Source organism: Dasypus novemcinctus, chromosome 24 (assembly GCF_030445035.2).
Source record: "Dasypus novemcinctus isolate mDasNov1 chromosome 24, mDasNov1.1.hap2, whole genome shotgun sequence".
NCBI classification, from domain to species: domain Eukaryota; kingdom Metazoa; phylum Chordata; class Mammalia; order Cingulata; family Dasypodidae; genus Dasypus; species Dasypus novemcinctus.
Genome location: NC_080696.1, coordinates 56,366,033 through 56,654,390, shown reverse-complemented (window position 1 = coordinate 56,654,390; position 288,358 = coordinate 56,366,033). Strand labels below are relative to the sequence as shown.

General features: G+C 39.7%; 2 long non-coding RNA genes across 6 annotated transcripts; one reads left to right on the top strand and one right to left on the bottom strand.

Moving 5' to 3' along the window:
* Nucleotides 1–46,888: 46,888 nt before the first annotated feature.
* Nucleotides 46,889–84,148, top strand: LOC101437129 (uncharacterized). 2 transcript variants are annotated; one of them, XR_009183269.1, is made up of 9 exons: nucleotides 46,889–46,970; nucleotides 57,737–57,812; nucleotides 58,635–58,775; nucleotides 59,759–59,821; nucleotides 60,613–60,702; nucleotides 77,961–78,908; nucleotides 79,722–79,789; nucleotides 80,825–81,079; nucleotides 81,183–84,148. It is a non-coding gene; the product is annotated as an uncharacterized lncRNA (long non-coding RNA). The 2 variants fall into 2 exon arrangements; XR_188917.3 differs by having other exon boundaries at nucleotides 77,961–79,789.
* A 45,032-nt stretch (nucleotides 84,149–129,180) lies between these two features.
* LOC101436575 (uncharacterized) lies at nucleotides 129,181–260,696 on the bottom strand. 4 transcript variants are annotated; one of them, XR_011647375.1, is made up of 6 exons: nucleotides 260,437–260,696; nucleotides 180,181–180,299; nucleotides 172,272–172,412; nucleotides 162,790–162,895; nucleotides 147,792–147,905; nucleotides 129,181–130,092 (listed from the first exon to the last, which is right to left on the bottom strand). It is a non-coding gene; the product is annotated as an uncharacterized lncRNA (long non-coding RNA). The 4 variants fall into 4 exon arrangements; XR_011647373.1 differs by lacking the exon at nucleotides 162,790–162,895; XR_011647374.1 differs by lacking the exon at nucleotides 162,790–162,895 and having other exon boundaries at nucleotides 180,190–180,299.
* Between the last annotated feature and the right edge of the window lie 27,662 nt (nucleotides 260,697–288,358).

The window sequence follows — 288,358 nt, the reverse complement described above, 5'->3', positions numbered from 1 at the left end:
TCCTTGGGGTAAGTCCTGAGGTCTATAACTGCTCATACACACCCAAGGCACCTGGAAAGGGGAGGTGGACAGGAAAGAAATGAGGGGCAAGCACATCTTCAGGATAGGCCCTTCATCATAGCAAATAGAAAGTAGAGACCATTAAGGATGGAGAATCTTTATTTATTGGCTGGGCTACAGCCCGCTTGAGTGTTATCAGTGAAAAATTAAAGCTGGACAGCAGAGCGCGGATTTGTTTTCATGACATATTTCCCTTAGATTTTTCAAAGTGCATTCTGGGTGTCTCCCAAAGACTATTTTTTAAAAATAAATCGTACATTTTATTTTTTCAAACTTCATTTATCTTTGATATCTGATTGACATATTCAGGACAGTCTAATCCTTTCTGCTGAAGTGAGCTATGACAGTAGCTGCTACAGTAATCAACATCACAGAGCCCTCCCCAGGAACAGAGGCTGTATCTTCAGATGTACTAGGAAGGAGGACCTGGGGGGTTCGTTCTAGATGGCTATGGAGGGGCTAGGATCTGCCTCCTGAGTCATCTGGTAGATGAGGCTCAAAGGCTTGAACCTACCATCTCTGTCTGATCCTTGCAGAATCTTCAGAGAAACCACATAATTCGTGAAAGAGCTGGCAAGCTGGGACCTGCCTGACTTATTTTCTTACTTATTTAGAACCAGTGGGGAAGAAAGGGCACGTGAAGTTGAAGATTTTAGCCTAGTTGCATGAGCATCTGAGCTTATACTGCGTTGTTCTTGATTTCTCTTTCTCCTTCCCTCTATCCCTGTCTTTCTCTTCCTCTTTTCTCTTTTTCCTTCCCTTTTTCAGTGTTTGAATTGGTAATATATTCACACAGTTTCAAATGAAAAGAAATTTAAACAGCTATTGGAGCAAATAGCCTTCCTTCCCCCTTGTCTTTTAGCCATCCTGCAACCCTTCCCTGGGGCAACCTACTTATTAGTTTCTTATTAATCACATATTTTATGCCTGTACAAATAAGTACACATACATTTGAGTATGTACACACACACACACACACACACTTTCCCTCCTTTTTTACAGAAATGATAATATATACATTGTTTTTCACCTTTCTTTTTTGTAAACCTAAAATCCATTATCAGGTCATAAAGAGCTTTACCTTTTTTTAAAGAGATGCAATATATACTCTACTCTATGGTTATCACATAAATTATTTACTGAGTTCCCTGAATCTAGAGGCATTTGGGGAGTTTCTAAACTTTTGCTCTACAAACAACTCTGCAGTAAATAACCTTGTATGCATGCCATTCCATACTCACGGGAGTGTCTTGGTAGGATAAATACCTAGTTGTGGACTTTCTGGGGCAAAGTGTAAGTGCATTTGTAATTTTGATGAATAGTGTCAAATTGCCCTACAGAGAGGTTGTAGAATTTACATTCGCATTAAAAAAAGCTAGGCCTGTTTTCCCATACTTTTGTTCAGAGGCCATTATCAAGTTTTTTGATTTTTGAAAAGTGTGCAAGGGAACAATGGTCTCCCAGTAAAATTTTCATTCATCCTTCTCTTGAGCCAGGTGTTAAGAATCTTTCTAAAATGGTCATAATCTATGCCTGTTAGGGATTGGATCATGTCCCCCACAAAAGGCATGTTCAGGCCCCAACCCTGGTCCCGTGGGCGTGACCTTCCTTATAAATGAAGGAAATGAAGGAAATTGGACACAGAAGAGAAGGCCACAAGGGGGAGCAGGAAGTCAGTGGGACTCTGGGAGAAAAAGGAGAGGACATTGCCACGTGAAGAGAAAGCCAAGGAACCCAAGGATTGCCAACCAGCCAGAACACTACAGGCCCTGGAAGGAAGCAAACCTCCTAGACTCTAAAACTGTGAACCAATGAATTCCTACTGTTCAGCCCATCCATGCGTGGCATTTATCTTAGCAGCCTGAAATGAAGACAATGCCCCTTTTTCTACTTATCTTTTCTGATGATTTCTTGGAAGGCTTTGTATATTAGGAATATTACCTCTTAGTCTGTTTAAGGTGTAACAAATGTTTCATTCTCAGTGTGTCATTTTAATGGATATAGGGGAATAATTCACCAATGTGTAACTATCCATTTATTAAAACACATCAACTGAGCACCTGCTGTGGAGAACCACTGTGTTGGACACCAGAATGCCAGTTCTAAAGGGGCAGACAGACAATCAAGCCAACAAGGATAACAAGGTGGGGTGAGGGGAGATTGTGGGGCACAGGGGCACTAAGGAAGGGTAACTACTCCCCCCCTCCCAACATACATACACTGAGGGAGGGCTATCATGGAAGGCTTCCTGGAGTATATAGTTTAGAAACTGAAACTTGAAGGACAAGTAAGAGGTGGTCAGGCAAAAAGCCGGGTGGGAATGGGGAGAATGGAGAGGGTTTTAGGCCAAGAAACAGTTTGTGAAGGAGAGAAAACATGACTGTGTGTCAAGGAAGTGACAAGAATTCAGAATGATGGATGAAGAGAAAAAGGTGGAGAGGAAGTAGGAACAGCCTTAATAGAAGGCAAAATTGCAGGTATTTTGAGGATTAGGACTTATATTCATTCACGTACATGCTGTGTAAGTGCTGGGGACATAGTGACAAATAAGATAGAGAAGCCCCTTCCTATAAGGTGCTTAGATTTTATGGAGGAGAGGCATAGACAATAAACAAATGACTAGATAAATAAATAAAGCAATAATCCCTACTCCTAGAGCTATGAAAAAAGTAAACAGACCGTTTTAGAAAATAAAAGCAGGGTCTCCTTAAAGAGTGTGTTCAGGGAAGGTGACTCTGAGGAAGGGTATTTGCACTCCATTTGACTGAATGAGAAGAAGGACACAAAGAGCAGGGCTGAAGAACTCATTTCCTTCTCTATACAACCTCCTCCTGTGCAGAACTCAAAGACAGCTTTATTTAAACGGAAGCAAGATCTGTCTCAAATTTGAAAGAGATTTGTGTATATTCCTGGAGAAGCCACCCTCTCTGTTTTTCCCTCCACACAAACTGCCCAGGCCAGGGCTATAAACAGAGCAGCAAGTGAGCAAGAACATCTTAAATAAAAGCTGTAAGATTCAGCACAGCACTGGGATCTAATTCCTTGGACAAGGAATAGGTCATATGCCTTCAAGGCTAGATGGTCATTCAACCCTAACTCTTGTGACCAGATGGAGTCCCATCAAGTGTCAGTTGGTGGCTTCCTCATTCTTTGAGACCTGAAAATAAGTTAATCTAACATGCCTCACATGTAAATAAGTAAGCAAAGTGGTACTTGAAACACAGAAGGGGAAAAACAAATAATGGAATATGGTGAGAAAGTTTCCTCTGGTTAGAAATCTTATTTTGATGATATTGTCACCACTTGTGCTTGGAATGAAAAATTACTCAAAGACAAGAAAGAATAACAGAAGAAATTAAAACTTCAGGATTGAAGGCATTGGACAAATTGTAGGCTGACTTTCCAGATATGATGAGCAAATACTAATAAATCATTTTTTGATATGTACTAGGCACTAAACACTTAATATCTTATTTTTTAAATAAAGATTTATTTTTAATTTTATTTCTCCCCCCCCCACCAGTTGTCTGCTCTCTGTGTCCATTCACTATGTGTTCTTCTGTGTCCGCTTGGATTTTCGTCAGCGGCACCAGGAATCTGTGTCTCTTTTTGTTGCGTCATCTTGCTGCGTCAGCTATCTGTGTGTGTGGTGCCACTCCTGGGCAGGCTGTACTTTTTTCATGCTGCACTGCTCTCCTTACAAGGTGCACTCCTTGCACATGGGCTCCCCTACGCAGGGGACACACCTGAATGGAATGTTACTCCTTGCGCACGTCAGCACTGCACGTGGGCCAGCTCACCACATGGGTCAGGAGGCCCTGAGTTTGAACCCTGGACCTCCCATGTGGTAGGTGGACATTCTGTCAGTTGAACCAAATCCGCTTCCTGACTTTTAATATCTTATCTTATTTGGTCCTACTGACAATACTAGATGTTGTTTCTTATTCTTTCCATTCTGCAGACAAAGAAGGGGTAGTGTAGAGAGTTTTCACAACCAGTCCAAGATCCCACATTTGGTAAGTGACAGAGCTGGAATTTAAACCCAGAGGGCAGTTGGCTGCCTGACATTTAGCCACTGTGTTACTGTCCACTCCTAGAGGAGCACCTGGCTTCCACTAAGAGTAAGGAATGTTCTTTCCATTATTTCAGGGGTCCTTTACTTCAAAGGACCAGATAATAAATATTTTCAGCTTTGTGCCCCATGCAGCCCCTGTTGTAAGTACTTAATTCCATCATTACTTGTAGCTGCTGACAATATGTAAATAAATGAATGAGGGTAGCTCTTGTTCCAGTAAAACTTTAGCTATGGACACTGAAACTTTTATTTCATAAAATTTGTATGTATCACAAAATATTATTCTTTCTGTTTCATTTTTTTTAACCACTTAAAAATATAAACACCATTCATAGCTCATGGGTCATACAAAAACAGACAGTGGCCAGACTTGCCCATGGGCCACAGTTGAACCATTCCTGCACCAGCCTATTATAAGCTCCTTGAGCCAATAAAGTGCTTCACAAATAGTAGTTACTGATTAAGTATCGGGAGAAAGAGAGAAAGGAAAAAATATGCAAGTTGCACTAACTTTTAGCTTTGACTTTTGATAAATTTTGTTATAACTTACCAAGAAAATAACTTGCAACATGTATAAAACTCTACTTATGTGCCCCATTTCACTTAAACAATCCACTTTGAGGAAGGTATCTGAAGCAAATGATCAACCAAGTATACAAAGATAGGCAGGGCTCATGAACCATTTTTTTATAAGAAAAAATTCACAACCCTAAATGTCAGTAATAGTAGATTGGTAAAATAATATCACAATAGCAAACTATGCATCTATCAAAGATTATTATATATAAATTTCTAACTTATTGAAAGAAATTTCTACTTATTGAAAGAACATCTTTCTTGTTCCTCTGAACCCACTTTTTTAAAATTAGAGAATTTGTAGGTTTATAGAAAAATCATGCAGAAAATAGAGTTCCCATATGCGCCCCTCCTGTGTGTTAGTATGGTACCTTTATTATAAGTGAGGAGAGAATATTATTATAATTAAACTAATAACTATAGTCCATAATTTACATTAGGGCTCACTGTGTTGTACAGTCTTATGACTGTTTTTTAAAAAAATTATTCTAGTACCATCTCTATATATAAGACCTACAGTTTTTCCTTTTAACCACATTCAGATATATAATTCAGTGGTGTAAATTACATTCTCAAGTTATGCTATCATCATCACCATCCATTACCAAAACTTTTCTATCACCCGAAACAGATTACCGCAGCCCCTAGCAACCTCTATTCTAGTTTCCAACTTTAGCAGTTTGCTTATTCTAATTATTTCGTATCAGTGAGGTCATACAATTATTTGTCCTTTTGTGTCTGGCTTATTTCTGAACCCCCTTTTGTAATATATACAGTTATATATTTATATACACAAAGAACACTGAAAGGCTATATACCAAAATATTTACATTGGTTCCTCCTGGATGGAAGGATTATGGATTTTTTAATCTATTTTTCTGTATTTGCTAAACTTTATATTATTAGATGTTGATTTTTTCAGCACAAAACATAGGTTATAAAAATAGAATAAACAAAGATAATTTGGGAGGATCTCAGCTTTCTGCCATGTGTAAAATATTTCGTCTAAAAATATCCTAGAAATGCAACTCCCTTCAGATTCTTAGCATGTCGTCTCCGGATGCTTTCTCCCATCTTTTCCTGAGCTACATATTGAGTCAGTGATTTCTTCTTGTTAGATGGCTAAATTCATAAATCCCCCCCTCCCCCTGCTTTGGTAACCTACCATCTGTCTTCCTTCTAACCTGTTGGGAACTAACAAAAACATTAGTTCTCTCAGAAGCACAGCACTTGGGAACAACAATGGGGGAGCCGAGGAATTTTTATTGCTTTTCTCCTGTTTTCCTTTTTCGGGGTCCTCCTTTTTCTCTCTAACTTCATGCCACCAGTCCCATGCATGCGTGTGCTCTCACACTCTGTCAGCCCCCCAGAGTCACATTCTCAATGTGACAGGGACGGCAGCCATCCCTGTTGTGATTTATCTTCACAAGTTGCCAAATCACTCTTGCTAGCATGTCTAGGCTTAGTGAATAATGAGAAAGACCTACCATCCATCTAAGGGCAAAATAACGCAAGCAGTTACATTTAAATTTAGCTATTTTTCCCTCTCAGCTTTTTTCTTATTTTCTGATCGAAAAGGACCCATTTAAAGGCCTTTGTGGTAAATACCCAAATAATTGTGTCACATAGATGGAGGGTCATTTTTCACTGGAGTCAATGATTGCTGTGGATCAGCTGTCAGCCTTAAGTTGCAAACTCTGCTCAAAACTCTGGCCTCCTAATAGCAATTTCTCTGGATCTTCAGGGGACACTCATTTCCATGTCTGCCTATTAACTACTAAGGTTATTGCCCCATGAATGCAGCCTGCAAATTGCAAGAAGACAACCACCATGTAAAGCAACATGTAGGATCTGCATACATCTCCCTGATAAACAATGAAATACGATGAAGCACACAAAGATAATCTCCATCTGATGAGAGAGGTAGTGAGGGAAGATGAGGGAAGATTGGGGAATAGAGCCCTGAGTTTGAATCCTTTCTCAGCCACTTACACCTAGGTTTTTTACTTTGGTAAAATGATGTATTTTCTGAGTCTGCGCCTTCATCTTTAAAATGGGATTATTCACACCTACTTTGCAGGATTGCTATAAAGCTGTGTCAGATTGCATTTTTCAATGATGGCATCAAAATTGTCCCATGTTCTGATAGAACGTTGCCAATCAAGAGAAAGAGTCTAATTCCCCTTCCTTTGAATCTGAGCAGATTGTGACTTGTTTGTAAACAACAGAATGTGGTGGAAGTGATTTGGTGTACCTTCTGGACATAGGTCATAAAATGTGATGCAGCCTTTGCTTTGTTAGATGGGACATTCTCAGTCGCAGTCTTGAGCTACTATGTAAAAAGTCCGACTACCCTGAAGTTTCCATGCTGAGAGGAAGCCTAAGTAACCCCGTGGAGAAGCCACATGTAGGTGTTACTATTGACAGCTCAAGTTGAAGTCCCAGTTAATAATCACCAATAATCCTATGAGTGAAGAAACCTAAGATAGTACCAGTTCCTGGATATCAAGTTACCCCCAGTATTCCAATCTTCCCAGCTGAATCCCCAGATATCATGGAATAGAGACCAGCCATTCTTTATGCCCCATCCAACTTCCTCGCCCACACAATCTGAGAACATATGAAAATGGTTGCTTTATGTCACTAAGTTTTGGGGTGGATGCAGCAATAGCAGTTGGAAAAGAAGGCCAGGAAAACGAAATTCTGCTAAGCACATGACATATAATAGGACCGATAAGTGGCAACTATAGTTACTTGCATTAGTTTCCTTTCTGAACCAGACATCAGGTATGATATGGAAGTAGGAAAATACCAGTACAGGGACTCTGCCCCCAAGGAATGGAAGGGAAGCTTTCATCCATTCATCCACCTATGTGAGTGATATTTTTTGGATCCCAATTGGATATTTAGATATTTATTGGATACCAATGTGCCAGGCATGCTGTTAGGTTCTGGGAAAATGCCCAGAACAAGATAAATATGGGCCCCACATGGACCCTGCCCACATGAAGAATCCAGTGGAGTAGGAAGATAACCGAGTAAATAAATTAGTAAGAAAATGGAAATGCTGTGAAAGAAACAAAGTAGGATTATGTGTTAGGGGGTTGGGAAGTTCCTCTGAGTAATGACATTTGAGCTGAGAATTCTTCCCCCTAGGGAAAGCTTAAGAACTCCTTATATGCTTGAGCTTTTCCTGGAAAGCTTTTAAAATTGCTGACTCCTGTTCCCATATTTGCAAATTTGGATTCTCTAAGTTTGATAGAGTGGTCTTTAGGCCACATTTTTTAAAGAACTTCACAAAACTAGAAGCCCTTTGAGACTAGGGGCTTTTCTGTTTTGTAATGGTTATAGTCTGAGATTTAGTGCAGGATTCGTCCTAACTTTATAGAATACTTTTCAAGAATCTTCAGAAAGTCTATAAAAAGAAGTATATGGATACTATATCATATATAAACTCTATGAGCTTATAACATATATTTGATATGTAAAATATTTAATTTATAGAACCACTTAAGTAATATTAACTCTGAATTTTCATAACATATTTTTCCTACCAATTATTAAATGATAATAAATGCATAAAATTTCATAAAAATTAAGACATTACAAATACAACTTAAGTTGCTTTTGGCATCTTCCCTCCATCATGACCCCTCTTCTGCTTTGGAAATCTCTGTATCAATCTGTTGCTTTTCCTTCCAAAGTTTTTTCAATGGATTTTCATGTATCTGTATGTACTTATAGAAAACATAAAATAGTTTGTGTTTTTATAACCTATTGATCTTTTAAAAAGGCCTTATATGGTGTGTTGTTTCTTCAACTTTCATTATTCACTCAAAAATATGACTTGAGGATTTTGTTTATCTAATTTATGTAGATCCATTTAATTCTTTTAAGACACTGCATCATATTTAACTCTTGCACAGTTCATTTAGACACCTCCTTGCTGATCACTTCCAGTTATTATTATTTCCCCCAAAAATGTAATGTACATCCTTGCACATGTCTCTTTTTGCCCACATGTAATGATTTTTCTGGGGCACAAGCAAAGGAACAAGAGGCTTGATCAAGTTCATGGGCATTTTTATTTTAAAGATTCATTACTATTCTATCCAGTGACATGTGAGAATATTCATTTCTCCATACTTTGCCATCAATTAAATATTATTAATTAAAATAGTAATGAATGAATGGATGAATGAATGAATGATTATAACTCTGGAAAATCTAAAGCTTAGAGCTTGACTCCAGTTATTAAATATCAATGGCCCTTGCCCTCAGCAGGCATGCCCCTTTTCTCTAATAACCTGGGGGGCAGGAGATGGTCTAATAGATTCTTTGCCTATATGGATAGAAGAATTTCAGAGAACCAGATGAATGTTTAAAAAAGTAAAAATGTTGGTTTGTAGGCTGCTGTCCTGACGTGCTAAGACCAGGGAGGCGGCTGGGAAAGAGGCATGACTTAGAAAAACATGACACAGAAACAGAATTGTGTCTAATAAAAAAAAAAATCTCTCAAAGTTTTCTGCAAGGCCCTGTCAGCAACTCTTCAAGCAGCATGGCTTATTTTAAATTTTATTTAAATCAACAAATTGTACACACTCGAATACAGAAACAGAATACAGGGAAAACACAAGCTGCCCTAACAGAGTAACATCTAATAAACATTATGCTACTCGGAGATATTTGCTGTTTAATCACCCCATGAAAGGACTCATTCAGCCAAAAGATGTCAGATAGCATCTTGCTAAAGGCAATGGTGCCAGCTTTCCTGGCTTCGCAGTTCATGCAGCTAATTTCCCCACCCCCCATTCCCATTTGCTTTTTAAAAAATTTATTTTAGAGTATCAAATTCTGAGATGCTCTGTCTCTTGGAACTTTCAAATGATGAACAATGTGGGCTTTGAGTAATGATAATAACAACCACTATCTATTGAATAGTTTCATTGTCAGGACTGGCTATGTACTTTGTGGGACCCAGTGCAAAATGAAAATGTGGAGCCCCTGGTTCAAAGGTATTAAGGATTTCAAGATGGTGACAGCAGAGCATTACACCAAGAGCAGGCCCATCAGTGCTTGGAGCCTTTCTCAGTGTGGGACCCCATGTGACTATACAGATTGCAGGTCTGTGAAGCTGGTCCTAATTGTGAACTTCACATTCGTGGCTAGCTGGGGAAGATGTCATTTTCTTAGTGTTAAAGTTACCCGTCCTTCCCTACTCCAGGTCAAGGGACCTAACAACTGTTGGTGCCTGAACTGGTTTCTAAGGATGGAGTCAGCTAACCACTGACTTTTGTTTTGCTGGCTGGTGTTGCTAACTAGGATCTAACTTACTAGGAACAACAGATATATTTGAGGGGCAGTGCTGGGAACGATAAGGCAGAAGGGAAAACAAGGAGAACCAGAAGATAATGGTGCCGAGAGAGGAAATTCCAGGAAATAACAGCCCTGTTTGAAAGGCCTTTTGGACATGGTATTTTGCCATGCAATATACCATGCAAGTGTGCTCCCTTCTCTACCCTCAGAATCTTCAGTAAAATATACTTGAAGTTCCTAGAAACTGTAAGAGGAAGAGTCACTTCTTCCTGTTTCCCAGACTTCCAGCAGCACTGGTTAGCAGGGAACATGGGTGGTGAGGGAAGGGATGGAGGGAGGAGGGGTATGGCTTTGGTGCTGGGGCTGCAAGTGCACTGGTGAAGCTCGGGCCTTAACACGAAACAATAGCCAGAAGTCCGGGGATGGCTGTGGCCCCAAGAAGAGTTGTTTGAGAGACATTTCTCCATCTGCAAGGCTGCCACCTCTGGTTGAAGGCCAGTTACACTGCTTTCTGAAACTTACTGTTAATAAAGTCATATAGAAGATTGCAAAGCTGCCCACTTGTGTACTTGTCTAAGTGAGATGGTAGGGAGAAGCATCAGATGGAACCTCTTTTGTCCCAGGGATTCTTTGTAGACTGCACTAAAAGCTGTGAGAACAACTACACAATATGCTATTTGCTGTGGTCTGAAGCAGGTTACCTTTTATCTGAAAGATATGGCTGTGCTGGTGCTGAAGTAATCACCATACTCCATCATCTTCCAGTTGGTAGAGTTCAGATCGGTGGATGAACCCAGCTTTCTCCAACCCATCAAATCATTGGATTTTCTTTTTACCATTGTTTCACCAACATCCAAAAAACTTGGAGAACTCCAGATATTCTGTTCATTATTGACAATGGTGTACAGAAGTCTCCTACTGTTAATGTAGGACAATCTATTTCTCCCTTCAAATCTGTCAGTATTTGCTTGCTCCATACTATGCTGGAGAGATGGTAGGGAAGGAGCTGGGAAGGGTACCATGAGCTTGGTTTTTCAACCTGTTTATCCTTGATTAGCCCAGTTACTGCAACCCTTTTACTGGTTTCCAAGGTTTTTCAAGATATGGCTCTGCCAGGTTTTGTTAATTGTTCAAAAATTCTGTTGGGGGGTGGGAGATGGCACTTTGGCATGTCTTACACAGCCATCTGGATTGACCAGAAATGATAAACTATATTTCAACTCTGGAGTCTACTGGAACACTGTGTAGCATCCAAGGAAGACCTGGACTAAGAGTCTGGTAAACTGTGATAAATACTGGTATATATTCCACCCTCCATACAGTGGCTACTATCCCCCATTCCCTAACTGCAAGGCAAGCAGCAGTAGGGCTTGCAGCCTGGGCTCCTGGTGCAGCTTGCTGGTGCTAGGGTGGGCTATAAGGCCCTACTTCTCCAAAATCCAGGGATATATGTTATGATCTGATCACTGCTTTCTATCAGCTACTTCAGATTCCTGAGTGGCTTGCTCTGAGGGCAGCCATTGTTCTAATTCTTCCCCCCTTATACAAAAGCAACAGAGGAGTCTTAAAGAGACACTATATATTTTTCCTCCCTCTTTCAATGACTTTTTGGGAGCAAAAACAGTTTGGAAAAGTCTCAAATTGACAGCTCCAGACTTCAACAACAGCAACAAAATCTAGTAATCCCAAAGAAGTGAGAGAAATAGATTTCCAAAGTTATAACAAGATACCATTCAGAATGTCCAGTTCTCAACAAAAAATTACAAAATACACAAAGAAACAGGAAAATATGTCTTATTCACAGGAAAAGAAAAAAGATTTTGTCAGAAACTATCCATAAGGAAGTCCATACACTGGAACCACTAGTGAAAGAGTTTAAATCAACTGTCTTAAATATGTTCAGGGAACTAAAGGAACGCATATACATTGTCTGACCAAAATAGATAGAAATCGTAAAAAGGAACCAAACAAATATTGGAGCTGTAAAGTAACTGAAATGAAAATCTCAGTGGGAGGAAGCAGCAGCAGATGTGAACAGGCAGAAGAAAGGATCAGTGAACTTGGAATTAGGAAAATTATTCAGTGTAAGAATCAGAAAAAAAAGCATAATGAAAAAAAAAGAACAGGCCTGAAGAACCTGTGGGACACCATCAAGCATACCAACATATTGATCATTGGAGTCCAGGAAGGGCAAAAGAGAAAGGGTCAGAAAAAGTATTTGAAAAAATCATGGCTAAGAGCTTCCTAAATATGATGAAAGACATGTGTACACACATTCAGAAGCTCAATGAACTACAAGCAAGATAGATTCCAAGATATCTAAACCAAAAGTCATTATAGTGAAATTGTCAAAATCCACCAAAGACAAAGAGAGGATTTTCAAAGTAGCAAGAGAGAACTGACTTGTCACTTACAGAGGATCCCCAATAAGATTCACAGAGGATTTCTCATCAGAAACCAGGGAGGCCAGTAGACAGTGGATAACATAGTTAAAGTCCTTAAAAAGACTTGTTAACCAAGAATTCTATATCCAGGAAAATTCTCTGTCAAAAATAAAGGGAAAATTAAGACATTCACAGATAAATAAAAGCTGAAAGATTTCATTCCTAGAAGATTTGCCATAACAAGAAATGCCAAAGGGAGTCTTTCAGGCTGAAATAAAAGAGCATTAGACAGTAACTCAAAGCTGTAAGAATAAATAAAGAATATGAGTAATATAAAATTCTGTATTATTGTACTTTTGGTTTGTAACTTCATCCTGTACCCATTAGGGAAATGCAAATCAAAACCACAATGGAATATCATTTCACACCCACTAGAATGATTACTATTTAAAGAACAGAAAATAATAAGTTTTGGAGAAGATGTAGAGAAATAGGAACAATTATTCGTTGCAGGTGGCAATGTAAAATGGTGCAGCCAGTATGGTAGACAGTTTGGCAATTCCTTACAAAGCTAAGTATAGAATTACTATATGAGTTGACAATCCCACTACTAGGTATATACCCAAAAGAATGGAAAGTAGGGGCTCAAATAAACATTTTGCACATAGATGTGATGTTCATAGTGGCACTATTCATAATTGCCGAAAGGTGCAACCTATGTGTCCATCAACTGAGGAATGGATAAACAAAATACGGTATATATGTACAATTGATTTCAGTCATTAAAAGGACTGCTACAACATGGATGAAACTTGAAGACTTTATTTTCAGTGAAATAAGTCAGACACAAAAGAGCAAATATTGTGTGATTTTACTGATATGAAATAATTCAGTAAGCAAATTTGTGGATTCAGAAACTAGAATACAGTTTATCAGGGGCTGGAGGTGGTGGGGCAGGAAATGGTGAATTAATGCTTAAATGGCATTTTTAAAAAAGAATTATCCCCCCCCCCCCTTGTCTGCTCTCTGTATCCATTTGCTGTGCATTCTTCTGTGTCTGCCTGTCTTCTCTTTAGGTGGTACTGGGAACCATTTCTAGGACCTTCCAGAGTGGGAGAGAGGTGCTCAATCTCTTGTGCCACCTCAGCTCCTTGATCTGCATCTCTTATTGTCTCTTCTCTGTGTCTCTTTTTGTTGCATCATCTTGCTGTACTAGCTTTCCAATCAGGCCAGCTTGCCAGGTGGGCCACCACTCCTGTGTGGGCCAGCACACCCGCATGGGCCAACACTCTACTTGAGCCAGCTCACTACACAGGCCAGCACTCTGCACAGGCCAGCTTGCCTTCACAAGGAGGCCCTGGGGACTGAATCCTGGACCTCCCATATGGTAGACAGGAGCCCAATCACTTGAGCCACATCCTCTTCTCTTAAATGGTATTTTTAAATTAAATTGTATTATTTCCATTTAGGGTGTTGGGAAAGTTTTGGTAATGGATGGTGGTAATGTAGCACTACATTGTTAATATAATTAATAGCACTAAATAATATATTTTAATGTGGTTAAAAGGGGAAATTTTAGATTGTATATGTTACCAGAATAAAAATTTTTAAAAAATTCATAGAGTCTACAACATAAACAGTGAACCCTAATGTAAACTATGGACTACAGTTAATAGGACAATTATAATAATATTCTTTTTTTTCAGTGTCTACATCCATTCCTTTTTTTTGTCTTTATTTATTTTTTTAATGTTACATTCAAAAAATATGAGGTCCCCATATATCCCCCACACCCCTCACCCCACTCCTCTGCCCATAACAACAACCTCCTCCATCCTCATGAGATATTCATTGCATTTGGTGAATACATCTCTGAGCACCGCTGCACCTCATGGTCAATGGTCCACACCATAGCCCACACTCTCCCACAGTCCACCCAGTGGGCCATGGGAGGACATACAATGTCCGGTAACTATCCCTGCAGCACCACCTAGGACAACTCCAACCCCCGAAAATGCCCCCACATCACATCTCTTCCTCCCACTCTCTATCCCCAGCAGCCACCATGGACACTTTCTCCACACCAATGCCACATTTTCTTCGATTACTAATCACAATAATTCATGAATAGAATATCAGTAAGTCCACTCTAATCCATACTCTATTCCTCCATCCTGTGGACCCTAGAATGGCTGTGTTCACTCCACATCTATATCAAGAAGGGCCTTAGATTCCACGTGGATGCTGGATGCAATTCTCCTGCTTTCAGCTGTAGGCACTCTTGGCTCCCTGGTGTGGTGGTTGACCTTCTTCACCTCCATGTTAGCTGAGTGGGGTAAGTCTAATAAACCAGAGCGTAGGAGCTGCAAGTCTGTTGAGGCCCAGGACCTGGCTATCACATGGTCAGTCCAGAGATTCATATTCTTTCATCAACTCTCACAAATGTACCACACTAATTGTAAGGTATTAATAATTGGGGGGTATATGGGAATTCTGTATTTTCTGCATGATTTTTCTGTAAATCTACAACTTCTTTAATAAAATATATACACACACACATATATATATACACTCTTGAGTTGCTAAAGAAATGAAGAGGAATGTGATAAAATGCTGAGTATTGCCTCAAAATTGTGAAAAAAGAAATCTGAGGTTACCCATTGGATGCCCATTGTATTTGGGTTGCACATAAGATATCTTATTTAATTTTTTCATCAAAACAATGATAACTTCATCACAAACTTTCGTGTGCTCACTTTCTTTTAAGTGGTTGGCTTTTAAAAAATGGCAACTTATAGAAATTCTTTATGTATTAAGGAAACTCTTCCTTTGTTACATGAGATACAAATGTTTTCCCATTTGTCTTTTAGTTTTGATGTTTTAATATTCCCCACCCAAATTCTCTTTTTATATACTTATATAGGGAAATTTTATTAATCATTTCTACATGCTTCTGGGTTTTGTGTCATTCATTTAGAATACCCTTTCCATTATGTGACAATGAAAAAGTTCTTCCATATTATATTCTGGTATAGATATATACCATTTAAATATATGTATATATAAATGTTTGAATATCTGGCATAAGCTTTAGTGTAAAGTGTGAGGTAAGCGTTCATTTTCTTTTCAGATAGCTATTCAGATGTCCTAATATTATATATGAATAATCAATCTTTTTCAAACTGATTTTATGTATGATTTTTATCAGATGATACATTGCCATATAGATGATATTTCTCAACTCTATTCTGCTCCAGTGATCTGCTTATCCATGTACACAGTACCACCATCTTTTAATCCTTGAAGTTTAGAATACGTTGAAGAATTTTCCTGACTGTGCTTATTTATGTATTTTAATTGAACTTTAGCATTAGATCTTCTGGTTCAAAAAAAGTAATAGCATTTCTATTGAAGTTATGTTAAATATATATGGAAAATGAAAATCATACTGTGGTAACTGAACTGTGTACCCCAGTTTGGACATGTTTGTAGTCTTGATCTGTATTTTGGTAGGTTTGGACCCATTGTAAATAGGATCTCTTTGAAACATTACTTTATTTAAAGTGTGGCCCAACTGAATCAGGTTGGGCTTTAATCAGTATTACTAGAGCCCTTTAGAAGGAGAGTGAAAGTTAGAGAAAGAAGCCCCAAGGAGCAACTAGAAGCTAGAAATCAATGGGATCCAGAGGAGAAAAGAGAAGGCACCACAACGTGCATTGCCATGTGACAGAAAAGCCAAGGACCAAGGATCACCGGCAGCCAGTCCTGGAATGCCACAGTCTTCAGGGAGAAAGCTTTGCCTTGCTGATGCCTCAACTTTGGAATTCTCCCAGTCTCCAAATAAAGCCAATAAAGTCTGAATGTCTAAGCAAACCCATTACATAGTATTTGTTTTAGCAGCTAGGAAACTAAAATGCACACCATTATCCATTTTTTTCCAAGTATCTTTCAAGTCCCTAAGCAGCTATTTAAAGTCTTCTTAAAATTCTTTCACATTGTTTTTTAAGTATAATGCCAGAAGAGATCATCCATCAAGAAAGGATATTGACTTTTATCAAGTTCCTTTCAGCAGCTATGATGATATTGTCATTTTTTCTTTTGCTCCAATAATACAGGCTTTCTAATACTGAATTGTTCTTGAAGGTTTAGAAGTCTGGGCTTAAATTCTGATTCTCACACTTGACCTCTGTTTCCTTGTGTAAAAATTCATCCTACTGAGATAATTTTCTGTAAAATGGGAATAAGGGAATAGCTGCCATTTTTGCCTGCTTGAAGTCGTTCACCTTCTTCATAAAAAAACATCCTTATCTTCCTCCCTATTTGCCCCAGGTCCAGGGTTGGACATAACCCAGGCCTGCCAAGCAGATGGTCAAACTTCCCCCACCAGCCACAGTGATTTGTTTAGGGGTGACACAACTGGGCCTCTGAGAAGTAGCTCTGAACTTTCTCTGGCCCTTTCTGCCTTCGCTAAGCTCATAGGATATAAATGTGGAGCCACTGGTGGCCACTTTGTCAGCACTTGGGAAAAACTTGCCTGAGAATAAATATACAGAGGTAATAAAAGCTGAGAACAAGAAAGAGTGAGAGAGCAAGAGACTTTATGAAATGATTTGATCACTTGAATCCAGGCACATCTTACTCACCATCTGAGCATTTAGTCAAGCAAGAATGATAATGAAAAGCAACAAATATAACACCAAAAATCATAGGGGCTTCAATAACTAAAATTTAGGGAGTACTTCTTACAGATCAGATGTTGTTCTGGTTACTTCTTGTACATTAACTCATATCACCCTCATTATGATCCAATGAGGTGGATCCTATATTATGATCCCATTTTCAGATGAGAAAACTGATGCCCAAAAATCTTAATACTTGCCCCATGTCACAATCTGGTACGTGGTAGAGCTGTGATTTGAACTCAGGTTGCTTTGCTCTAGTGCCTAAGTACTTAGGCCAATAAAAGAACTTTCTGTCCAAAGCCTCTTTGAGAAGGACTTCTGTCTTCAGCAATGCTGTTATTTTAATTCCATGATCAACATCTTTACCTTAAAGGTTGTCGGGAGCAATAACGAGTTTCAATGTGTAAATTTATTTAGTGCAGTGTCTGGCATAAAGCAAGTGTTCAAATTTGAGACGCTGCTGCTGCAATTGAATCACTGAATCGCAGAGAGGCAGAGTGGAGTAAAGACTGTAGCCCTTTGGGAACTCTTTATAGGAGTCTTGCCTGGATTCAGAGAAGTGGACTTCAGCTGGGATTGCAAACTCACATGCTTGGAGAGGCCAGAAATTTGGCTTAAATCAGGATTTCTCAACCTCACGACAGTTGACATTTTGGAATGGATACTTCCGTCATGGGGTGGGGGGGGGTGGGGTGGCTGTCTCATGCATTGTAGGGCGTTTAGCAGCCTCCCTGGCTTCTATCCATGACACGCCAGTGGCAGTCCCTCTCCATACTTGGGACAAACCCACAAATGTCTCAGATACCACCCAACGTCGCAGGGGTAGGGGGAGCGAGTGAAATCGCCCCCAGCTGAGAACCACTGTGGGAATGACTGAGCCCAGGCTGTTTCAAATTGAAGACCCCAATGCCCTGATTAGACAGGGCAGCCCCTACTCAGCTCCAGGAGAAGCTAAGGAGGACTATGTACTTGTTGCTGCCAGATGGTTCAAATTTTCAAGAGAAGCCCCTGGTCTACCTTTATATTTTACCAAATTTTTTAACATTGGCCCTGGTATTTTATAACTCGGTAAAAACCAAATGAAAGAAACCCCAGGCCATATTTACTGCCTGCCAACGCGCAAACTCTGGTCTAGAAGAGTTGCAGAGACGCTGCCCCAGGGGTCGGAGAGGCTGAGCAGAGCTTTCCTTTCTCAAGTACATTTCCCCCAGGGAATTGCTGCCTTTTAAAACAGCTGGGCTGATCAAACTGCCATTTAAGTCTCCTAATTGATTAGGTTCATGTTGCCCCCTTGAACAGACACTCTTATTTCTAACTTGTCACTTGGTAACAGGAATTCTAGAGTGAGTAAAATGAAAAGGATTATTGAGAAGATGCTCTCTCCTTGGAGATTTCAAATGGAGCCCTCTATTCTTTGTTCACTCATCTCAGTCACTGGTTACTATGGATATTTTCATTGGTTATAAGTATTACAACCCCCTTCAAGCTGGCTCACCAATGTGGTGAATTTATTATAAAGAAACAAGGGGAGTCTCTGGGAACACATGGACAAGTATAATCAGACCTCAGAAGGGAGCAGAAAAGTTACCTTGTATCAATGAGTATTCCCTTATCTTCTCAGACACCCTGCTAGTCTCAGCTCTGTAGCTTTCATTCATTTTTCTCCCTCTAGAATGGCTCCCTGTTTTCATAAGCAGATGGCTTCCACAATCTTGGGTTACATGTTGTTCATGCCTCAATTTGAAGTCTTTAGGAGACAATTTGATTGGGCCAGCTGGAGACAGGCATAGACTCTATGTCCAACCAGCTGCAGCAGCATCACAAAGCCCAGACTACTTACTCTATGGGAGCAGGGACTTCCTTTTGCTCATGTTGAATCCTCAGACCCTAGAAGAGTACCTGGCACGTAGTGGGTACTTTTGGTCTCATCTCTATTTACACACTCTTCTTGTGTGCTATATTCGGCTGTCACTAAAATTTTATCCCCAGGCTGAAACTCTCTTGAACTCCACTTGATGTGTCTTCACCTAGATGTCTGATAGACATCTAAACTTGATATCTCTAAAACCAAACTCAAAGACTTACTGAGATGGGTCTTTCCCATCTCAACAAGTGGTACCTTCATTCTTGCAGTCTTCCTCAGAATTCTTCCTGTCACACTCAATTTCTAAATCATCAGCAAGCGCCACCTGCCAAGGAACCTGAGGAATTCTCTCCATATCACAACTGTAATCCTGGTTGGAGTCATGATCGTCTTTCAACTGGATTTCAGCAACAACCTCCCAACCAGTCTCCGTGCTTCTACCTATGCTCCCCTGCATCTGGAGAAATGCTATTAAGACATTAGTCAGATCATGTCACACTTCTTTTCAAAACCCTCTAATGGCTTCCATCATCATTCAGAATAGAAGCCTAAATACTATAAGGCCCAGGAGGTTCTATATTATCTGGTTCTCCTTTCCCTTTTTAGCTCAGCACATAACAAATCTCTCACTTTCCTTGAGCCACATGGGCCTTCTTGCTATTCCTCTCATGAACAGACTCTACCTCAGGGCCTTTGCATCTCTTTATTCCAATGTTTAAAATATTCTTTCTTCCAAATATTGTTATACTTTTCTCCCCCACACCTTTCATGTTACTCCTTAATTGTCCTCTTCTCAGTGACACCTTCCCTCATTCTGTATTTCAAACAGCATGTCCATTGCCCTTGGCACTTTTTTGTTTTGTTTTGTTTTTTGTTTTTGTCTTTATTTATATTTTTAATGTTACATTAAAAAAACATGAGGTCCCCATATATCCCAAACCCCCTCACCCTACTCCTCCGCCCATAACAACAACCTCCTCCATCATCATGAGACATTCATTGCACTTGGTGAATACATCTCTGAGCACTGCTGCACTTCATGGTCAATGGTCCATATCATAGCCCACACTCTCCCACAGTCCACCCAGTGGGCCATGGGAGGACATACAATGTCTGGTAATTGTCCCTGCAGCACCACCCAGGACAACTCCAACCCCTGAAAATGCCCCCACATCACATCTCTTCCTCCCACTCTCTATCCCCAGCAGCCACCATGGACAGTTTCTCCACACCAATGCCACATTTTCTTTTATTTCTAATCACAATAGTTCATGTATAGAATATCAGTAAATCCACTCTAATCCATACTCTATTCCTCCATCCTGTAGACCCTAGAATGGTTGTGTCCACTCCACATCTATGTCAAGAGGGGGCTTAGATTACACATGGATGCTGGATGCAATTCTCCTGTTTTCAGTTGTAGACACTCTTGGCTCCCTGGTGTGGTGGTTGACCTTCTTCACCTCCATGTTAGCTGAATGGGGTAAGTCCAATAAACCAGAGTGTAGGAGCTGCAAGTCTGTTGAGGCTTAGGGACTGGCTATCACATGGTCAGTCCAGAGATTCAGGTCCCCTGGGTATACACTAAACCCCAGCACCAACTACAGATCCATTAAAAGTAACAGGAGAGGCTTGTGGACAAAGATCACATCTGAGTCCAGCTCCATCACACAGAAACACAAACTCCAAAGAAGGGCCAACTGTCATGGCACTGAAGTCCATCCGCTATGACCATAGAACCTGTGGGTCTCTGTAGCCCTCAGAAGAACCAATACCTGGGATTGTATCTACTTTATCTGTCTTTGGGACTCTGCTGAGGTGTGCATAAGGGCAACCCCTCTGATAATCTCCCGGCTCTTTTTGGAGACTCATAGCCATATAAACTCATTTATCCTTTCCATTTCCCCCTTTTATTTAGGTCAAAAAGCATTTTTAACTCCTGGTATTATATGTAGACTAAGATATTCTGCTGGTCTGAGTAAACTCTTTTATTCAAGGTCATTTTCTAGTTACATCATCAGCTGGTACTTGGTAGTAATCCCTCAGCACCAGGGAGGCTCATCCCTGGGAGTCATGTCCCACGCTGGGAGGAAGGCAACGCATTTACATGCTGAGTTTGGCTTTGAGACTGGCCACATTTGAGCAACATGGAGGCTCTCAGGAGGTAACTCTTAGGTACTCTGCAGCTCTAGGCCTTGTTCTTATTTCAGGTGCACAGGCTTACAAGCATAGTCATTAGTATCAAGGGCTCATTGTTGGACCTTCCTTCTTTTTCGGTCTTTGCTGTTGCACTTGGGGGGTTGTTGCAGTTCCTTTAGACTGTGATAGAGCTCCCCTGGCTAGGAACTCAGCAATCCCTCAGTTGTTGTTTTTAATTGTAACAACTATGAAAATATCCTAACATTTTTATGTACCCTGGATATATGCCCTGGAGAACTCCCTGCCAACCATGTGTGCCCTGTCAGTAATATCCCACACCAGTATTCCTCCCCTGCCATTGTTGAACCTCTCTGTGATCCAAAACTTCTTCAAAAAATGAAGCCCAATATATTGCCAGGTTCCATTAATAGTAAAATGGAATATAGTGATGAGTTTAAAGGTTAGATATAGAATACATATTAATTTAGAAAAATTAAGGTAAAAATAAATAGTGGTATCAAAAAATTAAAAAACACAAAAACTTGGTTTTTGATGTTTTGCCTTCCATCACTGCAATAAATGTTGCCCTGTATGCAAATTGGCAAGGCAACTCATTCCGTCTTTTCCTCAGTGTCTACATCCTTTCTTTTTCTTTTCCTAATTATTAAGCTTATCTTCACAAAAGTTTTAGATCACAGTAATTCATATATACAATATACAGTACTCCCACATATCCAACATAAAACCCTTTTCCCTTCCACAGCAATAATCTTTTTACATGTTCATACTATATTTACTGAAACTGATGTACAGATATTGAGACAATAGCTTTCAAACAAGGTAACATTTGGGTTTACTATTGTGGTTTATATTTTAGACTATACAATTTTCTAAATTTTTAGTTATCTTATGTTTTACATTATGATTTACATTTTAGCCTATCAGCCCCTATATATTTTTGGTGTAATTTAACATGTCTTATATCCATCCTTGCATAATCTTGTGGAACACTTCATTGCCCACATAGTTACATTGATTCCATCTATTCAATACCTCTTTCCCCCTTCCCTCAGGGCCCACAGTGACAGTCAATCTTCATTGCTTGAAGGGCCATGTTCAGAGATACTTGCAACAGTGTTGAGGGCTTGACATTCTCAACTGTCCTAATGCATTGGGAGCCACCATTTCTCTCGAGAGATACAATTCCCTCTATTTGAGAACATCAGTCCTCCCTGGGATGTGAGTATACCTTCACTCTCGTTATATGGGTCTCTATCCAATGATATAACCCACTATGGCAAAATGAGCACTCACACACTCCCTAGAAGCCTGTCCTACATCAGATTATCCCCTTTAAGCATCTTAAACAGGTAACCTTCCTTATTACATTTTTGAAAAAATTTTCTCAGCATTATACTCTCAACCAAATACCTGACAATCTCCTATGTTCATATGTTCCCCCACCCTCCCCCCAATTTCTTGGGCAATATTACTCATCCTCCCATCCCTAGCTCCCTCAAGCCCGCAAAACCCCACCCAAAGGTAACTCTATGCCCCCATTTTATCCCTTTCTTGTACAAATACTTACCTCCAGCTTATCATAGATTTCACCCATATAGGTGTCAGCTTGCATCCTTCCTCTACCCCCCAATTTCCTTTAAGCCTATCATCCAATCTCTAGCTCTCTGAGGCAGCTTTGGTTTACTTATTTCTTATCATTGAGGTCATGTAGTATTTGTCCTTCAATGCCTGGGTTGCTTCACTCAGCATAAGGTTTTCAAGATTTATCCATGTTATCACATGTGTTTGTAGTGTATTCGTTCTTAAAGCTGAGTAGTATTCCATTGTATGTATATACCATATTTTATTTACCCATTCATCTGTTGATAGGCATTTGGGTTGATTCCAGTTTTTGGCAATAGTGAACAATGCTGCTATGAACATTGGTGTCATATATCAGTTTGTGTCCTTGTTTTCAGTTCTACTGGGTATATACCCAGCAGTGGAAGTGCTGGGTCATATGGCAAATCTATAGCTAGTTTTTTGAGAAACCGCCAAATTGTCCTTCAGAATGGCTGGATCCTTCTGCATTCCCACCAGCAATGGATAAGTGTTCCCATTCCTCCACATCCTCTCCAGCATCTGTTTTTTTATAGCTGCCAATCTTATGGGAGTAAGATGGTATCTCATTGTAGTTTTGATTTGCATTTCCCTAATAGCTAGAGATTTGGAGCATTTTTTCATGTGCTTTTTGGCCATTTGTATTTCTTCCTTGGAGAAGTGTGTATTTAAATCTTTTTCCTATTTTTTAAATGGTTGTTTGTCTTTTTGTTTTTGAGATATAGGAGTTCTTTCTATATGCAGGTTACAAGTCTCCTATCAGATATATGGTTACCAAATATTTTCTCCCATTGTGTAGGCTCTCTTCTCACTTTTTTGCAGACAGCATTACTTTTGAGGAAGTCCCATTTATCTATTTGTTCTTTTACTTCTCATGCTTTTGGTGTGAAGTTCATGAAGCCATTTCCTATTACAAGGTCCTGTAGATGCTTCCCTACACTGCTTTCCAACGTCTTTATGGTATTGGCTCTTATATTTAGGTCTTTGATCCATCTTGAGTTGATTTTTGTATAAGGTGTGAGATAATAATTCTCTTTCATTCTTTTACATATGGATATCCAGTTCTCCAGGCACCATTTGTTGAATAGGACATTCTCTCCCAGTTGAGAAGGTTTGGTGGCTTTAGTGAATATTATATGACTATATATATGAGGATCTATATCAGAAATCTCAATTCAGTTCCCTTGATCTGTGTGTCTCTCCTTGTGCCAATACCATGCTGTTTTGACTACTGTAGCTTTGTAGTATGCTTTGAAGTCAGGTAGTGTGATTCCTCCAATTTTGCTTTTCTTTTTCAATATGTCTTTGGCTATTCAGGGCCTCTTTCCTTTCCAAATAAATTTCATTGCTAGTTTTTCTAGTTCATTAAAGAAAGCTGTGTTGATTTTTATTGGGATTGCATTAAATGTGTAGATCAGTTTTGGTAGGATAGACATCTTAATAATATTTAGTCTTCTTATCCATGAACAGGGAATATTCTTCCATTTATTTAGGTCTTCTTTGATTTCCTTGAGCAGTGTTGTGTAGTTCTCTGTATATAAGTTTTTTACATCTTATTTAAATTTATTCCTAGGTATTTGATTTTTTAATTTACTATTGTAAATGGTATTTGTTTCTTGATTTCCTCCTGAGCTTGCTCATTATTGGTGTACAGAAATGCTACTGATTTTTGCACATTGATCTTATAACCTGCAACTTTACTAAACTCATTTATGAGTTCTAGAAGCTTTGTTGTAGACCTCTCAGGGTTTTCTATGTGTAGGATCATGTCATCTGCAAATTATGAAAGACTTCTTCCTTTCCAATTTGAATGCCTTTTATATCTGGTTCTTGCTTCAGTGCTCAAGCAAGTACTTCTAAGACAATGTTAAATAGAAGACATGATAGTGGGCATCCTTGTCTTGTTCTTGATCTTAGAGGGAAAGATTTTAGGATTTCACCATTGTAAATGATGTTGACTGTGGGTTTTTCATATATACTCTTTATCATGTTCAGAAAATTTCCTTGTATTCCAATCTTTTGCAGTGTTTTTATCAAGAAAGGGTGCTGTATTTTGTCAAATGCTTTTTCTGCATCTATAGATGTAATCATGTGATTTTTTTCCTTCAGTCTGTTTATATGGTGTATTACATTGATTGATTTTCTTATATTGAACCAGTCTTGCATATCTGGAATGAATCCCACTTGGTCATGGTGTATAATTCATTTACAGTGTTGTTGAATACGGTTAGCAAGTATTTTGTTGAGGATTTGTGTGTCTAGGTTCATTAGAGAAATTGATCTGTAATTTTCCTTTCTTGTGGTGTCTTTGTTTGGCTTTGGTGCTAGGGTAATGTTGGCATCATAAAATGAGTTAGGTAATGTTCCTTCTGTTCCAATTTTCTGGAACAGTTTCAGCAAGGTTGGTGTTAGTTCTTTCTGGAATGTTTTGTGGAATTTACCTGTGAAGCCGTCTGGCCCGGCGCTCTTCTTAATTGGGAGGTTTTTAATGACTGATTCTATCTCTTTACTTGTGATTGGTTTGTTGAGATCATCAATTTCTTCTTTCATCAATATAGGCTGTTTATGTGTTTCTAGGAATTTGTTCATTTCCTCTGAATTGTCATTTTTGTTGGAATATAGTTTTTCAAAGTATCTTCTTATGATAGTCTTTATTTCTATGGGGTCATTGGTGATATCTCCTTTCTCATTTCTTATTTTGTGTATTTGCATCTTCTCTCTTTTTTTCTTTATTAGTTGAGCTAAGAGTTTGTCAATTTTATTGATTTTCTCTAAGAACCAGCTCTTGGTTTTGTTTATTTTTTCAAGTGCTTTCTTATTTTCTATTTCATTTAGTTCTGCTCTTATCTTTGTTCTTTCTTTCTTTCTTCTTCCTGTGGGGCTACTTTGTTTGCTTTTTTTTACTAATTCCTCCAACTGTGCAGTTTGTTTTTCAATTTTTGCTCTTTATTCTTTTTTGATGTATGCTTTTATGGCTATAAATTTCCCTCTCAGTACTGTTTTTGCTGCATCCCATAAGTTTTGGTATGTTGTGTTATCATTTTCATTAGTTTCAAGGTAGTTATTAGTTTCTTTTGAGATTTCCTCCTTGACCCACTGTTTTTCTAATAGTGTGCTGTTTAATTTCCATATCTTGGTGTGAAATCTGGGCCTCTGGCCCTTGCAGATTTCCAGCTTCACTCCACTGTGGTCAGAGATATTATTTTGTATGATTTTTGATCTTTCTGAATTCATTGAGCCTTTCTTTGTGGCCTAGCATATGGTCTATCTTGGAGAATAATCTATGTGCACTTGAGAAAAATGTATATCCTGCTGTATTCAGGTTTAATGATCTGTATATGTCTATTAGGTCCAGCTCCTCTAATATACTGTTCAGAGTTTTTGTTTCTTTATTGATTCTCTTTTGAGATGTTCTGTCCAAAGTTAATAGTGGTGTATTAAAGTCCCCCACTGTAATTGTAGAGGCATCTATTCTTTCACTTAGTTTTTCCAGTGTTTGCCTCACGTATTTGGAGGCACCCTTGTTAGGAGCATAAATATTTATGATTATTTGTTCTTCTTGAAAGATTATCCCTTTCACTAATATGTCATATTCATCTTTATCTCTCACAATTTTTTCACATTTAAAGTCTATTTTATCTGATATTAACATAGCTACTCCTGCCTTTTTTTGGTTATTGTTTGCTTATAAGATTGTTTTCCAGCCATTCACTTTCAACCTCCTTGAATCCCTGGGTCTAAGATGTGTTTCTTGTAGACAGCATATAGATGGGTCATATTTCCTTATCCAGTCTTCCAGTCTGAATCTTTTGATAGGTGAGTTTAATCCATTGACATTCAGTGTTATTATTATTACTTTCAAGGAATTATTTATGTTAGCCATATTTTGTTTGGACTTGTGTTTGTCATATTTTGTTTGTTTTTTCCTTCTCTTTTTGTCCTTTTTGTTGCTCTTACACTTTCCTCCATCTCTGCCTCTCCTGTTTTTTTTCTTTCTTCCTGCAGAACTCACTTTAGTATTTCTTGAAGGGCAGGGTTCTTGTTGGCATACTCTTTTAGTTTCCCCTTATCTGTGAATATTTTGAACTCTCCATCATTTTTGAGCTGGGTAGAGTATTCTTGGTTGGAATTTTTTTCTTTTTATACTTTGACTATATCATACCACTGCCTTCTTGCTTCCATGGTTTCAGATGAGGAATTAGCACTTAATCTTATGGAGCTTCCTTTGTATGTGATGGTTCTCTTTTCTCTTGCTGCTTTTAGAATTTTCTCTTTGTCTTGAGCATTGGCTAATTTGACAAGTATATGTCTTGGGGTCAGTCTGTTGGGATTTATGGTGTTTGGGGTGTGTTGTTCTTCCTGGACATGTACATCCATCTCCCTCAGTAGATTTGTGAAGTTTTCAGCTATTATTCCCTCAAACACCCCTTCTGTCCCCTTTCCCTACTCTTCTCCTTCTGGGATGCTTATATGTGTATGTTTGTACATTTTTTTTTTTGCATTGTCATTCAGGTCCCTAAGTCCCAGCTGGATTTTTTCTATCTTTGTATTGATCAGTTCTACTATCTGTTTGATTTCAGATGTACTGTCTTCCATATCACTAATTATCTCCTCTGCCTCTTCTAATCTGCTGCTATTTGCTGAGAGTGTATTTTTGATTTCTTGAACTGTGGTGTTCATCACCATCATATCTGTTATCTTTTTGTGTATGTCTGCAATTTCCTCTCCAAGTGTTTTCTTCATATTGTTAATCTCTTCCTTTACTTCATTAAGTTGGTCTCTAATATATGTTTTGAGATCTTTAATTACTTGTCCGATATTCTGCTCCTCTTCCTGGCTTTTTGTTTGTTCATTGGATTCGGCCATGTTTTCCTGATTATTGGTTTGGTTTGTAGTTTTTTGTTGCTGTCTGGTCATCATTTTATCTTGACGGGTTTAAGCAGTTCCTTAGCTTCTTTGTCTAGTCTTGGGGATTAATTAGTTGTTGTTCATGCATAAGTGTTGTGTCTTCTCTTTGTCACTTTGTTCTTCTTACTCTATATTCTTGTTGCTGGCTAAGTTCACTTTGAAGGAAAATATTAGGGCCAGGGAAAGCAAAATGAGTTAGAAAAGAAAATGTATAAAGTAGTACTGTTAATAAATGTTAACAGAGCAACAATGTGAGATCTAGAAGAATGGATATTAGACTCATGTAAGTTGTGTAGAGTTATAGCAGTAAGTAGAGTACCTATAATGAGACAGTCAACTGAATATGGGGAGGAATATAGTATGAATTAAAAGGCTAGTGTTTTCATGAAAGAGGGAAAGAGAAAAGAAAGACAATAATATCAAGAGTGGATAAAAGGCAGAAAACAGAACAAAGGTATTAGAAATAAAAAGTCAGATAATTTGGGGGCCAAAAAAAGGGAGGTGGAATGTAAGAGAAACAGTAGACGATGGAGGATAGAAAGATGTAGGGGAAAGGGGATAGTGTAGGTGGCCAAAATCAATACACATAGAAAAGAGGAAATGGGGGATAAGGAAACACAGCAAATGTGAACTGCTTCCTGCAGCACCTATTATATAAAGAAAATAAAATAAAAAAAGAAGAAAAAGAGAGAAAAGGGGAAAAAAAGAGAAAAAGGGGGGCAAAGGAAAAGGGGGAAACAAGCAAGAAAAAAAAAAGAGAAAAAAACTAAATAAATGAAAAAGGACCTTGGAGGATAAAATGGAAGAAAAGACCAGGAGACAATGCAATATTAGCAACCACGACAGAAAAAAAAAAAAAAAAGAAAAGAAAAGAACCAACGTTTCAAGCTAGGGATCCCCTTTGCAGTTAAATAAAACACTTAGGGATCTGACCTTTCCCCTTTCTCCCTTCCTCACTTTTCTCTCTCCTAGGGCAGCAGGAAAGCTGCCTGAGAGGTTCCATAGGAGTTTCAAGTGGGTCCTTGTTGAACCAAATCAACACAGAAGACTATGACTCTTTATTTCCAGTGTGAGAGCACCTACACCTCGCCAGAAACCCCAAATATGCTATTGGGAGCTTGGATAGCACGTCCTACAGTGTCTCCCCCTTAGGTGTGCTAGGGGAGATCTAATTGCTTTTCTGGCTCCACCTTCTCCCAGACCAAGTTTCCTATCACAGGATGTTTAGGTAAATTGGGCTTCCTCAGCAGATTCGCCTCTCCTTTCTTCCCAAATTCTCCCCAGGTCAGCTGGTACACTCCTCCAAGCTCAAGGAGAAGAAAAAAACAACAACACAAAACACGGAGAGTTAGGGTAATCAAGGACCTCAGACAGACTTCAGGGCGTGGTGGATTCAGGAATGGGAAGTCTGTGATATTGCAGACTCAAGGTGTGTGAGTCTCTCGAGCGTGGGCTACGAGGGTTTAGGAGATACAGACCTGGGAACAACGCATCCAGTTAACACTGGGTTTGAGAACACTGCAGCACAACAAAGATTTCAGGGATCGTTGTGGCTGGGTCGCCAGCCCTAAGGGGAGGGGTTCCACCTACAACTTCTGACCTCCATGTCAGAAACCCAAAATTCCACCTCTTGCAAGAATCTCTTCTGTCACTGTCTCACCAAATCGACATCCAGACACCTCCTGCTCTGCAAGCCCCTGAAACAGCCCGGTCCAGCAGGACTCCAACACTACTCAGCCTCTTCTTTGCAGGAGAGATTATGAGGTGCACTTACTCAGACACCATCTTGCCCTGCCTCCGCCCTTGGCACTTTTAATTCCCTTTCCTTGTTTTTATTTTTTCTCACAGAGCATCTATTTCCATCTTTTGGTTATTGTAGATTTCTCTCACAAGAATATAAATTCCATTCCATGAGGTTAGAGTCACTGTCATTTTTTAAAACTTTATTATTTTGAATGGTTTTAGATTTACAAAAAAATGTGTGACCATAGTGCTAGTATTTTTCATATACCCCTCACGCAATTTCCCTTATTATTAACATCTTACATTAGTAGGTGCATTCATTATATTTGATGGATCAACATTGATTTATTATTTTAACTAAAGTCAATACTTCGTTCAGATTTCCTTAGTTTTTCCCTAATGTCCTTTTTCTGGTCCAGAATCCCATGCAGGGCACCACATTGTATTTAGTTGTCAGATCTCCTTAGTCTCCTCTTGGCTGTGATAGTTTCTCAGATTTCCTTGTTTTTGATGATCTTGACAGTTTTGAGGAGTAGTGTTCAAGTATTTTATAGACTGTCCCTCAGTTGGGTTTGTCTGATATTGTTTTCAGGATTAACATATGGATTTGGGGAGGAAGACTGCAGAGTCAAAGTGCCATTCTTGTCACCCTGTATAAAGGGTACTTATTAGCCACATGATTTATCCCTGTTGAGTTGACCTTGATCACTTGGCTGAGGTAGTGTTTTTCAGGGTTATCCACTATAAAGCTACTCTTCTTTCCCCCTCCTTTCCATACTCTATTCTTTGGAAGGAAATCATTATGTGTAGCTCCCACTTAAGAAATGGGGAGTAATGCTCCACTTACTTGAGGGCAAAATATCTACAAAAGCTATTTGGATTCCTTCTACACAGCTTTATTTCTTCTTCCCCCATTTATTTATTCATTCAATTATTTATACCAATATGGATCAAGGATAGTTTATACTTTAGGCTTAATCAAATACTATCTCATTTATTTTGCTGCTCAAACTGTTCCAAATTTGACTACTGGAAATTTATGCATGGCTTCTGTGTCCCTTTATGTACACCCATCACTGTGGGTTTTTTTGTTTGTTTGTTTAGCATTTCCTTACTTCCTGGCATTACAAGATGCTCCAGGCTCATCTTGTATATTCCTTGCCCATCTTAGGATCAGCCATTTCTCCAAGGAGTCCTGGTTCCTTTTTATTGGAGAATGGCACTAGAAACCAACATATGGGTCCTAGATGTACTCATTGCTACTGGGGTGCTGTAATTTCTAAGCCTTTTCATCTCGTAGAGCAAGGAAATATTTGCACGTATATTAACCTATACGTGCATACACATATATCTATAAATATTTATATGTGTAGCCATCAGGATCTTTATTAAGCTAAATATCAGTTTATACTGAAGTCTCCAACTCCAGTCATTAGTACAAGGATCATTCTAGCCTTCTTCCGTTGTTTGGCTGTGTCTTTTTTTTTTTTTTTTTTAACATTTCAGTTCCCAGAATAGTGCCCAGACATAGCAGATGTTAAAACAACTAACATTTGTTGAATGAATTTGTTGAGTAAATTTGGGAAGGAATGAATAATACTGTCTGCCTCCCCACCTAGCAAAGAAGACCTCAAAGTAGAGGATATAGAAAGGTACGCTAAGAAAGTGGTATAAGGGTCAGAAATAAAGTATGTGTTTCTCTATAATTATGGTATATTATCACCTTTTTTCAATTTCAGGTTTTATCATTATGACCATAGTCAGATGGTACTACTACTGAGAGTATTTGTTAACCAAAAAAAAAATCTTGGATCAATAAAGATAAAAGAAATCTTTGTTTAGGAAAGGCATCCCAGGCCAATTGCAACCTTGGTATAGAAACTGAGGAACCAAGCTCATCTTTTTCAAAACATGCTCTTCAGAATTCTACTCTCAACCATGATGGAGAACAAAGTCAATTTTCAGTGCTTATCTTTATACTAGCAAAAAACAACTGGAGAATGACATATAAAAATATAATTTATAATAGCATAAAAACCCATGAGATATGCAGGAGCAAGTTTAATACAATATGTGCAAGAACTGTACACTGGAAAGTATAAAATACAGTAGAGAGAAATTAAAGACAACCAAAATAAATGGAAAGATATACCATGATAATAATTAGAAGACTGAGTATTGTTAAAATATCCCCAAAACGAGCTATACGTTCAATGCATTCCCCTTCAAAATTCTACCAGGCTTTCGTAGAAATTGACAAGCTGATTTTTAAAAATTGTGTGGAAATACAAAGGACCTAGAACAGCCAAAACAATTTTGAAAATGAAGAACAAACCTGGAAGTCTGATACTACCTGCTTTTAAGATTTACTATAAATCTACAGAAATTAGAACAGCATAGTATTTACATAAGGATACACAAATAAATCAATGGAACAGATTAGTGAGTCCAGAAATAGACACACATGTGTTAATTCATTCTTTATAAAATAATCCAATGGAGAAAGGATAATTTTTTCAACAAATTGTGCTAGAAAAACTAGATATTTATATGGAAAAAAAGATGAACCTTGACCCTTATATCACACCATACACATCGTATTTTGCAGTGTCTCAGAGACTTACTTGCAAATTGAAGCGACAATTATATATTGCTGCACTACCATAGAAAGGCTAAAATTAAAACGACTGACAATACTAAGTGCTGATGAGGATGTGGGACAACTGGAACTCTCACACTTTAAGGGTGAGGGTGTGAAATGATACAATCACTGTGGAGAGCTTTTTAGCAGCTTCTTATAAAGTTAAATATATAGTTATAGTGTGATCTAGCAATTCTATTTCTAAGAATTTACCTAAGAGAAATGAAAATATATGTCCACACAAAGATTTGTGCATAAATGTTCATAGCAACATTATTCACAATAATCTAAAAAATGAAAACATTCCAAACATCTATCCATAGCAGAATGGGTGGGAAAAATTCTCTCATGCCCATACAATGATTAAATTCACACTACTCAGAATTAAAAAGGAAGGAACTAATGATAGATTATCACAAAAACTTTATGCTAAGCCAAAGAAGCCAGATTTTTTAAAGTACGTACTGAATGATTCCACTAAAAGAAACTCCAAAATAGGTAAAACTATAGTGACAGAAAGCAGAACAGTGGTTGCCTGAGGTTGGGAATGGAGCTGTAGGGGATGGGAATTGACTACAAAGAGGCACAAGGGATTTCTTTGGGCAATGGAAGTGTTCTATATCTGTATTGTTGTAGAGGTTACCCACGTGTATACATTCTTGAAAACTCATCAAACTCTGCACTTGAGATGGATTGCAAAGGCCATAAAATGCACTCCCATGGGCCACATATAAGCCCATAGATGTGCCTCTTTTGATCTTCGTGGCTCTATTTTATTTTTAATTTGGTGCCAACACTCAAATATTGGGAGATTTACAGAAAAATCTGAATTTTATTTTAATCTTGAAAAACCAGGCCCCTTGTTCTTCCAAGGCTTAAAGAACTATTTTTTGCAAGGCCCTTGTGGTCCAAGTTTGCCAAGGCCTAGAGGCAGTGTCCCTCACTTGCTTTACCAGACCAGCCCTGAAGGTGTGTGGTTGGAGCCTCCTGGGCATCCTGTGCTCACCCAAGTGCCAGGTACCAGTGGTACTCCGTAAATGCTGGGGAACAGTGGAGCCAGATTCTCGGCTGCCAATGTCAATAGCAAGTTCCCGAAGGTTATTCAGGGATTTTGCACCTTTAGTTATAGGTTCCTCAAATGTACTTCTGAAATGGTGGTGACAGGGTGCCTCTTTCCTCATTTCCCCTTCCCATCCTTCCTTCTCTTTATCGTTACCTCCAGTTTCCACCTAATTTGTCTTATTTCTCTCTCTTTTCTCTGTCTCCCTAATTTTCCCCTTTTCCCTTCCCTACTTCATTGTACAAACAGTGTTAATAGCTTTTAATAAACAAAAATAAGAATGTGTAAAATTGTGAGTTGAAGAAATTTAGATCAGGAAAACTAAACATTCATTAGTCTAAGTTGGAAAAGAAAAGTTGTTAAACAGGCTCAAGGTCTTGTCACATTTGGATCTGTGTTGCCAGGAAAGCAGATTTTCATTTCATTTACTGATTTTTACTATAGGTTTTATTGTCCAATGACACAGATAATTTTATGGTTTGCGCATTTTCCTTCAGAAGGTAGTCTTTGTTTACCTCAGATTCTCAAAGTTCATGAGCCACAAAGAAACATGAAATACTGTCTTAGAGATAGCTCTCCCATCTCCCTATGGCATTAATTATTGTGACTGATTTTACGGATTCCAAGTATCATTAAAGTAGCATTTACCTTCCACACTGGGAAAATGTCAACACAGAATTTTCCAAATTTCAGGTGGAGACCATGGCTACATTCCTTTAGTGAAATTTGTGAGGGCTTTGAACATACCTTAGTTTAACCAATCACATTTTAATTCACTTATACTAAGGAAACATTCATAAGTGTATTGAAAGATTTAGCTACAAGGATATTTATTACTGCATTATTTAAAATAATGAAAAACCAAAGCCACTTAAATGCCAAACAAAAACAAATTAGCTAAAAATGTATGGTACATCAATGTCATGGTATACTATGAAATCTTGAGAAATGGTGTGGAAGAGTGTTAGTGGCGTGTGGAAAAATATCATCCTGTACAAAGGATGATAATGGCACAATGTGGCCATGGACTAAATGTTGCCCACCATCTGTTTTTGTAAAGAGTTGTATTGGGATGTAAGCCACACCCATTCACCTCCTATTAGCTGTGGTAGTTTTCATGCTACAGCTGGGGAGTCCAATAGTTAAAACAGAGATCTTAGTGCTGTCAAAACTCAAGATGCTTCTACATGGCCCTTTACAGAAGAGGCTTGCCAAATCCTGCTCTACATCATTAAGTGATAAGATAGTATGGTCCCATTCCTGTAAAATGCACACTCAGAGAAAGGGAGAGAAGAGTAGAGGAGGGAAGGGGAGAGGGCAGAGGAAAGAGCAGAGGGGGAGTCAGGGAGGGAGGGAGAGAAGGAGAGAAAGGGAGAAAGGTAGAGATTACTCAAAGTGGGTACCCATCCAAAATGGGTAACAGTGGTTATCTTGTTTATCTTGGGTGGTAACATATCAGGTAATTTTTACCTCGATACAAAACGTTTTTTTTTAAAAATATCTTATAATTCCATTGAAAAAATCCCATCCTATTTAGACCTAAGCAGTTTTTCTCTCTCCTGATCTCTTCTCAGGATGGCAGTGACTGCAGAAGAGTCTAGTTATTTCATCGCGTGGCTGTGAAGCCACCGGGTTGCCCTGGAACCAGGTTCTGTTCAGTGTTATACCTGGGAGGATACAAGCACTGGGAAAAGAGGAATCTGGGCAATGGTGCTTGGAGAAAATTAAGATCTGCAGACATGACACTTCCTAGAAATCAGCCTGTCTTGGTTTCTCCCATAATTATTCACCATTTTGTTTACAAATGGGAAATAGCATTCTACTGTTCAGTGTCTTCCAAGAGACTGAAGTTAATTTGAAATAATCCTCCAGCAAAAGTACCAATAAAAGCGTCTGGAACGCCCTGGTGCTATACCCTCTGGCTAGTGACGCGACATTATTGATACACAAATCAAAGTTGACTGCTCTGGTAACAGTGAGTCCCATGGCAGCAGGAGTCTTCAACAGAGAGGGTGTTCCTTTAAGAAAGGACCAACTTAATACAATCTCTCATTTGTTAACAGGCTCAGTAAGACATTAAGGGAATCCCAAACAAATTTAAAATCCTTTTTTCTTTTTCTTAGATGGAATGGGCTTACAAAAAAAAAATTAAAAGAAGAAATTCAAACTATGCTTAAGAATAGACTCAAAGAACATAAAGGAGGCTACAAATGCTATGTGATTTGAGTGCTGTCACACGATTTCACCTGTCAGAAACATAACGGGAAACTTATACAGCTGCCTGAGCTTCCATCGTTAGAGTCTCTTCTTTGAGCCACAGTGTTTCTTAAAAGACTCTCCTCAAATGGTGAATCATAGAACATCTAGGATTCAAAGGCCTTTATAGGTCATAAATTCATTCCTGTACTCCCCTCTTTTTTATCCCCTCTAAGGCATTGTCTGGCCTTGGTATGAACCCCTCCTAGGATGGGGAAATTATTCCCTTAAAAAATAAGCAATCTTTTTCACTTTGAGTTGTCTCTAATCACATAAAAGGCTTCCTGCTAGTGAGCTAAAATCTTCTTCCCTATAGTTTTCATTCTTTGATCATTACTTTTATTTTATTCCTTCCATCAAGTATGTATTAAGCACCCTCCCAAGCATGTGGGCACAGTGGCATCCCAGAAAAGAAAGATTCTTGCCTTCATGGAGAGTCCATTCATGAGGGAAAGAGCCAGCAGAGAAATTAACCAACAAATAAGGAAGATCCTTTTAGACACGCTCAAGGCAGGATGACTTGATAGTGAGTGGAGAGGTAGGTGTGTATGTGGGGGGGGATTACTTAAATGGAGGGTCAGGGAAGACCTCACCAATAAGCTGATGAGCCACCTTTGATCAGGGTAAAGACTCTTCCAAGCACAAGAACCTGGAGAGCAAATGCGCAAAGGTTGGAATAAGGTCGGAATATTCCAGAAAGGAGGCCAGCGCAGGAGGTCTGAACAAAGGGAATTGGTAGAAAATGAGGCTGGAGAAGCAGGCTGGAGCTAGATCATGGTGGCAGAGGTTTTCAACCCATCTTTGCAGTGAATTGCACCTTCCAGGGATTCTTATTCCTTAGGTGTGTGGTGGGTCCAGGTATTGATATATGTTCTTTTAAGTTCTGCCAGTAATTTTAATATTCAGCTCATTTTCAGAACCACATATGTAGAGACTTGTGTCCTTGCTAAGTAGTTTAGATTGTATTCTTTAGACAATGGGAAGCCATTGAGAATTAGGCAATGGGAAGCTCCTTTGGAAGATCTAACAACCCCTTTGTAGTGTGACACCCTTCCGATATTTGAAGGCATCTCTTGCATGTTACTCCCATCCCCAATAACCCCTCCTCTTCTCCCTTCTATTTTCTTCAAGCTGAACATCACCCATTCTTTGTATGCAATTTGGTTTAATAAATATTCATTGCAGACCTGGTATGAAAGGAGGAAGTAAAGCACTTCAGTATGTTTCAACATCATAGTACACATTTTTCTGTTAAATTACCTATTTCAGTTGGTCCTCACCCTTTTCTTCCGTTCCATGAGGCTTATGCCCCAATACCAACCCCTCTTTCACTTGGGAGGTAGGGAGCAATATCCAGGGTGGTACAAATTTGAACCCTTCCCACATCAGAGATTTTATTCAGCCTTCCGAACAGTTGAAAGTGGTCACGTTAACTGGGACCTGGAAGAAACCTCAATGTTCAAATATTTTGAGGTGGGAAATAAGAAAAGTTTTTAGGATTCATTCATCAAATGTATTGAGTATCCCTTATGCACCAGACCTGTTGTGGCAAGGTTGTCTCATTCTGATTAGCAAGGACAGGGGCCTCAGGCAGAGGCCCCCATTGCTGGGACTTGGGAATGCTGAAACAGAGTCACCGCAGACAGACTTTTTCTACTAGGAATGTCATTCATGCAGTGAAAAGTTTTAAACCTTCTATTACAGGATCCTCACTTTTAGTTTTAAGGCATTTTTGGAAACCCTTTCTCAAAGTAGACACATAAGACAACACTCTGTATGTTTGCTATGACTTTCTCCTATCCAGAGGTTGGCAAGAACCCACAATGAACACAGAAGCTCACCAGGTAATGAATGCCAAAAGACCAGAGCAACAAATCGCACGGTTGTGAGAAGTAGGACTGGTTACCTACCTCTCTCTTTCTTCACCAAGTATTATATAGACCTCTGTTTTCTAAAAGTCCTCACTCATTGCCCAGGTCCTTAAAAGAACTCATTCTGGAAGGAGTAGTGATAGTCATACTTATTAAAAGATCTCATACTTTCTTACCAGGGTGTGCACTGGTATGGCTGAACTATATGTTTATAGCCTGGGTCTGTTCTGATTGGTAGCTGCTCATGCTGTAACTTTTGTAGAATATTTTTAATACTACCTCCTTATCTCAGGGCCCACACTGAGCCTTAATATATCAATGAACTGGTAGCAAAAGGATTCATATCTATGGAGGACAATTATTAGGTTGTCTTTCAAGCTTTCAACGATCCCTTTTCTGGTTACCACTTTAACCCTGATCCACTGAAGTGGACTCTCGGGAACTCCATTTAAGCAGTGAGCTTGCCCCCTGCCCCCTATTGATTGGTCTAGGAGTGAGAGCTGGTCAAAATCCCTTCTCTGGGAAACAGACTCAGGACAAGGAGAAATTCAATCTTTCTAGTCTCTCTTTGTCTCTCTGTCTCTGTCTTTCTCTTTCTAATGTAAAAACAAGGACTTCGTTAGCAACCGTATTTTACAGTCTGAAATTAGGAAACTGAATAAGGCAACTTGCAGTGAAAGAAAAGAATTTATCAGAAGCTATGTTATCTGTAATTTACTTCAAATTATGTTAAACCATACAAAATTGCCAATATTTAACCAGTTGATAATTTACCATGATCAACACAGTAGGTATCATGTATATTTTTGGTTGTGATATTTAGAATTTATAATGGTATTATCTTCCTCAATGTTCTCTGATAATTTATTTGCTTTGTTAGTGTTTATATTTTCCCACAGAATTTAATAATATGGTATCTGTACAAATGTGAGTCTTTTTATACATATATAAATTTTACCAGCAACATGGTGCACCTGAGATAGGTAGAAATGTCGATTCAGCCTTTGGAGAGAGTTTCACCGGCTGAAGGACTATTTCAGTGGTGGTTAGATGAACCTCAAAAGTGGGTCTAGAGGAGAGCCAAACCCACTTTAAATAAAGATCTATTAGGATCCAGGTGAAAGCTAACTATCAAATAGTGATGTGAAGCCTTGCAACAAACTTAAAGTGTCTCTGTTTAGAGAGATGCTTAGCACCTGAGTACAATAGAGAAGGTGACAAATTGGATGGGAGATCATACCCTGAGGTGGCTAAAGGGATGCTCATCACTTAAGATTCAAAATAGCAGAGAAATTTTTTTGAGGGGATTGTAACTCATGATATATAATGGACACTGGGTGACAACTGAAAGCGATTTGGAAAATGGCTGGATGTTGGGGAAGCTCCCAAACTTGTTAGGAAGATATTATTATGATTTTTAAAAAAGGTTCTGGCCCCTAATGGTGCTATACAGAAGGCACAATGCAGCACTCCTTTTTAAAACCGTGTGAAAAATTACAGCAGAACCGTCTTGTCATGAAATTGTCCCAAGCTTGTTTTGTAAATGGTTCTGTGATTATTTGCTGCTTTGGGGGATTCTTGGTCATCTCGCTGGCATTAGAAACATGGTACTAGAGCAGGGGTCTTCATATTATGGCTGATAGGCCAGTTCTAGCACACTAACTGCTTTTGTGTGGCAGAAGAGCTAAGTTAAGTATGTAACTATTTACAGTTTTCAATAGTTGAAACAAATCAAGAGAATAATATTCTTGACTTGGGAAGATTATATAAAATTCCAATTTCAGTATCCATAAATAATATTTACTGGAATACATTCACTCTTGTTAATTTACATATTGTCTCTGGCTCTTTTTGAGCTACAATGGCAGTGTTGAGCATTGGGTGGCCTGCAAAGCCTAAAATATTTACTTACTGGCCCTTTACAGGAAGAGTATGCCAATCCCTGTGCTAGAGCCTCATTACCTTTGCTTCCAGAGAACTTTTCCAGCAAAATGTTGTAGGAACACCTAAAAGAACAGAGAGCTTGGCCTTTGTCAAGCTTAATAAGGGGCTATGCCTGTTTTACACCTACTTGTTAATACATATCAAAATTTGATCTGAGATTTGCTTTTGTTATAATCTGCTTGTGAATTATAAGAGGAGACCAGTGCCCAGACTTTTCTCTGTCTATGGAGAGAGTTAGTGATATTGACCAAAAAGAACCTAACAGGTTGCAAAGCCAAACTTGCTGAGATCACTTCACTGCAGATGACCTGGGAAGGGTAGAAATAAGAGAAAAAAATACTCCTGGCATTGTGATCCCTGATTCCACGCTGTTCTCAAGACCCAGTTGCTTTATTGCCCTTGCATCCCATGAAGCATCCCATATCTTTAAAATAAATCCTTTTCGCTATGCGTAAGCCATATCCAGCAGATTTTTATCACTTGCAACCAAATAGAATCCTTATTTATACACTTTTGATAATCAACAGAAAGGGATAAAGACATGAGAGTTGTAGTAGTTCACTTTATGGAGCCATAAGATCTTCCTGAATTATTTACTTAACTATCCAGCACTTATGGCCAGGCTCCTCTTACATTTAACCCAGAAATCCTAGTTATTAAGCTGATGCTTTATGATATTTTTACTTGGCAACAACACAGGAAAAATACAGATATGACTTAGGTAAGATTTGGGGTATGTAGTGTGTTGATGGATAATAAGTAACATACACCATACTTCTTTTTAAGAGAGAGGACAAGGTATCACACACTTAAGATAACCCAAATGCCCCTTCTATTATTCACATAGTCAGTTCCAAAGATTCAGCAAGTGATCAAACAGATCTTCCAAAGATGGAAGGATTGTCATTGCAAATACTTTACAAGGAACCAGTGCTCCACTTTGCCTTCTGTGCTTCATTCTCTTTGCCGCATTCATCTCCCTTATTGGGGGAAGAGTCCCCCAAAGTCACCTTTGCTGGCATTTCCCACCAGTCTCACTCTTAGGTGACAATACCAGTGACTGTTTGGAAGATGCACAAAAAAGACCAGCAGGAGTATGCACTCAGCAATGGCATGCCAGATCAATAAACACCTTCATACAAGCCTGTCCTAGTTAGTGGATAAATGGGTCCCCGTTTTAATTATTAAACAAGAATCGGCAATAGTCAACAGATATGCAGTTTATGAGGCAAAAAATATTTCCAGTAGTAAATTGAATTGGGATGTAACTTTTCCCTTGCTCAATCATGTTCATCATCCCACTTATCAACGAACAAGAACTGAAAACAGTCTGCTAATCAACTAACAAATCAACTTTTACGGCCATTGCCATGGAAAGAACATTTGTGAGTTTTCCACAGACATGTTGCTATTTTGTTCCTGCTTCTGAGGACATTCCTTTTGATGAACTCCGTGGTTCCTCTTGCTGGGAGCACCTATGAGCCAGGGAATTCTTTTTCCCACCTTCCTGAGTAGTGGAAGCACATCAGTTTCAAAAGGCTGTGCTACATAGAGCACTCACTTTTCCTGCACTAATCTTAATAAATCCAGGAGAGAGTGCCACGTGAAATGGATGGACCCAGGCCTGCCTCATATAATGGGGCTTTTATGCTGCCATGCTCCATTAGGGACCACCACACACATCTTCTTCAATAAACAAGCTTACTGCTCAAGTAATAAAGTCATTTATGGAGAGAAGTCAGCCAGAAGACCAGCACTTACAAAAGGTTCTCAGAAAGGAATCATTCTCTAAAAGAGAATCCCATAGGCGCAAATCAAAAGACCATCTTTCAAATGAAAACTTGGTTCCCATGGCTGTGAGCCCTGATTCCAATGGTCCCATCACCTTTTCTCCATGAACCCAGACAAAAAGGCTCACGTATACTGCCCAAAATAAGGAAAAGGGTTCTGGTGACTTTAAAGTCAATTAAGCCCTTTCTGCATCCAAGAGCATTTTCCTCTACTTTTTCGAAAACACAAGAATTTCTGATCAAACAAAAACTTTTCAGCTTTTAATTAGTTCCTTGTGTTCTTAGAAGAAAAGCAATGGTGAAAGGGACAAAAAACCTTTGAAATGTTTTAGCTCTACTGATTATCCAAAGAAGATATCACATAGACGCGGGTGTTCTCCAATCTTGGGATCCCTGTCTATTCTGTGGTAGGGAGTGATTTTCTGTCTTAGCTAGGACCTTGCACATCTAGAAGATATGGGAAGGGGTGCTGACAAGGGGTGGATGTGAGATGGAAGAAGAAAGCTTCTTTTAGGGTAGAGTTGCTTGAGAAGGAGCTCGAAAGCCCATAATATACATTCCTGACCCTCACAACGTTAACAATTGCCCTTCATTGAACTTAATATATATGCTAGTTATTACTGTTCTCTATAAGATAAATACACATGGATATAGACATATGTGTGTGTGTGTTTAGATATTTGAACTGAGTGGTATAAAGGCCCCTTGCTCCTTTTTTGTGTCAGTTTATATCTACTTTTCTTTTAAGTTACCACATACATGTAGTAAAGTGAATGCAATTTTAGGTATATAGCTCAATGAATTTTTACATATGTCTGGGTAACTAACAAGCAGATCAACATATAAAACATTCCCAAGAGCTGAGATTTAAACCCAAGTCTGTCTAGCTCAAAGCATTTCTTTCCTCTGCATCCCACGGAGAGGGGAGTACAGTTAGTATTGACCATATCTAACCTAAGGGGATCATCGCCTGTCCTTATACCTTAAATAATCCATGCTTTTATAAATAGCTGTGAGGAAATGGAAAGTCCCCAGTGGGCAGATGCCAACCCAACAACCATCCTGACTTCATGAAATATGGGGGGAGGTCCTCCACAACAGTCTGAAAACACCAACTGTTCCCTTTATCAGCCTCCCTTGCAGCTGTTCCACGTGACTGCTCCAGCCAATGAGAACTGAAAGGATGTCTGCTGGAGTCCTAGGTGAGGGGGTCCCTTCTAGTAAAAGGAGAGAAATACTGGGGGGAAGGTTGTATCCCTTCTATAGCCAGGCATATTCAGATAAGATGCTTGGAACTTGGGCAGCCTCTATGAGGGAAGACGATGCCAATACTCCCAAAGAAAGCAGGAAGATGGAGGCTGCATTCTCCATGGCAAGGTTGAATGTCTAAGCCAGGGGTTGGCCAACTTGTGCTGTAAAGGGCCAGACAGTAAATATTTCAGGCTTCGTAGGTCACAAATAGTCTTTGTTACTGCTGCTTTTTCTCTATTTGAGCAACCCTTTACAATGTAAAAACCATTCTTAGTTTGCAGGCTATACAAAACAGGCTGTGGGGTGAATTTGACCTACAGACCACAGTGTGCTGACTAAACCAACCCAGCAACCACTTACCTCCAGAGTTCTTGTTAAGGAAGATGATTAAAAAACAAAAACAAAACAAAACCCTGTGTGTTAAAGCTGCTCTAAGTCAGATATTCTGTTACTTGCAACTAAATAATCCCTCAATGAAATTGCTGTGCAGTGGTTTTCTCAGACCTCCTTCCCATCTTAAAGAAAAGGAAATGTTACAGAAGGAAGCACCTGAGGCCACAGGGAAACGTATCCTGGTGTGTCCTACGACTTCCTTTTCAAAATGGCATGGCTGCTGCCATGCTACAGGACATGACTAGAAGGAAGAAAAGACGGTCATAGAGCACAAGTGTGGAGGGGGCTCTAAAATGCTAAAAGGAGAAAGAATGTTCTAGAATCTCTTCAGAGTGGGCCCAAGTAGCAGGACTTGCCCACTGAGCTCTTCTGGTGGTTTGCTACCTGCATCTCTCATTCTGTTCAACACCATCTCCCAAATTGTAGGTTTCTTGGAGCAGGTCCCATGTGGAAACTGTTCAAAGCTGTTCACATTTTCCCTCAGGAAAAGGCTTACCCTTGTTATCACAGACGCTCAAGGGCTGCCATGTTCCGACGCCCGCAGACCTGTGCAACCTCACCTTTCCTCTCGCAGACATGATGCCTGACCTTTAGCCATATGGTTCTCCAAACGCACCACCTTATTTTCATCCCCCATGCCTTTTGGGCTGCCTGCCCTCTGCCCTCCACAGAAGCCTCATTTCACAATTGTCTACCCCTCGCTCACTTGGCACCAGCATCCCTGGCCTGCCTCCAACCTTGCCCATCTCAAGGCATTTTTGACACGTTGGGTCCTTCCCCTGAAATTTTCTTTCATCCTTTCTTTGTTGGTTCAAACTTATTCCTCCTACTTAACCCAACCCAAACCTCACTTCCTCTGGGGAACCTTCCCTTACTTCCCTAACTAGGTGCCCCTTGCATTCCCTACTTCTTCGTTATGACACCATAACCATTACAATTTTTAAAATCCTTGCAGGGGTTCTTAATAATTTTGTCCCATAAATCCTATTGCAGCCTGGGAAAGCCAGAATAATGTTATCAAATGCATAATATAAAATACATAAGATTGCAAAGAAACACACTTTTCAATATAATTGGCTATCAAAATATTTTTAAAAATGTAACAGTAATAAATGTGCTTCTTTATTAAGACATTAAATAACAAGATCTAGTGGAGGATCTAATAACTACTGTAATTCTGAAGTGGTAATGAGTGCAGATGATATTTTAAGGCATCTGCAACAACTTGAAAGGAGGTATAAAAATCTGAAATTTGTCTTTGGTAAACAAAGTCACAGATATTGTTAATTCTACTGGATTTGTGGCCTAAATTCATAATGGAAGGGAATGCTAAATGTCATTTAGGGTTTCTGGAAATAAAACAATGTCATGAACTTTTGATTCTAGTTCACAGATCCCTGCCTCCCTGCCAAATTCCACCTGTGTGCTCCAGATTAGGGAGACCAGGATTTACGTCCAATTCCCCCCTTGACTGTCATCTCTGAAACAATGGAGCCATGTTCTGAGTTTGCTTACTGTTGTATCTCTAATACTTAATAAATACTCAATAAATAGCTGTTGGAAAAAAAGATGGAAGGAAGAAAGGAAAGGAGAGAAGGAGGGACACAATTATCTGCTTGATTAAACTACTTTCTACCTATATCCTTTAAAACTCGGGCCAGTTTTTATGTCTTTCAAATAATCTTTCATGCTCACCCTCTGCAAACCTGTTGACTTGGTCATGCCTTCTCTGAACACTTATCAAGTACTTCCTTCTGACCTAGTCCCTGAAATTGTTGATTTAATTGTCTGTCTTCTCACTCACACATTTTTGATTGGGAAATTTTTTAAGGCCTAGGGAGATGGCTTATTTCTCTCTGTTATCACCAGTATTTGTCAACACAGGGACAATTATCCTTCAGTTTTTTTAAGTACTGAGTTTTATTCTCTCCTTTTTTTCCACAGAGGTGCCATCTCTGTTGTTATTCTCAGCTCACATGGGATCCCAGGATGCTCTCTTACCCATTCGCTTTGCCCCACTCACCCACCCAGCCCCTCCATAGTGGGTGCCTGGGCCAATATTCAGGTAATTGTACATTTGTAGGTCAGATCTGAAACAAATCTCTTGAGCAGTGACAATAATATGTGTTTCATAAATCCTAAAATTTGCCTTCTTTTCTCAATCCCAAAGAAACTAGGGGCACACATGTTCTTTGGAATATGAATAATTTTTCAGAGCACCCAAAGGGCAGCATATCCACTTGCATTTATCCCACCCAGCAAAAGAGTGTAAGGATTCAGCGTCCCCAGTGGCTATTAGCCTGAGTGCCCAGGTCAGAAATGTCAGGCTTGACCTCCTTAATCTCCCTTATCCTCCTGCTCCTCTTTTCTCCATTGAGGGTGCCAGAGGAATGGGCAATGGCTAGTCTGACCTATGTACATACTGTTTGTCAATGGATTTGTTTGACAAGTACCTTTGTTGGAGGGGAGGGTGGGAGAGAGAGGGAAGTGCTTTGGAATACACATGGAATTGAATTAAAACATTTTCTTTGGACTAAGGGTTGCTTATAGACCAAGTATTTATATAAAGGCACTTTTGACTCAATTGTTACCACATGCGAGTGAATACCTATATTATTTTTTACTCAATATTTTCTCTCTAAAACAACCTCCTTATTGTTTCATAGAAGTCACACATTTAAACGAAACATTTTCTAATATCCATTAAGTTAACAGCGTCCAAGCACTAACCCAAATCATCTTGTGTATTACCAGTGCTACCAAATTTATGGACTCTACCTATATTCTTTAATAATCTAGCTCAACGTCTGCTTACAGAGTAGTATATTTTAAAAAATCACTATAGAGTGTTTTAGATGTACCATATACACAATATATGATTTGATTTTGTCCACAATAAACATTTAATAAATGATATCACACTGTTGGTATCAATCTGCCCAACTTATTTTTAATGTTCAACTTTATGTCTTGTAGATAAATACAAACCTTATTCATTCATTTTAATTGCTATATGACACTATTTGTTTATCCATTCCTCTGTGGATAGGCATTTAGGTTTCCTAGTTTCTCTGTGGTACAAACAGCATGCTCATTTTTGTATGCGTCTCCTTGGGTGTATTTGTGAGGACTTCTCTAAAGAATTTACCCTAGAATAGAATTTCTAGGTCATGATATATGTGCATCTTCAACTGTCTCAGATCTAGGCAAATTCTCCCCAATATGCTTTTACCATTTACACTCCTCCCCCTAGCAGTGTACAAAAAGCTACTTTTGCCCAACCCTGACAGTATTTAATACAGTCAGACTTTTAAATTTTGCCAATTTTAGGGGTGTGAAGTGGTAGCTCATTGTAGTTTTAGTTGCACATCTCTGAATGGTACCCTCTGTGATTTATAGCCATCCCATAAGTGCTTTTCGTGTGTTAAGGACATTGTCATAATCAATCTATCCAATAGCTTTGTAAGATAAGCATGACCCTGCCATATTTTATAGATTTGCTCTCAACCACACAACTAGAATTCAAATCCAGGTCATTCTAAAGCATACATTTAATCACCCTGTACTAAAGCTGCCCACTCCCCCCTACCGACATGTAGGCAGTTGCTTGCCGTGAAGATTGAAACTCAGTGTATGCAGCCATCACTTGGCACTTGGCAATTTCTCTTCTTGTCCTACCTCTGTTAGCTAACTTGTAAGCCCAACAGTGAGATTCTGCTCACACCTAGTGCCCAGTACATGTCTGTACAAATAGGAAGTTCACAGTATATGGTTTTTGATAAGCAAAACAATAATGGTGGTAATAAGACCCTAGTGAAGTTCATCTCGATGGCAAGTTTGTGTGGCTGAAATGCTTCCCCTCTTTACTGAAATAAGCTCCATAGTACATGTGCCAGAATCTTGTGACTGCAATTACTCCATGTTCTCCTGGAGTCTGTTTTTGAAGCTGGGACTTTCTTCTCCCTTCTCCCCCTTCTTCTACTCCCCCCACTTCTTCTTCTCTCTCCCCATCTTCACCCCACCCCCAAAGGAACTCAAGCTTTGTTGTTTCTTGATTTCTCTTTAATCTTCAGGGAAAATTTGGTGTATATATTGCTTGGGAGAGGACTGGAGGAGTGATATGGGAGTGTTTCAGATAGGATTAAGGCAATAACCAGATAGAGTTCCTTGGGGGTGGTGATTTTGTCGACGGTATTGACTCATTTTTATTTTAAGCTGGACACATCTGCTGAGGGACCTGGCAGGCAGGATGTCTTCTTATCATTCAAAACTATTCACAAGGCTGTCTGGCATAGAGAGAGCTGCATTTGATTTAGAGCTGTGTCCCAGTTGCCTGGATGAGGTCTTGGGAATCAGACTTTCCATAATACACTCCGGATTAGTCATTCGGTGAGCAGGTGAGTATTTGCTTTTGCCATTGTGCCTCACTAAATAATCTAGATAGATATAAAAACAGTGAATTCAGCTGCTGGTGAATAGTATGGATATTTGAGCTTTTGTGCAGTACCAATCCCCAGCAATATTTTTTTTTTGTATTAAATACTATGAATCCACTTCACCTGTCAGCACTATTCAAAACATGAAATGCTGTGTGAATAGAGAGGATGTTCCGGGATCTTTCAGATGATTACTGTTGCTAGGAAAACCACTTCCTGATATCTTTGTGCTTGCTGTATGTGTCTCTCTTTGTGTACAGCTTTCAGTGACAAGCAAATTCATAGCATGGTATTGGGAAGGAATTGGGAAAGTTCAGAAAAGTTTAAAGAACACTGCTTAAAGTTAAAAAGGGGATGTCATCTAAAATAATAGTTAAGAGTTATGCCTGCTTTCATGTGGAGGATTATAGCTATCAAAAGGAGAGCAATGGGGCTGCATTTGTGTTACAGTGGGGTAGACTTGAGGGCCATTCCAGTCATCATTTTCTAGAACCTCAGAACTGGGTTATGCTTTTTTGGTGCCTGAGGAAATGAACATCTTTTGTTCCCCGTGAATACCATGCCAATTATTGTTTCTATAATGTCAGCTCTGCTTAAAGTTGCAATTCTGCATGACTGATGGGAGGGGACTGTCTGAACTCTCTTGGGGATATAGCTGGGAATCTATATCCTGAGCCACATAAGACGAGCTCATACATTCTCAGTGGATAAGGCATTCTTCCCAGCTAGGTTCGAAAGTAAGAGTGGCCTCTATACTAGTGCTTGCTACAAAGGCCACCCCCAAACCATGTATGGATGAATGAATATGCAACAGCAGTAACATCATATCAAGCCGATGCTGTATTGGGAGGCTGGCATCATCTCAAAAGAACCTTCAAAATAGCATTACTAGCTGAAAGATCTGGAGCCAGTCATTTCACCTTTCTGGGTCTCTACTCTCATCTATAAAAATGGGGAGAATATGTCCATCTACTGAATAGGACTGATACTAGGGCCCAGTAAAGCAATGCATGCAAATAGCTCAGCAGAGCAGCCAGAGAATAATAAAGATTTCAAAAAATGCTACTTTATGGCCTATCCTAACATCTCGTCTGAATGCATCTCACTCTTTCTTCATGGGCCTATTTTCTATGCTTTACTATGATTGCTTAAAATAGGCTAAATAATCTTATGGCATAGATTACTATTTTTTATCAATTACATAATAAGAATAAAACAATAATGATAAAACTAACACTTCTAAATAATTTTACATTATATATGCTACTTCCATATTCATCCTCTCGTTTGAACCACCCAACAGCCACTGTGACCTAACAAGACCAGGGATGAAGAAGCTGAGGCTCAAACAAATTTGAATGTTGCCAAAGGCCACCCAGTGATAACAGGACAGGGATAGCAATTGCACTCGAGTCTTTTGACTTCACTTCCCATAATTGGAAATGGAAGCAAAGTCAAGGAGTTGTCCTAGGTTACATCAATGATCAAGACAGCCATTCTTGTGTCTGAGATTCCACTCTGAGTTGGCCATTAAATTTAATTGCATAGCTTGACTTCAAAACAGGTTGGGGATAAACTCTCCTCATCTGTATCCTCTGCCTACGTCCAAATTTTCCCTCCTTCTAAGGACTCCATTCACATTAGATTTTGGCCCACCCTGATGCAGTCTAACTTCAGCTTAAGTAAGAACATCTTCAAGATCCTCTTTACAAATAGGTTCACATCCAATAGACCAAGACTTGAACACATCTTTGTGGAGGAAAGCAAAATAGAAGATGAAGGATTCATGGAGATAAACTTCTCCCTCTTTCCCCTGGGTCAAGAATTGGCTGTATTCTACTGGGATCAGGAATAAATAGAATAGAATACACTTTGAGAATGGTGTTGGATTTCTGGCATGTGTGAGATGCCCTCACTTCATAAGTGCCACATTTGGCTCATTTACATGATGAATGCTGAGAAAATCAAGACAAATATATGCCGAGCTTCCCCTCCACTCCCACATATGCAGAGGTACAATGCAAGGCTCCTCAACCATAGCCTCTGCCCCTTACTGCTGCCATCCTGGCTCTGAAGATAAACTCTGCAGGGGCTTGATGGATGGGTCTGTTTGGGGGTGGAGGTGGGTATATAGAGACAGCAGTCACTCTTGGGCAGAAGTGGTGCAGTGATCAATGGGATCCAGTTTATCTCAGGGCTGCCATTGAGTCAAGCTGTCTGGGTAAGTCCTCCCCCAAAGTTAATTTGCAGTAAAGGGAACAAGGAATCCCATCACATTCTGACAAAGACCCATTTGTATTTACAACTAACATTTTTTAGTGCATCCTATATGCATTCTCTATGTATTACCTCTGGTTGAGAAGTCTCTTTTCTTAGGGAGTGTTAATTAACATTAGGATTACATGTTTTAAGCCAAGGTTCATGGCTGATCCCTAATGTGCTACAGAAAGGTAGATATTTATTTTTAAATACTAAAATTAATAAAATGCAACTTTGCAATTCTAGTCCCAAGAACTTTTCCTAAGGGAATAATCAAACCACTGTAAAAAGATATATGCACAAGACTAATATTGCAACAAAGGTTTTAATACAGAAAAATTGATGAAAAAGCCTATATGCTTATCAGCTGAAGATGTATTTGTGTGTGTGTATAAGTGCCAACTATAAGGAGCCAAATTATGAGAAGACTTAGTGCACACACACACAAACGTACACATACGCACACTATGTATATGTGTAAGAGGTATTTTTAATATGTGCAAGATACAATTTACAGAAAATAGCAGGTTTATTAAAATGCGACTTTCATATACAAACAGTACATGTTAATAAAAAGCCATGAGAATATATAAGCTTCTCATAGGTATTTTTTCAATATGGGGTAAGGAGGGGAGTTTGTGGGTAAAGATGTTATTTTTCTACTCTACACATTTCTGTATTTTTAAAAAGTAATAAGCATGTTTTGATTTCATAATCATCTTCCCCCCCCCCCCCCCAAAAAAAAGAGCTGTTTACGCTAGGGGGAAAAGAGGCATAATATAGACAAGTTGTGCTGTAATGATATGTCAGTCATTTAATTGCCACCAATAGTGATAAAATTAGCTGATTTCTCACGCCCTGACACTTCTGATCCTTAACTCATTTTCTTCGTTTGCTGGACTATTATTGTGCGAGGCATTTAGTGCATCAAAATGGTGAGTAAAAATATAAAAGCATCTTATAAATAAAAGAGCAAGTAGCTCAGGTAAAGTTAAGCAGTTTATGAGGCCAATGTACTCATTTTTGTAGGCCAACAGTTGATAAGGAAGGCAGGAGCCTTCAGTTAAATACATAACCCATTTTGATGAAGACCATGTCAAAAAGACCCTCTTCTCAATGGAAATATGCAGTGTATCACAACTCTTCTTGTGATCTTTCCCTTTGCTGATCTAAATACCAGCATTGGCCTAAGGGAAATGTCAACAAGGCTCAGTGGGAACAAATGGGTTGGGGAGCATTGGTGCTCGATTCAATCCCAACTCCATCAAATACCAGTTTTAAATGGTAGGGCAAGTGACTTAATCTCTCTGAACCTCAGGTTCCTTATCTTTAAACTGGGAAGGGCACTCATGTCCCTCGAAACTAAGATCTGCATCATAAACCCATAGAGATGTCAATGAATAGCATTAAATTAGTTGAATTCATATTAGTTCAATAAACATTAATTAAGCAGGTGTGACGTGCCTTGGACTCTACCAGACTCAGGGGAATGAAAGAGGAACCAAAAGATCTACCTCAGTCCTCAAGATCTTTTAATCTAGAAAGCAGTTATTAATCTTTATTTTCTGAGACATTCTGCCATATCACAATTAATCATAAAGACTTGCAAAGAATTTGCTACTGCTACTAAAATATTCAGGTTCGCACATAGTTTTCAATTTTTATAAATTTAAGGGGGTTAAAGGTTATGCATACGACACTAACGCTCTAGTCATTTGTTTTCTTTCTGTCTTTTTCCTCCTCTCCTCCCTCCCTTCCTTTCTTCCTTCTTTTTTTCCCTTCCTTTCAACAGCTTTATTGGGCTATAACTTACATATCATAAAATTAGCCTGGTTTACTCTCTTCAGTGGAGAAAAATGTAAGGTGTTAGAGTTAGCGCAGAGAAATGATACATAACAAAAAGCCTTCCATATCTGAGCTATATCCTTACTTGTTATAATTCTTTTATGAAAACCATGTTAAAAATAGCCTTCTTTATTCAGGAGCAGATTATTGCTTTCTTGGGGGAGGGCATCAAAAATTAGTGTGTATGGTTCAAATGGACATGATCCATCAGGAATACTGGGGTGGGGAAAATGATGGAATCCACTTGTCTAATAGAGCACTATATTGGGGGAGTTTATGAATATGTTGCTTTCTATGAGCTTTCTAAGAGCATGGAGGGAGACAAATACAGAGACCTAATTTATTTGGTAAATAAGAGAATTAATTGCTGTTATCTACCACAAACACAAATAGGGGTGGGTGGTTGATGAACGGAGAATGAGATGCTCTTGCTCACTTCCTTTGCTGGGAGAAGGCTTCCTGGAAGAGGAGGGGTCTTAGGAACACTGTTAACCAATGAAAGAGGAAGGGTCCTTGAAGGCAAGGGTCATAGGGAATTTTGGGCTGGGGAGGGAGGAGGCCATTATCCTGCCTGCTCTAACGTGTCTCATTACAAGAGGCAACATTTGCTCTCCATCTCATGAAGCATTCTAATCAAACCGTGGACAACTCAGAAACAGAAGCACACATGCATCTCCCTTTTTCTCTCTCTTTGCCACTTCATCTTTCTCCCATTCCTGTAACAGTGACTCATAGTGGGTAATTACTCTCTGCCTCAGATATGGCTGAGGAGCGAGCCAATGAAAGGAAGATTAAAATGCAGAAAGAGGAGGACAGCAATTAAATCAAAGAGTTGGAGCTCTATGGGGGCACCTGATGGTGGGGCGTGAGTAAATGGCTACACTCCAGTGCTCACAGGCTAATGGGAACCACGTGTTATCATTCAAAGTGACCCCTCCTTAAAATCCAATTGCTCAGTCTTACAAACTGGTTTCCTGGCTAGTGTAAAAGTCGCCTGTAGGAGGCCTGATACTGAGGAATAAAGTCAGCCGTCTCCCCATCACTCTCAGAAGGAAACGGATCCCTATCTTAAGGAAGTAGTGGATTCACAAACCAGTTGTGAAAGAAATGCTATTTTTTAATAACAAAATAATTTTATTTCAAGACTTTATGCCTCTGGATGGAAGAAACAACCCCAGTCAATTCATGGTGCTGAGTTGTGCATCTAAGCTCTGAGGATTATGTAGAGCAAGACATTGGGATAGAAGAATCTGGTCAAGACCTGCACAGTCCAAGATGGTAGCCATTAGCTCTTTGTGTTCTGCTGTGTGTTCTTCTGTGACCGCTTCTATCCTCATCAGTGACATTGGGAATCTGTGTTTCTTTTTGTTGCATCATTTTGTTGTGTCAGCTCTTCGTGTGTGCAGTGCCATTTCTGGTCAGGCTGCACTTTCTTTCGCGCTGGGCGACTCTTCTTATGGGGCGCACTCCTTGCGCGTGGGGCTCCCCTACGCGGGGACACCCCTGCGTCGCACGGCACTCCTTGCGTGCATCAGCACTGCACATGGGCCAACTCCACACGGGTCAAGGAGGCCCGGGGTTTGAATCGCGGACCTCCCATGTGGTAGGTGGATGCCCAAACCACCGGGCCAAGTCCGCTTCCCACCAGCCACATTTTAGATGCTCGATAGGCACATGTGGCTAGTGGCTGCAATGTTGTATCATGCAGATATAGAACATTTCCATCATTGCAGAAAGTTCTATAGACTATAGCTGGTCTAGAGTGTCATTACCCAACTCTTTAAGAATTTTCTGAGTTGTCCTCATTCTCTATTCTACCGCTAAGGAAACTGAGTCTTAAAGAATTTAAATAACTTGTCTACAGTCACTCAGATTCCAGGTAGCAGAACTGGAACATGAACCTCTTCCCAGGTGCCCAACAACTGCATCATTCTCTTGCTGCTTCTCTCTCTTCCCCAGTGCAAGTCTTGGGAATGGCTAGCCAGGGAATGAGGTAAACTGGCTCTCCACCTACTATTCCTAATAAATTAGGTATGACAAACTTATGCTCTCTTTTATTGAGGTTTTAGATACTCAAATTTCAGAATTTTAAGCATTTTCTCTGCATTTCTATTATACCAACTCTTCTCTGAGGAATGATGACCTCTTGGTCTAGCTTGGATTAGGAGAAAAAGCAAAGTCCAGGATTAAAAAGCATAGCAGTTACTATAACAGAGTATTATTCAGCCACAGTAGGTTTAACTGAGAAGGTCTGAATTGATGAAGACATGGTCAGAGACAACCCAAGTGCCTCAGATGAGTTCGGTCTTCCCAAGTGTAGATAAATGACAATCCCCATCTCAGTGGCTTAGTCCATTTCTCATGCTTGCAAGTCCTCTGAAGTTCAGGCAACTCTCCAGGACAAGTCTCCTCCATGCTGGAACTCTGAGGTCAAAGTTGCTTCATCCACATGTCAGTGCGAGCTAAGCCTGTGGCCTTTGTACTCACCACCAAAGGGAACAAGAGAGGTGGGGGATTTCACAGGGCCCTGCATTGTCTCTGTCAGAAGTGACACATATTGCATGCCTCACAGCAGCCCTAAGTCACATCACCCGCCCCACTGCAAAGGAATTGGGAAAGGTAGAGGAGGATATGGACTATTGGGTGAGCATTCTTGTTGTGCCATGCTGGCAAATTAAAATGACTGGCAACAGTAAAAGTAGCACTACATTATTGAGCTCTTGACTGTGACAGACAGTGCTGGAAGCTTTACATGTAATATCTCATTTAATTCTCACACCAACCATGGGAGGCGTGTGCTGTTATTCTCTCTTTCTCTTACGTACAAGCACAATGGGGTGCATATGGGTTAAGAGATGAGCTTGAGGTTGAATGGATAACAGATGGCAGAACCAGAGCTTGAACTCAGGTCTGATTGATATCAAAGCCCATGATCTTAACCTCTCTGTGATGCTGCCTCCACTACCCACCCATCCTCACCCCCATACATACCATCTGGGAAATTTGGGAGAAAGGAGAAGATATGAGAAGTTAGAGTTAACCATTCAGATTTTTTCTTAAACACGAAATGAAAGTTGCCCTCTAGAATATTCCTGTCCAATAGAACTTTCTACAAAGATGGAAAGGGTCTATATCACTGTGGTCCCATACTGAGCTCTTGAAATGTGGCTAATGTAACTGAAGAAAATAATTTTTATTTTATTTTCATTAATTTAAATTCAAATGACTACATGTGGCTTGTGGCTACCATATTAGACAGTACAGCTCTAGGAACTATATAATAATGAGACTTTCATCCCCAACTATATTCCAGAACAAATAAGCAATGATGTTGTATAACCAAAAATAAAATTGGTGATCATCAGAAACCAGAGTTATGCCAAATCAACCTCATTGTCTTATTTGTGACAGTGACTAGCCTGGTAAATTAGGAAGCTGTTATGTACCTGGTATTCTGATACCCTCATAACATGGCAAAGATTTTCTTTGAAGATTCTAGTCAATAATATTTGGAAATGAAAACTAGATTATAGTAGTGACTTTATTTTAAACTTGGGTCTGTTTTTCAACCCAGCCTCAATGTCTGTCTTGTTAACTTTGCCTCTTGTTTTGGACAGAAGCAGGTCTTCAGTAGCAAACTATAGGGAGTTAAGGTATGTTTTCCTCACATTTGGAAAGTAGCCTCCTTTGACCAATGCAGCTGGACAGTCACAAAGCAACCTTGGGTTGAAATAGATAAGTTAATTATACGTTTTGTCAGACCTATAAAAGTATATTGTGCAAAAGATAAACCATAATGTAAACCTGAAATGGTTAGAGGCAATGCTTCAATATTTGTTCATCAGTTGTTACAAATGCACCATACTCATGTAGGATGTATTGGTAGGGTAATATGTGGGGGAGAGGAAGTGGGGTATATGGGAATCCCCTGTATTTTCTATGTGACTTCCTGTAACCTAAAGCTTCTCAGGACATAAAGTGAAAAAAAAACCCCACAACATTGGAGAGAAAAAAAAAAAGAAATAGATACGTTACAACAAGGCCCAAACATCAAATAACTCAGGATATTACCACTTGGATGCCTTTATTCAGACTATGAAGGAAAAAAGTGAGAAGGTGAAAGAACGAAGCATTAATATTCAAGGATATATTTCCTTCACCTCTTGGTTTAAATGCTGCCTCCTCCAAGAGGGTTTCTCCAGCTGCAAAAGGAGGCCTCCCCTCCTGCTGCTCGCTAGCCTCTCACCTTGCTTTGTTTTTATTCTCAGCATTTGTACTTCCTGTTATTTATAACGTACTATTTGTTTACCTGCATACCCCCTCTGAAATGTAAGCTCCACAAGGGCATGGGCTTAGTTTAGCTCTGCACATACCCAGGGTTATGTTGGTCAATGTTTAACAACCAGCTCTCCAAAGAAGAAAAAAGACAAGGAGAAAAAGAACCCAATTGGTAGCTGCCACTTTCTGTGGTGTAAATATTCCCACCATGGCTGATTGCAAGCCAGCAACATAATTTCACAGGGTGCAGAGTTGGAAAGAGATGTCCAAAACTGGCTCTCACAAGCTGGTATAAGCCAGTTCTAGCCTTGAGAACAGCTCCCCCTTGTCTTCGGAGCTCAATTATTATTTATGGATGGCTGAATGTGGAGCAGTCCAGAGTCACGCAGCAGGTCAGAAGTGGATGCCAGCCTCAGGGAAATTAGCATCTATGATGCAGTGCACAAAGTTTCACATTTTTGGTCACTCAGCAGTGTGCCTCAGCCCAAATTGCTGGTGCAAGAACTCAGAAAATTTGGTGGGAAGGCTTTAACTGTTTTACTCTGAAAGTTGTATGTATATAATTTTTAAATACATTCATTTTTTACTGAAAAAGATAATTTAATTGCACTGAGATACAAACTTGGATTATAAGTATTGTAACTTAACTTAGAAAGGTAATGTCTAAATGCATCTTCAAAAATGAGTGAAATTCTTTGAGGTCAAAGACCAAGATTTATTCATCTTTTTAACTCCTTTAGCTTAGGGAGAACACTGTACAGATAAAGGTTGCCCAGTAACTATTTATATTTTATTATTTGATGTTAATCCGCTGCAGGACTCTGTGTCTTAGTAAGAACATGGATCTGCAGTGACCAACTCAGCTTGCCTGGGAAGTGTCAAAAGGCTCTTAAAGCACCACCTATCCAGCAAATTCCTTCTTGTTTTTATTCAGCCTACAGGATTGAGCATCTGTAAAGAGACATGTTTTAGTATTTTCAGAAATTGCTTCCAAGGCTTTCAAAAAATTACTTTTTTTTTTGGGGGGGGGTGCTAAGTCCCCTATTTTCCATACTGATTTTTTAAAAGGAAAATAAAGACCTAGTTTAAAATGCTTTCACCAAACAGAAGCAGAATGAAATGGAGAAACTTAATGGATCTCTTTCTGTGACTAAAATGACAGATAAAATATCTATTTTGCTCACATATTTTTCATTCACAGACAGTTCATTTCAGTAAATATCTTACCACCTGCACTTGTCTATTTTCCAAGGTTTTTGGGAAATTTCCAATAAGTTCAGTTGGACTCTATAGTTGGTATTTATGAGGCTGTGCTTAAAGGGAAATTGCATCAAGGATATCATCAGCTCAATTTTTTCTGTGTTTTTCTGAAACGTGGAGTTGGCAAGCTCTCAAAACCCTTATCAGGTCATAACTCAAAGATACATGTGGCCTCCACAGCTGGGTTAATATTTACAAAGCACTCTTCTGCCCCCAGTCTTTTTCTATGTGTCTCTCTCCTGCCGTTCCTGCCTTCTTGTAGGCTTGTTAATACTGAAGATTATAAGAGACCAAGTCTACACTGGCAGAAAATGCCTTCTGTGCTCTTCCCCTTCAAGCTTACCTCAGAAATAAGCTCTGTTGGCCCCTAGAAATGAGTCAAAAGATTTCTAAAAGCCTAAACCGGGGTTTTTCAACATTGCATGGCTGACATTTTCAGCTACCTAATTCTCTGATGTGGGGAGATGCCCTGTGTAGTACAGGGTGTTTAGCAGTATTTTTGGCCTCTCCTCACTAGATGCCAGCAGTAACCCCCACCCCAACTGGGTCAATCAACAGTGTCTCCAGACATCCAAATGTCCCCTTGGGCCAAAACTGTCCCTGTTGAGAACCACTGCCCTAAATGATCACTTTAGAGTACATGGTAAAGATATGGTGAAGGTTTTCCTCTACTCAACCTGCTTTGAGAATTGCATTACATTTTTAGGGTCCAGAAATACTGATTTCTTACCCCCCCACCCCCATATAGACAAAGGGCCAACAGTACCCCTGCATGCTTAGAGTTCACTTGTGTGTGGTGTGAAGTTGTTAATAACAAAGTTGTAGGAGATAGGACCAGCAACTCTCTTTAATAGGATGATGAAGAAGGTGTCAGAAATGTCTCTGTATGATGGAGGAATTCATTTTCAGTTTAGGATCACTTTACAAATCATGTTTCCCAATCAAAAAATGACCAGAAAGCACCATACCCAGGGGTGTGCCCAAATGGTCTGGGCAAACATTGAAATTGGCCCCTCTGATGATGATTGCTTTAATGAGTATTTCATATTTGTCAACCAAATGAATGAGTTACTGCTATGTGCCAGGTTCTCTGCTAACGCTGGGAATGCTACAAGAAGCAAAAACAATCCCTGACACCACGATGATGGCCCTGACATCAAGGTAAGACAACACTAACTGAATAGCTACATCAATGAACATGTAGCTACAGACTGAGATTATACGCCCTGAGGGTCCTAAGAACGTGACAATCAAGGAACAGGACCCACACCATGTCCCACAGCAAACGATCCTTACACTAAGATATGGAAGATGAGTAAAAGTCACCAGGTAAAGTTGAAGAGGAGTATTTCAGACAAATGGACCAGCAGGTACAAAAACTCAGTGAGGGGAGGGAATAGATGGGTAAGAGAAACGGAGAAAAACAAAAATGGCAGGAGGTCTGGAAAGCAGAAGGTTGTATGAACAGAGGCCAGATTCCTAAGGCCCGTGACTATGTGTCCTTCCCACATTGTTGTTCTTTATCCCATCAGCAAACACATGTTGATAGGCTGGAAGCAGCGGAGGGAAAGGTTATGTCTGCCTCTTGCAGAGATCTCTAGTTGCAGTATGTAGAATTAATGGGGGTATGTAGAGTTAACGTGGTGGGGAAGAATAAGCACATGTGGTTGTCCGGGTGAGAGAGGAAGGAGGCTTGGAGTAGGATGGTCCAATAAAGAAGGGGTGAGGCAGGAGAATGAGTGTTATTTGGATGAACGAACAGGGGCTTGGCAAGGGGTTCAACAAGAAGGCCTGATTGGGGCGGACTGGTTATTCCCAGGTGGTGTCCCCTTCAAGGGGGCGAGGTCCCGGCTGACCCAGTGTTTAAGATGCCGCATGTAATCCCTGGAAGGGTAGGTGGTGGGGGTGATCAGGGGAAGGAAATTGGGATGCCTCAGATTTCTGGCTGATGCAATTGGATCAATTGTGCTCTTCTTTGTCCAGAGAGTGACCGCTTGGGAGGGACATGTCTGTGCTGGAAAACAAGTTTGTATGGGGGATGGTGGAACTGAGATGACTTTAAGACACTCCAGAGAGGAGAGACCTGGGTTGCTGCCCTGCGAGGGAGGAGCTTCCCAAGGAAAGGTGAATTCACTAGGGGATGGCATGTTTTTTTTTTAGGGGATGGCGTTTTGCAAAACTTTCATTAGTCATTTTGTACCTAAAGTGAAATTTGAACAAGTATTAAGCAGGGCTTATTATTTTTAGCAAATAACAACAGAACTGTAAAAAAGAAAATGGTGATTTTCAGCCACAATTTCTCTCCTCGGCCCATACCATCCATGCTCCAGTAACGAGAAAGAATTCTGCGCTCAGCGATCTGCAAGGTTCCCTGCTAAGGAAAATCCATTTTCACTCCATTCGCTTCCGGATGGAGACAATCCACGTATCCCATTGCCTCTGAGTCAGGACGTTTAGGAGAGATTCTCCTTTTCTTCACCTTGCATCTGCTCAGTATCTTAATCCCAAATTGTGGGAGTGAAATTCTGGCAACCTTTAAGGATATAATTTGCTTCCTATTACATTATTTCTTCCCTTACAGGAGAGACCAAGTGTTTGTCATTTACGAGTGTCATGTCATTACATTCCATATTGCAGTGTAATGATGTGAAATGATTAAATGACAAAATGCCAGCTCACTGCCAAAAATTTAAAGTGGCATACTTTTATTTGTAGATTGGAAAGCTATTATTAATTCTTAGATTGACTTTGCCAGATGAAATAATGCAAGCAGAGTGTTGCATACCGAAATGGGACAATATGAGGTAAGGTTCTGAGCCCTGATTCCAACATAAACAGGAAGAGGTCTCCAATTCCAGTGCGGTCCTCAGGCTACATATCCAGAGCTAAACTTATCAGTTTAGAACAGTCTTGTCACCTGATGAATATGGAGTGACAGGCATCAAAATACAACCTGACTGGAGTTTCTATTGAGAACAAAAATGGGAACTGGGGCCAGGTGGCTGAGAGAATAAAATGGTCTGGCCTTCTCTTTCCCATTCCTTCATCACTCTTTTTTCCACTGGCATTTATTGAGAGATTGAATTTTATTCTTTTTTCTTTTACAGGAACAGGAACATTCAAAAATCATTTTGTAGATGTCACCAAATTACCAGAAGAAGCTGCAACTGGTAAAATAATAATTTGTCCCTTTTTTTTTCTAGGCTATAAACTTCCTTGTGGAAGTGTTTGAATGAGGGTTAAAAATTGCATTCTTGGCACTAAGTTTATCAAGTTTTTAAAGTTCAAATCTGTGTAACCTCAAGTGTTTGAGGATTTGTGAAGAAAGCTGTTGTCACCTGCTATTTCTCTCTACGATTTGTGGATGCCCATTCTGGCAATATATACATTGCCTGATTCCGTAAGAACCTTCTTGCTACTGTATTTGAGTGGCTTTCTTTTGTTCTCATTTACTTTTTCTCCTCTCCCTGAGCAATTCTTATTTTTCTTTGTGGGGGCAAGAGAAATGCTGTACCTCTTGACCTCCTTGCTTCTATGGGGTCCTCTAAGAAACACCCTTGCCTTTGGAATTCTCTGCCCTGGAACTCAGAAGGACATTAGACTTGGTGTGTGTTTTATTTTACTTTCCTTTTAATTTTTCTTTTTCCTCTAATGCAAGCTAACAGCTTATATTTTTAGTTACAATTTTTGTTAAGTGCTTCTGTTACTTTCGTTTTGAACACTCTTTTGTTGTAAAGTACTTTTGGGTGGAAGCTGATTAAGTAGAGGGGGAGAAAAGAAATCAAGATGCATAGTATTTGTTTTGTTTTGTTTTTATTGCATAGGGTACAAGGCCACTAACCTGTGGCTTGATCATTTTAAAACAGAAAAACACAAACTCTAATAAGCTTCTGGATTTATAACAATAGCCCCATGCTTGCCAAGATGGCTAGTAATATTTGCTGCTTCCACTCCAACACAGGGCGCATGCTGCCTTGCTTCTGGCATATTGGCAGGGGTACAAAGAACACATTCTTCATGGACAGGAACTCATAAATGGACAACTGCTCAGGTAACAAAACTGTTGGGAGCTCATTTGGCTTGTGGAAAATGCTTAAAAGTTCCATGATTGGAAAGTTATCACCCTGGCAGGAAAACCACTCGATGGATGAAATGACTTGCCATTTTATGTGGATTTTCAATGAATCACAGCATCTTAGTTTAGTCCTTGTGTTGTCTTCATCAAAAAGCAAAAAGTAGTTAAAAGCATGTGATTGCTTTGCTGCAATCAGAAAATGCTACTCCATTTTAATCCTTTTTTAAACCACTTCTTTTGAGTCTTCTCTTTCTGCATCCCTTTGACTCTAGCTCTTGTTTTGGCAGGTAGGGAGAACTGAGGGTTCTCTTAGAAGACATTACACCGGAAAGCACTGGAAGGGATTTGTTTTTCTTTTTCTTCTTTACATGCAGATGGCTTTGTCATTCTGTCCTAAATCATGAATGCACACAATAGCTGCCAAAAACAGCTGAAATAGCTGCATCAAGGGCCTTAAAATAATAGGCTTATTCTACACACATCTGTAAAGGAGATTGTATTATGCACGTCCTGACTGGCACACATAGAAGAGAATGAACCTAGAACCTTTGTCACACTCTTACGGCCTGTGGGCATTATTTATTTATCTTTTTTTCCATGAAAAAATTACTCTTCCATGAGTTGCCCCATCTTCCTTGAAGTCACCTAAATCCTTGGACATCTCTAAGATGACCATTAGTAGTTCATTTTGTCCTGCATTCAGCTAGGTACAGGTACTCATCTACCATGCTGGGGGTACAGCTGTGAACAGGGCAGACATGGTCCCTGAGATCAGAGAACTAAGAGTCTAATGAGAGTGACTGAGAGAAAACAAGTAAATAAGCAAGACAAGTACAGATGGTGAAAAGTGCCATGAAGAAAGAAACCACAATAGTGCAACTGAGCACCAATTAAGGGCCGGCAAATAGAGATGGTGTCACCACAGAGGGCTTCCACGAGGAGATGGCATTTGAGCTGAGACAGAACAAAGGGGCACCAACCATATTATGGTCTGGGTAAGCTCATTTTAGGCAATGAGAATAGTGGGTATAAAGATTGTTCCTCAGAAACGAGTTTTGGGTATCTGAGTAAGAGGATGCAGTCCAGTGTGGCAAGGCAGCGTTGAGCTGCAAGTAGGATGAAAACTGTTGAGGTCAGAGCAGTAGACAGGGGCCAGCTCTGGCAGGAACTTTCAAACTTAGGATGCAACCCCAGGCTTCCTGGTCTTCCCTTATCCCTTGTTTGGTTGGTTGGTTTTGTTTTTGGATTAAGTCAGATATCACTCCAATTTCAGGGCAATAAGAAATATCACCTCAGTAGAAGCAAGTGGTTCTCTAGTGACGCTCTGGGGCAAAAATCGTTTGCAAAATGTCAATCAATGCATAAAATTTACCTTTGCTACACCAAGGGATTACTACACTTACAGAAAAATATGTCTGCTGCAACAAGGGAGCATAAAAGATTTCCACTATGGTTTGGAGAAGGGTGAATTTTCACTGATAACAAGTAAGAGGAGCACTGACCCCCTTCTCCTGCATTTAATGAGGGTGTGCTGCCTGGAGCTGCAGCCACTATCTTAAATCCAAGGCAGTAAGGGCAAGATCATTTCAGAAGTTCTGAGTCCTACCCTACATTTCCTTGAGTAGCTGAACCAATGTCAGTTACCACCTACTCACAGTCTTCTTATAATGTGAGGGAGGAAAATCTGATTTGTTTAAAAACAACATGATAAGTGAGAAGCTTAGAATAGGGTTAAGCCTGCCAAAGGAAGAACAAGTATTTACTGAAAATGTGAGAACTTTGTCTTGTGAGTTTATAAGATAACTCCGTCGACTCCAGCAGCAGCCCAGTGCCAAGACAGGCAGGGGAACTGAATAACGATGACAGTGAGACATGGTAATCCTGGAGTAATAATCGAGCTGTAATTATTACTATTTTAGCATGGCTTTGAGTTTTTCATTCCTTTCAAGAATGCAGCTAGTCTTCCAGTAATCTAAGGATTTTTTTTTTTTTAATGAATAGGGTGAGAGCCACTGATAGAATCAGCTAGATGGCAGAGAGGCGCATCCCTTCCTAAAGAGCAAATATTGACCTCTCTCCAATGTAAGTGGCATGTGCCATTACCAAGATCCTGCCATCTGGAATCTTGGTCCAGACAAATAGAACATTTATTCAGGTTGCTTCTGGCTGCCCACCCCAAAAAGCACCAATTCCTGGTTCAGGTTTTCTGGCTCCAGTAGGGATGTGTACCATCTACTTTCTAAATCATACTCTCTTTTCTCGTTACCTCTAAGATCTCAGATGCCTATTGAGTAAGATGGCAATACTTGCCAAAGATTGTGATTTTTCAATATGTATTTTGTGTGTGCTGGAATAGGGGGTGGAGTCAGAGTGCGTAAGTAGCAGCTGACTTTCTTCAAGTGAAATTGTGTCTAGAAACCCACTAGATAAAAGAATGATTGTGGAAATAAAGAGCTGGTTCTAGAGCATCATGGATCCATCTCCTTTACTCCACATGTAGTTTTCAAGGACAATCAATGGATTTGGGATAGAGACTCAAATCTGATCAGGAGGGCTTTAGAGGGGAGGAATAAAAATGGTCAAATCAAACCAAGTGTGGAGATGGGTAAAAGCAGAAACACAGGAAGGTGAAGGAGGAATCTAGAAGTTCTAATTTGGATTAAGTGATATTTATTGAGTGTTCAGGTCTTTAGTATTCATTACCCCCATTTAATTCTTATTAGGAAATAGTGATTAAGAGAAAAGAGTGTGGAGCCAGAAGGCCTGTGTTCAGAGTTTATCTCTACCACTGATAAGTTGTGCCACCTTTGGAAATCTACTTAACTCCTCTGAACGTTGGTTTCATATCTGCAAGATGGGGAATACTCATGAAGGATAATCAGAGTTTAAATGGTTTGTCCAAGGTCACTTTGTAATTAGGGTTCTTGAGTTTCAAATCCCAAGTCTTCTGACTCTGCAAACCCAGTGCTCTTTTTTTCTAACCACAGCAAGATCTTGCCACAGATTTACAAATGACATGACTCTTGAGGGAGAATAAGGGAGAGAGAGAGAATGAGAGGGGGGGAAGGGGAGGGAAAGGAAGAAAGGGAAGGAGGGAGAAAAAGAGAGAGGGAAGGAGGAAGGAAAGAGGAAAGAAGGGGGAAGGAGGGGGAAGAAGGGATGAAGGAAGGGAGAGAGCAAGGAAGGGAAGGAAGGGAAAAGAAAGGATAGAAAGAAAAGAAAGGAAAGGAAGAAAAAGAAAGAGCAAGAAAGTAATAAAGAAAAAAGGAAAGAAAGGAAAGGAAAAAGTGACAATGATTTTGCAACTATAGAAACCTAGACATTTGCCAAGGACAAATTGTCTGAAATTTCCACAGTCATTCATTGGATTATGTACCTATTCCTTCCTTTCCATGATGGGATGATTCTTCCAGTTTTTGCTCAACATTTTTGATTACCAAGAGGTGGGAGCAGAGAAATCAAGAGACTTACAATTGCATGTACATGGAAGCAGCAATCAGCTTCAAAATTTACAAAACAAGTGGAATATGCTACATTCTGAATGGTCTGCTGGGAAGCTGTTTCCGTTTGCTAAAGGTTACCAATGCAAAAATACCAGAATGGGTTGGCTTTTATAAAGGGAATTTATTAGGGTAAAATCTTACAGTTCCGAGGCCGTGAAAATGTCCAAATCAAGGCACCATCAGAGATGCTGTCTCACTAGACGCTGGTTGCCGGTAATTCTGGACTCCTGCTATGTAGCAAGGCAAAATGGCAGCCAATCTCTGACTTCTTCTCCAGGCTCACTTTCTCTCTGAGCTTACCTATGGACAATTAAGCATAGGGCTCAGCTATCCCTGGGCCTCATCTCTTCAGTTTTGGGCTTCTCCTTTGATTCCAGCTTCCAGCCTCTTTCTCAGCCTCTCCGGGTTTGTCGTTCTGTAACTGTAGGTGACCCCAGAGTCCTCTCTCACATGGCAGGGTGAAAAATGGCAGCTCTCTTCCTCTATGTTCCATTTATATAAGATTCAGTAAAAGATTAGGACTTACCCTGCGTCTGGCAGTCTAATCAAGGGACTAACCTGAAGCGATCTAATCAAAAGTGATCTACTGAAATGTCCCTTGATTGACTCTAACTAAGAGGTCCCACGTACAATAGGTTCACACGCACAGGAATGGGTTAGCTCAAGAACATAATTTTCTGAAGTCCACAAAAGACTCAAACCAGGGCAGCAGCCTAGGTTAAAACAGGGAAATCATCATTGTTGAATAGCTGGCTGTCAGGAGGGCACATGCATTTCAATCATTTGACCTGTACCTGCTATGTGCCTGCGTGGGGCATGAAGGGTAGCTGATAAAGCTCATATTCGCAGATTCTGTTGCCAATTAATTAATCAGATTAATTGCATCAAAGAGCAGGGTCTTGAAGGACGGTGATTAAACATAGATTAAATAATTGGTAAGGATAGTGAGTATACAATGCAAAAAGGTCAAGAAATGTTTAAATCCTAGGAACTCATGAACCAAAAGTCAGGATTTTGTTTGAAACTGTTCCACATACAAGAGAAGAAACCTTATATTTTCTGCTTTCTAGTTGAAGAGAGAGCCTGAAACTTTTCCCTTCCCCATACCCCTGACCAGCTCTCAGGAGCTCAGCCAGCTCATGTGGGCCCTATCTGGGTCAAAGGATCAAAATAAGCCGATCCTTTCCCAACAGTTGTTCCTACATACAAAAAACCTATGTGAAATGGTGTTAGAGGGACTTAAAATCCTCCTTCATAATGACAACAGCCAAGGAGCAATCACTAACCAAATGCTCACCAAGGGATGAAACCAACAGGAATTACCTTGCATCGACAATTTTATCTCTAAAGAAGCATGGCTCACTTGACTTTTAGAAATAATTTTAAGGTTTTCTTCCAAAAAAAAAAAATTAGAATTTTGCTTCTCACAATTTATTTTATAAGAGATAGTACTCAAAAAAGTGATTCTCAATATTATTATATTCATATAAATCTGATAATAGAAGCACTTTATTGGAAAAAAAAATCTTACATGAAAACTGGAGCTCACATTTGGCCGACTTTGGTGGGCTGACCAAAAATAGAAATTGGCTTACGTATCCTTCCATTTTTAGGGAAGGTGAAGATATGGATTTAGACACTTGATTTTCTTAGCTTAGGGAGCACTGTAGGCTAAACTGCTTTGGCCCTGAGGGACTCTGCTATTGGCAGCCCTGGGCGGGGTGAGGTTTTTAAAATTCATTTCTGATATCAAGTTGACATGGATTTTTTTTAAGTGTTTAAAATTATAATGGTCGCTGCTGCGGCCCTCAAAGAATCCTGCTCTCACTGGCTGCTGATTCTTGCTCCTCTTTCTCCTGTTTCCCTAGCTTCACTTTGAGTTCTATTTCCGAAGTTCGATGTTTGTCTCTAAGCAAGAAAGAAATGTATGAAAAGTATGGAAACAGGGGAAGGCAGGGAGCACCTGTAGTGGTCCAGAGCGAGCTACATAAAGACATTCCCTTCTGCTCAGCAGCCTCCGTGGGAAAGAGAAGGAAATGCATCGCAATAACACAAGCAGGGTCCTCTTAGAGAGAGGCGGGCGTGCTTGCTGGTGAATTAAGTACAGAAAGGGAACGTGGTTGAGAGGTGGCAGTACACTGGGTTGCCCAAAGCTCTGCAGACAATCAGGGTGAGATGCAAGCCAATGTTTTGTTTTTAATCTGCATCTTCTTATGAGCCAGCATCGCTTTTATAAGAGGATCTATGATGAAGAGACTGTACCTCTTCTAACCTGGTCCTATGAGACCTAAACAAAGCAGTTAGGGCTAAACAGTACTTAGAGGTGGTAAGAATTCTGCCCACGTTTTACACCCCATCATGAAAAGATATAGCTTTCAGGTTTCAAAATGCACTATTTAGCTAGGAAATTTGCTATTTGGGTAATGGTTGGAAAACAATACACCTTTTGCTTAAACAAAAACTGCTACGAAGTGTATCGTGAAAAGCTTGCAGGATAGAGCTTGTCAAAGGTTGAGTTTCTATTTCTGGCTCTCCAATTTACTAGCTGTATAACTTTAAGTAAGTCACCTGGTGTCTCAGAATCTCTTTTATGTATCTGTAAAAAGGTAGCTTTGACTTTTGTCCTGCCTACATCAGAGTTGTTATTAGGATCAAATGAATCCATGTATAGGAAAATGCCTTGTAAGTCAAAAGCACTATGCAAACACAAGATATTATTACCATCTGATTTTATTTCATTTGTTTTCCATTCTTAACTTCATAATTCCTCAGAGAAGAAGAGAGCAGTAGGACAAGAGAGTGCATTGCCCTCACAAAGGAAAGACGTGGGAAGTGTTAATCCCCTTCCGCTGTCTACTTCGTCCTCTCCATCCTGAAAACACCTATCACAGTAACAATTTAGGTACAAATTTAGTTTTAGGGATCAATGAGTGAAATATGCTTAGCAATTGGAGGTTCCGTCAAAGCCCCAGTACTGGGCAGTTGGAAGCATCCTTAACATTAAGGGCAAATCTTTTATGCCCATGAGACATTTATGATGTGGAATTATAAATAATGGAGATTGCCAGTGAAACATGGGCAGGGCTCTTACTAATTTGCATACCCACAGGAGAAATCTTTGAGCTTAGAAATGTAAGAAACAGAATTATGAATAGTTGATACATATATAAATGCATATGTATGTAGATGATATGTGTGTACATAATGTTTTTTGGTGAGGGGGATTGCCATTTGCCAGATAATCAGTGAAGACCCAGCAGAAATCAGCAATGCAACTAACTTCTGTAGAGGGTGATTTAGAGGATTGATTTTCATATTTCAATGAAGAAATTAAAGATGATTATTAAAACCTGGCAGTTGAGCTTATCTGGTCTGGCTCCCACCTATATCAATCTAACCAGAAATTTTCCTAAACTCTACTTAACAGACCATTTCAGTGGGTACAAAAAAAAAAGTGATGGCTATTACAATATTAGTATTTCTACCTAAAAAACTGATTATTTTTATGAGGGTGGGAGGGAGAAAGAAGGGGTCACATTTTAAAGAAGCTTCTGCTTAAATAAATGAAACTAGGAGAGCTAATTGTGGAATTTTTACAGAAGAGCTAATTGTGGAACTCGGTCCTCAAACTATGTATCAGACCTGTTTAGCAGGTAAACATCTCCAGTTTTCTCCAATTTCTATATCCAATTTTCCCCAAGAACATTTATGCATATGCCCAGAATCCATTTACCATCACCTCTGTCAGAAATACTGAAACAGCTAATGGTTTCCAATGTCGTAGACACCTGCCCTATACCAGGATGGTGTCTCCCCAGCCAAGGACCAATGACTTCTTTCTGTAATTGGCTCTTTACCAACCCCTTGGGCAAAGGTGGGGCTCTTAGAAACAGTTCTTGATTCATCAGATGGTTCTTAGGCACCTATGATGTACCAGGCATTAATTCTAGGCACTGGTTATACGAAGGGAGCATGGTAGACCAAAATCCCTGCCCTTGTGGATCTGATTTTCACTTGCAGGTGATGGGGGCATGGAGCAGTGTGAGCGACGTGAACAGATCAATAAAATTAGTGAGAATTTTGCAAGCTCGTAGGATGGAAAGGGACTGGGGGGTGGGGTGGGATGGACATAGAGGCTCCTTTAGAATGACTGGTCAGGGGCTGCCTACCCAGGAGGGGAAATTTCACCTGAGCTCAGTTGTGTATTATGAGAAGAAACCAGCAATGCCAAGATTTGATGACAACGTGTTTCATGCAAAGGAGGTGGTGCAAAGGTTCTGAGCTGAGCACATGCCTCACTTGGGTCAAGAGACAGACAAAAAGGCCAGCATGACTGAAAAATAACATGGAAGTAGAGGCAGGAAAGAGTTATAGGGCTGGAGCAGGTAACACCCTTCAAGGAATGGCAAAAAATTTAGATGTCTTAATAAATGCAATGAGAAGACTTTGGAGGGTTTTAATCATGGGATAACATTGTCCATTTCACATTCGAAAACTAGCTTCCTGACTGTAATATAGACAATGGAGGGGCAACACTGTCATATCATGTGACCCTCTCCCTCAGTCTATGGCCATTCCTGGTTAAAAACAGGAATTAAAACATTCTTACCCAATGTATTTTTTTTTCTCTAAGGAATTTGGATTTAGGGGCAAAGAATCAGAATTCAGTCAGTGTCTTCATGGGACTAATACTGTGCCATATGTCCTTGGCAGGTTTAAAGCAGCCATATTGTGCAAAGAGGACTAAAAAGAAAATGGTGGCCTTCCATTTCTTGGTTCTCCTCTTTTGAGAATTCAAGTGAATTCTTGTTTTAGAATTCCACTAGACTACTCTATGTCCTTTCTATAAATCCCCCTTTATTCCCTACAATAGTCTGGGTGATTTCTTTTGCTTTCAATTGGCATCTCAACTCATGCAATCAAAAATGGGCCTGAAAGTAAGGCAGGGTCAACACTGCTTTGTTTTTTCCCCAGAGAAATTTTCAGCACCTGGCATTATGTTTGTTTGTTTGTTTGTCTTCTAACACCTGCACTAGAATAGATGCTCAGTGATGATAAAGATTCTGTTCAGATCACAAAACACTGCATCCTCAGAGCTTAGCCTAGATTAGCACCCAGTACATAGTAGAAGCTTCATAAATATGAATTCCATGAACAAATGAATAAAGAGTAAGGAAAACAGAGAAGAAGTGGAAAGAAAGCGTAAAATATCCTAGAGTCTCTAATTAAAGGAGCAGTGATGGATTACAAGAGCTAAACATATAAAAAGAAAAATTTCTGTGTCTTCATTTAAAGTTGATCTCCTTGGTTTGTTTCATCCATCCATTTATGCCTCTAGAAATAAGGCCCAAGGAGGAGAAAAGGAGAAGGGTATGGAATTCTCTTTTTTTTTTTTTAGTTTGGGAAGGAACATTTTTCCTAGAGACTAAAACTAAATCTCATTGGGCAAAACCAAGTCACATGACTACCGCCAACTGCAAGGCGGTTTGGAAAGACAAGCATTTGAGTTTTGCAAGCCTCTATAATAAAGGAGGCAATCGAAAAGGGAATTGCAAATGGCTTTTGGAGGGCCAATTCCCAATTTCTGCCACAGCTTCCTATTATGATTTGGGAAGGGCATGATAAAAGGCCAATTCATCTACCCTGGAGCTGGACAAATTGAGAGTGAGGTGCTCAGAAAGCAAAAAGCCTAACTTAAAGTAATGCATTATATTTTGAACACTGAATGTTTGACAATACATTTCACGGCTCATTTCCTGCTACTTGTGAACGCTAGTAAACACTCAGAGAGCGAATTCACATTTTTCATGTCAAATATCCTTATAGTTCTCCCCTCCTCCAGCTTGTCACCAGTTAAACAGACCCCTAGGAGGACAGTCTGTTCACACTATAATCTTTTGTGACACTAAACCTTAATCTGTCTTCAAATTTCTATTGTTTTTCACTAAAAGGTTATTCCAGAAGTATTTTATAGAGCACATTCATTTTCTTGGCTGAGAATAAATTGCATAATCAGAGGCCCTCTGACCAATGCTGAATCTCCCTTCCCAATCCAAATTTAAGAATTTCATGCGGATTACTCATTGCCATCTATCTAGCTAATTCAAAGTCATTATTTTTCTCTAGTCTAGGCAGAATTTACCCTTCCCTGAAATGAGCTCATCTCATAATAAGATATTAAAGGGGGAAGGACAATGGTAGTGGGTAGTCACTGAAGTCCACGCACCCACTCCCAGACCTGGAATTATGGGGCTGTCAAAGTCTTCCATTAAGAGAGGAAATTCACTTTTTAAAGGATTGCAACTTGCTATTTAATTAAAAAAGAAAATAACGAAAGAGTCTCGCTTCGCAAATGGCCGCTTTCTCTAAGACTTGGTTTTATCTTTGTCTCTGCTCTTTCGCCTTACGCTGTCCCTGGGCCTGGCCTGACTCACTTATTACCCAGGTCACAGTTGAAATGTTCCTTCCTTTCATAGGCTTTCTTGGTCTCCAAGAGAGAATAAAGACCCTCATCTTAACTTCTGGCTTCATCTGAACCTCTCAGCCCTGCACTCTCATATCTAACATTCTATATCATGGGCTTATGCAGCACTGTCCAGTAGAAATCGAAGGAAAATCACATAAGGAATTCAAAATTATCTAGTAACCATATTAAAAAACAAAAACAAAAAAAACGTAAAAAGGCGAAACCTAATTTTTTTTTAATTTTTAATTTTTTTTTTAAGATTTCTTAATTTATTTCTCTCCCCTTACCCCCCTCCCCCACACTGGTTGTCTGTTCTCTGTGTCCATTTGCTGTGTCTTCTTTGTCTGCTTCTGTTGTTGTCAGCGGCCCGGGAATCTGTGTTTCTTTTTCTTGTGTCATCTTGTTGTGTCAGCTCTCCGTGTGTGTGGCACCATTCCTGGGCAGGCTGCACTTTCTTTCGCGCTGGGCGGCTCTCCTTACGGGGCACACTCCTTGCACATGGGCTCCCCTATGCGGGGGACACCCCTCCATGGCACCTCACCCCTTGTGCACATCAGCACTGCGCGTGGGCCAGCTCCACACGGATCACGGAGGCCCGGGGTTTGAACCGTGGACCTCCCGTGTGGTAGACGGACGCCCTAGCCACTGGGCCAAGTCCACCGCCCTAATTTTAATAATATATTTTATTTACCTAATGTGTGTATAAAATCCTAACCAAATATATATAATTAATAAGGAAAATATTAATGAGATATTTTACACCCTTTACGTAAAATCTAGTGTATATTTTAGAGTTACAGAGCATCTCAATGTGGACCAGTCACATTTCAACTGCTTGATGGCCACATGGATCTAGTGGTCACTATACTAGATGGCACATTTCTGTAGTATTTGGATGCACATTTGTGTTTCTACCCATTTTACTCAAGAGGGAAAACGATATCTTTCGCCACTGTACCCCTTGCACCAAGCAGAGAGTAGAATTTAATTAAATGTTTGATGAAAAAATAATTGAACAATCCCATCTCTGCCACTAACCGTGTGACTTTGAATAAGTCATTTTCTCTCTCTGGAGTTCCTACCTTATTTAAGACACATTCCATGATTGTCAAGGTCCCCATAAATGTAAACATTCTAGGTCACTTAATTTAGTTCCCTCTTTTTCTCTCTCACTTAAAGCAGCTTACCTTTGACTTTTTGTCTTTTAAGGCCCATATACAACCTGATTTTCAATGTTCCTTCTTTTCATATTTTCACAATTTGTCTTTGAAACTGAGACATTTAGGATTATGGTACTGTTTCCTCTTTAAGATAATTATCATTGTTTTTCTTTGATTATACAAATAAAATATCTTTAGAATAGAAAATTTGAATACAGGATAGTACTCAGAAAACAAATTACTTAACTAGCTATTACACATAGATAAGCACAGTTAACTGTTATATATCTATCCTTCTATTGTATTCTCTAGATTTATTGGTAGTAATATGTACATGTGTCTTTTCACATTTGGTTCTCCTTTAAGTAAAATGGGGATGATAATGTACTTACTATTTTCAAATCTTTTATAATCTAATAATGTTTTAGGAACATATCTACAAAGTTATCAAATGTTATTTTTAAGCATAATTTTGATGGGTGTACCTTACAGCATCAAACAACTACATGGAGTACCACCTTAAGGAGATAGGGGAGCTAATCAAGTGGGCATCTGGGAAAAGACTTTTCCAGGTGGAGGAAACAGCAAATGTAAAGGCTCCAAGGTAGTAACAAGCCCAGCATGCCAGTGTAACTGAGGCAGAATAAGCAGGGCAGAAAGATATAGAAATGAGGTCATAACAGAAATAGACCAGGTAATGTAGTACCTGTGGCCACTTAAAGGACTTTGGCTTTTGCACTGAGATAAAGTGAAGAGGCTACTGGAAAAAAAAAAATCTAGAGTAGAGAAGGTGGTGTACAAGATGAGATGGGAGCAGTGGAGGTGAGGATAAGTATTACGATTCTGTACAGATTTTGCAGATAGAGGCATCGGGAATTGCTGATGGACTGGATATGGAACATGAGAAAAAGAGATGAATGGGGGTTGATTCTGAGGTTGGGGGCCTGAGCACATGGAGGGATGGGGTTGCCATTAGCTAACTTCCTCTCTTCAGCTCTATGCCAGTTGCCAGCTGCACAAAGATGACAAGTCATTGTTCTTCCATGAAGTCCTCCACATTTTCCTCCATGATCTTAACCACAAGGTTAAGTGGCTCATCCAAGGTTGTATGGCTAGGAGGCAGAAGAAAATGTTGCCTGAATAAATAAATTGTGGTATAGTGTGACAAACACTTTGAAAATGTCTATGGTTCCTTTCATTGTGGAATCACTGATAGACCTTTTACTTTACCTGAGACACGATGGTCCTGCATATTAAGGGAAGCAGGTTGGAAATTCATGACTGTTGCAGGCTTAGGTGGTAGATTACAGAATTGAGTTCAAGTCTATATTTGGTATCAAGCCTATTACATGGGGAAAACTAACAGGCCAACATAAAAATACTTCAAACGGAGGTTCAGGGGAGATTTTGAGGAGTTGATTTAGGAGAAGGACTCAAGATTGGTTGAATGGGAAAAATAAAAAAGAAAGAACAATGGAGGATGACTCCAGGTCTGGGCTATTGGTTGGATAGTGGAGGCATTCCCTGAGACAAGAGAGGGACTAGTTTGCAACTGGAAGATGGCTGGTTTGGTTTTAGATATACTGAGTTTGAGGCACATTCGAAGGTGATTGTAATAGCTCTTCTATCTCACACACCTTCCTGTTTGAGCATCAGCTAAGAGGAAAACCACTTTGTAAAGTTAAAGTCTCTATACAACTGAAAGTTATTTTCAAATTTACTTAATAGGGCTTTGGGCTTTTCTATCCAATTTCCTGGGAAACCATAATGTATGTCTTATCACATTCTGCCCTTCAAGATTCTGATGAGAGTTGACTCTCTGCCATTAGGGGAAATGCATATTTATTTAGGGTGTTTAAAAATTAAGTTTATAGCAATTGAGCTCCCCTTTATTTGGCCTCAGAGCACATTAACATTCTTTGAACTGTACTGTTAAGAACATTTTAAGGGTTAGTTTTACACCAGTAAAAAGTTTTCAAAGCCAGAGCGCATACAGGATGTACCATTCTTAAGGAAGATCGACTGTAGGCAAAACTGGAATAGAATTCTTAAAGTTGGTAAATCGGGTTATTACTAATTTTCATTAAGGGTCATGCTGATGCCCTTGCACTTGTTCTAACTAATCCTCACAGGAATCCTGTGAGGTATGTTCTCTTCTCCTCATTTTGCAGACAAGGACAGTGAGGCTTAGAGAAAGGGAGTAGCATGCCCAGGGACCAGTGGGGAGATGAATTACACAAAATGGGTAAAATATGGGTTACAAAGGGGTCTTAAAGATCATTTGTTCATCATCATACTCTCTACTTTACAGACAGGCTGACTGAGTTCCTCATAAAGTTAGGTGACTTAGCCAAGGTTACATGACAAGGAGGTGGAAGAGACAGCCATAAGCAAGTGCTAGTGGGATAAGATAGAATTTTGTGTAGTTAGAATCTGCAAACAGCTCAATACCAAAGGGTGGAGATGAAAGACAGGAAAAGTCAGTCCAGTGATGAGGTAGATTCTAGATAAACAAATCGTGTGAGGCCATTCTTCAGTGCCCTGGACTTCACCCTTCACTCCAGTGTTTCCCAGAGCATCTTCTACAAACACTAGTTCCTTGGGAATTTGCTAAGTATTCCATGAAAGTGTTCAGAGTTTATGCAAGTTTAGAAAATGCAGGGAATCTCAGGGCCGAGAACATGCTCATGGACCTTATGTCTCCACTCCCCAAGACAGAGCAAGAAGACATGATAGAGTCCCATATTTATTTGACAGAAAAATCCATGTCCTCACAGAGCGTATGTGGAACTAGTAGTCCAGAAAACACCAGTTTGAGTTAAGCTGCTGTGAAGGATGGTTAAATGGAGATGTGAAATGGGTAGTGAGAGAAGTGATGAGAGTCACTTAAAAAAATAAATAGAATTTGGCATACAAATCAGATTTTGTCAGTATTTTCCCTTTTTTCCCTGTACTGTTTCACACCTACTATTTGCAGTAGGTGTCTGATAAGAGGTTGTGTGAAGCGACAGGGGAAAAGAGGAAAGGGCTTACAAAGTTTCAGAAATTCCTGGGAGGCTCTTATGGAGCCTGAAGTCTCTTTGTGTGTTTGGTTGGTTGGTTGCCGCATATAGAGATGCCAAATATAGACTTGACTAATTCTCTAACCAGCCCACCGAGGCCTACATCAGGTATGACTTGCTAAGTCTGATTCCTCTGCTGTGCAGGACCATGGTGCTTGGAACAGGGTAGAACGGGTACCTGTGGTCTCGGGGTGGAAGGGAGCACTCTTTTTATAGTGCTTGTCACACTACAGTTCGATTAGGTTTATTTGCATATTTTTCTTTTGCCTCCTAGCCATACCACTTTGACTAAATCAATCAACTTCATGGTTAAGGTCGTGGAAGAAAATGTGGGGGGCTTCAGTGAGAGAAACATGACTTGTCATCTCTGAATACCTGGCATCTAAACAGAGCTGACCATAACTTCATTTTGCCAGCATCCATTACATACAGGTGTTACGACTGGTTCTGGGAATCTACTGATGAATAAAGCTGATAAAGTAATGGCTCAGGGAGTTCATTTTGGAGGGAGGGAGGGAGGCAACAGCAAGGAAACAAATGTACATTGATAAATTCTGGCTAGTACTAGAAAGCAAATAAATGGGGTGCAGAGTGGGGTTTATAAGACAGAGTCTGACTCCAGTTTTGAAGTTTGACAGCTGGCACTTTTGAGCTTGATGGTTCCCCTTTCCTTCTGCCCCTGTGTGAGCAAGCTGATATGAAAGCTGGGGCGTTTCTTCTGCAGTGCTAGAGGGAAGTTCAAAGCATGCAAGCACCAACCCATGGAGTGAAACCTCACCCTAGCCCCATCCCCTAATCACCATAAAATCTCAAGCCAGTTGCCCCTCCCTGCTTTCTCAAGTCATTTCTGCTTGGAAGCCTGCCCTGCTCTCTCAGAAAGTCTCATTATGTGAGCAATAAACCTTATCATATGTGCTCATTGTGTGGGTAGGATCATCTGTCTCAACATCCGAACCAAATTTTGGGTGGAGGGGATATTTTCAGATATTTCTTTTGAAATATTCAGAAAGGCATTAAATTTGGTTCCCAAACTGGGACCAGCTCTTCACATAAGTAGGTCCTATGGTCTATGGTTCAGAAGGCTTCCCTTGCCCAAAATATCTCCCAGAATATGCCACCTTGCCCACCTTCAGCCTCCCTCTCAAGGCTTTTTCAGCTCATTTTTTAATTTGTTTTTAAAGATTTATTTTATTTATCCTCCATCCCTATGCTACTTGCTTACTGTCTGTTCTCTGTGTCCATTTGCTTGCACGTTCTTCTGTGTCTGCTTGTCTCTCTTTTGTTACATCATCTTGCTGCACCACCTCTCCGTGGGCACAGGCCGTCAGCTCTCTGCAGGTGCGAGCCAGCTTGCCTTTACAAGGAGGTCCTGGGAAGTGAACCCAGGGCCTCCCATATGGTAGATGGGAGTTCAATCGATTGAGCCATATCCGCTTCCCCTCATTTGTGTTTTAATCATTGAGAAGGCATCAAATAACCCTAGAAAAGAGAATTCCTCAGGAAGACTGTGTAAGGAGCAGTGGTGCTTGGAAATAATATTTCACCTAGCATTAGAATATGTGGGCTCAGTTCCCAGGTTTGCCAATTTCTATCTACAACACATGAACATTAGTGTTTTCATCTCTAAAAATGATGATTTTCTTTGCAGGTTCTTTTTACTTTTTTAACCTGCCTCATCAGGTTGGGATAACAGTGTGACAATGTATGTGAACTTGAAAGGTCTGATACAAAAACAAAGTATCACACTTGTAATTATTATCTAATTATCCCATCACAAATAAAGGTTGCCCAGAGGGTGAGCCAGGCAGGTAAGGAGAGAGTGAAGTGCTGGAGTGTGGGGTGATGGCGCTGCCATCACAGGATACGGCTTGAGTTTTGGAGTGGGAAACCCATTGACTGAATCTGGCTTCACTAAATCCTCATTTTCCTCCAGCATAAAACTGAGGTTTTGTTAATAACTCCCTGATAAGCTTGTTGTGAGAATTCCATGAGCTATTTCAAGAAAAGTGCTAAGCAAGAATTCAATTAATAACTATTATTATTAACATTTTCATAGTCATCTTATACTTACTAAAGGAATTGGGAGAGACCGGAAAGGTTTAAAGAGGCAGTATCTAAGACTAATTGTGCCACTTTTGCCCAAATATATCATCCCAACACTCAAAGGTCTCCATGGCAATTTAAAAATGAAACTTGAGAGAAAGGGAGGGGAGAGAGATATAAATTCTTCCAAAATCCTTTCTACAAATTATTGATAGGGGCATAAAAAGATTTACTTAAAGAATATTGTTGATGCTTTTTTTAAACTAGGATCAAGTACCTAGCTAAGCAGAAAAGGACTCTCAAAGTCAGATATTTGAATAGTATCTATGGCAGAGTGGTAATACAAACGATGTACAGTTGCTTTGAAGTCCTCAGCTTTTTAATTGAGCAGACTGATGTGTTGCTAGCATAATGGATAGGTGAAATGGAATGAGTGCCAGGATTATTATCCCCAGCCCCAAAGCCATGCATTTGAAGTGTAGGTGAATAGAAACCCTTTGGGAAATACTAGGTTGGACCCAGCAGCATAAGTAACCAATTTGGCAACCATGTGTGAGGTGTTACTCAGGTGACAAGAAACAGAGAGGCTTAGATGTAGAAGGCAAGATTTCCCCAGCATAAGAAATAAAGACAAACTATAAAACAGTCCCAATCTTTGGATGCTAGTCTTTTCAGATTCAGTGAGAAAAAGAAGAAACAAAAACACTCTTCTGGCTCAACACTTTCTTAAGTTAAATCATCTGAGTTACGAAGCATCTAAGTTGAAGTATCAGAGTTTAAGTAAGTAAAAGCATTTGAGTCTCCTTTTCTCTGACCTTATGGCCAAGGGTCAAACTCAGTCTAACACCTGTTTTTATAAATAAAGTTTTGTTTTATCATGGCTATGCTCATTCATGTTCATATTACATAAGGCTGCTTTCACATTGCAGTGGCACAATTTAGTTGTGCAGAGACCTATGGACAGCAAAATCTAAATTATTTACTATCTGGTCTTTTACAGAAAATGTTTGCTGACCTCTGAACTATAGTCACAAGTCAATCAAGGCCATTCACATTTCTTTGCTTAAAATCCTTCAATGATATTGAGGCAGATTATTCAGGGAAATGAAGAGAAGACAAGTCACAGCATGGCCAGCAGACAACATGGATGGCAGACAACATGGCTGACAGACTGCATGGCCAGCAGACAACATGGCTGCAAGACTTCGCTGGGACCTTTAGTGTAATCTTGAGGTCCCGGTTTCTCTTTCCGGGATCTCCCCTTGGCCCCAGATATTCCAAAAAGTCCTCACCATTGGTCCTACCATTGTTGGGGTAACCAATAACACCTGAGGCCCAACCCCTTATCACTAGGAAGGTGGAGGAATAATTAGCAGTTGAAAAGATAATCACATGAGGCAGAGCTCACTCTCTCAGTCTAGAGGGGCCCACACCAAATCTTGGTGTATATCTCCATCTTTCTCTTCCATTTCTCAGCAAGCTCTGTTCTTTGCCCCATTTTCCAAATAAATTCTTTTTACTGGCCTAACTAAACTGGCATGTTCATAAACTCTTTTATGCATGATAGCCAAGAACCTAGAGGAATCAAACATTTCCACATCTTCAGTATCATGGTGTCCTGGGGATAAGTTCAGATTTTAAACATGATTTAAAAGACTGGCCTCTCCCTACCTGGCAACTTCATTTCTCCACTCTCTCCTCACACTTTCTCTTCCAGATATACAAGAGAACATTTAGATATTCCAAGCAGCCACATTCACTTGTCTCTAGGCCTCCACATGTGTTGTCCTCTCTACCTAGAACAATCTTCCCCACCGTCCTTAACTTCCTTTACTAGGTTGTTTTATATTTTTCTCATTGCTGGCAAGCTCTTAAATTGCTCCAGTCATTCTGTTTCTTCAGGTGTAAGTTCTTCTGCTTGTTTTATAGGCTCAGCATTCCTCGAATGGTGAGTATGGATTGTTCCCTCATCTTTGAATTTGAAATTTTTTGTACCACCCACTGAGAGAGAATGTGCAAGTTGTATCTTTGATTTTGGTGAGGGTTGGAGGAGGAGAGGCATAAGCATGATGTTTTCTGTATTCCCTCCCCTCCACATACCCCAATTCTCCAACCCTCTCTGAGTCAAGTTCTACATTCTCTGCTCTGCCCTGCAGACAGATAACTCCCAGGCTATTGATTGGTTCAAGAAAGAGAGGTGCAGGTGTCATTAGTTCTCCAACTAATTACCTAGCTATTTGATCATGGGCTTTCTTGTGCTTCTGCCTTTTCCACTTCTGAGCAGAGAACACCCATGATGCAAATCCAGTCTCAAGAACAGACTATTTCTTATCTTTATGTATGACCACATATTTATTCTCTTTATAAATTATATTTTTTCTATCTTTCCTAGGGATTTAATGCAGAAAGATTTAGCCTGTAGCATGTTCTTAACCTGTCTATGTGAAAGAATAAATATGTCTTTCCTGCTAGACTGTTACCCCCACTATTGTATGTACCACATCTCTCTTTCTTCACCATCGTATAACTGCACTTTTCACAAAGTCTAGAAAGTGGTAGCTTCTTAATAAATATTTATTGAATGAAATGAAAAATGGAGAGTGGCAGATTATTGATAATTTTTATTTGCTATCAGTAGAACCAATAGCCCACAACATAATTTAGTCTAGAGTCTAGTTTAAAAAGACAAAAAGTAGGTTCTTTAATCTCAACCCAAATCTCTTTATTCTTTTTATTCCCTCTCATGTCTATTTTATAACAGGAAGAAACTCTCTGACTTTTAAGAGGTGTTCTGGTACCAATGAAAAGCAGAATGATGAGCTTTAGAAGGTAAGGGTACAGTAATGTCTTCTTTTGTGGCTTTCCATATTAGCATGGATCCTCTCATGTTGATCCCATTTCAATCAGGGAAACCCTACTGAGCCCTTCCCAAGTTATATGTTGAAGTTTCAGTTGAGTCTGTTATGGTGACATTACTATTTTTTCCCTAGTCTTCACATCCACCCATTAAAATGTCTGTGTCCTATATTCCATTCATTTGGACCTCTGTTCTCAGCTAAACAATGTTCTATACCTATCATAAGTTTTCCTAAATTTTGTACCACTGTTGCAACATTGGATATTTAGGTGTATAAATCTGCGAATGTGATTTATTTTAATAGTTATATGTTGAGAAATGCATAACCAACTATAGAACTAGAGCATCAAACCCTTGAGGTATGGTTTAACATTTAAGTGAATAAATATATTTGAGTTTAGAAAGTCTGCTTAGAGAAAAATATTTAGTGATGACATAAGTGGCATTTGGATATGGCAAAAATTGGAAAGTAGTTTCCAACGGGCTAGGGCTAGTGAAATACCTCACTAATCATGCTACTGTAATAAAATAAGCTCACTGTTTAATTCCTTCTAATTCTCAACTACAAAGTAATATTTCAGGTGGTGGGCTTCTAGAGTCTATGCTTTATCCCAAGTAAATGACTCTGTCTTATGCAGAGAAGTAGCATTTCCATATCTGTGCAGATGGCTTTTGTGTTGTCACAACCTCTTGATTAGCCCAAGGCCAGCATCTTTTCCCAAAATGCCAGGCCTGGATATAAATCACTTTTGCTGTAAAAGTTCATCTAGTTGTGTCACCTGCCTTCAGTTGTATTTAAAGCCAAGACACATGATTGCCCATTTTCTTCTAAAGAGCTATGGACATAGAGATAGACATAGAGATACAGCATTCTTATCATTTCTGTGATTTTTCACTATGTATTCAAGCACCATCTTTCATTGCATTACAAAATGTACTTTATTCTTTATTAATGAGTAAAAGTTCATTCTAATTAATTACGATTTCTTGATCATTTTCATATCTAGGAAAGCAAATACTTTAAAAAACACTCAGCTTATCTTCCAGCTTCAGTGTGAATACCTAAAGAGACTGGAAGTCACCACTCTTATCCTTACCACAAGTAAGAGCTGGGCAAATGAAAATCAATAAATAGTTTGGATCCATCAGAGAACTAAGGTCACAGGGTAAATAGCACCATGAAATCTCAAGGGACAGGAGAATATGGAGATTCACAGCTAAGATCCACTATCTGGAGCAGAGGCTACAGGAGCCAAAAACTGGTAAGGATACTCAAATGACTGCCTAAGAGTGAGAAATTCCTGGTGGCTGCAGTCTCAAGTGGGGCCACCACACTTTTTTTTTTTTTTTTTTTTTCACCTCCAGATGCCACACTGTTTTCTCTTGGTGAAGATCTGAGGAAGATCCCCTTTGGGTCTCATGGAAGGAAGGGAAGAGTAATCATTGTGAAGTGCACCCAGAGCCCTCTCCATAACAAAGGTTTACTTAATTCCAGGAGAAAAGGCTTGAACTTTGTCAGTGCACTATCCCAGCCAGGGAAAGGGAGTGCCTCACACTCCAGCCCTCTTTGTTCTTCTTGTCACACCTGAGAGAGAGAAGGAGAAAAGGGAAAGAGAGAGAGAAAAGAGAGGAAAAAGGAAGAGTGGCAGAGACGATCTATCTATCTATCTATCTATCTATCTATCTATCTATCTATCTATCTAATCTATCTATACAGAGAGAGAGAGAGAGAGAGAAAGAGAGAGAGAGAGAAACAACCCATAGCACTCAGGGCCCAGGACTTCAAGAATTTAGATAGGGAATATACAGCCAGGGAAAGGGTAGGGGACTGGGTGGAAAAAAAACTGTATCACTGAACAAATTGTATTAAGACTGCAAGCTTTGTGTCAGTGTTAAATTTCTTGAATTTCATATCTGTACATTAGGGGATACAGAAGTGAATATTCTTGTTCTTAGGAAAGGTACATAGCAGTATTAAGGTTCAAGGAACATGAGGTATACAACCTACACTCAAGAGTTCAAAAAATGGATTGCTAAATCACAGATGGATTGATAGGTTGATGGATAATGTGATAGTTAAGTCATGTGTTAATTTGGCTAGATTTTGATGACCAGTTGTTTGGTTAAGCAAGCACTGGCTTGATTGTTACTGTGAGAATATTTTGTGGATTTAAACCATTAATCAGCTAATTGCCTCTATCTATGACTGATGACATCTACAATCAACAAAGGAGATTGTCTTCGGCAAAGAGAAAAATCTCAACCAATCAGCTGAAGGCCTGAAGAATTGATTTCAGCAGTCAGAAAGAAGAATTTCTCTCTCTACCTCAGCCAGCCAACTTCTCCTTGGGAACTCATGAAAACCTTCATCAGAGTTTCCAGTTCATAGGCTGCCCTAAGAAATTTGGACTTGCCGATCCCCATGGTCTCATGAACCAATTCCTATAAAAAATCTAATAATACATATGTATGTATGTGTGACAGATATATATATCCGTGAGCTCTGTTTCCCTGGAGAACCATGACTAATACAGATAGATAGATGATTGATAGATAGATAGATAGATAGATAGATAGATAGATATAGATAGATAAAACGATACCACAAATGTGGCAAAATTTAAAAATTGGTGGATCTTGGTATCTGGAAGGATAAGGGTATGTTAGAGTTCTCTGTACATGGTTTGCATTATTTTTGTAACTGTCCTGTAGGTTTGAACATATTTCAAAATCTAAAAGTTTAAAATTTTTAAAAAATCCATTATAGAACTAAAAGGAAAATGCGAAGCTATAAAATATAAAATTTTCAGAAGAAATCATGAGCAAAAATCTACATGACGTTTGGGTTTAATGATGGAATTTTACATACACCACAAAAAGCACAATCAATGAAAGAAAAAAAAAGATGGGTAACTATCTAGGAATGTAGTTGCTGATCATACCCTGTTTACCTTTGTAAGAAAGTGTCAAATCAGCTTTCAAAGTGGCTGTACCAGGAGAAACCTGACCAGTGCTGCTTCAGCCAAGTGATCAAGACCAATATCAACCTGATGTCATGTGGATAGTACATACCCTTGATACGATGTGATGAAAATGGCATTTTACCTCTGATTTCTTCCTCATAAAAATCCATAACTCCAGTCTAATCATGAGAAAAACATCAGACAAATTTCAGTTGAGGGACATTCTGTAAAATACCTGACCAGCACTCCTCAAAACTGCCCGGGTCATCAAAAACAAGGGAAGTCTGCAAAACTGTCACTGACAAGAGGAGCTTAAGGAAACATGACAACTAAATGCAATGCTGTGTCCTGGATGGGATCCTGGACAAGAAAAAGGACATTAGGTAAAAGTTAAGGAAAATTGACTTTAACTAATAATACTGTATCAATATGGTTTCATTAATTGTGACAAATGTACCAAACTCATGTAAGATGCTAATAATATGGGAAACTGGGTATGGGGTGTATAGGAACTCTACTATCTTCACAACTCTTCTATAAATCTAATTTTTTTTCTAAAATAAAACATTTATTAAAAATTAGAACAAAACCATAAAACCCATTCAGCTGACATTAGATCAGCAGCCAGTATCCAAGAAGAGCCCGTGTCTGGCACCCTCACGTAGTTGGACACTTCATTATATGCAACCTCATTCTCTACCTTCTGATTCTTTCTGATGACCCCAACTCTTGATCCTGGCTCTGTCTTTTGCTTAGGGCTCCAAATGAGGAAGTGAGTACTTAGGCCATAATAGAAGATTCTGCTTCATTTGTGCTTTGGGGTACATGGTCTGATGTTACCTCTTACTTCCCCATCAGAATTCTGAGAGAGCAGATACTTAAAATGATCGCTAGTATAATGAGGTCTAGAATAGCAGCTTTATTAAGGCTCCACTTTCTATGGACCTTCCCCGATAAAGGGTTTTCTAATAGAAGCTCTACTGATAAGCACAAACACCACAGGACTGGCTCCACCAACCCACACAAGCATAGTAGAGAAGTTGTGGAGAAGGGATAGAGCGAGAGAGGAGAGGGAAGAAAGAAATAATGAAAGAGAGGGACTAATGACACATGAGGCAATGCTAAGAGTTTTCTGTGATAGAAAGCATTGTGTAGTCATTTAAATTTGGGAAATTCTGGACTAAAAACAAAAACTTATACAAGTTTCTTTAGAGCAGAACTTTTCGTATCTTGTGATACACGAATCTAAAGGAATAGCCAAATGGAGATGTAGAAAGCTACAGTTTCTAAGCCTGTTTAATGATGGATTTTCTTTGGTGGCATTCCTATTAGCATCATGAGGCATAATAAAAGAGAATTCCAAAAACACTGTCTTAGTTGCATAAAATGCTCTGTGTACTGATTATAGTATCATCAAATATTTGAGCATAAGTTATGTGTAGGACAACATGCTCAGTGCTGGTAAATCCCAACTTGCTTCTCGGGAGCTTACGTGTGTGGACTTTCCTGCCTTACTCCAGTTCTCCTACTGTGCTCTGGTTCCTTCTGTGAAGGACTGACATTTGAAAAGGCAGGAAATGTAAAGCAGATGTGTGAACTGCTTAGTTTATTTCCATCATCACTGAAGTCAGCTGGAGATATAAGAGGTGCACTTACATGCTGGAATTGACCTTTCTTTCCTTTTATTGTATAAAATCTTTGCCACATGCTTTCGTGGACCTTGCTTGCCCAATAGGGAGCTAGCCTCCTTCCATACATCGTGGCTCCTCTACTTACTGTCCATTTCATCTGCAAGTGGATGTTCTAATTTTTGTGTCTATAACTTGGGGAGGGGCCCCATTGCCAGAGAAACCAGGAGTGGTTAAGTAGAGTTCTTCTTAGACCAAGATCCCTCTTCTCACTGCTTAGTCAGAGGCCAGCTGTACTTTTGACTCACTTCACTTCTGTGGTCATAATACAGCAAACATTTTATCACAGCATAGTCTCCCTATTTGGTTTATTTCTCAACTGCCTTCCCCCTTTCAATGCCTTTTCAAGCATTCCACTTTTAACCACATTTACTAACCTAACAATTTAGGTTTCTTAATGAACATTGGAACCTTGGTCCAAAGAAAGTAATTTCCCTTTTGAACAATATTGCATTCTCGACACAATCTAGGAGAGAGAGAGAAGATAGAAATACTTCTATATATAAATAACATAGGGAACTCTAATGCAGAATTGAGAAGTAAACTAACGAATTACTATTTTATTGAGTACCCTTGTGCTAAACTCTAAAATAAATCGGATTTGAATCCCATCTTTTAGGGCAACTATTATTCTTTTCTCCATTGTAAATGAAGGACATGAGTCTGCAGGAGTCCACCAGACCTGCCAATGCAGAATGTACTAGGACCCAGGTCGTCAGACACCCAAACAGCTGTTTCCCTAGAGATGCTCTTGTATGTCCCCCTGGAAGGGGGGGAGGGGGCTCCAAAAACTGCAAGGCCTTTCAAATTGCGGGGGGGCACGTAATGCATGTTAATTGAAAAATGAATGAATACATAACTATCTAAACATGAACAACACAGCCAATGTATTACTACCTGATTTCCAATGTTCTTAGACTATGTTGCGACTTCTTAGGACAACCTATAAGTGCCGGTGACGAATACAAAATCACAGAGCTTCCCTGTTTTACTAAACCACGGACCTCTATATTGGTCCTGTATGCACTCCAGGTCTTCTGGGATACCTCACATGCTGTGGAATTACTCAAAAGGCAGCCTAGTCTGGAGTTCTGATTTCATTCAAATCGGAATGAGGTAGTAATGAAATCATTCCTTATAACATGTTTCAGGTCTATTAAATCAGCACACTGAAGAATTCCCATTCTGCCTGAAATGGGCTTGTCATGTTAGCTTAATTGCAGTGGCTGTGCACCAGGACAGACAGAGCCTTCTTGGGATGATTTTAAGAGTTAATTATATACATTTCCTATTTCCATTTAATAATCTCTACAGAATAGTGCATTCTGCTTATTCCTAAATGATTTGCAAATTTGTCTAATTATTGTTCTTGATACCTCCAAAAATGACATTTCTTAAATGTGTTCGCTCCCATCTAGGTGAAGTATTGTGGTGGCAGGGCATCTGTAGGAAGGAAAAAACTTCGTAGGGCTAACTCGCTAATGAAACCTGGCATGATGTTTGCAGCAAAGATGCTCCCTGTCAAAGGTTTAATCGGGGAGAATGATCTTGCCCACTGAAGTCATTGTTAAAGACTTCAGGTGTGCTCTCTCGTTAATTTAAGAGATAAGGTGAAAGAGAACTTTTCTATGTAAGTACATAGAGGGCTGGGGAGGGGGTGTTTATTTAGGATATCTTTCGTTTGTTCCACATCTGGGAAACTCTAAAGAAGAATTACAGAAAGTTTTCCAGATTGACGTTTTTAGGGGAGTTGGTTGATGATCTTTTGCCTCTCCCCACTGCCTACTTATTGCCCTGACCAGAGAAAACTTCAATTTGCATTGGGATTTAGATCAGTAATAAAGAAACTGCTTAAAGTGTGGTCCCCAGATCAGCAATACAGCATCACTGGGGAGCTTGTTAGAAAAGCAAATCTTAAAGCCCAGTTCAAACCCTACTGAAACAGGATCTACGTTTTAACAAGATCTCCAGGATAGGTGTATGCACATTAAAATCTGAGAGGCATTAGTTTGGAGCACCAGTCTCCAAAAGTGGGGTGCATTTACCTCAAAGGGTGTCCAAAGAGTTCCACTGGGGGATGTAAACAATAATAAGAACAGATTTATTTTCACCTACTCACATGATTTCTATCTTGTGAATCTTAAAAAACGTGCATAATATATATTAGTATAGTAGTACATGAATAAAGCATAAATAAACACATATTGGGCTATATACTGGGTGTGCATGCTCAAAATGTTTCTCTTGATAGTGGTTTGTAATCAGGGTGTTTACTGTTGCCTTGCACTGACCTTCCTCAGGGTGCAGCCCCTCTCATCAGAAACATCTGGAGGGGACTAAGTACCCAGACAGATCAATGAACACCACCCTGATCCACCGATGCAATCTCTGGGGCTGCGGATCAGAAATCTGCTTTCCAGACAAGTTTCATGGACAATTCTGATGTGTGCTAAAATTTGGCAACCACTGTGTCCAACGAACTTGTGCTTACTTGTTTGAATGGTGATATTAGATGAGACTTATTTGCTCCCCAAAACACAATTACTATGTCAATTGTTTTCCATTCCCCTAATCAAGATTTTCATGAGATGGCTTGTTAAATCCAGCTATTTTGATATTGAAATATTTTCCAGGCTCTTTAGATATGGATCATGAACAAAGGAAACAAGATCATCTCTACATGCCTTCCTTTCCTAGAGTTAGTTGGCATCTAGGTTTGTGAATTTTCTTGTCGGTCTCCAAGACTGGGAGGTGATAGCCAAAACTAAGTGGAACTCAGAAACCAATGGTAGTTTGGAAAACTATCTATACAGTTGTTATGTCTTAACATTCCTTTCCAAGGTAGAGGAGAACCAGGTGTGGATTCTACAAGTGTCAAACTTGAAGGAAATCCAACCATTTCTGATTTTCAGGTAAGCCCAAGAAACAATTTTGGCCAAGCCTGGACCCTCCTCCTGACACCCCTGCTTTTCCTATATATTTTCCACCTGGTTTAAAGAGCTCGTACACAGAAGGCAAACTCTTAATGTGATCCCACTGTGCACTGTAGGGCTCAGAGATGAATGTATTTCCTGTGTGGTGTGGCTCAGAGGGTGATGGGAAAGACTGTCACACTAAATGCATTATAATTTGCGTAAGGGAGGGAAAAAAAAGAATTCAGGGAGCAATACATGGGTTATTTTCCGGTGGGAGTAGCATGTCACTAAAGCAGGCCTTTTGATATATTAAAAAAAATTAAAAGCAAAACAGGTTTAGATTTTAATCATATTTGTAGAGTTCCTAAGTCTTTCCATTTCACATAATTGCTTGTTGGCTTCAAGTCTTTCCATCTCTGTCCTTTGAAGAGATGGTGAAGGCCTGGAGTCACACAATTGTAATTTTGTATTCTGGTGTCTTTTTCCATGAGTGCAGGGTATTCCTTTCCTTTAAGATTTCTGAAGAGTCTTTTTTTTTTTTTCTTTTATAATAAAAAAAAAAAAGAGAGAGAGAGAGCAATTCCTTCTCCCTTGGCAAGGTAATGGGAGAGGTGAAGGAAGGCTAAATGGCAAAGCTTCTCACCTGCTAGGTTGGGTATTGAAGAGCGGGTAGAGTTTTAACAGATGGCAAAAGGAGGGGTGAAGCAGAAAGAAAATTCTGGGAGCTTTTCAATATTTCCAGGATTAATTTCTGCAGCTTTTTGTATCATCTGTTATAACCAGTGTTTATATAGCGCAATGTAAGATGGGCTCCTGTACTCGTTCCCTAGGGTTACCGTAACAAATGACCATAAATGGGTGGCTTCAAACAACAGAGCCTCATGGTCTCACAGTTCTAGAGACTGAAGTCTGCAATCAAGGTGTTGGCATGGCCGCACTCCCTCTGAGACCTGTAGTGGGGAATCCTTTCCTGTCCCTTCTAGCTTTGGGCATTTGCCAGCAATCCTTGGCATTCCTTGACTTGCTGCTGCATCACTTCAGTCTCCACCTCCCTCACACGGCTGTACTCCCGTGTATCTGGGTGTCCACATTCCTACTTCTAAGATACCAGTAGTAGTTGATTAAGGGTGCACACTACTCCAGTACAATCTCATTTTAATTTGACTTACTCTATCCAAAATGACCCTCTTTCCAAATAAGGACACATTCATGTGACTTGAACATATCCTTTTGGGGGACATAATTCAATCCATAGCAGCTCCTTCTATCATCATCATCATCATCACCAACAAGGTTATTGGTTTCTTACTAAGCTCTTGTACTTATCTGTGTACATTCACATTTTTAAATTTAATCCTCAAAACCACCCTGGGATTATGTTCTATAATTATCCTAATTTTACAGGTTAGGAAAGAGAGGAACAGAGGTATGAAGTAACTTGTTCAAGTCATACAGCTGATAAGAGGTATAGGAGAGATTCATCCAGGTAATCTGATTCTTGACCATAGCCATGATGTCTCTCAAGATGACTTTTTCCTAGTTGATCACTGGCCCTCACTAACAGGATATACATCAGTTAGTAAGGCCAAGTGGCATGGTGGTGACACCAGTCACAGAATAAACTCTCCAGGTGAAGCTAAGTTCACAAGCTGTTGTACCTGGTGACCAAGATTAAGTGCTGTTCAATAGGCCAGCTTGAGCCTTATCATTTTTCCTCTGAAAGAAGTGATTTGTTAAAATGCTGCCAATTGCCTAGCAATCACCTGCCAGCCCGGAAAATAAACCATGCCACCATTTAGAGAGCAATAAGGGGAAGTCCTTGATGGGTGGGAGTTGGAAGGGAGATTTGAATCCCACCATCCATCTATCCAGCCTATCCAAAGTTAATTGCCATTGCAAGGACTGGCTGGTGACCTATCTGGGCCGCAAATTTGGTCTCCATTCAATGTACTCTTTGGATTATGGTTCTGTGTCTCCAGGACTGTGAATATGGTCCTTTTCCCCCTGCACTAAATTTCTCCTAAAATTTATTTTCCAAAACATTATTTTTAATGTTAAACAACCGCAAAATGCATTTTTCATGTTTATTGCCAGTGCATAAAATTACAATGCTGTGAACATTTTTAGCAGCATACCAATATCATGATCCATAATTTAATAGGTGACTTTAGTGTGGCAATAAATTTCACAAGACACTGAAACCTCTGCAGAAAGTATACAAATTAGGAACCAGCCATTCAGCCAACATTTGGGGGGATGTGGTTAATTACTATGTTTCCACCATTAGAGAGAACTGTGGAAACGTCTTATCGTCTGCTCCATGGTGGAACTGTTGGTGCAGGAAATAATCAGAGTCTGGGTTTGCAAACTCTCCTTTAGGAAGCTGGTGGTGACGTTTAGTGCATGCAGCGAGAGTGATGAAATCAGGGTAAGAGACATATGCCTTCACAGATTTCCCCCAATTAAAAAAAAAAATCAGCAAACACACAGACACCCAGGCTCTGTTGAGTCTACCAGAAGGTGAACACTTGCGTGTTGGGAGTGAGGCTATTAGTTCTCGCTGCTGAGTTTCACAGTTTGAAATTAATTTTTTTTTTCTGTATTTTCGCCCTCCTGAGGTCCTGACCAATTGCCACTTTGTCGGTGAGCTTTTTTAATTTTCAAGGAAGGTAGGTGGTGTGCGAAACAAATCAACTGCTCCTTCAGACACCACATCTGTATGGCTTCTCACGTTAGCTTCTGCCAACCTGGAGGCAACGGAGATTTTTTTTCCTCCAAAAGGTACGAGGCCCAATTAGGAAGCCAAGTGAAAATGGAAACAGTTTCATCAGGCAACGAAACTGTGCAAGGATCACTTTCTTAGCGGAAGGTGATCACTGATGGAGGCTGGGGCGAGACTCTGGACAAGGAGCACATGATTTGCAGATGGAGGCCAAGGTCGCCTGCTTCCCTTCGTGTGCTACATGAAGGGACTTGACAATGTCAGGGAGGTAATTGCCAAGTGCAAAACTCTAATGAAAGCATGAAAATTACTGGAGCCCCACGAATTTCAGGGCCAAAACCACAGACGCACACCTCCCCGACTCCTCCCCCCAGGTTATTTGTGTAGCTAGCTTCCACCATTGGCACCATAACTCTAGTTAGGCTAATGATGCTTGGGACAATCAGAGCTATCACTTCTCTGAAAATGATCAGTACCATATAGAAAGTCCCCCCAGGGAAATTTGGCCTGTTAAAGCTTTTCAGGTCTGATGGATTTTTAAAATCTATCTGCCAGACTGCTTTGAAAGCTAAATAGATGCCCATCAACAGGCTGTCTGTCAGTGATCAACAACTTCACGTATTATGCTTGTGTTGACATTTTTGTTCTCAAACTAAAGAGTTGTTTGCCAGATGGCTGCTGTCCTCATTAGGGTCTCTTAGCACATCAAGCAAGTATTTTGGGGGCTGATTGATGTACAAAACTGGGTGGCCCTTTTGTTTCTAATTTTTTTTTCTTTTAAAAGGTTTCTGAATTGATATATATATTTCAGGGGAGGTAGATCTACGTCTGTCATTGCATGTGAAGCCATAAACTTATATGGCGGGAACTGGCAATATAATGAGAAAATATAGATTTAGAAAGATTGCATGTTTGGAAATTACTAAACTAATGGCAACTGAAGGTTCAAACTCACTAAAAACACCACATCAAGTGTTCCTTAAGGTCTTGTCTTCTAAAGGCTATAGCATTTCTCTTCTCATTATGACCGTTGGCACACAAAAGGAGGTATCTTGCAAAGATTCCACCAATTCCTGAGTATGAGAGGATCCCCAATGCTCTTTTCTCCATAGTACCTTCCACAGCGAGCCCCTTTTCTCTGCTCCCCTTCACAGTAAAACTTCCCAGTACTGTTTTATTTTTATTTTTATTTTTTTTTGCTATTTTTTTAATTGACTTTGTAATAATATTACATTAAAAATATATATGTGAGGTCCCATTCAACCCCACCCCCCCACCCCCCTCTCCCCCCCCCCCCCCAACAACACTCGTTCCCATCATCATGACACATCCATTGGATTTGGTAAGTACATCTTTGGGCACCTCTGCACCTCATAGACAATGGTCCACATCATGGCCCATACTCTCCTCCATTCCATCCAGTGGGGCCTGTGAGGATTTACAATGTCTGGTGATTACCTCTGAAGCACCATCCAGGGCAGCTCCATGTCCCAAAGATGCCTCCACCTCTCATCTCTTCCTGCCTTTCCCCATACCCATCGTCCACCATGTCCACATTTCCCAATCCAATGCCACCTCTTCTATGTGGACATTGGATTGGTTGTGTCCATTGCCCCTCTATGTCAAGAGGAGGCTCAGATTCCACATGGATGCTGGATGCAATCCTCCCATTTTCAGTTGTAATCACTCTAGGCTCCATGGTGTGGTGGTTGTCCTTCTTCAACTCCATCTTAGCTGAGTGTGGTAAGTCCAATAAATCAGATTGTAGGTGCTGGAGTCTGTTGAGGCTCAGGACCTGGCTATCACATTGTCAGTCCAGAGATTCAAATCCCCTAAATATATCTTAAACCCCAACATTAACTGCACCTCCAGCACATTAGCATGAAAGTCTTATGAAGGGAGATCCCATCTGAGTCCAGATTCATCACACATAAACACCATTTCCAAAGAGGGGCCATCTGCCCTGGTAGTTAACCCCATCGGCCATGACCATAACTCCCATGGGTCTCTTTAGCCCTCAAAGGAACCAGTATCTGGGGGTTGTATCTGCTTTATCTGTCTCTCTGACTCTGCTCAGTTGTGCATGAGGGCAATCCTTCTGCCAGCCTCCAGACTCTTTTTTAGAAACTCGTAGCCATATAAACTCATTTCTCCTTTCCATTTCCCCCTTACTTTAGGTCAAACAGCATTTTAAGTCATGTTATTTTATGTAGACATGGATATTCTGCTGATCCGCATTGAACCTTCCGTATAAGGTCGTTTTCCAGTTGCATCATCAGTTGGTAGTTGATAGTGGTCCCTCGTTGCCAGGGAGGCTCATCCCCGGGTGTCATGTCCCACGCTGGGGGGAAGGCATTGCATTTACATGCTGAGTTTGGCTTCGAGACTGGCCACATTTGAGTAACATGAAGGCTGACAGGAGGAAATGCCCAGGCACAATGTTGCTCTAGGCCTTGTTCTTATTTTAGGTTTATCAGCTCACAAGCATAGTCATTAGCATCAGGGGCTCACTGCTGAACCCTCACTCCCTCCCGGTCCCCGCCGCTGTACCTGGGAGACTGTCGCTGCTCCCCTAGGGACCACGACAGAGCACCACTGGCCAGGAACCCAGTACCCCCCCTGCTGTGGTTTTTAATTGTTGCCACTATGAGTATATCCAAACATTACCATGCACCCTGGACATATGTTCTGTACAGCTCCCTGTCAGCCATATATCACCTGTCATTGGTATCCCATACCAGTATCCCTCCATTGCCATTGTTGAAACACTCTGTGATCCAGAACTCCCCGAAATTTGAAGCCCAATATAATGTCATGGTCCTTTACTAGGGAATGGCATATAGCGATGGGTTTAAAGGATAGATAAAGAACTTGGATAAAGTTAGATAAAGAACTTAGATAAAGAATGTTGACTTGAAAAAATTCCACATCCTATCTTTTTCTTCTTTTTTTTTTCCCCCCCCCTAATGATTCAGCTTTTCTTCACAGGAGTCCTAGACCACAGCAATGCATATATATAATATACAGCACTCCCACACATCCACCAGAAAACCTTTTCCCTTCCACAGTGATACTCTTACACCCTATTCATATCATATTTACTTAAAGTGATGCCCAGTACTGTTTTATAATCACTGTCTTGTTCCTCAGCTTCTAGGTGGGGTTTTTTTTTTTTTTTGAAAATACTGTGATAATGGGCAGCATTTTATTTATTTATTTTTTATTATCTTTTTTTAAGACACATAGATCACACAAAATGCCACATTAAAAAATATAAGACGGTCCTATATACCCCACTCCCCACACCCCCCACTTCTCCCACTTCGACAACTTCTTTCATTAGTGTGGTACGTTCATTGCATTTGATGAGTACATTTTGGAGCGCCGCTACACAGAATGAGAATAGAGCCCATCACAAAGAAGAGTATGGAAGGGGGGGGGGGATATGGAGCTAATAGACAATGGCTTAAAGGCCCTGAGCCTCCAGGTGGGTTTTTAAGCCAGTCTATCCCTCCACACCCACCCTTCTATACTCTGCCACCTTCTGATGGACTCTTCTCTCTCTGCAGTTTTCCATTGCGGCTCCCATTCCTCTCGCCCTCCTAAAGCCTTTTCTCTTTGCTCACTATTTTCCGCCCTGTTTCCAGATCCTTGGCTCATGCCTCTGCTCTCATCTTACTCAACCCATCAGCCACATTTTCCACAGCTGACTACTTACCCATCCACCCTCTTCACTCTCTCTTCCTGTGAGGGCCTGCATAGCTGTCTCCAGATCTTACCTTGTGAGGCGTCTTTGCTGTCCCACCCCCACCCCATCTGCTCCTCAGTATGTTGGCCTGTCCCAGGGCAGGGTTCTTGGTTCTCTAGCCTTCCCTGTGGGTACCCATTCCTTGGGCAGTTTCACCTAGTACTGTGGTTTTACATATCATTTATGGTCAGTGACTTCTAAATTTTATCAGGATTTCTGATTTTTTCACTGAAATCATTTATGTATGCACTTACACATTTGATATCACAGTTTATACACCTCAAACTTAACAAGTCTTAACAAGAACTTTCTAAATTTGAGGCAAAAATGTTTCTCATATCTTCTTCCATGTCTTGGTAAACAGCAGCACTATCTACCCAGCTTCTCAAAGTCCAGATCTGGGAGGCATTCTTGGTCTCATTCCCCACAGGCCTCTATCTGCAAGTCTTCTGCCCTCAATACTTCCCTCATCCGTTTACTTCTCACTGTCTCTGCTGCTCAAAACCAAAATTTCTTGCTTGGATTACTGCAAATGCCTTTCTAGTTGTCCTTACTTCTACTCTTGTCTCTCAACAATGCACTTTGGTCAGTAGCAAAAATTACCTTCAAAAATATGCAGCCGGTTATAACACTGCCATACCGATGACCCAGCAATTGGCATTTAGAATGAAATCCCAATGTTCACCCATCACTCTGCAGGATGGGACCACACATGCCTCTCTGCATCTCCAGTCATTCCTCCTCCGTCACTATGCTCCAGAGATATCATGGATCATGCCCAGCTCTGCGTTCTGTCTTCACGTATCCTGCTTCTTTAGGTCCCTCAACTTTCATCTAAGTCTTGACCACCTTGTCCAGACTTTCCCAGCCCCAGTCACGATGGCTTCACTGTGTCTCCATTTCTTCTTCAATCATCTTGCTTTCTTTTTCAGATTTATGGTCTTATCTCTCCTAGCTAAAATGTAAGCTCCATGAGGTCACGGACTCTCTCTTGCTCACTCCTGAATCTATGACACTTGGAACAGTGACTAGAAGACATATGAGCTTAATAAATATTTATCTATTAAACAAATGGATACAGCTGCATAAAGCATTTTAGTACAGAATTACATATATTCGTTGTCATTTGGTAGGGATCTTGGTCTTAATTCCTTGACTAAATTGAAAACTTCTTAAAGGCAAGGACTCTGAAAACTCCTTACTAGAGTCTGTATTACAGGGTGATCTTTCACAGGATAATGTAGCACATGACATTGACCATTACAGGTCATTATGGTAAGAATGCATTAATAACTTGACATACAAGGAAAACCTGCTTTTAGGCCATTCTTTCTACAGGACAGTCATATTCCCTAGCTCTCTTCTAGTTATAATCAATTAAAAACAAAACAAAAATAAAACAAAATGAAAACCTTGTTCAGGGGGAGCAAGTACATACTTCAAATATACTGAAAATCAAGCACAGGAATTAGTAAACAAAGAAAGGAAGACAATGGAATCCAGAAAATAATAATAAATCAGGCAGTAGACAGAGAAAATGTAGTTCTGAAGATCATCACAAAACCCATGGAGTCAGTGCTTCTATTAATGAACTTATTCACTAGTTCAGTAAATATACAACTGGATGTCCAACTACATGATGGGCTTTACCTGTAGGACAGTGAATAAGAGACACTGTCCATGACCTTTGGGGATGATTGACTGAGGGAAGAGACAGACAGGTAGTCAGGTAACTACAAAATAGAATAAACAGGATAATCAGATGGATAATCACAGAGGGCTGGAGTGGCCCAGAAGAAGCCCCTAATCCAGCACTGAGGGTCTGAGAAAGCATCACAGAAAAAGTGCTTGGCCATATGCTGTTGCTGCTGTGCTCATCATGTTGGAATGCACATAAAAATCACCTAGGAAGCTCGTTAAAATGCAGGTGTACAGTCCCCTTCTCAAGGTCCTGATGCAAGTGGCCTATTAATCACTCTTTAAGAAACTGTGCTTAGGGGGTAAGATGAGGTCCTTGGGAGTTGGACACTTGTTTTTTTGAGTTTCAGGTCTACTCCCATGCTCTTGCTGTGTGGTGAAGGTCCTTTACCCCTCTGAGCCTCAGCTCCTTCACCTCAACAAAGGGAATAATTATACCACCTTCACATGCTTGTTGTGAAGACAAAGCCAATGAAGATCAAACATATACTCTGCCTAGCACGCAGGAACACTAAGCAAGTATCATCAACATAATCATCAACCTAACAAAGGAAAGTGTTAATATAGCCTAGACCAGCTGTAAGTAAATCTGGCCCACTGCTTATTCTTATAAATAAAGTTTTATTGGTACAGGGCTCTACCAGTGGATTTACATATTGCCTATGGCTGCCTTTGCACTATGACTGCAAAGCCGAATAATTGCAACAGAGACCACCGAGCCTGCAGAGCCTAAAATACATCCTATCTGGCCCTTTAGAGAAGAGTGCTGACCCCTGCTCTGGAGGTAGTATGGTGTGGTGGTCAGGAGTGTCTAGGTTTGAATCCCAGCTCTGAAACTTATTAAGTGGGAGACTTGGGCAAATGATAACCTCTCTACGCCTTGATTTCCTCTTCTAAAAAATTAGAGGTAATAATAACACCTTCCTGTATTAGTCAGCCAAAGGCGCGCTGATGTAAAATACCAGAAATTTATTGGTTTTTATAAAAGTTATTTATTTTGGGTAGGACCTTACAGATACCAGGCCATAAGCATAAGTTACTTCCCTCACCAAAGTCTATTTGGAGCAAGATGGCCGACGATGTCTATGAGGGTTCAGGCTTCCTGGGTTTCTATGTTCCTGACACTTGCTTTTCTCTGGGTTCAAGGTTCCTTTCTTCCTGGGGCTGGCTTCTCTTTCCTCTGGGAGCTTACTGTCTGGGGCTCCAGCTTAAGACTTCAGCATCAAACTCCAACATAAGAAACCCTCAACTCTGTTCTTCACCATGCCTTTTATCTGTGAGTCTTATCAAACTGTTACACTTCCTCATGAAGTTGTTGTGAGGATTTAAATTAGTTAAGGCATGTAAAATCCTTAGACTACAGTCATGCATAGTGTAAACACGGCATAGCTATTAGAAATTATTAATAATAATATAGGATAGGGCCATTTTTGTTGATTGGATTTGAATGGTTTATGAAAACTGGTTTGCATGGGCTATCTCTCACTATGTAATGAGACCAAGAAGGCTTGGAAAAGCGAATGATTTAAACCACCTCAATTGTGTCCTTCCAAGCATCTATTATTTCATATACGCACCCGGAAGCAGATGAAAAAGCAACTAGACTTTTCAGAAAGGTCTAGCAACAAGTAAGCAATCTACCACAAATATGGCCAAATCCTATTTATGTGAAGAGTCCCTTTATTTTTTAACACATATAATTTTATTTTCTTGGCCTGTCACCTCACTGTCTGTTGTCTCAGCTGTGGTGGCACCATCTTAATAAATACTGTGCAAAGTCATTTTTCTATTTTGACTCTTTTCTCAATCCCTTCTCCTCTTGCAAATCTCTTTTCCATCCAAGATGACTCTCTGAAGGTGTTGCAAACAGACCTGCTATGTAAGTGATGATTAACACCAATGCAGACTTTGGAGTCAGGTGGGCCCAGGTTTGAATACCTGCTCTCACTTACTTGCAAGTTGATTAACTTCTCTTAACCTCAGTTTACACAACTGTAAGTGGGCATTATAGTGACCCCCTATTTCATAGGCTTGACATGAGTGATAATACTAAAACATACATGAAGTACCTGCCAAATAAAATGTGGTACATAAAAACTTCTCAATCAGGGATAACTATGGTTATTTTTAATAGTAAAAGCTTAGACTTAGAAAATTGTGCTTGATATTTTTGAGTAGCAATGCAATGCAGCTCCTCATTCCAAACACTCAGCAAGTGAATTTATTCTGCCCTCTTAGGAACACCATATTTTTTCCTCAAGAACATTTAGACACTTTCTGACTGTTATTAAATTAAAATGTTTATCCCTCAGGAGAGAAAACAATCAACTCCCACACCAATTCTATTTATGAAACAAAATGCTCTGGTTTTTTCCTGACTCAAATCCTCCTTTATATACAATTTCTTTGAAATAGAAAGGTGTTTAGAATAATCTTCACACGTTGGCTGTGGGTTTGTGTATGTGTGTGTATGTGTGTATATATGCATGCATTTCAGGACTAAGTTGGTATCTGGGGCTTGTCTTGAGAACCAACCTTCATCTGCTCACAGATAGAAGCCAAGACTCCAGGGGTTCTTGGCAGCAGGAGAGCTTCTGAATGCTTATGGTATGAATGCTCCACTGCTACGTGGATGGGGGTAGACAAGGAGGTCTCAGGACAGACAGGACCAAAATTTGCAAAGAAATCTCTTTCTTGGGGAAGACCAGACACAGCCAGACACTAGTCTTCTAATGCCTGGATGAACACACACATTTCTCCTGGGGTTGTGACCACATCTCTGTCCATCCCTGTTCCATTGCACGCTTTAGCTGACAGTCAAGAGGAGCTCATGCCTTGGAGAACCAAGTCTCTTTCCACATATATGTTGGTGTAACCCACATTCAAGTGTCCACAGAGCATCAAGGAAAGTCTGTTTACTCAGAATCAGAAATTATGGACTTGATCCTAATTCTCCTTCAAAACCTACATCAGGGGTTATGAAGTTACCTCCTCTGGGACTTTCTTATGTCCAAACACACCCAATCCCAGTCAGGGTTTGCTCATTTTCCATATGATTATGTAACATGATATTCCTGCTGCATTAAAGCATTTATACTCTCTTGTTGTTATCTAATTCTTTGTCTCCTCTGTGGGAAACAGACTCAGTCATTTATCTGTGAATCCCAGTGACCAGTCCAGTGTGGGGATGTGGAGTGTGCTCAGGAAAAGCTTCGTGCATGATTGGAGGAGGGTCAGAGAAGAAAAGATAATACCAAGCTGAGTTTGAGGCATCACTTTACTAGTGCTTTCCGGAAAAAGTGACCAACTCAGCACATTTTGCCTATTTCTGAATGAGGACACTTACACAAGTTGTCTGATCACTTCAAATCGCACTTTCTTCCATCACCAGATTTCATCATTTAGCACCACCTAAGCAAATGCGTGGGTGTCTGCCAATTGGACCTGCCCAGTCTCTGTCTTCCCCTTCTGGTTAGAGCACTCCAGTTCTCCTCAAGGAGCCACTACTTCTCCAATCTTAGTCCAAGTGGTTGACTCCACCCTTGACTCCAAGTCTGGGCATGCAATCTAGACCTGACCAATTGGAACAACCCATCCTCTTGGCTACAGCAGTTAGTTTGGGGATGATCGTGTGATCCAAGCTGACCAATGAGACACAATTCTGAGACCTTTGCTGGAAAATGGATGAGAACATGCTCTCATTTCACTAGGCCTATTGGCTGATAGGCTGGGAATCTGATATTGTGGAGGATCAACATGTGGGAAATAGTCTGCTGGAGAGTGAAGCCAACCCAGGGGAAAGCAGAGCTGAGCCATGGAGGGAGGCAGATCCATGGCAATATCATTGAGCCATTGGCTCAAACCCTGCTTAACTGGCCAGGGCAGCTTTAGTGCTATGAATCTACATTTGTGCTTAAGTTTGTTTCTGTCACTTGGTATCAAGAGTTTTATAATACATTTGCATCATTATAGGAAGTTAAAATTATAGAGTTTATATATTTAATTTCCCACATTCTGAATATGCCTTAAATTCTCAAATTAAAAAAATCCCATTTTAGCCATGCTTGTATAATTTTGCATTTGTATACTCGAGTCGTATGTGTTTAATAGTGAAAAACAAACAACGTGACAGTAGTTTCTTTCCCACAAGTGTCTCCTCCCTTTCTCTTCCACTGGACACTTGCTCTAGCCAGGCAGGTGCTAAAAGGCTTTGCATTTACTGCCTCATGTAAGCCAAATAACAACCTCAAGATGAGGTACTCTTACTATCTCCATTTTACAGATGATAAAGCCGAGGCTCATTAAGGTCAAAGTAACTTCCTCAATGTCAGACAACCAGAAATCCCAGAGATGTAAATACAGAGGGATTAAAAAATAAGAATGTATACTTTCATTTGCATGTAATGCAAATGTTATGAGGTCTGCTCTGTGCCCCACACACTTACAGGTGCTGATAATACTGAAGTGAGCAAGACAGTCACAGGGATTTGTATTCTAATGGGGGTGGCTTCAGAAATAAGAAACCACAGGCATATGATTTCTGGTGATTATAAGAGCTAGGAAATGAAGGGGACAGGGGAGAGGTGAACATTTCAGATGAGCTTGTCAGGGACAGCATCTCTGAGGTGATATTCTAGTGGAGACCTGAGTGGTGAAGGGAGTGACAGCAAAGGCAGTCCTGGGGGAGTGTAGCTGGCAGGTGGTGGTGATAGCTACCTGCAGTGCAGTCTCGAGGACTAGATGGACACCTATATGGCAGAGCACTTAGTGAAGTACAAGTGTGATACAATTTCTCATAATGATTGGTTTTCGTTTTTGAGATGGAGACACAGTGACCCACCCCTCCTAAAACTCTGCCTGCGGAAGGGGTGCCTGAAACGAGGCTCAGTGTGCTTTGCCATCCTCTAACACCTTCCATCTCCATTTGGTGACATTTCATGTCTCTAAGCCAGTTTCCTCATTTGTAAGGAACACCCACAAGGCACTTCTCACAGTGCCCGGCATACAGTAAGTACTCAATAAACAAATCTTCACCATTATTTTTAATTCTGGGGTGTATGTGAGGGACTCCTGTGGGGAAATGTTTTTTGACATTTGTCTGTCTTTTCGGGCATATCCATTAGGAATTTTTCGGCAACTAACAATAGAAATCCATTTTTGGCTAACTATGTTAAACAACAAAACAAAAACAACCAAAAATTTATTGGAAGTATGTGTCATGGGCCATAAAATCGAAAGAAAGGCTGTAGAATTGGTTCTCAAAAAATATAGGAACCTAGACTGCTCCACAGACGTAGAGAAAAGAAACCAATGGACAAGGCTAGGGAAACCAGGTTATGAGCACACCTGTCAAGGTATTTCCAGGGAAATGGAGTCGGTAGGTCTTACTTAGGTCACATGCCCTTCTGAAGGCCAATGGGTGGTGGGGAGCCTCGGTCTGCTGACTTTCCAACCCTGTAAGCAAAGGGAAAGGAGTGGCACCCCAGATGCAGAGAAGAAGTAGTTACGGTTCTGAGAAGGCAAAAAGGCATAATGGCCACTACAAGGGACAAATCTGACTCTTAAAATAAATGCAAAGGAGAGAAACAGCTTTTCCTTTTGAATTGTTAAGTATGGCACCAGGGCAGAAAAGTGAAAATTGGTTTTTAGCATCCTTTGCCAAGGCAGTACTGTAAAATGGTTAAGAGCATGGGATCTTGTCTCCAATCATTGGGATTTGAACCCCAACCCCTTTGCTTGCTAATGGATGAGTTTGGGCTCCATATCAGTGTCTCAGACCAGACCCCTACCTAATAGAACCTGCCTCCTATAGTCGTTAGAAGGATTAAATGAGTTAATGCATGGAAAGTTCTTCGAAGTGCCTGACATGCATTAAGGTATCAATACATTTTAGTTATTCTTATAATAATTGATACTGCATATATATATACTATAATAGATAGCATCTTGGAGTCATCAGATTCACATTGGGCTCTGAATGTCATTGGATTGCATCTGGCACTTTCACTTCAGTGTGGCTCTTTTTCTCTGCTCTTATAAAGTAATTAAACCTTTGTATCTTTATGAAAAGTTGCCATCAGAAGAATGAAATCTCTAGAAGAAATGTAAAAAAGAAGTTGGGTATGAGGATATGTACAGAAATAGAGGCTCTTGATAGAAGCACAATGCAGTAAAAAGCCCGAAGCTTGATAAACATTTCCAATTTCAAGAATGATTCATGTCAACACTTCATTGCATATCATTTGTCTGATTTTAAAAGGTGATCATGTAGTTTACTTAGAAATGACAAGACTACCACCAACAGAAACAGAAAATGGAAAAAGGGAAAACTAACTATGGAAGAAAAGACCCCAGTTTTGTGAGCTTTCACATCTTTATTGCCAATACTTACCTAAACTACTGTTTTTGCAGAATTTCTTCTCAATGGCTTTTCCAAACCAAAGTGAGCCTTGTACTAATTTGACTTCAATGGCGAGAAGACAGAAGCAGAGTAGTGGATCACAATGAGATTGTCAGGATTCTGGGGGTAAAAGAATGCATTCTTCCACTTGGAATCCTTCATGGTACCAAACGTGAATTCAGCAGAGGACTTCTCCAGGGTAGGTCAGGAAACAAACAAGCTCTACGAAGTCAGAAAGTACTTAGGGACTAAAGAACCAGACTCCATATTGTTGCAGTCCCTTTGCTCCCTCATCTCTCTTTGTCTGCATTTCCTTTTAACATGCCACTGGTCAAAGTGAATAATGATATATTTTTGTTGTTGTTTAAGAGAAGCCCTTGAAAGCCATTCTGAGACTGGGGTCCAGAAATCTAATCTTTGTTTGATTCTGTGTTTAGTGGGGATTCAAATCCCAACTTAATTTAATCTTTTGACTTATCCTGCAGGTACTGCCTGATTATATTCCATTGCCACCAGTAATAGGATTGCAGGGACAGAATCTTGGCTATTAGCACTTTGAGAAACAAAAGCAGAACAGAAACTGTCACTGGCATTAGTCAATGAAACCTGCTGTAAATGAATGACTGCCTCCCCCAGCATTTTCCCCACTGCCTCATTTTAATAAGCTATTGCAAGGCTACACACAAAAAGTTGCAGATTCCATTGATCTCCAGAAAACCTTGAATTTCAACTAAAATGCAGAACCTGAAATCTCTGGCCCATAGATATGTTAAAACAAACATCCTCAATAGCCAGAACATTCTGGTAATGATTTGTTAATAATTTCAATGACCTGTTCATATGGTTGTTCTTCTTGGGATTTATGGTAGTTAGTAATTTTCAGTCGACAAAGAAATAATTTATAGCCTAGGGAAGTGGGAAAGGTTTCCATTTCTGCAATTAGGCTTCCTGGGTTAGAATCCTGGCTCCAACTCTTACTAATGGTGACCTTAGTTGAGTTAGTGAACTCTCCATTGGCTCAGTTTTTTCATCCATGAAATGGGGCTTGTGATAGTTATCTCATAGGATTTTTGAAGGATTACATGAAATAATGCAAGGAAAGCCCTTAGAAAATTTCAGGGCACACACACAAAATATGTATTTAATCTTATCTATTAATCCTTCTAAGGGAAAACAAAGAAACTATAGAAAAGGGAAAGACAGAAAAAAAAAATATCAACAGTCCCTGACAATGAGCTATGGTTAACCATTTTGTATATTCTCTTCCTTTGTTCAGATTCTTTAGTTTCCTATGCTATCGTGTAAATGGATCATATTCTATGTGAAAAAAGTGGGGTGCAAAATAATACAGTTGCCAAGTAAACATGTGAAAAGATTCTCAAACTCAATGTGATCATTCAAACAAAGAGATAGCAGATTTTCACCTAACATGAACAGAGATGAAAACTACTCAACACCTTTGCTGTTGAGGGATGATAAGATGGTGTATATAAAAGTCAGAGACTTTGCTGCAAGCAACAGTGAGCTATTTGGGCTGATTTTAGCAAAAAGGGAATTCATTATAATGCTATGGGGTTGGCACTGTATTTCTGGGAAAGCTGGAGTATGAAAGCTGGAGACTGTACAGGGCTAGCAGCATGCAGGTGACACGCATAACTGGTCATAGCTGCTGCTTGGACTGCCAGTTTCCCATGATCTGGACCTTGGCTGTTGCCATGAACCCCCCTGCCACTGGTTCCCCTGCCAGTGCTGCCCTAGAACTTGACCTGGCACTCAGCAGCCCAAAGCTGACAAAAGAACATCCTTATAAGCCCTTATTTCTTTGCACCATCAGCTCCTGTTTGATTTCTAGGCAGACCTGGGCATCTCATTGACACAGCCTATAAGATAACATCTCACCTTCAAGGGAACATGGGGAAGTGAATGTCTGACAATTCCAGCATCTAGGTGTGGAGGTAGCCTTTACCTCAAACTAAGGGGATTTCTCCAGTGTATTGGAGTTGGACCCATTTATAATTTTCCTGTACATGGTTCTTATGCCCCTTTTATATGAACCTGTAATTAGCATTAAGCCCATTAAGTATGTGTCCCAGAGACTTAAATCATCTGGCTCTTCATAATCCAGCTGAGTCCTGAATCTCAGCTGAGTTGTAGCTTACACCTTCCCTCCAGTTCATTGGGCTCACCCAGGACAACTAACAGAAGGATGATAATGAACAATGACCATCCTCCAAAACAGAGGGTATCTAAAACTGCAAGCAAGACAATTCCATCCATCTGCCCCGTGGGATCTAAACCCCCTCTCAACAAGAAGCAGAGTGGGCATCACCATTCTCAAATCCTCAAGACTGAGGAATAGACAAACATAAGGAGGGAATGCAACTAAGGATCAAAGTAGACTTATTTTTATCTAGTAATGGAAGAGCTTGTAACATTGATATAAATGCAGTGTCTACCAGAGGTGATGAGGGGAGGGAGAGGGAAGAATAAGTGTAACATGGAGCACTTTGGGGACATTGGAATTGTACTGCATGACATTGCAATGACAGATACATTTTGTCAAAACCTGTAAAACTGAGTGGTGCAAAGTATAAACCATAATGTAAACTATAGACCATGGTTAGTAGCAATGCTTCAGTATGTGTTCATCAATTGCAACAAATGTACCACACTATGAAAGATATTGTTTATGGGGGAAAGTGTGGGAGGGGAAGGGGATAGGTATATGGTAACCCCCCATATTTTTGATGTAACATTTATATAATCTAAATCTTCTTTTAAAAATTAATATAAAAATAAAATAAAAAAACTAAGGGGATTCCTCAAACATAGGAAGGGATTTATGGTATAAAGGGGGAAAAAAAATACGCAAGTATAAATGCACCACTGAAGGACAGCATCTTACATTACCTGTGAGAACGTCACATTTATTCTTTACCTGAAAGCAATTCCACAATATGCCAAAAAAGGCTTAAAACCATTTATGCCCTTTGCCTTTATAGTAATCCCATTTCTGGTAATTTATCCACAGGAAGTTATCAGAGAAGTGCATACACAGACACAAGGATGTTAACCAAAGCTTTATATATTGGTTGAAAAAAACTGTCAATACTCTAGATTTTTAACAATTAAAGGATGATTTAACAACGTTGGATCTATTGTTTTAAACATTGACCTATATACTGTGTAAGGAAAAAAGTGGGAACCATGAGAACTGGAATTTATAATGTAATTGTGAGCTAGGTGATATTTTAAGAGCTTTATGTGGACTGTTTTCACTGAATTGTCAGAACTTATGAACCACAGAAGTGCTATTTTTGAATAGAACTTAAGTGCTTCAAGAGAAGAGGAAGAGGAAGGGGGAAGTCTTTGTTTACCAGACTAGAATGTCTTTAAGGTGGTAAGTACATAGACCTTGTTGTATTTCAGAATCTTCCCCAATGCATGTTTGTTTCAGCAACAGAAAGTAGAGCATCACTATCTACGGCAGTGGAACTCTGACATTTACGGTCCCCCTTTGGGAACTTGACCCCTTTGCTCTCATATGCTAAACATATAATACTTATTTTAGTTCCCAGGCTTTGCTCCTCATTTTTCACTTTCTATAAAGATTTACTACTGCTTGCTTTTTTAACAAAAATAAACGTCTTATAACAATTTCAGGTTTATAAAAAAATTGTAAAGATAGTACAGAGAGTCTCCCTATACTCACACCCTGCTTCCCCCATTATCAGCATCTTATGTATGGCACAATTGGTCACAATTCAGAGCTGCCATGTATTGTCCACACACTGATTCCATTTTTCTCTCTACCTGTCTTACATTGCAATATTCTTTACTTTATAGTGGAGTGGGTTTTGTCTTATGGAAATACTGCTTAATAGGATCAAATATTTGAAATGGAAAAATCAAAATAGCTTAGTCATACCATATGCACAGATAAAACCAGGTGCCAAGTGGAATATTGTGACTGGTTTATGTTTCCAAGGCATTTTTCTGTGAAAATGCGTATAGCTAGCTACCTTGCTTTTTTTGTCAGACAAGTGTTTTCTTTTATAATAGTTTTAAATTCATGGAAATATTGTGAAAGGAGTGCAGAGAGTTCTCTTATATCACACACTTGGTTTCTCCTATTAGTAACATCATACATTAGTATGGTGTTTTCCTCACAATGAATGAACCAGAGCTGATGCATTATTATTAACTAAATCCATACTTTATTGCGAGTTCCTTAGTCTTTCTCTTGGTTAGACTGGGGTTATGGGTTTGGGGGAGGAAGACCACAGAGATAAAGGACCCTTCTCATCCCAACCTATCAAGGGTACATACTATGAACATGACTTAATATCACCACTGATCTTAACCTTGATCACCTGACTGAAGTACTGTTTTGTCAGGTTCAATTTACTGTAAACTTACTCTTCTTTTTCCTCTTTCCATACTGTGCTCTTTGAAGAAAGTCACTATGCACAGCCTAAACTTAAGAACTAGGGGGTTATGCGTCCCCTTCCTGAGGGCAGAATATCTACATAAATTATTTGGAATTCTACTGCAGGGACGATTTGTCTGTTCTTCCCCATTTATTTATGTATTCAATTATTTGTTTATATCAGTAAGGGTTTGTTGGTATTTACCATACACTTTGGGGTTTGATATAATACTACTTTATTTTGTTGCTCATATTGTTTTCTTTTAAATGCCAATAAGTACAGTGGATAAAGTCATGTCCATCATGTCTGAGATATCGGAAGATAGTTAAAAGTCAACAACCAACAAATATTTTATTGAGCACCTATTGTCACCACCATGAGATGGCTCTCTCTAGTAGCTATTGATGCAATTGGCCATCAACTTTCTGGATTATTATCCTTTGACCAAGATTAAGCCTTATGATACCATCATGGATTAACTTCCATAATCCTCCACGTCAAACACTTCCTCATGGGAAGGGTCTCTAACAGACATTCATTCGCTGATTTGTTAGAGAAATCACAAACTTCTTTTCTTTTTTTTTATTTTTTTATTTTTTAAAGATTTATTTATTTATTAATTCACACACACACACACACACACACACACACCCGGTTGTCTGTTCTCTGTGTCTATTTGCTGCATCTTGTTTCTTTGTCCGCTTCTGTTGTCAGTGGCACGGGAAGTGTGGGAGGCGCCATTCCTGGGCAGGCTGCATTTTCTTTCCCGCTGGGCGGCTCTCCTTATGGGGTACATTCCTTGCACGTGGGGCTCCCCTACGCGGGGGACACCCCTGCATGGCGCGGCACTCCTTGCGCGCATCAGCACTGCGCATGGGCCAACTCCACACGGGTCAAGGAGGCCCGGGGTTTGAACCACTGACCTCCCATGTGGTAGACGGACGCCCTAACCACTGGGCCAAGTCTGTTTCCCACAAACTTCTTGTCTAGTCTGCTGTCCAGGCCTGCAGGCCAGCTGCCTTTCTCCTTCTCAACCATGTCCACTCCTGAGTTTTCTCACACTCCCTTTCAGCTTTGACCTTGCTCAGCTAAATAAACTGGTAATTGGAAAGAAGATTCTAATGCATGGACCCATTCATCTTTCCTCTCTTCCACCTCCTAACTTATATATTCCATTTCCATCAGTAACCCTTCTGTCCTGCCTCCTGTAATTCAAAACCAGTCTCCCACTTCCATTCTTGAAATTCTCTCCCTATTCCTCTGTTTCATTTCTCTTATCTTTTCAGTCTTCCTACATTCTCAAAGTACAAATACATTCATATAACCATCACCACCTTCGTCATTTTTACCAATAGCTAACATTTTTTGAACACTTAACTATGTGCCCGATACTGTGATAAGCACTTTATAAGTGTTTCACTTAATCCTGATATGAACACTATCCCTAGCCCCATTTTACAAAGGAGGAAATAGGTTCTAAGAAGAACTTAAGCTCTAAGAACTTGATCAAGGTCATGTCGTTAGATCGTAGCAGAGCCAGGAAGGACTTTAGAGCAAGGTGCTACAGAAAATCCTATACTGTTTGTACGCACGGACTGCAGAATGCTCCACTGGCTTAAAGAGTTGTTTTCTCTGACTCTTGTTCTGAGCAAAATATGAAACACATTTCACTTAATTCACCCCTTGCCATGCTACAAACATACTAATTCAGGCCTCTCCTTCAAAAAGCCAATATTCAAATAAAATTCAAAATAACCCTATTAAATCTTCAATCCCCTACAGAGGAGAGGGTAGTGGAGCTGGCAAGGACAGCAAACAAACCTTACAAACAAAAATGCGGATTATCCGAAATCCCTAGGCAGTAAGTTTTAAGCTGAGCTTGCCAGGAGACAACGGTACCCTCGATACATGAATAATTGCAAAAATCTCAACAAATGACAACCTCAGGGGTAGGAATGTGGAAGGTGACAGGAGAAAAAAAGCGTATCTTGGGTCTCCAGTATGATTGCAAAATTCAGAAAACAGGGCTTTGATTCCAGCCTCAAATGCTTTTGATTTTCTTTATAGACGAGAGAAGCCTTCTAACCAGCAAGGTAAATAGTTCATGGGTTATTTATTTTATCTCTATTCCTGCTTAAATTGAGTTCAAAATAATTAGATAACCCCGGAAAAGCTGTGACTGGTACTGCTAATTCCATCTAATGATTTTCCCGTGTAGTTGCCCAGTGAAAAGGGTTATCTGTTAAAACAAGCTTTAAACTATTAATAGAGTGAAATTACAGCCTCAGCAGCTAACCCAGGTGAAGGGGTTCTGGTATTGTATTAGGGACTCAGGGTTGGGGACTGAGTTACTCACTTCCCCCAAATGACCTCTCCTTCTCACTCGCAGTTGACTGTTCAGCCCAGCCATAACAGTTAACTTGCTCCCGACACCTTATACTATTTGTGGCCTTAATTGAGGGACCTGAACAAACAAATTAATCATCCCAGCCCATAAAAATGACAGAATTCATATGGTAGCATTCTTCATTCCCTCCAATTTGTTTTCCTGAAATCCCCGCAGCGATTCATTTGCTGAATATGCGAGTTTTTCCTCCTTATGAAAATTACAAATTGTTGTCAAGGTTAACGAGTTAATATTCTCATTCAATATTTATTTTATAGGGAGAGGGAGGAAGCACGACTGTTCCTGTACTTCTTTCCACTGCAAAGTCTGGTTTCTTAATCAAAGTGACAAGGACACTGTCCTTTGGATGATACTTTGAATCATCGCGACTAAAAAATGAGCTTTATTAATCAACAGACCCTGATTAATTATTATAAAGTGCGGGTCCTACATTTCTGTACATTTTAATAATTCCTACAGAAGGCTAACAATGTCCCCAGTGATTCGGAGTCTTTGGGGTTTGAGTTTTTCTAAGCCATGTCACAATAAATAGTCAAGAGTAGCAGCGTTCTTCCTCTAAACCAACCTGCTTCAAACAGGCAAACCAGAGGAAAGCTTCTTTTTCCAATTTCCCATCTATAATTCATCATTTGCATACAAAGCAAGGAGCCAAGAATCAGCGGTTTCATCAGTTTTCAAAAATATCAAGAGACAATGTGGGTGATTTATCGTAGGCCACATTATCTAGTTCACATAATCAGAATATTTCTGTGGAAAACAGCCTGAGGTGATTTCTTGAGAAGAGTAACAGTGAAAATCAACGGGAGAAAGGTCACCAGGCTAAGAAAATCCTGGAAGCCCTGACTCTCTGGTCTTCCTTTTCAGACACACCCAACCCAAGACCTGTGGAAAATGGGACATTTTCTGTCCCAAGAGGACGGTCAGACCATCACACGTTCTTAAAGCTGAGCAAGGCTTTGCTATGTGACCCAGCAACTGCACAGGACGGTGGAGAGAGTCTCTGCTTTGACTGGGGTTCGTGAGCACACAAGTTTGTCAAAACTCATCAAATCATATCCTTAAGATCTGTTCATTTCACTGTATATAAACTTGATTTCCGTTTATACTTTGAAGGAAGAGTTTAGAGGAGGCAAGAAGAGAATTAGAACAGTCGTGTATATGTGTCTTTGTAATAAGTAATAACAATAATAAAAAGACATGAGTGTGTATAACACACACGTATGCATATATCCATCCACCCATCCATCCATCCAGGCATCTATCTATGTCTAAGGCCAGTCAACTCTTGTTTTCTTGCTTTCAAAATGGCTCTGAAGTGCACACAGATGTAAATTTGATAAAAGGAGAAAGAGTGGCTGCAGTTCTGATCATCTCTTGGGGCTCAGATGATCTACACCTGTGGGTTTAACAAGGTGATTCTGGGGACAGCAGATCCTCAGAGCCTTTTACTTTTGTTGTAGAAGGACAGGAGCTCTCTCCAATCAATGTTGATGGGCAGCTCTAAGGTGGGATATGCAGGCTACCACATAATGTCTTCCACAGACAGTTACCAAGCATGTTGTTTCTACACCCCACCATTTCACAATCTGTTAAGAAGTTGGCTGCAAGTTCATTGTTGCCAACAATAAGGCACTGAACTCTGTAATGATCTAAAATTGAATAATAATATATTAGAATAGATGCAGGCTTCTATCTGCCTACATATGATATGGGCCACCACATTTGTGGCAAAGTTGGGACTATGTCAAGGTGATGGATTATGGGAATCCCTGTCCTTCATGACTAAACTGATATGGGAGAAAAGTGTGTGTTTAACATGCATCCCATGTAGATGGGCCTGAAGCAACTGTATGGAGTTGCCTACAACCAAAAAAGATTTGGGAGCAGTGGAATGTTGTCTATGCAACCTAAGGTAGATGAGCTACCAAGAAAGAAAAGAATGACAACCATCTTATGATGAAAACAAGGGGATTGCCTCTGTAATCTCCCCCAACAACCTAAGGCCAGGTGAAAGCAAGAACAATTTAGTGGATGCAGCAAGAACTGATCATGGCACCAAAGATCAGATCACTGGCCCCACCCCTTGTCTGTCTCTGATTCCCGTGCAACCTCTTTGAACTTAGAAACCAGTCTGAGAAAGAAGAGAGGACCCTGCATAGAAATGTTTTATTTGTTGCATTTAACATAATTAAAACTTGTATGAGTTATGAATTAGGCCTGAAAGTATGTAACAGAAAATTCAAATGACAGTGGCTTATCTCTCTCATGTAAGCAAAGCTTGATGGTAGGCATTCTGGGGCTGGTATGATGGCCTCAACATATTACCAGGGATTCAGGATCCTTCTCTTTCTGTTCAGTCATCCTTAGTTTGAGGTTTCCAACTTCAAGCTCTCTTTGTGGTCCAATATAATGGTTAGAGCTCTAGCCATTGCATCAGCATTCCAGCAAAAAAAGAAAGAGAAAGCAGGAGAAAAGCAAAGGACAATTGCCCATCCCATTTTTAACTCCCATCTACCAACTTGCCTTTTTATCTCATTTGCCAGAATGTATCATGTGGTCACTGCTGGCTTCAAGTGTGGTTGTAAAATGTCACCTGTTAGTTGGGCTCATTAACACCCTGAATGAAATTGGAGATTTGTCAGAGTGAGATGGGGAAGAATAGATAGAAAGCAAAGGGCAGCCCCTACTGCAAGGCTTGCAATAAAAATTGAGTGAGATGGGAGAGTCAGATGGGACCAAAGGTGCCATGTTTCTTCTTACAAGTTTGAGTTTGTGGCCTGAGATCTGTACCAGCCTCATCTCTAATAATGCCTCTCCTTGAGTAAGAGAGGAAAGGATGGAATCATAGACAGAGTACAAGGGCTTTGGAATAACCCACAGCCTTTCTTCACCATGGAGGCCCAGCAAGCCACTGTTGCAATGAGCCATTTCTACTCATGGCAGTTGTGAACTACTGTGAAGCCCATGTCTTTTGAGATCTTATCAAAGTCTCAATGTACCTCTTGAAGTCCTGTAGGTGACTCCATCACCCAAACTTAATGTCATCATAGAAAAAACTGGCTAGGAATGACTGACCTGCCCTTTCTAAAGATAAAAGAGAGGGGAGCAGCCCCACTAGTCTTTCATAGACATTTCTATTCTATGAGTAGTAGAGTCCCTATAAAGTATATGTCATTTTTCCTGTGGCCCAAGTATGCAGAGGTCAGGGCTCAGCAGATGTCCAGGCCAGTTTTCTAGTTTTTCCTTGTGCATATGGATCATTTTAGTTTCTTTTGCTCTTAAAGTTTGGTAGTTACTTCTCAGGCCTCGGGAATCTCCGGCCTCCTCAGGGTGCTTACATTTTGCCCTGCAGAAGTACAAGTTCTAATCACAGATAACAAGTAAATGAGATTATGATGTTAGCTTTCTCCAGAGATAACAGCAGTCTAGGTCATAAAACTACCATATGGCAGATTTGGCAGTCTTTACCGAGAGCCATGGATTAATTATCACATAGACAGACTCCGGTCCCCATTTGCAAGTGCCTCGGGCCCACTGTGGCAGGGTTTGGCAACCCAGTGATGGCAAGAGGCTGTATTATGTTTGGCAGAGGCACAATGTGACCTTACTGTGGCCAGTTCTGTCATCTCTTAACATTTCGCTCATGATTAAGTTTATCATTTCAAATAAACACAAAATGTCAGATCTCTGAGTCTACTTAACATGGAGAGCCAAAATAGCCCTCTCTTTGATTTAAAAGGGTCCAGGCCAAGGGAACGATCTGATTAGCTCTCCCATCTGACTTGCATTAGAGCTATCAGATAATATAGTGAGGGTGAAATCCTCATTCCAGTTGGCTGATTGCCACAGACCCAACCTGCAGGGTGTCCTCCTCGTTTCCTTCAACATCTTCAGGATAGTAACTCAAAGCAGTGGTTACCTACTTGATCCTCCTGCAGTTTTGCCTTTCAACCAGGCACCTCCTAACCCTGAGTCAATTCCATGCACATTTATTCTGATTCTCCATCAGCTGAAGATGCCTGTACCTCCTGGAATTTCCTTCTGTTTCTACTCCCGCTGATAAAGACAGATCAAAGTGCTTATCAAACTCCCCCATCTGGAGCTTTAGCCAATATTCCATTCTCTCACCAGATGCCTTGCTACCATTTGACACTGGACATGGGGTGCCAGGGTGTTGGGATGGTTTTCTTCTCAAGCACTTCTTTGCTCAACTGGAAAGCACCAAGTTAGTGGAGGGCAGAGGGCAACTGCACCTGTGTCAGCTTAGCTCTAGCGATGTTGCCGTAGATGGGCTGAGACCAGTTCAGATTTATATTAAGGTACTGGATACTTCCAACAGCTCTGCCTTTAGCCCTTTCTCTGGTTTGTTTTAGGAGGGCATCATGGATAATTACATGAGTCAATATCACACAAATACAGACTCCAGGCAATCCAGCTTTAACCTGAAGCAGGAGCCAAGCCTCAGCCTGCTCTGAGCTCATTCATTCATTTCTTTATTCAATAAACTTTAAGTGCCTGGTCTAGAGCCTACCCACTCATCAGATGGCCCTTGGAGATTACCCTCCCCCCCACCTCTTTCACTTTGCCCCCCAGACAAATGGGCCTTCCCTTAATGCTTTGAACAAGCCAAGGTCCTCCCCACCTCAGAGTCCTCTGCTGCACTCCCTGATTAAACGTGCTCCTTCCCCACCCCATTGCATCATCACCTGCTTACTTAGATTTTATTCATCTTTCACATTTCGGCTCAAAGATCTCTTCCTCAGAAAATAGGAACTCGCATTATGCACCTTCACAACCAGAGGGAGAAACAACTAATAAAGAACAATGACCACCCGGTTACAATTAGAAAATTGTGTGCGATGATTTCTTAAAGATCTGTCTTCCTTCCTAGCGTGGAAGCTCCACAAAGGCTACCAGGTCTCTGATGTGGTCAGTGCCAATCCCTGGTGCCAAGCCCAGTGCCTTACATGAAGAATTGTTTTATCAGTATCTCTTTATTGATAAACTGAGTCCTTACATATGTCACCAAGAGGATGGCTCCAGAGACAGTGAAAGAGATGCCTCCGAAGGGTAAGTGAATGATGACCATGCAGTGAGAGACATGCTTGAACACATGGCTGGTCCTGCAGTGCGGTGAATGGATGTTAAAAGATGTGGGTTTTTGACACGTTTTACCACATTTCTATAAACCTACCAACACCCTCAAGGGGAAGGTAGATATAAAATAGGACAACAAAAGAGCCAATTTGCAATTTATTGAACTTGTAGAACAAATAATATCCTGAAAGCTGAAGTGCTTTTGATTCTCAAGAGGCAGGCTTGGTTGAGAGGAGGAAAAAAAGGATTTTTTTTCTCAGAATTCTAAATATCAAAGCCAGAGCTTGGAGGAGTGGGTGAACAGTGTGGTTCATAAATAAATCAAAACACAGAGGCAGATATATGATAATGTCCTATCCACATTCCCACATGGGAAGGAATTTTTTTTTTTCAAATGGCAACAGCGTGGAAAAGAGTTTTGGGCAAGGGTAAGGCATTGGTAGGTATCTGGGAAGAGCCTGTGTCCTTCTTCCTTCATGGAGAGCAAGCTTTGGTGGGAAAAGTTGGGTATGAGAGAACAACTAGATAATTTGGGAAGATCCCAGGTCAGGAGTATGTGTCAGTCTCTTCCTCCAGAGCAGCCTGTCAAACAGTGAGACTCTTAAAGAAGCCCCTCCCTCCTCTGGACAGTTCTGCAGCCACATGGCGCTAGAGAAATGGGCCACCAAGCTTCAACCTGACAGGGTCAAAGGATGTCTCTCATTGCATAGTCCCAAGGACAGTGTCACAGAGTCCTGATTTTGGTAGTGTAGTATGAGGAAAGCAGCCAATAGCGCCTGAGCTCCCCAAAAGCAGTGAGTTCATGCTAAGATGCTGAGAATGCAGGGATGCCAAGCATGAGAAGGAGATTCCACAAAAAGCCCCAAACTCCCCACTGGAGAAAGCAGGGGGAGCCAGGCATAGTTAAATCATTTAAAGAGTGTCTTCTATGACAATGGGAGGGAAACCAGGGCAACTTCTCTAAAAGATTATCTGGCCTTCTCTCTCAAAGTTTAAATGCACATGGCCTTGACCAAACATTTCAAGTCTAGAAATTTGAGTCAGAAATGTTTGCTCTAGTACTCAAGGCTGTGGGGAAAAAATAGATTGTTATTGCAACATTGTTTAAAACAGAAAAAAATTTAACAGGCTAAATGTTCATTTTGGGGGCCTGTTAAATGGTAAAATATTATACATGTGTTATAAAAATAAGATTTATTGCTATTAGCTGATAATGAAAAATCTCCAAGTTATAATTAAATCACAGCCTCATCCCTGTAATAACAGATGTCCTTAAGGAATTTATTTTACCTGTCTGTGCCTCTGGTTCCTCATGTATAAAACAGGGATAAGAATATACCTATTGCATACAGTTGTCATGAGGATTCAGTGAGTTCACATATAAAGAGCTTACAACAATGCCGGGCACATAATAAACATTATATTTATATAATGTATTAGGTTGGGAAAAGATATAGCATATTTTGCCTTGTGGCATCCCATTTGTGTTGTTTTTTTTTTCCAACTTACATGACACTTACATAACTTAAAGATTTATAACACCTTTCTGAAAGATGACTCAAGAAACTTGACAGGATATGTCTGGGAACTGGAAGAGAAAGAGGAGACTAGACAGGGAAGAGGGCCATTTTATCATTTTTTACCCTCCTGTATTGTTTTAATTTAAAACAAATCATGTGCCTTCAGTCTTTTGGAAATTGCTTTTTAAAAAAAAGAACTAGCCTGACTTAAAAGGCAAATAACAATGTTAATAATAATAATTGCAACGCCATAACTTACTAGCATGATGACCTTGGCAGGTTTTTAAAACTTTTTGACGTCTTTTTCTTCATTTGTAAATTGAGTATATTAACAGTTCTTACCCTAATAGGACAGCAAGAATCTCCCAAGTACAGGGGCAATAACTAGTGATGGAGGATAGACTATCAACAGGCCCTTGATATTGATGACTGTACTTGTGAATCTTTTCTTTTGAAGTTGAAACTTAGCCTAGTATTACAGGTTGCCTAAGAGTTACTTCCTGACTGCCTCCTTGTTGTTCAAAAGTGGCCTTTCTTAAGCCAAACTCAGCATATAAATACATTATCTTCCCTCCAGAGTGAGACATGACTCCTGGGGATGAGCCTCTCTGGTACCAAGGGATTACTACCAAGCACTAACTAACACAACCTGAAAAAGACCTTGACCAAAAGGGGGAAAGGGTAAAGACAAATGAATTTTTGTGGCTAAGAGATTTCAAAGTGAGTTGGGAGGTCATTCCAGAGGTTATGCTTATGCACATCTCAGCAGCATCTCATTGACTGCCACAATAAATATTGCCTCAAATAGTGGGGCTCCTGAGGGCTCTGGAGACATCCAGACACTATAAGCAGGACTAACAGCTCAGGAGTTTGGCACCCTGCCTATGGGCCCTACTTTGGAATTTATGCTTTCCAGTGTAACAGAGTTGGACTCCTTTGTGGTTTCCCTATGCATGGCTCTTCTGCCTCTTCTATTTGAAACTATAGTTAGTATTAGAGTTGATAGGTTTATGCCCAAGAGACTTAAATCATTGGGCTTTCCATATGCCAGTCAGGCCCTGAATCTCAATAGTGTTGCAATACCTATTCTCCAGTTCATTGGACTCATCCAGGACAACTAACAAGGAAATGATGATGGACAATGACCATCCCAAGGAACAGGTAGAGTTTACAACTGTAAGCAAGATAGTCCTATCCATGTGTTCCATGGATCTAAGCCCCCTCTCAATTAGAGGCAGAGTGGACAGGACCATCACAGAAGCCTCAGAATTGGGGAATGAAAAATGGACTACAGTAGACTTACTGTTTTTCTACTACAGACTTATTGTTATTCTGGCAATGGAAGAACTTGTATCATTGATGTGAAGGTAGTGGCCACTGGAGGTTTTGAGGGGAGTGAGAGGGGAAAAAATAGGTGTAATATGGGGGCATTTTTAGGACATTAGAATTGTACTGAATGACATTGCAGTGACAGATAAAAGCCATTATCTAGCTATCATAACTTACAAAATTGTGCAGGGAGAGTTTAAACTATAATGTAAACTATAATCTACACTTGGTGGCAAAGATCCAATATGTGTTCATCAATTGTAACAAATGTACCACACTAATGAAGGACGTTGTTAGTGTGGGAGGGCTAGGGAGTGGGAATATGGAATTTTCTACATTTTTTATGTAACATTTATATAATCTAAATATCTTTTTTAAAAAATTCTTTTTGAGTATTAAAAAAAGAATATACCTATCACACATACCGTTGTCATAAGGATTCAGTGAGTTCACATATATAGAGCTCACGACAACGCCAGGCATATAATAAATATTATATTTATGTGATATATTAGGTGGAAAAAGATATAACACATTTTGCCTAGTGTGTGTGTGTGTGTGTTTTAAAAAAAAACTTACATGACACTTGGATAGCTTTAAGATTTATAATACCTTTTTGAAAGATGACTCAAGAAACTGTTGACAGGATATGTCTGGTTGCTGGAAGAGAAAGAGGAGACTGGACAGGGAAGGGGGTCATTTTATCATTTTTTACCCTCCTGTACTGTTTTAATTTTTAAAAAATCATGTGCCTTCAGAGTTTTGGAAAGTGATGTCTAAGAAAAGGAAATAGCTCATTTAAAAGGCAAATAACAAGGGAAGTAATAATAATTGTAACCCCATAACTGACTAGCATGGTGACCTTGGCAGGTTTTATAACTTTTTGGTCTCTTTTTCTTCATTTGTAAATTGAGTATAATAACAGTCCTTACCTCTGGATAGCAGTGAGGATTAAATGAGATAATTCACATAAAGCACTTAGCACAATGCCCAGCATATAGCAGAGCTCAAAAGTGTACCGTAATAGCAATCATTTTACCATCAGCATCTTTTATTAACCACTCTGAGGGTCATTTTCTCCTATGCAGGCCCTTCTACTGAACTCCCATGCAGAGGAGGAACTAACTCAAAGGAAAGCTTCTCCAAAATTCGAGCTCCTTTTCTATGGATACAATTCCTTACACTGATAAATTAATCCTTCTGGATGGTAGACAGAGGAGTTGCCTGATTTAAAAAAGAATAGTCAGTTAAAAATCAACTCACAATGTTCCAGGCATTTTGAAGCTTGAGAAAACCTAACAAATGAATTTACCTAAATAAAATATACCTCCAACTCCCAAGAAAAACCAAAGCGAAAGAAGAACAATTCCTTTACTCTGCTCAACAACAACAAAACCCCCATATCCCTGGGTTTTGATGGGATGATATCAAGCAGCCATCATTCACTGCCAATTGATGAGAATCAGCAATGCCAAGTAGAAAATTAAGTCATGGTAGGGAGGTAGGACAAGGATATAATTAACAGTGACGGGTGCTTGGATTTTTAAAAACCAAGATGAGGAAAACCACATAGAACTACAATGTAATGTAAAACATTCTCCTGAGCTGGCAGCGAAGTGGACTGTGCGACCCACGGTGTCCCCGTTCCAACTCTAATTACTATTATTCTCTGGGATGTGATATCTTAATCAGAAACAATAGCCTGTCTAATTGACTAAGGTTGGGGGAGACCCACTACCTCTCACAGATATCTGAACAGCGAGCGTAGTAAATGAGAAATGCGGTGAAATTAAGAAAGGACAATTCAGACAGTGAGATCAATTAGATTGTGTAACAGTCAAACAAGCAGAGGCCTAGAAGCTTCTTCACTTGAAGTATTTAAGATGTAGAAAGATGACATAGAGAACATCCTCTGTGGAACTGTTCTTTTATTTGTAATATTGGAGGGTCTATATTTTTAAAAAAAAAATACTGTATAATTGTTCACATTTATAACATGTCTTTCAAAGAGTTTAAAGAGTATGCACATATATTATTTCCATGTCTCTGGCCACCACCAAAAAACAGAGTTTATTAAAATTCCAGTTTTTCAGATGTTGAATTTAAGACAAAAGTGAGCTATTATGCATCATAACACTAGATAGATATGATAATATATAATATAAAATATAATATAGAAATGATCCTCCATGAAAAACAATAATTCTGAATGTCAAATCCTAATGTCTCCAAACATAAATTAGGAATATTCTACATATTCCTATAACTATTTTAATGTAGGCATTTGCTGATATGTTTCTAGACAAAAGGAGGTGATTTTTTTTTCCTGAAAAAGTCCTGAACATTATATGGTTTTTTTTTCCCTGAAAGTTATATTGTCAGAGCTTATTTGTTTATGCAGTTGAAATATGCTTTTTCAATAAGTTGACTGCAAAGTTAGAATGGAGTTTGAAAGCAACAATTGCTGAACTGAGAATCAGGAGACCTGCCCCTTCCTAATTGGATGTGTGATTTTGTTGGATAAGTCACTCGATCTCTCTGGAATGAAATTTCCTTCATGTTTTTACTGCTGCTGATCCCTTCTTGCTTAGTCCTTTCCCTCTCATTCCAAGGGATCCAGGCTTATCTGTCACACTTCATTTACTAAAGAATGGATCTATTGCCTCTCACCCCTTATTTTATTATTATTACTTGTTCAACAATTGCCAGTCAGAACTTTTGCTTTTAAGATAACCATTATTATTACTTAATTGAACCAAAACTTGATTAATTCATTGACTCTGGTTAACATGCCCATGAACACTTTTGAAACATTTAAATTGGCCCATGCATCTCCATTCCATCCTACAAGGGCTTCTGTAAGTCCAGGAACCCCAAATGGGTACAACTAGACAAGGTGCCTCAAATTCCAAAAAGCAAGGAAGGGGTAGGAAGGTTGGGATGAATCTGACAGCCTCGGTGCTTTCTCCAGAGCTTGTTGATACTCCATTCCAGCTTAGGTGCCATGCAGTAAACAGGCCAGTGTCAACAATCTTCAACTGTTTTAGAAGAAACTGGAAATTCCAGTTTTTATGTGAAATCTCATGATGTTTAAGTATTGCTCACCAATGTAGTTTGTCAAGCCTAAGATGCCATTCTTTAAGATGTGTCTTAATCTCTGAAAAATTAAAATGCAAAAAAAGTGCTTTCTAGAATTGATCAAATAGAGTAGGTTGACTTCTTTAAAAAACACAGATTTATATTTTTAAAAAATTAAAAATGCTTTTAAAATTTTCAGTTTTATAAGTAAAAGCTCCATGAGGCTGAGAATGATCTGTGGGCCTCCAGTATTTTTACTTCTGCCCCATATGGTGTCTAATATCCCTCCCAACTCTAATATTTGGTTATTTTATACAAACAACAACAGTGAGATGATGGCATACAGAACTCTTTTTCAATGTACTCTTCCCCTGAAAAACCAATATGTGAAACAGATTAACTCATAACTTTATAAGTCCCAGCGAGGTGTATCAAACACATCCTACTTTAAATAAACTAGTATAGAATTAAGTAAGCGTTAGTTACAGTTTGATTCATTGACATATTATACTTTATACAAAACTGATTAAGGATTGATCTATTTTTGGTATTGAGTTTAATTTTTTATTTTTAAATCCTCATTTGTATTTTCAGGACTCAAACATTTTCACAGAACCTCACAAAACTTCTAGTACCTAATCCCTTGGTTTATGTTGTCAAAATGATAAAATGTCTTTACGCAAAGCACCAGTCTATTTCATCTTCCTAGCAAGTGATGTGTCAGGGATTGTGCCAGGTAATTTTATCTATTATCTTGCTTTATCCTCATATAACCTTTTCTGATTTGCTAAGAACAAAATTTAGTCTCCATGAAACAAAAATGACTTGCTCAGATTTGCGTGCTGATGCCTGCTGGCCACTTCAGGTCCATTCTGCATGTTTTCTGTGCTCCCTGTGCCCTGGGAGGCTATGCAGTACACACTACCACTAAGGGTGCCCTGACCCCCAGCATCCAGATGGGTTGGGCAAGGGGGATGCCCACTAGGAAACTAGGGGAAGGAGGAGAGAGAGAGAGAGAACTCAAGATATTTATCCCATTGTCTCCTATCCTAAAGGGTCACAAAAAGCTGACCAGGATCCTCAACATAGGGTGGCCCTTTCCACACAGCCCTCTGTCTCATGCCCCTTCAGGGCTGGGGTAGTAAGAGAGCCCCTTAGTCACTAGCTCACAGATACCCCATTAGCCCTGGTGGTTTCCCTACACCCTGCCCATAGCTTTGTAAATAGGCCCTTTATTAAACTCTCCTCAAAAACATGCATTTTGTGGGAGACATTGATTTCCTGCCAGGCCTGGACAGCTTTAGGGACCAATCAGAGAGTCAAACCCAGGTCTTGATAACTCAGAATCAAAAATACTCATAATCAACCCATGAAGCTTTTCAAATATCTCCTTAGAAAAAACTCTGAGCATATGATATTATGGCAGTCTGTTTTATAAAGGGGGGGAGAGGCACTTAGAAAATAGTTATTTCACATGATATGATGTCCTCATTTATATCAAATAGCATTTCACTGAGACTTGTCAAGTGCCTGTGAACTGTTCAGGAGAGGAAAAAAAGCTGGGTGAACCCAAGGTAATAATATTGCTTTTGCTTAGTGATAAAAGCACCAGGGTCACAAGGCTACCATAGGATAAAACAATTTCAGCAGGAGGATCTCTTTAAGAAACAGGTTCTACTACAAAAGAATTCCCTTTTCATAAAAAAGTGTAGGTTTGTTGAATTCATAAAGGTGTTACAAGATTTGCCAAAGCAAGGAGGAACATGAGATTATCTGCACATTGATAATGGAATGTTCCACTTCCTGTGGCATGGTCAACCAGATTATTAAATGCAAAGGGACTGCCTGAAACTGCTTTGGCCATACCTCAACATTTACTTCTAACAGACAATATAAAATATATTTTTTTCAAGGCCAATAATATTCCCTTTTTTTAAAAAAAGATTTATGTATTTGTTTATTTCTCTCCCCTCCCCTCCCCGCCCCAGTTGTCTGTTCTCTGTGTCTATTTGCTGCGTCATCTTCTTTGTCTGCTTCTGTTGTTGTCAGCAGTACGGAATCTGTGTTTCTTTTTGTTGTGTCACCTTGTGTCAGCTCTCCGTATGGGCAGTGCCATTCTTAGGCAGGCTGCACTTTCTTTTGCGCTGGGCGGCTCTCCTTATGGGGCGCACTCCTTACACAAGGGACTCCCCTACGCGGGGGACACCCCTGCGTGGCACAGCACTCTTTGCATGCATCAGCACTGCGCATGGGCCAGCTCCACTTGGGTCAAGGAGACCCAGGGTTTGAACCACGGACCTCCCATGTGGTAGATGGACACCCTAACCACTGGGCCAAGTCCGCTTCCCCCTTTTTTGTTTTTATTCACATAGTTACTATTTATATACTAAATAGCTCACTGGGCAATTCTGCATCCCAGCTTACTTTTTTGTATAAAGGATGATAAGATTAGTAATAGAGAGAACAATCACTTTTACTCAGCACTTACTACATACCAGGCTATGCTAAGCAGTTTGTATACATGTCCTCAAGTACTTATTTAATATTTATAACATATTACCATACCATACTTTTAACATCCCCCAGTTACAGGTGAGAATATTGAATGTTTATTTAGCATGCCCAAGGTCACGCAGCTGGTAGATAATGAATCTGAGACTTGAATCCACTGCAAAGCCAGCACACAACTTTTATCCAGTGGTACAAATCAAATGCCAGCTGAGATGAGACAGGCACCCAGAATTAATGGAGCTGTCTGGGGGCAATAAAGGGCAGGAAGGTTTTACAAAACTGGAAAGCTGAAGCCCCATCTAAAGGGACTTTCTCAGTCCAATCCCTGCTGACACTGTAACCACATCTTTTGTTTGTTTTTTTTCAAAAGAAACAGAAACTGGATTTTTTCTATATGACTCTCCTAATTTTTAAAGGCTGGCACTAAGTCACCAAAAGAATTTAGTGTTCAAACTAAACTGTGGGCCTTGGGTCTGTGCTCTTCTCTAAACTTCCTTGGTAAATGCAAAGAAGTGGCTCAGCCCATCTCTAAGATCCTTCTAAGATTGTCCTATCTACTTTACTTGGAGGCTGGGAGCATCACACGTGTCCTCAAGTTAGTTATCGCGAGGGTGACTGACTCATCCTTGTTTGCTTGGGACTTGTCTGGTTTCAAAACTGAAGTCCAGGCCTGGGCAAACCGGGCAGGTGGGTCACCTCGTTACGGTGGAGACCTGGCCTCTGGCATCGCCCAAACCCCAGAAGGTCAAATCATCTGACCTTTAGAATGAATCCTGTCAGGGGAATTTTGTTAACCTTGGTGGGGCAAATTTGCTAATGCTTTCGTGTTTCCATTTCAAAAATAAAACTGCCTCAGATGCCAGGTTATAATATTCCCTTTGGGGGGACAGTCCCCCCAAAGCAAGTTTCTGAGCAATCCTCTAGAGTGAGGAAGGGAGGGTGCCGGAAGACAAGCGGACGTGCCCAAGAAACTTCTGGTTGTTATTTGTCAGAGAATCCTAATTCGAATCCAAATGGGAGCGCACCATTATCGGGGACCCACACAGCTCCAGGTAAACAGCTAATGAGCAGGCTGCCAGTTCCATTTTTATCAAGAGCCCTCCGAGACTCAACTGTGCCATTTCATAAAATATGCAGATGATAGTGTGGGGAGAAGAGCAACGGCTTTGAAAATGATTCACACAACCTAAAAATGATGTTGAAAAGGGAGGAATTAAATATTCACAAAGTGAGAGAAATTAAGGCATATTAACTGTTAGAATGTGGAAATGAAATGACTAACATGCATAGGGTTGATGAGAACTGGATGATTACAGATCTGTCAAAAGTTTCTAATTCTGACACTGTGCGATATGGAGGTGCTAGTTGGCTGGTAAGGGCAAAAAATTAGGTATGGGACAAGACTCATGGTGCTGACAGATCAGAGTCAAAGGGAAGAAGACACAGCAGTGATTAACATTAGGCTCCATTCTGTGCTGAGGGTGAACTCCACACACACAAAATGAATACTAATTATGAGCACAAAATCGAATTTAAGTTGACTTGATGCTTGATGCTGAATGTGGCCCTTAAGTCCATAATCACGAAGGCAAGCAGAAGCCGAAAGGCTAGAGAGACTAAATTTGGTGAGGTCATCCTACCCTCCACATTTAGGGGATGGAAAGCCAAATTGTGGCCCATCCAAACTAGAATTAGCGGTAATTATTATATAATATGTAATGATGGGATTTAAATGGCTAACACATTTTCTCTGCTGAGATCATTTAGACGTGATTCATACAAATGATTAAATTAATAGATCTTCCTTTTTTCAGTCTACCAGGCAGCTTGAGCAAGATTTTTCAACAGAAACTGATCCTAGCGCAAGCACATATGTAGAGAGATTTACGGAAATTGCAAGAGGAATTGGTTCAGTGTGTAAGAGCATGCTAGGGTTTAGAGGAATTCACATATTCACCTCCGGCATGAAGATGGAGTTCATAGCCCTTGCTTTTTAAAAATCTACCTATATTTTAAAAAGGGGATTGAGAAGGTGAAGATATGAAATCAACCTCCCTAAAATGAGGAGACACAACACTAAAGGATTAAGAAATATTCATAGCCATTGAGTCACTTTCTTTGTATCGAAGATGCAGCAGCTTTTGAAAGAAAACAACTGATATATGTAAAAGTATATTTTGAATAATAATGGGAAGATATTATTTTGATAGATTTAAAAATCATTATCAAGGGAAAACAATTTAAAAGATGATAGCATTTGCATATGAGGTCTTCATTATATCAGCATAACATCTCAAATGTTCAAATTAAAATGAAGAAGGAGAGGAGAAATAAATTGCAAAAAAAGAGAAAAGCTCAAAGCCGTCTTGGTAAAGCACAGCTCTCCTAACACTCCTGCTTAAACCCAGACATTGTGGGTGGATTGGGGAATGCTCTGGGTTGGTTTGTTTTCTTTTGTTTTGTTTTGCTTTAATTCCCACAGAAGTAGAAAGCACTTATTAGGGACACAAAGAACTTTGAAAGATCCACTGCTTTCTGACGGGAGAGGTTTCCAGTCCCATCAGCTACACAGCCTATGAGAAAATTAACAGGCACTGGGGAGTAAGCCCCCAGGATGAGGCTCAGGCATGCAATCATTAACACAGCCTTGGGACCTCCATGGCATCTTAGGATGAAAATATTAATCATTCACAGCTGTGATCACCTCAAAATCTCCTACTTTATGGCTTTGACACATCCATGAATAATGCCATTTACTATAACGTGCAGCATATCAGAAAGAATATTTTTGCAGTATGGCTGCTCCACTAGAATAGCTCAGCTCTCCGCAGCACCTATGGTGAAAAAGAATGTGACGCAATCCCATTCTATGCTGTTTTGCTGAGAACCTACTACATGCCAGAATTTCCATTCATTCTTTCTTCGTCAAGACTTCCAATGACGCTATGAGGAAAGTAATATTGTTATCTCATTTTGTAAATGGAGAAATTGAGGATGGGGAGGTAAAGATCAAAGTGCTGAGAAATAGAGATAGGATCTGAGCTGCGCTCTGCCTTACTCCCAAGTGCCTGCTCTTTCCAGAGCACCGAATGCAAAAGGAACTCTAAATATCACTGTGACATTGGTTTCCACAGTGCCGTTCTCCTTTCCGGTCTCTGGAGGATCACCTTGACAATTAATTCATTTAGAGAAGCCATTCAGCATGTTTTCTCCTCTGCTTCATCACTTTCATCACCTTTCTATTTCACTTTTCTTTCCCTTGAGTTGAGAACTCAGCTCAAGTTCATGGCCTTGCCAATTCATTCTCCACAGTGGAGTCAGAGTGAGAGGCTCCCCATGTAAATCGAGTTGGGGAGCTCCCCTGCCTAAAAGTCTTCCTACTTTTTCTCACTGCACTTAGGATGAACATGCACAATACCTTGCCCACGCGGCCCCGGGAGATCTTGCACATTCTCTGTCCCCCAGCTTCATCTGGATCCTTCCTTCTGCATCTTGTTTAAACACCCAGCAAAGAGGAGATCTCCGTGTCCCTCATTCCCATCCCAAGCTATCTGACATGTGGAGACACCTCTCCCACCCCCATCTCGGCTAGATCCCTCTCATCCTTTGGACCATCCCCTAACATTCCCTTCCTCAGAGTTGCCTCCCTAACCCCCTAGTGTAATGTGAGTTTCTTGGCACTCCTATCACTGCACAGGTTCTTCCTAGCAGTGTCCGTTAGGCATAAATGCTTATTTGTGGGACTGATGGAGTAGTAAAATCTGGCCCCCACAATAGATTTTAAGTTCCATCATGGCAGAAGCCATGTTCTCAGTATCAGGCACATGGAAGATGCTCAGCGAATATGTATTGAGTGAATGAAAGAAGGAAGGAGCGAGGGAGAGGCTGCGTAGAGCATCTTCATTTTCGGCCAGAAATGTTTCCTCCTGAGCTTTCTCCATTTTCTAACTCAACCCACCCAGAAGCCTTTCCTTGCTGATATTCACTCCACTTGGCAACAACCGGGAACTATTACATCAGGAGCGCTGCCGTTGTTTTGTCAGGAGAGGGAGGGCTGAATTCATGCCCTCAGAGAATCATCTGGCTGCAGGAGAACGGCCTCCCCCAGGCAAAAGGAATCCAGGCTCCCAGAAGGTCAGCTCCACAACTCTCTTCTGTACATCCACTGTGCTGTAATTGCTTGTTTGTGTGGCTGACTCCCTCATCTGACTGCGGGCTCCCTGGGGCAAGGGTCTCCCCAGGCTGCTACCCACGTCCCTTCAGCATCCAGCACAGGACTGAGTAAATGGCTGCTGAAAAACTATTTCATTAACGAATGACTCAATGAGTCAAATGAGTGAGTAGATGAACTAACAACTAGAGGAATCTGTAAATTATTGACCTACCGGTTAACTAAGTAAAAGTGAATAAAAATTACCCATATAAGTGGTCCCTAATGTGTTATATCCACCCCATCGGTGGCACACAATTTTAAGGACTTTCTAAACCAGGGGTTCTTAATAAGTGGTTTGTGAGCTTGAACTGAAATTCAACAAAACATTATTCTTGTGGGGATGTGTTGGTGCATGTGTGATATAGTTATTAAATAATACACAGTGTAGTGTAGACTTAGTAAGGGGTCTGTGGAACAAAAAAAAGCTAAGAACCCCTGATCTAGACTAGTATTTTCATGGTAACTGCTAATTAAAAAGTGATATAAAAATAAAACTTAGACACAAAACTCTCTATATATTGACAACCAGATTTACATGAAAACATTAAGCATATATAGTACTATTTCAGAAGAACTTGGATATGGCAAAAAATCATGAAATTGCCATATGGCTGTTGGAGACTTGGGAGCACAAGTCAGAAATGAATGGGGTAAAAATCCTTAATGAGCATCTATCATGTTGCAGTCACCAGTCTTAGTGCATTACCAGTATTAATTCATGTAATCTTCACTATGCTCTAGGAGTAAAAACCATCCCATTTTATAGGTGAGGAAACTGAGATACATATCAATGAAATGATTTGTCCAAGGTTGAGTAACTAAAACATGTTTGTCCCAGGTTTCAAATGCAGGCAAAACCCATAGTCCCAACCACAGAGTTGTTCACTCTCTATGGCCATGAATGCAAAACGAACAAATGAACAAGCATGTGGGTGAACGGACAAAGGAGAGAAAAGATACATGAGTCTCATGTTATGATTCTCCCTTCCCCAAGTAATAACGCCATTTTGCACATGACCATTCAAGAATTGAACAACTCTCCCTTCTTTCCAAAGCTTTGTCTTTTTCCCATACCTCTTCCTCCACCTGAAATGCTTTTTGTTCTGAATTTTTATTTGGTTGCTTATTAGTTGTGGCCATGAGGCACCTTAGCTGCTCTAAGTCTTCATGTGCCAGATGGGTGCCCACCTGATTGGGGTATTGTGATGAGTAAATGAAATAATTGCATTTAATACCTGCAGGGCACTGGGCCAGCACGTGCAAAAGAATGCTCAGCCTGGGTGGCTTTTATTTCGGAATTGGGTTTTAGCTCAATCTGGATATTGAAGAGTACAAAATGATACATTTATTTTTCTATCCCTAAACTGAATTTCATTGCCAGGCCTTTGTTCACCAGGCATCAGAAACTCATTTGCAATTAATGCTAGGTCTCACCTTCCTACTTTTCTTGAAGTTCCAGAGACTGGGGTTCTGGCCACTGGCCCTTGTTACTTTGCTCTACTGGTAAACTCTCATTTAGTCTTGGTTGTGAGCATTAAAGCCACTCTCTCCACATCACAAACCACAAACCTCTTCAGCCATCTCTGCCACATCCAGGCCATGTTGGGATGGAAGGAACTTTCTGGTTCTCTCCATTTCACAGTAGAGTAGGTGAAGGCTTTGTAGGGCTGCCTTAGAAGTAACTGCCCAGCATCCTGTAGCACTCAGGATTCGGTTGCTGAGAAGATTTAATGCAGGGATTGCGGAGGGGCTTAACAATTGTCTGAAGGCCTGGAAGAGCACCTCAGTCAGAGTGACTTCAGGAAGAGCAATGCAGAACTGGCTCACCAGGGAGCTGCAGCCTCTGCAAACATTAGGAATATGGAAAATCAGGAAGCTGCCTCTCGACCTATTGGCTTCAGGGAATGCTTCCTGATCTCAGATTCAGGAAGCTGCTTCCACAATGGTGGCTCCAGAATCACAGTACACCTGTCATATCTGTACTGGCAAAAACCAGTACTAGTTCTGCATCCTGCCATTCAACACCCACAAAACCAGTGCTGGAAAACTGTACTACCTTACTGTGGTCTTTGAGACCCCAAATGCTCCTGTGACTGTGCTTTCCAGAAGAAACCACAGAAGACCCAGAGTAGATTTCTGCTTCATTCCTGCCTTTTACATCTTAGGAGAATGCACGTAGGACTAGGATGGGGGAAAGGGAGACCTCACAGATGGCTGCCAAGGAATTGCCTCCCAATCTCTTCTACTCAATTTCCTGAGTCACTGGAGACATGACCCTGTGATGGTCTAACTGCCAGAAGAGCCAAATGGGTAATTACGACAAGTTCTCTATTGGTGTGGAGCAGTTTGATTGCAGATGTGAGAGCACCTGGAAACTTCAGTATTGTCCCCAGCCTTTGTAAACGCTGCCCAAAGTCGGGGTTCATAAATTCTATTTGGCAAGCACTTCACAATGCCTTATCTACTTAATCTTGTCCTTGCCACCAGCCTGCAGGTATTATTACCTCCCCGTTTTACAGGTGAGAAAACAGAGGTCAATATGGATGATGCCCTCAATGTCACACCCTTACAGAGGGCTTGCTTATTCAATTCATATTCTCCTTAAAAAGTGGAGTCAAAAACTTATCTTTTAAAAGTTAGGTAAGAGAGTGAAGGTTTATTTGGAATGAGAAAATAAGTCAAGACAAAATACAAATTTTTAAAAAACGGGCAATCCACAAACATCACAAAGTAAAATAGAAAAATAACAATATTTTATTAACTGCCTGACATATCTAAAATATATATTTTTCCTACATTTTTGCTCTTTGATCACCTCTTCATGACAAAGATTTAACAAAGTATTTTTATAGAGAGAAAATAGAAAAATAATTTAACCTTTCCTCTAGCATCATTGATCAAAACCATCTTCATTTTTGATAGTTTACAAATAATTCACATGCACGTTATAATTCATTATTGGTAATGCCATACAAATGTTTAGGATATTTGCCAAATTTGGGAAAACCTCTATCAAGTTTCCTTCATATGGAAGCTCTAACATTTCAGAGGAATGACAAGATTTTTCTGTAATGACTAATCTTAGACACTGAATTGAGAATACCCAGTTACCAATTTGTCACTGTTGCCCATATTTAATTATCTATTATGAGTCTTATGTTATCTTTGTCTATGCTGCTATTCCATGTCAAATTAGGATGAGATTTAAATATAGGAATAATTATAATTTAAAAAATAACCATCAAAAAGGAAAAATAATATACGGTACATTTATAATTACATCTGCTGCATTAGTGAATACACTTCTGAAAGAACAGAACTTCCATTTTGATTTAGTATTGATGAGAATCAAATCCTCCGTTATAAATAGACACATCTAATGCTCAAAAGACTTTTCCAAAAACTAGCTTCTGGCTCCATACGTTTGCAGCCATGTTCGTCTTCCAATACCTGCTGGTGGTGCATACATCCCAGGTATATTCACCTCTGGCCCTGCACCTTCCCACCATCGCACTGGGGCCATCAGTGGGCGTAGGCGAGTTCCTGGGAGTCATTCCTACAACAGAATATGAGCAGTACTTTAACTATCAATTAGAGTGAGAGAGAGAGCCATAAAAGAAAATCAGACTGTACCCCAAATAAATCTATCCTCAACTCACCTTTTCTTTAACCAGATGTCAAAATGGCAGGGCTCATTCTAAGCCCACCTGATTCCAAGGAAAGAGTGGTAGGGGATGTGAGAATGGAAAAAGGCAGTATCTAAACCGACTGTGCTTAAAATATTTTACTTTTACAGATTTTACAGATGCACATAACCATGACAACATATTGGCAGGACTCCTTCAAGGCCTGGCATGTAAAAGTCCCTGAAGCTTAAGCTTGCTTGGCCTCATGGTACATCTGCACAGCCAGCAACTGAGATCTGAGGCTTCTCCCTCTACTGCAAGGCCACTTTCCACGGCTCCTGAAGTCCTCCCTATTCCAAGCAGCATCTGCATAGTCTGGGGACATGTGCTTGCTCTATATTAGCCACAATTAATAATCAGAAGCAGAGACAGAGCCACTTAATGTATATCAACCACTCTTCTGGGAGTGAGCTATCATCCTCTGGTTCGTTTTTCCCGAGATGGAGAAATTGATAGGTCACTAGTGTCTGTGAATAGCACTCAAAAGGTATCATATTTATTTTAGCTGCAGCTTCAAATCAGTGGCTATCTACATTATGAAGAACACCATTCTATAAAACACATTCAGTCTTCATTTTTCAAATGCTCCTGAAGGGAACATATGGTAATCTGTTTAACTCTGTATTCCACAGAGATACCTAAACCCCATCCACCAAACACTCATGCTATTTTTATTATAAAATTCATGTCATTTTTACACCCTAAATATTCCCCTTTTCTGCATAGATGGTTAAAAATACCTGAGGCTACAAGACTACCCCGTTTACATCAAATTCATGAGTCATGCCCTGTAGTCTATCAATATAACAGAAATATTCATTAGGGGGTTGAGAGATACATATTGGTAGAGTTGATATTCTTCCAGGTTTCAAATATGAAATATTTGGAAGGTATTTGTGTTGTATTAGAACCCAGAAGCTTTCAATTGGATAGTCTGAATTATTTGTCTCCTGTTAGACCCTAACTCCTGCAAGTTTTCTTGATTGTCCAGTTCTGAGGCTGTATTTCAGAATCCAATTGTTTTCCCAGATCTGAATATTGCTTCTCCTTGCTTCTATTCCCCAGCAATAGTGCCATATAAAATGCTGACTTCACTTCTTAAATATCCCTAAGCTCACAGCCTTTCTCTACTCCTGGTGAGAGCATGATCTGGAATATGGCAATGGAAACTCCAGGTCTCCATCCTAAAGATGCAGTTATTATTGACGTTCAAACCGTGAAACAGAGTTGGTGTCTAATGGGAAGCTGCTTGCCAATGCAAGGAAGGAAGAATATTTCCTAAAATTTAGTTTGGGAGAGAGAGAGTGTTTCTCTCTAAAAAAATCAATACAGTTCTCTCTCCCAACGCAAGCATAAACATGAAATATTAACCTGCCTTTCCCCACACATATCAGCATTTCCAAAAAATGGTCCATGAACAGAAGACACTCTGTGGTCAAATATATTTAGAAAACACTTCATTTTAAATCCTTTTTTGGCTTTCATAATGTATATTAGCAAAATTAAGTCTCTAGAAGTCCCATGAAACAAATAAACAAAATCTATTAAACATTTTTTTAAATTCCTTAATTGTACTTGATCATGTAGCTACTTTTCCTCTACCACCCAGCAAAACTGTTGTTTCAAAAAACACACTTGGTGTAATATTGTCATAATTAATTTATTCTGATTTTTCAATGACATAATATACATTTAATGAATAGATTTTATGCAATAGAGAAACATCTTGACAAGTTTAAGACTGAATAAACTTGTTTTAGGGGTTTTATTTTGAGGTTGGGAGAAACAATGGAAGAAATGCTTGCATAAAAGATGTAGAAATTTTATGTAAACCTCAGAATCGAATATCAGAATTCAGAGTTTGGGTTCTGAAGAAATTGATTTGCCTTTCTCTAATAGCCCCAAGCCATAATTACTTATACATTATTCACTTACTTACTCTTTTTATTTGTTGAACATCTACCGTGCACCAAACACTGCTCTAGGCACTAGAAATCCCACTGATAACTTGCCCAAAGAGAGTTTGTAGCCCATAGGAAGGATAAACATTAAGCAAATAATAGCACAAATACATATTAAATTTCAACTGATGTAAGCATTATAAAGGTGAAGAATATGGTGCAGTGATGATATGTAACAGGTGAAAATGACCCAGTTTGAGGGAAAAGGAAGATATCAAGGTCTTCCCTGAGATGGGGACACTTCACATGATTCTTTTTTAAAAAACATATTTAAATTAGAGAAGTTGTAGATTGACAGAGAATTTGTGTAAAAATTACAGCATTCCCATATACCCCCTTTTGTGGACACTTTGCTTTAGTGTGGTACCTTTGTTACAATTGATGAAAAAATATTAAAATTGCTCTAACCATAGTTCTCATTAGGGTGTGTTTTTCTCCCATATCTTAATGGAGCATGTCAGGTTGAGGTAGGAAGTAAGAGTATTCCAGCCCTGGAAAAGAACATGCAGGGAGTTTGCTGGTTCCAGGAAATTAATGAAGGCTGCATCACTAGAAACCAGAAAGAGCAAGAGAGAGAGATGGAAAGAGGGCAGAAGAGGTAGCTAGGAAAGCCAGTAACAGTATATATATGTGTGTGTGTGTGTGTATGTATGTGTATATATATATATATTTTTTAATGCCAAGGGCAATGGGAAGCATGGTTGATTAATTATCCTAGTTCCCAAGTAAGACTAAAAATGTTCTTGGCTCTTAAAGCTTTGTTTAATGGTAAAAGATTAGATCAAAATAAATGGTAAGAATTAAGCAGCCCAAAATAAAAGAGGTATCCCTTCTGCAAGATGAACCAGCCTAACTTGAAATCCAAGAATGCGGCAGTTCCGTCTTATCATGAGGCCAGGCTGTGCTGTTGTCCAACGGAAGGCGACCCCTGCACATAAAAGCAACCTAAAGACGCATCACCTGGTTCGTGTGGCCTGCAAGGTAACAATGGCCCCCAACCCATTGTACCTTCTCTCATTCTCGGATACCTCTCAAATAAATTAGCTCTAATTCCAGTAGTGAACAAATGAGGAGAGAAGGAGAGAAGGTGGCATTTCTACCCCCTTAGCACAAATAGTCTTCCCAGAACAAGTCATCCTTATAAATAATTCCAAGTTATCCCAGTAATACTGCCTAGCTATCTGGGACTTGTTTAACAAAATGGTTTGGCTTTAAATGTTTCCAGAAGATGGCTTTTAAAATTCAGAGCACATGTCTTTAAGACAAGAGGTGAGCATTTGTGATCAAATATTATGCCCTCAGACTTGAAGTACTGTATATGACCTATGACTAGAAGAGGAAATCCTCCCAAAACTTAGTGGCTGGTTCTTGGGAGGAAATGGCCTGATTCAAATTAGGTATGATGAATAAGAATAGTAATAAAATTGCCTTAATTCAAACTATTCCTTTTGTCTTCAGTTTCTCTGGAAAATGGCACTTCCAAGATCTTACCAGGATACCATCCCCCTCCTTGGCCTCATTGTCCTTATCCGGGCAGTTTAAATCTTATTGGATTCTCTCTCACATCTGCTCTTTTGCCTTGTCTCGAACTTAATTCTATGAACTCAGGTCATCTTTATTACTCTTTTTAGAGAGGTATCTTATAATAGTGCAATGACCATGGGCTTCTCTTTCAGAAAGAGCTGCATTCAAAGCCAGGTTCAAATCTCAGAGAAGTTGCTGCCCTTCTATAAGCCTTGCTTTGTCCATCCACGAAATGGGCATCTGTCCAGGTCAGTAACTGTACAAGCAGCAATGGTTCCAAGCACGGACCTGGAGTCAGGTCCACCTGAGTTCCATTCCTGGCTCTCTAACCCCTGCAAACCTCAGTTTCCTCATCTAGAAAGTGGAGATACAGTAAGAGCTGCTGTGTGGGTTTGTTGTGAGAACACACTGACACAATACATATAAACCTAGGACGGTGGTAGCACGAAGCGAGCTCTCGGTAAATAGTAGATTATTAAAATGAAGGCTAGCCTGGTCTCACAGGGCTCTGCCAGATGGGGCTTCAGGACTGACGTTCAAGACCACCCTCCCTGGATGCCATGTGCCTCGGGCGACAGGACTTCTATCTGCCTCCCGTGATGACACAGATGCACCAGCCCTCCTTTCTCTGTGCCTGCCTGCTCTCACACATCCCCACAGCCACCCCTCCAGGCAGCCTTGTTTTCCCGCTCTCTCCTGGCTTGATAGCTCTTTAGACCAGGGGCCAGGTCTTTTTCATGCGCATATAATTGGCAATAAATATTTCTTGGCAATAAATATTTGATGCATTTGTTGCACTGCCCCATAAAGTCACATTCTCATTGATTCATTCTACATTCGAAAGATGCCAGCGCTGCCCTGCAGTGGCTGGCAGCTTCCCTGCTGCGATGATGAGCCCCTTTGCAGAAGGGGTTCCAACACCCCCAGCCCGTGGCTTGAAGGCCACCCCGCCCACTTTCATCCTAGGCATTTGGAGACCCGGGACTTCAATTGCCCAAAAATCAGTCCAAAGTCAGAAAGCTCACATGTGGAAATTGAGCTAGTTGTACTAGTTTCCTCTTACTGCTGTATTCGAATAATATGATGAATGGAATGAGCCTTTTCACCATAGTCAGGTGTGTGTGTGTGCAGGTGTGTATATCTGTGTGTCGATGGGTGGGTGGATGGATATAGTCGAGGCAGCATAGCACATTGTTTAAGAGCAAGAATTAGACTACCTGGAGTCCAATCAGACTTAACCGTGACCTCAGACAAGTTACTGAACCTCTCCATTCTTTTCTCATCTGTAAAATGGGAGATAATATTAATTCTTACCTCATAAAATTGTCAATACACATCAATGTTTAGAACATGGCCTAGCACATTATACTCATCCTAACAGTGTTAGCTGTCTGTAAAAGTGGTTACTTTGTGATTATTTTATTGTAAGCAAGTATACAACTTGACTTCATCAGCACTCTCCCCTGCCCCACCAAACTAATTACAATACATCTTGTAAGTTTCCTTTATAACATGCAGTGGGTAGGGGGCACCTACTGTGTGCCAGACATTGTTGCAAGAGGTAGGGATATTGGAGTAAGAACAGACAAGTTCCCTGCTCTTATGCCAGGAAAAAATAGGTATTTAATATACATATATGATATTTAATATTTAATATACATATTTATTTATACATATAATGTTTAATATACATATATGAACAAGATAATTTGATTTCTATGTGCCATGAAGCTCATAATACAGGATATGGTAATAGAAAGCACCTAAAGGGACAATTTTTGATAGGTGGTTAGGGAAGGCTTCTCTAAGAAGGTGATATTTAAACCGAGACCTACATATAACAAAGGCATTATTATACAAAGTCCCAGGGGAACAGAATTCCAGACAGATGGAAAAATATAGCAAATCAAGTATTTATCAGAATAATGTCTGTCTCAACTAACCTGGACCAGAAGTCAGCAAACTACACCTCATGGATAAATGCAGCCAGTGTTTGTTTTTGTAAATAACATTTTATTGGAACACGGTCATGCCAATGCTTGATATTTTGTCTGTGGATGCTTTCACGCAGCGCTCAGTAGTTGTGACAGAGAAGATATGGCCCACGGGCCTTAAATATTTACTACCTGGGCCTGGACAGAGAAAGTTAGCTGACCCCAGTTCTAGACCGTTAATGCCCAAGAGGACAAGGACCACATTAGTCTGTCTTGGTCACTGCCGGGTCCTACAATCCTGGTTGTGCCCGACATGGTAGACCCAGTAAAGAGCTGGAAAGGACATAAAGTCAAGATATTGGGTGTCCATGAAGTTTTTTAGAGCACTTTTCTCTTCTAATGAAAAGTCTTGAAATGATGTTTCAGAATGAACAGTTGTCCTAAGGAGAAGGTTGTTGGCTTCCACATGTTCAGAGAAGCAGTAATACAAAGTGGTAGCCCAGGGAAGGCTTCAAAGTCATCCCGCCGTATGCGGGTCCTTAGATGGAGACTGGTCTACCCTGAAACACAGCTGTGATTCTGCAGGATGCCAGCCGATCTGGCAGGGATCAAAGCACAAGGAGACGACGCCTTTGCCAGCTTTGGAGGTCACCTCCTGATGTGTAGCATACGAATTCAGAGCAGCATCCCTCTGGTTCAGTTCTCACTAGGGTTTCTCAGTCTTGGCACTACTGACATTTGGGCCAGAGAAGTCTTTCTTGTGGGGTAAAATGTCCTGTACATTGTAGGTCCAGCATCCCTGGTGTCCACCCACTAGATACCAGTAGCACTCCCAGTCCCAGTCGTGACAATTAAAAATGTTTCCAGACAGGTCCAAGGGTCCCAGGGACATGATAGGGGAAGTACAGGAATGCACTGGAAGCCTCCTCCTCCTTCTATGAGAACTTTTAGCTCCTGGCAGCAAATGCTCTCAAACATTCATGTTTAGAGGGAAGCAGCTGTGGCTCAATCAATTGGGCTCCCGTCTACCATGCGGGAGGCCCTGGGTCCCTGTCCCAGGGCCTCCTTGTGAAGGCAGGCTCTCCCACGCCTGCAGAGAGCTGGTGCAGCAAGACCACTCAACAAAGGGAGACAAGCAGATGAGCAGAAGAATGTGCAGTGAATGGACACAGAGAGAAGATAGCAAGCAAGCCATGGGATGGGGGGATAAATAAAAATAAAAATAATAAATTAATAAAAAAAAGAATGTTTAGAGAACTACACTCATTAGTAGCCACGCTTTCATTCAAATCACTGTGTATACTTTTACATCCACATAGGTGGGGTGTGAGTGCCAGTGAAAATGACAATGTTAATCATTCCCAATAGCATTATGAAAATTAACTTTTCCTGTTATGGGCATAACTTTTAAAAATTGTTTCATTTAATCTAAGGTTGAGGGTTAGTTCTGTGCCTTCTTTGGAGATAGGCTGCTGCTGGGATTGTTTTTAAAAATTCTCAGTCACAAAAGTAATCTGAGGGCTGGGATCCTACACAGCTCATAGATCAGGCATGATAAGAAACCTTCAAATTCTTTCTTTGCTGTTCATGAAGCCTGAACTTGACCCACCTGCCTGCTGATAGCTACTCTCAGCAAGGTGCCGCAGCAAGAGCAGACGTGCCTGTGGATCCATCTCTGCAGAGAGGAGGCAAGCCCAGAACAAAAGAGAGAAATTGAAAAGAGAGAATGTGGCCGACATCTAGTGGGTTAAGTTTCTTCGTCAGGAAAAAAAAAGGAAACAGCATGCAAAATCCTTGGGAAGTGAAAATCAGACCTAATTTGGTCTTGAATCTCTACATTCACAGGTGCTTAGTGTGTTTATATCCCCAATATCAGTGCAAATTTTGACATGGTACATTTATATACATTTAAATTAATAAAGAAAATAATTTCAGCACTAGTCTTCCTGACACAGAAAGGAGCATAGGTTGCAAACTAGCAACCTATAAATATACACACACATGCATACAGGGGTCACATTTTATTTTTTGGTTTCAATTGTCAACATTTAAAACTCAGGTAAGTTTTCATTGAAAATTTTACTCTCTGGCTTTTCTTGAAAATGACAAAAGGTCTGTCAACACCACCACAGCCACATTCTTAAATGATGATAAAATTTACTGGATAGGAGAAACAGGGCAGGTGCTTTTCCATTTACCCCAGTCCCCCCAGTTTCCACCACTCCTTAATACCTAACCTTTGCCCACTTTACACATTTAGATTAGCTGCCTGAGAACTATTGGCATAGAGTGATTTTATCTTTATCTTTGGTCTCTTCCTGTAGTCAAGACAAGTCCCTTTTCACTTAAATAATCTTGTCCCTATTGCGTTGCTTCCATGCCAGTTAGCCTGACTATTCTTATCTAAATTTCTTTCTCCCACTCTTTTCTCCATGCAAATACATCATTCTTCATTTATGACAGCATTTTTGAAAATGGACCCTATGCAACAAAAATAAATTTATATAGTATATGTTTATAAAAGGATTTTATGTTTGAATTAATTAAGAGAATTTAATAGTGCCCAAATTTAAGGCAATTTCTGTGCAGCAGTACTTTTCAGAGGCTATAAAATGCAAATGTGCTTTGCAAATTTCTAAGAGGAGGGCAGAGCAAGTAGGCAGTTCCTAGTTTTCCAAGAAATTTCAGAAAACTATTCTTTAAAAGAAAAGCATATTCGTATTCTCCAGCATTTTGATAATTGTTTACAATATGTTGTGGAGAAGAGGGGTTAGACATCATGGGGGAGCAGTTTTTTTATTTCATAAACTGGGATCATTAAAAAGCAAAATGTTACCATCAACAATAAGCATCTTTGATTCTAAGAAAAGTAATTTTAAGTAGGAAAAAAAGGGATATAAGATCACCCTTTATATTTAGCCTCTGAAACGTGTTCTACATTTTTCTTCTTTCCATCAGTTCCTTGAAGATTTGTGAAAATTTTGTCACAGACTGTCACCAATGTGCAAAACTGAATTTGGGAAATATTGGTCTACATTGCATTAAATATGGCAACAACATAAACTCAAAAGCCTCTGTAAAAATAGCTCACACATAAGAGGCAGTAAGTTCCCAAGGATGGGTTTTCCACGAGGCTGTGAAATACACTGAAGCACCAGGGAAAGAAGGCAAGATGATATGAAAGTGAGTTTTCTCTTTGAGTGACTTTTGCATATTCCTTTCCACTAAACCTGATCGTACATTCCAGGTTTTTTAATCTTCCTTGGGTTGTAGGTGACCTGATTAAGGAAAGCACTTCACAGGGCTCCCCTTTGTGGACTGACATTGATGGGATGAGGGTGATGATTCAATATGTAAAGTGAATGATCCTGATGGTTTGGGTCAGAACCAAGAGCACAAAAACTTTGAGAATTGAGCCTACGAAGTCTCAAACCTGGAAAACATGTTATTAAAATTGTTCAAGATGAAAACCGGTGATGATCCTTGGGTGAATATGCCCCATTTATCCATCACATGGAGAGATTTGCCCTATGGCTAGTGGGTTGTTATTTCTCATTAGGGGCAAATGCCTTATAGTTATACTTGGCTACAACTTTATACAAGCCTTAATATACTTTATAAAGTCACTTTTTTTTTTTTTTGCCATTTCATCTTTATCCATTGACAAAGGTGATATACAATATAGTCTCCAGTTAGTCTTTATTTTAAGGGGGATTTTTTTTCTTTTTATTGTTTAACAAGCTGTTTTCTCCTTGACATTAATAAATCCTTGAAGACAGGAACTGCAACTATGCATTTTAGGATTCTCACTGCCTGGTGAGCAGTACATTCTCATTAAACACCTCTGAGAATGAACAGATGAATAAATAGATAGAATGTGAAAATAGAGAATGAAGTAAGACTGAAAGATAGCCAATCCATTTTTTCCATCTTGCATTTGTTTAAATTAAAATTTTAATTTTGATATAATTGTAGACTCACAAGGGATAATAAAAAATAATAGAGAGAGAGAGCCCATGTATCCTTTATCCAGTATCCTCCAAAGGTAACACCTTGCAAAACTATAGTACAATAATACAATCAGGATATTGACATTGACAGAGTCAAATTAAAGAACATCTCCAACATGACAAGGATTCCTCCTGTTGCTCTTTTATAGCCACACCCACTTCCTTCTTACTTCTACCTCCTCTTAAACACCTGGCAACCACTAACCTTCACATTTAGAGTTCTGTCATTTCAATAATTTCAATATTCATGCCATATATAACCTTTGGAATTGGCTTTTACTCACATTTCCTCAGTCTAATTCCCCTGAGATCATGTAGGTTGTTGTGGCTAGCAAGTTTGTTCCTTTTTATTGCTGAATGACATTACATCATATGGCTATATCACAATTGGCTTATCAATCTACTTATTAATGAACATTTAAATTATTTCCAGTTTTGGTCTATTACAAATGAGTTGCTATGTACATTCATGTACACATCATTTCACTGATTTTTTCCTTTTTTCCTGTGTTCAGCATCACTGATAACACCTTTTATCTTTATTATTTCCTTCCTTCTGTTTGCTTTGGGTTTATTTTGCTCTTTCATTCGAAGTTCTTGAGGTGGGAGCTTGTACTATTGATTTGACACTTTTCCTTTTCTCTAATGTATGCATTTAGTGCTATAAATTTCCCTGTCAGCCTGCCAAAATTATGTCTCACAAATTTTGATATATTTTATTTTCAATTACATTCAGTTCTCTCTCTATGTATATTAATATATACGTATATATTTTATTTATCTTGAGAGTCCCTCTTTGACCCATGGACTATTTCAGGGAGTGTTGTTTAGTCCCCACATAGTTTCAGATCTTTCTGTTCTCTTTGGGTTATTGATTTCTAATGTGGTTCCATTGTGATCAAACACACCGATTGATTTCAATGCTTTCAAATTTGTTGAGTTTTGTTTAATGGCCCAGGATATGGTCTACCTTACTATGTTCCATGGGCACATGAAAAGAATGTGAATTCTGCTGATTTGGGATGGAGTACTCTGCAAATGTCTATTAGGTCCTGTTGTTTAATGGCATTGTTGAGTTCTTCTATATTCTTGCTGATTTTCTGTCTCATTGTCTTATCAATTGTTAATAGAGGGGTGTTGAAGTTTCCAATGATATTTGTGGATTTGTCTATTTCTCCTCTCAGTTCTATCAGTTTTTGCTCCACATTTGACAGCTCTATTGTTTGGTGAAAATGCAATTAAGATCACTATGTCTCTTTGATTGATCTACCTTTTTATCATTACATATTGTCCCTCTCTGTCTCTGGTAATTTTTTATGCGTGCATTAAAGTCTGCTTTATCTGATTATAGCCACTCCTGCTTTCTTTTGATTAATGTTTGGATGATATGTTTTTCACATCTTTTTCCTGCCTATAATGCCATATTCAAAGTAAATATCTTGAAGACAGCATATAAAAGGGTGATGTTTTTTAATCCACTCTGCTCTTCTCTGTCTTTCCATAGGTGTATTTAAACCATTTATATTTAATGAAATTATTAAGATATTAGGGTTTAACATTGGCAGCTTTTTTTTCCTTTGTTTTCTGTTTATTCTGTTTTTCAATTCTCTGGCTTCTTTTCCTGCCTTTCTGTGAATTATTTGAGCAAGTATAGAATTCCAATTTGACTTATTTATATTGGGTTATTTTTAGTGTGTCACTTTGTATAGCTTTTTAGGGCTACTCTAGGTATTACATTATATATACATAACTTATCATCACAGGCTACTGGTGCTATCATTTTACCAGTTCAAGTAAAGGGTAGAAAATATACATCCATTTATATTCCAGTTTTCATAATATAATTGTCTTAATATTTCTTCTACATACATTTAGAACCATATCAGAAAGTATTATAATTTTTCCTTCAACTGTCAAGCATAAGTTAGAAAACTCAAGAGAAAGGAAGTCAATTATAATTATCTATATTTTTGCTTCGGTCTATTTTCCCTCATCTTGATGTTCCTAGATTTCTTCTATTACAATTTCCTTTCTATTTAGAAAATCTCTTTTGGAATAGGTCTGGTGGTGACAAATTTTCATTGCTTCCCTTTATTTTCTTCTTTATATCTGAAGGATATCTTTGCTGGGTATAGGATTCTGAGTTGACAGTTACTTTCTTTCAGCACTTGAAAAATTCATAGTATTTCCTTCTGGCCTCTGTGGATTCTGATGAGAAATCTGCTGTCTTTGAATTGTTTTTCCCCTATTGGTAAGGTATCATTTTTTCCTTGCTGCTTACAAGATGCTTTCTGTCTCTGGTTACCAAAATTTGACTGTGATGTTCCTTGGCATGGATTTCTTTGAGTTTTTCCTGTATGGAGTTCTTTCATTTTCTTGAATTTGCAAATCTGTGTTAAACTGAGACATTTTCAACCATTATTCTTCAGGTATTTTTTCACACTTGTCCTCTTTTTCCTCTCCTTCTGGGTCTCTGTTGGCATGAATGTTAGCTCTTTTATTATAGTCCCACAGGTCCCTGAGATTCTATTAATTTTCCATTTTATTTCTCTCAGTCATTCAGATTGGGTAATTCTATCTTTCAGGTAACTGATTCTTTCCTGTGCCCCTTCCATTCTGCTTTTGAACCTATTCATTGAGATTTTATTTCAGTTCTAAAATTTCCATTTGGCTCTATTTTATATCTTACATTTCTTTGCTGAAATGTTTTTTTCGTTCATTTCAGCATAATTTATTGTTGAAACATTTTTATGAAGGCTACCTTAAAATCTTTGTTAGATGTTCCAACATTTCTGTTGTCTTGGTGTGAGCATCTCTTCGTTGTGTTTTTTTATTCTATTTTAGATTTTTCTAATTTTTTGTCTGATGAGTGATTTTTAATTGAAACCTTAACATTTTGGGTATATTTGAGATTGTGGATCTTATTTAAACCTGCTGATTTGGCTAGTTTCTTCTGACAACATTCCAGCAGAGGAAATTGGGACAGCATCTTGTTATTGCCAAGTTGGGGTAGAAGTTCAAGTTTCCCATTCAGTGGAGGCCTGGGATTCCTCCTTCCTGTTGGGTGGGAGTGAGAGTTCCAGCTTCACCAGCCTCCACCGATACTAGTTCTACTTAGTGGGAGGGATAAGGAGAATAATGTGTACTCTTTCCAGAAACAGAAGTCCTCATTTTACATTTTAAAAGGGAAACTAATACATTTTAATGCCCTTTCTAAAAATTATGGATTTTAAAAAATCTAAATGGGTACTTATTCAAATATTATTTCAGTGCCCATCCATCTATAAATAGTAATAATAAAAATCTAACTGGTGAGTAGTAGGCTTTCCATAGTCAGTATAGTATTTGGTTATCTGTTTCAAAACCAAATTCTCACTCATCCTGACTTCCTTATTTGCATGTATAAAAAGCACATGTTTACATTTTGATGTAAATATGTACCATTATCTACTAGCACCTCTTAGAGAAAAATAGTTTACTTTGAGTTATCTTTTTCAGAATATGTAGCAAACATAGGTTAAAAAACCTATAGTTGAAGATATTTTTCTTGACTTTACTTCCACTCTGTTTTGCTAAAGTAAACAAAACAAAATACCACAGAAAATATTTTCTCTAATTTCTCCTTTGAAAACATGTTTTTCTTTTCTCTCTTTTTTTAAAGTTCATGAGCATGAGAAATCACTAAAGCCCTTTTTAAAATAGTAAAGCAAGTTTTTAAAACAGATCCATTTTTTGATGTTCTTCCATTTAGGAAATCATTTTATTTTAGCACATGGGGATTTTAACTGTGTGACATTCTAATTTATTGACATTGAAGGTGAGTAGCAGAAGTAACAATGACTCTAAAAGTTAGTCTTACGCTTAAGATATTTTGGTTTTCCCTCTTCCATGTCAGGCTCTTGCCTTGACTATGACCTTTTTTTTTCCATGGCATCTCAGAGAGTAAAAACACAGATCACAATCTAAGAACGTATGTTACAGTCTCAAAACATGGAAGGACAAAAAATGATGCTCTAGGATTATGACAGGAAATTTGGGACTGAAAATTGAAAATGTAAATGTAAAAGTAAAATTATAAAAATTACAATTTGAAACCTCAATTACTAGAAACCCAACTAAATAGAGTTACTTGATTAAATAGGAACTGCAAATTTCTCCTTCTCTTAAATCCTCACACACATATATACACACACTCATAAATTTATTATTTTTTTAAATTTCCAAGAGACATCCTAAGTCAATATATATTCACAGTCCATTAATCTCTCCTACTTTTCCTTCTCTCTCTCTTTCCCTTCACAGTCAATAATCAGACAGTACCCTTAATGATATCTATGTGTGGGACAAAGTCATCATACATGATCACATCATCTTCTATATTCTGTCTTTTCCAAGGCTGGAAGGAAAGATGACTCACAAGAGTGGAATCAAATTGACCACCCTCTTGCAAGGAACTTTCTCTAACTCTCCATCTCTACTGTCTGGGTTAGATGCCCCACTATGTTCAGCAAAGCCTGTTGTACATGTCTTCATCATAGAATTTATTACTTGGGCTACTTGAGGACAGGAGGAAATATCTAACTTGATTTGATATTCCTAATATCTAGTGCAGTACCCGACATATTTTTAGCACGTAGAGTTTGAAAGGAAGAAACAATGAATGAATGAATCTTCTATCAACAGACCTTTTTGGGAAAATAAATAAATAAATACAAAACAATGCAATTCGATACAGTGATAACATATGAGCAAAGTGAAGACTGGCAGGCAAATGGGAGTTGTCATGTTTTACCAAATAAATGTTTATTGCAGCACTGTTTATGATACTGAAAAGTTGGAAAAAACCTATTCCATCAACTTGGGAATGGATAAATACAATGTAGGATATTCAGTAGTTTAAAAAGAATGAGGGGGATCAATATGTATCAACATGGGGAACCTAAGAAACATGACTGAAGGAAAAAAGCAAGTTGTAGAATAGTATGTACACTGTGATGCTTTTATATAAAATTAAGAAGGAACACCAAACAATTTTATGTATTTTGTATAAGAATAACAAAACAATTACATATGTTCTCTAAGGGAATAGTACAACAATGCAATTTGTTTTAAAAATGGTCAGAAGGCCATATTCCAAGCTCATAACAGTGGTTTCCTTTGGGGACAGAGGATTAGATGAGGATGAGGTCAAAGGAGACTTTAGCACAATTTGTACTGTTCATTTTCTTTAGAAGGAGAGAACTTTATTTGCATGTATTATTTGCATAATTAAAATTTTTTCACCAATGCACTAAAATTGGTACATTCTTAGACTTGAAACTTTTGCAAATTGTGACCCCAGAGCTCTAGAATACCTCAGTTGGGTTTATGGTTTTTTTTTGCTTTTTCTTTTTTTTGTTTTTTGCTTTCTCCTTCTTCATTAAAAGCTGAGAAAAACATTTGTGAAGGATATTGCTTAGGCCAATCTTTCTCATTTTGGAACCATCTCATTGTTTGTCAACTGGCAGCTTTGACATTCTCTCTCACTTCCCACGGTCTGGCAGCCGAGAAGGAATCTGGAGCCAATTCAATTCTTCCCCTCTGAAGAAACAGCTTAGCAGTCTGCACAGTGTTTGGAGAGAACTAGTAAAATGTGCATCCCCCCCGCCCACCCCCCCCCCCAGGGCCTTTATTCCAAATGCCCAGGCGTGTGTGTGTAGATGGGGAAAATCTGTCTCATGGCAGAAATGTGCAATCAGCATCCTCATTAAGAAGAACGCATTTTCTGATAGGGCCTGGTGTTTGTAGGAAGGGCTTGACAGCATAGTAGTGAGCTTCCGGAACCTTCCCCTTAACCCAGAAAGTTTGTAATTAAAAACTGACAACTTGGACACAAATATTTCTAGTAACGACACAAGTATTAATTGAGTACCATATATCTTTACAACTCAGTGAAGTAAGTATTAATATTATCATACCCATTTTACAGATGAGAAAACCAAGGTTATATGTATTGCAGAAAGTCACTTACCTAGCATGTGGCAGAACCAAGATTTCAACTGTGTGCTCTGGCTCCAAGGAGACCCAGTGCCTTTTAACTAAATTTCTATGCTGCCCCATGTCAGAATCTCTCCTACCTGTGCTTAAAGCATACATAAGACTCTCAGTAAACACCCCTAGAATGAATTAATGAATATTTCACATCTGAAAGACACTTGATTAAACAACACAGTGCAAAAACAAGGGCATAATTAACCACCCTAGGTATAATGACAGTGCGTAGCATGACCTCTTCTAGAAACAAGCCATACAATTTGGAGTCATAAAGACACAGATACAATCCTTGACTACTCCACTGGCTAGCTTGGATAAGCTTCTAAGTCTTTCTAAGCCTCAATTTCCCTATCTGTCAAAGAGATGTAGTGTGGTAGGCAGGATTCTAGGATGTCTCTTTGGATTCCTGACCCCTGAACCTGTAAATATGATGGGCTATCATCATTCCCACGTTTGGGTTACTAATCAGTTGACTTTGAGTTAATCAAAAGGGAGATTGACCTGGGTGGGCCTGGCCTAATCTGCGGAGCTTTAGAAAGAAGGTGACGCATCAGAGAGATATGCTCCTGGCCTGGAAGAAAGAAAACACCATGTTGTGAAGGGCCTCTGGGGCCACATGGCAAGCGACTCAGGTGTCACTGGGAGCTGAGGGCAGCCCCTAATTGACTGCCAGCAAGAAAAGGGAGCTATCAGTCATACAGCCTCACGAAAGTGAATTCTGAAAACTGGTGAGCTTGGAAGGGGACCAGGAGCCTCAGATGAGAATCACAGCCTCGGCTAACACCTGGGTTTCAGCCTGGTAAGACGCTGAGTGGAGGACCCAGCTAATCTGTACCTAGACCCCAACCCGTGGAAGTGGTGAGATAATAAAGCTGTGCTGTTTTAAGCTGCTAAATTTACAGGGGTTGGTTTTTCCTCAGTAGAAAGCTAACACGGACAGTGAGACTCTTGCCATATACTGACCTAAAAATGAAATAAAAGAGCATAGGCAAATTACCTAGTACATGTGGAATCCCCGTAAATGTTGGTCTCCTTCCACCCCATGAAATGTAAAGCTGCCGTCTTACTGCTCCGAAAGCAAATGCGATGGCCAGAGAGTTCCAACATCCATTTTCAATCATGAGGACAAGAGGCACCACACTATATATCCTGAGTGGAACGCTGGAGGCACCCTGGGACCCTAGACACCATAGGAAAAACACACTAGCCTGGACTTGGATCCTTGAGAAATAATGCTCATGACGGAGGCACTCTTGGCCTCTCTCTGTTATTCCCAGCCCAACCCAACAGGTCCTCATCCTTGAGGGATATTGCCCAATGAGTTGACTCACAATCAGGCTCTCATCAGCAAAATAAAATTGACCATGCCAACTCTACGTGTGGGGGCAGGAAACCCTGGACTAGAGCAGAGAGATCCAAGCGACAAAAAGAGGGGCTGGAGAAGAGCGGCGAGCCTTTATCTCCTATTGGGAAAGGTGGGAGTAAATAATGAGAGAGGAGGAGAAGACAGGCACATGGCATTCCTCCATGCAGATGGGTCCTCGGGGCCTCCAGACTGTTTAAGCACCACCCTCCATCCACAGCAGCATTAGCTGCTCGATCGGAGGAGCAGGAGGGTCAGCGAGGGATGATCAGATTCTCGCGCTGAGCTCATTTCAAGGCTTAAGCGGCAGGCCCCTTTTTTTTCGGGAGAGAATTCCTATTTTATCATTAAAACTGCTGATCATAACCCTGCTAATATATGAATATTGCTCACACACACAGAAAAGGAGCTAATGCGATCAAACGCAACACTAATATTAAATTACTGTAACTCATTTACCTCGCGGCACGTTATTATTTCTTCCCCTCCCCTTTGCGGGAGCTTGTACATGCACACAAAATCTATAAACTCTGCCCAGGAATACAAAAGCCTTCTCTAGGATGTTGATAAGAAGCAGGACAGTCACTCTCTCCTGACATATTTGTTCTTTAAAAACAAATCAATGGCACGGGGATTTGGCACCTGAATGCAGAACAACGGCTTGATGAGGCAAAGATTGTCTTCATTAAGGACATTAATATTCATTGGGAGTCGGAAATCTGACACAAGAGAGGACTCACTAACCTTTTCTCATATTAGATTTTTACTTCTTAACACAATTACAGTCCGGCAATGACTTAATTAATGCTGCTTTCCGTCAGCCGCCTTTAAAGAGCTGTCAATTTGGTCCTGCAGAGGCTGTCAAAAAAACAGAAAGATAGTCATCTCGGTGAAAAAGACACAGGAAGAAATTCAAACACTTAATAAGATTCAAAGTGCTAAGCAAAGTCACACATCACCCGGGATTAAGGAGAATTTTTGTCTTTTCTTTCCATCCTGTTTAAGAGAATCCTGGCAATGGCGTGATTGGGATCGACTCTTGCATGGGTTGGTGACGATCTAGGGGTGGAACGAAAGAACTTCCCTAACTTGAAAATGTGGTGAAGCAATGACCTCTAACCTAGGATGCCCTGGGTGGTCTGCAATTAATACCTTCGCAGAACGTCAAATTGGAAAGGACTTGAGAAGGCTGACTGTCCAAACACCTCCCTTTATTCATGAGAAAATTAGTCATTTCTTTGATCCCAATGTTACAGACTTAAGCTCTACAAGTCAAATTTTAGCCTACAGGGTTTTCTTTGTTTGTTTGTTTTTTTCTTAGCATGCATGCTAAGGAAAAATAATGATTTCAATTACTAAAATAATTAAAGTAGTCACTGAGATAAAATTTCAGGTCACAGGCTTTGCTTAAAGATTTAGAGTGATGAGCAACCCTGTATCAGTGTTTCTTCGTGGCTGGAACCTGCAGAATCTGAGGACTGGGACCCTCGCTGGTATCACCATGATTCCCACCTTGCTTTTGGCCTTGTTCCTTCCCTATAGCAAGATGCCGTTGACTCTCATGCTTTACCCAACTTGGCTTTGGCCTTTCTCCAAACACAACCCTAGACCTTCCCAGATGTCAAAACCCGTGTTAAAACCCCGAGGTTATCAGTTTGAACAAACTAGACTGTTTCAGAGGCTATCGTCCTCTTGCTATGTCTTGCCTACAACGGTGTACTCTTGCCATGTGGTTGGAATGTTCCTTCCAGCCTTCAAGCCTACCTCAGGGTCTCACAGCTTTGGCACAATTGGAATATGGGGGTAGATAATTCTCTGGGAATTTTTTTTTTTTTTTGGCGGGGCGGGGGGGGAGTGGGAGGATGTCCAATGCATATTAGGGTGTCTGGCTGGATCCCTGGCTTTGACCCCCTAGATGGCAGTTGTAACCTCCTATATGCCCCTAAAATGTGTCAAGACATTGCCAAGAGTCCCCACCAAGGGTAAAATCACCCCAGGCTGAGAACCACTGGCCTAACTGGTCTCCTCTCTGTCTTCAGGTCTCAGCTACAAGGTTCATCCTCGGAGATGCCTGTCCCGGTCTCTCTAACTCACTTCTTCCTTATTGTTCTCTCCCTGGGCACTCTGCATGTCTGCCATAGCATTTCATACACTCTCTAAGTTGTAGGTTTTTTCCTTTTTCTTAAATTTGTTTAATGTCTGGATTACAAGCACCATGAGAGTAGGGGCTACTGCAAATATTATTTGAATAAATGAGTCGGCATTTCACTATCCACTGCACTGTCAATGGAAAGCCCTGAGCTTTCCAAAATCTAGTGTTCTGGACAATTGTGGTGGAAGAAAGCTACAATAAAACTCCTTTTTCCCAGGTAAGCTAACAGTACTTTGGTCACACAGACTTGAAGTGCAATCTGTATGGGCTCAAAGGTTCCAAAGATTGAGTGCCATTCACTCTAAGCCTTGGCTTTTGGTTTGGAAATTATGAATGGTCATGTAAACGAAGGCCAGTGAGGTAGTGCCTTTATTTATTTTTCTGCCTGAGAAGCTGCTAGCTGTACCTCTAATAAAGACACAGTGGGCAACTCACAGGAGATTTCCTTTGCTCTGAAAAGTGTTACTAGAGGGGTCTTACTTAGCCATGCAAAGAAAGTCTCAGAGGCACTCATTTTCCCAGAGGGAAGGACGCTGCAGGCCTGTGGGGTTGTCCCTCCCAGTTCCCTTTGCCATCAGAGCTGCTTACTGGAGAAGAGGTGGTAAATTTACATAGGGGTCAAGGAGCCTGGTACAAAGGAAAGGCCACTGAGATGCATTCTTTTGAGAATGCATTCTTTGTAGGCCCTTCTGATTGACTGATTCATTCTTTTTAGGCACTTGTGATTGACTAAGATATTCCTATCTAAGCTCTCTTGACAGGAAGGGACACATACAGGGTTCATCTAAAGAGAAGGGCTCATCCTGTGTGATAGTCCAGAATCAGCATCAGTCCCTCATGGTCTTTTGGAGAACCCTGCCCCTGCCATACCCTGTAACTAAGATTGGAGAGACCTCAGATCCTGCCATTCCAACACAGCTCAATGTTTTACAGTCCATCATTAAGCACACAAGTGAAACTAAAAGAGCTTAAAACATGGGATTCTAAGTTTAGGATATCACTCTGTTTGAAGCTAGGATCTTCAACAGCAAAAAAGTTTGCTTGCAGCAGTGGGCAAAGCCACATAGGCTGCATGGGACCATCTCTCAACAGCGACACCATGTGGAAGTAGCAGGAACAGCAGCAGCTGGAACCTGAGGTTCTCAGGTCCACCCCTTCTCGCTCCAACTAGCTTTAGAAAGCAAAAGTGAATCTAGGAAACGCATACAGCATCTGGGACTCAGGAACAACCTGTGTGAGCATGGTAGGCAGGGTAAGAGGTCAGAGAGGATCATAAGAAAGATACACTAAATGTTCTACTCATTTGTGTTTACAGAACCTAAAGTAATGCACTACAACTAATAAAAGAGGTGTGGCTCTTTTAATTCCTCAAGTTCTTGAGTTGCATTATAACAGCTATACTTTTAAGTGTCTACAAATTAATGTGTCTCTGAGGTCAAGGGGAATGGAATCTATTATAGGACCACCACTAAGGATAAATTAGATTATAAAGTTTCAGCATGGGATTTGTAAGAATTTATTGCATTTATTGTTAGTCTTTTCTCTATTTGGCATTGCACAGAGCTGTTCAACTCTTGGGCCTACCCCTAAGAGCTGTGCAGCCTTAAACGACTGACTTGACTTTCCTGAACCTCAGTTTCCTCACCTATAAAGCACTGATAATAATTTTTATTCAAGTTAGCATTTATTGAGAAATTATTATAAGCCAAACTAAGTGCTTTTCAGCCATTATTTCATGTAATCTTCTCAGAACTTCTCTGAGGTACAGACACTAATTTCCTGAGCAAAAACTGAGGCTTAGAGACATCAGCAAATTGTCCAGGATCATGCAGCTTGTAAGTTATGACATCAGAATGTAAACTCTGGCCACCTTCGAGCTTGTGGTCTAATCACTATTCTGCACTGCTGCTGTCATGGGGTTATGTAGTCATTAAATTAGAGATCAGGGATGTGAGCACTTAGCACAGTACATAGTACATAGTAAATGATCCACAAATTCTCCTGTTATTTGCACACAATAGTGCCCTGCTCCTAAAATTGCTTCCTTATTATTCCTTCTTCTCAATTTGAAATGTCTTTGTTCACTTGTTTCACCTTGACCAACATCTATATTCTTCTGTCTTAGGTCAAAACCTCCCTGCTAAGAACTTCATTTTACTCCCTTTATTTTCAAGAAGTCATTCCTGTCATTGCTTGAACTTTTGTTCTCTTACCCCTTCACATTTTACACAGCAAGTAAAATCCCCATACAGCCCTAACATAACATGGAAATTTCCATCGACATTGGAAGGAGGCCTGGGCATCCTCACTCCAACAAGGCCTCCTCGTGCCAGAACTTAGGTTTCTGTAGAACTGCACATAGTGAACTGGTTTTGTAAATAGATTGAAAGTTTATAGCAAAAGTCCATGGAAGTTGATATGGCTTGGAAATTTCTCCAGGGGGTCAAGTCATGTTTTATCATTATTAGAATCTGTAAATCAAAACAGTTGTCTTTAAAACCATCATTGGAAGAGAGATACCTCGACTTTTCCACTGTGGTACCACCTAATCATTAGCAGGCCTGGAGTATCAACGTGGCAGGGTGGGCATGGGGCATTGATCATCCTCATTTTGCAAAACCTGAACTCAGGGACACTTCATTCTAGGTGGCCCAGCAGATGCTCAGAGGTGACCCACATGTATCATTGAATGAATTCACTTATATCTGAGGGCTTGGTGTCTTTTGGGAGTCACACCTGTCATGGGGAAGACTGAGAACACCTTTCAAAGAAAACCTAATTTACTTAAAGAAAAGTGTGTGCGCCCCTTCAACAATCTTTTTGTGTACTATTCCACAGACAGGATGATGGAACAGACAATTTCAAGCCAAGGCACTTTCTAAGACACCTGTCTGCAGATAACTGATCATGAAATACAAGTGTCTCAAACACCCAGGAAGAGGGATTACGGATGCTTGTACTGTGATAGGCTGGGGCAGAGATGGATGTCAGCATACCTGTTTTAGGCAAATTCTCTTCCCAGGTCTGAGAAAGAGAGTTATCCCCATCCTGGACTCCTCTTGCCTTCCCCAACATTGAACATAAATCATGTGTCAGGGAAATGGGAAGAATCATTCTCATTCTACAAAATGGGTTCAAGGAAATGTTTAAGAGAAATCTGTTGTGGATGGGGGATCATGCTTATAAAATATAAATATTGACAAGTTTTCTGCTTGTTTTAGAACTAGAGTAAACTTAAAATGCAGATCTTATTACTATTTTCATCATCGTAAACATTTGTTTGTGTTGATAAGTGTCTGTATAAGTTAATTCTAATAACAATATTTATTGAATGTTTATTATGTACTAGATAATACTGGTAGTAATTTCTTACCTTATTTTGTTTAATCCTGACAACAATCCAATGTGGAAGTAACTGCTATTGGCATTTTACGGTTAGGGAAACTGAGGCTAAGAGAAGGTAACATTGTTGCACAATATTACACAGCTAGTTAAAGAGAGGAAACTTTGGATGAGGCCCACTTCTCTCTTGACTTTAAGGTCCATATTCTTAAAATTTGTTATATAATTTCATCTCACATACAAAATACATGTGGACGTATGCCCAGATGTCTGTATTCACACCTCCAGATTCTTATACATGTTTGTAGACTGTACTTTGAGAGGTCTTGGATAATGCATGGATGCAGAAATGGTGGAATTTAATAATTGTGCACTGTAAGAATACTAAGAGTGGCTATCAATAAGTCTAAATTTAAATATAAACAAACTGAAACAAAACATGCTAATACAGTAACGACAATAAGCTGCATTTACCCTTCATCTCTCTAATAAACATCTTGGAATTATGAAATAGAGAAGGGCATTGGTGTTTGGGTGTGTGGAATCCTCATCTAAATGACTAATAAAACTTCCGTATGAGAAGGCACTGCATGGCAGGATGTATTGCACGTAGCTGCACCCTGTTGAGGATACTTTTCTGAAGCAGTTTTGGAGGTAGAGATAAAAATGAACTTTTCAGCATAAACTCTTGCTAACTCCTACATTCACTTTTAATGAACAGGTCAGATGTGGTTCTAAGCATGTCTGCATTTTTCTCTAGACCTCCTTTCTTCCCTTTGGCTGTGATGAGAGGGGAAGAGAGAATGCAATAGTTCATAAATATCTCTTGAAATATGAAACTGTCTAAAGCCTCAGTGGCCATTACTTATTTATTAAGTTCCCTATCCAAACTTCTCTCTATTGCATGGCTACCCTCTGAGCTCATACAATGGTTTTTCAATATGTCAAACACTACTATTCTCTTTCAGATTCCATCATCCTCTCTCCATCCTTTGCAATAACCTTTGCATCAACTCAAACTTCTGTTTCATGTTATAATTCAGTGCAATGTTCAATTTGCTGTTGAGTCTTCCACACCATCTGCCCTGGATAAATGGATAGACCTAGGAAATCATCTTCAGAACTTGCAAACATTCTCCAACCAAAATCCTTTCATCTAAAAAGATAGAACCCCAAGCATGCATCCGTTTAACAACACACTTATTTTAGTAAAAAGAAAGTTGAGTATAGGGTTCTTTTAAAAACATTTTTTTGAAATGCAAAAATATGAAGAAGGAAATTTACAAAGTATGACAATTGCTCTCACCTCAAAATAACAATTTAAAATATTCTTGTGTGTTCCTAAATGGCCCTTTTGTATTCATCTTTCACAGTCCAGATTGTACTCTATATAATATCATGAACCCCCCTCTTAACATTAAAGTTTAAGATTATCACATATCAATAAACATCTCTCCTCATCGTCACAAGAGAAGGAGCACAAAGAGGATGTATTTAATAAAGCATAAACAAAATAGCAAAAAATGAGAGGGTGAAATTCTACTCCAAAAACTTTCGGGTGTATTCTGTCTTGCTCACAGGTCAAATAACATTCTTCCTAGTCTCAGATGCAGTGCATTTGGTATATTCTGGATTGTCAGTATAGCTGAAGACTGTCCTACCTAGTCACACACACTCTACTCATTAAGAATCGACTGGAATATTTTGCCAGGCTATAAACTCCATGAGGGAAGGGATCTTATCTTCCTATTTCCTCCATGTGTCTGTGTCCAGCCACAGTGCCAGGCACATGAAAGAAGCTCAGAGGGCATATGGCCAAAAACTAAACGATTTGTGTCTTTTACCCACCTAATCCTCAGGTGAAAATTAGATGCCAATGAAATGGCATTGGCATTAAACTCAGAGAGCAGGAAAGACAAGGATATTTCATTTGGGTAGCAAACAGAACAAGAGGAAAAAGGGATTCCTTTCAAATGTAGCATAGTTATTTTGAAATGATTCCTCCTTTTTAGAGAAATAAATAGTTACAAATCCTTTTGTGAATTTCAGTATGTTTAATCTCTGAAAGATTGGACCTGGCCAGGGAGCCCTTATAAATATGTTAAGCATTCTCAGTTCCCTTCTGGGCTTTTCTAAGATTTTTCACATTGGGTTGATGATAATTAATCCCATCTCAGTAGCACACCTGAACACTTTGTTATTCCACAAAGGAGAAGACAACAAATAGCCTTATAAAAACAGAAAACAGAACTAGGTGACATCATTAACTGTTGGGCACGTCACTGAACTCTGTGTGAGATGCTTTATAATCCTTGGTGTGTGACAAAAGTTTTATGCCCAGGACTCCAGCTGTAGAAAGGACGGTAGCTCTTTCCAAGTTATTTTTACCGAAGATGCTTTATTTTCTTCTTCTTCAAAACAGGGATAAAAATAGTGCCTATCTCACAGAATCCTGGTGGTAATTAAACAAATTAATTGATTAAGGCACTTGAACATTGCCCAACACAAAGTTCCTCAAAATATAATTTTTTTTTTTAATTTGGCCCAATCTTGCCACTGAACAGTTATCCTTCTTTGTATGCATTTCATATCTCCCATTATAAAAGTTAAAATATTTTCATTGTAGAAAATTTGGGAAACACAGTTAACCACTGCTGTTTCTAACATCTTTGTATTTCAATAACGGTAGTGGTTTTAAAATGTCTACAAATCCTTTAACAGTCCTCCCTTCAGAAAATAGAGTCTAATTCTTCCCTCGAATGAGGTCAGACTTAGTGATTCACTTCTAACAAATAGGATGTTGCGGAAGTGATGGTATGTAACTTCAAGGCTAAGTCATAAAATATATTGCTTCTTCTGCCTTTCTCATTTGGATTGCTTGCTCTGAGGTAAGTCAGTCTCCATACTCTGAAGACACTCATGCAGCTTATAGAGAGGTCTCTGTGAAGAGGACCTGAGCCCTTCCACAAACAAACAACTAGAACCCACTTGCCCGCCATGGGAGTATGCCATCTTGGAAGGGGATCTTTCTAAGATGCAGCCCCATCCACCATCTTGATTGCACTCATGAGAGACCCTGAGGTGGAACCACTCAGCTATGCCACTTCCCAGTTCATTACCCACAAAAATTATGAGATAATAAAGGCTAATTTTTTTAAGCCACTCAGTTTTAGGGTATCACACATCTTCAGGTAACAAAAACCCTGTTTGTATATAGGTATGTGTAATTTCTAGAATTTCTGTTAGGTTCTATTTTTATCAATAAGACTTATCCTTTTTTCATAACTCCTTAAACGTTTACTATAAATTCTGTATGATGGCTTCACCACTTTGAATGTTTTAACATATTATTTAAAACCTCTTTTGGTTTGTTCTTTCTGTAGCTGTTGGGGAACAAATTCTGACATTTTTGCATGTTGACTCTCTCATGGTGGTTTACTTCCTTGTGTGGTTTGTAATTCCTGACGCTGAGCTCATCTGAAGCTGTTTTCTGGTGCGGGTTCCTTGTGTCTTGGATCATGGACACCACCTTGTGGGGTGGATTTATATGTGTCTCTGCAGGAATGTAATGTGTTTAACCAGTTCAGACCATTTTTATGTTAATTTTGGGTTTCCAGGCTCTCATATCTGGAGAATCTGTTCATGGGCTCCATGTCCATGCATGATACAGGCTAGGGATTTAGATTTCTCATGGTTGAATTTTTCCATTGATTATTCTGAGCAAATAAGTTTCCTTGAATTGGCCCTGGAAGTGGGGGAGCTTCTCAGTTTCTTTCACTACTTACTTGTTTCCAACTTGAGGTATGATGCTTAATTCCAACTCCCTGCCCACTATGCATCTTCCATCCCCACATTGCCATTAAAACTCCAGGCTTTGAGTCTTTTCAATGCCCCTATGGGGCACTCAGGTTCAGCTCCTCTTCACCTCTGTATCTGAATGAAACACTTTGCTTGAGGATGCTCCTAGGGATTTCCCCTTATTGCTTTCAAGCTTAACTATATATTTAAAATATATAACTTATCTGGCATCGCTGTGTTTGAAGTGGGATGGGCGAACTTTACATGTCAGCTAAACCTGCCCTATTAACCAAAAATCCTGCAAAATCTTCTTTCTGTGTAACACTTTTACATAATCACATTCACATAATCTCATTCATGTTGGTGACACACATTTTATAGGGTGCTTATTTCATTTAATATTATAATATAAAATCTTTCCAGACTAGTAGAACCCTTTGTAAAAAGAATTTAAATGGCTGTAAAATATCCCATCAGATGGGCATACCTAATTTATTTAATTTTCCCCCTTCGTTGGATGTTAAGTTTTCTACTATGCTACTGCTGAATAAATTCCTTTTGTCTTTTGTGTTCTTTGGGGAGGAGGGAGGTGTTCTGGTAAGTTTTTTAAAACAAATTTTTAGAACTGAGGGTGTGAGGAGGAGAAACGGCTTTGTGCAGGGTCATATGGAAAGTCACAGACAGACTCAGGATGCATTCAGAGCAGCTTGTCTCCTAACAGTCACATTCTGAGTCCTGTCATACCCTCTTCAGTTTTAAGGGGTCTGGAGACTGTCATTGCTACCACATTCTCCAGTAACCTCGGGCTGCTCAAGGAAACACTGGGAGAAGGTTCCTTTCAGCACTGGGCTTCACCTACAGTGCTGGTAACTAGGACTGGCCAGTCGGCACAGATGTCCAAGAACTTGGGTTCTTCATCGTGGCTGGCCTCCCAGTGCACAATGACAGGCAGGCACTGTACCTGAGGAGCTGCCAAGTATGCAGCTTCATAATATTTCTAAAGACTCAAGACCCACCCACCACCCTCACACACACAAACAATTTTATTCTCTGCTCTCTGAACAAACTTCTCAAATTTCACCTTGGTTTCCCCTTCCCTCTGGTGGTTACCATAAAACCGTGCCTAGCGAGTCTCTTCCACTTTATCAGTTTTGCTTCTCAAAATATGCTTACTGAGACAAGTTTATTTAATTCTATCAAATCACTATATTTTATCTAAATCAAATATAAAATATTCCCAAACATACTTGCCCACTTAGAGAACCTCTCCACAAGGTTTATTTTTCCATATACTATTTAACAGTTCTATTTGTTCTTTCATGCCCATTAATATCCATAATATAATATGCTTCCTGTTTTGTGAACACCTCAATACCAAAAATTCAGCCCAATACTCCTTAAAGTCACCCTGGATGGCCTGGAGGAGGAGGGGCAGTGCCTCATCATGAACAGTGGTTTGATGACCTAGCTCTTGTCCAAGGCATTTTGACAACACCACATTGCCTTTCTTCTGCTTTTTATAAAATGGATGCCTCAGACTAATCATAAATATTCTCATAACCTTCCAGATTTCTCCCAGAGGCCCACCTTAGTGGATGCCACACCACGTGAAGTGGGTCTCAAAAGAAGACAAAGAACAGGGGTGTTCCATTTTCATGGAGAGCAGCTGCTCATTTGCTGTAGTGAAGAGAGGCCTCTGGGTTAGAAGGGACGGAACTGCTCAGCCTTTAATGTTTTTGCAAAATTATCTTGTTGACAAGTGCAGCATTATAAATTTGAATCCATTAGCTAAAAGGATCCATAAATATTTGAATAATGGCCTTTTTAGAGTTTTACCAGTCTATCAAACTTGTCACATGTCCACTTTTTACATTCCTCCTACTGTTGGAAAGAAAAGGGCTGAACTAAATCTTATGGATGGTTTCTAGACATGAGTATTTTATCCTTCCTTTCAAAATGGAAATGCTTTGCCAAGCAGAAGTTGATTAACAAAACCATGCTAGTATCTAGTAGTAGAGGCAGAATGTGTACTGTCTACTAAAATTTGTTCTCCCCTTCCATGCAGTTAGCATCTGGCTAGCTAGGGCTCTATTTCCCAGCCTCTTATCAAGGTATGGCCAGATGGGTTCTGGCCTATGAAATATGAGCATAAATGACATGAATGCTGTCCAGATAGGGATTTTACAGAGCCAGCATGCCTTTCAACTGCTTCCTTCCCTTCTTTCTTGCTACAAACTGAGGACTCTGAGGTAGTGAGTGATGGAACCACCAGCTAGAAGGCAGCTGGGATCCCAAACCACTTTTCAGAGTAAAGCAAGCCACAAGCTACCCTTAAACACCAACACAGATTGGTCTGTTGCATATGTGAAAATCTACTTCTACCGTGTTAGGCAATGGGAATTTTAAAATTGTTTGCAGCAATTTTAGCAATACACTAGTGAATAAAGTGACCTATTTTAAGACCACAAGTTAAATAATAGCAAAACTATTTAATTTTAGTTCAAACTTTGGAATGCCAGATTTCTATGGGGCTTTTCTCAAAGGCAGTTTCCTAATTATGAAGCAGTGACTACTGAAAATGTTTCCCAAAAAGAGCAGAACACTACCACGACCTGAGTTGTTTATATTAGATGATGAATCTATTGAAGACTGTCCACATGAACAACTTGGTGATTAGCCAAAGCACAGGTATTTCATAAGTCCTTCTATTACCTGCTCATCTTATTTCTAGAGAATGTGGTACAGCTCTGAGATAACAACTCCAAATAAGAGTCTTCTGATATCTTCTCAGAGAATTCAGCCTCACACTGTCACGTTGGTGGTATTTGTGGAAGGTCTTTACATGCATTTCTTCGACATTTCTAGGTTTTCTTAAGTCTATCGGTAGGCTAAACGGTTTACGATAGAGCTTCATCCCATAATCCATCCTGAGCTATCTGCATCTTCAGGGCATAACATTTTAGGGTAACCCATTCTGTCTGTGGAATCATCTTAATGGTCAACATTTATTGAGCTTTTCTATGTGCCAAGTACTCTGCTAGATGTTCTATAAACACTATTCCTCCTAGTCCTCATAATAACCCTATAGGACTTATATCATTATCTCCATGAAACTGAGGTTTAGAGAGGTTAAACAACTTTCCCAAAGTTACATACCTGGTAAATGGTGAAACATGGATTTACGCTCTGATCTGTCTTGTTCCAAAGCCATGTGCTATGGCAATGTTATTGAGAACATTATGAACATACATAAGAAAAAGTGGTTTTATAACCCAGGATTTCTTAACCTTGGAATATTAACATTTGGAGTCAGATAATTCTTTGATGTAGGGAGTGCCCTGTGCACTGTAGGATATTTAGCAACATCGCTGGCCTCTGCACATGAGATGCCATAGCAACCCTGCTCTCCTACCACCACCCCCAAGTTGTGATGAATAAACATGTTTCCAGACACTGTCACATGTTCCTGTGAGGTACTATAATCCCTGGTTGAGAACCACTATTATAATCTAATATCACAAATAGATTTTCTTCCCCTAAGGAACTGATGCCCCTTCTTTCAGACAAAGAAAATTGTGTAAGCGATCATGTCGCCATTTTGCTATGGCTGCCAAGATGCTCAAAGCCAAACTTAAGATGCAACTATGGCAAGAAGACATTCTCACAGTCTTGAATAATTTGTGTTTATCATTTTCTAGTTCGTGATCTACTCTTTTTTCCATGTGGTCTTTACTTTTCAACTTGTTTTTTTTCCCCATTGTAGCATATTTTCCTCTAATTATTTCAAATATTTCATGGAAGATAGCAAAGTATAAATACAAAAAAATCTTTATACTGATTTTCTAATTGACTTTCTTAATTATATGATCAAAGCTTAATCTTTCTGGGAATGATAAATATTCCTGTTGCTTTTCAAAATCTTTTCAGTGATTCTAATATTAAAACAACAACAACAACAACAAAGTTGAATTAGGAAATTGAACTTCATTCAAATTTCCTGGCTCCCAGAATCATATTTTAAAAAGGGGTTCAGGCATAATAGCATACTAGAAAAAAAATCCAAGAAACCTTTGGAAATAGCTTTTTCCCCAAGTTTTCTAATAGCAAATTCTAAAATTGATCATTCTACTAAAATATTTTTATTACTATGGAAATAAGGAAGAGACTTTATGATAAAAGGTATACTTTGCTAAGATACTTTTCTAAGATTTGTCTATCATTCATGCTCTGAGCTGATGCCCAAAGATTGATTCAGCCAGTTGAGGGACTCCACATTTAGAATTCCACCACGTGTTTTCACAAATGAATTTTCCAGTCTGTTAATTACTGGGGAGATAAAAATTGGGTCCAGAACAAAGAGTGATTCTGAGGTTTATTTGGAAATTTGGGATTTCTGGTCCTGCTTTGACAGATTTAGAAGAAGAGGCAAAACATTTCCTGTAAATACCATCACTGGAATGGATTCTCACTTTCTCTTTCCCCCATCAAACAGAAATCTATATTGTGCCTTGAGTTGAGCCCCAGAGAAATTATCAATATTCACACATCTGGCACAAATCTGTTGGAAGGAAAAAAATATTATGCCATCTGTATTTCTTCATATCATAGCACAGCTCCAGTGTCTTGAGTCATTTTGTCATATAATCTTGTAAATATAAAGTTATACTACTTCTTGGCTTGTCTGAGGACACTGTTCGTCACAGGGGAGGAAGAGGAGATGATGTCACTGCCAGGAAAAAAAAAATACAACACTCGCCTTTCCCAATCCCCCAGCTTCCCTGGCGTGTGGAGGAGCCAAATTTCATCAAGTTTGGCACAGTTGTAGGAATTAACATGACTGAAATGTATGCCAGATTTCAAAACAATTTCTAACAGTTTCTGTGAGACCGTGTAAGCAACTGAAAATTGACATGTTGTGTTGTGCCCGAGTCAGCCAACTGCTGTCACTGCATAATTAGATTTTCCTGCATGAGAGAAAAAGAGTTTCCTTCAAAAAATTATGAAATAAGGCAGAATCTAATATAAAGTATAAGTGGGTCTTTTACTTGCAAAGTGGTAGCCTTGTGCCACAGAATGACTTGGGACGCACACACATGTACGCAGGAGAAGGCACTGGCCCTGACTTTCTGGGCTTCACATGCGGGGAAGTGCTCTACGCAAAGGGAAGAGGTTTACAGCACAGGCCAGATGGAGCCAGGCCCATTTGGCTGCCTGAGGAATGGCTGAAACCCAGACCAAGAGCAAATTTGGAGCTAATGAATGTGCGGACACTTCCTTCCGATACGGGGTAATAAATGAGGCAGAGTACTCCGCGTGAACTCCTCCATCCCAATATTTCTTCTCCCTTTCTTCATAATAATTGCATTTTTTAGTTTGGCACAGGGCTGCCTAGCTAAAGACTACATTTCCCAGGCTCCCTAGCACCTCTTCCAAAGGAGATGAGAAGAATGAAAGTTTTCCAAATTCCAGGTTAGGCCCTTAACCGGGAAGAAGGGTTGCCTCCTCTTCTCCCTTCCTCTTGTCCCCAGGACAAGAATGTGGGCATGGTCATAGGTCATCTTTGACTAGGGGAATGACAGCTAGAAGGGGAAGAGCAATAAGAAAGAAGGAGCTGGGTCCTTGATACCTTTGAACTGCCATATCGACCTTGACTGACCTTCTGGATGGTTCTGTGAGAGTTGCTATTTTGCTTAAGCAATAGTTATTTGAGATCTTTTATAACAACAGCCTAGACTGTATCCCAGTTAATAGCATATATTTGGAAATGACCTTAAAAGTTCATCATATCTAGGTCCTTGTAGGCAGGAGAGTGAATTCACCCAAGGGCAGATGTATCTTTGCTTCCTAATCATTTCCTGCAAGATAGATGCTTTTTCCCAAATAATTTTCTCTTACCAATAGACAAAACATGACTCAAAATAGTCATTCATTCACTCTTTTATGATCAAGTGATTAAAATTATTATTACCCAATAATAATTTGTGGCTTAGATGGTCTAGGTAAAGTAACAAGTCAAATCACATAGCTAATAACTTCGGGTTTTTCATATCATATGCCCAAGTGGAATGAGTTCTTAGCATACAGAAAGGCATTCAAAGAATATTTTTTAATGACTAAAGCATTAAATAAAGCAATAGAGCCAAGACTAGAACTCAGGTCTAATGACTTCAAAGCCAGTGACTTTGGAATCTACATTCTCTTTGCTCCCCAGCTATGTCTTAAAGTAGATTTGAGTTGAATTGATAAGTAAAAGTTTCAACATATTTGTATATATAAAAAAATTAAAGTTTATGTCAAGATTTTTTTTCTGCAGCCAATAATAGAAAGCTATCTCTCAAGTGTGCTTAATTATTAACAGACCCTTATTGGTTTATGTAACTGAAGTGTCCAAGGCAGAACTAGTTTTATTCCTGACTTGATCAAGTAATAACCCCTGAACACGATCCTTACTATCTCTTAGTTCAGCTCTTCTCCAAGTGGGCTTTCCTCCCAGATTCCACATGCTATCAAAATGGCTACCAACCACTCGAGGCCTGTATCTCATCCTGGTCAGTTCCTGTGAGGATAGAAAGGAGTAATACATTTATTGGCCTGTTTGGTTAATGGATCTGTTTATCAACTAATTGTCTAGGTGTTGGTCATCCCCTTAAACCTCAACCAGACAACAGTTTCCAAGTATGGAAAGGTGGTTCTTAAGAGGCAAAATAGAGTATTGTTCCCAAATCAACTGGTAATGGACCTTAGATAGGCAACAACAACAAATATTCACTTCAAGCCTCTTTATTTACTCAAAGCTCCCCATTCATAGGAATCTAAACTTGTTTTCTACCCCTTTCTCCATCTTTGTCCTGAACTTTTATTTCTCAATAGTATCCCTTGTGCATCCCGAAACTCATACACATATGTATTAGTCAGCCAAAGGAGTACTGATGCAAAATACCAGAAATTTTTTGGCTTTTATAAAGGGTATTTATTTGGGGTAAAAGCTTACAGTTACCAGGCCATGAAGAGTCAAACCCAAGGTACCATAAGAGGTACTTCCTCACCCAAAGACTGTTGTCACGTGTTGAAGCAAGATGGCATGCAATGTCTGCTACAGTTCAGCCTTCCTTGCTCTCTTAAGGCTCTGTTGGTCACATTTCTTCCAATTTCAGCTCTAGGCTGGAGGGCTCAATACTTTCCCGGTTCTAGTGCTCTGTTCTCTTCATGAGGTTAGCTGTAAACTATTAGGCAAATGGCTCATCTCTCTCCAGTGCCCCAGGATCAAGTTCTCACCTCTGCTGTGTCTATGGAGCTCTCTCTATTCCTATGTATCTGCTCCTGTCTTCTTGATTGAGTGTCCATTTATACAGCCCCCCAAGGGGGCAGATATTCAACCCTGCATGCCCTAACGACATGGTTGAATCAAAGCCCTAATCCTGATTTAACCAAGTAAATGTAAAGCCTTTGAATTTAAATTAATCAGAGGATATCATGCCCAGAGGAAGAGATCAGTTTACAAGCATAATGAATATCTCTTTTTGGAATTCATAAATAGTATAAAGCTGCCTCAGCATATAACACAGGCAGTATACATACACACACACTCATATACACACACCACTCATTCTTCTATACAATGTTGTTCTAATTTCCCTAAGTACCACTCATCTTCTAATGACTGCACTTCCAATGGGCAATACTACACCATGGTGCTGGATTCAGAATACCAGGATTTGTAGCCCAGATGGGCCAAAACTTGGTTGTATAAACTTGAGCTAGTAACTTAACCTTTGTAAACCTTGATATCATTACCTGATATGACCTCAACCATACCCACCTCATAGAATTGTTGTGACAATGAAATAAAAAATAAATATAAAACATTCAAAGCACAGGGTCAAACCCCAGGCATATTTTTCATAGACCATTGGTCTACATGATCATATCAGAGAGGAAGACACACTCAAATTCTTGACTAAGAGAATTTCATCAGCCAAGCCCCAGAGCAAGGTTAAGGATAGAGAATTAAGAGAAACTGAATTCCTTTCATGATTTAGAAATGCACTGGATGCTAATTTTATTATTACATTTGTTCTCCCAACAATCCTGAATAACAAACTACATAGTGGTATAAACTATGGTCTATAGTTTACATTAGTTTATACTTTGCACTGCACAATTTTATAGGTTTTGACAAAATGTGTAGTGGTTTGTATCTGCCATTGCAATATCATGCAGAACAATTCCAATGTACCCCAAAACTGCCCCATGATACACCTATTCTTCCCTCTCCCTTCCCTTAGAACTTCTGGTGACCACTGTCTATATCAACGTTACAAGTTCTTCCATTACTAAAATTATAATAAGTTTACTTTAGTCCATAGTTACATTCACCACTTACGTTTGTTCATTCCTCAATATTGAGGATTTGGTGATGGTGATGTCCCCTCTGCTTCTGACTGAGAGGGGTCTTAGATCCCATAGGGCAGATGTATGGAACTGTTTTGCTTGAAGTTGTACTCTCTCTTTTTTGGGATGGGCATTGTCCATCATCATCCTTTTGTTAGTTGTCCTGGTGTGAGTCCAGTGAACTGGAGAGCAGGTGATGGCTGCAATTCTGCTGCAGTCTCATATCCTTGAGTAAGCTAAACCAACTTCCTTACATCATGGTAGTCTCCGGCAGAGTTCCAACAGGGTGAACCCCATTGGGCTAGTGCTTATCAAGCCTTGGCTTACACTGCATATTGCAGTGAGTGATAATGTTCCCTTGGCCAAAGTAAGTCACATGCCAAACCCAGACTGGATCTGAACAGGGACGTAGACCCTGCCTCTTAAGGAGAAGTGTTGCAAAGAATGTGTGACCATTTTTTATCTACCACAGAGAGTTTAAACAAGGATGTATGTGGCAACCAAGTAGCAGAGTTTAGAATCAAACTCAGGTCTGAATGTCCTCACACTTCTTCCAATATGCCCCCATGTCTCATTCCAAGAATGGCGGTTTTCCATAATCACTTATATTAATGCATCTCTCCTTATAACACACTGAAGGGTTCCTATAATGTAATGCACATCATTCCTAGCTCTGGGTGTCGAACAGTGTTCAAAACAACCAAAGCCCCTGCCTTCAGAAAGCTAAGAATGTATTAGAACATCAGATTAAAGGGATGAGGGAGGGCAACAAAAAAAGGGGCAACTTTAGATTGATTGGTTAGGAAAGGCTTTTCTGGAAAGACGAACTATAGACCAAAGCAAAAATAGAGAAATGAAGGCAACCATAGGAGAAATGTTCTATGTAAAATGTCCAGCAAATATAAAGTCCCCAAGGCAGAGAGGAGCTTTGTGTTGGAAGGACAGAAAGAAGCCAGTGTGACCAGTGCAGAGAAAAACAGATGGAGAGTAGAGGGGAAGAGTTCTGAAGGTAGAAAATGACTAGAGCATATCGGTTGTTGGAAAGCACAGAAAGGTGTTTGGATTTTATTCAATTTGAAACAAGAAGCAATTGGAGCATTTCGAGCAGGGGATTAATGTTATCTAGTTTACATTTAATCTGGGTAACACTTGGTAACACAAGATAGTTCTAGTCACTGTGCGGTGTGTAGATTATAGAGCAGCAAGAGGGGAAGCAGAAAGGTCAGTTAAGGGCCATATTCTAGGCCCATGCTAACAGTGGCAATGCCGATTTGCTTTGGTGTAAGAGCTTATAAGATCACATGGTGGCAAACTCAGCATGTAAATGCAATGCCTTCCCCCCAGCGTGGGACATGACACCCGGGGATGAGCCTCCCTGGCAACGAGGGACCACTATCAACTACCAACTGATGATGCAACTGGAAAATGACCTTATACGGAAGGTTCAATGCGGATCAGCAGAATATCCACGTCTACATAAAATACCATGACTTTAAAATGCTGTTTGACCTAAAGTAAGGGGGAAATGAAAAGGAGAAATGAGTTTACATGGCTACGAGTTTCTAAAAAAGAGTCTGGAGGCTGGCAGAAGGATTGCCCTCATGCACAACTGAGCAGAGTCAGAGAGACAGATAAAGCAGATACAACCCCCAGATATTGGTTCCTTTGAGGGCTAAAGAGACCCATGGGAGTTATGGTCATGGCTGATGGGGTTAACTACCAGGGCAGATGGCCCCTCTTTGGAAATGGTGTTTATGTGTGATGAATCTGGACTCAGATGGGATCTCCCTTCATAAGACTTTCATGCTAATGTGCTGGAGGTGCAGTTAACGTTGGGGTTTAAGATATATTTAGGGGAATTGAATCTCTGGACTGAAAATGTGATAGCCAGGTCCTGAGCCTCAACAGACTCCAGCACCTACAATCTGAGTTATTGGATGGAGCTAAGATGGAGTTGAAGAAGGACAACCACCACACCATGGAGCCTAGAGTGATTACAACTGAAAATGGGAGGATTGCATCCAGCATCCATGTGGAATCTGAGCCTCCTCTTGACGTAGAGGTGCAATGGACACAACCAATCCAATGTCCACATAGAAGAGGTGGCATTGGATTGGGAAAAGTGGACATGGTGGACGATGGGTATGGGGAAAGGCAGGAAGAGATGAGAGGTGGAGGCGTCTTTGGGACATGGAGCTGCCCTGGATGGTGCTTCAGAGGTAATCACCGGACATTGTAAATCCTCACAGGGCCCACTGGATGGAATGGAGGAGAGTATGGGCCATGATGTGAACCATTGTCTATGAGGTGCAGAGGTGCCCAAAGATGTACTTACCAAATCCAATGGATGTGTCATGATGATGGGAACGAGTGTTGTTGGGGGGGGGGAGAGGGGGGGTTGGGGGGGGGAGAGGGGGGTGGGGGGGTGGGGTTGAATGGGACCTCACATATATATTTTTAATGTAATATTATTACAAAGTCAATAAAAAAAAATGTATTTCTAACTTCAAAAAAAAAAAAAAAGATCACATGGTGGATTGCTCATGGGGTGGAGGCTAGTAAGGATAGAATACCACAAATGGAGCTAAGAATGCCAGCAAACCCACTCACTGGGGAAACAAGAAATCAACACAGCGTGAAGCTACCTGAATATAAAAATCAAATGTCTTGGTTTTGCCTTATTCTCCAGTAACCTGAATAGGAGTCTTATTTTCAAATTTATAAAGGTGTGGTAGGTGAAAGGACAAAGTGCTTTATTTATTATTTTTTTTTCCTCTTTTTTTTTTTTTATTGACTTTGTAATAATATTACATTAAAAATATATATGTGAGGTCCCATTCAACCCCACCCCCCCACCCCCCCCTCTCCCCCCCCAACAACACTCGTTCCCATCATCATGACACATCCATTGGATTTGGTAAGTACATCTCTGGGCACCTCTGCACCTCATAGACAATGGTTCACATCATGGCCCATACTCTCCTCCATTCCATCCAGTGGGCCCTGTGAGGATTTACAATGTCCGGTGATTACCTCTGAAGCACCATCCAGGGCAGCTCCATGCCCCAAAGGCGCCTCCACCTCTCATCTCTTCCTGCCTTTCCCCATACCCATCGTCCACCATGTCCACTTTTCCCAATCCAATGCCACCTCTTCTATGTGGACATTGGATTGGTTGTGTCCATTGCACCTCTACGTCAAGAGGAGGCTCAGATTCCACATGGATGCTGGATGCAATCCTCCCATTTTCAGTTGTAATCACTCTAGGCTCCATGGTGTGGTGGTTGTCCTTCTTCAACTCCATCTTAGCTCCATCCAATAACTCAGATTGTAGGTGCTGGAGTCTGTTGAGGCTCAGGACCTGGCTATCACATTTTCAGTCCAGAGATTCAATTCCCCTAAATATATCTTAAACCCCAACGTTAACTGCACCTCCAGCACATTAGCATGAAAGTCTTATGAAGGGAGATCCCATCTGAGTCCAGATTCATCACACATAAACACCATTTCCAAAGAGGGGCCATCTGCCCTGGTAGTTAACCCCATCGGCCATGACCATAACTCTCATGGGTCTCTTTAGCCTTCAAAGGAACCAATATCTGGGGGTTGTATCTGCTTTATCTGTCTCTCTGACTCTGCTCAGTTGTGCATGAGGGCAATCCTTCTGCCAGCCTCCAGACTCTTTTTTAGAAGTGCTTTAGCAACGTGCAAAGGCAGAAAATGCAATTTGGAAATGCATAGTTTCTGGTTGCTCCAAATGCCTTACATCCATTATTCCCAGTTAGGTTCTCTGATTAGAATTTAGCATTTGGTTGTAAACTAAAAGGCAATCAAACCCAATAATGAGAAAAGAAGAGATGAACATCACCTGGGCTGTATTCCATTGTGCATATGGACACTCAGGAGATGATGCATCCAAATACAGAGCAAAATCATGGCAACGGCACAATTTCTCAATAAGATTGAGATGTGGTAGCTGCTCCCTAATCTGCTTTCCAACTTCTAAGGCACCCAAACATCTATTCACTCTTTTCTAACTCACAAAATTTAAAATTGCCCTTGGCATTTATGTGAATGGAATGACAATCCATCCTTCTACATATACCTATTAGCTTCAACATACCCAAATCAATCTATATCTTTCAGGACACAGCCCTACCTTGTCTCAACAAAAGACCTAGATCTCTGTCTTGTCTAAGAAATTACACCCTGAGACATAATTCCCTGTTGTCTGCATATTTTCCCACATAAAGCTCCCCAAACAATAAATCATCTTTCTGTCTTTCCCATCATGTATAGGCTCATTACTTCACACATCATAATTATAATCAATAAACAAACCTCAAGGAAAAAAATCTGAACAGCTAAATGATATTTTTTTTCCTTAACATCAGCACAACTTTGTATGAGCAAAACTTATAATATATAGGTGGGTGCTCTGGATGATTTCATGTGTAGCTCTCTTACATTTTGTGGAAATTCTTAGCAGGTCCATCTACATAAGGGGGAAGAAAAAGCTCTTTTTTCCTTTAAGACTTCGAAGTCTGATTTTTTAAGTGCACAGATAACTTTAATATCTAAATTGAAAAATGAGAAGAATATCCGTAGGGAAAAAGGAGCGTATTGCTGCCTCCCTGAAGTTCATCAAATGTTGTCACATATTTCTCTAACATTTTTGACTTGGTTAAGTGCAAATTTAGGTGAACACACTCTTTTCCCAGGGTTCATGGCAACAGAAATGTAATATGTATTTCCTGATTAACTAGAGTGGATCTTAAGTCTGAGCAAGTTAGGTGAATGGTACTTCCTGGAGGCAGAGGGTTGGACAAAATGCCTTCTCATTTCCATTATTCCATAATTTGACTGCTGCTAATATTTTAACATTCACTTCTTCTTACTTAAATATGTAGAATGTAAAGCCCCTGAAATTTCCATCTGAATCATAAACAATAGTGCATATTTATTTTCCATGTAAATATGGAGAAAAACTGTAGTGAGGAATTAAGCAAATGAGAGATTATGAATAAAGCTAACCTTCAGTGTCTGTCATAAATTATTGTATCAGATGAAAAACCAGTGCATTTTAATTCACATTATTAATAAAACACAACCATACATAAAAGTCCATATCCTTTTTTCCAAGGTGTGATTTTTAGCAGTTAAGAGTCTAATTCATTGCTAATTAATCCCATCCCTTTGCCAACCTCACTCTTTATTTCATGGTTATCATTGACACCATTTCTTATGGCTTGTGGTTATCAAGGGAAAATCTGACTCCTAGGCCTTGATGAAACCAGTCTTGACTAGCAAGTTTTCGAACCACTGATAAATTACTACCTTTTACCCCAAACTACATGGTCACTCTGAGAGGACTGTGTGAAACTGTGAGTGTCATATTGTCTTAAAAAGTATTTCCCTGAATTTTTGTCTATTTGTTATGTGGCCTTGAGTGAGAAGCTTAACCTCTCTGCTTCTGTTTCCTCATCTGCTAAATTATGGGTAATAGAAAAGGTCCAATCAGTTAGTACTTGTAAAATGCTTAGAATGGTATTTGGTGTTAAGTCATCACAGTGTTGTGGCTCTTAGTATCGTCATTCCTTTTTTTATTTAGGAAACTGTTATTGTCCTACAAGATACAGGGCTCCAAGCCTTCCTCCAAGAAGACTTCCTTGATTCCAAGAGGTAAAAACTAGCCAGTTCTTTTTCTGTACTTCCATTTTTCTTTGAGTCCTTAAATAGTTTGTATTATAATAATTTGCTCTTATATCTATTTCCTCACTAAACCCTGTCTGTCTCTTTATTTGGTCTTTCCAAAGCAGAAATATATCTTCTGTACATACACCCCAGGCTATAACACTGTCTTTTTGCACATTTGAATGAAGGAATGAATTTGTTACTTGCAATTCTATCGGTAAAGAATTCAGGCCAGTTATAAACACCTAAATTATAAAGCATTTGTTCAGTCCTAAATTTTAAAGGTTTATAGCTGCCACTTCAGAAAAAAATTGGACACTATGTGTCTCCTAATAGAAGTCCCCACATTACCTCTAAAATATCCCTGCCCCTCCAAAAAAGCATACCTGAATCAGATTAAGCCTCTTAGTCTATCTGTAAATTTAGAGGAAATATAGGGGACAGAAAAACATGCTAAAGGACACTATAATAATGAAATTAGCAAAATATAGACTGTGAGAAACTCTATAGGACCAACTCTATAAGATAAATGACCAAATAAATTGCAGGAGGGAAAAATATGTGGACAAAGATTTCAATTAAAAGAGACTTAGGAGGGATGTCAACCAATTGCAATATGTGAACTGTATTTGTATCCTGATTCAAGAATTGTGTACCCCAGAAAAATATGTACTTAATCTTAATACATTCCTTTGGGTATGAAGCCATTGTAAATAGGACTTTGGGCAGATGTTATTTTTAGTTAAGATGTGACCCAACTGAAGCAGGATGGATCTTATTCCTGTTACTGGATGCCTAATAGGAAAGACCAAAGGGAAAAGCCACTCAGGGAGGAGTGGAAACTGGAAGCCAACAGAACTTGGTAATACCCAGAATTATTATTAGGTATGATAATGGTTATGGTTTTTAGGAACCTTTGCCTTTTATAGATATGTACTAAAATATTTATGAATGAAATTATAATATGTTTTATATTTTCTTTAAAGCAATCAGGGTGGGTGGAAATTTAATGAAAACAAGATAGGGCAAGAGTTGAAGACTGTTGAGGCTGCAGGGTAGGTACATGGAAGTTTGTGGTACTGTTCTACTTTGTGAGTCTGCAAATTTCAATTATAAAAATAAGCTTCAAGACTACTAATTCACTGCAGGTTAACAGAAGTGATCATGTTTCCTCTGTTTCCCCTAGATTGAAAACTCTGACCATATTTTTATTATCCATGAGCCTAGAAACATTTCTTTGTACAAAGCAGTGCCAATCACACTTTTAAGATGTATTTTTTAAAAGGATACTTAGATTACATACAATGTTACATGAAAAAATATGATTCCCATATGCCCCACTCCCCACACTTCCCACTTTTTCCCACATTAACAACCTCTTTCATTAGTGTGGTACATTCATTGCAATTGATGAACACACTTTGGAGCACTGCCATTAAGCATGGATTATAGTTTACATTGTAGTTTACACTCTCTCCCACACAATACTGTAGGTTATGGCAGAATATATAATGGTCCGTATCTGTCATTGCAATGTCATTCAGGACAATTCCAAGTCCCCAAAATGCCCCCATATTTACACCTTTTCCCTCTCCCTGCCTTCAGCACCTCCAGTGGCTGCTGTCTCAATATCAATGATATAGTTTCTTCCATTACTATACTCACAATAAGTCTATAGTAGAATACCACTAAGTCTATTCTAGTCCATATTTTATTCCCTAAGCCTGAGGATTCTGGGATGGTGATGCCCACTCCACCTCAATCCCATATAGCTAATGGATAGGAGTCTCTTGCTTGCAGTTGTAGACTTTCTTGGTTCCCTTCATACAGTAGTTGTCCATCCTCACCTCTTTGTTAGCTGTCCTGGGTGAGTCCAATGAACTGGAAAGTAGGTTTTGCAACTCTGCTGAGGCTCAGGGCCCAGCTGGCTTGTGGATGGACCAAAGATGCAAGTCTCTTGGATGTACACCTACCAACTCCAGCACCAACTATAGGTTCAAATAGAAAAGACAAAGGCATGTGTAGAGAAGTCACATCTGAGTCCAGCTCTGTCATTGTCAGGAGCACAAACTCCAAAGGAGGGGCCACTGGCAAGGCACCGAACTCTGTAGCTATCGCAATGACCATAGGACCTCCAATTAATATTTATTGGATTGTATTTTCTTACTTGTAAATCCTTTGGCAATATACATTCAAGTGAACTTCTCAGCCAAAGAGTTATTGTATTTATTCAGTAGTTTATGCGATACCAATGATTTTATGAATAATTAATGCTTACTTCCTAGCAACTATGATTGTTAATTAACTTACCCAAATTATCTCCCTTAATTCTTGCAGAACTTTACGAAGTGGAGCACAGGTGACATGACACTATTATGATGCAATTACAGTACAGAAAATGAAACTTAATGGGGTGGGGTACCTTCCCCATAATGGACAACTCAAAATACTTATCTCAAGACACATAAAATAAGACTCTTTTTCATACAAAGCATTACAGGGACATGCCACAAGTCAAATGGCTACAGAGAGATTGGTGAGAGAGTAGAAAGTGGTCAGTGTTCCTGTGGGAATTAAGATGGGCATTGGAGAGGTTGGCAGGGTTTAGAGCAGGATGGAAAAGCAGGTCGAGGGAAGGGTAATAGGACAGCCAAAAGCCTAGAGCAGATATTCCAAACCAGTAGCCCAGCCAAACTTTTTTTTGTCTACATATTTTAGGGTTTTTAAAATCTTAAACTTTTAAAAATTTTTTTAACATATCAAACTTATCAAACAGTTGCAAAATTAATACAAATCCCACACAGAGAACTCCAAATTATCCCCATCTCCCCAGAAACCAAGACCCACCAATTTTAACATTTTGCCACATTCATCATGTCATTCTGTCAATCCATCTATCAGTCCATTTATCAATCCATCTCTCTATATATACATATATATTTTCTGAACATTTGAGGATAAGTTGTATACATTACGCTCCTAGAACATTTAATAATTCCATGTACATTTCCTAAGAACAAGGATATCCGCTTATGTAACCACCTTAGGTACAGGTATCACATTCAAGAAATTTAATATTGAAATACACATTACAATCTATATTCTAATATTTTCATATATCTCGATAATAGCCTTTTAAGCCTTTTCTCCTCCATTATTACATTTCATCATGGACCACATATTGCATTTACTTTTCTTGTCTCCTTAGTTACTCTTTTTTTTTCCAATTGTGGAAATATTTATACAACATAAAATTTCCCATCTCAGCCACTCCCAAGCATACCGTTCAGTGGAATTAGTTACACTCTTACTGTTGCAGTACCTTCACCACCATCTATTACTAGAACTTTCCTTTCATACCAAATAGAAACCCTATATCCGTTATGCATTAACTCACTATTTCCCCTGTCCCTCAACCCTGGTAATCTTTACTCTAATTTCTGTATCTATGAATTTGCATATTCTGTGGTATTTTCTTTGTAGTTATCATGGAGCTTAAATATAACATCTACATTTATAACAATCTTGTTTGGTTTGATACCAAAATTAATTTCAATCGAAGGTCCAAACTATGTTTCCATACCCCCTCTGTTCCCTCATCTTTATGTAGTTCTTGCTACAAATTTTGTATTTGTAAATTATGAGTCCAAACTATTGATTTACCACTACATTTTATGCATTTGCTTGTTAGACCTGTAGGTTTAAAAAGACCAAAAAAAAAAAAAGTACTAGCATTTATATTTATCCAAGCCATTACATTTACTAGAGATCTTGATTTCTTCATGCAGTTTCAATCTATCATCTACTGTCCTTTCCTTACTACGTTTCTACGTGCAGAACTCTCTTAAACATCTCTTACAGGGTCACTCTAATGGTTGCAAACTTTCTCAGCTTTTGTTTATCTGGGAATACATTAATCTTTAATCTCTCACTTTTGTATGACAGTTTTTCTGGATATAGAATTATTAGTGGCAATTTTTAGCCAATGGCACTTTTTAAAAAATGAACTTATATTCTTTAGTACAATAGCTTTCAAACCTTGTTGTATATAAAAACCCAACTAGGGAGCTTTTTTCATATAATAAACTTTATTTTTAGAGATGTAGATTATGGAAATATTATATCAAACATATAGGGGATTCCCATATACCCACCCTTCCCCATCCCACATTTTTCCCTATTTAAAACATCCTACTTTAGTGGCGTACATTTGTTGCAATTGATGAATAAATATTGAAGCATTGCTACTAACCAAAGCCAATAGTTTACATTATGGTTTATACTTTGTGTTGTATAGTTTTATAGGTTTTGACAAAATATATAATGGTCTGTAGCCATCATTGCAATATCATACAGAACAATTCCAATGCCCTAAAAATGCCCAATAGTCCACTTATTTTTCCTCATACTCCCATCAGAAACTGTGGTAACCACTATCTTTATATCAATTTACAAGTTCTTCCAGTAACACAATAATAATAAGTCTACTTTGGCCCATGGATGCATTCCCTTTTATATTTGTTCATTCCTCAACCTTGAGGACTTTTGGATGGTAATATCTGCTCTCTTTCAAATTGAGAGGGAGCTTAGATCCCATGGAGCAGACGGAAGGAACTGTTTTGTTTGCAGTTGTAGATACTCTTTGTTTTTTGGCATGGGGTTTGCCCATCATCATCATTTTGCTAGTTGTCCTGGGCAAATCCAATGAAATGGAGAGGAGGTGTTGACTGCACCTCTGCTGAGATTTAGGGCTTAACTGGCATATGAACAGATCAAAGATTTAAGTCTCTGGGACATACATTTAATGAGTATAGTGCTAATTACTGGTTCAAATAAAAGAGATAGAAGAATTGTATGTAGAGAAATTATAAATGAGTTGACTCTGTTACACTGGAGAAATAGATTATCATATATTTCAAGGTATGGCCCACCCACAGAGTGCTAATTTTAGGGGGTTGTGTGCCTTGCCTATAGTGTCCAGATATCTCTAGAGCCTTGCATGCACCCCTGTTTGAGGCTTTATTTACTGTATCAATTGATGATATCTTCCTGAGCTTAATCTCTGAAATGACCTCCCAACTCACTTTGACATCTCGTAGCCATTAAAAAAAAACAAACAACACTTTTGTATTTAATGTTTCTCCCTTTTGGTCAGGTCTTTTTCCAAATGCTGGCTGATGCTTGATATTAATCCTTTAGTGCCATCCACCAGGAAATATATCCTACACCAGGGGGAAGGTAGTGAGTTTATTTGCTCAGTTTGACTTAGAGAGAGGCCACATTTAAGTGACAAGGGGAATTTCAGGAGGTAACTCATACATAATAGTTATTATTTTACAAGAATAAGGTTCATAAGTATAAGCATTAATATCAAAGCCTTGACAGATTGGTTTGTTTTCTTTTATTAGGCACTTTCTACGTACTTTAGAGATTCTTGCCACTCCATAAGAAAACATAGCAGGATTCACCAGGATGGGAGCCAAAATTACTTTAAATATGTCATCGCATTATCTTCTTGCCTCCATGATTTCCTGTGAGAAGTTGGCATAATCTTATTGAGGTTCCATTGCATGTGACATATTTTCTCTTTTGTGGCTTTCATAATTCTCCATCTCTTTCAAAAAATATGATTTTTAATTGTAATAAAATATACATAATATAAAAATCATTTTAACCATTTTAAGTGGGCAATTCTTTGATTATAAGTAAGTAGACAATACTATATAACTTTACCCACTATCTATATCCAGACTATTTTCACCATACCAAACCAAAACTCATACTCATTTAGTGATAATTCCCCTCCCTTTCCTGCCATTCCTGGTAACAACTATTCCATCTTCTATCTCTTCACATTTGTTTATTCCAAGTATTCCATGTAAGAGAAATCATACTGTATCAGTTCTTTTGTGTCTGGCTTATTTCATACAACATGATGTCTTCAAGTTTCATCCATATTGTAGCATACAGTAGCAGTTCACTTCTCTTTAGCAGCTGAATAGAATTCTATTGTATGTACATACCACTGCCATAGTTTGTGGCTTTTGTGGACCCCTGAAACAATATGTTCTTAAATTGGGGCCATTTGATTAGATTACTGCAGGTAAGGCATAACCCAGAGTGGGTCTTAGTCCTTTTACTGGAGTCCTTCATAAATGCAATGAAGTCACAGAGACAAAGAGAAAAGACCCAGGAGCTCTGACAGGAACCCACAGAAGCTGAGAGAGAAAGCCACGAGAGCAAGAAGCTGAAATCAACAGAAACCAAGAGAAAGAGAGCCACAGAAGGAGCAGCCTCGAGCTGAAAGCAACAGAGCCTCGAGGAGAAGGCAGAGACCAGCAGATGTCACCACTGTGCCCTGCCATATGGCAGGAGCCCAGGATCATCAGCAGTCATGTCTTCAGGGATAGAGCATCACACGATGCCTCGATTTTTCTCAGCCTTGGAACTGTAAGCTTATAAGTGAATAAATCCCCCCTGTACAAACCAGCCCATTTCTGGTATGTTACCTTGGCAGCCTTTAGCAAACTAAAACAATCACATTTAGTTTATCCAATCATCTCTTGATGGACACTTGGGTTCCTTCCACCTTTTGACTATTATGAGTAATGCTATGATAAACACTGGTATATAAATATCTGGGTACCAGATTTCAATTTTTGTTGGCATATACCCAGGAGTGGAATTGCTGAGTCATATGATAATTCTATGTTCAGAGACAAGTTCTTGAAAGAATTACCTCTTCCTGAAACATGTCATGAAGGAAGAGCAGACATGGAGTGAGACTAAGGATTTGATATAACAAAGTTTGCACTGATTCATTTATTCATTCAACCAGTATTTGATGAGTGCCTACTAAGTGAACAACCCATATCATATATTTCTTTGCCCACTTTGTTTTTTCTTTAATGCATCTCAATGCTAGATATCACATTATGTATTATACCTTTGCTTAGTTTTTTGATTATGTCATTCCAGTAAAATATAAGTTCCATGAGAGCAGGCATGTCCTCTCCTTCATTTACGAGGGTATCCTCAAGGCTTACAACAGTTCCCGAAAATAGAACATTTTCAATAAATATAATCTGAAAGCCTTGTCCTTCACAGAACTCAGAGCCTAAGGTCAGAGGCAGAAAAATGAACAGGCAACTACAATACAGTGTGACCAGTACTGAGGTGGGAGAAGTTCAGGGAGCTTTGAACACACAGAGATGAGGCACTGAATTGTCAACTAAAAGAAAAGCTGTTGTAAAATCCAGTTGATACCCTACCTCTTGGAAAGAGAAATGAAGGAAAATTTCTTTGCTTATTTGTTAAACAGATTGTGCTAAAAGATGCATAACCAAAGCTGAGAGGATGAAGAAATTGCATCATTATTGACTATGACTATTTCCAGCTAATTACCACCTTATACCAAAGCAAAAAGTCAGGACCTGATTTTGCCACTAAATTTACTAGTCCCCGGTGCCACTTAAGTGGGGGAGGGAGGTGTAAGCATAAGATGAGAGTATCCATGTCATTCATGAGAAATACAAAATCATCTCAGTTTTGATGGAGTTAATTTAAGCTAGTAGGTGGGATTTTTAAATTTTTGCATGTACGCATATGTGTGTATTCAGAGTGCACTTTCACCCTGGAGAAGGCAATCAGTGGACAGTTATTACCCACTATCAGAGGGCCAGAAGACCTGTCCCTTCTCACCTCACCTCTGCTAGCCCAGCTGAACATCGGGGTAAGTACCACAACCCATCTTAGCAAAATGCTTCCGTTGCAAGCAGCAAGAACTTGTCAGATACAGATGGTGATGCCGACTTCTCAATAGGGAAAAAAAGGACCTAAATTAGACTTCTATAAAAAGAATATTGCATATTTATTTCCACAATAACACCCAGGAAAAACGTTAGTCAAGAAGCAAGCAACTGGGTGAATAAATAAGCTTGTCTTTGTTCTCATCAATTAAGTTATTACATCAGTTGGAAAACCAGTGAATTATAATACAGATGTTTAATGAAACACTGCTGAGCCTATAAGTCAAACTCCTATTTTGTGGTGTGATTTTGGCTGCATAGTTTTGTGTGTGTTAAACCGTATTTATTAGCTGATACCCATTATTATTTTGAGCAAGGTATAATTCAGTTGTCAGGCTCCAGCGCAGGCAAGGAGATTTAATCAGTAAGAGCCGCTTTGCTACTGAGTATAAAACAATGTGGGTTTCATGAAGCAATCACGGCACTGTGAAAAAATGGGATTAATTAGTATTGTACAAGAACAGGCAGCATGCTCATTAAAACCTTGTGAGGTGGCTCTTGATAAACTGCCACTTGATAGGACTGCATTACTGTGACAAGCCAAAGACTTCATTTCCAAATCCTTTCTGATTGTATCTCGCTTTTAAGTTACCTGAAATGACCCTCCTGGCGTTTTGAATACAAAGATCAAAACGACTGCCAGGGATGCCCTAGCCACCTGGACCCAGGAAGCCAAGCAGAGATGGGGAAGCTTCAAAGACAACTTGTTTTGAACTCGCAGTCAAACATGAATCAATAGCTGTAAATGAGGCAGCACCCAGGGTGGTGGATTTGCATTCGCACTCGGCAGGTCGGGCAGAAACTAATTTGACAATTGGCAACCACCTTAATGAAGGCCACATACAAATCTTCTCTGTCTGTTTGTTTACCCAGTGCTGGGGATGTTTGGAAATGTATAGGGCCTTAGGAAGATATCAGGGGCTCCAGAGAGCGGGTGGGGTACGGTGGGGAGGTGGTATACTGCATAGAAAGAGTAAGGCAGTAACTCAGCAAGTATGCTTTGCAGCGCCTCTTTATTAGTGCCCACTGATTAATTATTTGGATTTCCCAAATGCCTTTTATAGTTCCTTAAATGAATAGTTATTGTTTTGTTTTGTTTTCACAGTGAAAGTGTTTGCACATGGAAAGAGAAAAAAAGAAAAGGTCCTATGAGAGCAGCCTGCATTAGGTAAAGAATATTTTTGATGTGCTCTGGACAGCCCCTTTGATCACCAGATTTTATTCTTTCTCAAACTTGTAAGGGTTTGGGTTACAGTCCCTTACAAGGTCCCTTACAAGGTCCCTTACAAGGGTGCAGTCATTTTGGAGGACTCTCGAGTTCATATTGGTAGAAATACGTTCTTAACAGTTCATCAGATCCACAGTTTCCTCCAAGAACCTCCTCTTACCTGCAGCCTTCCAGTTTCTGACTTGGCTGGTAGCTTTAGCTAACACTGAATGTAAAGCAACTGTACATAGAACAGGTATTCATTCACTGGGATGTATTTTGGATTTTAGAGCTGGAAAATGCTGCTAAGAAACCTCAAAGTCCTTGGTTTTTTCCCGCAAATGATTTTATTAAAAAAAAAAACTAAGCTTGTTAAATCTCACCAGCATATTAAATTAATGCTTTCTACCATGAAGCTCAAGTACTCAGCTCACAATTATAGGTTGTTTGCAATTGAACCTGGAGTAAATCCACTACAATCTGCAGATTGGAGGCACTGGGCAGAAGTCAGGCTACCTGAGCAGGCTAGATAGAATTAAGCACACTGCTTTATCAAGTGATGTGTTGTGATATTATTAATTTAAACCCTAACATCTCATTGTCGTGATCCAAGCTGCATGATGTAATGCAATATGACAGCCATTGAATGAATAGAAAATAGAATTCATCTCCCGAAATTTTACACAAAATAAAGGCACAGAGAAAGACGAAATCAAGGGAGAAAGACAGACAGATAAATACCTTTAGTACCTGAATACTTCTTCTGTGTTCGAATGAGTCTGCCTCGACTTGGCAACATTAGGTGTACAATATAGCATCAGTTTCTGCGTGCAGAGATACCCGCCGTCTCATTTATTCCTCTGTATAAGGAAGAGGAGAGAATACACTCCTATTTTGTTTCTTTTATTTTTGCAAGTGAATTGCACAGAGGTAATATGCTGTAAGTGGAGATTCAAGGACTGCCATTTATACATGACACAGTAATAGGAAATTTTCTGCCCCTCTTAGCTTGACGAGAACCTCCTGCAAAGACCCTACAACTCTTTCAGGTGGTAACCACCTATTTGATTTATAATCCTATGGTGGCGGAAGAGGTTAGCTTGGTAATTTAAATCACTAGATTTCACTAATGAACTAGGGCCGGGGAGAAAGCACTTTACATTGTAAAGGCTCCATTTCACCTTCCTTATGCCCCACATACTTTATCTACAAAGTTTTACATTATTTATAGAAAAAGGGAAATGGTTCTCTCACAGCAGAGTGAGCGAGCTCAGCCTTTCTGCTCCTAGTGCTTCTCTGGCCATCCACTGAAAATTGGATGCCCTTTCTCAGGATGACAACTGGGTGGCCAGATTTCACAAATAAAAATTCAGGATGCTGGTTCAATTTGAATTTCGTGTAAACAACAAATAACTTTTTTAGCATAACTGTGTTCCATGCAAAATTTGGAAGACACTTATACTAAAATGCAACTTGTTGTTTATCTGAAACTCAAATGTAACTGGGCATGCTGTATTTTATCTGAAACCCTAAACTAAAAAGAAGGAAGAAAAGAGGCAGACTTAACCCAGGGAGGTCGTTACATGAAATGTCAGGAGAAAATGCTCCACGAAGCATGGGAACACTGACCTTAGCAGTCATAGGCCTCTAGGCTTCTCAGTGGAGCATTTTTATTCAGCAGATTATTATGGGCTTCACTGAGTTTTGAAATATACTATTGGTCACTTTTTCCCACATGGATAAGCAAGTTTTAAATGATATTTCCTTCATATTCACCTTATTTCTACTGTTGAATTTTGTATCAAGGAAATGTACAGTAATTCTCAAACTTGAGAATTCCTGGGACCTCCTCCCCTTGCTATACCCCTTCCCTCTCACTTCCCCCCACCCGGTATTTCCATAGACTGCAGGTTCAAAACACTCATGTTGTATATACCCCAAGTAATTGGAAAACAGGTCCCCAGACAAATACATGTACACCAATCTTTATAACAGCACTATTCACAATAGCCAAAAAAGTGAGCAACACAAATGTCCATTAACAAATGAATAAACAAAATGTGGTATATACATAAAATGGAATATTATTCAGACATAAAAAGGAATGACATACTGATACACGCTACAGCATGGAAGAACCTTGAAAACTTTATGCTAAGCGGAAGCAGACACAAAGGTCAATTTCATTTTTATGAAACATCCAGAATATGCAAATCCATAAAGACAGAAGGCAGACTGGTGGTAGCCAGCAGCTGGGGAGGTGGGGGATCAAGGGGATGGGGCTTCTTTATGAAGTGATGAAAATGTTCTGGAACTAAATAGAGGTGGTAGTGGTATAAATGTACTAAATGCCATTAAATTTTTTACTTCAAAATGCTTAATTTTATGTTATGTGAATTTCACCTCAATAAACATAAATTTCTTTTAAAACTTAAAAAAAATGATATTAATGAGAATGGGATTAGTCTGCCATTGAACTCATTTTGAATTCTTTATCAGTTACAAAAAGATCTCATTTTCTATAATGCTTGACAATTAAAAAACATTTCTGGATAAGGTGTTAATTCAACTAATATGTCTTGAGCACCTACAAAAGGGTCACAGCGAGCTATGCAGAGCTTCTGTGCAAATTAGAAAGAAGTGTACCCTCTGGGATTCTTGATGAGCTGAGCCCTACTCAATACCTTGGAGGGCATCTATTTGTTCTAGCCTTCACTCTCGTAGGCAGCAACCCTTGCCGCTATGCCAGTCCTAGGGATATGACAATGAATCTACAAGGGCTTATACGACTGCGTCATTCAGTGGTTGCATGTGCACGCCCTAGAGTCAGAGTCTTTGGGTCCTTTATCCGCTGTGTAACCCTGGGTAATTCCTTAACCCTGTTGCCCTGTTTTCTTATCTCTAAAACAGGGCTAACAATAGACTGTACCTCCCAGAATGGTTGAGGGACGTTGTAAATTACTTAGCTTAAAGAATTAAGAACAGTATCAGGCATAATCCTGAATAGGTAAGATAAAAAATGCGGGCAATACCAAATGCTGGTAAGACTGCAGAATAACTGGATCTCCCAAGTGTTTCTGATGGGCGCAATGACATGCACATTGTCACCACTGTGGAAAACCATTTAGCAGTTTCTTATAAAGTTAAACATCCACCTAGCTTATGATTTGATGACTCCACCCCTAGGTCTTTACCTGAAAGAAACGCAAACTGAAGTCCCCAAAAGATTTGCACTGGAATATTCGCTGCAGTTTTATTCACAATAGGAAAAAAAAATTAGAAACAACCCAAATGTCCATCAGCAGTAAAGTGGATAAACATATTGTGAGCCCATGAGATGAATAATAGCAATAAAAAGGAATGAACTACTGATATACAAAATGGTTGGGTTTGTGAATTTCAAAACCATTACATTCAACGAAAGAATCCAGCCACTAAAGAAGACACGCTACATGATTCCATTCTTTTTATGAACTTCAAAAACAAGCAAAACGATCTATGGAGATGGAAATTGGAGTAGATATTGCTGCTGTGAGACAGAATATGAGGAACTTTCTAGGGTATAGAAGATCGGAGTTGGCAAATGTTTTCTGTACAGGGCCAGATATTAACCGTTTTAGGCTTTGTGATCCACAGCCGGTGCTTGTCACATATTCTTCTTTGTTTTGGTGAGGTTTTTTTGGTTGTTTGGTTTTTTATAACCCCTAAAAATATAAAAGCCATCCTTAGCTCACTGACCCTACAAAAATCCTCCACAGCCTGGATTTGGCCCAGAGGTCATACTTTGCCAGGGTCTGCTTTCTCTCTTGATTGGGGTGTTGGTTACATTAGTCAAAACTCAGGAATAATACACTTACAATCTATGGATTCATATATTTCTCCATAAAAAGTAACAGTAATTTAGCAAATACTCAAATACTAATATTATTTCAGCTTTATATAAATGATATACTTATTTGTAATTATAATGAAGAAAATATTGTTTTTCCACATTGTAAAACAAATTCAAGTAATATGTTTTAAGGCCTCCATTAGGATTCCCTCAATTTCCTACCACTAACTACACACTCACTTCCCATTTGCTTCCTGCAAAAAGAATTTATTTCTTAGGACAGTATCTCAAGCTGGGGAACACTTCAACCCAGAGACTATATTCTCAGAACCTCAGGAATCCTTCAACCCTAATCAGAGAAGCACAGATATCTGGAAAGGACCAAAACAGTCCCTCTCACATGGTGCCCAAATGAGAATGAGCTCTACTTCCCCATGACCCTCCTGCCTGAGCTTAGCATGTACAAGTGTTTCCCTCCCAACTAGAGCTCTTTCGTGTGAATGTTGGGAGGAGAAAGTATTTTTTTAAGAAGGAGATAGCTTTGTATTTAAGATTAACCAGATAAAAACTTGAATAATTTCCAAGGAAGATGCCACTATATCAGGAATAGTCTTAGTATACTCATATTTACTTATTTATAAAGTGGCACCGTTTTTCACCATACTGAAGACTACTCTATGGAACCAGGTATTCAAAACCATAGCGCAAAGCAGTGTTAAAGTGTTAGGTTAGGAAATTTCTATGTGAAGTCAAGCAGTTCTAATCTGTTTACAGAAACAGAAGCCCTGGTGTTGGTGGCAACAAGAAAAAGAAGGTGATTTGTGAATTAAAATATGAAAGGGCACTGGAACATGGCTACCACAAACCAAATTATTATACCTTTTCTTGAAATTTCCATCAGAACCTTGAAGCTGAGAAACTTCAGGGGGTATATAGTACCTAGATAAGTCTGCTTCCCATAATTAAATTCATTTCTCTTTTTTGTGCTCTGTTTCTCTCTCAATATATGACAGATAATTGGGGTGGAGAGGAAAGAAATTAATTACTTTAATTATTTTGAACAGTATTTTAATCTTCTATTAGATCCATGTCTATTGTTGCATACACAATTTGGAAGAGAGGGAAAGAAGCAATTGGTGTATGACTCCTTCCTTGGGAAGTTTATGGTCCTGGTTGGCAGATGAGATCAGCATCCTTCCTCCCTTCATTGAATTTATCACCATCTTGGCCATAGATGGTGCTTGGTCTTTCACTGAACACTTTAGATAGCACGGCTCATTTAATCTTCACCATAACCCCAGGAAATAGATGCTATTACTACATCCATTTTACAGATGTGACAACTGAGACTAGTCAACGCTTGCCCAAGGACCGACCCCAAACAGTAAATGATAGAGATAAGCTTAATTAACCTCAATTCCACCAGACCCCAAATTCCATGTTATTAATCCAAGTCTCTTTACTGTCTCCCAGATATAACTGAAAGCTTCAGTATGAGCCGAAAGTATTCTAGAAGAGATCAGAGACAATCGAGGACTAGAATGGAAAAACTACATAGAATAAGTAAGACGATAGCTATACCATGAAATAGGAGTAATGCCGGAGTATGCAAATACAAGAGAAGATGGCATTTTAAAGGCGATCCCAACATATCTAGGATAAATTCCTGGAAATGTCAATTTTTTAAAAAATTAAATTCTCACTAGGGAACTTCAGTCCAATTAAAAGAGCTTCAATTCATTTGCTGTCAAGCATTATCTTTTTACAGATACCCTGATCTGTTAAAATTGATCAGAACATGATGAATATTTCAAAAAATCACTCTTCCCAATGGTGGAAACAGTGATATGTCAAAGAACTTTGGGCGGCTACTCATATTACAATACTGCATGGAGAGCTACAACTTTTCCTGGCAAATGGAGTTGGGGGCTGTGACTCAAGTACAAGATCAGGTGCATTTATATTCATGAAGGTTGATGCAGTATGAAGGAAGAAGTGCAAAATAATTCCAAAGGAGTATCCATTTAATAGTTAGTCTGGAAACAGCTAAACTATTTCTTTTCTCTCTTTTATGCTCGGGAAAGGGATGTATCTGGCAAAACTGGCTAAGTGTCTGGGAAAAGCCCCAAGGGCCACAGGGTTGGGAGGACCATCCTGTCGCTGAGGGCATCTCCACAGCCTACGTTGGTGAGAGGGATTCCGGAGAGCAGGAGGAGGAGCTATTCGAGGTGGCTTCCCCTGGCCCGTTGCTATGGCAACCTTCCCCTTTGTTTCCCTGGATTCAGAGCTGCTGCCTCATTTAGCGACTGGCATTCAGGTGAGGCAGCTGTGTGAGGCCTTAGGAAAATAAGGAAGTGGAAAAAAACAAAATTGCTCGAACAAGCACACATGCCTACAACTTAACACAGAGAAGTCATTGTTGGGGTGAGTTTGCAAGCCTCTTGCCAGTTTCTCTTTGAGCCAATGAGCATCATGTGACTGCAATTGGTATAGAATAATATGCAAGGGGAATTTTTTATTTTATCCTGGCTGTCAGTTGGATGGTTACCTTTCACATGTTCTTCCGTTGCCCGGCATACTTTGCTCTTCCTCACCCCATGGAAAGGTCTCAGTTTAAAGGTCACTTCCGCAATCAGGCTTTCTCTGACCACCACTTCCACTTTCTCCCCAAATTCTCCATCTCAGCATCCTGTTTGCTTCCTTTACAGCACTAAGCAAGATTCCTTATGATTTTGTTGATTGCCTTGTGTACATCAGGTTTTTGTATCTGTCTCCCCAGCTAAATGATGAGCTCCATTAGGGCAGGACCCTGTCATTCTTGTGCAAAGTGCTCTCAAGTGAAATGGTCTCAAGTGCCCATGCAAAGGGAAATAACTGAATATTTGTTGAATAAATGAAAAATATGATAATTTTGTAAACGTGATTTTGAGAGTTAATATACTAAGTGCTGGTCCAATGGCTTAAAATATCTCTTTAAAGACTCTTTTCTCTTAAATGAGCAATAAATGAAAGAGTCATTAAAACCAAAGAACATGACTCTGAACTCCATTTTAATATTCCTCATAAAGGTCTGCTTCATCGCAGACCTTTTGCACATTTTAAAGATGCCTAGTGATATATCTACAATGGAATAGTATAAGGATTGACTTCGTTTTAGAGAATATAAAGCTAGCGTTCAAAAAAAATAAAAATAAAGAAGTATGGAGCAAAATGTGTCCATCAATTGTAATGAATGTACCACACGAATGAAAGAAATTGTTAATGTGGGGAAAAGGGGGAGGTGTGGGGAGTGGGGCATATGGGAATCCCTTATATTTGTTTATGTAACATTTTATGTAATCTAAGTATCTTTTAAAAATAAATTAAAAATATATATATTTTAAAAGTATGGAGCAAAATGAGCTACTGAAGTGCTCCTCTACAAGATATCTTCCTATTGGCATTAGACCACAAGAAAAGGAAGCCCTCAGGACCTTTATGTTGTAGAAGCTAAGAGGGTCCATCCAAGGAAGAAGGGGCTATCATCTCTAGATGTGTTGAGAGAGGGGGCATTGACAAGACCGAGAATACAGGAAGTTCTGCACAAGTATAGCGTTCTTTCCCCATCCACCTACTTGGTTCCTCAGAATCCCAGGGGCATATTTGCTCTCTTTACCTCCCTGTATATAACTTTCAATGAAATTTATTGGTAGGGAAGTATTACATCCACCCCACACCAGAATATATTTCCACATTTATAAAGGGAACGAATGAGGAATTGGATGAATTTTGCAGAAAAGTGTATTTTAGCCAACTTTGTTAGGATTTATTTTTTCCAAGATATTGAAGCATATTTTAGTTTGCCAAAGGCTGCCAATGCAAAGTACCAGAAATCTGTTGACTTTTATAAAGGGTATTTAATTGGGGTAAAAGCTTACGAGGTCATAAAAAGTCCAACTCAAGATTGCCTTCTCACCAAAGTCAGTTTGCCACATACTGTTACACGATGGTCGCTGATCTCTAGCTGGTCTCTGCCTTCCCTGCTTCCTCTTGCTCTTGAGGTTCCATGGGCCCAGCTTCTTCCTGATTTCAGCTGCAGGCTGGCACAGGGCTTCCTTTATCACTCTCAGCTGTTCTTCCCAATCTCAACTGTAAGCTGTCAGGCAAAATGACTCATCTCTCCCTGGAGCTTCAGCTGTTTGAGCTTTCTTCTTTCTGTCACATGGCTGAATCAAAAATGACGGAAGCCTCTTTTTCCATGTGTCTGTCTGTCTGTGTAAGTGCCCATTTATACTTACACAGGCAGACCCAGCAAGAGGGCAGGGACTCAATCTGAGTCACGGCCACTGACTTAGTCAAATCAAAAGCCCTAATCTTAACTAGTAATCTAATCAAAGATACCTCAGCTAAATTTAATGCAGTCAAAGGGTGTCATACCCAGTGGAATTGATTAGTTTACAGACATAATCTTTCTCTTTTGGGGATTCATAAAATAACCTCAAATTGCCCAAGCTGCCAATCTCTGTTGAGGTCTGAACCTTTCCCTCCAAGCTTATGGTCTCTGGGAACCCAGCTCAGAGCTCAGCTGTGAGCAATCAGGCATAAGGCTTATCTCTTTCCCAGCCTCTTCTATCAGTCTTGGCTGCTCCACTTTCTTCCCATGTTCCTCTGTAAGCTATCAGGCATATAGCAAGGCTCATCTCTTGAGCTGCTCTGTGGGCCCAGCCTTTTGCAGGCTTCATGCTTACGTGATCTAGTCCTCTCTCATTTGGCAGGATCAAAAATGGTGGCTTCCTATTCCTGTTTCTGGTCTCTCTGTTGTGTCTCCATTTGTATCAGACCCAGCAAAAGGATGAAGACTCGACCCGAGTCTTGCCTCGCTGACATAGTCCAATCAAAAGCCCTAAATTGATATTATCAAGTAATTCATCAAAGATCCCTCAATTGAATTTAATGTAATCAAATGGTATCATACCCACAGGAATAGATTAGTTTAAAAACATAATCTTTCTGGATTGTGGGAAGATGGTGACAGACTAAAAGGTAGAGCTGAATGCTCTCACAAAAACAATGGAAAAAGAGCCAAATGCTGTCTGAGAGAACTATATTGGGGGTCAGCAGACCAGGACAGTGTTACACAACTCCCAGGAGGATGAGGGACAGAGAGACAAAGGAGCCAAAATGACAAATGTGAGTTACCAAGCCCCTATGGTGGCTGGGAAAGTCTCCCCTCTCTCATCCCGGAGATATTAAGCTGGGGTAAAACACCTGGCTCACTGCAGTTGACTAAGAGGGGAGCAGACATCTTTCTTCCTGCTAGCTGTATCAAGGGAAAAAGGAGGAGAGGTTGGGGTGCTTCACTTCAGTGAATTCAGTCAGGAGAGCCTGCTTTGAATCTCTGATCTGGAGAGTCAACACAGCAAAGCCAAGACTGAAACACCTCCAGGGAAAGGTGTGTTGGTGAGCACCATCTGCTGGCCAGTCTGGAAAATGCATGGACAAAAATTGAGTTCTCTGTAACCAACCCCTGGGAGAAAATCTGCACCCCACTCATGAGTCCCTGGCCTGATTTTGAAATTTTAAGCTGCACAAATTGAAGACTGAGAATAACTTGAAACAAATATCAAAGAAGAGCTATGGGGGGAACAAAACAATAGGTAAGAGAAAGAGATTAGGCATCAGAGTAATTACCAATATATTCAAATGCCTAGACATCAGCAAGAAAATTACAAGCTATGCTAGGAAAGAGGAAGAGATGGCCCAGTTAAAGGAACAAACCTGAAGAGGTTCAGGATTTAAGATAAGTAATTAATGATAATCATATAACTCTTCTAAATCAATTTAAATAATTAAAAGAAAATATGACTAAAGAAATAAAAGATATTAAGAAGACACTAGGGGGAAGCAGATTTGGCTCAATGGATTGCATGTCTGCCTACCACATGGGAGGTCCAGGGTTCAAACCCAGGGCCTCCTGACCCATGTGGTGAGCTGGCCCTCGCGCAATGCTGCCATGTGCAAGGAGTGCAATACCATGTAGGGGAGCCCCGTGCACAAGGAGTGTACCCCTCAAGGAGAGCTGCCCCATGTGAAAAAAGTGCAGCCTGCCTAGGAGTGCCACTGCACACATGGAGAGCTGACACAGCAAGATGACACAACAACAAAAAAAAGAGACACAGATTTCCAGTGCTGCTGACAAGAATGTAAGTGCCACAGAAGAACACACAGTGAATGGACACAGAGAGCAGACAATGGGGGAGGGGGTGTGGGGAGGAAGGGGAGAGAAATAAATAAAAAATCTTTAAAAAAAAATACATTAGAGGCACATAGAATCAGATCTGAATTGCTTGAAGACAGAATTAGTGATTTCTAAGACAGAACATCTGGACTGGAAAAGACAGGAGAACAGAAAGAGAAGATCATGGAAAAAATGGAACATGGTCTCCGGGAGTTGAATGACAACATGAAACACAAAAACATATGCATTATTGGTGTCCCAGAAGGAGAAAAAAATGGAAAAGGGGCAGAAAGAATGTTTGAGGAAACAATGACTGAAAACTTTCCTACCCTTTTTTTTAAAAAGATTTATTTATTTATTTCTCTCCCCTTCCCCCCCCCACTCCGGTTATCTGTTCTCTGTGTGTATTTGCTGCATCTTCTTTGTCCACTTCTGTTGCTGTCAGCAGCACAGGAATCTGTGTTTCTTTTTGTTGAGTCATCTTGTTGTGTCAGCTCTCCGTGTGTGCGGCACCATTCCTGGGCAGGCTGCACTTTCTTTTGTGCTGGGCGGCCCTCCTTACGGGGCGAACTCCTTGCGCATGGGGCTCCCCTACATGGAGGACACCCCTGCGTGGCACGGCTCTCCTTGTGTGCATCAGCACTGCTCATGGGCCAGCTCCACACAGGTCAAGGAGGCCCAGGGTTTGAACTGCGAACCTCCCATGTGGTAGATGGATGCCCTAACCACTGGGCCAAGTCTGCTGCTTTCCCTACCCTTTTAAAAGACATAAATATCAATATCCAAGGATAATACACTCCAAACAGAATAAATCTGAATAAACCTACCCCGAGACACCTGATATTCAGAATGACAAATATCAGAGATAAAGAGAGGGCTCTGAAACCAGCAAGAGGAAAGCAAAGCATCACTTGCAAGAGAAACTCAATAAGATTAAGTGCTGAGCTCTCATCAGAAAACCATGGAAGAAAGAAGAGAAGAAAATGGTATAATGTATTTAAGGTACTGAAAGAGGAAAATTGCCAGCCAAGAATTCTGTATCTGGCAAAGCTGTCCTTCAAAAATGAGGGTGAGTTCAAAGTCTTCACAGACAATCAAAAACAGATAGAATATGTTTCCAAAAGACCAGGTTTGCAAGAGATACTAAAGGGGGTGCTGCAGCCTGAAAGGAAAAAACAAGGGTGAGAGATTTCGAGAAGAATTTAGAAATGGAGATTATTAGGAAGGGTAAACTAAAGGATAAGAAAACAAACAATAGAATGATAAGAAAACAGAGATCTGAAGGGCAAAATGGATGAAGTAAGTAATGCCTTTAAAGTAATAACTGAATGTTAATGGATTGAACTCTCTAATCAAAAGATGTAGACTGATAGAATGGATTTTTAAAAATGAACTAACTATATGTGGTCTACAAGGGACCCACCTCAGATGTAATGACACAATCAGGTTAAAAGTGAAAAGTTGGAAAAGGTATTCAATGCAAATAGTAACCAAAAAGCCTTAGTAGACCAGATAAATGTAAAATAACATTATAGTAAATGAATAATAATTTCTCAGTGCAAAGGCAAATTGTTCCTGTGATCAGTATTCTATAATTTTTTTCATACAAAATAAACACTTGCTTTTAACTGGAAAAAAAAGCATAATCTTTCTCTTTTTGGGATTCATAAAATAAATTCAAACTGTCATAGAGCATGACTCAGTAAAAAATATGTATGATTCTCATACATACAAAAATGCAACAATGCCAAGCAAAAGCAAAGCAAACAAAAAATTAAGCACTTCCTCAAAAATGATCTAAATCAAAGATAATATGAAAAGATCCATTAATTCTGCACTAGAGAGTAAAATTAGGGATGACCTTTATGGAGAGGCAGAACATCCTATCTTTCTGCCTCTACAAATAATTCCTGAATAAAAGAGACCATGAGCCATCAGAGTCCTGATAATTTGTCAGAATTATATTATGACAAATCCAGGATTAGTTCAAGGAGCAGAAGGCAGTTTTATTTTTCCTGAGTATCCAAAAATTATCTCATACAAGATTCTCTACCTCACTGGCTTTGCAACACTATTACCGGGCAATGGTCTGAGATGAGTGTGATTGGCTGAACCCAGTTTTGAGCTTAGGTTACAAGCCTAGCCGCAAAGGAGCTAGAAAAAATGACTAGCCTTTAGAATTTATATATGGAATGTGAACTCTACCTCCCATCAAGATACATACGATGGGAACTTTCTTAATCTTAAACAAAGGGTTGAGGAGGCCAATCAAATAAAGAACAAATGCTAGTTATACCTGAAAATGGAATGGGCTTGTAATAATTGATAAGTCTCTTGACTTGCAACTGCTTACGTAGATGTTGGGTGACATGAGTGTGGTGCAGGGGTTGGCAAACTTTTTCTATAAAATGCCAAATAGTAAATATTTTATGCTTTGTGGTCTCTGTTCAAATACTCAATTCTGCCATTGCAGCATGAAACAACCATAGACAATACATAAACAAATGAATGTGGCAATGTTCCAATAAAACTTTATTTACAAAACCAGGCATGGGATGAGTTTAACCTGCAGGCCATAGTTTGCTCAGCTGTGGTTTAGAACATATGCCATAGTTTTAGTTCACTAAAAGCTGCCAAAAGCAATATATCAGAAATGGGTTGGCTTTTACAATAGGAATTTATTAGGCTGTAAGCTTGCAGTTCTGAGGCTGTGAAAGTGTCCAAATCAAGACATCATCAGATGATGCTTTCTCCCTGAAGACTGGCACATGGAGGTATCTGCTGATCTCTCCCTTTTCTTCCAAGTTTTGTTGCTTTAGCTTCTGGCTTCGTCTCTCCTGGGTTCCATGGATTTCAGCTCCTTGCTCTCATGGCTTTCTTTCTCTGCTCCTGTGGCCTTTTCTCTCTCTGTCTCTCCATACTCATCCTTTTTATAAAGGACTCCAATAAGAGGATTAAGGTCCACCCTGGGTCATGCCTTACTGAAATAATTGAGTTAAAGGCCTTTACCTGAAGTAATCTAATAAAAAAACTGAAGTAATCTAATCAACCACTTACAACAGGTTCATACCCACAAGAATGGGTTAGCTCTAAGGACATGATCATTTGTGGGGTTCAGCCTGACTGCAGTCATGGAGTCAGGTTGTCCAGGCTCGATCTCAGTCTCTCCCATTACTAGCTGTATGATATGGGCCAGGTTTCATTAAATCTCTGTCTCAGTTTCCTTATCTATATTGTGTGGATCGTAATAGTACCTACTGCACAGTTATTGTGAGAATTATATGAGGTCATGTCTCTATGATGACTGAAACAGGACCTGACACAAGGTAAGTGTTCATAAAAGTTTGTGATATTGCTGCTGTAATATAAGGAATTTAAGCATCAGATAAGAGTATTATACATGAATTTGCTTTGTCTCCCCAATATCCCTTTCTTTGGACACTCCCTCCTCTATTCCACAGACATCCAACTCAGTTCATATGGGGCATGAGGTAATCCACATTTTCTCTGCTCCAAAGATGGGCACATGACCCAGGTCATGCCAAAATAGAGATTTTCTGCTTTAGCCACAGGATTATTTATAAATGGGCACGTGATCCAAGCTGGACCAGTATTCTCCCTGAGACTTGTGTCTATGAAAAGAGACTTATAAGAAAAAATATTTTGTAACATTCAACCCTATTAATTAATACACACATTATTAATCTGATACAATTAACTCACAGATGCTATAGAACAGTGGTACTCAAGTAGGCATGTCTGAGACTTTTCTTTTTTAATGCATACCTAGTCTACTGCAAATAAATCTAATGAATCAGTATCTCAAGAGAAGGGAACCCTGGTATATCTCTGCAATTCAGAAGCAGTTTTATGGCGATACTAATTTCTGTGGGCAATTAAAACATGCTTTTACATTTTATACAGATCCCAAAAAATTTTTTTTGTAGAATAAAATTACAGAGAATTCATGCAGCTGCAACATAAATGGTATTACTTATGTTAAATTTTATACAGTTGAGCTGCAGTTTAGGGGAGCACATTAGCATTAAGAATGATAGGAAATAGCCATATTTACCAGGATTTTTTTGGTTGGGAGTGACAGAAAACCCAACTCAAAGGGTTAAAGAGGAAGATTGGTCTGCTCCTATAAATGGGAAATCCAGGATATAATGTTACCTTGGGGTAAGGTTAGATCCAGAACCTCAAAAAATGTTACCCAGGCTCTCTTTTCTTTATTTTAGGTCCTGCTTACCTTTGCTTAGATAGATTCTTCAACATGTTAGAGGAAATGATCCTACACACCCTCCTCCCCAGGATCTACTGTTGAAGTGCATCAGCCCTAATGGAAAGAGGATTTCTTCTCTGTAATGTCAATTTGTCAATCCCAGGGAAGATTCTGAATGGTTAAGCTAGTTAAGAGTTCATACCTGGACCAAGGAGAGTGACAAAAGATAATGGGTCCTATTATGAGAGGCCTCTTCTAGGTCATATTTCATCCCTGAAGCTGGGTTGGGTAAGGAGAGAGGAAAATAATAATTAACAACCTCATCAGAAGTAACTGGTATGAGAAAAGAGAGGCCAGACCAACCCCACCCCTGCTCCTGCCAGGCAAAGGATGATAGGAAGATAAAAACTACTATAATCATGCCTAGGCTTTCTTTCATTCTCCATTCTCTATGACCTGTCAATGACTGCCCAAATGTGTGAAGTCAATAAAAAATGGAGATGATACTTACAATAGTAAAGTCTTATTATGGCTGAAGTTCAAACTGATGTGTACTGAGCTTGCCTTGAGGGCTATCAAGTAGAGTTCAGATCTGCAACAGGATTCCTTAATTAGAAGTGAGTCTAAGAGTGCAGCAAAATCAAAGCTTTCTTTATCGCTGAGGTTTTGTAAAACTCTATCTTCCATTCTAGTGAGTTTTATCTTTTTGGTGGTAAACTGAGTCCCAGAAAAGGGAAGTAACTGATTAAATGGCATGTGATTTCTGTTAAAAGTCAATCCAAAACCCTTGAGCAACACCAAGTTTAGGAGTCAGGTAACCCCTCTGTGGAAAAGATACCTGATGCTGGTTCCTAAGCCAGCTCACAGATGGAAATAACAAAATTAGTACAAGTTGCTGTGTTTACTCCAAGGCTTTCAGCTGAAGATCTTTGCGAAATGACCTTTACGAACTAATTCTGTTGGAATGATAACCCATCACACAACTCCCACCAAACACACACCCACACTGGAAGCCTGGCTGGAAAAGCACGTGGTAAGAGTTTTGAATATACCAGGATAAAGAATAAAGAATAAGTCTGAACTTTTGGAAGGAGTTTTAATATCTCAAAATGTTAGAAGACAGAACCTCTCCATCAGATTGGCTCTGCAAGGCCCCACAGTGGAACATATGGACTAATTGGTGGGTTACACGGACAATGGATCTACCAGAACTCTGTAATAACTGACTTGCGTCCCCTGGAAATCATGACATTCTACAGTGCTGAGTACCCTTTGATTGCACCCTGGGTTACATATTCAGGTGATGGAAAATCCAGTTCCATGAGCTCTAGTACTTGCATGAAATCTATCCAATGTATTATGGAGTGAAGATTTTAAATTAGCTCTAATCAAGCTTGAATGAAATCTGAACTAATTGTTGAACCAAACTATAAGGCAACCCAAATTAACTCAAGATACTTGAACTCAACATTTTTGTTTTACAAATAAACCAAAGTCATCATTAAAAAAAAAAAATCATACCATTTTCCAAATTTTCTACATAAAATACGAATTTGTTTTACAATTCCAGTAGAGCAAAATCATACAACCACACCACTTAAGGGAGATATTTTGGTTTATTTATTCAGCATGTATTTATGAACACCTAATAATGTACTAGCCTATATGTTCAAGGTATAATGGCAAACTCAGTTAATTATGTCCCTGGTCTCATGAATCTCAAATTCTAATCGAGACAGATCAAATCAGGAAAATAAATAAATGCATGCAGAAATTCCAGGCAGTAATAAGTTCTCTTGAAACAGGGATTGGCAAACATGGTCTATAGTCTGTTTCAGTAAAGAAAGTTTTATTGGAATACCACCATGCCCATTTCTTTATGCATTGTTAATGACTGGTTTTGCACTACAATAGGAGGATTGAGTAGTTGCCAGAGAGACCGTGGGTTCTCAAAGCCTAAAATGTTGGTTCTCTGGCCCTTCACAGAAAGTTTGCAAATTTTGGTAACAAAACTGTGATAGAGTGGCTCTGGTGGGGAGTTGAGTGCATAGTCTGGGAAGTCTTGCTAAGGCAGTGACATTTGAATTGAGAGCTCAGTAGTAAGAAGGAGTTGGCCACGTGATGCCAAGTATTTTAGGCAAAAAGAAAAATATGGCAAATTGGGTGACTTTTATTTTAATTTTAAATGATCACCTGAAGAGGCTGCATAATTCTAACAAATCTCAAGGTTTCAAAGAGTAAACTAAACAAACACAAAACTTTCAGAAGTAATGTATTGGCATACTCGCGGATTACTGCCTTGATTTTTACTGTTGAGGGCTATGGCCCAAATTCTGTTTTCTTTGGGAAACTTTTTTTCCTTGCTTTGCCAGGGATGAACTCATCTTTGTCTCCAATTGTGATTCCCTTTCTGTCTTCTTCATGCCTAACTGCTGATATAAAACATCTGCTTTTCCCAGAAAGGTATTCCAATATCATTCACAGAGAAGCAGAAGAATCAAGACCAAGGAATGCAAGTGAATAAGAGAATTCTGATCATAGAAGGAAAAGCTCTCATTTATTTCCACCCACATCACAAGTGGCTTTTGTTGCTGGTGAAGCTGGGCACAGCGCCAGCAGAGGGGACTGCTGTTCTTCCATGACGCGTCTCCAAGAGGGCCCCTTCTCAGCCAAGGTTAGAAAGCCCACGTCACCTTTTGTGCAGTATCTTACACCCATGTCCCTTTAACTCTCCTTTCTTGCATGGTATTCTAAACTATTTCAGGTGGCAATCTGCACTTAGCAAGCGTGTCCTTGCCTCTATTAAAACCCACATGCTCCAATTTCAGAGAATTTCATGACACTTGAGGTGGTCTTGGATGGATAAATTAAACCTGCTTTTCTCCTGATTGCCTTGCTGGCCCTCTTTGTAACTTCACTTTGTATTCCTTTCTGTTCAATACTTTTCCAAGTACTGAGAGTTTAAAGAGGTACAATAAATCCCAGATCAGTTTTTAATGACCACGGTAAGCCTGCTTGTAATATGTCAGTAAGCTGAACCTAAAAGCCAATGGGGAATAGGCCATTTCTGCCTTAGTAATTGCCTCCACAGAAAGATTTATAATGTCATTATCTGAATCTACAAGAAATAACTCATGGAGCTGAAATACCCTAAAAAAATATTACAATTCTCTTAAAATCTAGTCATTCATAAATGCTAAATCATAAAACTTTTTTTCAAGATGTTTTATGTTCAAAGTAAAGCCCAGCAAAAATATAAATGCTCATTTCTTAATCAGATTCCTCATTCTTTATGTATCTGTTTGTAGCTTTGCAGTTTTCTGGGATATAATTGCAAACCTAACTGGTAGACTCCCAGGATCCCTAACCACCACGGGAAGCCATGGTGCCTGAGAAGGCATTTCTCCTCATTTTTTTTTTCCTTTTTAAATCTCTGTGTGATACCAGGGAGTAGAAGAGAATTAGTTAGTATGCCAATAAAATTAATTTTTGAAATGAAATTAATCTTTTCCCCTAATTTCTCTATGAAGAAAAAAGCTTACATTCCTGCCAGATGGAGCTGTTTGAGCCATTCCTGTAGGTTTCCTTCTCTCACCACATTTCCAAATTAAAAAAAAAAAAAAAGGAACAATAAAAACTGTCATTTCTTTCAAATGGCAGGAAGCATCCTCCCCAATTGGTCCAGGATTTAATGAAGTCCAAGTATTGCCACATTTCCTTGTCTCCCCAGCTGTAAAACAGAGCACCAGTTATACTTATTTCCACAGAGCTAAACTGTTCTTTGGAGTAAAGAATATATTACAGTAAAAAAAGGACACCCGAGATGTTTTTCATAATTTGTAAAATCATATTTTTCTCACTTTTAAATGCAGCAATTTGCTGTAAACTTGAACATTTTATTGAGCCCTTTTCAGGATTTCCCTGCTTTCTCTTTTAGCTTTTTTGACTGGGATTATAACCACAGTCTTAATATCTAGCATTGAAGCTAAGTCTTTCAGGGGAGAAAGAAGCACCAACAGAGAGAGTTACATATAAGCATTTGGGGGAAGCTGACTTGGCTCAACAGGGAAGCAGACTTGGCTCAATGGATAAAGCATCCACCTACCACATGGGAGGTCCACGGTTCAAACCCAGGACCTCCTTGACCCGTGTGGAGCTGGCCCACGTGCAGTGCTGATGCATGCAAGGAGTGCCGTGCCACATAGGTGTGTCCTCCGCATAGGGGAGCCCCATGCACAAGGAACGCACCCCACAAGGAGAGCCACCCAGCATGAAAGTCCAGCCTGCCCAGGAGAGGCACTGCACACACGGAGAGCTGATACAGCAAGATGACGCAACAAAAAGAGACACAGATTCCTGGTGCCGCTGACAAGAATAGAAGCAGACACAGAAGAAAAACACAGCGAATGGACACAGAAAACAGACAACTGGGGTGGGGGCGGGAGAGAAATAAAAAAAATAAAAAGTAAAAAAAAAAAGGCATTTGGGAAAGAAAATGAATCTTGGGTCTTTTGTTTGCTATTCCTATTGCCACTTCATAGAGCCAGCACCATCACATCGTTCTTTAATTATTATTTTCCAGTTTGACATCTCTGTAAATGGTAACTTTCAAATATCTCAAGATATTTTGGTCCAAAACTGAACTAACCTTATCTCTGTGAATAACACTGCCTGTCCATCTGTGACCTCACCAGAAATCCACATAGCAAGGCAAAATACCTTCCTTCTCTTTCCCTTGCCACCTACACCCAAATAATCACCAAGAAATATTCTACTTCCTTAGAATGTCCCCAGTAGGAATATTTTCTTCTATCATGACAACTGCCATCACTTTAATAATTTCTCATCTGGACTATTGCAAACACCTCCCAACTGAATGCCCTGTATAGTATTCCTTTTTTATCCATAAACCACAAAACAGTCAAAGGGATCTCTGAAAAACCCAAATCTCATTACAGCCCCCTTCAATAGCTTTATAATATTCTTCAGATAAAATCTAAAGTCCTTTTATAGATTCTTTAGAAGTTTGATCTCTGACAACTTCTCTGGCTTCATGGTATTGCTCTCTCCACCCTTGATCCATTTCAGCCATTATGGACATCTTTCAGTGCCTAGGATATATCCATGTTCTCTTTTCTTGATGCCTCCATGCATACTATTCCTTCTACCTGAGCAGTCTTCTCTCACCCTATGAGGATGAGTTAGCTAAGTCAAGGATGACTCAAAAGGCAGGTCTCAGGAAAGTCTTCTGCGATCCCACAATCTGGAAGATCTTCCCGTAAGACATGCTCTCTTAGCAACCTGCACCTCCTCTCATGTAGCCTTCCCCAAACTTGAAATCACTTGCTAAATGCTGGTCTCCTTATCAGTAGGTACCATGATGGCAGGAATTATCTCTGTGTGGTTTAGCACTGCATCCACTGCCACTGGTAAAGAGAATGGCATAAAGTAGGACCTCAAAACATATCTGATGAAGGAATTAATATTACAATTCCCTAATTCGTCTTTCTATGCCAGCCTCTACCCCATTCGTCCATCCTGTTAATAAATACATATTGAGACTTATCATACCACACATTGTACTAAGTGCTAAGATGAACTTAGGATAAACTAGGAGTAAACAAGACAGATAAAGTGGCTAGGGAAAAGCAAAAGCATGTATATAAGTTAGATAATTTTAGATAGTGAAGGGAGCTGTTAAGAAAATAAACCAGAATCATACCATGACACTTCAAGAAGTTGGAATGTGAGCTGAGAAGGAATTTAACATCCAAAGAACCATGGGAAGAGAATTCTAAGCCAAAAGCAAAATAGAGACCCTTTGGTGGAAACGAGATTGGTATATTCAAGAAAGAAGACAGTGTGTCTGGGGCATTGCAATTTTGGGATGCAGATACCCCAAATGTGGCAGGGACCAGATTACGTAAGGCCACATAAATTGCAGTGAGAGTGTTTTGTTTTGTTTTTTAATGTAGTAGGAAATTATCTTAGGGAAACAATATGAGGAAACAAGTGATGAAACAATATGATCAGATTTTTGTTTTAGAAGAAAAAGTCTATTTTTTGTAGACTGAATTAGAGAGGACGATGAGTGGAAGCCAATGCCAGTTAGGAAAAAGCTTGCATTTAGATTTTATCATTCCAAGGGGCATACAAACTTCAATGATTCCCATTTCCTATAGAATGAAACTTAAATTCCATCACATAACATCTAAGGTCCAGTGAATACTGGCTCGCTCCCACTACACAATTAGGCTTACCTAAATGCTGATCTGCTGCAAAGGCAGTGCTAAATGCACCTTGCAGAACCAAGAGAAACACCAAGGTACCTAATAACTAGATAAGTAAAGGAGGTGTAAGGTGGAGAATTTTTTTCAGGCTGTTTCTTAATAGTTTATTTCCTGAGAACCTCTTTCCTATAAGAACTGCCTTGCCTCAGAAGAATGGGATATGGAATGTGAAATCAACTTGACGCAGTGTTGATCATTAGCTCTGAAATTATTAAGATCAGAGATTTAGAACTAAAGCCCTCTGAAGGAGCAGCTCAGTGTCGCCCACTATGGAAAAGGTTGTATGCTTGGTGTGGCCCTGGGTAGATTGGATGTTCACATGGTAGATTATGGATAATAGGATTGAGGTCAGAGAAAAATTAATCCCCAGTGAGGAGAGAAAAGCATCAATGGAGCTCCTGGCACTGCACGTGAGACCTTCTGCCTTGTCAGAAAGGTAAATTAGGTTTGGGAAGACCTGGTCTTACTGATTCATTTCTTGCCTTGTGTCTTTCACTTGTTGGGTAGGAAGTTCTACTGAGAAGTTAAGACATTTAATGTGGAGTAATAACATGTTAAAGGAGTAGGATTGGCTGAACCATGGCAATGATGTTGCGCTCTCTAAACATAGTTTACTATGTTTATAGTGTTGGCAGTCCCAGACAGGGGCCAGAAAAACTTAACATGGAGGAAGCAAGAGAGATTTCCAGTGACGGAGATAAGATGCAGAATTGCTGGCTCTTTGGAAACTAACACTCATTATCTAAGGCTTTTTCTAAGAGAAGGAAACACTCAGGAGGGATGGACAGAGGGGCTCACATATTGCTTCCCTGGGAATCAATATCTATGGAGAAGCTAGCACCACTGGTGACATTTTCTAAGTCTAGAGACTTAAGATTAAGTCTAAGTCTCTAAAAATAAATCGTGTATTCTCTAAGGTTATTTGTATAATCTCCAGAGCAGGGGTTCACAAGCTTAGCCCTATTGACATTTGGGGCTGTAAAATCATCTCTTTTGGAGGCATCTGTCCTAAGTATTATTAGTAGCATTCTCGACCTCAATCTAGGTGCCAGTAGCACCTCCCACCAGTTGCAACCAAAACTGTCTTCAGACATTGCCAATATGCCCTGAGGGGTGGGGGAGGTGGGCAAAATCAACTGCGGTTGAGAACAACTGGGTCAGAGTGAGTTAAACAGACCTGGATTTAAATTTCATATTTTTCCATTTCCTTCTCTGTAAAATGAGGAAAACCATGAGCTATCTCAAAGAGTTCCAGGAAATATTTTAATGGATAAGGTAAATAAACCATGAGCACAGTTCAGGCATACTGTAAAGGTTCAACAAATATTAGTCACCATGATTATTGCTAATATTATTTATTGCCCATGGCCCAAACAGATAAACCCATACTCTTAAAATTAGTTTTAATACTTTTAAGCAATTTTTAAAAAAGGCATTTTTTTCATGTGATATTATTGCTCATCACTGCTAATGAGGAGTAATACTTCTCTCACTGGGTAATTTCTCACTGGTGAGCTTCAGGACTCTGGATCTTCTTCACTTCACACTACAAATACCTTGGGTGTGAAGGAAATCTTCCTGATATTTGCCTTCTTTATATAAAAGAAGAGAGAATGCTTATTGTTTTTCTCATCTTCAAGTCAACTCTCAGATGAAAGAGTAGACAAATGTCATACACACCAATTATCTAATTGTGAAACTAGCCCTCACTTAGAGCATCCATGTTTTTGACATAAATAGTTGTGAAGTGGTAAGTTTTCAGCATGATTGTTGAACTGATTACTGAGTGCTAGATACCAACGGCTAAAAAGATCTTACTTAGCCTGAAAATTTATGTTAGCATCTTTCAGTTGGGGGAAATTCACTCTAAGTAAGTTAAAATAAGCCATTTTCTTAATGTTGGTACCAGGTAATCTCCAAGTTTTGTGTTAGAATTAGTGGTCTTGTGGAGGATCAGAAAGGGGGAATGAAATGAGAATGGAAAAACATCCTTAGCTATTTTTCATTCATTTACGGTTGATTTTGGGGTTTTTTGTTTGTTTGTTTGTTTTTTGGTGTTGGTGGGTTGTTGTTTTTTTAAGTAAAAAAAAAGATGTAACAAAAGAGTATGAATGGGTCTCTAACCAAGAACAATTTATTTTTCTTAAATGTGCACTTTGCAGTTAACATGGCAAAATTGTGCAGGTAAACAGAGGATTTCCATCTAAAGCAATAAGGTAAGTGAAAATCCTAAAATGTGTACCCCCAAAATCTTCCTATTCATCAAGGATAGGGGTTGGCAATTTTTTTCTGCAAAGTCTCTAGACTTAGGTACTGTAGTCAACATTTTAGATATTGTGGGCTGTCTCTGTTGCAACTACTTAACTCTGCCACTGTAGCACAAAAACAGCCAAAAACAACATGTAAGCAAATGGGGCTGACTGTGTTTCAATAAAGCTTTATTTGCAAAAATGGGCAGCAGGCTGAATTTGACTGCAGGCCTTACTATGCAGCCCTGATAAAGCTAATACCCCAGTGACTGCCTTACCCTCAAAATCATTGGTCTTTATTATTATATCTATCCTTTCAGAGCATCTGTGACCCTATCTTTCCAAATACTCTTAGGAAAATAATAAATACATAAAGGTCTTTAATTTTTCTGTGACTCAACAGAATGATCAAGAAGCCTGCTCATTTTAACAGAATCATTCCAATATCTTTGCAGATTAAATACGCCTAGTGTGTAGGAGCACATTTAATTTTTCCCTCCCAAAATAAAAAGTATTCATATTAAGAAATACCATCACTCAGTGCTGAGGAAGTTCCCTTAAGTCTTCAGTACAATAGTAATTACAGGCAGAAAATGAAAAAAAAAAAGCTCCTGATGAGAGATCATTTAGACATGGAAAACGGACCCAGCGAACTAATAAAAACCCAGTCCATTGCTAGCTAGATAGCAGGGAAGAGACAAGAAGAATTACAAGGGTGGCAGCAGGTATCCCACTCAAAAAGAAAGTAGAGGGAAGGGTATCAAGAGGGTGCCTGTGGGCAGACAGCTAGGGTGGCCCAGGAAGGAATTTCCAATTTCTCCTCGGATATGGATTTGGAATACAGTTTATAACCCTAATACATGGAGGTTATACAGGTCAAGGCAGCAGGAAAGGAAGAAAGGTGAACTCTGCTGTAATCTTGGAATCAGTCCTGCACATTGAATGAGAGTACAATTTAAAACTGCACTACAATTCAAAACTACACATGGTTAGTAAGAAAGAAAGAAAAACAAGGGAGAGAGGGAGGGAAGAAAGAAGGAAGAAGAGGGAGGGGAAGAAGGAAGGGGAAGAAGGCAGAAAGGGAAGAAGGGAGGGAACAAAGAAAAGGAAAGCAGGCAAGCAGGCCATCACTTTGATCTGATTGGGGAAGGGGCTCTTTCTTATTTACTATTACATTGCCAGGGTCTAGCACAATATCTGGCATTTTGTAGGTGTCCAATAAATATTAGTTGAAGGAAGGAAGGAAAAAGGAAAGAAGATATGCAGCCACCCATGAAATCAGAATGTGTTATATAGTCCGACTGTATCTGACTAGTATGGAGGAGTACTAGGAAGTGGGCATGACTGTGCACATAAGAAGCAGTAATTCTGTGCTGGGTCAAATTAATCCTCATGATGAGGACCTTCAAAGAAGCTCTTTGTACGGTAGAAGATGGTGTTGATAACACAATCAGATGACTGTGCCCTTCTGTGTCAGAAGAGAAACTCTCTGGGAGATAATATGAGGCCATCTGATCATCAGAGAAGAAAGGAGAGCTTTCTCGCTCTGAAAAAAAAATCTGAGTGCATGTGCGAGTGTTGGCATATAGCAACCTTTGCTTGCGTGAAACCCGGGGACCACTGATGTTCACAAGAAAGTGGCTGTGGTGGATGCTGGGAGTGTTCACCAAATATCCTTGTACTCCTCTGCATTTGTCAGCCTCCCTGGCAGCTAGGTTGGGGCCATGTGACTGGGTGATGGCCAATGGAATTAGCCACACTGAGGTCTGACACGTAAAAAGAAACCACATGTACCTCCAGGGCTCTCTTTCTTTGCCATGGCACCCTTGGAGGATTCATGTTCTAGACTTCTAGATGCCTGGTTAAAAGATAGAAAGGAGCCCAGATCATGAGTCAGCATTCAGAGAACAACCATATGGGAGATTCACCTAACTTTCAACAGACTATGATGTGAGAGAGAAATAAACATTTCTATTGTTAATCCACTGAATCATCATGACTAACTTGTTATTTCAACATCACCAAGCATTCCCTTGACCCATCTAATCATTCCACTCTGGTTATACCAAGTAGCATTTTTTCAAAAGTAGGTGATAGAAAACCCAACTCAAACTAGCGTATGAAAAAAAAAGAAGAAGAAGAATCCAGGCATTGCTGGATCCAGTGCTTAAACCATATAAATAGGAATCACTTTCTATCTCTTGCCTCCACTTTGTGTTGACCTCATTTCCAGGGTTCAAAAGAGACCTTGAGAAGCCGTAGGCTCTTCCCATGTGGTAACAAAATGACTACAGCACGCCCAGCCAGCCATCTTTCCATGGGAAAATGTAGAGACCAAAGAGTTTATTTTTGGGTAGCACCCATAAAGGCCCAGGATTCATAAGGATGGAGCAAACGCATCTCACCCTTGAACTTGAACTCATCCATGTGGCCAGAAGAATGCCACTCTTAGATCAGGCTATGTATGGATCATGTGCTCTGCCCCTGGAACTGAGGGAAGAGCTTATCCAGGACATGCGGACTAAGGCTGGGAGAGGAGAGAGGAGCGCTGGGGAGGTAACAAAGTGACCTTTAAATAACCTAAAATCAGTTAGTTGGAGCCTGAAAAGGATGTTATCCCCTCGGACTTTTAACCTCTTAAATTTGAGATGGAGAATTCTAGTGATTAGAAGATGCTCTTATTTTAAACCTACATTAAGAATGCCTTATATTACAAAAAGATCAAAAAGTGCGATGGTACTCATAAACCCAATGTCAATTTATGCTTCAACACTCCTTTGTATCCAAAAATACCAATTAAAATGCTCACAACCCAAATATTTTTAAACTACTGATTTACTGTCAGACAGCAAAGAGGAGTTGAAAGAGCATGGGCTGTGATTCAGCCCATCTTAGCTTTTCTACATCTTAGCTGCAGCTTTACCTGCCTCTATCTGCATGACTTGGGCACATTCTCCGAATCTGTCTTTTCTTTTTTGAATGGGGATAACAATGCTTATTGTGTAAGGGTCTTGTGAGGTTTGGAGAATAATATATGGAAAGAGCATGGCACAGTACCTGACAAAGAGTAGGCATTCAACAGGAAGTTCTTCATTTTATTAGCATTATCCTTCTTCTGATGCTATCGTGTGTCTGGTACACAATAAACTCTCAATTAATAAATTAGTTGCCATTGTTGTTAGCATTATAAAAGTTTGCAGAATAGAAAAATAATTAATAAATGCATAGAGGAAGGGGAGGGAAGGCAAGGCAAGGGAAGGCAAGGGAAGGGAAAGCAAGTAAAAGGAAAGAGGGAGGGAAGGAGGAAGAAGAGGGAAAGTAATGAGAGGAGAAGAGAGAAGAGAGAGGAGTGTTTTTCATTTATTTAATGAACATTCATGAAAGACTATGATGTGCCAGTCACCATGAAGGTTATACTTTGATGAATAAAACAGATTTATCCCCTCCCCTTCTGAAGTTTATAATCGAGTAAGGAGGAGAGATGATAAGCAAGTATATATTAAAAGATGTGATGATAATGAACATCAAGGAAACAAAAAGAATGTAGTGTTAGGTAGCGATGAGCATACCTTGTAGATAGAATGGTCAAGGAAATGTTCTAACCAGGTGACAGTTAAGTAAAGACCTAAATATTAAATTGTAGCAGTTATTATTTGTAGTACTGACACTATTATTATTGACTAAATCGAGGGTAAAATTACAGGTGGGTAATTCAAACATATTTGTAAAATTCAACTACAATAATTATTTTGCATAAAACTTAAACTCAGTAATAGTCATGCATCCAATAAGTATTTACTGAGTACCAATAAAATATACAGCCAACTGATAATTTTTCATTTTGAAATTAACATGAAAAATGTGTGAATCTTGAATTACTTGAAGTAATTCTTACAGAAGAAAGAATACATACGTAAACAGTGCAAATCTCTTTATATTTTTATTACAACTCCCAATTTTGTTTCAACTAAATTTGTGTGCCAACATTAATATTATTATTGTCTGTCAACAGGTGATCATGAAATGTTGTGTCTATTTATATTGTTCATTTTCTGATTCCTTCCACTAGAATATAAGCTCTCAAAGGGCAATGCCGTTCTCTGTGTGTTTCCTCACTACATCCCCAGAGCCTAGAACAGCACTTTATATATGCTGTGCACTCCAATAAATCACTGTTGAGTGAATGAATTAATGCATGGATAAACGTGTTTGCATTTCCCAAAATATATTTGCATTACAGGCTTGCAATTTCACACTGGGTTTAGTTAATGTTTTTAACACACTGACACTTATAATCAAGACTCAGAGTCTTACTTATGCTAACAAATGCTGATTCTTCCTAATATACAGTATTGCTTTTTTCAGCTCTGAATATTAGCTCCTCATTCAATCTTTATGACATAAATTTCTGAATAAATAAATATGGTCCCATGTGTAGTAGCACCTATTGTAAGGCTGATCACTATCAGTCTATTCCATTAGGGGCTAGACAAAAGATTAGACACCTTCTGGGAAATGAAAAAAACATGACAAGACCATACAAATAATTATGGGAGTGGAGCCATGCTCTGACAAAATAAAAAGATCTCTAAATGGCTAACAACCCTGAAAGGGCCAAGGAAAATGGGGTGAGGGGTCAGAAGCAGACCCCGCTTCTGGTTAGTATCCTTAGGAGAAGGGCTTTTGCAGTAGAAAATAAACTCAAAGACCCAGTATGAACTGGCATATTTAAGTCATTCTGGCAATCAGAACTAAAACCCTGTCTCCCTGAATAGGATACTGCTGCTCTAGCAGAAGTAAAGAACCAGTAATGACACCAACTAACCTGTGTAATTCTCATTCACACCTCATTATTACCTTCCATATAGTCTGTAAGATGCATTATCCATTCCATTAATTGTTAACATACACGCAAGTCAAGGTCTTTCATTAGACAGGGTCATCAGTCAATGATAACAGAGATCTTGATGTATTAGGCTCCTCATCAAAAGCTGAGCAACATTTCCATTCAATTGATACATGAACCCTTTAAAACATGCCCAATAATATTGAGTCTCAGTCTTCTGTTACTTTTTTCTGAATGTTCATTTAGAGCTTTATACATCTATCTGTCCATCCATCCATCCATTCATTAAACATTCAGCATTAATTTTCTACTCTTAGGGCTGGGATCATACTGATCTTGTTCACTGCTATATTCCCGGAACCTAGAATATAATAGGAGCTCAATATGCTACTGGAATTAAAAACAAGTGAATGGGAATCTGGTAGGAATAATTCTAAGATGGCCCATCTTAGACCTTCCTTCACTTCCTGGTGTTACCCCTGTGATTATGCTACCTTACACAGCAAAAGGGATTTTACAGATGTAATTAAGGTTAATAAATAGTTAACTTCAAGATAGGCATCTAGATAGACCTAACAATTCACACAAGGCATTTAAAAGCAGAACATTTTCTCTGGCTGTTTGAAGAATGGGAATTGAGAAAGATATAAAGCATAAGGGTATTCAAAGCACCATTACTGGCTTTGAAGATGGAGGGCATTATGGGCAAGAAACAGTGAACTCGAGTACCTCAAAGTGATGGCCAGCCAATACCCAGCAAGGAAATGGAGACCTCAGTCATAAAACAACAAAAAACTGAATTCTGCCAACAACCTGAATGAGGTTGGAGGAGAATTCTTCTCCCAGAGCCTCCAGATAAGAGCCCAGTCCAGCTGACACTTCTCATTTCAGCCTTGTGAGACCCAGCCAAGCCCAGTCAGACTTCTGACCTTCGAGCAGTAAGATAATAAATGGATATTGTTTTAAGTCACTAAAACTGTGGTAATTTATTATGAAGCATAGATAATACAGAAGAGATAAATAGCAGCAGCAGCATAATATTTTACTCTCCCCAAATCTTTACATAAAATAAAGACCAAAGGTCCTTCTCTATAGGGAATGCAGATTGGACCCTGCAAGTTCTGGTGGTGGTGATGGGAAGATAATAAAGGGACTTAAACAAACAAAAAAAAAGTTCCTGCTCTGATCAAGATGGTGGAATTGATATGCTTTGGGGCTCTGTCCCCAAACAGATGCTTTGAACAACCAGCAAGAACCAGCAGAAGTATCTTCTCAAACTCCAGAAACACTTTTAAAGGACTGCAGTAAAATGGTGAGTATCAAATCAAGAAAAGGACTACTTAAAATTGGTGGGATCTCCTGGGTCCCTGATTGATCCCTCCCCCATCCCTCAATGGCTCGGTGTAGAGCTGGCCCATTCTCCCAGTGCAGATCCCTGGTCCCAGTTCCAGAGGGAACAGAGTAAGCATCATGCATATACTGGGAGCATCTCTGTTTGGCCCAATATGTCTGATGGTGGTCTGAGGGACTCACCATTCCAGAACTTGTCACAGCTCACAGAACTCTCCTACAGAACACCATGGAAAATCAACTTATGGCTGCCTGGGGCAAGGGACTTCTGGCTGTAGAACATACAGTGCAGTGCTCAGGACATTGAGGACCCTATTTCTTAGGGAAGAAGAAACATTTATATCCATACAAACAAGTGAATTCCTAGGGTTATCCATGCATGCCTAAGACAAAACAAATGTACAGAAATGTATAGAAAAGATCATGGAGGACCTGATGCTATTCTGGAGTTATTCTCTAAACTTTTTGTAAGGATAAGCCCTAAAGTAGATCACTCATCCAAGTCAATCTGCAAAACCGGGAACGATGTTTTCCTTTTATTCCTTTCTTTTTCTTTTTTTTTTTTAAGCTCCTGGCATTCAAGGAGAACTCTGTCATAACACTAGCCATATACAAGTTAAAGACACAGTTGCCTCAGAGTCTAAATTTCAGTGATATATTAAAATATCAAAATGACCAGATTTCAACAAAAAATTACAAAACTGATTAAGAAACAGAAATGGAATCCCCCAACAAAGGAAAAGCTTAAAGCATTAAAAACAATCAATGAAGAGGACCAGACCTAAGACATACCAGGAAAAGAATTTTTTTTAAAAAAAGGTCCTAAATAAGCTCAAAGAGCTAAAGGATAATATGGATGAAGACCTAAAGGGAATAAGGAAAACAAAAGATAAACACAAAGAAAGTATCAGGAGAGATGGAAATTATGAAAAGGAACCAAACAGAAATGAAGACCACGGTAACCAAAATTTTTTATTCCCTAGAAGGATTTAACAGCAGATTGAAGTTGGCAGAAGAAAGGACTAGTGAACCAAGATAAGACTGTTGAAATCATTCAGACTGAGAAGTGGAAGGAAAAAAAAGAATGAAGAAAAGTGAACAGACCTTGAGGAACATGTGGGAAACCATCAAGCATATCAATATATGCATTGTGGGAGTCCCAGAAGGAACAGAAAGAGAGAAAGGGGCAGAGAAAATATTCAAAGAAATGACTGACAACTATCCAAATTTAATGAATAGTCACATCAAGATGCTTAATGAAGTCCAAGCAGGATAAACTCAAGTAGACCCATGCAACTGCATATTAAAATCAAACTGTTGAATGCCAAAGACAAAGCACGAATTCTGAAAGCCACAAGAGAGAAGCAACATGGCACATACAAAGGGAGCCTCAATAAGATTAGGTGCTGATTTTTCATCAGAAGATTTTTCATCAGAAGGCAGTGGGAAGACATATTTAACGTGCTGAAAGTAAAACACTGCCAACCAAGAGTTCCATATCCACCAAACTGTCTTTCAAAATTAAAGGAGAGATTAAGACATTCTCAGATACACAAAAGCTGAGGGAGTTTGTCACCACTAAACTGGTCCCAGAAAAATGCTAAAGAGAGTTCTGCAGTTTGAAGGAAAATAAACAACAAGTTGAAGCCATATGAAGAAATAAAGATTTCCAGTAAGGGTAAGAACTGGGGGAAATATAAATTCTGTACAATTGGTAATTTCCTACAGGATCTAAAATACAAATGCATAAAATATATTAATAATAAAAAATCATTGGTTTTGGATTCATAATGCATAAAAATGTAATTTGTGATAGCGATGTGAAGATAGGGGAATGGAGGGATTATAATCTACAATGAGATTGTTGCAGATTATAAAATATTATTAAAAATTGGAAGCCCCATGGTAACTACAATGAAAATATCACAGAATATGCACATTCACAGAGACAGAAATTAGACTCTAGGAGGCCAGGTGAGAGGATCAAGGGGAACAGGAGTTAACCCATAGTGGATTTAGGTGTTCTGCTTGGGAATATGGGAAAGTTTTAGTAATGAAAGGTGGTAAGGGTGTATAACAAGTGAATAAGATTAATCTCACTGAATGGTATTCTTGAGAGTGGTTGCCATAAGAAAGTTTATGTTGTATATATATTCCTACAATTTAAAAAGAAAAGAAAAAGCATAAGCAAAATCCTTTAGTTCTGAAATGGAATTGGAAGTATCAACAGGAACTCAGGTGTATTTTATCTTCTTCTTGGCTGTGTGTTACTAAAAACCCTAAAATAATGACTCAGTGCAATAAGCATCCACAGCATACAGATTGTGGTCTTGAAATGTCATTTTAAAAAATGGGGGAAAGGGGTTTCTTCCAAGTCTGGGACAGAAAGTGTAGGAGATGAGTTTAGAGTACCTAAAAGCTTAGAGTATACAGAAAGACTCAGGAGCCAAGCTGAAGGGACTCTCATTCATAAAAATAGATGACTTGAGCTATAATAAGGATAATATTCACAAAGTGTTGAAACCAATTATGTATGTTATATCGTAATGTCAATAATAATAATAGTAACAATAATAATAATAAATGATCTCTTTTGGGGGATGTCAGAGTTCATTATCTCAAAAACCATTGAAGAAAAGAACTGAGTATTTTCCTATTTCTTATATGAAATCCATTTCCATGAATTTGAAGGGAAAAGAGGCAAAGTATCTCTTTCTAAAAATATTCCAAGTAATAAATGAAAAGGAATTGATTCAATCAGAATATCAACATTTTGTAACTCACAATAAACTACCAGATCCAGGCATCACACCTCAACAGCTGCTGACATCACAGAAAGAGAAATGACCAGATATTATATGCCTTCTGATGAAAGAACACACCACTAGAAGTCTTGCCAGATTGACAACCATGAGTCTGATCAAGTCTCTGGGTTCAATTGTCAATTGGCTGGAAAAGCAGTGGATGGAGGAATATGATAAGGGGCACCAAGAGGATGCAATCAGCAAAATCCAGACTTTGGGAAACTATAGGTAAAATGGCATGGAATCTGTAGCAGTTTGATATGGTTATGAATTCCCAAAATGGATATCAGATTATGTTTGTAATCTGGCCTGTACCTAGGCATGATTAAGTTATGATTAGGGCTCTGACTGGGCCATGTCATTAGGGTGTTGAGTCAAGGGGTAGGGACTCACAGATAAAAGGCATGGCAAAGGACAGAGTTGAGGGTTTTTGATGTTGGAGATTTGATGTTGGAGTTTGATGCTGAAGCCTTAAGCTAGAGCCCCAGGAAATAAGCACACAGAGAAATGAGAAGCAAGCCCCAGGAAGAGAGGAACCCTGAGCCCAGGAAGAAGCAAGACCCTGGAAGGGAGGAACCCAGGAAGCCTGAACTCTCGCAGACATCGGCAGCCATCTTGCTCCAACACATGAAAATAGACTTTGGTGAGGGAAGTAATTTATGCTTTATGGCCTGGTATCTGTAAGCTCCTACCCCAAATAAATACACTTTATAAAAACCAGCCAATTTCTGGAATTTTGCATCAGCACCTCTTTGACTAATACAGAATCTTCTATACACAAATGTAAAAGAAAATAAAAAGATAGAGGGGCAACCTGTAGATTACAATAGATTTTTTTTAAACGTCAAAGAGAGAGAGAGAGAGAGAGAGAAAGCTAAACTATAGTGTCTAGGGATGAACACTTGGGTGATAAAAGTATTTAAAAACTGAAGAAAATTACTACTATAACATTCAGAAAATTTTTTCGGGCTTTGAGGCCCTACAGTCCATGTCACGACCACTTACTTGTGCTATTGTAGCATGAAAGCAGCCACAGACAATAAATAAATGAATGGGAATGGCTGTATGCCAGTAAAACTTTATTTACAAAAACTAGTTGGAAGCCAATCCCTGGTCCAGCTAATGGTTACTCTTCAGGAAAGGAAGAAAGTTGACATGGCATGGGACACATAACAAGGTTTCTGGGGTTGCTAGCAGGGTATTATTTCTTCGTCTGAGGGTTTGTCATAAGGGTGTTCAGCTTATATTACTGCATGAAGCAATGCAATTTTTGCATGTGGCTTTTAGTATCTGTGTTTTATCTTTAAATTAAAAGATAAAGTGATTCATGTAGTGTGTGTCTAAAGATCTGCTATGTAGTTTTCATGTGATATATAAGACTTGTCTTCCTTCATATAATACTTTTTCTTCACAGAAGCCAAGTCAGCTTGGCTAGATTATAGTGTCCATCTGTTTGGTCAAGCGAGTACCAGCCTGCTTGTTATTGTGTATTTCATAGATGGACTTGAATCTATAATCAGTTGATTGCATCTACAAGCAACAAAGGAGATTTCCCTTAACAATGCAGGGAGTCTCCTCACCCAATTGGTTGGAGGTTTTAGAAGCCAGAACAGAGAATTTCAGGAATCAAAATGATGAATTTCTGCCTTAATTTCAAATAGTTAGCTTTCTGAGGAATTCAGATTCAATTTCAGCATCACCTTTCTCAGAATTTCCAGCTTGCTCCCACCACCTTCAAGAATTTGGACTTGACAGTCCCCATGGTTACATGAGTCAATTCCTTATAATAAATCACACTTGCTGCGCACACACACACACACACTCACACAGTTGTTTACTCAGTGTGTGCAGAAGGGCTTCCTGAACAGAAAACAAAGTCTTCCTGGGAGAAGACCAGTTGACTTTTCCTCTGCTCTAGTTAGAAAATAAAAGGCTGCCTGAAAGAATAGCAGCCACCTTTTGACTATGAATATGAAAACCACACGCTAAGGATTGTGATGAGCAAACATGTAGAAGCATGAGTCCCTAGTGTCATCACTCAGCCATTACACTTGGCTGTGAGAGAAAACTGGGAAGTTGAACCAGAAAATCTCTATGGTTCTTCCTAAAAACCTAAGCCTAACCTTCACCTTTGTAGTTCAGCATAAGTCTACAGACAGAATAAGTTAATACGTTTTACTTGGCGTGGTACCTAGAATGTGGATAGTTTATTAGTTAATATCATAATCATTATGTGCTGCCCCTCCTTGTGAGATTTCCCTATATCTCAATGTGTCTGCAGCAACAGCTCCAGATAAGATACCCTCAGCTGCAAATCTAGCAGAAGAAAAGTATATCTGCCCCTCAAGCAGCTAATAAAAGTCCTAGCCCTGGCTCTCAAGGGCCCCAGCAAAATGTGGGCTGAGCTTAGAACAAATAGGTCCTAGGCCTGGTGCTGAGGGTTGGGGCTAGGTTTGCCAGATTTAGCAAATAAAAACACAGGATGGCCAGTGGTTTAGTTTGCCAAAGGGCTGCCAATGTACAGTACCAGAAATGGGTTGGCTTTTATAAAGGAGATTTATTTGGAGTAAAAGCATACAGTTTCAAGGCCATGAAAAGTACAATCGAAGGCACCATAAGAGGTTCCTTCTTACCAAAGTCGACAGCCACATGTGAAGAAAGATGGCCACCAATGTCTGCGAGATCTCTGCCTTCTCTGGGCTCACCATCTCTCAAAGTTCAGTTCCCAGAGCTCAGTTGTAAGCAACCTAGCATTCAGCTTCTCTCTTTCTGGGCCTCCTCTATCAGTCTTGGCTGCTGCTCGTTCTTGCAAAGTTCAGTTGCAAGTTATGAGGCCTACGGCTCCTCTCTCCCTGGGCCTCAGCCCTTCGAGCTTCTTGGGGGTCTCTCTCCTTACAATTCAGCTGTGGGTAAAACTGGAGTCCTTGCTGTCACATGGCAAGATCCAATATGGTGGCTCCCTTTTCCTGTGTCTCAGTTTTAATCAGACCCAGCAAGAGGGCAGAGACTCAACCTGAGTCATGCCTCACTGACACAGTCCAATTAAAAGGGTCTCATGCCCAGAGGAATGGATTATATCACAAATATAATCTTTCTCTTTTTGGGATTCATAAAATAATTTCAAACCTCCACAGCCAATTAGATTCAAATTCTGATAAACAATGGATATATACTTATTTATTTAGAATTTGCCCCATGCGATATTAGAGATTCACACACACACACACACACACAAAATCATTGTTTATCTGAAATTCAAATTTAACTAGAGATCTTGCATTTTATCTGAAAACCCTAGTTGGGGCCCATTGCAGCCAAAAGCTCAAGCTGAAAGGATGGTGGGAACTGTGATTCAATAAATGAAATTCCAGGACTGTGAAAACAGGTGAATGGATGCTTGGAGGGGAAAAGCACACACACACATACATAAATGTCCTCTCAAAAACATCACTTTTCAAAATGAAACAACTCATAGAAACTGCAAGCTGAAAATCTGGAAATTATAAATATGGAGAATAGGTGAGACTCTGAAATGGCAGAGATTCAAAGCATACAAAAAAATTTTTTACCTTTATGTAAAGTAGTTGTAATCCAACCACACTGATGTTTAAACAAAAAAAAAAAAAAATTATTTTTTCCCTCCAGTCATTCAATCGCTGGATGAAACCCCCAATAAGACATAAAGGAAATCACATCAGAGTATAAAGATGCAGAAGGAATGTAATTATATGATAAGTGTGAGTGTGTGCTGTAAGCTTGCACATATCTATCTCTTTCTTAAAAATAGATTGCATAAAGAAAATCTCTGATTTCATTGAAAACAATAATTATGTCAGTTATACTAAGGAAAGGATTATAACACTCTGAGTTTGAAATACTTAGTAACTTACAGCTTAGTACCATGTATATTTGTTGCAAACTGGAATATGCTTCTATGATACATGTACATGTGTATAAATATATATGTATATACATATGTATACATACATACATGTATATTTCTTTTCATTTCTTCTAATCTTAGCCTGTAATTCACTTGGATCTAACAAAGCTCCATTATGAAGATACAATAGGAATTAAAGATATTGTGTGAGTTTCAATGGTCATGAATCAGACAGCTCTTAGAATGCCAAGATTGAAGTCTTTCGATTTTATATACTAACAGATTCCACACAGCACTATGCTCAGGCAGACTGTACAGAAATTAAATAAGAACAAACGGCATCTAGTACTGACATTACTGCAAATACAGATAGAATGTACAGTTCATTCTTTCCCTTTACAAATTCCATTAACAGCCTATGTGTAGCCTCAATTCTCTTGTCCTTTGTGCAAACTCAAGCCTTGTGATAATGGAGGAATTGGGATTAGCTCTTTTTAAACCATATTCCAAAGCGGACAAAGGAGTTTGACATATGGCAATTGAAAATTGTTTTTATTTTAAACTGAAACTAAAAGGTAACCTATTTTTAGGTCAACCACTATTGAATGAGAAAATTGCATTCATTCATTCTTTTTCTTTCATTCACTCATCCAGTATTAATTGAACACCTACTTTGTACCAGGCACTGAGCCCTGGGAAACAAGGGGGAATAGGCAGCATTCTCCATCTTCCTAGAGAAAGGATTCTTCCTGCCTGGGTCATCTGTATTACTCTTTTGGCACAAATCATGAAGTGCTTCATATATTTGGGTCTCTGAATCATTGAGGAAATGCCAAGTGGCACAAAGTCATTGCAGAGAGATGCTGATATTTGATGCCATTGTTGTCTAAGATAACAGATGTATTCCTTTTGTATAAAACATTATTTTAGGTGATGCACAAATAAACACTTCTAAAACTAAAACTTTTTGTTAGTTTTTTAAAAATATTTATTTTATTTAGTTATTCCCTGCCACCCTCATTGTTTACACTTGCAGTCTGCTCTCTGTGTCCATTCACTGTGTGCTATCTGTTCGTTTTCTCTTTAGGAGGCACTGGGAACCAAACTTGGGTCCTCCCAGGTGGGAGAGAGGTGCTGAATCACTTGAGCCACCTCAGTTCCCTGCTTTGTTGTGTCTCTCATTATCTTTCCTCTTTGTGTCTCCTTGTTGCATCATTTTGTTGCATCAGCTTGCCGTGCCTGCCTGTCATGCCAGAACCAAACCCAGGACCAAACCCAGGACCTTCCATGTGGTAGACGGGAGTTCAATTGCTTGAGCCACGTCCACTTTCCAAAATTTTTGTTAGTTTTATATTTATTTTTTTTATCAATGCATACATTTTATATAGGTTTTCCATTCCTTTTTCCTTTTAAAATAGATTATTAAGTGATTCGAGCTAGTGAGAAAAGTGAAGTAAATGAAAACACAGACAGCACATGGCTCCATTAACATTGACTACAAAAGATCGCAGCAGGAAACACTGTTTTATGTCATTACAGGAACTCCAGAAAGAATCTTGCCTTCCCAAATTCCTCCTGGGCTTGTCAGTTTGGGGATAAGTCTCCTTTCATTTGGGGGAAAAAATCACAAAATCCTATGGCAGATATTGCAAAGTCAGATAAAAGAGCAAATACCCCAGGGAGAAAGAACATATTGGCTTTCATTTAGACAGAAGTATGAGTGACTGCCACAAGCCTTCTTCTGCCATCTTGTTAGGAGACGCCCACTGGAAACCTGAGTGGTGTCTGGAAGGTATGAGAGGGTGGAGGACCATCAGAGAGCAGGACTACATTAAGCATCACACATCCCCCAATTTTTGGTGTGTTGAGCCAGATACAATATCAAACTTGGTCCTGGTGTCCTGAATCATAAGGTGATGTTTAGAGCAAAAACCAGAAACTAGAACATTCATGGTCCTCTATGGAGGGCAAAGTACTTTGACACTTCATTCAGTCTTCCAGAAAAGCCCTCAAGGTGGTATTGGCATAATCCACCTCCTATCTAAGGACACAGAAGATCAGAGTATTGAACTAATGTCCCCAAGGTCACTCAGCCAAGCCAAACTGAGACCCTAACCTAAGTCCTCAAGTTGCCTTCCTTGTGATCTTTTTAATCTATGCTCTGCTTTTCAAAAATACAGCAAGAAAAACTATAAAAACATTAAAAAAGAGAAATGGAATACTGCATATAATCCTTCCCCCCATGATCACTGTTGTTGATCTTTAAGTGTTATTTTCATTCAGACTTTTGAAGAGACTTATAAAGGAAAGTTTGATAAGTAGACGGAAAAACCAACTTTTAGCTATGCTCTTATTTTTTCACTTTTCTTCCCTTTTTGTTTTTACTTAACTGTAATTATATTCAGGCTATCTTCTATGCCTACACTCAGAGGGATTTTGAGATTTCAGCTACAGAATGTCTCATTCTATTGGTGTAGCATCATGTATGGGGTCTGTCCCCATTGAAAAGCATTTAGGAGTATTCAGATTTTTTTTTTTTGGCTAGTCAAGCAAAAATACAGTGACCATCCTCATACATAGCAAGGATATTACTATAGGATTCATTTCAAACAGCGTGTTTGTTAGATCAGAGTATATGATCATTTCTAACTATTATCTTTGATGCATATTGCCAAATTACAGTACAACCAGCATGAATTAATTCTATAATCTACAGCTCAAAAAGGAATTTTAAAATCAAATAAAGCATAATAAAATAAAATTCAAACAGGGAAAAAATATCAAGTAACCCTTAGGTAACACTCGACAGTTTGCTAAATACTTCCAAATGGATCTTCTCATTTGATCTTATTGGTCAAAGAATTTCTCCTCACCCATGGTTCCCAAAATGAGGGGTTAGCCACAGCACATGCTGAATTTCCTAAGATGGATTTTTCTGTTACATACCAGGCCTGGACACTCTGCTCTGTTTATGACAAAACTGTTACACTAGTAACAAAGCTGTTTGTATTAATATCTTTGGAGAAAAATTATAAGGCCTCACATATGTAGAAGTGCAGTTTCCTCTGGCTGGGAGAATTCGGGTGTGTGTGTATATGTGCGTGTGTGTTTCATCGTCAGTCTCAAAGGCTCATTTCTTTGAACTCCAGTTGACTTGGCAAAACTCAAGTTGCATTATAAAGATATGACAAAATTTGCATTACAGGCATCACTCACTCAGGAATGAGCAATTATCAAACTAAATTAATAAACAACCTGGATAATTAAGTTACATTGTTTATATTTGTGCACGCAGTGTTTTTGCTTTTTTATTTTGCTTCTTTTTATTTCTTCTTTTTTTAAATCTTCACCTTACCCCCATGGCATCCATCCCCTTCTCCATAAATATTTAGAGGAACCTGATCAATTTAATTCAGGAAATACTGCAACTCTGCTACTCTAGAGTGGTCCCTGGACCAGAACATCAGTATCCCCTAGGAGTTCATTAGAAATGCAGAATCTCAGGTCCCACCAGGACCTACTGAATTAGAATCTACATTTTTTAAGATCCTCAGGGGGAAAGCAGATGTGTCTCAACAGACAGAGCATCTACCTACCATATAGGAGGTCCAAGGGTTCGATACCCAGGGCCTCCTGGCTTGGTGGTGAGCTGGCCCACGTGCAGTGCTGCTACACGCAAGGAGTGCCAGCCCACGCAGGGATGCCCCTGTGTAAGGGTGCCCCCCATGCAAGGAGTGACCCCTGCATAAGGAGAGCCACCCCATGTGAAACTGCAGCCCACCCTAGAGTGGTGCCACACATGCAGAGAGCTAATGCAGCAAGATGACACAATGAAGAAACACAGATCCCCAGTGCTACCTGATGAGAATACAAGTGGACACAGAAAAACACACAATGAATGGACAGAGAGAGCAGACAACGGGGTGGGGGTGGGGGTGAGGGTAATAAAAATAAATAAGTAAGTAAGTAAATAAATAAATAAATAAAGATCCCCAGGTGACTTGGGTTCACACTTAGGTTTGAGAAGCACAGCTGAAAATCTTTCCTTCATCCAAATCAGAAAACTGATTTTAAAGATAATAATAGCAAAATAAGTAAGCAAACCACAGATAAGACTTATGCTATCCTGCATTCACAAATACAGGGGGACAGGAAGCAAGGGAGGAAGGGAAAATGGGATAATGATAGGAAGGTCAACATTCCAATTGTTTATCAACCCGGAAATGCAGACCTTATTTCAAAAAGCCTGTGAAAATATCCCTTTCCTTTTCCTATTGTAAGTACCAATAAATATTTCATATTTCTTAGGAAAAGATGCTAAAAGCTAGAGCACCATATATTTTGTATAGGTGAGGTTTTAATATGCTACAGAACCCCCCAGTGCCTAATGAAAGCCTTTTAAGTAAATCTCACGAAGCTCGAATCTTGCAGAGACTCCCATGTTCTTCTTTGCTGTTCTTATTTAATTTTTAATAGGAACAATTCCATGCAGTTCGAAAGCACAGCTCAATTAAGAAATATTCCTACCAGGCATCTTTGAGATCTTGCAGCATTCTCTTCCTTCTGTTTTCTGATGACCCTGAATTTGGTCGTGTCGAGAGGTTTGTAGAGAGGAGGGGGGAAATGAAGCTTATTTTTTAATTGCAAGTTCAATTTCACACTATTCTGTATGAGATGGCAAGTCCAGCTTTCAAAGACAGAAACACAGCTCGTGGATCTGCTGCCAGAAGGCTACAGTGGAATATCTTAATATCGTATTTTGAAATTTCAAGAGGTATCTTTGATCTGATTCCTTGGGCATTAGATGTCCTTGAAATTATATCAAGGTCATGAAAAATAATGTTAAAAGAAACAATTGTGTCTGAATCACAGAACCCCAAATACAAGTATTTTAAAGTAGTCTAAACTTAAACTCCCTTGTAATGCTCTATGATTCTTTTAGACAGAAGAAATATTGCCCGGTTCTTCCTTGTAAAATTTACCTTGCCTTAATGCTCTCTTCCTAAAGCCCAGTTTCTAGCAATATAAATCTAGCCACAAATTTTCATGAGATGCTCATATTATTCATCTGAGGATTCATGTTTACACCTAGGCCTGTATATCTAATGCATCAAAACAGATGCATTGCATATATGTGTATATGTTTGTGCCACAACAACAAAAAAAATGGTGCCATCCACGTTGGTTAATTTCAAAAGCAGAGAAGCATAAATGCAAATGGATAAAATTATGTATTCATTATTTTAATTTGTAACCTATCCACAGCAAAAAATGTGAAGAAGCTTACTAAATTAAGCATATCGTAAGTGGGGCAATCATATATATAGAATAATGAGGAGGAAAAAACAGCTAAAACAGCAATGAGACAGATATCACCATACATCAGAGCTATGCCTACATTGACCATTGAATTTAACTTTGTCTTTCCTAGTGGTGGAAACAAAAAGGAAAACATATATAACTACATATCCCAAGCTGCATCACAGGAAAAAATGCTCAAATGTACCAGCAATAAAATTTTTAAAGGCCCCAAAGAATTTGTCATATTGATCTACATTTTGGGTACCTTAGGCAAACTAACAGCCTAAGCTACAATGGCTTCCAGTGCAGCTTTTCAAAAGAAAAAAACTGTACCATTATGTGTATCTGTGAGAACAATCTTTATGACCATAACTCAGTGGGTTTCTGCAGGTAGATGAGATAATACTGTCCAAAGTAGGTAATGTAGCTTGCTATGGTGATAGAAGTCAGATCTTTCAGTAAGACATATTCAAAACGTCCAATCAATGTCTCTTTTAAATACCAATCATTCCTAGTAAATTCATCAAAGTTACTTCTAAGGTTAGCTAAAAGGCTAATATTCCATTTGAATTACCATAGGCTCAGTGTCTTTAGAAACCAAATGTCAAAGTGAGAATTTAAATCCTGCTGTGAAAATGTTGGAGCCTGAAAGTTTATCTAACTCAGTTACAAATCATCTTTATTTTTTTAACTTTACTGAAGTATAATCACATAACAGAATGTATCCATTTCAAGTGTTCAATTTAATGATTCATAGTAAATTTACTGGGTTGTGCAACAATCACCATAATCTAGTTTTAGAATATTCCATCACCCCAAAAAGATCCTTCATGCCTACATATAGTTGATCTCCTTTCCCATCCCTAACCCCAGGCTCCCACTAACCTGCTACTGTGTCTGTAATATTTTCCCTTGCTGGAAACTTCATGTAAATGGAATACTGTAATTTGTGGTCTTTTGTGTTTGGCTTCTTTTACTCAGCATGTTGTTTTTGAGGTTCCATGTGGCAGCATGTATTAGTCCTTCATTCCTTTTTATGGATGAGTAATATTCTATTGTATGGATATATCAGATTTTATTTATCTATTCACAGGATGATGGACATTTGTGATATTTTTTTTTAGCCACTAAGAGTCTCCGATCTGGGAGGCAGATCCCATATTTCATTCAAAAATTACTTTGGTGATGCCCACTCCACCCCTAATAGGCATCACCATCTCAGAATCCTCAGGATTGGGGAATAAAATATGGACTAGAGTGGACTTACTGATATTCTACTATAGACTTATTGTATTCCTAGCAATGGAAGAAATATCATTGATGTGGAGACAGTGGCCACTGGAGGTGCTGAAGGCAGGGAGGGGGAAAAAGTGGTATAATATGGGGGCATTTTGGGGACTTGGAATTGTCCTGAATAACATTGCAATGACAGATACAGGCCATTATATATCCTACCATAACCTATAGAATTGAGTGGGAGAGAGTGTATACTACAATGTAAACTATAATCCATGCTTAGTGGCAATGCTCCAAAATGTGTCATCAATTGCAATAAATGTATCACACTAATGAAAGAAGTTGTTAATGTGGGGAAAAGTAGGAGGTGTGGGGAGTGGGGCATTTGGGAATCCCTTATATATTTTTTTGTAACATTTTATGTAAACTAAGTATCTTCTAAAAAAAAATAAAAAACATATTTTTAAAAAATTACTTTGCATTCATTCAAGCACTTGTACAAACAAGGGGTGCCCAAAGGCCCACTTGTCAGTCATGTAACATGCAAGAGACAAATTAGGAACAAGGTTTTACCAAATCATAAAATAATTTTGGTACATTTCCCCCTTTTTCCTTCTCCCTCACCCCCAGCTAATTTATAATAACAAAAGCTAATACTCATTGAAGGCTTACAATGTTGGAGGCATCTTGTAATTTGTATGCATTACCTTATTTAATTCTCCCAATAACTCCATGAGATTGTTTGTCCCTTTCCAATAAGTGAGGAAAGTAAGTTAATTACTCAAGATCATGTATCTAGGAGTAGGTGAAAGGAAGATTCAAAGCCTCATATTATGCTGCCTCTTCATAACTCCACGCAACCCTCCCTTCCTCAGGGAAAGTCCTTCCTGAGCCCCTGAACAAATTAGGGCCTCCTGTTAAGCACCTGGTAGAGCTCTGTGCTTCTTCATGAGGCAGTGCCCTGGTAATTAAGTCTTCATATCTACATTTCCTTCCAATCAGCAGCTTCCATGAGAGTAGGACACTGGACTGACCTCTGTCTTCTTCCCTGTTATACTAAGCCTCTGCCCATTCTTTGGCCTATCACAGGCATTCAATAAATGCATATTAAATAAATAATTTTTATGAGTATAATCTTCTAAGGTTCATAAGTTCAGCCAGGATAAGTTTGTTAGCTGCCAAGAAGTTCAAAAAAATGGTACAGTATTTCCACTTTAGTTAGACCATTTAATTTTGGCACTTAAATACTGGAGGATATATGCCAAATACCAAAATTTTTATTTCAGTGTATTTAATTATAAACAGAGCCCTTTGAAATGAATTAATCAATGGGTTCGTTTCCTTCAATGGATTTGAGGTACTAATGCCATAAGCCCAAGATGGTGCTTTCCTTCCTGCTGATCAGTTAGGAATGATGTTGCCTGCAGGTTACAGAAACATGCCCAGTAGTAGCTTAACAAAGGGCACTTTTGTTTTTTATTTTTATTTTTGCAGGAAAAAAATCTGGTATCAGGTAAGCCAGACCAGAGCAGAGGTATTGCTACTAGAGACTCAAATTCCTGCTATCTTTTCCCTCTTCCATGAGCATGTTGGGTGTGTCATGGTGAGCAATGGTCCCTGCAGCCCCAGTATATTATAGCTGAGATCAAGACAGGAAGAAACATAAGAAGGGGGTTGGAGATAGCCATACACTTGCTTACCAGAATAGTCCTTATATATCATTCATTAATTTTAAAAATTATTCTTACAGTAACTAACTCTATGCCAGGCACTGATCTACGTTCCAGGGATAGAGCAGGGAACAAAGCAAAGTCTTCCTGGCCTCACAGAGTTTTATTTTCTAAAGGATCTCAAACAGCTCATGTTTTCTGGATGTCTACTAAAAGATCTATGCTAGAGTTCCTCAACTTTGGACTACTGACATGTGGGCCAAATAATTCTTCATTTCAGGGGGCTGGCCCGTGCACTGTAGGATGTTTAGCAGCAACCCTTGGACTTTAGTCAAAAGATGCCAATAACATTCCACCCCTCCCATTTGTGACAACCAAAAATGACTCCAGACAGCGCAGTTGAGAAGCCCTGGTCTGGGCATTTTCTTAGGTGTGTCACATATGTCAACTCATCTAATCTTCATAACAACCCCATGAGGTTGTTATGAAGGATCATTATTATCCCCATTTCGCAGATTAAAAAAAAACATAGAGACATTAAGTTAATTGCTCAAGGTCACAAAGTCTGCTCTTGAGCCCACATCCTCATCCACTCTACTGCCTCTCACCAGGCAAAGGAGCACACCATGGACACCCTCAACTGCCTAGAATGCAGGGGCTTGTGTAGCCACGGCTGGCTGATTCCAACCCCAACTCATTGCCTTCATTTATTAAATGAATAAATTTATGTCACTAGCTTAGAACAGTGCCTGGAATATAGTAAGAAATATTTAGGCTATAGCTATAATAATCAGTATTAATGCCTGGATCTGATCATATTGCTACCCCAAACAAAATTGAGGTTTATTAACAAGAGAGACGCTTAGGCTGGATGTCATGACAAAAGTGACAAATAATGGTGCCTTATATAATAGCAAATAACAGTTCTGGGAACATTCTGTTTCCCAAAGCCAAGAGATCAATATTATGTAATAGCACTACTAAGATATTGAAATATAAGTAAAATAGGAAGGACATTAGGCTTTTAGTCCTCTCTTCTATCATTTGAAACTGGAATTCCATCCATCAGAAGAACTTGACTGCTTACTGTGAGTTTAGAAGCGATAATATGTTACAGACTTTAAAGAAGCATTAGAAAGTCCATGTTTTATTCAGAGACTATTCAGTTTACCCCATCCACCATTCCTGTCCATGAAGTAAAACTGATGAATCATGAAGAAAATAGAGACAAATGTCATCCCTAACCACGTTCCCCCTAGAGTAAGGTTAAGTAATTGAAAATTGTGCTACACCTGTTTGTTCTCCATGGAACATAGGAATTTATTCACTCAATAAATACATATTGAAATCAATAAATATTTTCAGTCCTTCTCTGGGTCAGACATAGTTCAAGATAACAGTGAGAAAAGCAAACAAAATTCCCTGTCCACATAGAGCTAATATTCTAGGCATGAAAGGTAGAAAACAAACAACTAAAAAAGTATAATATAGAGGAATAAGTCAAGATGGAAACTTGGGATAGTCAGACTTAATTTCATTTTTCCTGCCTTCACTCCCTAAATGGCATTTCTCTGCAGAAACAAAGGCTTAAATGAGAGTAATGAAGGCTGAAAAAAATGTTACAGACACTATCAAACCAAAGGATGTTAATGAAACCCATCATTACATAGATAAGAATATTACATTTTAGAGAAAGGAAGTGTCTTGCCAAGGTCACACTGTATTATCCAGAAATCTTCCTGATACAAAAACAAAATACAACTCAGTGCAAACTCACTCAAACCAAAAAGAGAATAAATTTGGGTCCTTTAACTGACATGTCCAATGGGTGATTCTGGGCTGTAGGCCAGGTTAGATCCAGGACTTGAAATCCTATTATGGGGATACTGACTTGTTCTCTATATCTTAGAGTCTTTTCTTTTCTATTGGCTTCATTCTCAGTCTAGAAATGGCCACAGGCAGCTCTGGGCTTACATTCTTTCAGGCAGTACAGTATAATTGCCAAGAGCTCCATTCTACTGCCAGATTGACAAGTTCATATACTAACTCCTGTGAATGCCCCGGCCAGCGGGCTGCCCAACAAACTCCACCATTTGCTAGCTCTGTGACCTCTGTGTCTCTGTTTCCAGACCTATGAAATGGGGACAATAAGAGTACATGCCACATAGGGTTGTTGTAAGGCTTAAAAGAGATAATCTAAGGAAAAGCACTCTTGTAAAGACATGCTTGGCAGGGAGTAAACACTCAGTAATGTTAGCTCTTGGTATTGCTAGGTTATCAACCCTAGTGGAAGGAGCTACCTTTTTCAAACAAGATGAGACAGGAAAGGTAAAAGCTACCTTTTTCAAGCAAGAGAGAGGAAAGGTAACTGATCCCACATGAGTAATGTGCCCATTCCTGAGCCAACCACTGGAGCTGGGGTGATAGAACAGCCTGATTGGCCAGGTCTGGGTCATGGGGTGCAGGAAGATAGATGCTGTCTCTTTTCATTCCAATGATCTGAAAGTGGATGAAGAGTGGATCAACCAAAGAAAGCAGGGGCTAATGCCAGAAGGGGAAGAAATGGATACCAGACTGGCAAAGCAAAATAACTACCCACCCAGAGGACTTCAGGCTGGGAAATGGAGAGAAGTGGGGGTATGCAAACAAAAGTTCCAGTGGATTAAAAAAAAAAAAAAAAGTTCCATGGGCAAAAAGGAATGAAGAGGAACAAGGAGGAGCTACTGAGTCATCATTTCATATCAACTCAATGGAGGATTCTCTGAGAGATGAAATTGAGTTTAACTAAAACCTTTCTTGAGTCAGGACTTTTGTTTACCTTTTTTTTGATGGTGAGAGGAGGTGATTTTTAACTTTGTGATTCAATTTCTCCCGAGAACTTGCTATTTCTTTGTCCCTTTCCTCTGTCCAAAATTTTAGGAAAAGTTTCTGAAACTTGATTTATAACCAATGTGTAAACTGATTTTACATGATACAAAATGGACTCAGATTGCACTTTTAACCCCACAATGTTTTGTAAAAATTAAAATAAGTTGTCAATATCTCAGAATATGATCTCTAATTGCTCTTTGGGAAAATCAATACATTTATTTGGTCACTCTGGGACTGAATTTTCAAACGGTAATGGATGGAGTTGAGTTGCTCCTTTGGACAAAGTCAGCATGCTCTAGCACCTAGCTACTCAAAGTGTGCCCCATGGGCCAGCAACATTAGCATCGCCTGGGACCTTGTTAGAGAGGCACACTCTCAAGCCCCATGTCTGACCCCCTGAATCAGAATGAACAAATTCCCAGGTGATTCAGATATGCTAAAATGTGAGCAGCATTGAGCTATTTCACCACATTCCCCACCTGGCCTTGTCTATGCCTTCCATTGAAGTTTCTTCACTGATGCTGGGAGGTCAGGTGTAGGACTAGAGTGAGGCCAGGGAGGAGCCTAAGACATAACACTGAAGAAGTCACTCACTCTCAGGGTCATGCAGGTGCTTCCTCCTCAGGGCTGTACAATTGCAGGGCCAAGTTTGGAACAATAGTGAGAGGGAGGACTCCTTAAATTTTGGGCCCTAGGTGCCTCACTCTAGTCCCAGCCCTGTTGAAGGTATTCAAATCATTGTCAATGTCCCATTTATATAGTGCTAGGACTAGAAGGGAACACAGAAACCTCTAGTACAACTCCCTAATTTTGCAACAGGAGACCTAAAACTGAGAAAGGGAACCCAAATGTCCCAGAGTTGTGCTTCTGAATAGTCTGGGAGTATAGAAGAGAATCTAAGTCCTCTGTTGCTAGAGCCCATCAAAGTTCTTCCTACCAAATTATAGCTGCCTCTCTTCCAAGTTGACCACAAGTCCTGGATATACATATGGTAGAAGGGATGAGGTCTTGGGAGTAGGTTAAGAAACACGGAAAGTAATATTTGTTTAAATGTTTTTTTCAACAAATCAATACAGATGGTCACTTATTGATAAATAACTTGGTTGTCTAGGTGCCATAGATTTACTTAAAAGAACTTGAAAGCATTTCTTTTATTTGATGAGAAAATCATTTTAAAAGGATAATTAGATGAAGATCTCTTAAATACAACACAAAAAGCATAATCCATAGAGGAAAACAATAAATTTGACTTGATCAAAATTAAGAAAGACAAAGTTTGGAGAATAAAAAGACAAACAATTGACATAGAGAAAATATCTGCAAGTTGTTTGTCTGATAAAAGACATATCCAGATTTTATAAAGAATACTCAAAACTCAATAAGAAAACTAACAATCCAACACAAAAAATGGGCAAAAATTTTGAACAGACTCTTCACCAAAGACATATGGATGACAAATAAGTACATGTAAAAACATCAACATCACTAGTCATTAGCAAAGTACAAGTTAAAACCACAGTGAAATACTACTTCATAATCCTTAAAGTATTTAAAATTTATAAAGATGACCATGGCAAGTGCTGATGATGATGTAGAGTAACTGGGACTCTCACATACCACTGGTGGGACTGTAAAATGGTACAACCACTGTGACAGTTTGAAGCTGTTCGTGGATCCCAGAAAAGAGCCTGCCCTTAGAGCCAATCCATTCCTGTGCATGTAAACCTATTGGAGGTGGGAACTCTTGATTAACTTACTTCTGCTAAGAACCTTTGATTATATCGTGTGACCCAGAGACATCTCAATCCTCCTACTGTAGTCCTTTATAAACAGAGGACTAAAAGCAGAAGACACATAGAAAAAAGCTGCAGAGACAGAGAAACCCCAAGAAGCTGAGAGAGAGGTCCCAGAGGCCAGAGGCCGGAATCAGTGCAGGACAGAGTCCTGGAAAGAGCCTCCAAGAAGCTGAAAGAGACAAGGCCAGGAGGAGAGGGGTGAGATGAGCCATATGCACACAGCTGAGCTCAGAGAGAAAGTAAGCCTGGAGGAGAGGGCAAAAGCCCAGACTGGCAGAGCCACCATTTTGTTTTGCCACATGGGCAGGGGTCCAGGCTCTCTAGCAGCAGACTTTTAGCAAGACAGCATCTCTGATGATACCTTGATTTGAGCATTTTCACAGCCTCAGAACTGTAAGTTTTTAACCTAATAAAAACCCATTGTAGGGAAGCGGACTTGGCCCAGTGGTTAGGGCATCCGTCTATCATTTGGGAGGTCCGCGGTTCAAACCCCGGGCCTCCTTGACCCATGTGGAGCTGGCCCACGTGTAGTACTGATGCAAGCAAGGAGTGCCGTGGCACGCAGGGGTGTTCCCGTGTAGGGGAGCCCCATGCGCAAGGAGTACCTCCCGTAAGGAGAGCCGCCCAGCACGAAAGAAAGTTCAGCCTACCCAGGAATGGCACTGCACACATGGAGAGCTGACACAACAAGATGATGCAACAAAAAGAAACAGATTCCCATGCTGCTCACAATAACAGAAGCAGACAAAGAAGAACACACAACAAATAGACACAGAGAACAGACAACTGGGGCGGGAGGTGGGGAGGGAGGGGAGAGAAATAAATAAATCTTTAAAAACAAACAAACAAACAAACAAAAACCATTGTAAAAGCCAACCCATTTCTAGTATATTGCTCCCGGCAACTTTTAGAAATTAAAGTCTCTCCTGTTACTTTTACAGAAACTGTAGTTGGTGCTGGGGTTTAGTGTATACCCAGGGGACCTGAATCTCTGAACTTACCATGTGATAGCCAGGCCCTGAGCCTCAACAGACTTGCAACCCCTACACTTTGGTTTATTGGACTTACCCCACTCATCTAACATGGGGGTGAAGAAGGTCAATCACCATACCAGGGAGCCAAGAGTGCCTACAACTGAAAGCAAGAGAATTGCATCCAGCATTCATGTGGAATCTAAACCCCCTCCTGACATAGATGTGGAGTGGACACAACCATTCTAAGGTCCACAGGGTGGAGGAATAGAGTATGGATTAGAGTGGACTTACTGATATTCTATTCATGAACTATTGTGATTAGTAATCGAAGAAAATGTGGCATTGGTGTGGAGAAAGTGACCATGGTAGCTGCTGGGGGTAGGGAGTGGGAGGAAGAGATGTGATGTGGGGGCATTTTCGGGGGTTGGAGTTGTCCTGGGTGGTGCTGCAGGGACAATTACCAGACATTGTATGTCCTCCCATGGCCTACTGGGTGGACGGTGGGAGAGTGTGGGCTATGATGTGGACCATTGACCATGAGGTGCAGCAGTGCTCAGAGATGTATTCACCAAATGCAATGAATGTCTCATGATGATGGAGGAGATTGTTGTTATGGGGGGAGGAGTGGTGTGAGGGAGGTGGGGGGTATATGGGGACCTCATATTTTTTGAATGTAACATTAAAAAAAAAAAGACAAAAAAAATTTTTTTAAAGTAAGGTACAAAAAAAAAAAACACTTTGAAAAACAGGTTGACAGTTTCTTAAAGGGTTAAACATATACCTACTATATGATCTAGCCATTCCAATCCTAGACATCGACCCAAGAGAAATGAAGTGTATGACCAAATAAATGAAAACTTCAACATGTATACTCACAGTTATGTTTGTAGTAGCCCCAAATTGAGAATGGCCCAAATGTCCATCAACAAATGAATGGACAAATAAATTATTTGTCCATATAATGAAAGTGTCAATTAAAATTAATTAATTATTGATGCATGAAACACGAATGAATCTCAAAATTATTTTGATGGGTGACAAATACTAGACAAAAATTAAAAAGAGTGCATACTGCATGATTCTGATTATACAAAACTTCATAAAATGTTAACAAAACTATAGTGTCATGAAGCAAATTAGTAGTTGCCTGGGGATGGGAGTGAGGGGTTAGTGGAAAGGGAAGGGAGAGAGTGGTTACAAAGGGGGCACAAGGAAACTCCCGGGGGTGACAGATGTGTTCATTATCTCAATGGTGATGGTTTCATGAATACATATGATCACACTTATCAAATTGTGCATTTTAATATGGATACCAATTATACCTCAATTTTTTAAAAAAGTACTGTAAGAACAATAACAAAATCAGACTTCTCATCTATTTGATCTCCTTGCTGTTCTTTAAACACAACACACCCCTTGTCTACTGCTTCAGGGCTTTGGCGTTAGCTCCTCCTTCTACCTGGAAGGCTATTTCCCAGATACCCACAAAGCTAGCTCTTCATGTCCTCATGTCTTTTATGTCTGGTTCAAATGTCACCTTTTCCATTTATAAGCTTAATCCCACCCCCCCCCCAGTCCTCCCTTTCCCCCTTCCCAGTTTTATTTCTCTCCTTTGCACATACTATCTGACATACTAAATATCCTGCTTATTTATTTATTTTATTATCTGCCTCTCTACTCAGAATGTAAGCTTTCTCAGGGCAGGGGCTTTATACTGTTTTATTCAGTGCATATATCCAGCACCTAGAGTAAAGCCTGCTGCATATTATATACAAGCTTAATAATGTTTGCTGAATGACGGATCCACTCAAGTGTTTACTTTCCATGTGTTCACCAGCATTTTATGATAGCAGTTGCAGAGCTATGCCCCAAATACGTTTCAGCAAAGTATGGAAAAGCACTTAGTAAAATTTTCTTCTTTTCTGAGTTATCAGTTCATGTAACAGAATTGTTTGAAGACTGAAATTAAATATAAGATAATGGATGTAATAGCACGTCATAAGCTGCAAAGCACTATTTTATTAATAACAAGATTTACAAATAACCATGGCTAATTTTCTGAGTCTGGAAAACCTTACTTCTGAGAAAGTCACTTTGATATTTAAACTCAACAATATCTAGCATCTTAAAGACAGTTCAGTGTTGTGCTTAAGGATATAGGCTTTGTTGTCAGACAGACCTAAGTTCAAATCTTGGCTTTGTCAACACACACAAAGTCCTTGAAAATTTGCTTAACCTCTCTAAACTTCAGTTTCCACATTTGCAAAATTATGGCAAAAATTATCCCTGCCTCTTTCAGATGTTTTGAGGGAAAAATGAGATAATACCTGGAAACAGCCAAGCATATAGTAAGGACTTTAAAAATGTTAGGTATTATATCATTGTATCTTTCCCTTCTCAGAGTTTGTGTTTCCTCTCTAAATCAATATTAGTTTTGTCTGCTATTTCAGTCTCATACCTTCTAGAGGGATTTGATTTTGATTTTGATTCTAATATTTATAAATCTTGAAAGTGATTGAATTAAAGCTGCTAGGCAGTAAAACATAATTAATATAAGTGCTCCCAGGTAGAAAGTTTAAAAAAAAAATGAGTTCCACCCACCCATCTGGGTCTGGAAAGTCAGAAAATTTAACCATATTACACACTGCTCTATTTTAAATGCCACAAAGAACAGTGCTGGCTTAACTGCAATTAAATACTCCCTACTGACCACTGAATATACAGTACATCATGTCAGGAAAGGCAAAACTGTCAGATTAGTGGAAATTCATTTTGGGATTGCTGGGTAATTTCAAGAGCTGACAGCCAAAGAAAAATCCCTGATCCCTCGTGTGTGCCAGCGTATATCACTCCTGAACAGCAGTTGTTTGGGAACTCATAATGCAGCTGTACTCCAGATTCTAAAAGTTAGGAGGGGCTGGGGAAAATGAGTGATGAGATCATTGTTTTATATTCTTCTTAAAAAATGAAAAGAGGTCCTTCTTTTACCCACCTTAGCTAACAAATTGGGGGTGGGCTCCTAAAATTGGAAGACGCTTTTGTGTTCATCCACTTTAGAGCTAAGGATTGGGGGCTACTGGCTCCAGTGACAGCTGGACATTAGTTCTGAAACCTGGGCTCTGGAGCACTTTGCCTGACTGGTCATTTTTTCAGACTGTTTTTTTTTGAAAGTTGCTTCACTCTGGCTGGGGGTCTTCAAACTCCTCATTCTAACCATCAACCAAGCCAATGCTTTCTGCCTAGGTTTTTTTTTTTTAATGGCAAATGGCGGGGGGGGGGGGGGTGGGAGAAAAAAGGAGACTTTTTCACTTAGTAGGTATGATATGGAGGGCTAAAAAGTAATAGCTTATATCAATTAGTCAGGAATTGTGCTAAATGTTCTGCATGAAGCATCCGTTCATCCTTCCTTAGACCTTATGAGGTTGCCATTCTTGTACCCGTTGCATGGATGAATAAGCTAAGGCATCATACCACTATTCAAAGGAGTGGCTTTCATTGGATTCCTGGCTGCTTCCCTCTGAGGCAGGGGTCCTCAACCAGGGCGATTACAGCCCCCCGAGAACATTGCACAACATCTGGAGACATTTTTCATTGTCGCAACTGCTCCTGGCATCTACTGGGCAGGGCCAGGGATGCTGCTAAATAGCCTCCAGCATTCAGCACAGTCCCTGCAACAGAGAATTCTCCAGGCCCAAATGGCAACAGCGCTGAGAAGTCCTGCTCCAAGAAGGTGGTTCTTAAGGGCGGTCCCTGGAGCAGGAGCATCAGCATCAACTGACATCTTGTTAGAAATGCAGCACCGTTTCTATCGCCAAGGGCCAGTGGTTTGTGTTTCACCAAGTCCTGCAGGGGATTCTGATGCAGGTCACAGGTTGAGAACCACTGCTCTAGGACCGTCGGAACACAAGCACTGGCCTCTACTGCTCAGTCAACGTGCTCACCGAGCTTCCAAGTCCAAAACCAAGTTAGCACCAGGGCCTTAGGCTAACAGAATTCTACCCCGGACAGATAACTTTCTTGTTTCTGAAGCTACCAAAGGATGCCACTAGCCGGTCCAGGACCTCCACAGGGATGACCAGGAACCAGACAGAGTGCTGGGGAAATCTAGAGTTGCCAACAGTGCTTTTCAAAATGCCGGGGTTGGGGCGGTGGTTATTAGAAACATATAAGTGAACCTCCTACACTCTGCCAGGTGCCGGGAGGGGCGCTCATGTCACATCATCTCAGTTATTACTATTAATAAGGATGATGATGATCACCATTTTTTGAGGACTTTTCACATGCCAGGCATTCCGGCTCACATTTTACCTGCATGATTTCATCTTTACCTCTTCTCTGGGAGTTAGGTTTTCTTATCATGTCCATTTTAGAGACAGTTTATCAGGGATCAGGACTTGGATCTGCTCTGTCTGACCCGGAGCTCTGCTCTAACTGGGATGGGCTACTCCAGCAAGTTAACTTCATGGGGGAGATGAAAGAGCACGGGTCTGGGTTTTAGGGAGTTCTGCCATTAACGAAAGTCAGTTTCTCCTTTTGTAAAAATGGAAGCTTTGAACTAAAGTAGTTCTAATTTTCCTTTGCATCTAACTGGTTATAATTGTGGCATGTAACAATTGTTCTATTGTCCTAGATCAGCATAATAAACACTCTAATGATTTGCATTGATATAGCATTTTGTAATTACCTAGTGTTTTCCCCCAGTGATTCCATTTCAATTCACAACTGTTCTGTGAGGTAGAAAGGGAGGACACGTGGCCATCATCTGGCATTTGACTAGAAGGGAAGGCAACTGTATTCTTGCTACATGCCAGATGGAGCTCTCAGTGCTCTGCCGTCACTGGGTTTTTTACTGTGACAGCACTATTGACCCCACTTTTTAGATGGGAATACCAAGGCTCAGAGAAAAGGCAGGGCACGGAGAACATACTGTCAGTGCTGGACATGGATTTCAGCCCAGGCTTGACCCCCAAGTCCACGCTCTTAGCCCTGCCAGGCATGGGTCTTCCAAGAAACTGAGGCTCTGCCTTCCTCCTGTGTTCCTAGCACACAATTAAACTCAGCCCTTTCCTCTTCAGGAGGTGGGGCATGCAGAGAATCAATACCGGGTTCACCTTCGCCATCACTGAAATGTCTCTCACCTTCACCCTGCTCTCCCACCCAGCGGGCAGTGCAGATCTGCATAGCACTTGTTCCCTTTAAACGGATGCTTCATTCTCCTGGGAGGAGAAGCTCGTTGGTTCTGTCACTCGTGAGTAATGCGCCATAGCTCCCCGGTGGGGAAAATGCCATATTACACAATGGCATGCTTTGGTGTGCAACTGTCTTTAGAATAACAAATCTCCTCTTCTGCTTGTGTGCATTACACTTTAATAAAAACCAAAATAGTGGCCACAAATCTCAGCTCTAGCTAAAGGGCATGCATTATAAATTCATGTTTGTTACACCCCCCCTCACCGGTCACCTAACCCCCCACCCCCAAACACTCACCTTTCATAATTCACCGAGAATGACCCAGGCTCTCCTTTATTTACCTTCATTTTTAGGTAGAGATGAAGGCAGGAGCAAATTTTCTCAGCCTCAGCACTGACGATTGATATTTGGGGCCAGATAATTCACTGTTAGACTACGGCAGAAGGACTGTCCTGTGCATCGTGGGATGTTTAGCGACCTCTACCCACTAGATGCAGGAGCAGCCCCCACCTTTTGACAACCAGAAATGTGCCCAGATATAGACTGTGGGGTATTGGGGGGCACAAATGCCCCCAATGAGAATCACTGTGTTAAGGAGAAAAGAATAGAAACCGTATCATGGGTGGCCACTGGTAGAAATTATGCCTTACTGTTGAAACTTTTGTTTTCTGATGTTTTCCTAAAGAAAGAAAACTAATACTTTTTTTTTTTTTTTGGTGTTTTCCTAAAGAAAGAAAACTAATATATTCCTCTGTGGAATACATCCAGTCCCAAATGTGTGTGACATAAAACAGCCCTCCTGGGGCAGTGGTTTCAGACAGCTAAACACAGCCTGTCCAGCCTACGGGGCCTTTAGTAAGGTCAGGGGCCAGGGAGAAGTGTTTGCCAATACTCCAGGGAAGCTGGGCCTGGAAGGCAGCTGCGAGGGCCGGTGCAGAGGGCACGCTCTCTCGCAGAGGCTCCCACGGAGCTCCGGCCCGCCCTGTCTCAGCTGCACTCACACCACCTTCGCAACTTCCAAACTTAGAGGTGAGAGCTCGCAGGTGAGAGAGGCGGAGAAGGGAAGCCAGGTTGGAAATAGCACACTGTTCTGAGGATGCAGAGAGGATGGGCTTCCGCCCTGCCTACCTTCACAGCCCGAGAACATGGCAAGAAATAGGGCAGGCATTTTTCTTTGTAGTTGCCAACATTTAAAAATTGGGATGGTGCCTATAGAAATGCAGGTGTCAGTCTTCTCAAGGAAAATGAGAAGAAATCAGAAGTTCTGACCATGGTGGGTTGGGAGATGGCACGCCCTGTAGGCAGACGTGGCAGGTGCTTTTCTGTTCAGCACAGACCCCCGACCTCTCCTGGCCTCCACTCTCTGCCCTACTCTCCTAGTATCTGGATACCTGATACACCAGCTTGGAGAGAAAATGACCTCTCGTGATTAAGCCATGGTTCTACTGGGTGCCTGCAACAGCAGTCACACCTCTATGCTAAACTGCATAGTCCATCCATAGTTCATGCTGGGAGGGAATAATGCCCCCCCCACCCCCCGCCGCAAGGAGATGTAGCCAACCCCTAAGCAAACCAATTCTCCATTCCCCATGAAGGAGATGAGTGCACCCCCAGGATCGAGGGGCTCTCTTCCAGGTACCACCTCCTTCCCTTTCTGTAAACTTCCTCTTTGTCTAATACTCCTTTCCCTGTTGATAGTCATCTAAAATTCTCCCTCTCTCTCCAGTTGGTTCCATAACAACCCTGGTAATTGGACTTCATTCTTGGAATATTAGAAGAGCAGTGAGGAAGACAGAGAGACAGCAAGAAGCTGGAGCAGAAGTCAGCAGTCAGAGGACAACTGGGACCCAAAGCCTGAATTTCCAGATTTACCCAGGGACCTGTTTTGAATCTGCCCCAAACCACAGAAAAGACAGTCAAGACCCTAGAGAATCTAGCATTCCTCAAATAGTTATGGCTGAAAGTGTTTTAAGGCAGACATAACCAGGTTCCCTCCTCAACCAAAATGAAATCTTAATACACCACCTGTAGCTATGATAATGCAACTTCCTGGATAACCCGCCAAAGCAAACCATTTGTGAAATGTACACCGAGGAAACTAAATGAAGTGACTTCTTGTATGGGATTGTTATTTGTGTACCAGGAAAATGTTGAGGAACATCTGCCAAAAATAATAGTTTTTGAAGAGCTGGTCTGCAACTGATCCATCTGACAATAATTAGCAGGAGCCATTGTCTGTCCAGGGCACTCCAAGGTTGACATAAAGAAGCCAGAACATTTGAGAATGAGAAGGCTTATTTTTCAGTTCCCTCCAAAGGGATATAAAAAAAGATATGAAATATTTTTATATTTTCATTTGTGTTAAATAGACAACCTCCTTGAGCATATCACAGCATAAACATAAAAATGCTATTAAATTATATTTAGACTTGTCTGCCAAAGGGTCTGCTCTTGCGTTGTTAAAAAAAGGGAGATTAATAAGTGGTAAAGAGATGTTTGAGGCCACATGAGAACCAACTGAGGCTGTCTCCCCAACCCGAGCAGAAGGACCTAGAGGGAAATCAGTGAGCAAATCCTTCTCACTGTATCAGTGTTATTTAATGATGAGTTACTGTATCCCCAAATCATTGACTCCCAATTTTTTAGAAATACCATATTATGCTCTGCCCTTATCCAAGAGACATGTGGTGGGAACACAAATTTTCCCTCCTGGACATTTTTAAGATTCTGAATCAATAATCTGGGACCTATCTTGAAACCCATTGCTAATTCCAGCCCATGGACTAAAAATCTGACAGAAGTCTTAAAAGTAAAAAATAACAATCTTCTTCAAGATGGATTTATCCCTCAATTGATTGTTTCACTCAGTGACTACTCACCGACAGCCTAAAAGTTGAGAATGGAATGGTGAGGAATGTAGGCATTATCCTGACCACTCAGGGCTAAAAGCACAGGTAAAAAAACAGATGATTTAAAAGGCAAAGATACTGGTGGGACAATAGCTAAAATAAGCTGTAAAATTTATTTGACAGCAATGGAATCATCGAGTATAAAACCTTCCTGCTCCTTGAGTAAAAGGGGCACTGAGAAACTAGACTGACAGGTAGTTGTACAGAAGGACAGCTGTTACCTGGCCTCTTGCAGACAGTTTTCTCTGAGCACTAACAATCAGGGTAAGTTCTTGGTTTGCAGATGGGACAGTTGCCAGCCTCCTAGATGTGCTGTCTAGAATCTGAATTTCCACCACTTCTTTTACTCACTGGGTTTCTTCCTCAAGAAAGTCAGAGACCCTCTCTCATCATGGCCAGAGAAGCAATAGTGATCAATCAACTAACTTCTAGACTCAAACAAGCCTTTTTATGACCTTGACATGGGACTTTTCTCTCTAAATTTCCTTACCCATAAAAATAAGGGTCATCATAATACCCACCTCTTGACATGGCTGTAGAGAGTTAATGAGACAACACACTTAGCTATGATCACATAATGGCTAGAAAGACGTTTTCCTGAAGCCTGGGATCCTTACCTCGGGCACGCCAAACTGCCTTCTTCCTGGAGAAGAACCCTTGGCACTGCTGAGCTTGTTCTAGGGAGTCGGAGTGTAGGAACATGTAGTTTTTAACTGTAATGCTGCCAGACTGTGCTTCCCACATTGTGGCACCTCCCATCTGCCGCTCACTATCCCAGTGTTCTCCAGTGGGAATGACCCTGCTCCCAGGGACACTCTGCAACGTCTGGAGACATTTTGGCTGTCGACAGGGACTGCACCTGACTTTCAGTGGGTAGAGGCCGGGGATGCTGCTAAACACCATCGGACACTCAGAACAGCCCACAACAAAGAATTATCTGGCCCCAAAGCGTTAGGGGTTTGAAAGCCAAACCTGAGGTTGAGAAACCCTGCACTGCATTCTTCTAGAACAAGGTAAAAAGCACTAAGTCGTTGTCTGCTGGTGATGTCAGTTCCTAGGATTTCTAAGTTGAGACACCCATGCCCTAAAAGAACCAGCTGCTACAAATGGTGATAACAAGGACATGTGGCAGGGAAAGGGGAACCTGACATGAGAAAGTGTGGTGAGAAGGAGGAAGTGGGGCTTGGAGGAGACTCTCTGCTAACCTGAATGTCTATTCCATGAATCAAAAGAGGGCAACAGATGGGGGTGGATTGTTTGGTGGCAAGGTGTTCCTTTTTAGTTTAGTGGAGGCTTAAGCAGACAACTCAAGTAGATTGGATTAAAAATAATCAGAGATGGTTATTCATAACTGTGAAATTTCACATGTTTAAGAACTATAAAGGGGAGGTAATTTTTGAGCCAAATATGGCTTCTGACCAATTCTATGACTTTTGAGTAAAAACCGATACAATACAAAAGTAGAAGTAGGTTGTAAGGCAGAGGGGCAGAGCCCAGAGTTCAAATTGATTACCTCCACCTGGGATGAATGAAGCAGGTTTGGAAGGCAGCATGCACCATGGGAAAGACCCTGGGCTGCAAAGAAAGTACCACCTCCCCCACTTAGCTGGAGAAGGGCCTTCATCTTACTAAATCTCAGCCTCTTCACCTCTAAAGCAGGGATGCTAAGAGCACCCCCCCTCATGTAAAATGGGAGGAGAATTACATGAGATAAGGCGTGGAAAGTATATAGTAAGCACAAGTTATGAAAATGGCTTGAGTAGGCAATGTCCCAGCTTGGTTTGGAAATGGGTACTGAGTCCCAGCAATGAAACTGCGGTAGGATCAGGCTTATCAGCTCGCAGCATGGTTTGCTACTGGTCTGACAGGTAGGATTCTGATGGAGCCTTCTGCTCACTGGGAAGCATAATAATTGAGGGAGTGGGTCCAATCCAGAATAAATCACAGATATGCAAATTTTCTATTTTCTGTATAATTCATGAGCCAGAATTCCCAGTGAAACTTTGGAGTCTATCCTGCCTTTCTCTGAGATAGAATTGTTCTTGAAACAGAAGAAACTGTAGACAGCTCTCATTGCCTTCTGGGTAATCATGTCTTTAAAGTAAACTCCTGAGACTTATTATGAAACAAATTGCATTTACCTTTGTCCTTGGAGACAAGTTTCAGATGGATGATGTTGGAGTGAAAGCCTCCAGAAACTGGTCTCATTTCAAAGGAAAAGAAAGTGCCTTCAGTTTTTGATGGTGTACAATGGATTACTTTTATACCCATTCCTAAGTCTTTCATTGGAACTCTTAATAGCTATCTACTGCCACAATAGTGAAGGAATTTTCCACTCAAATAACTGTGGTCCTGTCTCATCTAAATAATGTACAGAGGGAATGAGTATTTGCCTGGAATTGGCAACTTTTGACCCATCTTCTCCTGGGAGCTCCTAATACAACAACAGCATTTAGCCAACATTTATTGCACCCCTTCTGCATATGTGATGAATTGTGCTAGGAGCTAGAGATGCAGTGATGTAGAAGATATAGTTACAGCTGGGGTGACTTCTGGGGAGACGGCAGGGACCAGGATTAGACGTTTTGTGTCCTTTTGCATATGTGATGAATTGTGCTAGGAGCTAGAGATGCAGTGATGTAGAAGACATAGTTACAGCTGGGGTGACTTCTGGGGAGATGGCAGGGACCAAGATTAGACGTTTTGTGTCCAAAATGTCACAGTTGGTCCCAGCAGGAAGGAGGTGGCACACTCAAACTGGGTAATGTAAATAGCATATAGTAAAGGCACTGCTAACACTGAGAGAGGCCCTGTTGAAGGAAAAATGACAAGCTACAGAACAATACACCTGCAATAGTGACAATGGGAACCCTTAGCACCACCAGGTCCAAAGCAGCAAGGAGAAAAAGTGCCAGGAGAATGATTCATATAGAGGTGGCTGTATGAAGAGGGACACCTGAGAGGCTCTATAGACTTGGTCAGTGGGACACAACCAGCCCGTGAACAGGTGGCAGGGAAGAGGGTGAGAGAATGAGTACCCCAAACTCATTGTCTTCCCAATCTCTGATCTTCTCTGGTTCCTCCCAATAGCCAAGCCAAACAGGGAGCTGGAGAGCAAAGGAGCTCATTGTCAGGCTCCCTGGGCACAGAGCCGGGTGGCAAGTGGACCTGGAGGAATGAATGGACGAGATCTGCCATGTGATCCAAGGTGTCTGCATTCTGTATCTATAGGTTTTGATTTTGTACAAGGATAACACATTAAAGTAAAGGAGGAAGAGAAGTAGAAAGAGATGAGGGAGAAAGATGAAAAGAAATAGTAAGGAAAGACAATAGCAAGAGGTAAATGACAAGTAAATAGGTGATTAATGCAGAGGAGGTGCATCCCTGCAGCAAGCACCCAGTTGCTATGGGAACACCTAAGAGGAGTCCCTACCTCAGACCTGAGGAGTCAGGTAAGAGGTCCTGAGGAAGGAATAAATAAGTTGAAACTTGAAGGGCCAGCAGGAATCATCCAGGAAAGGGAGTAAAGAATGGCACTGACAAAGGCCCAAAGGTGAGCCAAAGAGTGCCTGGTTCCAGAGTCAAAAATAAGTTTGGGGCGGCGGACTTGGCCCAGTGGTTAGGGCTTCCGTCTACTACATGGGAGGTCTGTGGTTGAAACTCCAGGCCTCCTTGACCCGTGTGGAGCTGGCCCATGTGCAGTGCTGATGCGCGCAAGGAGTGCCCTGCCACGCAGTGGTGTCCCCCGAGTAGGGGAGCCCCACGCGCAAGGAGTGCGCCCTGAAAGGAGAGCTGCCCAGCGCAAAAAAAAGTGCAGCCTGCCCAGGAGTGGGGCCGCACACACGGAGAGCTGACACAACAAGATGACACAACAAAAAGAAACGCAGATTCCCGTGCCGATGACAACAACAGAAGCAGACAAAGAAGACAACGCAGCAAATAGACACAGAGAAGAGACAACGGGGGCGGGGGGAAGGGAGAGAAATAAATCTTAAAAAAAAATAAGTTTGGGGGATGCAGATGTGGCTCAACCAGTTGGGTGCCCACCTACCACATGGAAGGTCCCAGACTTGGGCCCCGGTGTCTCCTAAAGAAGATGAGCAAATTTCTAAATGAGCAGATGCCACAGCTAGCAGACCCTGCAGCCTGCAGGGATTGGGTGTTGCTCAGTCTGCTGGGCACTCACCTCCCATGTCAGAGGTCCTGGGTTCGATTCCCAGTGCCTCCTGGAGAGAGTGAGCAAACAATAAGCAGACAGACAAGAGAACCATCTGGGGATGGGGGAGGGAATAAATGAAAAACTAATAATAATAAAGTAAAATAAATAAATATTTTTTAAAATGTATGTGATAACAAAGAGCTCAGACTTCATCCTAAAGAAAGTGGGGAGCCATTGAACAGAATAAGAGTAAAATAGAATAAAACTTTACTCCCAGAAAGTTCACTTGACACCATCAACCTTTCAGCAAATACATACCTGTTTGTCCCTGAACTTAACAAAAAGAAAGTGCATGTGACAGATTGGTATGTCTTTTTAATCCATGGCAAAAATCCAAATGAAAAAAGCAAAACAAAACAAAACAAACAAACAGGTAGCTCTTTTGGTTAGATGAATGTTTCCATGAGAAAGGAAATTGCTGATGTTCCTTTCTACTAACCACTGCACGCCTGACTAGAGATTTTCAAAAGGCAATGTGACACACCTTTGGCATTTAAGAAATAGGAGACTTGAGTCTCCGCATCATGAGCCAAACCCAGTTTAATGACCTTTCAGACTATAGACCCAAGGAATTAGAAATAGGTCAGGCTTGCAAAGAATTTAAAGAAATCACTGAACCACTGCAACTCAGACATCTCATTGTTTCCTCCCACCCTTAATAAAGTGATCCTTCCTACTTCCTGGGAGCTTCTATTTCACCTGCTCCCACCAATTTAGGGGCTGGGAGAACAAATATGGAGACTTCCTGCATAAACCCTACCTTTAGTGCAAAACAAAGGACATACATAAATAGAAGTATGTAAATTCCTCATTGGTTCATCCCTTGGAGGCCACTGTTCATGGAGGAGGGATGATTTTCATGACTCAAGTGTCCTTTGCACATTAGCCTTTGTCATGAGAAGTTTTTATGCAGTAAAAGAGAGGTTCTTAACCAAGGGTCACAGACCCCCAAGGGGTCCGTGGAAAGATTTCAGGGTGTCCGTGAGCTTGAATTGAAATTCAAAAAAAACATTATTTTGGGGGGTACTTGGTGTGGATGTGATCTATTTATTAAATAACACACAGTATATAGTATGGACTTAGTAAGGGGTTCGTGGTTTTCACCTGACTAGCAAAGGGGTCCATGGAATAAAAAAGGTTAAGTATCCCTACAGTAAATAAATCATGAAGTATTGCTATCTGGTTGACACAATTGCTGGGTCATGATTTGCTTTTAATCTTTATCTTGGTAAAATTTGTTCTGAAATTGTGAGGTTGGGAATAGAAACTGCCTTATCACACCCTGGCACTGGTAATCACTAGCAGGACCCCCAAAGTCCTAAAACAGACATGAATGTGATCCATGTCTTTCCAGAGGATAGCAGGGTTGTAGTGATTTTACCTTCATTCTCTGGAGTCCTGACTCCTGCTATTGAGATACAAATGCCAGCACATACTTGGGGTCATTTCCCTGGTAAACAACATCAAACTGCTTTCCATCCTCTTGCCCTCATTATGCTAAATGTTGGCGAACATTAAGGTTCACATTTCTGCGAAGGGTTATTTTGAGGGAACTATGGCTTTTCCATAGGTATTCTGCCCAGCTGCCCCTTTCTGGGTGAAATGCCCACTCCTCCCATGCTGCTCTTCTGGGGGTGTCCATCATAGCTCTCCCTCCCCTTTCTTGACCACATGAGTGGACACATTACTCCATCTGGGCCCATGATCCCATCACCTCCTCTAGACACAGTGGTCAGTCCAGGGATGGCCATGGGTCTAAAGCCCAGTCACTCAGAGAAGCAGGAATAAGAATCCCATAGTGAGCAGTCAGCCCTGAATCCATTTGTGCCTGAAAACAGCTCAGCTCCATCCTTCCCATAATTTCACTAAAGAAGGCAATGTGTCCCTCTTTGAATTAAAGTAGTTTGACTTTCTATAGCCTATGAGTCCTGATGAATATATCATGCTTTTCATGCTTTTTAGAAGGTAAATATCAAATTTCTTTACCCACAGAATGACAACTGCATACCTGATAGTGATTGCTGATAACTCCTCGCCCCCCATCCCTCTTCAACTGTTCACAACCTCAGATATGCTCACAGGCTTTGGTTTTGCTGCTGAATGGAGAGGAAGGAGAGAACACTAGAAGAGATGGCATGGTATCTCCAGACTCCAAACCCATGGACCAGATTGATCATCTCTGGCTAGAGGGATGAAGACCAGGAAGTGAGGGAATTATTTCCATGAGAAAGTGTGTGAGATGCTGGGCTTGTGCACCTGCTTTCATGCCCGAGGAGAATAATTTGTGACAGATCCAGAGAGGCAGTGATTGTTCCTACCTCTGCATAGAACCTAGGGCCAGCCTCACAGACATGCAAACTGTGCAGTCACATAGGGCTCAGTGTTTGATAAATATCATGAAATATTAATAATGTTAAAGAAGAGACTCCACATTTGTATTTTGTATGGAACCCAGAATTTGTTGGCAGTGATAGCAAAATTCCTTCAGCTGCTTTTAATTAGTGGTGGACACTAATGAATGGGAGGAAGAGAAGAGAAGAATGTGGAGAATGGTTACAGATGGAATTGGGTGTGGCCCCCTGAGAAGTACTCTTCTGGGGATTCCTAGAAAGGCCTTGGGGAGACGGCTTGGGTTGAGTAGGGGAAGTGGAGGCTGATCCTACAATCAAGTTGGTGGGGGACTCAGAGTTCTTTGAATGCAGAAATAATATAAACACGACTCACATACATAAGAAAAAAGTCATCAGGGGCAGAATCTCTGGATGAAACTGCCTGGGAACAAGTTCCTTTTCAGCTACTTCAAAGCAAATAACTTACTTTAGTCAAATAACTGAAGCACTCTGTACCTCATCATCCTAATCTATAAAATAGAGATATACAAAAGAGATAAGTCGTACTTATTGCATTGTTCAGAATATTTAGATAATGCATGCAAAGCAAAAAACACAGTGGCACACAATAAATCTTTAATAAGTATCTATTACTACAAATATATATAATTTAGGAAAAGCAGTTGTAGTTCTGTGAATAACTAGATAATAATAAGAGGCAAGGATTATATACCTTTAACTGCATATCAAGCAATATTCTAAACCAGTGATTCTCAAAACTTTTGGTCCCAGGAATCCTTTATGTTCTTAAAAATTATTGGACATCATAAAGAGTTGTTGTTGTTTTTTATGTAGCTATTTACCATATTAGAAATTAAAACTGAAAACTTTAAAAATATATTTATGAAATCAAGTTAAAATAATAAATTAATAATCATATATAATGGGGATAAATAATAGTAAGCCCATTACATGTGAACATAAACAGCATATGTTTATTAAAAAATAAGTACAATGTTCAAAAAGTATCTAGTGAATACATTTTTAACATCTGGCTTTAGAAGGCAGCTGGATTCTCCCATCTTTGGCATTAAATCTGTTGTGATATGTTGTTCTGGCTGAGGTAAGTATATGAGGAAAATTCAGTCTTATATTGATAAGTAGTTGAAAAACAAAAGAATATTTTAAGAATCTTTTCGGTTAAGTATGGATTATCTTCTTTTATACTACACCAAAACTCGGCAAGTGGTAATTTCTTAAAGGTTGATTGTGATGTGAAATCTGAAACCATATTGATGAACCTTTTGTATCCTGTTACATTGAAATCTATTAGTATGTCTTGCACTTTGAATGGATCTTTAATACAAGCCTGATTTTGTAACACCATACAATTGTCATTTGGAAAATAATGGTTTACCATATTATGCCAAGCTTCTAGATATTGATACATTTCTTATCATCACCAATCTCATCAGAAAAATATTTAACTATGTGGATTTTGTCACGTTCACAGTGAATGGTTCAAGTGTTCCAAAGTTCTCATTTTTGCTTGAACGTAAGAATTTTATCATAGGCAGCAAATACCATTAGTTGTTTTCTTTGCACTGACAGCTCACTTCATTCATTTTCAAAAACTGTCTGTCAAATCCCAAGATCTGGATAGCCACAATTTGTCATTCATTCTTTCAAGTACAAATGGGTTTCATGAAAACAGTGGCTACTCAAACAATTGCACAGGCTTTTTCCTAAAGACATCATAATTCCTTACAGAGCAGCAGTGCTTTATATATACTTCCCACTTCAACACACAGAATATTAAAATCATTAAGATTTAGTAATGAAGAAATGGGACTATTTCATCAATGACACTCTTAAGTGAAACTAGCTTTTTTGTTTATTTTTTCCTTGAAAGTGTGGTGGCGATGAATACCATGACTGCAGGTACAGCTGGTGCCTCTGCCTTGATTCGTGCAAAGGCATCAGCAACTCTGCCCAACATTGCTCTTGCACCATCAGTGCAAATGTCAACTCAGTAAGAAAAAAAAATAACATCTTGGTATTATTATGAAAATACTTTTGACTCTATGGATCCTGTAAAAGTGACTCTGGAAGGCTTAAGAATTCTCAAACCACACTTTCTTTGAAAACTTCTATTTTAAACTACCCACTCAATTAATCCTGAAGCTCTGTGGCACAGGTGTCCTTATTATCCCCATTTTACAAATAAGGAAACTGGGGCAAGGATCTTAAATTCATACAGGCACTAAGGAGAAGGGTCAGGATTTGAACCCAGGCTCCTTGGCTCCAGAGTGTGGGCTCTTAACCATGCTGGTGAAATAATGGTGTAATTTTATCTGTCTATTTTTAAACCTCCAATTCTATAGCCTTTTGAGGCATGTGCCAAGGTGATGAATAAAACAGGAAAGCACCCAGAGTGAGACCAACCAAAGAATAAACAAGAAGAAATGATTTCTAATGGAAGATTACCATTTATCCAAGAGAATTACATACCTCCTCAGATACAGCCAGAATATAGCACATTTAAAATTGCACTGATATAAAATACAATTTAGATTTTTTAAAAAACCAGATAATATAATAATGACAGTTGTAAACGAAAAGTCTTGGATGATAAACTTGGGTCAACATCAGAGTCTAAAGAGAAGGTGCTGATGGCTGAGCCAAGTTCCCAGCAAGCAGTGCATCCCTTTTTCTTTAAGGGTGATTTATCAGGACTTATCCAAGCCTGTAAGTACAATCCCTTAAGACCATCCAATTTCCTTTCTTTCTAATTCCATACTTAGCAGAGCAATCTTCTGATAATTAATTTGGTTTCTCAGGTAAGTCAATACCGGGAAAGAGACTGGTTGAATTATTGTGCTTGCTATATTGCCTGCTGTAAATGAATAAATTGGCTTGTGAATTTGTCAATCCACCTCCCAAGAGTTCAGTTTGCAAACACCACTTTTCCTAGGGTGCACTGACATTTAACTTTTAGACCTGCAATGATACATGGCCAAAGTGAGCAGGCTTTTTAAAGAATTTCATAACCATGGGCATGCTGATTGTAGGGCCTCCACCCCATAATTATGTCAAAGATTTTGAAATACACTCATTCCAGGCTTCCATGTTGCACAATTCCAGTCGTGAACGGTGCTTCCTGGAATCGTTCAATAAGTGGCCCTGCTTACACCCCATATTAAATAGACTTAATTTTATGAAAAATAAATGGAAAGACACTCATTTAATTTAATTTTACTGGAAGTTCCTAGCAATCATTATGCAATGGCAGAGAATGACAACTGTCCTCCAAGAACCATTCCATTTCTTCCTTTAAATAATAGAACCTTGCTCTCTAGCCCCAAGTTTTAGAGGGTCACGGAGCCACCCAACCAGAGACTTTTCTGTTCCTCTAAATGTAGGCACATTATTAAGTTCTCGCATTTGGATATGAGCAGACATGATAAATATGACTTCCAGATCAATTTCCTTAAAACAGAAATTGATTTATCTGTTCTTCTCATTCCTTCTTCCTATGAATTGGAGTGTCCACTTAGACGTATTGGTCAATTTCAACAATGTAGACAAGGACAATGACTTAGGGCTTGGCAGAGCAATGAGATGGAAGGAACCTGGGTCCCTGGATGAAGTCATGGAGCAGAATCACCTGCTCACCCAGGATTGCCCACCTAGCTTCACACTATTGCATGAAAGAGAAATAAACTACCAGGGAGTTTGAGACCTGTTTTGGGGACTCAGTTACAGTGGCATATCTTTACTCTAACTAATAGAACGATTGTGTGAAGTGAGAAAATCACATTATATTTTATAAACATAATGACGATTTTATGAGTGTTAAGTTAAATGAAGCCAGCATCCCTGCGGCTATCTGCCAGCCCTACACTAGCTGGCCCTGTGGTCCTCTCTGACCTCACGTCCTATTGCTCTCCCCGTCACATACTCTCTGCCACATTGGACTCCTGGATGTTTCTCAATAAATTAGGCATTCTCCTGTCTTAGGACCTTTGCTTTGCTGTTATTTCTCAGTGAGTTTCCTTCCTCCATGAAACTTCATGGCAAATTCCCTTACCTCCTTCAGGCCTTTGTTCAAATATCATCTTCTCAGTGAATCCTTCCCTAACAACCGTATTTAAACGTACAAACCCACTATCACCACCAACATGCCCTATTTCTCTTCTCCTGCCTTATTTTCATTATGGGACTTAGGAATATATGATACTTCATATTTTACTTATTTATTTTGTTTATTGCCTCTACTTTCACCACATAGCAGGTTATTATTGCAGTATCCCTAGCATCCAGAACAGAAAGGAACATAATGGGTGCTTAACAAATATGCATTGCATTGATAGGTTCCTTCAAGTTAATTTTTTATTAATATTTTAAACATGATTGTTTAGGCTCAAATGTTTCGGAGGCCCTTAAAAACGAATAGGCTCTAGACACCGTGTGTAGAGTTCCAAATGAACATAGTAACCTTGAATGTGTGGGTGAGAGTGTGACTTTCCCAGCCCCCACTCTGAAGGCGGAGAAACCTTAAGACCCCTTTGCACAGCAGCAGACACTGTGCTCCTCCACATCCCCTGGAAAACCTCTTCCAGTCTTTGTGTGCCCGCCTGCCCCCAGTTTCTGTGGGCTCTTGCCTCTAGCTGGGACTCTTTCGAGGGCTTCTGCAGGCTAGGAGGCCTTCTCTGCCAGCAGCGAAAAGAAGCAGAAGTGCTGAGAGTTTATGCCCCTTCTCATGGCTGACCAACTGGTAGAGGAGTATGAAAGACCAACTTCTTTACAGCCAGGGGGACAACCTCTAAGGCAGGATTCATGCTTCCGAATCCCCCACGGGGGGGGGCAGAGGCTGGGATTTGGCCTAAGGTCAGCTCTTGTTTGGTTTCTTTCCCACCTCAGATCCTTTCATGGCTCTTCTGAGTTCACATCCTCAACAAACCCCATGCTCAGGAATCCTCAGGGTCTGCTTCTGGGGAAGCTGACCTAAGACACCCACATCAGCCTTGCACAAGTGCTTTTGCCTAAGTTCTTTAAGACATGAACTCCAGCCTAGCAACCATGCCTGGTAGCTGCTGTCTCCCCTCAGAGGATTGCCAATAAGACTGGGCAAGGCACTGCTGTGCCTGCCACTGCACAAATGACCTTCTCCCTAAACACAACTACCAGACAGATAGATGCCTTGCAGAAGGGACAAGTTACAGGAGGAGAGAGAGAAAGAAAATGACTACATGATGCACAGAAACACGAAAACAAGGCTGGGAAATAATGCAAAAATATTCAGAAATGAGTTCAAGTTCAACTCATTTACTGATTTGTTAGGTGACCCAAGATGGGGCATTTGGGCTTCCATTTGATAAATTCAAACTATCTTGCCCCACAAGATCAGGTTTGGGTTTAGCTTTTGATTCTTCCATAGAAAACAGCACCACTGCAAAGCTCTTGTTTCCAGTCTGCTTGTTTAAATTAAAGCTTTGCAGCCTTTTAGTTTATGGTATCTCTGGGGAGGAGTGAATATGTCATTGTAATTAACTCATCTGATGAGAGAGGTCTTGTTTATTTCTCCTACAAAATAACAGGTGGTGGTTGAGCTCCAATACATTATGGTGATATGAAATGCATTTAGAATAAATCACATTAAATAAATAAGAAAACAAAATGATTTCAAGGTACATTTTTATTGTTTTAAATTAAGTTTTGAAAGTGAACAGCTGCATACCAAGAAGCCAGAAAGCTGCTCCAGTCTGCTCTGCTGAGAAAGGGTTAACAGAATGCTCAAGTTAACAAATATGATTAATAGAAATGAGTATTTTTTCAAATTCTAATGCAGAATAGGGTTTCAGAGCACCCTCTTTCTGCATAAGACATGGCAGTGCAATCAATTTGACTAATCAGTTAAAAAGAACATTATGCAATTCATTTTATGAAATCCACAATGACATGCATTTGATGACCCACATAAGAGCAACACTCTGTGCTGGACATTAGATAAAGAAAAACAAACAAGGTAGAGTCCTTGCCACCAGGGACTCACAGTCTAAAAAGGCATGGTATATAAAAAGGTGTTTTGAGGATTAACATAGCAGAGCATATTTACCCTCCCTCCAAATATTCAATGAAATCCAAAAAAAAAAAGAGGATATTTTTGATTAAATAAATCATTATACTAGAAAGCAAGGGAAAAAAAAGCATGAGTAAACAGAAACGTTGAGAAATTCCTGAAGGGAGATAGGAGAGAAGATTTAACTAGAGCTGTAGAGATATTAGACTGGAGGAAACTATAAAGAAGAAAATGGGTATAAAGGAAGGGAGAAGAAAGGAGGGGAGAGGAAAAAGAAAGGGAAAGGGGAAAGGGAAAATGAAAATGGGAATGGGTAAGAAGATCAAGGTGGGAAAAGGAGAAGAGAGAAGTGAAGGGGAGATGGAGAAGGAAAGGGAAAAGGGAAAAGAAGGGGAGAGGTTAAGAGAAGGTGAGGGGGAAGGAGGGGAGTAAAGGGGACTGATGAAAGGAAGAAGGAAGAGGAAGGGGAAGAAGAAAAATGGAAAGGAAAAGAAGAGTTGGGAGCGTTGGAAATGGTTGGGAAGAAAGGAGAAAGGGCTGGGAAGAAGGGGATGAATTGGGAAGAAGAGAGGAGAAGAAGAAAAGTGAGAAAACAGAGAAAGGCTGCGGAAGATGCAAAAGGGCAATGTCTATGACTGTTGGAAAAATAGTAGAATAATTCTAACCTCATTTTCAACAATTTGAAAGTACAAAAATGCCCCTGAAGTAGGCTGAATAATGGCTATCACAGATATCAGATCTTAATTGCTGGAACCTGTAAATGTTACATTGTATGGAAAAATGGTCTTTGTAGATATGATTAAATTAAGGATCTTGAAATGGCAATATTCTCCTGGATTATCCACATGGGCTTAAATGCAATCATAAGTATCTTTTTAAGAGACAGGCAAAGGGAGATTTGACACCCAGGGAGAAAAGGAGAAGGCAGTGAGACTAGAGAGGCAGAGATGGGAGTAAAGCTGTCACAAGCCAAGGAATTCCAGAAACCTTCAGAAGGTGGAAGCAACAAGGAACAGACTCCCCCCTCACCCCACCCCCCCGCCCCACCCTGCCCAGAGCCTCTGAAAGGAGCACAGTCCTTCACATACTTGATTGCAGCCCAGTGATACTAATTTCAGACTTTTGGCCCCCAGAGATGTGAAAGAATAAGTTTCTATTGTTTTAAACCACCAAATTTGAGGTAATTTGTTACAGTAGCCCTGGGAAATTAATGCAGGCCCTTTGGCAGTTATCCAAGTGACAATTAGTGAATTCCCCTGAGAGTGATAAGCTTGTTGTACCCTTCCTAGCAGGCACAGAACAATGGACAACAGAGGAAACCAAATAGAGATGAGAACACAGACATGCAAGGTCAAAAATGATTTGGAGGGATTGTGGGAAGATGGTGTCAGATGAGGCAGATAAGGCTCAGCTCTCTCATGAAAACAATGGAGAAAGAGCCACAAGTTGTCCAAGGGAAATACTTTGGGGGTCAGCAGACCAGGACAGTGCTTCACAACTCCCAGAAGGGAGAAGACAAAGAAGCCAAAACAACAGTGACTTACTAAACCTCCGGGCTGCCAGGAAGGGCTCCCCTCCCCCACCCCTGAGCTATTCAATGGGAGTAAAATCCCTGGCTCATTGCAGCTGATTGAGAGGGGAGCAGATGTCTTCCTCCCTGTTGGCTGTTAAAAGGGAAAAGGGAAGGGTGGTCGGGGGCTTTTCTTCAGTGATTTTGGCCAGCAGACCCTACTTTGAATCTTGACTCTGGCAGGACAAAAACTAAGGAAAACCAAGAGAGATATACTTCTATGGAAAGATACACCAATGATCGCCATCTGCTGGCCAGTCTGGAAACTACAGGTACAAAAATTGCTTTTAGAGCTCACTTTACCTACCCCAGGGAGAAAATCTACACCCTGTTAGTGAGTCCCTGGCATGATTTTGGTAACTTAATCTGGGCAATTTTAAAGACTTAGGATTAGTTGAACCAAATATCAAAGACGAGCTGTGAAAAAATAATAGGCAAGAGAGAAATTGGCCATCAGAGCAAACTCACCAATATATCAGATGCCTAGATACAAGCAAAAAATTATAAGCCATACTAGGAAACAGGAAAAGATGGCCCAGCCAAGGGAACAAACCAAATATCCTGAAAAGGTTCAGGATTTCAGACAATAATCAATAGTAATCACACAACTCTCCTAAAAGAATTTAAAGAAGTGAAAGAAAATATAACTGAAGAGGTAAAAGATATTAAGAAAACACTGGGTGAGCAAAAAGAAAAATTTGAATGTCTGCAAAGAAAAGTGACAGATCTTATGGGAATGAAAGATATGATGGATGAGATTAAAAGTACATTAGAGTCCCATAAGAGCAGATTTGAATTGCTTGAAGACAGAGTTAGTGATTTTGAGGACAGAACATCTGAACTAGAAAAGACAGGAGAACAGAAAAAGAAGAAAATGGAAAAAATGGTAATTCGTCTCAGGGAGTTGAATAACAACATGAAACACAAAAATGTACACATTATCTGTGTCCCAGAAGGAGAAGAAAATGGAAAAGGAACAGAGAGAATATTTGAGGGAACAATGACTAAAAACTTCCCTACCCTTATGAAAGGCATAAATATCAATATCCAAGATGGACAACACACCCAAAATAGAATATACATGTATAGGCCTACCCTGAAACACCTATTATTCAGAATGACAAATATCAGAGATAAAGAGAAAATTTTGAAACGAGTAAGAGAAAAGCAAAGCATTACATACAAGGGAAATTCAATATGATTAAGGATTAACCTCCCATCAGAAACCATGGAGGAAAGGAGAAAGTAGTATGATATATTTAAGGTATTGAAACAGAAAAACTGCTAGCCAAGAATTCTGAATTCTGTATCTCGTAAAGCTGTCCTTCAAAAATGAAGGAGAGGAGGTAGATTTGGCCCAATGGATAGGGCGTCCACCTACCACATGGGAGGTCCAAGGTTCAAATCCAGGGCCTCCTGACCCATGTGATGAGCTGGTCCACGCACAGTACTGATGTGCACAAGGATTGCCCTGCCACACAGGGGTGTCTCCCACGTAGGGGAACCCCATGCACAAAGACTGTGCCCCGTAAGGAGAGCCACCCAGCACTAAAAACATGCAGCCTGCCCAGGGTGGTGCCACACACATGGAGAGCTGATGCAGCAAGATGATGCAACAAAATGAGACACAGATTCTAGGTGCCACTGACAAGAATACAAGCGGACACAGAAGAAGACAACTGGGGAGAGGGGGGCAGGGAAGGGGAGAGAAAATTTTTTTGAAAATGAAGGAGAGTTCAGAGTTCTCACAGACAAACAAAAACTTATAGAATATGCTACCAAAAGACCAGAATTACAAGAGATACTAAAAGGAGTGCTGCATCCTGAAAGGGAAAAAAATAAGCATGAGAGACTTGGAGAAGAGTGTAGAAATGAAGATCATTAGAAAGAGCAAATTAAAGAGTAAAAAGATAGACTATAGTTCAATATGACAAAAGAAAGTCAAAGGTCAAAATGAATGAAGTAAGTAATGCCTTTACAGTTATAATATTGAATGTTAATGGCTTAAACTCCCCAATCAAAAGATACAGACTGATAGAATGGATAAAAAAAATACAAGCCCTCTATATATTTCTACAAGAGACTCACCTCAGACATAAGGACACAACCAGGTTAAAAGTGAAAGGCTGGAAAAAGATATTCCATGCAAATAGTAACCAAAAAAAGAGCTGGAGTAGTGACACTAATATTGGACAAAATAGATTTTAAATGCAAAACTGTTATAAGGGATGAAGAAGGTCATTATATATTAATAAAAGGGACAATTCAATAAGAAGAAATAACTATTCTCAATATTTATGCACCTAACCTTTGTGCCCCAAGATAATTGAGAAACATACTGGCAAAGCTGAAGGGAGAAATAGATGTCTCTACAGAATTGGTTGGAGATTTCAATATAACACATTCAGTATTAGATAGCACATCTGGACAGAGGGTAAATAAAGAAACAGTCTTTTTTGCAGAAATTGAAATTTATTTGGAAGTGTAAGGGGACCTGAATAGCCAAAAATGTCTTTAAAAATAGGGGACTCTCACTTCCTGACTTTAAAGCATTTCACTTAGCTACAGTGGTAAAAGCAGCATGATACTGGCATAAGGACAGACAGAGTGACCAATGAAACTGAATCAAGAACTCAGAAATTGACCCTCATATCTACAGTCAAGCAGTTTTTGACAAGGTTGTTAAGACCACCCACCTGGGCCTATTCAACAAATTGTGCTTGGAGAACTGGATAGCCATATCCAAAAGAAAGGAAGAAAACCCCTAGCTCACACCTTATACAAAAATTAATTCAAAATGAATCAAGGACTTAAATATAAAAACAACAACCATGAAACTCCTAGAAGAAAATATAGGAAAACATCTTCAAGAACTTGTGGTAGGCGGTAATTTCTTAAGCCTTATGCCCAAAGTACAGAGCAACAAAAGAAAAAATAGATAATGGAACCTCCTCAAAATTCAACACTTTTGCACCTCAAAGGACTTTGTCAAAAGGTGAAAAGGCAGCTGACTCAAGGGGAGAAAATATTTGGCAACCATATATCTGATAAGGGTTTAATATCCATGATATATAAGGAGATCACACAACTCAACAAGAAAAAGACAAACTATCTGATGAATAAATGGGCAAGACTTGAAAAGACAAATGTCCAAAGAAGAAATACAGATGGTGAAAAAAACACATGAAAAAATGTTCAACATCACTAGAGATTAGGGAAATGCAAATCAAAAGTACAATGAGATATCATTTCATACCTGTTAGACTGGCCGCCATAAAAGTCAGAAAACTGTAGATGTTGTAGAGGATGTGGAGAGATAGGAAGGCCTATTTGCTGTTGGTGGGGATGTGGAATAGCACAGCCACTGTGGAGGACTGTTTGGCAGTTTCTAAGGAAGTTGAATATAGACTTGCCATGGGACCCGGCAATAACATTGCTAGATACATACCCAGAAAAGCAGAGCAGTGACACAAATAGATATCTACACACCAATGTTAATAGCAGCATTATTCATGATAGCCAAAAGTTGGAAACATCCCAGGTGTCCAACAAATGAAGAATGGATAAACAAATTATGGAGTATACACACAATGGATTATTAAGCAGCTCTAAGAAGAAATGAAGTCAAGAAACATATGACCACATGGATGAATCTGGAGGACATTATGTTGAGTGAAGTAAGCCAGATACAAAAGAACAAATACTATATGATTGGCCTATTATGAATTAAATATATTATATGAAATATAAATATATTATGTGAAATATGAATATGGGTAGAATTGCATATATAAGACCATTTTTCTTTGAAGCTGAACCAATGTAAGTTAATACTACAAAATGTTAATAGCAGACAAAAAACACAAACATTATACTAAGTGAAGGAGACCAGACACAGAGTACTACATTTTGTATGATTCCATTTATATAAATCAACTTACAAAGATAAAATGAGATTAGTGTTTGTGTAGGTCTGAGGAAGGAAAGCTAAGAAGTGTGTAGTCTTTCTTTTAGAAGTAATGAAATTATTCTAAAATTTGGGGGATGATAAATATATAGACATTGTGATTATACAAAAAATCAGTGATTATATACTTAGGATAGAATAGCCAGAAATAGCAGCTTTGTACAGTGAGTGGGGGAAGCATAGAGAGATTGAGAGGTGAGGAATTTTTTTGTTTGTCTGATTTTTGTTTATTATTATTATTGAAATAATAAAACTATTCTAATAGTGATTGAAGTGATGAATACACAACTATGTGATTATACCAAATATGATTGATTGCACACTTTGGATGAATTGTATGCTTTACTAATATGTATCAATAAAATTGATTTGTTTAAAACAAACAAAAAAATAAGGTTGGAGTCAAGTTGGAAAAAGGCAAAGCTTAATGAGCAGAATATTAAGGGTATGACACAGCCACTGAGGAAAAAATAAAATTGTAAAAATATGGGAAAAAAATTACTCAGCAATCCCCCACTTCTCACCTAAGGAAAAGGGACATCATGAAATAGGTTTCAAACCCATCAAAGGAACCAGCATTAAAGAAAACATTAATATTCAAGGAGAAGAGTTAGAATTTGTGTAATACATGTTCTCAAAGAGATTTAAGGAAGTATTATATTCATGAAAAGTAAACTAGAGATCTGAGAAATGAAAACTAAGACTGTCAAAATAAAAACAAAAATTCAGTAGATCCATTAAAAAACAGAGTTGCCATTAATGACAACAATTTAGCGATATGGAAGGCAGAGCCTAAATATTTTCCCAAATTACACCTCAAAATGATAGGAAAAGAAGAATTAAAAGTGGCCTAGGGGAGAGATCCAGAATTTCCATTATTCTTCAGGAAGAAATTCTTGAAGAAGGAGAAGAAACTATAAAACAAATAAAAATAATACTACAAGAAAATTTAGAGCTGAAGAATGAAAAATATTTAAATTGAAAGGGCCCTTTGACCATCAAGAATAATACAAAAAATGATAATAATAATAAATCCACCACTCTATATATTATGGTGTAACTACACACCAAAAAAAAAAAAAAAAAAGATTAAAATCTGAAAATATACCAGAAAGAAACAAAATACTTTCCAAAATAAGGAACAAAAATCTGACTGTCATTAGATTTTGATAATATTTTAGACTAAGAAGATAGTGAATCTGGAAGGGAAATAATGAGAAATAATTATAAACATGTTTATTTCTGTAACTAAACAAACTAGCACTCCAACATTTTCTAACATGTAAAAAATCTTCTCTAACTTGAAGAGTACTGAGGAAAATTACCAAAAATTCTATGACAGAGGAAGGTGGCATGCAAGAAAGAATGAGAAACAAGAAATCAATAAAACACAAAGTCAAATTAACGAGTTATCTAAATATTTTAAATTAGAGGCTAGAACTGAAATTTCAAAAGATCACTACAGGGCAAGTTAGGAGGCAGGGCTGAAGGAAAGTAGAAACATGCTAAGGTTTTCAACTTATTTAGAGAGAAGGGAAAGTTAATGATTAATTCAAAATGTGGCTGAAAAATGTGTATTCATATATATGAGATAAAAAATGTAAAGATAATCATCAGAAAAGGGAAACAAGATATATAATTTGAAACTACTAGAGAAAAATAGAAACCAAATGTCTTAGTTTCCTAAGGCTGCCATTAACAAAGTACAACAGACTGGGTGGCTTAACATAATGGAAATGTACTATTATCTCACAATTTTGCAGGCTAGAAGTCTGAATTTAAGGTGTCATCGCGGCGATGCTAGCTCTGAAGTCTGCAGGGTTCTGGCAGTAGCTTGTAGGCAAACCCTGGTGTTCTCCGGTTTGTGCATTTTCAATCTCAGCCTCTGTCACACAGCTATCTTCTCTCAGCCTGTCGCTCTCTGTCCAAATTTATTCTTCTTATGAGGATACAAGTCGTCTTGCCTTAGGGCCCACCCTAATCCAGCTTGGATTTATCTTAATAACATCTTCAAAGATCCTGTTTATGGCTGACTTCCTGAGAGCCCTGCCCAGGGATCCTCCAAACCCTCATTTCCCACACCCTGGATGTGCCTCTACATTTGAGGCTGTGATTTGCTAGAAGCCCATTCCAGTGGCCAAATCTTCAGGTAGAGTTTGATCAGCTTTGCTCTTTAATCCCTGTTTTACTGCTCAGTCTAGGAGAACTGTAACAATCAGGCTGTATTTGAATTGCATTTAGCATCTTTTGCAAGATTCAGAGTAAGAGAGTATCGCCAGCAATTTCCTTTTGATTCATGCCTTTTAAGAAGTTCCTCTCAACAGCTCAGTCTCCTTCCTGGCTGGGGCTATCTCCTGTTGTGGTCACTTCTGATCCAATACTCAGAGAGGACCTATTCAGACAGAGCACCCTCTGGAAAACCTGGCAATAAGAAAAGACCACGAAACTCTTCCCCATGTCATTTTCACTCAGGATATAGTATGCTTAGCCTCTATGGCTGGTATGTCCCCCGAATCTACAGGACTGTAAGCTTTGAAGGATCCCAGGCTGTGGTTCAATCCTGCTTCTGCCATGTAACCGCTCTATGACCCTATACTTATTACTTAGGCTCTCTGACCCTCCACATATCATGAATAAAGTTGAGATCAATGCAACAGTATACAACCCATATGGCTACTGTGAGCAGAGAGATGTAGTAATTTAACGCTCAGCATGGGGCTTGACAAAGAATATGCTCAATAAACATTAGCTACAATTATTTTGTTATTACCACAATACACATTTATTTTGGTCATTGAGATACTGGAACATGAAAATTGTGTTCTCAAAAGTTGTTTGGCTCCTAGGAAAAACACTCCCACCACACTCCCCCACACACACATACACAGAGAGAGAGAGAGAGAATCATTTTAATTCATAATAAAGAGTTTGAAATGTGGTCACTTTAAAATAAGACAGAAAAATGAATATATTGAATAAAACATGATTTCTCATTCATTCTGAATGTTGATGTTTAAAGAAAAAAATATGTATAATTTGAGGATGAAGAGAGAGAGGAGGAGGACTGGGAGATGAATGCGGTGATTCTATAAGTCCTTGCCACTCAAAGAGTGGTCCAGGGACCGGTAGTAGCAGCATCACCTGAAAGCTTGTTAGAAAAGTAGAATTTTGGGTCATATCCCCGACCTACTGAATCAGAATCTGCATTTTAATAAGCTCTCCAGGTAGCACTTAAGTACTTTAAAGTATAGAGGCTAAATCAATTGCCTAAACTGGCATAGGCCATAAGGGAACACTGATCAGTCTAGGGCCCAAGTTTAGACTCCTCTCTGCTCCTCCAGTATCTTCTACATGGTGATTGGGGGGAGTCATTGGAGAGATCATAGGATTTGGAGTCAGAGGCAGGGTTCAAACTCCAACACTATCTACAAGTTGGGATGGCAGTGAGTTTCAGAGTCAGTACAGACCGGGGTTCAACTCTCAGTCCACCCAAATGCTAGCAGTCTTAGTTTCCTAGGGATGCTGCACAAAGTGCCAGAAACTGGATGGCTAAAACAACAGAAATGTATTGTCTCACAGTTCTGGAGGCTGGAAAGCTGAAATCCCTAGGGAGGAATCCTTCCTTTCCTCTTCCTAGCTTCTGGTGGGTTACCAGCAAGCCTTGGCTCCAGTTTCTGCTTCAGTCATCACATACATCCTCCCTTGCCTGTCTGCCTGTGTTCAATTCACCCCTTTCTTATAAGGACAGTGGTCGTATTGAAGGGCCCATCCTTAATCCAGTATGGCCTCATACTAATCAGTAACACCTTCAAATACCCCATATACAAATAAGTTCAAATTCACAGGAGCAGGAGTTAAGACTTGAACTTTTCTTCAAAAATGGGTAGGTTATTAAACCTCCCTTCAAGAAAAATTCCGTACTGTTAGCCATGATGAACCTAAACTCTACGGAATCCACTTTGCTGCCATCATTCACACCTGCAAAGGCAGCACATTAATTAGCAAGGGAAGTGCAAATGTCTTGTGAAACAGGAATTCAGCTGGAGAACTTGTACTTGGTCTGGCTCAAAGACCTAGTTTGCTATTCTGAAAAGTAGGGGGAAAAAAAACAAATTACCATGATAATGCGATATGCTGTACCTCTTAAGGAGAACTGCCCGTCCTGGGCCCACATTCCCACATGACAGCTGATTGTGCTGGCTCTGGCTCATTACTGTAGACCCCAGTTTGGCAAAGCCCCGTCCACTGCCTGTTTTCTTATACCCACACCATTTGACCCATTACATTCCAGCAGATATTTGAATTTGCAGCCGCTGCCATAAACAAAAAACCCTGTTACCTAATGCAGGGTTGGAGTGGGGCTCCTCTCCCATACCTCAATCTGGAACCCAGGCTCAAGGGACCAAGGTCCTCAGTCTATAATGGACATGTTATAAGAATCACAATGCAGCACAGTTATCTTTTCACTTAAAAGTAATGACTGTTGGAATTACATTTCCCAGGTGAAACAATAACACAATTCCCAGTTGATAGCAAACAAATAGAAAACAGTTTGTAATCATCTCGACAGTGGCTAGACTCAAAGAAACCCATGGCATCCCACTTCATGAAAGCGAATATTAAGCAGAATTGAGCAAATATTTTACCGAAGTCTAGTCCAACACATTCTTACCCTGAAAATGACTCTTATAATGAAAATCTGTCATTTGCAAATGACTCATCATGTGAAAATGGTGCTGAAGATGGTGGAAATGCAAGTGATGCATGTGAAAATGAAATTAATCAATATGAAGATGAAGAGCAGCAGTCTATCACAGCTGAGCTGATTGATAATAATGAAGCTGAAGGAACAGACAGGGTTCCAGAAACTCATGAAAGTGCAGGAAACGTGAATGGTAATAATGGATTAGAAACTATTTCTAGAAATGTAGAAACAAGGGTTAGCAGATGAAGGAAAAATATTGTGTTGGAAACAACCACTTCCATTCCTATCTCCCTGGTCCAACCCACCATTATTGCATAGCAGCTACAATAACGCTGTTAGAACTTAGTCACTTCAAGTCACCCCTCTGTTCAGAATCCTCTGCTGGCTTCCTTCTCACTCAACGGAAAAGCCAGTACCCCAATGACCTATGCAAACCTGCATACCAGGTCCCCCATTGCCTCCCCGTGTCCCTTTCACTTACTCTAAGCACACCAACCAGGTACGTGCTGTTTTGCACCCCAGGCATAGTTCCTTCTCAGAACATTAGCACTTGCTGTTCCTTCTTCCAGGTATTTTCTTCTCCTAGGCAAAGTCAGCACTGTTCCTGGGCTTCTTCCAATCTTCCCTCAAAGGGGAAGGCCTTTGAGGGCAGCCCTGCTATGACCATGCCAGCCTATCTGAGATTGCAATTTTCTTCCCATCCTACCCCCACACCCTTGCTATCATGCTTCCCTGTCTCGCTTTTCTCTCTAGTATTTATCACTCTCTTAAACACAAACATTTTAAGCAAGCATCTGATCTTTGTTTGCCTTGCCTATTAAAGAGTGCAAACTCCAGGAGATCAGGGATTTTTGCCCACAGTGTCCTCAGTGCCAAGTGGAGTGCCTGGAATATAATAAGAACACAAATATTTGTTGAATACAATCCAGAGATGAAGAGGAAAAAGTGATAACATGTAAAAAGAATTTGGTAAAATTTTCCACCCTGAAATGTGCCCAGGTAATAGTTCCTGTTCCCTGCAAGAGAATTTATAAAGGTGGTGAGCTAAAGCAAATCTCCTAAATGAACAGATTAAATGGAAGTTCTGAAACTCCTAGAGCTGAGAACCATACCTGGAATGGTGGTTCTTTACTATCCTCATTCCTTCCTCATCTGAAATAGTTATAGGGTCAATCTTAGCCTGAAATCACTCGTCAGTCTCCCTCTCCCCCTTCTTCACCAAGAATCAAAATGGATTGATTTGCAATTCAATTTCACAAACATTTATTTACCAAATTGAATTTGCAAGGTCATTAGGCTTTGATATGGCAGAAAGGGAAAATTGTTTAGTTAGTTAGTCTTGCAAGGAGTTTTTCTTCCACTCATTTATAAAGATTAATAACAATCTAATTGCTTTGGATTTGCACATTGAAGGTAAGTTGGCAATGTCTGATGATTATCTGCAAAACTATAGGAAGAACAGAGATAAGAACTAAAAACTGTGCATTGGCAAGGCATTCATTCCTAAATGTAACATCCACATCTGAATGAGACCTCCTCCTCTATCTGGGATATTGAACCTCTTTCAGGGGAAATGGTGCTTCAATATACAGTACTCCCACATATCCAACATAAAATACTTTTCCCTTCCACAGCAATAATCTTTTTACATATTCATACTATATTTACTGAAACTGATGTACAGATATTGAGACAATAGCTTTCAAACAAGGTAACATTTGGGTTTACATTGTGGTTTATATTTTAGACTATACAATTCTCTAAACTATATATTGTATATATGAATTACTGTGATCTAAAACTTTTATGAAGATAAGCTTTATAATTAGGAAAAAAAGAAAAGAAAAAGGATGTAGACACTGAGGAAAATACGGAAGTAGTTGCCTTGCCAATTTGCATACACTTATTGCAGTGATGGAAGACAAAACATCAAAAACAAAGCTTTTACATTTTTAAATTTTTTGATACCCCAATTTATTTTTACCTTAACATTTCTAAATTAATATGTATTCTATATCTAACCTTTAAACTCATCACTATATTCCATTTTACTATTAGTGGAACCTGGCAATATATTGGGCTTCACTTTTGAAGAAGTTTTGAATCACAGAGAGGTTCAACAATGGCAGGGGAGGAATACTGGTGTGGGATGTTATTGACAGGTGACACATGGTTGGCAGGGAGTTCTCCAGGGCATATATCCAGGGTACATAAAAATGTTTGGATATTTTCATAGTGGTTACAATTAAAAACAACAACTGAGGGAGTGCTGAGTTCCTAGCCAGGGGAGCTCTATCACAGTCCCCAAAGGAACAGCAACAATCCCACAAGTGCAATGGCAAAGACCAAAAAAGAATGAAGGTCCAACAATGAGCCCTTGATGCTAATGACTATGCTTGTGAGCCTGTGCACCTGAAATAAGATCAAGGCCTAGAGCTGCAGGGTGCCTAAGAGTAACCTCCTGAGAGCCTCCATGTTGCTCAAATGTGGCCAGTCTCGAAGCCAAACTCAGCATGTAAATGTTTTGCCTTCCCCCCAGCGTGGGACATGACTCCCGGGGATGAGCCTCCCTGGCGCCAAGGGATTATTACCAAGTACTAGCTGATGATGTAACTAGAAAATGACCTTGAATAAAAGGGTCAACTCAGACCAGCAGAATATGTCAATCTACATATAATACCAGGAGTTAAAAATGCTTTTTGACCTGAATAAAAGGGGGAAATGGAAAGGACAAATGAGTTTATATGGCTATGAGTCTCCAAAAAGAGCCAGGAGGTTATCAGAGGGGTTGCCCTTATGCACACCTGAGCAGAGTCCCAGAGACAGATAAAGTAGATACAACCCCAGGTATTGGTTCTTCTGAGGGTTACAGAGACCCACAGGTTCTATGGTCATGGCAGATGGAGTTCAGTGCCATCTCAGTTGGCCCTACTTTGGAGTTTGTGTTTCTGTGTGATGGAGCTGGACTTAGATGTTATCTTAGTCCACAAGTCTCTCCGGTTACTTTTACCAGAACTGTAGCTGGTGCTGGGGTTTAATGTATACCCAGGGGACTGAATCTCTGGACTGACTATGTGAAAGCCAGGTCCTGAGCCTCAACAGACTTGCAACCCCTACACTTTGGTTTATTGGACTTACCCCACTCAGCTAACATGGAGGTGAAGAAGGTCAACCACCACACCAGGGAGCCAAGAGTGCCTACAACTGAAAGCAGGAGAATTGCATCCAGCATCCATTTGGAATCTAAGCCCCCTCTTGATATAGATGTGGAGTGGACACAACCATTCTAAGGTCCACAGGATGGAGAAATAGAGTATGGATTAGAGTGAACTTACTAATATTCTGTTCATGAACTATTGTGATTAGTAATCAAAGAAAATGTGGCATTAGTGTGGAGAAAATGGCCATGGTGGCTGCTGGGGGTAGGGAGTGGGAGGAAGAGATGTGATGTAGGGGCGTTTTCGGGACTTGGAGTTGTCCTGGGTGGTGCTGCAGGGACAGTTACCAGGCATTGTATGTCCTCCCATGGCCCACTGGGTGGATGGTGGGAGAGTGTGGGCTATGATGTGGACCATTGACCATGAGGTGCAGCGGTGCTCAGAGACGTATTCACCAAATGCAATGAATGTCTCATGATGATTGAGGAGGTTGTTGTTATGGGGGAAGAAGTGGGGTGAGGGGTGTGGGGGATATATAGGGACCTCATATTTTTTTAATGTAACATTAAAAAAATAAAGACAAAAAATAAAATAAGATCAAATAACAAAAAAAAAAAAAAAAAAGAAATGGTGCTTCAAGGTAGGTACATGGGCTAGAGACGGAGAAGCTGCTGCCCTATTGAACCATATCAGCTGACTCAACCTTAAAGAGTCACACATTTGAATTTGTAAGGATAGTTTTCATTATCCTTTGTCCTTGCTTCAACTTAGAGGAGATATCATGAATGTTCATAGTTGTGACCAACCACATTTTGTTTGCTTCTACATTACTGTTGGGTAGGGTTTCCTACCCTTGCCACTATTGACATTTGGAGTAGGATAATTCTTGCTTGGGGGGACTGTCCTGTGCACTATAGGATATTTAGCAACCTCTACCCTCTAGAGACTGGAAACAACCCCAAAAGTAAAAAATATCTCCAGATATTACCCAATGTTCCTTGGAGCACAAAATCATTCTTAGCTGAGAAACACTGTTGAGAATGTCTTTCCATAAATTGAATTATATTTTCATCACTTATGGTTAAAAATAATTCATGATTAAGTCCAATAAATTTATCATCATGGTATGGTTTAGAGCCATCCTTTCCTCCTTATTCTGCTTTCTTTTCTTCATGGCTATTAACTCTATAACATAATTTCAGGTTGTGTTATTGGCTTATTGCCTCTCTCCCATCTCTGTAAGGCAAACTCCAGGAGGAGAGAGCATTTCACTGCCACATCCCCAAAGCCTAGAATGGAGGTTGGCACTTCGTGGAGTTTTTATGTCTCAAGTGAATGAATGCATTTCATTCTCCACTCACTGCAGACAGACTCTTACGTTCAATATCCTTATAATCGGTTCATCATGGCTACTTCAAAATGGCAGTCTTGGTCCCTGAGTCTATGAGAATCTTCAGTTTGGGCTTTACTACAGTTAACTAATCCAGTCTCTGTATCATTCTAAATTTGGGGGATTATCTCTTTGACTGGAGCTATCTTGGTGGCATGCCCACTACTTATCTGACCAGGTGAGGTCAAAGTGCAGTGTAACATAGCTTCTAGGGCTAGATCTTTTAAGCCATGAATAGAATAGATTATCTGAGAAAGGGTTGTGAAATGGGATAAAATGCTGGAACCTCTATTTCAAACCCCTATTGCCATCACTCTAAGATTCTTCTAATTGATCTCTCTTGGTGAGTTGGGAAATGAAGCTCCTTCACTGGGTCTAAAACTCAGCATCATGTTAGTAGAATGGCTTAGGAAGTACACAGGCTAGAGACCATGGTACCTGGATGCCACTGGATATGTATATGGGAATGCATTGTGAGGGTTAGACATGAATATTACCCTCCAAGCTCCAAGGCAGGTTGGGGGCAAAAATAAACATATGGCTTGCACATGAGGAAATAGAGAAGAAATGGAAATCTCATCTATTATTTAATGAGTCTTTCAAGAGAGGCAAAATACACCCCGTAGCAGCAGCTCAACAAGGATCTAACTGATCATTTGCAAGAATCCCTACACACTCCATTGGCCTTGTGCACCTTTTCTGATGTGAGAAGGCATGTGATGTCTCCTGACAAAAGGCTGAGTTCAGCAGGAGGCAGTGATGGAGCACTAGGTCCAGGGGATTTCTCATAGTCCTAATAAACGGCTTCCGACATGAACCAATCCATCACATAAACTCTTCCCATGCTAATGTTCTTAAAATGACACAGCATGTCACTCCTGTGTTCAAAAGCTATCAATGATCCGTTGCTGCCTTCTGGATGAGGTGCATACTTCTCAAGCATGCATTTACAAATTTCCATGATTTATGCTAAAGAGTGGATTGTACAAGAAACAAAGCATGCCAGACTGGGGAAAGAGTGCACCAGGATCTTTTGTTTAATTTCACCTGGCTGTGAGGTTACCACCCATCCCTGTTTGTTTGGGACTGAGACATTTTCTGGGACTAGGGACTTTCAGTGCCCAAACTGGGAAAGTCCCAGGCCAACCAGGAGAAGTTGGACATCTTATATGGCAGCCCCCTCTCTTAGTAGGCAGAGCTTTAAGTAGGAAGTAGACCAGTATGCAAAAAGAGCCCAAAGCATAGGCTCCTTGAAACTCTAAGTTAGGAAGAATTGTCATTTTAGGATGTGGTTGCCTCAACCAAACTGCAGTGGCAAGAAAGGGCAGAGAGCCCCATAAATTAAGACTGGTGAAACTAGTCCACAGGAGCTAAATCAGGAGGGAGGGAGGGAGGGAGAGAGGGAGGGAGAGAGAGAGAGAGAGCAAATATTAATTCCATCTTGGGGAGATTGTAAGAAATAGAAATTTTCCATATCTGGTCCACCTCGGGCAGATTCACCATACCTTTACCAGCATAGAGTAATTTTTTAAAATTTATATTTGTTTATATAGTAACTATAAAAGATACCTTGTTTTAACATGAGTTTCTTTCTTATTAGGGTCTAATATTTTCAAATGTTTCCTCCTTCATGAATGAATGTCTGGTTTAAAAAAAAAAAGATTTATTTGTTTGTTTATTTATTTATTTTCTCCCTTTCCCCTCTCCCCAACATGCTGGGTATTTTTTTTTAAGATTTCTTTTTTTCTCTCCCCTTCTTCTCTCCTCCCTGTTGTCTGCTCTGTGTCCATTCACTGTGTATTCTTCTGTGTCCACTTGCATTCTCATCAGGTGGCACCAGGAATCTGTGTCTCTTTTTGTTGCACCATCTTTCTGTGTCAGCTCTCCGTGCATGCAGTGCCACTCCTGGGTGGGCTGCACTTTTTTTGTACGGGGTGGCTCTCCTTGCTGGGTGGACTCCTTGTGCACGGGGCTCCCCTACGTAGGGAACACCCCTGTGTGGCACAGCACTCCTTGCGTGTGGCAGCACTGCACATGGGCCAGCTCACCACATGAGCCAGGAGGCCCTGGGTACCAAACCCTGGACCTCTTATATGGTAGGCAGATGTTCTGTCAGTTGAGCCACATCTGCTTCCCCTGCCCTGCTGTTTTTTGCTGCCTGTATCCATTCACTGTGTGATCCTCCGTGTCTATTTCTCTTTTTGGTCTGCTTATTTTTTTTCTCTAAGATTCACCAGGATTTGATCCTGGGGACTTCTCATGTGAAGAGAGATTCCCCATTAGCTGTACCACCTCAGTTCGTGGCTTCTGCTGTGCTTCACCTTGACTCTCCCCTTTGTCTCTCTTTTGTTGTGACATCATCTTGCTGGGTGACTTACTTGCATAGGCACTGGCTCGCCATGTGGGCACTTAGGTTCCCATGTGTGCACTCAGCTTGCCATGCAGGCACTCACTTGCTGTGCGGGCACTGGCTCACCATGCAGGCACTGGCTTGCTGTGCAGGCATGCTTTCTCTTCTTCTTTTTCACCAGGAGGCCCCAGGGATTGAACCCAGTTCCTCCCATATGGTAGTTGGAAGCCCTGTCACTTGAGCCACATCTGCTTTCCTGAATATTTGGTCTTTTGTCCATTTTTCCTGTATGCCTTGGTTTGCATAGGCTATTCAATAGTAAATATATTTACACCTTATGTGTCACATGTGTTTCAAATATACATCCATGTTTGTACTATGCCTTCTAATATGGTTTATGTTACTTTTTAAAGTATAGCAATTTCATTTAATTTGTTGATGTTTCCTCTGTGATTTAAACCAAGGCTTTCTCTTAAGTTTGGACAGTCTTTGCCTACACCAAGAGCAAAGAAACATTGCTTTTAATTTTTTAACAGAAAATGTCAAATATTTCATCTCTGAAAATAGGGACCCATGAGGTTGAAATACTTATCTCCCCATTTCCTTACAGAAAGTCACACCACCATGATGCATTCTCTTCAGTGGCTATCTCGCCCTTGCTTCCTGTGACTGGCACAGCACAAACCAGAGCGGAGCTAGGATGAGTGGATCCAGGCAACACAGGTACAAGATTTGAGGAGCTGCCCACTCTCAGGGCACTGAAGGTGAGAAGGATTAAATAGTTACTTAATTAGCACGTGTTTGAACACGAGTGAAACAATGAGAATCTGAAGATCAACTGAGGGGAACAGGGGAGGTGGGAGAGGAGGTGGAAGAACTAAGGAAGGGAGCAAGAGACTGGACCTACTTTCAGATGTATCACAAATAAAGTGAAGGGAATCTTCAAGAAGGTGGACTGATTGGAAATTATCATTTCCTAATTAATGAATTCAATAAGTACTGGAGGGCTGCATTAAGTACTGACTCGTTTTAACATCACTTTGTGCTTCTAGAACTCATTTAGGATATATTTCATTTGAAGCCAAATTTCACAGGTTTTTGGTAACTGGTACCTTTGGATCAAAGAGAGTGAAGGCATGGCATCTTGTAATTTAGATTCATAACCAAAGTTAGGATTCATAATGGAATATAGTTCATCCTTTATTCCTTTCTTTCTTTCTATTCCTCACTAGAAGAATAACAATGAGGAAGCAGAAACGCAAACCTTCAAGAGACAGAATTTGCTCTCTCTTCTTCATCTCTCCTCCCAGATGTCGAAATGGACCTTAAAGAGATGACTATGGGTTTCTCTTCCACTCCTCCCTCTCCACCTGCATAACTGCCTCCTTCTTGGGAATTCCTTTGTGTACTTCTGCCTTTGGTATTAGGGCCAAACAAGCTCCTATGTCTCTCCCACGTAGCCCAGAGTTAAACTTTTAAAGTAGAATGGTTATATAAAATCTTATTTTTATGTAATTTATTTTAAGTATTATTTAACCTATGTAGGGCAGTATTAATAGATGAAATGTTTTCTATGTTCAAGGTCTGAGAATGGCACATTTTCTTTTATTTTGCATTAAATTCCACTGAAAATAATTTTGATGTATACATTTTTTCCAGTTTGTACTTTCTTCAAACATACCCTCAACATCTCTTAAAGACTAAATAATTCTCACTGATAACTTTTTACTATAAATTGTTTTTCCTATAACAGAACTTTAATCAGCCCCTGCATATTTTTTCTAGAAATATTGACATATAGCAAAATCTTCTATATTTACAAAGCACTTTGGGCCAGTACTGCCCTGCATGCTGGGAATTCAGTGGTTAACAAGATGGCCGTGACCTTGCCCATCAGGAAGCTTTCTTAGAGTTGTGTCTTAGGAATGCCTTTTCTCTCCTGGCCTGGCAGCTCTCCTGCTCTGCACTGCAGCACTTAGTTTGGGAACAGGAAGGGCCCATGGCCTCTTTAAAAAACTGGTGTGGAGCAAATGAACTCACCTCTATGTTTTCTCATGGGAGAGTGTTGTAGTAGCAATTCTGTAATTGCAAGGAATAATTTCCAAAAGAGATGCAAAACACTGCTGATATTGTCAACACCTTGTTGATTAACTTTCTTTGGAAGGGCTTCTATAGCAACTAACCAATAACAGCTCCAAGACTCTTCTTTTCCTACGATAGACTCTTTGGTTGACTGAGGTTTAAAAAAATACAAATCAAAAAACAAAACAAAAAAAAATCCCTCACGTTTATATAATTTTTAACAACTACCAGAACAAATCCTGAGTCAGTGTTTGACAATCCAAATCCCTTTAAAGGCCTCCTAGGATCACAAGTTGTTTATTGATCAAATCCTCATGTTTGGAAAATGACTTCCTCTATGAAATTAGGGAAAGAAAGTCCAACAGCCTGAAGGAGGTGGTTCTTTCTTCCATGGCCAATAGCAAAATAATTTATAGAGAAGAATTATATGTGCATTAACAAGCAAGACAGTGAGACTTATCTTCAGAAGAGAAAATCTAAATATTTGTCCAATTGAAAATAGTCACACTTGTCTACTGTCTGTTAAACAAAAATGTAAACAAGAGACGCAGTACATTAATCCCAAGAAGAATGGCTAGAAAAAGAGATTTTAAAATTTTACCCAAGTTAAGGAATGAAATATGAAGACTTTCAACTATTTTTTAAATTGATAACATGTGTTGACATTGCATATTTATAGACATTCACAATTTGGGCAATATTTTATCGTGTTTCATTCATTAACTATTGCTTCTAGGCAGGAATAATATCAGAACAATTGACAAAGTTGGCCTGGGAGCCAACCAATCAAAACAGACTCTCTCTGTGCAGGCATTAACCCTTAAGCTGCTGGACCATTTGGAGATCTAAAGAGTCCTAGAGTAAGGGTTTGGATGATCAAGACAGGATGGGAAGAATTCAGAGGCACTTGGGGAAGGATCCTTATACCACTAGTTTGGCAATACCTATCAACCTAGCTGAATATCAGCTCTCCTTTAAGTTCAAGGTTTAACTCCATTGTAAAGGATGCCACAGAACCACCCCAATTATGTTGGTATGATGTTATTTTGTCTTAAGTGATGGTGTTGTAACCATAATCCTAATTACAGATATTTTATCTAAGTAAAAGAAACAATTGAGATGCAGTCTCATTGCATATCAATGAGGAAATACAAAGATTTAGCAAAATAGAGGGAAAATGTTAATATAATGTATTTGTCATTGCCACCCCTTCCTTTTCCAAACTCTCAAATTCTTCAGCATGTTGTATGTGGTTTAGAGGGGTATTCTGGAAGCATTATTGTAGGCAGGATGATGGAAATGATACTATATAGCAAAATCAAAAGCCCATGACTAATTCTGTACCTTTGGGCATTACTCTACAGCAAACACAGCTCTCATTTATAGCTCACAATAGCCTTATGGGATAAATATTATTATTCTATGTTATACATGACCAAACAATTGTTTAGAGAGGTTAGATGGCTTGCTATATGTTTTTCACTGTTGCTGTAAGAAATTGCTACAAACATAGTGGCTTAAAACAGCACAAAGTCATTAACTCACAGTTCTGGAAGTCTGAAATGGGTCAAACAAGGTTAAATCAAGTGTTGGCAGAGCTGTGTTCCTTGCAGAGGATCGAGGGGAATATCTGTTTCCCTGCCTTTTCCACCTTCTAGAGGCAGCCCATATTCCTTGGCTTGTGGTCCAATCCTCCATCTTCACAGCCAGCAGCGTAGCATCTTCAATCTCTCTCTTTGACCTCCTTCTCCTTATAAGGACACTTATGATTATACTGGACCCTCCCAAACAATCCAGAATAATCTTCCACCTCAAGATCCTTAACATAATTAATTGGACCAAATTATGTATTTGAATGTGGCTAAAAAGGGGAAATCTTAGGTTGTGTGTGTGTGTGTGTGTGTGTGTATATATATATATATGTATTACTAGTATAAAAGTTAAAAAACAACAAACATAAGACTGGACACACAAACAGGAAACCTACTATTTGGGGATAGAGTCACCCCTACCCATATGAACTGCTATGGACTACAGTTAATAATACAATGATAATAATATTCTTTCATCAATTGTAATGACTGTACAACTTATGCAAGGTGTTAATAATGGGGTGGGTGTGTATGGCAACTCTGTATTTTCTGCATAATCATTCTGTAAACCTACAACTTCTCTAACAAAAAAGAAAAGAAAGTTCAAACAAAGAAAAAAAAAGATACTTAAGGATCATATCTGCAAAGTCCCTTCTGCCAAGTAAAGTAATGTATTCACAGGTTTTGGGGATTAGGATGTGGATTCATTATTCTACTACACTGCTCAATCTCACATAGCTAAAACTGTGGAGGCCACATTCAAACCCAGTTCCATCTCATGCCAGAGCCAATATTCTTGACCATGTAGCATACCACCTCTCACAAATAGCCCAGAAACAGAATTTAAGTCATTAGGTGACTATTTCATGAGCCTGGACAGGGACCATCAGAAGCATTGGCCAAAGTAAGTAGCTTAGCAAAATAATTTTCAATCAGTTATCCAATGGCACATGGACACTCTTTGTTATAAAGAATGCTTCAACATGATGGGGTTTTACTTTCATGACCAACTGTAAAAGCCATTTCTTCAAATTTCTAACACTAAAATGAAGCTTCCCCAATCATAAAGATTAGATATAAAGCCAAACTCTGAGGCAATTGAATTAGGGAGTATTTGACCATAAGAACTAAAGGAGAAAAACAGGGACACTTTAATGCCAAGGTTATGGCTATTGTCCTAGCACAGAATGCCCCAAAATCTCAAAGATCATTTTCAGCCTAGATTGGCTCCAAGAAGCTGTATGAATAAAATGGGGATTGGAGGATTTGGAAAATAAAGCTTGGAGTCTTCTAGGCTTGTGACACAAAAGAAAAGGATTTATTTACTTAGGTGAGGGAGTTCAAAACAGAACTCTCAAAAATCACTGATAAAATTGCTAAGGGAAAATGGAAAACAATAAAACAGTTCCGTATGAACTTGTGGTCCATTTTCATTTAACGGTCTTTTCACTAATTTCTCAAATCAAATTGCAAGTCAGCATTTAAACTAAATGACCACAGGAACATCTCATTTTAGAAGCATTTACAAGAGTATTGGACAAGAATGCCCAGTTCACAACTAAGAAACACAAAAAAACTTTACTTTTCAATAATTAATTTCTACTTTCATTTTGTCTGCCCTGGAAAATATTTGGCTGTTGATTTACAGATGTAATTGGCTCCAAAATACTGCTTCTTTCCTAATTATTTAGGAAGATGAAGCAAAAAAGAAAGAAGGAATTTTCCTCTTGTAATCTATGAATACTTCCCCAGGAAGAACTGATTGCTTTATAATATATAGTAATAATTAGTGACTGCTTCCCAGGAGACATCTGGCAATGTCTGGAGACATTTTTGTCACAACTGGGAAGGGAGGGGGAGATGGGAGTTGCCTTGGCTTCCAGTGAGTAGAGGTCAGGGCTGCTGCTCAACATCCTACCAAACACAAGCCAGCACCCCATGTCAAGGAATTATTCAGCTGAGAATGTCAATAGTGCCAAGGTTGAGAAATCCAGAAATGTTTTTTGTAGCAGAAAAGGGCAGGGCTCTGGAACCAGACAGCCTGTATTCAAATCCTGACTCTGCTGAAAACCTTAATGCTTAATGTTTCTATATCTCAGCTTCTCAACTCAAAAATAGACAATAAAAGTACCTACCTTGGACTTGGATTTAATGAAGATCAACTAAATTAATACAGGTAACATACTTAGAATAGAGCTAGCACATAATAATGTGTATCATAAATGACACACACATTGTTTACATACATATACATCATCGTAAATGCTAATCTTACTGGCTTGAAATTATTGGTTTACATGTCTGTCCCCCTCAACTCTCTCACTAAATTGTGAACTCCCTAAAAGCAGAATGGAATCCTAATCAACAGCACCAAGCACACAGCTATATAAACATAGAGCAAAGTAGAAGCCAAAGGTTCAATACATTGATAACACTTGTGGCCATCGTCACAGCTGGTGGCCCATATCCCCTCAGCCCTTACCTCCACAAGCCACACTGGCCAGACATCCTCTTTGTTGGAGGATTTTCTCTGACCTCCAAGTCTATCCTGCCCACCACAGGGTGGGCCTGAACTGCCAGGGCATCAATGCCCCTAAGGAGCATCCCACAACTGATGAATGATGGGAACTGGTATGTAAACACCCAAATTCCCCCACCCCTAGATGTAGTAACTCAGTGGTGCATGTTCTTTATGCTTTCCCAGAGTTTCCCAGCAGAACTAAGTTCTAGGTGCCCATCACGATAACTTACTTGATGTGCTGGTTTGAGTCTTTTATGTGGACCCAAGAAAACTATGTTCTTAAATTGACCTATTGTGAACCTTTGATTAGATTCAGCCAGTTAAGGATTGTTTTATTAGATTGCTCCAGTAGGCCTCAGTCCAGGGTGGGTCTTAATCCTCTTATTGGAGTCCTTTATAAATGAAGGGGGAAAGCTTCAAACACAGGAAGTACACTGCAGTGACAGACAGAAGCCTCCAGATGTTGACGAACAGAGAGAGAGAAAAGCCACAGATGGAGAGGCCTGAAGCTGAAGCAATGAGGCATGGAGGAGAGAGGAGATGAGCCATATGCCTGATCACCCACAGCTGTGCTCAGAGAGAAAGTGAGCTGGAGGAGAAGCAGAGACTAGCAGAGCCTCCTTTACACCCTGCATGTGCCTGATCACCCACAACTGAGCTTGGAGAGACACCATCTTTAGATGACACTGCCATGTGCCTGATTGCCCACACCTGCAACCCGGCAAGACCGCATCTATTGATTATGCCTTAATTTGAACACTTTCACAGTCTCAGAACTGTAAGCTTTTAATATAGTAACTTCTCACTATAAAAGCCAACCCATTTCTGATATATTGCTCACAGCAGCTTTTAGCAAACTAAAATACTTGATAACATGACTTTCGTTGGTTGTCTTCCCATCCTCATCTCACTTTTCCACTCCCCCACGAGGCTTCACCTCCCACATAAACTACTTCACTCAGATACTGGTCTCATAGTCTAAGCCAGGAGAACCTCAAACTACTACAGCACTACAAGAGTAGAATGGACCAAGTTTTCCAGGAAAGTGATACCCCAACTTAAATATTCTTGCATATTAATGGGAGAGAAGAAATTGCACTCTAAGAGTTCATGTTTCACTCCTGCTCATTTCCAATTCTCAGTGAGTGCTTCCATCCACAAGATGGCAGGGGCTGAATTGTGAAGCGGAGGGAGGATAACCATTTTCAGAGTGATGAAATAAATAATTCGCCTCCAGGTCTGAGACTGGTATTATATGAAACTTGAGGTAATCTTCCGAGCAGAGCTTGGGGGCACCTGTGACTTTTAAATGGAGTTACTCTGTTTCTAGGGAAATACATACTTTTAAAAATTAAGCTCAGGGCTAAAAGCCTCAAACAATAAATCTCCCAGAGGCACACTCCTCTAGGGACAAAAATACCAGGAAATCTTCAAACAAGTTGCTTCGTTTATCACTCAGTGTCTCTTTTCCACTGAGGAAAGATGTCCATTGTATCCACTGAGAATTTGAGTCTACTTGGGCCTGGAAATTCTTTGATTATTCCTTACATTCCGCCCCCCACCCCCGCCGCCATAAAGACCACAGATCATATTCTTCTGGAAATAACTCTTCAGGATTTGAAAGTAGACCATTTATTGACAACCACCACTGTTTCTCACAGTCTGAAAAAAAAAAATCCATCTGCTATGTTATTAAAACGTAACCTCACATCTCTTTCCTTGTCCTTCATGGAAAACTAGGCAATGATAGTAATAAGCAGTTTTGAGTATATACCATGCACCAGACATTTAAATTTATTACTTCATTTAACAATTCTTTAAGGTATGTAACATTATGCCCATTTTATGGATGAAAAATTTGAGAATCAAAGCTTAAAGTTTTGACCAAGGCCACTTAGCTCATAAAGTTAAGATTTTAGCTCAGAAGAATGTGACTTAAAAGTCCATACCCAATGATAAGCATAAGTGAACTATAAGTACAATTTAACTTAAAAATATCATGAATAAAATTTATCATTATGCTACTGGACATCAGGCATGGAGACAGGGAATGTGTAGAAACTGAAGGTTGTCAGAGGGAAAAGTCCAAAGAATAAGGAAGAATTGTGAAGGTTCTTCATCTCAGATTCTGTGATTGTAAACTTTATTTCTCATATGTATGCCTGCTATACATATACCTACTACACATGCACCTTCTACAGAGTATTTGAGGAATCTACTCTATAAGATGAAATTAAAGCAAAATTGTGCAGGACAAAGTGTAACTATAATGTAAACTGTAGTTTATGGTTAGTAGCAGTACTTCAATATGGGTTCATCAATTGTCACAAATGTGTCACATAATGCAGGATGTTGTTAATGTGGGAAAGTATGGGAGGGGGAACGTGTGGGGCATATGAGAATCCCTTTTTTTAAATGTAACATTTATGTAATCTAAAGCTTCCTTAAAAATAGAAAAATAAATTATTAAAAAAGAGCCAGAAGTAGGTAAATTAATAGGGTTTTATTCTCCCTAAAGTTAGAGAATGAAAGAAAAACACCCTGTGCCCCTTGTACACTGAGACCAACGCTGTGACTGTAAAACTTCACAGTCTCCACAGCAGCCTGCCTCACACCCCGAGGCTGGTGTCAGCCTGCCCTGGTTCCCCTCCAGGTCTTGCACTCACTAATTGTGGGGTCTTAAGAATTTTCTTAATCTTTTATGAGCCTCCGTTTTCTCACCAAATTATGGCCAGAGATTACACTTACCTCAAAGGATCACTGAAAAGATTAGGTGAGAAAAACATGTAAAAGGCATGTCTCAGAGGCTGGCATATAATAACCACTCAGATAAACCTTTAGGGTAACATTTCTGCACCTGACCTGAATACTGAGAGCTGGAGAGAGAGCCCCACAGTCCCCTGTGGCTTCCAGCTTTGCCCAGCTGCCTTGGTGCTTGCTTTCCTTGGTGCAGAAAGCAAAGGCAAAGAAAGTCTGCTTCTGTGAACTGGCCCCCACGTGAGTTCCAGGGAGGTACTCTGGCATTTATGATACAACCATTTATAGGACTAGGGGTGTTCCTCTAGTCCCAGTCCCTCTAGAGTGGGATTTTAGAGTGAAGGGACTCAAGGACCATCCAGAACTGTGGGTACAGGGCTTCTCAAGGAGCTTTCAGAAAGAGCACTTGCACAGCCAGGAAGGACAAGGCATGTACAGGTTTGGGAGATGAATGTAAGGCCACAGCCCAGCCTCTTTCTCCCTGATATTCATACAATTAGTTGCCATTGACTAAAGATGCTCTCTAAAAATGATTCCTAATCCTCATCATAAATCAATAAAATGACACTGTTATCCCCATTTTGCACATTGGATTAATCTTGAGATTCAACTAATCCACCTCAATGCCATAGCTGGTATGAGGTGGGTCTGGGATATGAACTCATACATGCAATCTTTCCATTTTCTCTCTGTGCCTCTCATGAGTGCTTAGGATTCTTATAGATATAACCAAAAATGGGGTGTTATAGACATAGGTACAAGACACCCAGATCTCCTCCTTCCTTAACCTTCAGGGCCACACATGGGTGACTGAGCAATGCTGGGACATGTAAGCCATTTCTGGGGGACACTCTGAACAGGAATACCAGACCCAGAGCTCCCCCAAAGGGTTGGCAGAGGCTTCCTCAGGCCCTCATATCCCTTCAGCTTCTTCTGCTGTATATCATTCTGTCTGTCCCCCTCTTCTTTTCATAGATGTTCATCCCAATAAACATCTTGAACCCTAAACTCTGTCTCAGGGTCTATTTCCACAGAACCCATCCTACACCACAAAGTGAGGTCAAATCACTGCTCTGCAGATCTAGTTCTAATCCTGAAGGTCACTCATAACCATTCCATCCAAATGGCTTCCTTTTAAATCATGGAATGTTGGGGTCAGGTAGTAAGAAACAAGACTTGGATTTGGGGGTCAAAAGACCTGGATTGGACTCCTAGCTCAGCCACTTTTATCTCCACATTGGGCAAGTCAGGCAACCTCACTGAACCTAAAATAAAAAGTAAGACTAATATTGCTGGGGGGAGGGACAAGATGGTAACAGAGTAAGGAGCACCAAGAGTCAGCTTATCCTATAGGACACTTAGTAATCACCCAGAGCTACCTAAAGCACCTGTTCGGGAGGTGCAGGAGACCAGAAGAGCATCCTGCAAGATCCTTGAAGGAATGGAAGGAGGAGATTGCCCATCTGCAGAGAAGATTCATGAGTAGAGCACTCCACACCATGGAGGCCAGTGCCCATCCTCCACTGGTGGCACAAGCTGCCTCAGGAGCTATTCCATGGCTGGAGCTGGAAGTTCTATTTCCCAAAAATAGGGAAGGAAGAGATGATCAGGCACCAACTTCAGCTAGTGATAAGTAAATTTGGCTGGCTGAAGTACAGTCCTAAGAACAACTAAAGTTTGAACCTGTCCAAGTCAGAAAGAGGCCAGTAGCCACCATTTTAACTCCATCCCCAGGTTGAGGGGAAATGGGCTGATTGAAAATCACAGTGACAGTAGGGTCCAGCTACTTTCTACCCACATAGGGTTGCAGGCCTAGCTTAGGCTCCAGCCCCAATTCTGGCAGGGAGGAAAATGGAGGACTTTCACCAGCCTCTACTAGCAACTGCAGGTACATTCAGCTGACACAGTCTGGCAAATCAGATGCCTGGGACCCTATCTCTGCCCCCTAATAGGAAAGGAGGGAAGCTATGTTTCCTTTCCCTCAACCTCTCTGGGCAACTGCAGGTGCTGTCAACCCACATGGACTGTTTTGTTGAGCACCTTCTATTCCATCCCTACCCCCCACCCAGAGGATAAGGGGGGGCCTACATGGACTAGTTTGTTGGGCAACTGTGGTTCTATCATCACCATTTACAGAGCAGAAGGGACAGTATGCCCTCAGCCTCTCAGGACAACTGCAGGCACTTTTGGCCTACATGGATTAAATTGTTGGGCATTCCAGAGGGTCCATTCTCATCCCTGACAGGGGAGAAGGGGGGCTGGAACAACATTAGTCTACCTGTTCAACTGCTGTCAGTTTTGACCTGCATGGCTTAGTTTGCTACCCATAATCTGCAGGTCCATCCCCACCCAGGCAGAAAAGGAAGGGACATGAAGCTTCATCAGTCCTTCCAAACAACTAAAGATGGTCTTAGCCTGCACAGCTTTGATTACTACACACAGCTATGGCTCTGACCCTAACCTAACCCTGGCAGAAGACAAAGTTGAGAGAAGCTTCATCAGTTCCTGGGGCAATGTGGGCAGCCTCAGTCTCCACAGCTTACAGTAATAACTACATCCTTGGCTCCTACCACACAACCAACAGGGGGAAAGGGCAAGAAAGCCCTAAACTAAAGAAAGAAACTGCATCCAGAATAAATGCATCTAGTGAGCCAGATGCCAAGGCATGAACAAAAAATTACAATCCATACCAAGAAACAGGAAGATATGGCCCAGTCAAAGGAACAAGATAAGCCTCCAGATGACATAAAGGAGTTGAAATAACTAATTATAAGTGTTCACACAAATCTCCTTAATAATTCAATGAGATGGCTAAAGAGATTGAGGATATTAAGACACTGGGTGAGCACAAAATGAGCTTGCAAGCATAAATAGGAAAAATAGCAGACCTTATGGAAATGAAAGGCACAATAAATGAAATTAAAAATACACTGGAGGCATATAACAGCAGACTTGAGGAGGCAGAAGAAAGGATCAGTGAGCTTGAAGACATGGCCTCCAAAAGCAAACGCACGAAAGAAAAGATTTTTTTAAAAAAAGGAATGGAAAAATTGAACAGGGTTTCAGGGAACTCAATGATGGCAAGAGACATGCAAACATACAGGTCATGGGTGTCCCAGAAGGAGAAGAGAAGGGAAAAAGGAGAAGAAGGAATATTTGAATGAATAATGGTAGAAAACTCTCCAACCTTATTGAAGGACACAGATACATATGTCCAAGAAGCACAATGTACTCCCATCTGAATATACCCAAATAGAATTACTCTGAGACACATACTAATCAGAATGTCAAATGCTAAAGACAAAGAGAATTCTGAGAGCAGCAAGAGAAAAGCAAGGTATCACATACAAGGGACACCCAATAAGATAAGTGCTGATTTCACATCAGAAACCAAAGAAGTAAGAAGGCCATTGTATGATATATTTAAGATACTGCAAGTCAAGAATCATATCCACCAACACTGCCTTTAAAAAATGAGAGCAGGTTTAGAATATTCACAGATAAACAGAAGCTGTGAGAGTTGGTAGCCAAGAGAATGGCTTTGTAGGAAATACTACAGGGAGTGCTATACCCTAAAAAGAAAAGACAGGAGAAAGAGGCTTGTAAAAGAGTCTAGAAATGAAGATGATATCAGTAAAGGTAACTAAAAGTATAAAGAGTGGTGAAAATATATATGACAGATAAAACCCAAAGTTCAAAATGGTTAAAGAACTGCCTTTACAGTAAAACATTGAATATTAATGGTTTAAACTAACTAATCAAAAGACACAGACTAGTGGAATGGATTAGAAAGTATGAGCCATCTATGCTCTCTACAAGAGACTCACCTTAGACCCAAGGATACCAAGAGATTGAAAATGAAAGGCTAGAGAAAAATATTCTATGCATGCGGTAACATCAACAACAACAAAAGCTGGAGTAGGTTACTTGCATTAGATAAAATAGACTTAAAAAGCAAAACTGTTATTAGAGACAAGGAAGGACATGATATATTAATAAAAGGGGCAATTCACCAGAAAGAAATAAGAATAATACATGTATATACACCTAACTAGGAGGCCCCAAATTACATGAGGCAAACACTGGCAAAACTGAAAGGAGAAATAGATGTCTCTACAATAATAGTTGGAACCATCAATACACCACTCTCAGCATTGAATAGAACATCTGGTCAGAGGATCAGTAAAGAAACAGAGAGCTTAAATAATATGATAAATGAACTAAACCTAATAGACATATATGGAACACTGTACCCCCAAACAGCAGGATACACATTCTTCTCAAGAGTTCATGGATATTTCTCTAGGACAGGTCATATGTTGGGTCACAAAGCAGATCTCAATAAATTCAGCAAGACTGAAATTATACAAAGCAATTTCTCTAATTATAATGAAATAAAGCTGGAAATCAGCAACAGATGTAAAAAGGGGAAATTCACGAATACAGGGAGATTAAACAACACACTCTTGAATAATCAGTGTGTCCCATCCCAGAATCCTCAGGATTGGGGAATAAAATATGGACTAGAATGGAATTACTAGTATTCTATTGTAGATTTATTGTGATTCTAGCAATGGAGGAAATTATATCATTGATGTGGAGACAGTGGCCACTGAGGTGCTAAAGTCAGGGAAAGGGACAAAGAAGTGTAATACAGGGGCAATTTCAGGACTCAGAATTGTCCTGAGTGACATTGCAATGGTGATGCAGTTCATTATATATACAGCCATAACCTACAGACCTGAGTGGGAGAGAGTGTAAACTACAATGTAAAATATAATCCATGATTGGTGGTAATGTTCCAAAATATGTTCATCAATTGCAACGAATGTACCACACTATTTAAAGAAGTTGTTGAAGTGGGGAATGGTGGGAGGTGTGGGGAGTGGGGCAAATGGGAATTCCATAAATTTTTTATGTGACATTTTATGTAATCTAAGTATCTTTTAAAAATAAATAACAAGTATATTTTTAAAAATCAGTGTGTCAAAGAAGAAATTGCAAGAGAAATTAATAAATAACTTGAATCAAATGGAAACAAGAACACAACATATAAGAACCTATAGGATGTAGTAAAGGCAGTGCTGAGAGGGGAATCTATAGCCCTAAATGCTTACATTAAAAAAGAAGAAAGAGCTAAAATCAATGACCTAACTACACAGCTGGAGGAACTAGAAAAAGAAGAGCAAACTAATCCCAAAGCAAGCAGAAGGAACGAAATAGCAAAGACCAAGGCAGAAATAAATGAAATTGAGAAAAAAAATACAATAGAATTAACAAAACCAAATGTTAGTTCTTTGAAAAGATTAACAAAATCAACAAACCATTAGCTCAACTGAAAAAAAAAAAAAGAAAGAAGATGCAAATAAGTAAAAACTGAAAAAGGGATATTAACACTGAACACACAAATAAAAGAGATCATAAGAGTACCCTATGAACACCTGTATGCCAAAAAACTAGATAATGTAGATGAAATGGAAAAATTACTAGGAACATACAAACAACCTACACTAACCCTAGAAGAAATAGAAGACCTCAACAAACCTATCTCAAATAAAGAGACTGAAATAATCATCGAACTCCCAAAAAGAAAAGTCCAGGACCAGATGGTTTCACAGATTAGTTCTAACAAGTACTCAAAGATTTAATACCAATCTTACTCAAACTCTTTCGATAAAATAAACAAAAAGGAACACTACCAAACTCATTCTATGAAGCCATTATCTCCTGAAACCAAAGCCATATAAAAATGTGTCAAAAAAAAAAAAAAATTACAGACCCATTTCCCTAATGACTACAGAAGCAAAACTCCTCAACAAAATACTTGCTAATCAAATCCAACAACATATTAAAAGAATTAATCATCATGATCAAGTAGGTTTTATACCATGCATGCAAGCATGGTGTAACACAAGTATCTCAATCAGTGTAATACACCACATTAATAAATCAGAGAAGAAAAATTACATGATCCTATTGATTGATGCAGAAAAGGCATTTGACAAAACACAGCATTCTTTCTTGATAAAAACACTACAAAAGATAGGAATTGAAGGAAATTTTCTCAACCTGTTAAAGGCCATATATGAAAAACCCACAGCTAACATTGTACTCAATGGTGAAAGACTCCTACTAAGATCAGAAATAAGACAAGGATGCCCACTGTCACCACTATTGTTCAACATAGCACTACAGGTTCTAGCTAGAGCAGTCAGGCAACAAAAAGAAATAAAAGGCATACAAATTAGAAAGGAAGATGTAAAACTTTCACTATTCACAGATGATAATCACAGATGATAAGATCCTATACCTAGAAATTAAAAAAAAAAAAAAAAAACTACAACAAAACTGATAGAGCTAATAAACGACTTCAGCAGAGTGGCAGGATACATGATTAATATCCCAAAATCAGCAGTGTTTCTATACACTAGTAATGAGCAATCTGAGGAGGAAGTCAGGAAAAAAGTCCATTTACAATAGTAACTAAAAGAATCAAATATTTAGGAATAAACCTAACCAAGGATGTAAAGCACTTGTATTCAGAAAACTAAAATTTGCAGGGAAAAAAAGTAAAAAGACTTAATAAGTGGAAGAATATACCATGCTCATGGATTGAAAGACTAAATATCATTAAGATGTCAATTCCACCCAATTTGATATACGGAATCCATGTAATCCTGATAACACTTTTATCAGCATTTTTAAAAGATATGGAAAACACAATTATCAAATTTATTTGGAAGGGTAAGTAGCACCAAATAGCCACAAACATCTTAAAAAGGAAAGAGAAGTTAGGGAACTCTCACTTCCAGACTTTAAATCATATTACCTAGCTACAGTGATGAAAACAGCATACTACTGGCATAAAGATAGACACATAAACCAATGGAACCAAACTGATGGTTCAGAAACAGACTCTCTGCTGTATGCTCAAGTGATTTTTGACAAGGCTGTCAACCCCATCTAGCTGGGGCAGAACAGTCTATCCAACAAATGATGCTGGGAAAACTGTATAGCCATAACCAAAAGAAAGAATGAGGACCCCTATGTCACACTCTACATAAAAATTAACTCAAAATGAATCAAAGACCTAAAGATAAGAAGCTAGAACCATAAATCTCCTAGAATAAAATTTAGGGAAACATCTTCAAGACTTGATAGTAGGTAGTGGATTCTTAAACCTTTCACTAAAAGCACAATGAAAGAAAATGTGGATAAATGGGACCTCCTCAAGCATAAACACATCTGTGATTCAAAAGACTTTGTCAAGAAGGTTAAAAAGTAGCCCACTCAATGGAAGAAAATATTTGGAAATAGCATATTGGATAAGGGTTTGATTTCCATTCTATATAAAGAGCTCATACAACTCAATAAAATAGCAACTGATCCAATTTAAAAATGGGCAAAAGACTTCAATAAACATTTTCCAAAAAGGAAATACAAATGGCCAAAAAAAGCACATGAAAAAATATTCATTACCACTAGCTATTAGGGAATGAAAATCAAAATGACAATGAGCTATCATCTCATACCACAAAGAATGGCCATTATTTAAAACAAAAAAGCAGAACACTGTAAGTGCTAGGGAGGATGTGGAGAAACAGGAACATTCCCTCACAGTTGGTGGGAATGTAAATGGTGCAGCTTCTGTGGAAAACAGTTTGGCATTTCCTCAGAAAGCTACCTATAGAACTGCCATATGATCCAGCAATCCCTCTGCTAGGAATATATCCAGAAGAACTGAAAACTGTGATGCGAACAGATATTTGCATACCGATATTCATGCCAGCTTTATTCACAATTGCCAAAAGATGGAAACAACCCAAGTGTCCCTCAAGTGATGAATGGATAAAGAAAATCTGGTATATATATATACAATGGACTACTATGCTGCTATAAGAAGAAATGAAATTGGAACACATATGATAACATGGATGAATCTTGAAAACATTATGCTAAGTGAAATAAGCCAGACACAAAAGGACAAATATTGTATGGTCTCACTAATAGGAATGAAATACAAAGAATAAATTAATGGAGTTATAAACCAAGAATATAGAATAAGAGGAAGGCTTAGAAGGGATACTGATGCTTAATGTGTATAGAAATTTTAATTAACCTGACTGTAAAATTATGGAAATGGATAGAGTTAATGGTAACACATTATACTGAGTATTAACAATGCAGCTGGTTTATAAATGAGATTGTGGCTGAAAATGGTAGTCTAGAGGTGTAGATGTCAACTGAAGAAAGAAAGAATGATTTAGGGACTGAATAACATAGTCAACCCAGAGGTGGATGAGAATTGTGGTTCAGAGTAAAAATATAAGAAAGGCCTTCTACGAACTAGAACACATGAACCTCAGTATTTTGCAGGGTGGTGGGATTGTGGAGAAGCATGAGAAAAATAAACTTAATATAACCTATGAACTATAGTTAACAACAACTGTGAAATTCTTGCATCAATGCCAAAGACATACTATGTTAATAATAGGGAGTTTGGGGAAAATTTACTAAATGTACACTATAGACTACAGTTAGTGGTAATAGTCTGATGATATTATCTCATAATTTGTAATGAATATTCCACAACAATGTGGTGTGTTGGTGGAGGGGTGTTGTGTGGGAATTCCACACATGTGCATGATTGTTGCATACATTCACAACTTCTCTAATAAAAATATATTTTTAAAAAGACTAATATTGCTTCACAGTATCAATCAAGACAATGCAAATAAAAATCATGGTACTTTTTATAAATGCTCACCATTGTAATACTGGCAGACTTTCCCCACCCCATTATAGAAGAATGGAAAACATTACTTTGTAACTTGATGAAAATGCTGTCCTCTCACCCAGTGACTCAATTTCTCTTTCTCTAAATGAGAGCAAATGTCACTATTTTCCAAAGGTTTCCAAAATCAGCAGCACAAGTAGCAGCTGGAAAACAAGGAACATTGTTATTCCTCTACAGTAAAGTTGTAGCATATAATTAAATCATTAAGAGGCAAATTAACTCCTCTAGCAATATTCTTCTAAGTATTTGTGGGCAAACCCATTAGCATTGTGCCAGTAAATCCTGAAATTTCTTTGCATGCAAACTGAGTGATTCTGGCACCAAAGGCAAGGGGTGGAGTTGGGAGTGCCCTGCCAGGTAGCTTGACCACCTAAGGAGATAATTGGGAGGGGCAGGGTGGGGAATGAATGGGATGCTAATGGCGTGTTGTGACTATATTTCATAAACCCTTTGAACATGTAGATGCCAAATTTCTCCCATCTAGAGCCAACAATCAATCTATTCTTTTCCCAGGAAAATCATGCAAGAGCTTTTAGCTTCCCATTCACTCTGTCCTCATAAACGCTCCTCAATTCTGCTGAATACACTTAGACCTTACATTACTTCTTTTGGGAGAAGGCATAGTTGGGGGGTTGTAGGGTAAGTGGAATGGGCATTTTCCAGTGGGCCCTTGGTAGCTATTTATTTAGTGGGATTTTCAGACTTACAAATAGAACATCAGCTTCCATTTGGTGGCCAAATATATATTTGTACTATAGACACAAATTCAATTCAAGCTGACCAGTCTAGTTGGCTATCTGTGACCTTTGATTCATCTAGGCTTAAGAGTTTCAGTCAATATGTTCATCATTTATATGATGACCCTGCTTAATACAGGGACTTAATAAAATGTAAACAACATGAAAGTGTATTGGAAGTCAACATAACTCATTATTGCCACTTATACACTCATCAGAATCCTGGGGGTGGGGGGCAGGGGGTGGAGGTGCCTGACCTGACTGGAGGTTTCCTCTAGAGTCATACAATAATTTTAGCTGTGAAAGGAAATTTTATGGCATGTAAGATTAGCCCACACTAATGCAAGGTCAAAAATAATAGAATCAATAGGTAAACTCAATACTGTTAACATTTTGAGAAAATTACTACCAGAAAACAATGTCAACAACTGATTGAAACTGGTCTCCAAAGTCGTCTCATTGATTTCATTTCACTTTAGTGGCAATCTAACTCTTTCTTTTATGCAATATGGAATTTTCTTAGTATTTTTTAGCTTTGTTTTAAACATGGACTATTTCTATTGTACTTTTTTTTAACTTATGTCAAATATGATGTGTTGAAAAATTTATACAGTTGTCCATATCTAACAGAACAGAATGTGGAGACATTTCATGAAAAAGAGACTTTAGTGCATCTTTAATTTAGGACATATTTGATAAATTCAAGAATTATTTTAAATATAGCAAGGTACCCAAGTACAAATGTAAATAGCACCATTAATAAATTACCAACTAAATAAATACCTTACACTGGAAACTCATGGCCTTGGGAATGTTTTTATATTAGCTATATTGTATGCATTTTGATCAATTTTGATGTTGTAAGGAGATATATATATTTTTAGAGATACATATTCTTTGGCACTGATTGAGTAGTCAAGTGTAACAATGGAATCAGCAACTCCAACCAACATCAAACTTTTCTGCCCCAGTCTTCCTCATCTTAGCCAATGGCATCATCAACCCACCACCACTACTGACTTATTCAGGCCAAAACTTTAGGAATTATCACTTGCCTGTTTCCCACATGTCCCATTTCCAATCCATCAGTAAGTTATGGCAGTTCTATCCATTTAACTCCATCTCTGATGTGACTGACTACCTTGGTGTGAGCCACCGTATAGCTTACCTTATTTATTACAATAGCCTCTTCCCTGGTCTCCCTGTTTTGGTTTTCTACCAGAAAACCATAATGACCATTTTATTTTATTTTATTTTTTTAAGATTTATTTATTTATTTATTTATTTCTCTCCCCTCCCCCCCCCACCCTGGTTGTCTGTTCTCTGTGTCTATTTGCTGCTTGTTCTTCTTTGTCCACTTCTGTTGTTGTCAGCAGCATGGGAATCTGTGTCTCTTTTTTTTGTTGCGCCATCTTGTTGTGTCAGTTCTCCGTGTGGGTGGCACCATTCTTAGGCAGGCTGCACTTTCTTTTGCCCTGGGCAACTCTCCTTACGGGGTGCACTCCTTGTGCATGGGGCTCCCCTACGGAGGGGACACCCCTGCATGGCAGGGCACTCCTTGTGCGCATCAGCACTGTGCATGGGCCAGCTCCACACGGGTCAAGGAGGCCTGGGGTTTGAACGAAGGACCTCCCATGTGGTAGACGGATGCCCTAACCACTAGGCCAAGTCCATTTCCCATATAATGACCATTTTAAAACAAAGTAAACTGTATTATACTCTTGCTTAAAACTCTTTTGTGGGTCAATACCTCCTCACTGTGGACTATCAAGCCCTACATGGTCACTCCTTCCTTGCCCTTGGCTGTTTTATCCTTGACTTTCTAAGTTCCAATCCAATGGCCTTCTTTTGTGACCTAAACCTTGCCAATCTTAAGGACATTTCAAGGTCTTTGCTTGTTCTGTTCCTTCTCCTTGGCACATTCTTCTCCCAACTTTTTTTCACAACTGTCCTCTTTTGATTCAGGTCTCAGTTCTCCTGAAAGAGGCTTCTCTGAATATGTTATCAATGGATGTCCTTAATCTCAATCTCTTAGTCACTTTCATTATCTTCATTATTTCTCTAAAGTCATTGAAATTTATAACTTTGGCTCCAGTGTAGAAAAAAGAGGAGGTAGTATATAACTCATTTTCTCTAAATTGCATGCTTTGGTTTTCAAGCTTCATTCTCACTGATAGCAGAAATCCCTTGATTTGTCAATAAAGGACATCACTACTCTTGCTAAATTTTCTTTGTGGTAATTTTCCAACAGTTCAGAGTTAGTTTCTCTTCAGTCTCAATTGTTCTCTCTTCCTTTCCAAGATGCATTTGGAATGCCAGGGAATAGTTATGACCCATGGTGGAGGAAAAGCATGTCTCATCCATGAGCGACCCTTCCATGTTGGTTCCTTCTGTTCACAGTCTTTAAGCATTGCCTTTCATCACCACTGCAACTAGTGCCATGGAGTGTGGCCTCCCTCTTCAGTGGGTATTCTGTGCTGGATTCCCAAGATGCAGTTGGCTCACCTGGTCTTTTGGGTTATGTATTGGCCCCAGGTGTTCCATGAACGTCATCACCATTGCTTCTGGGCATGAAGTCTCAGTTACCTAAACTTCCCTTTTTTAGATGCAGTTTTCTCCCAGGCAAATGGGCCATATAACACTTGCACATCCCCCTTGGGACATATTGTTGTTTGTTCTTCCACCATGCTGGGGTAGTGAAGCCCTATAAGGCTCAGTCAATGGTATTCTCCAGCCCGTAGCCATGTCAGAAAACCACTGTGAAAACACCTTGCTTCTACAAGGGGCTTTTTTCCCCAGTCTTCAAACTATACAGTGGTGTCTGGCTCAAATGTAGAGTCAAGGTACTTCTGTCAAAATTTCCTGCCCCTTTCTCATGCCATGTGTGATGTTTAGGTACATGTGTCAACTTAGCCAGGTAATGGCGCCCTGTTCTTCCATCAAGAAAACACTGGACTAATTGTAATAGAAGGGCATTTCATGCACTTTAATCATCAGTGAGTTGATTACATCTATGGTT